The sequence below is a fragment of the Saimiri boliviensis genome, chromosome 16 (genome assembly GCF_048565385.1).
Source record: "Saimiri boliviensis isolate mSaiBol1 chromosome 16, mSaiBol1.pri, whole genome shotgun sequence".
NCBI classification, from domain to species: domain Eukaryota; kingdom Metazoa; phylum Chordata; class Mammalia; order Primates; family Cebidae; genus Saimiri; species Saimiri boliviensis.
Window position 1 is genome coordinate 17,869,492 of NC_133464.1, and position 240,327 is coordinate 18,109,818.

Here is a 240,327-nt window from a genome sequence, read left to right on the forward strand (position 1 = left end):
ACTAAAAATACAAAAAAAAAAAAAAAAAAAAAAAAAAATTAGCTGGGCGTGGTGGCGCGTGCCTGTAATCCCAGCTACTTAGGAGGCTGAGGCAGGAGAATTGCCTGAGCCCAGAAGGCGGAGGTTGCGGTGAGCCGAGATCGCGCCATTGCACTCCAGCCCGGGTAACAAGAGCGAAACTCCGTCTCAAAAAAAAAAAAAAAAATGAGAACGGATCCTGCATCTTGGGCTTACCAGGGGAAATTCAAGAGAGATACGGACTTGAGCAAGACGAAGTTACTCAATGCGGCATTACGCCTGTTCTTGGCCACTTCCTCCGGCGTCACCAACACACACACTGTACACTAGCAGTGTTTTTACACGGGGTAAAACAATGCTTTGTGTGTGTCAAGTACCGTCAAGTGCATGCTTATTACTTCACCTGTATTTGCTGCCTTGATACTATTAGAGAAACTCATGAATTATAAATAGTACAGTGAATTTGTGATTCCCTGAAGATATACTAAGAGGGGCTTTTAAAAGGGAACTAATATGGAAGAAATGTTTTCGAGAAAGAAAAAAAAAACGGAGTCCTTTATTAGTTGTGGGGAAGGAAACATGATATAACGTGAAGAGTAAAGGATTCGGATCCAGGAAACCCCACCACTATTATGCACGTTATCTTCATCTGTAAAGTGGGTAGGATCCTGGTAGTCTCAAAGGTTTGTTCTGAGGTTTCATGAAGCGAATAAATATTCTTGTAAATTGTAGAATGTTATACCAGTGTTACTCATTATTCAAACAGTAGCAGAATGGTGAAGAGAGACCAGAAATTCCTTGGGTTTTGTTTTGTTTTGTTTTGTTTTTTTCCGGCTTGTGTTTTTCGATATCACGGGGTAGTGTCTCAGAAAAACTGCGGATGGCTTCAATGTCCACAAATATGAAGGTGAAGACATTCAGTTGAGGTACTGTAGCCAAGGTAGCCAACAAAATGCAGACCATAGAAAATAACTTTGTAAACAAAATGCAGTACTCGTAGACTGAGTTTCACCAGTGTGCTGCCTATGACCCTAGTCTTAAGGAAAAAGTAGCAGAGCTGAAGAAATTCTAAGGATGGAAATTGAAAATTATTAAGGAGATGATAGACTTCGTGTTATAGAAAATAAAAATAGCAAGGGTATTCAATGCTGAGTGATTTTGAACATTGATCAATTACATAACTATGAATTCTGTAATATTAGAACTAAGCTTTACAAAGTATTTTTTGAAAAAGATAATTTTACTGCAAAGACGATAACATTACTTTAGACAGAAATAAGTGTAAAAAACTACAATTATATGTATAATGCTTGGGAATGTTTGTTCCAATGTTCGTCTAGCCATAGTTTTCATAAATTCAAAAACCAAAGTTATTCAGTGACTGTAAGAAAAGTAATTGTAAATATCTTTGCATTTGTCAGAATCTATGCAGTCTTTTTGAAATTAAACATTAAATCTCTACTGTAATTCATACTATCTGTTAGACTTTAAAAACAATGGTAGCATATTTATGATATATCCAAAATTAAGAGTATTATGTAATTTTTAATACGTTGATTTATGTTTATTGACTAGGAAAAACTTGATAGGAGTGAACAGATCTAGAACATATTTTGGAGGTAAAGGGGATAAGATTTGCTTATTAATTAACTATGAGGAGAAATAAATGTTCAGAAACAAGTAGAGCACTTATAAACACCATTTGTGCCAAGTTAAAAACAAAAAAGGCAGCATTAAATTAATGCCACAATATACATCCTTCCACATTTATTTTTACAGACATGCTTTTGTTTGCAAGAAACATTTCTAGGCTGGGTGCAGAGGCTCACACCTGTAATCTCCGTGCTTTGAGAGGCCAAGATGGGAAGATTATTTGAGGCCAGGAGTTTGACACTCACCTGAGCAACATAGCAAGATCCTGTCTCTACAAAAAAAAAATAAAACTATCCAGGTATGGTGGCTCGTGACTGTAGTCCTAACTACTCAGGAGACTGAGGCAGAGGATAATTTCAACTTAGGAGTTTGAGATTGCAGTGAGCTAAGACCATGTCACTGCACTCTAGAGTGAGCAACAGAGTGAGACCTTAACCAAAAAAAAAAAAAGAAAGAAAAAAGAAAGAAAACTGGATTTTTAAAATTGAAATTGCTTAGTCAAAGAATGCATTTAACTTTTAAGATGCATTGTTGGATGGTTTTTCCCTAAAAGAGTAATTTTCGGCCAGGCACGGTGGCTCAAGCCTGTAATCCCAGCACTTTGGGAAGCCAAGGCAGGTGGATCACAAGGTCAAGAGATCAAGACCATCCTGGTCAACATAGTGAAACCCCATCTCTACTAAAAATACAAAAATTAGCTGGGTATGGTGGCGTGCGCCTGTAGTCCCAGCTACTTGGGAGGCTGAGGCAGGAGAATTGCTTGAACCCAGGAGGCGGAGGTTGCAGTGAGCTGAGATTGTGCCACTGCACTCCAGCCTGGCGCCTGGCAACAGAGTGACACTCTGCCTCAAAAAAAAAAAAAAAGAGTAATCTGTTCCTATCAGCTGTTTATGTTCCTATCTACTCACCATCACAATAAATGATTTGCAGGTTTTGCCAATCTGATGAATGAGAAATGACCCTTCTATGTCAAATTTACTATTTCTTTTCAAGGATTTGGGGATTCTGATAAAATTTCAGTACCTTCATATAAAATTTGGCTTTTAAACCACATCTTGTCTTCTCTGCTTTTCTACCCTCTTTTCTGCTGTTTCTTGGCTTCTGGCCACATATGATTGCAATTTCTACTTTTGTATTCACATCATCTTCTGTCGTTTTTTACCTTCTTGCCTCCCCCTTATAAGGATTCTTGTTATATTGGGCCCACTGAGATAATCCAGGATATTCTCCCTAGTCAAGTTCCTCAATTTAATTACATCTGCGAAACTGCCTTTTGCTATAGAACAATGGCAGGATGTTGGAACGTAGAATATTTGAGAGACCATTATTCAACTTAATCAACAATAAATCCCCCTGTACCAGGTAGAACTTATTTTTCCTCCTTCCTTGAATGTGGGCTGGACTTAGTGACTAACTTCCAAAGAATAGACTGTGGAAAAGGAGGAGAAGAGTAGCTTCATAGTAGAGAAACCTGCAAACACTATCTTGGCCAGGTAGTCAAGGTTAAAATCATTAATAAAATAGAAAATGTTGATAGCATTTACTCCCAATATGATGTGATGAGAAGAGCAATTCACCTCTGGTATTCTCAAAATCTATAACCCAATCTAGCCTAAACATGAAAAAAAAATCACATAAACTAAAACCGAAGGACATTCTATAACACACCTGATCAGTATTCCTCAAAACTATCAACATCATGGAAAACAAGGAAAGATTGAAATACTGTTAACAGACCAGAAGAAACTGAAGAGACTTAGTTGCTGACTGAGTGCAATGTGCTGTCTTAAACTGGATCCTGGAACAAAAAATAGACATCAGTGGAAAAACTACCGAAATATGAATATTCTCAAGTTTAATAGTAATGTACCATTATTACTTTCTTAATTTCGACAAATGTACCATGGTTATGCAAGATGCTAACATAGGGAAAAATAAGGAAGGGATATTTGGGACCTCTCCCTACTATTTTTATACTCTTAGTTGAAAATTGTTTCAGCAATAGTTTACTTAAAATATTGTAAAGAGTCTGAGTATTTTTAAATTAATTGTGGTGACTCACTTTTGTGTATTTGTGTCCAAATGAGTTTTTCTGCATCAAATTTTATCTCCTCTCCTTGCAGAAGAAAGAGAATTAGCCCTTTACAGAGATAATAGTTGCCTAAGCCAGCAACCTTTCTCCTCATTTTGATGTTCTTCTCTTTTTCTTTCACTTTGGAAATTGTAGGTTATTTGATTTTTAAAATATCTGTTGTTACATACACATTCTAGTTGTATTCTAGTTCAAATAATCTATCAAAATATCTAAAAGAAAGAAAAATGGTGTTCACTGTATTTTTTATTTTAAAAATGTGAGTCCATTTAAATAGTAGATTGTGCTGTTATGAGATAAATGTTTTGAAGTATGATTTAAAGATTCTGTAACATCACAGTGCTGGACTATAAAGTGTAAAAAATGTATTTTAAAAGGTTCATGCACTGTTTCTAATAAATAGATGAATATTTGACCATTGGAATGTGTTAATACTGACTTAAAGGCAGCTGTGTGTCTTCGAACTTTATATGAAATTAAGTACAATATTATATTTTATATACAGTGGGTAAACTTCAAAATTTAAACCTCTTAATTTCTAAATTAAGTGATGTAAACAATTATGTCTTTAAATAGTTTTGATCTTACAAAATTTTTGTAATAACACAAATATAAGGACTTATTATTTTCCAGATTCTCACATCTAAATCCAAACATATAAACACAATTGTATTAAATATACATGTTATAAACACAATAATTAAATGACAATGATAGTCAAAATGGATTTTGAAAATAACATGAGGGAGGCGGAGCAAGATGGCCAAGTGGAAGCCTCCACCGATCACCATCCCCCACAGGAACACCAAATTTGACAACTATTTACACACAAAAAATAGCACCTTCATAAGAACCAAAAATCAGGTGAGCAATCACGGTACCTGGTTTTAACTGCATATTGCTGACAGAGGCGTTGAAGAACATAGGAAAGGCAGTCTTGAATTGCCAACACCACCCCTCCCCTATTCCCTAGCAGTGACTGTGTGACACTGAGAGAGAATTTGCACATTTGTGGAAAGGAAAAGGACAGTAATTATGGGACTTTGCATTGGAACTTAGTGCTGCCAACACCCATGGAGGGAGCATTTAGACCAGCTTTAGCCAGAGGAAAATTGTCCATTCCAGCAGTCAGAACTTGAGTATGGCAAGCCTCATCACTGTGGATAAAGAGATCTAAGGTTTGAAATAAATTTGAAGGGTAACCTAGGCCACAAGGACTGCAATTCCTAAGCAAGTCCTAGCACAGTGCTGGCCTTGGAGCCAATGGACTTGGGGGCCAGGTGACCTAGTGAGACACTAGCTGCGGTGGCAAGGCAGTATAGTTGTATCACTCCTCCCTCAACCTCAGGCAGTACAGCTTGCAGCTTCAAAAGAGACACCACCCCCACCACCTTCCACCTGAGGAAAGGAGAGGGAAGAGTGAAGAGGACTTGTTTTGCAGCTTGGATACCAGCTCAGCCACAGTAGGATAAGGCACCTGCCAGGGTTGTGAGGTCCCCATTCCAGGCCCTAGCTCTCAGACAACATTTCTAAACATAACCTGGGCCAGAGAGGAGCCCACTATATTGAAGGGAAGTACCCAGTCCTGGCAGAATTCATCACCTGCTGATTAAAGGGCCCTTGGGCCCTGAATAATCAGCACCAGTAACCAGGTAATATATGCTATGGGCCTTGGGTGAGACTCAGAGGCATACTGGCTTCAGATGTGACCTAGCATATTCACAGCTATGGGTGGCTATGAGGAGAGACTTCTGTTTGAGAAAAGGAGGGGGAATGAATAAAGGAGACTTTGTCTTATAGCTGAGGTATCAGCTCAGCTACAGTGGGGAAGTGAACCAAGTGGGCTCTTGGGGTTCCTGATTCCAGATTTGGCTCTTGGATGACATTTCTGGCCCTGGGCCAGAAGGGAGCTCACTGCCTTCAAAGGTGAATTGCAGGCATGTCAGCATTGACCACAAGCTGACTATCAAGCCCCTAGGTCTTAAGTGAACATCAGCAGACTCATGGCACTACTCCCCATGGCTTGCAGTGGTGATGGACACAGGGAGAGACTCCTCTGCCTGGTGAAAGGAGAGGGAAGAGTAGAAAGGACTTCATCTTATGGTTTCAGTGCTATCTTATCCTCAGTAGAAGAGAGCACCTGGTAGATTTCTAAGGTTTCTGACTCCAGGCCCTTTCTCCCAAACAGCATCTCTGAACCCACCTGGGGGAGCTCGCCATCCTGAAGAGAAAGACATAAAGTTGGCTGGCTTCACTGCCTGCTAATTGTAGAGCCCTAGGGCCTTCAGCAAACCCTAGGTAGTAGCAGGTATTGGTTACAGTGGGCCCTTGGCATAACCCATAGCTGTGGTGACTTTAGGTCTGACCATCCAAAGTCCTAGTGATGTCATCCCTTTCCCAGCTAAAAGTAGTGAGAGAGAGAGAGAGAGAGAGAGAGAGAGAGAGAGAGAGAGAGACTGAGACTGACTTTGGGAGAAAATAAAAGAACAAAAGCCTCTGCCTGGTAATCCAGAGAATTCTTCCAGGTATTATCCAAGACCACCAAAGCAGTACCTCTATGTGTGTGCAAGAGCTACAATCTTACTGGATTTAGGGACCCACTAATGTAGATATGGCTGCAGTGACCAAAAACTTAGATCACAACATCCAAGCCCATTTGACTACTTGGAATGCCTTCCCAAAAAGGATGGATACAAACAAGCCCTACTGTGAAGACTGCAAAAAACACCTAGCTCTTCAGTGCCCAGACCCCAATGAACATCCACAAACACCAAGATCATCCAGGAAAACGTGACCTCAGCAAACTAAACAAGATACAAGAGGTGAATCCCAGAGAGAGACAGAGATATGATACCTTTCAGACAGATAATTAAAAATAGCTGTTTGAAGGAAGCTCAAAGAAATTCAAGATAATGAAGAGAAGGAACTCAGAATTCCATCACATAAACTTAACAACAAAATTGAACTAAATGAAAAGAAGCAGAAATTCTGGAGTTGAAAAATACAATAGCCATACTGAAGAATGCATCAGAGTCTCTTAATAGAATTGACAAAGCAGAAGAAAAAATTAGTGAGCTTGAAGATAGGCTATTTGAAAATACACACTCAGAAGAGACAAAAAAAAAAAAAGAATAAAAAAGAATGAAGCACACCTACAGGATGTAGAAGAAAGTTTCAAGGGGGGAAATCTAAATTATTGGCCTTAAAGAGGTAGTAGAGAGAGACAGAGCGGGGTAGAAAGTTTGTTCAAAGGGATAAAAATGGAGAACTTCTCAGAACCTCCTAAACCTAGAGAAAAATATCAATACTCAAGTACAAGATTATGGAACACCAAGCAGATTTAACCAAAGAAGACTATCTTGAGACATTTAACAGTCAAACTCCCAATGGTCAAGGATAAGCAAAAGATCTTAAAAGCATCAAGAGAAAAGAAACAAATAATATACAATGGAGCTTTAATATGTCTGGCAGCAGACTTCTCAGTGGAAATCTTACAAGCCAGGAGACAGTGGCATGACATATTTAAAGTGCTAAAGGAAAACAAAATTACCTTAGAATAATATATCCAGTGAAAATATCCTTCAACCATGAAGGAGAATAAAGACTTTCCTGGACAAACAAAATCTGAGGGATTTCATCAACACCATACCAGACCTACAAGAAATGCCAAAGTGAGTACTTTAATCAGAAAGAAAAGGATGTTGATGAGCAAAAGAAATCATCTGAAGGTACAAAACTCACTGGTAATAGTAAGTACATAGAAAAAGACTATTATAATACTGTAACTGGCATGTGTAAAGTACTCTTAAGTAGAAAGACTAAATGATGAACCAATAAAAAATAATGACTACAACAACTTTTCAAGACATAGTATGATAAGATACAAATAGAAACAACAAACAGTTAAAAATCTAGGGGATTAAATTAAGGTGTATAGTTTTTATTGGTTTTTGCTTGAATGTTTATTTGTTTATGCAAACAGTGTTCAGTTGTAATCAGCTTAAAATAATGAGTTATAAGATAGGAGTTGCAAGCCTCATAGTAATCTCAAATCAAAAAACATATAACAGATATACAAAAAATAAAAAGCAAGAAATTAAATCCTACCACCAGAGGAAATTACCTTCACTGAAAGAAAAACTGGAAGACAAAAAAGGAGGAAGAGAAGACCACAAAACAATGAGAAAATAAATAACAAAGTGGCAGGAGTAAGTTTGTACATATCAATAATAACATTAAATGTGAGTGGACTAAACTCTTCAATCAAAAGATTTTGAGCACCTGAAAGGATTTAAAAAAAAAAAAAAAAAAAGACCCAATGATCTGTTGCCTACAAGAAAAACACTTCACCTGTAAATGCACACATAGACTAAAAATAAAGGGATGGAAAAAGATATTTCATGTGAATGAAAATCAGAAAAGAGCAGGAAATGACCAAAGTCCCATACACATAAGACCTACAAAGATTGAACCATCAAGAAAGCTAAAACCTGAACAGACCAATAATAAGTTATAAGATCAAAGCCACAATGAAAAGTTTCCCAGCAAAGAAAAGCCTGGGCCTGATGACTTCACTGCTGAATTCTATCAAACATGAAAAGTTTGATACCAATCCTACTCAAACTGTTCCAAAAAATAGAAGAGGAGGGAATAGTTTCAAACTCAGTCTGCAAGGCTAGTATTACCCTCATACCAAAGTCAGACAAAAACACATTAAAAAAAGAAAACTACAGGCCAATATTGCTGATTAATTTTGATGCAAAAGTCCTCCACAAAATACTGGCAAACTGAATTCAACAATGCATTATAAAGATCATTCATCATGACCAAGTGGGATTTATCCCAGGGATGCAAGGATGGTTCAACATCTGCAAACCAATCAGTATTATACACCATATCAACAGAATAATACACCATATCAATGTAGAATAAAAGGTAAAAACCATATGATCATTTCAATTGATGGTGGAAAAGCATTTTATAAAGTTTGACATCCCTTCATGATAAAAAAAACCCTCAAAATACTAGGTATAGAAGGAACATAGCTCCACATAATAAAAGCCATATATGACAGACCCAGACTAGTATCATACTGAGTGCACAAAAACTGAAAGCCTTTCTTCTAATATCTGGAACACAGCAAGGATGCCACTGTTATTCAACATACTACCGAAAGTTCTAACTAGAAGAATCAGAAAAGAGAGAGAAATAAAGCGCATCCAAATTGAAAAGGAAGAAGTGAAATTATCCTTGTTTTCAGATGAAAAAACAAGGGCTGGTTTTCATTTGAAAAAATCTAAGGACTCCAACAAAAAACTGTTAGAACTGATATACAAATTCAGTAAAGCAGCAGACTATAAAATCGACATGCAAAAATAAGTAGCATTTATAAATGCCAATAGTGAACACTCTGAAAAAGAAATTTAAAAATCTTATTTACAATAGCCACAAATAAAATTAAATCCCTAGGAAATAGAAGAAGTCAAAGATCTCTACAAAAACAACTACAAAACACTGATGAAATAAATTGAAGAGGACACACAAAAAATGAAAAGATATTCCATAATCATGGATTGGAAAATTCAATATTTTTTAAATGTCCATACTACCCAAAGCAATCTACAGATTAAATGCAATCCCTATCAAAATATCAGTGACATCATTCATAGAAATAGAAAAAAACTCTAAAATATATATAGAATCACGGAAGACCAGAATAGCCAAAGCTATCCTAAACAAAAACAATGACTCTGGAGGAATCATATTACCTGACTTCAAATTCTCCTACAGAGCTATAGGAACCAAAACAGCATGGTACTGGCATAAAAACAGACACCTAGACAAATGGAACAGAGTAGAGGCCAGAAACCAATCCACACATGTACAGTGAACTCATTTTTGACAAAAGTGCCAAGAACGCACACTGGAGAAAAGACAGTCTCTTCAATAAATGATGCTGAGAAAACTGGTATTCTTATGAAGAAGAATGAAACTTGACTCCTATCTCTTGCCTTATACAAAAATGTAAGTTGAGACTTAAATATAAGACCTCAAACTATGAAACTACTACAAGAAAACACAGAGGAAACTCTTCAGGACATTTATCTGGGAAAAAATGTTTTGAGTAATACTCCACAAGCACAGGCAAGCAAAGCAACAGTGGACGAATGGGATCATATCAAGTTAAAAAACTTTTGTACAGCAGAGGAAACAATCAACAAACTGAAGATACAACCACAGAATGGGAGAAAATATCTACACACTATTCATCTGGCAAGGTATTGAAAACCAGAATATATAAGGCACTCAAACTACTCAATAGGGAAAAAACTGGTAATCCAATTTATAAAAGGGCAAAAGATTTGAATAGACATTTTTCAAAAGAAGACGTGAATGGCAAGCAGGCATATGAAAATGTGCTTGACAGCACTGAATATCAGAGAAATGTAAACCGAAACTACAATAATATATTGTCTCATCCCAGTTAAAATGGCTTTTACCCCAAAGTCAGGATGATATAAATGCTGACAAGGATATGAAGAAAAGGGAACGCTCATACACTGTTGGTGGGGATGTAAATTAGTACAACCACTATGGAGAACTGTGCATGTGAGGGATCTAGGTTGTACTCCTTATGGTAATCTAATTAATGCCTGATGATCTGAGGTGGAACAGTTTCATCCCCAAACCATGCCCTTCCCTTGGAAAAATTGCCTTCCACGAAACTGGTTCCTGGTGCCAAAAAGTTTGGGGACCTACATAACAAATGCAGTCTTTGAAATAGAAACAAGCTTAAGTGTGTTTTAGGAATAGTGTATTACAATGTTATCTGGGGGAAAGTTGTGTAACATGATGTCAGGGAGTAAGCAGCAACCAGATCATGTGGTGCCTTTCAAGCTGTTAAAAGGGGATTTTAATCTCATTCTAATGAAAACAGGAAGCCACCAGAGAGTTTTAAGCAAAGAGCTGACAGATTTCAGTTATTTTTTTCTTTTTTTCCCTAACAAAACTACAGACCCAGTTTATTGCAACAGAAAATTCTAACATTTCCATTTAGGAAGAATGAATATACATCCTACATAAACTTTTAAGGAAGAATGGATACAAATCCGACACAAACTTTTCCAGAAGTAGAAGATAAATTGTTTGCCAACTTATTTTATGAGTTCAACATTACCTCACCACTAAAACCAGTCGAGGACATTACAATAAAACTACAGATCACTATAACTTGTGAACATATTTTCAAAAATCCTTAACAAATGTTGTCAAATCAAGCCCAGCAATACATTAAAATGATAACACATTATGAGCAAGTGGCTGGGTTTTTTAATTTTAAATTTTTTTGGGTATATTAGATTTAGTTTTAAAGATATCATCCTGGCTGCTGTATAAAAAAAATGGATTGTAGAAAGATAAGCAGTATGCCCAGTTAGGAGTTAGGGGGCTATTGCAGTAGTCCAGGTGAAAGATGATGATGTCTCAAATTGTGTGGTGGTAACAGCAGAGATGGAAGTGGAGAGAGGCAAATATATTTGGCATCTATTATGGTGGTAATAAATGGGATAGATGGGCATGGGAACAAGAGGAAGATGGGGATGGGAGCAGGAAGAAATGTGGGGGAGTGATACACACTTTTAAACAACCAGATCTTGTGAGAACTCTATCGTGAGTACAGCATTAGGAGGATGGTGCTAAACCATCACCTATGGGAGAAACTCACTCCCACGATCCAATCATCTCCCACCGGGACCCACCTCCAACATCGGGGATTACAGTTCGGCATGAGACTTGGGTGGTGACACAGATCCAAACCATATCACTGAGTAAGGTGAGAATTAAGCAATAACTTTTCGGTCAGCGACTTCGACAGAGCAGTTTTAGGGGAGGACTGAGAAGAAAGGTCAAATAAGAGTTGACAGAAGACTAAATAAGAGGTGATAAAGTGCACACAGCAAATACAGACAACTCAAGAAGTATTTTTAACAACTGTACACTCAAAATTGGCTAAGATAGTAAATTTTATGTATTTTTTTTACCGTAAAATGTTTAAAATTGTGGCAGAAAATAGCAAAATAGAACTGTGCATTGGAAAATTTTCATAATAAAGTAATAAAGTTGTATTGTTGTTCTTTGTTGTTATTGCCTGAAAAGCAGTAAGGCAATGGGGTTCTACTCAAGGAAGGGCGAAGGAAAGGTTGTTTTTTGTTTTGTTTTGTTTTTCAATTTTTTAATGGTAAGAGATTAGACAGTGTACTTGACAATGGCAATGATCTAACAGGGAACCTTAGTGTTGCAGGATGAAGACAATAAGGGCCAGTCCTTGAGAAGCTGAGATGCAATATAATCCAGAGAATATTGGAGCTCACTTTTAAGGGTTATCCATCTAGTACCAGCCAGAGCAATGACTCCTGACCTCTTGTTCAAGCTATTTCTACAGCCACAGCACAAAAGAAAAAACAAAAAGTGAACATGAAAAATGTAAAATGCATACCTATAACCACCAGAGGTCACTGAAGGCCAATTCTCCTTTTGGATTAGTAGAAACCTAAACGGATGGTTTTAAAACTGGGAATGTCTTCAACAAAATTCTACATTCCTTTATGGTAAAAATTATCAATAAACTAGGTATCAATGGAATATATCTCAAAATAATAAAAGCTATTTAAAACAAACCCACAGCCAATATCCTACTGAATGGGCAAAAACTGGAGGCATTCCCTTTAAAACCAGCACTAGACAGGTGAGGGGACGGAAGGCAGCAAAGCACACTGCCACGTGTGTACCTATGCAACAATCTTGCATGTTCATCACATGTACCCCAAAACCTAAAATGCAATAAAAAAAAAAAACCAGCACTAGACAAGGATGCCCTCTCTCACCTCTCCTGTTCAACATAGTACTGGAAGTTCTGGCCAGGGCAATCAGAAAAGAAAAAGAAATAAAGAGTATTCAATTAGGAAAAGAGGAAGTCAAATTGTCTCTGTTTGCAGATGACGTGATTGTATATTTAGAAGACCCCCATAATCTTAGCCCAAAATCTCCTTAAGCAGATATGCAACTTCAGCAAAGTCTCAGGATACAAAATTAATATGCAGAAATCACAAGCCTTTCTATACACCAATAACAAAAATCATGAGTGAACTCCCATTCACCGTTGCTACAAAGAGAATAAAATACCTAGGAATAAAACTAACAGGGGATGTGAAGGACCTCTTCAAGGAGAACTGCAAACCACTGCTCAAAGAAATAAGAGAGGACATAGACAGTTGGAGAAACATTCCATGCTCATAGTTAGGAAGAATCAATAGTGTGAAAATGGCCATACTGTCCAAAGTAATTTATAGATTCAATGCTATCCCCATCAAGCTACCGTTGACTTTCTTCACGGAATTGGAAAGAAATCTATAAATTACCTTGGGCACTATGGCCATTTTCATGATATTGATTCTTCCAAACCATGAAAATATAATTAAATAGTATATAGTTGTAGTATCTGTTTTCAGTCTGGCTTTTTATATTTAAAATATGAAGAAATGGAGTCACCAATTTAAGAGAAAAATATAATTAAAATTTTATATTGTTACAGAAAAAAGAAATCAAGGATCCTGATAAATCAGATTTCTCCAGGGATTATGCTACTTTTCCTAATGGAATAAACAATGCTTTATTTTATCAGTTTATCTTCATTCAGTTTATTATAAAAGTATAACCTAAAATATTTCTGATAGCTATTGCGCTTCTGAAAGGATCAAAGAGGATACAAAAGTTTCACTTGTTGGACCTCTATTACAAATTCATGGCCATATGTAAACTGAAATGAGAAAACAAACAAAAGGACCTAGATAGAGTCTAAGGCAAGATAAATATTTCCATAGACTAGAAACAGAAACAAACAAACAAACAACAAAGAAACCACTGATGTGCAAGCAAATGCCACGGGAAAGCTCGCCTATGACTTAGCTCTAGAAAGGGATCAAAAGCAATCATGTTCTCCTTTCTGCTTGACAGGATCACCAGCGCAGCCCTATTATGGCTGCTTGTTTACATGAAATTGTAGAAACCTAGGAAGAGGGAACCTGCTCTTGACTGGCTCTGCAATATCAGCTTGGAAGCACCATTATAAGATAGGAGAGAGTAAGCATAGAGAGAAAGAAAAATGGGGAAACAAAAATGCAAATAAACAAATAAAAACATATCTTTTGACTCAAAATGATACTGCAAAATAACATTTCAAAACATATCAAGAACTCTAATGCTAAGAAAGACAGGCAGAAAACCAGTTAAACCTGAACTCATTAAGATGAAATTAATTTTATAGACTAAGGATGCTGACAGACGTAGATAAAGAAATAACATCTGCAAATACAAGAAAGAAGTATGGAACAAAGCCTGTATAAACACACTAAGACCACGTAGGTGTAAAAAAATAATTTAACATCCTAGGGCTGCCACAGTAAATTACTACAAACAGAGTTTAAGTAAATTGAGTATCTCATAGTTCCAGAAACTAGAAGTCCAAAATCAAGATACTGATAGGATCCGGAAAAAAAAAATTCTTGTCTCTTCCTAGTTTCAGGTGGTTTCTGACAGTCCTTGGCATTCTTTAGCTTGTAGATGAATTGCTCTAATCTCCGCTTCCATCTTTGCGTGATGTTTTTACTAATGGGTCTGTCTGTGTGCTCTCTCCTTTTCTGATTTCTGGTTTTTTGTATTTTAGTAGAGACAGGGTTTCACCAGGTTGGCCAGAATGGTCTCAATCTCCTGACCTCGTGATCCACCCGCCTTAGCCTCCCAAAGTGCTGGGATTACAGGCGTGAGCCACCACACCCGGCCTAACTTGCCTACGTTTATCTTTTAACAATGCAAACTTCTTGCAAAAGAAGTTTTAAGAAAAATGCACTCATTCAAAGATAAGTAATCATAAAGAAATGGGTTGAATGGGCAACAAGCAGATGAAAATGTGTTCAACATGACTTGTCATCAGGGAATGCAAATTAACTCATAATGAGATACCATTACATACCCACGAGGATGGCCTATAATGAAAACAAAATTGACAATATCAGGTGTCGTAAGTGTGTGAAGCAAAAGGAACTCTCATACATTGCTGGTGAGAGTATAAAATGGTGCCCCACTTTGAAAAACCGTTAATGTATTAAAAAGGTAAACATATATCTACTGTATGACCTAGTTACTCCACTCTTAGGTATTAATCTTAGAGAAATAAAATCATATGTCCACAAAAGCCTTGTACGGTAATGTTCATAGCAGCGTTAATAGCCATAAACTGAAAACATTTCATGTATCCATCAATAGAGTGAATTAAAAAAAAATCATTTATATGATTACTAAAAGGCAAACACAAAAGACTAGATATTGTATAATTCTGTTTAAATGAAGTTCAAGAATAAGCAAGACAAATCTGTAGTGAATAGCAGTTACCTCTGTGTGAGGGGATAAGGGATCATAAGGGAAGTTTCATATTTGAAATGTTATATTTATGACATTTATATATTATATATATAACATTTATATATATTATATAAATAAAACAACATATATATATATATATATATATATATATATATATATATATATATAAATTTTTTTTTAAGACAGAGTCTCACTCTGTTACCCAGCCTGGAGTGCAATGGTGAAATCTTGGCTTCACTGCAAGCTCTTCCTCCTGGGCTCAAGAAATTCTCATGCCTCAGCCTCCCGAGTAGCTGGGATCACAGGCAGGTCACCACTCCCAGCTAAGTTTTTTTTTGTTTGTTTTTTTTTTTTGTTTTTTTTTTTTGTTTTTTTTTTTTTTCGTAGAGGCAGAGTTTCACCAGGTTAGCTAGGCTGGTCTCAAACTCCTAACCTCATGTGATCGTCCCACTTCAGCTTCCCAAAGTGCTGGGATTACAGGCATAAGCCACTGCTCCTAGCCTTTCTAAGTCTTTATGATGAAAAAGTTGGAGAACTGATCAGAAGACAGTGGATCCTGACAGAAGTGGAAATGGCAACAACCAAGAGAATCAGGAAGACTTCAGGCAGTGATTCTTAACGTGTGACTCCTCAGAACAATGGCATAGTATCACCTTAGAATCTGTTAGAAATGTAGATTTTCTGACCTCATCCCAAATCTACTAAATCAGAGATTTTAAGGGTGAGAACAGCTCTCTGTGTCTTTTTTTTTTTTTTTTTTTGAGACAGAGTTTCACTCTTGTTACCCAGTCTGGAGTGCAATGGCTTGATCTCGGCTCACCGCAACCTCTGCCTCCTGGGTTCAGGCAATTCTCCTGCCTCAGCCTCCTGAGTAGCTGGGATTACAGGCACACGCCACCATGCCCAGCTAATTTTTTGTATTTTTAGTAGAGACGGGGTTTCATCATGTTGACCAGGATGGTCTCGATCTCTTGACCTCATGATCCACCTGCCTCGGCCTCCCAAAGTGCTGGGATTACAGGCTTGAGCCACCGCGCCCGGCCTAGCTCTCTGTGTCTTAACAAGTCTTAAGTTTTATAACAACTGACTTAGAGGAGCTGAAGTCCTCAAACTATCCTGAAGTTTATTTATCCTCCACCTTCTTGGTTCAGGAAGCTTTGCCACCTTTGCACATGAGAACTAATATTTTGTCTTCGAAAAGCCAAGGCACACTGTCATTACGACAACCAGAATGCAAAATTAGCATGGCCTCGTGGGGTTTGGCAGGGCGATGTTAAATATTGCTGCAGAAGATTTAGAAATCTACAAGTGTCGGGAACTTGCCAATTTATATTTTCAAACCTTGAGAAAATATTTCTGGGAATAAATTTTAAGTCTATTAGGTCAAGAAACATGGTCCATATTTTGGATCAGGTCAAATGTACAGATATGGGCACTTCCCAGAGATTAGATATTCAGGGTGCTAATAAGTTGGGGAAAGACTATTCAATGCAAATATACACTGAACTTTGTCCCACAAAGTCAGAAATCTCCCAAATCGGAAATCCCTTAACAAGTATAATAGAAGGAATGTCAAAATTTTAGGAAAAGGGAATGAAAGATTATACTCGGCCGGGCGCGGTGGCTCAAGCCTGTAATCCCAGCACTTTGGGAGGCCGAGGCGGGTGGATCACGAGGTCGAGAGATCGAGACCAACCTGGTCAACATGGTGAAACCCCGTCTCTACTAAAAATACAAAAAATTAGCTGGGCATGATGGTGCGTGCCTATAATCCCAGCTACTCAGGAGGCTGAGGCAGGAGAATTGCCTGAACCCAGGAGGCAGAGGTTGCAGTGAGCCGAGATCGCACCATTGCACTCCAGCCTGGGTAACAAGAGCGAAACTCCGTCTCAAAAAAAAAAAAAAAAAAAAAAAAAGAAAGATTATACTCATCCAGTCTAGACACTTCCTCACCACATCTGTGATAGAAACTTTCATCTTAGTTATAAAAATATAGGTTGGTAAGGGGTATCAGTATGTTTTGTTTGTTTGTTTGTTTGTTGAGACAAGGTCTCGCTCTGTTGCCCAGGCTGGAGTGCAATGGTGCAGTCTCGGCTCACTGCAACCTTCGGCTCCCGGGTTCAAGCAATTCTCCTGCTTCAGCCTCCTGAGTAGCTGAGATTACAGGCATGTGCCACCACACCCGGCTAATTTTTTATTTTTAGTAGAGATGGGGTTTCACCATGTTGGCCAGGCTATTCTCGAACTCCTGACCTCAGGTGATCTGCCCACCTCAGCCTCCCAAAGTGCTGGGATTACAGGCATGAGCCACCGCACCCGGCATCAGTATGGTTTTAGTGTGGGAAATTGAAACCCCTCTAGGTATTGTAAGCAGCAAGGAACCTGCGTAGAATTAGACTTCTGCAGAGTCATCAGAAGGGCTAGAGAAGCTGGAACTGGGGTGGGGGGCAGCACTGGAACCTTTTCATTCAGGAGTTCTACCTTCCAATAAAAAATGTCAGTGCAGCCACCTCTGTCTCAGCAGCCACTTGACACCCTTGAAAGTTGTGATCAGACACGCCAAGATCAGCTGCTGCCTTCGCCTATGATACTCATCCTTGTAACCCAGCATAACAGCCAAACCAGCAGGAAAATAGCCTCTGTCTCACTTCTGCCTTTCAAATCATTCAAGAGTAGATTTAATTGGCAGAAACCAATGTGCTTCCAGAATAGGAGCCGGAAAGAAGTCTAGAAGCGTGGGTTTTTTGTTTTTTGTTTTTTGTTTTTTTTCAGACGGAGTTTCACTCTTGTTACCCAGGCTGGAGTGCAATGGCGCGATCTCGGCTCACTGCAACCTCCGCCTCCTGGGTTCACGCAATTCTCCTGCCTCAGCCTCCTGAGTAGCTGGGATTACAGGCACACGCCACCATGCCCAGCTTATTTTTTGTATTTTTAGTAGAGATGGGGTTTCACCATGTTGACCAGGATGGTCTCGATCTCTTGACCTCGTGATCCACCTGCCTCGGCCTCCCAAAGTGCTGGGATTACAGGCTTGAGCCACTGCGCCTGGCCCCTGGAAGCGTGGTTTTTAAGCTTTCTAACCTCTGCACAGCAGGAAGGCACATCAGAGGAAAGCGGCATGGAAGTATAGTGAACTAATTCTGTATCTACCCCAGAAGAAGCAGACAACTCTTGACAAAAAGCCCCCTCTGGACTTGAAATGCTGCATGTAGGAACTGCCACTGAAATGGGCTCCCAGACCTCAAAGGGATGGGAGGAGTTCAGAGTGCCTGTGCCCATTTGGAAGCTATTAACCATCAAAGATAAACTGATCCTGGTTATCCTAACAGATAGGAACATGGCCATGGTAATCAGATTCCAAAAAATAATCTGACTTTCATGAAATCTGGCTGGGATAAATTAATCACAGGACTCCAAAATGTGACATTTCATCAAACTGTGGGTTCTTATCTAATATTTGACCCTCCCATCCCACCCCACCACAAATGCCAGGACTGAGCCAAAGTCCTTGAAAGGTAAGTTTGGTTACTGTTGTTTTTTAAAGTCTATTTCCCAGTCCTGAGTCAGTTCAAGGGAATACATTAATGATTCAATTGAACTGGAAGTTGAGATTGCCACCTGGCCATTTTTGCCACTTAGGCCCCCAGGGAACAATCAATGAAAGAGAGGTTATGGTTTTGGTTGGTCTAGTGGTTTTAAAACATGGCCACAAAATCTTAGATGCTTGCTCCCTTCAAAAGGCAAACTTAACTCCCCTCTCCTCAGGTGTGGGTCAAACTTAGTAACTGGCTTCTAATGAGCACATTTCCCTCTAAGCCCTGCTAATGTTGCATTGCACAAATTTTGACAAGTTGTATTCTCATTTAAAATATTTGTAAATTCTTGAGATTTCTTCTTTGATATATGTATTATATAGACGTATATTGCTTAATCTCCAAATACTTAGGGATTTACCAGTTATCTTTCAGGTATTGATTTTTAGTTTAATTCCATTGTAGTCTGACAACATACTTTTTATAATTCCTATTCTTTTATCTTTGTTAAGGTGTGTTCGATGGCCCATAATGTCTGTCATGGTGAACATCCCAAGTGAATTGGCAAAGAATATGTGGTCTGCTATTATTAGATGGAATATTCTTTAAACATCAATTAGATCGAGTTGGTCAATAGTACCTTTCAGGTCAATTATGACATAACTGATGTTTTTCCTGCTTGATTTATCAGTTGTTAAAAGAAGGATGTTGAAGTCTCCAAGTGTAATAGTGATTTTGTCTATTTCTCTTGCAATTCTATCCATCTTCAGGTACTTGACATTCTGTTCTTAACGTACACAGATGTTCAGATTGTTATGTCTTTTGCAAACTTTATCATTATGTGGTACCACTCTTTATCACTGATAACTTTTCTTGTTCTGAAGTCTGCTTTCTCTGAAATTAATTTATCTGCTCCAGATTTCTTTTGATTAGTGTTAGCATAGTATATCATCTGTTTCCATCCCTTAGCTTTTAATCTGAGTCTTCATATATAAAGTAGGTTTCTTATACATAACATTTTGTTGGGTCTTGTTCTTTAATCCACTCCTAAAATCTGTCTTTTAATTGGTTTATTTATGTGCTGGATCATTCATATTTAAAATGATTATTGATATAGCTGTGTTAATATTTTCCATGTTTGTAACTTTCTTATTCCTCAAATTGGATTAAACAATAAAGCAGTTTACTATCTCATTTAACTGGTAGTCTAAATGTAGGACAGACTTCAGTAACAATATGATCTTCTGCTTAATAATATCATTAAATACCTAGGTTATTTCTGTTTCTCAGCTCTGTAATTGTCGTTGTTAGTTTCATAATTTAACACATGTCAATGATGAATGCCATCCCCTTAGATGTGGTGATTTTATGCTATGCATTATCTGAATGTATTGCATTCAGATCAAAGACCTGAATCTTTGCAAAGTCAAAGATCAATTGATTACTCCAGAGGAAGTTTGAAATGCATTATCTGAATGCATTGCATAAAATCACCAATTTCCATGCAGAACCCCATCTGAATTACTATGGCCATCTGAATTATTGCAACTACCTTGATTTCTTAATGCGCCATGAAATGTAAAAAATGGTGGGTTTTTTTCATCTTTTCCTTTTTCCTTTTCTGTTGCTTGTAGGGTGTGTTAATGTGGCTAAATTTACCACTGAGGCTGTAGATTGAAGAAACAGGACATAATTAAGAAGAAACTAGAGGTAAAAACAGATATAATCCAGAAATTGCCATTTCACGAGTCTTCCTGACATTGTCATGACAGTGGGAGGTACTATTGGGTAACCTCTCAGTGTCGCATAGGGCAAGTCTGCATAAAGTATTTACTTTTTATTAACAAGATTTTTTTGAATTGTTTGTTGCTATGGTTTGAATATGTCATCTCCAAATTCAGGTATTACTGATGTAATAGTGTTAAGAGATGGGGTATAAGAGGTGATTTGACCATAGGGTCCTCCTTTCATGAATGTGATTAAGGCCCTTATAAAGAGGCCTCACAAAGCATTTGGTTGTCTTGACCTTCCAGCTTTTCTACTACAGAAGGATGCAGTGTTTTCCCTTCCAAGGATTCAGCATCAAAGCTCCACCCCGATTGGAAGCAGAGATTGGGCCTTCACCAGAAAATGGAACACGCCAGCACCTTGATCTTCAACTTCCCAGCCTCCAGAACTGAGAGAAAATAAATTTTATGTCATAGCAGCACAAACCAACTAAGACAGGCTCCTATGGCAGCTTCACAGAAGCTTGGATGCCTCCTGGCCCAGGAGCCAGTGGGGATACCTGGCCATTCATGGAAGGTGGGAAAAGGGTGCGTGGAGAAAGAGGAGGCAGCCACCTGGCTCAGAGAACACTAAGCAAAAAAATATTCAAAGAGTTGTAGTGCTTCCCTTAACTGCTTATATTAAAGAACTATAGAAGAGAAATGATTTAAAGATAAAATTTATAATTAAAAGAGAAGCAGAATGTGAAAATTTGGAAAATTCACAGCCTGGGTATATAAAGATTAAAAAAATGTGTAGGGGAAAAAACCAAGAGAGTGGCCAAGTGACTGCTGATAGGGAGATTAGTATAGATACAAGGAACCTGGAGCTATTTATTCATCAAGACAATGAGAGAGTGACCCCAAAGGCATTTCAGAGATCTTTGAGGCTGCCATGCCCATCTCAAGCCCAGCATGCCAGGGTCTTGAGGAAAGAATGGTTTTGCAGGGCTCACGGGTCCATGGAAGCTTGGGGCTCACTGCCCAGGGCTGCCTTAGGTCTCTGCGCTCTGCATTCTGGTGCAGCACTCCTCAACTTTTCCAGGTATGGCTTAAGTAGGCCCAAGTGTGGCTCAGGCCACCCATCTCAGAAGGCATAGCCATACACCTTGGCTGCATCCAGGTGGTGCTACTTCTGCAGGCTTGCAGAATGCAGGAGCTGTGGAGGCATTAGTGGCCTCCACCTAGAATTCAAAGGATATCTCAGACAGCCTTGGGGACCAGGCAAAGACTTGCTCCAGAGGCAGGGCCACTGCAGAGAATCCCCACTAGAGTCTCTTAAATCAGATATGGGTGAGAATCAGGGTATGATTCATCCTGAGACAAATTCCCTCCAGCTATGAAACTACGAAGCCACGGGGGCAGGGTCTCTGCCCCAGAGACCCCAGACCTATAGAAATGCCAGCATGCAATACCAGCCTGTGAGAGCCACAGGTACTCAACACAGCTTCTCCATGTACTGTGCCCAGCAAAGCTGTAGGGCTGGGATACCTTGGGACCTTGGGGCCAAGTGACAGCTTCTCCATGTGCTGTGCCCAGCAAAGCTGTAGGGCTGGGATACCTTGGGGCCTTGGGGACCTTAACCTCTGCCCCATTGTGTTCAGAAGGCAGGACACGAAGTCAGGGAAAGTTGCTCTTAGGCCTCAAGATTTGGTGGTGTTTGCCTTGTTGAGTTTTGGAGTTGCTTGGAAGGGACTATGTTAACTTCTCTGCCCGGGTCCACAGGGGGCGTGGTTTCAAAGGTAAGAACTTCCCAGCACCTTGCCTCCATCCACCTCCCCATCTGGGACCCTAGAGTTCTTTGTCTAACTTTCCCATGAGCGGGCTAGGTAAAATTCCAGGTGAGCTTCCTTTATTTAGAAAGCCCGCCAAAAGCCCTGGAAGGAGGGGCTCTGCTGTGGGCCCAAGCAACCAATTTGGGATCAAAGTCAAAAGATCAATCACTCCAGAGGAAGTTTGAAAGAATTCCTCTTCATCGGACAAAAACATTAATGGGGCAGGAATAACTTCAAAGTTGAAACCCCAGTGCCCCTTACCTGTGCGGACCCCTTCTCTGATCCCCTCCCACAGCAACGTGGGAGCTGTCTCTCCCTCTCTACATTTGTGGATTTCCCTCTCTGAGATCCCCTTCCACAATAGTGTGGGAGCTTTCTCTACACCTGCCTTTAGCCAAACCACTTGGTTGGGCATGTTACTAAGTCAACTAGAATCCTTCTTCCAGGAATGTATTTGTTTATTTTTTTATTTACTTATTTTTGAGATGGAGTCTCACTCTGTCACCCAGGCTGGAATGTAGTGGTGCAATCTTGGCTCACTGCAATCTCTGTTTCCTTGGTTCAAGTGATTCTCCTGCTTCAGCCTCCCATGTAGCCGGGACTACAGGTTTGTGACACTATGCCTGGATAATTTTTGTGTTATTTGGAAGAGACGGGGTTTCACTATGTTGACCAGGCTGGTCTCGAACTCCTGAACTCAACTGATCCACCTGCCTTGGCCTCCCAAAGTGCTAGAATTATAGGCATGAGCCACTGTGCCTGGGTCTCTCAAAAATTTAATTGCTGGGGTGGCAATGAATACAATTGAAATTGAATTATTACAAGAACCATGACCTGTAATCTGCAGAACAATCATGTGATGTGGGAGGTTCTAATGACAATTAAAATTTGATTTTCTGAATAAAAGAGAACATCCAGATAAATTTCATGAAAAGGTTTCTCACCTGGAAGAGATGTCTAGATGCAATCAGTTCAAGACTGATATGACCCCTTACAACATCATTCTGCCTTCCCACCCTTTGTATGGGAGTCTGACTTTCAGGTTCCAAGTGTGAAGGAAAATCAAATCTTGGGACCCCCAAACTCACTATGCCCAAAAAAGAGTTGAGCTTGGCAACTGAGTCAGGCAAAACTGCCTACATTTTTTTCCCAAACAGATGGCTATAATTTCACAATCCCATGCCAGAGTCTTATACATAAGTCAGGTTCCCACAATGGTAGAAAGCCATACACCTTCCCAGATAGCCCACCACACAAATTACAAAGAAATTCCTTGCAAGCCCCTAAATCTTTCAGGATACATATCTCCCTATAAACCAGCCCTAAAACCAAGTTCTGTTAAATCTCACAGTGACTAGTGTGAGATGGTATCTCATTGTTGTTTTGATTTGCATTTCTTTGATGATTTGTGATGCTGAGCATTTTTTTCATATGTTTGTTGGCCTCTTGTGTGTGTTCCTTTGAGAAGTATCTGTTCCTGTCCTTCTCCATCAGTCAGAATGGCAGTTATTAAAAAGTCAAAAACAACAGATGTTGGTGAGGCTTCGGAGAAAAGGTAATGCTTATACACTGTTGGCGAAAATGCAAACTAGTTCAGCCACTGTGGAAAGCAGTTTAGAGATTTCTCAAAGAACTTAAAATAGAACTACCATTCAATACAGCAATACCACTACGTGGTGTATATCCAAATGAAAAGAATTCATTCCATCAAATAGACACATATACCCATATGTTCATCACAGCACTATTCGCTATAGCAAGGGCATGGAATCAACCAAAGTGCCCATTAACAGTGAATTGAATTTAAAAAATATGGTAAAGGCTGTTCTGTCTATGGAGTAGCCTTTCTTTGATTCCTTCACTCCTTCACTTTCTTTTCTTTTCTTTTTTTTTTTTTTTTTTTTTTGAGACAGAGTCTCACTCTGTTACCCAGGCTGGAGTGCAATGGCATGATGTTAACTTACTGCAACCTCCGCCTCCTGGGTTCAAGCAGTTCTCCTGCCTCAGCCTCCCAAGAAGCTGGGATTACAGGAATGCACCACCACACCCAGCTAATTTTGTATTTTTAGTAGAGACAGGGTTTCTCCATGTTGATCAGGCTAGTCTTGAACTCCTGACCTGGTGATCTGCCCACCTCAGCCTCCCTTCACATTCTTAATAAACTTCTTCCTTTATTATTATTATTTTTGAAAACAGTCATCCTGTCACCCAGATTGGAGTGCAGTGGCATGATCTCAGCTCACTGCAACCTCTGCCTCCTGGGCTCAAGTGATTCTCCTGCCTCAGGCTCCCAAGTAGCTGGAATTACAGGTGTGCACCACCACACTTGGCTAATTTTTGTATTTTCAGTAGAGATAGAGTTTCACCATGTTGTCCAGGCTGGTCTCAAACTCCTGACCTCAAGTTATCCACCTGCTTTGGCATCCCAAAGTGCTGGGATTACAGGTGTGAGCCACCACACCTGGCCAATAAACTTGCTTTCATTTTATGGACTCGCCCTGAATTCTTTCTTGTGAGAGACCCAAGAGCCCTCTCTTGGGGTCTGGATCAGGACCTCTTTCTGGTAACATTTTCCTGGCAAACCACAAAACTATACTGAAGAGACCCCTGACCCAAAGGAAGTAGACTGCAGCACCAATCAACCGACTTTGAGTAAGTAGTAGCGTACATTTTATCCTAGGCAAAGGATGGAATTGCGTTAGAGACTAAGTTAGGAGAGCTAAAGTCCCTCTTGAGAAATAGGGGCTAAAAGGCCCCTCTTACTAAATGGCAAAGACGCTTGTCCAAAACTGGATTAGAGGCTCAACTTAGGAAGGTTAGGGTCCTTCCCAAGATTTAGGGTGTTAGAGGTTACCCTTGGTTAAGTCTCTGTTGGTTAGGAATGGATTTGGCACTATGGGATGTTAACCACTGTTCTCTTTGGAGATTAACCTGCCTTGAACTCATTGCTGACAGCTGTAGGTGAGAGGATTAGGCAAGTACAGGATACTGGGACGTGGGGAGGTATTTTTCTCCCCAGGGGGGAAAATTTGAAGGCTGATGGGACTGCTGGAAAAAAATCCCTTTGCAGGCAAGGCATGGTGGCTCATATCTGTAAGGGAGCCACTTTGGAAGGCTGAAGTAGGCAGATCGCCTGAGGTCAGGAGTTTGAGACCAGCCTGGGCAACATGATGAAACCTTGTCTCTACTAAAAATACAAAAATTAGCCAGGTGTGGTGGCACACACCTGTAATCCCAGCTACTTGGGAGGCTGAGGCAGGAGAATTAACTGAAGCCAGGAGGCAAAGTTTGCAGTGAGCTGAGACTGCAGCACTGCACTCCAGCCTGGGTGACAAGTAAGACTCTGTCTCAAAAAAAAAAAAAAAAAAAAAAAAATTCTCTTTGCAAGTGACAGGTGGTCGCCTGAACTTTTGATTCAGTATTGCCACCATGGGTGGGTCTTTCTCTGGCCTCTCTCAGCTCCTGACCTTCCCCACCTCACCACAGGCAATCCTTTTCTCTTTCTCTCTCTCCTCTCCCTTTATCTTTTCTGTCACTCAGGGTGACTGTCTGCTTTTCCATCTTGCCCGGAGCCCACATGTTGAAACTCGTGGTTGGAGGTCACTCCACCCTACTTTGAATGGATCAAAGATGACAAGGGCCAACAGGGGCAAGTTTGAGCCTTGCTAGTTTACTCTTGGGTTCTCAGCTGGGCGGCTAGTGTCTATGTTTTGTCAGGTGGATTTTGCTCTGGCAGGAATAGAAAATGTTAATTCGGTTTCCCTTATGCAACCCCTTCGGCAGCGTCTTGCAAAATTGAGAGGGTTCTGCCTGTGGTTCCAAGAAACTGAAAAAGATGATTTTCATTTTCAATGCAGCTTGGCGTCCAGTACCATGGTTTGGCAAGGGATAGCACAGACTATGGGGAAGCCTGGTGCTTTAGCTCCCTGGACTTTTCCAAAGGGCCTGGCTGGGGCAGAACTCTCTTGCCTGTTTCAAGATGGTACTGACCCAGATACTTATAGAACTCAGCCTTCCACAGCTGGGCTTGTGTTTGCTCCTTGCTTTCAAAAGCAAGTATTAATAGTAGAATGTTTAAAGATAGATACATAGGGCGTGAACTATAAGGAAAAGCAAGGGAAGGATTCACGCAACAGTTACGTGAGTAGTTATCTTTGAGAGGATGGAGAGGGATGTGATTGTAGAGGTGGAGAGAAGAGCAGCTTCTAAAATGTTGGGAACATTTTTTTCTTAACCTGGGGGTGGGTAAAATGAACAAGTGGTCATTTTATTATTATTCTTTTTTATTTTATTTTATTATTATTTTATGGAGTCTTGCTCTGTCACACAGGCTGGAGTGCAGTGGCGAGATCTCGGCTCACTGCAACCTCCACTTCCTAGGTTCAAACAATTCTTGAGCCTCAGCTTCCTAAGTAGCTGGAATTACGGGTATGCACCACCATACCCAGCTAATTTTTGTATTTTTGGTAGAGACAGGGTTTCACCATGTTGCCCAGGTTGGTCTCAAACTCTTGACCTGAGGTGATCCACCCACCTTGGCTTCCCAAAGTGCTGAGATCACAGGTTTAAACCACAGCACCTGGCCTATTATTCTTTAAACCACATGTATAAAACCAAGGTTAGATCTCTGAAATGGGAATATGAGGCAAAATAATAGGTCTTGACTCAGACAACACATATAATTTCTGCCCTTATTTATTTATCCCCTTCATACTAAAGAACATTAGCCAGGTAATATCAATAGCTATTTTCAAATGAGAGAAGTAGAAACAAATACTTGAAATAAATTCAGCTGCAATGCTTTTGTTTACTTACTGCACAAAATGATTAATATTCACCAATATTATTATATTGCTCTTTAGGATCATTTCTGTCTTCAAAAAGTGAATATTTATTTGAGGACTTACTAAATGCTCAAAATGCTCAAATACTTGAGGTTCTTATAATCTGATGCGTGAGACAGATACTTTAATCATTAAAAAACATGTTTGATGTGACAATTGGTATAGCGTTTCTGCACAGATCAAGAATGCTTCATGGCTGCTTAGTTACACCAAAGTCAATTGGTTCTTCTTACTCCAATTCCACATCTGTAGGGTAATATACTCATAGTGGGGATGGGAAATATGTATAACTCAAATGGCAGATCAACAAATAATATTAATTAAGCAATCACACACACACACACACACACACACACACACACACACACACACGGCTACAGTTTGCAAAAACCAGATTTTGCAGAGCAATGCCCTTACTACCTCATATTGTCTGAAATTTCTATCCAGAAATCTTTCCCCACAGTACTTACAGGATTTTTATCGAGATCTTGAATTTTCTTTAAAAGCATTTTAAAATTAGATCAATTTAAAATACTATCATGGTCATCCCAGGCCTTATGGCTTCAAATAAAACTGAAGGAAAGAATTCAACATAAATATATATTTAGCTGTTGCTATGTTTGAAGCCTGTGCTTCTGTCAGGGAGAAGCACCAGGAAAGTCACTTTTACAATGGCATGTTGGTCCAATAAAAGTTCTGCAGCTACTCCTTTCTAATTTAAAACTATATATATAGATAGAGAGTGAGAGAGATAGATACAGATATATATGATAGATAGATAGATAGATAGATAGATAGATAGATAGATAGAGATTTATCTACAGTAGAAAGGTTTTGCAAAAGAGGCAGTCAAATTTCTCATGATGGTATATACAAACGTTCTGGGTTACTTGTGATTTAAAAATGCTGAATTTTGTCCTACGTGTTCCAATTTTAGGTTAAAGAAATAAGCACACTACTCCGGACTCACATCTCCTGTAATTCGCAATGCCTAACTTCCTACCAACAGGGATCCGTGCTTTTCATCCTAAAGTGGGCATAAAGAAAACAGATGCAGAAACCTACGTGGTTTTAAATCCTAGAGTGCTTTGGCGAAAAGTCCCTAATCTCGGTTTTCCATGTCATTCAATGCAGGGCTACATTAGATAGCCTTTTCAAGGTCATTTACATCTGCAGACTTCTGCGATTAAAACGCATATCTTCTTGGAAGATAATTCACATAAAGCTCCTGAGGGAAATTAGTTTGCTGAGGGCCAGGCCAACCACAGGGTAGGAGCGAATCTGGTTTCTCTTTGAAAAGCCTTCCTAGGGTGAGCATCCAGCGCCAGCAACAGAGCGCGCCCGGGCACCACGTGTCTGCGCCTGCTGCCGGATTGGCGGAGCGCATTTTAGCGCTGCGGTCTAGAAGCGCGCGGTCCCGCCCAGCTGCCAGATGAGCCGGGACACCAAGGGAAGAAGCCAGAGGGAGATCGCGGAGGGGAGGGGGCGGGAGGGGGGTGGGGGATCCCGAGTCGCCCGCGATCTGGAGTCTGGAAGGACCTGGAGCTGCGCCAGGCGACCCGCCTCGCCACAACTTGCCCAGACGAGACACGTTTCATTCTGCACCCTGCAAGAAGGAGCCGGTCAGCCTCTCTCCGCGCTGCTGCTCCTCGGCCTCCGCGGGCCCTGCCCGGATTAGCAGCGACCCTGGGGTCTGGGTCCCCTGTGTCGCCCCCGCCTGCCTGCAGCGCCCGGAACCTGCCCAGGAGCGCGCAGCTGGGGTGAGCCGACATCTGGGATGCGCTAGGCGCCCACAGGAGCCGGTGGCGGACGGGCATCTCTATACCCGCGAAGCGGGCCTTCTTGCCTCTCCCGGCTGCGAGCCGAGCCGCTGCAGATGCAGCTGGCGTAGCCGCCGCAGCCCCCACTACCCGTTTGCCTTCCAAGGAGGGGCGCCGCGGGGGCCGAGGTCTCCTCGGAGCCCGCGTCTCTCGGCCTTTGTCTGCGGGTTCTGCTGCCAGGCGGTGCCATGCGCCTGCGACCTGAGGCGCCGCGCGAGGCTGGGGGCCCTACCCGGGATGGGGAATGGAGGGAACGGGAAAGCATGCCCCCTTCTTTCCTGTTCCGGCCATCTTGTGACCGAGATCCACGCAAGGGGGCAGGGGTGGTCAACCGCACGGCGCCCCACGATGGAGTGTGTCGGCCAACGGAGATGGGCGCCTCAGGCCCACGGGCATCTGCGCCCAGACCTCAGAGGGGGCACGCGGGCCACCCCCACTTTCAGCCCCGAAGCCCTTGGTCCAGAGCATGGGTTAATCCTTCTAACAGGCCAGAGACAGCAAAATAGGAGGGATAAGGGGGCGGGAGCTGACGTTTCCTTAACCAAGCGCCTAAGTCATTCGATCGTTCTTCATTCATGTGTCCATTCAGCAAATTCTGAACGCCTTCTCCGTGTCTGTCCTCTGCTAGGTGGTAGGGATATATCCGTGAGCAAGAGAGACCACAGCCCCTGTTCCCGCTGATCCTGCAGCCCAGTGGATGGAGCCCAGAGTCTACAGATCTGTCAGGTCGGTGTCTTGATGCCCTTAAATAGATGGGGGAAGCCGAGTCTTAGGGCTGACAATTTGTTCTAGATTAGGTAGCAAGTAAATGACAGAATCAAACTTTGAACCTATTTATGTCTTTAGCACTTTTATGCCTGGTTGTAGGAAATTGTTGTTTTTCTAAAGGCCAATTAAAAAACACTTGGACATATGGTTTATTTGAAACCATATGAAGTGCGTGTTTTATTTCCTGGATGTTTTTGCATGGGTTTATTTCTAGTTAACAATATTTGGAAAGTGCAAAATATATTCGATATTACCACTTTGCTTCCAGTTACTCTGAATTGTATTTTCCTTTCTTCTGTTCACATATCTGGATGTTAGGAAAGAAAAAAAAATTCCTGATGTCTCGTCCAAGCAGGAATTCCCCGGTGGATTGGGGAATGTCTGGCTTTTCCTCAGCTTATTGATCTCTGTGGTAACCACTGGAGGCCCCCAGAAGACCCACAAAAATGAGAGGCCTGAGGTCTACAAGTTGCTGCTAGAAATATTTTAGCCTCTCCAAAACCCAGAATGCAGCCCCGACCCACGTTTGCAAGGTAAATACCATGGCCCTATAAAACTTGTTGGTAAAATTCCCCTTCGTCTGTTTCTACCTTCAGCATTTTAAGCATATGTCCTTTTGGAAAGACAGGTGCAGTATTACATATTTTGGGGAGTTATTTGGTTTGTACTTTTATCAAAATGTTACATTTAGGCTGCTAACTAACCTATAGAGGAAGAAAGCCTCCATTTAAAAAGCAACTTGGGTATAAGAAATCTAGAAAGCCTGCCATCAAATATGATTTACTGCAAATTTCATTTTGAAAACAACTTGATTGAGATATAATAAAAACGCACCCTTAATTTTAAAGATACAATTTGATGAATTTCGTCAAGTGTATATTGCTGGGTAATCAACACCGCAATCAAAATGAAGAACATTACTGTTATGCCGAAAGCTTCCTCATGCCTTTTTGCAGCCTCTACCCCATTTAATTACATGTATTTTTATTGCTTAATGTTTTCTAAATCGTGTGTAAAAGATGAGGATGAATGGATTTCTTTTCATTTCTTATCAGTGATGAAATGAATAGATACTTCTCATTTCAAAGCCTAAGGCCAGGGCTGCAGTGAATAAATAACCAGGGATGGCAGTTAGGACCGAGGGTTCCCAGGGATGTGGCTCCCCACGCCTGCCTTAGGGACATGGAGTGTCCAGCCCCAAAGGCCAGGGAAGGTGATTAACTCCCTGGGGAGCCGAGTCCAGGAGGTATCCTCTTCGGGTGGACGGCTGTGTCCGCTCGGGCTCGTCCAAGAGGTTTTCTCTGGTCCCGCAGGGTCCTGGGCGCATGCTGACCGCGCGCGGGCGAACGCGCCCTTTGCTCCAGGTCCGGACCTGGACGCTGCCATAGCAACGTCCTGGACGCCCAGACCTTAGGCCGCCGCCGCCGCCGCCGCGGAAGCAGGGGACCCGGCCTTCTCCCGTTCCTGAGGGCTGTGGCGGCGGCGGCCCGGGAGGCGGCCCGGGCTGGGTAGAGGAGACCGCCCCGTTCCCCGTAAGCAAGCAGCGGCGGCAGATTGGCTTGCAAGCATGGTAAGAGGTGGGAGGCCGGGCTGGGAAAGACCGGGGCTCCCCTGGACCCCCAGCTCCCCAGCCTGCCCACCCCCCATCTCCGCCTCCCGCCGCGCTCTCTTTGTGCCCCCCCGCAGCCCTTCCAGAGGCAAGTCTACTACCGGCTCTCCAGCGGCCCAGGGGGGCCTGACGCCGCCGCCGCCGGCGCGGCCTCCGAGGCTTGTGCGCCCCCCAGTTCGGCTTTGGGGCCCCTGCCCTTCTTCCAGTTCAGGCCGCGGCTGGAGAGTGTGGACTGGCGGCGGCTGAGTGCCATCGACGTGGACAAGGTGGCGGGGGCCGTGGACGTGCTGACGCTGCAGGAGAACATCACGAACATCACCTTCTGCAAGCTGGAGGATGAGAAGTGCCCGCACTGCCAGTCGGGGGTGGATCCGGTGCTGCTGAAGCTCATTCGTCTGGCGCAGTTCACCATCGAGTACCTGCTGCACTCGCAGGAGTTCCTCACCTCGCAGGTGCACACCCTGGAGGAGCGGCTGCGCCTGAGCCACTGCGACTGCGAGCAGAGCAAGAACCTGCTCTCCAAGCAGGCGGGGGAGATCAAGATGCTCAAGGAAGAGTGCAAACGCAGGAAGAAGATGATCGCCTCCCAGCAGCTGATGATCGAGGCCAGAGCCAACTATTACCAGGTGGGCAGCTGTGTCCCATTTGAGAGGTCTGTCCTGGTTCACCACTCTTTCTTCTTAAAGATGTATATAGTATATCAGAAGACATAGTATTTTAAGCAGAAACAGTAATTTTAACCAACAAATGTCATGGCTCATTACCTTCCGCAGACGACCAGGGGCTTAATAATTAAACAACAAATGTCATCTGCGGTGCTTTATGGAAGTTATTCTACATGCTGGTTGTTGAAACTCTTTCCTCCTCCTAATCAACCTAATCATGAAAAAAACCAAAGACAAATTGCCGTTGAAGTCAGCCCACAAACGATCCAGAATGTTTAAATTTGTAGGGTCTTTTTCTCATTTTTATAAATTTTCAAGTATTTTCAAACAGACAGAAAAGTTAACAGGAGAGTGTAAAGAATTTTTATATGACCTTTATCCAGATTCCCCAATTATTAGCATTTGCCACAGTTCCGATGTTTCAATGAACATATTGTTATTACTTTTGAACCATTTCACAGTGAGTTGCAGATCCTAAATATTTCTAAGAACAAGAACATTCACTTACATAACAACAGTATTTAAAGAATAAAATGTTTTTATCTTCTGGTCTTAATCTTCCACTGTTTTGGGTTAGACATTGAGTCCACGTATTTTTTAGTGTAACATAAAACAATGTATTTTTTTTTATTGACTAGTTGGAGGATGTGCAGAAGTCATAAACAATGACTGAGAAAGATATCGAAGTACACAACAGATTAACAACATTGATGCCATGCCCTTACTTTCTAGTCCTTTTGGCCAACTATGGCTTAAAGTGCCTCAGTGGACTTAGGAATAGTGGAGTCAATGCATGAATGCTGGAGAGAACTGGGTGCAGGGCAGAGAAAATGATGGAGTTAATATTGCTCAGGACTGACCCAGCAGGAATGTTCTTCAGATAGAGGAATAGTTAGGAAAGAATACTATTAGAGGCTGGGCAGGGTGGCTCATGCCTGTAATCTCAGCACTTTGGGAGGCTGAGGTAGGTGAATCACAAGGTCAAGAGATCAATATCATCCTGGCCAACATAGTGAAACCCCATCTCTACTAAAACTACAAAAATTAGCTGGGTGTGGTGGCACGCGCCTGTAATCCCAGGTACTCGGGAGGCTGAGGCAGAAGAATTGCTTGAACCCAGGAGATGGAGATAGTAGTGAGCCAAGATTGAGCCACTGCACTCCCTCCAGCCTGGTGACAGAGTGAGATTCCATCTCAAAAAAAAAAAAAAAAAAAAACTATTAAAAGGACTTAGTGTTTGGTCTTGGGTAGATAACCCTGAGTTATAATCTTCAAATGACACTGGGCATTGCTAATTGCCTATTTGTTTAATAAATGCTGCTTAACAATTAAATATTTACAGATAGTGCTAAGACGGTTTTCTTCTTGTGCAACAAATAGAATGGATTCTATTTTAATTTTTTTTTTTTTTTTTTGAGGCGGAGTTTCGCTCTTGTTACCCAGGCTGGAGTACAATGGCGCGATCTCGGCTCACCGCAACCTCCGCCTCCTGGGTTCAGGCAATTCTCCTGCCTCAGCCTCCTGAGTAGCTGGGATTACAGACACGAGCCACCATGCCCAGCTTATTTTTTGTATTTTTAGTAGAGACGGGGTTTCACCATGTTGACCAGGACGGTCTCGATCTCTCGACCTCGTGATCCACCCGCCTCGGCCTCCCAAAGTGCTGGGATTACAGGCTTGAGCCACCACACCCAGCCTAATATGTTTAACAGTTTATTATACTCCAGCTTTAGCAGTCATCTAGTGAAATGTTAAAACCTCTAACATAGAGACATTGTATGTTTATAAACTTTTTTTCCTTTTTTGGGGTTACCATAGAAACAACTGTTATAAGAGAAAATTTTCTCTTTCTTTTTTTTTTTTTCCTTAAGACAGAATCTTACTCTGTTGTCCAGGTAGGAGTGCTGGAGAGCAGTGGCGCAATCTCAGCTCACTGCAGACTCTGTCTCCTGGGTTCAAGTGATTCTTCTACCCCAGCCTCCCGAGTAGCTGGGACTACATGCATGTGCCACCAGGCCCAGCTAATTTTTGTATTTTTAGTAGAGATGGGGTTTCACCATTTTGACCAGGCTAGTGTTGAACTCCTGACCTCAAGTGATCCACCTGCCTCAGCCTCCCAAAGTGCTGGGATTACAAATGTGAGCCACCTTGTCCGGCCTAAGAGAAGGTTTTCAAATGTGAATGATAAGTAAGGATTAAAAGGTAATGACTTAATTTATCAAATGAGTGACACCTCCTACTTTTTCAGCTACCTAGACCTTGGCAAGTTGCTCAACCTCCCTGTGCCTCAGTATCTACTCTGTGAAATGGGTATATTAATTGTACCTACCATATAGCAGTTGTTAATGGGGATTGAATGACTTAGTGTACGGACTGTGCTTAGAGCACTGCTTAACATATAGTTAGTTGTCACTGTGTTAGCTAATACCTGGGAATGAGTGGAAAATGTTCTGTGGCATGACAAATGCCAAAGCTGACATATTACAAAATGTGAACACTCATATGTCCGCCATCATGTCAGTTTTTCTTTCTTCTCCAATACAGAAAATACAAAGCCTGGACTCCTTGTTCTGACACAATGATTGGGTCCACAGCATTATCAGGGTGACCTTAGAGGAATTGTGGTCTTATTCTCATTCTCATACCACTTCTGTCTCCATTTTCTTTGCTTTAAGAAATCCTAAGAACTGAGTAGCTGAGATAAAAAAAAAATTAAAGATGTCCATTCTTGAAGGCTTGAACACACAGACACACACACATCTCCTAATGGGCTTTTTTCCCCACTGGGGTGCATGTGTATGTGTGTGTGTGTGTGTATGTTGTGTATAAGGGGGGTAGTGATGGCAATGTGTAAGGTCTTTTTCCTCAATATTTTACTTTAAAAAATTTAAAACACAGAAAAATTAAAATGACAATATAGTGAATACCCATATAGAGAGAATTTTAAAAGAAAAACCTCATTGATTTTTAAATAAAAACTAGTATTAGAATATTATAAATATACAAAAAAGTGCATAGACTAATTAAAGACACACCATATACCCACCTCTTAGATTTAACTCAGGGTGGGCCAGGCTTAGTGGCTCACGCCTGTAATTACAGCACTTTGGGAGGCCAAGGTGGGCAGATCATTTGAGGTTGAGAGTTTGTGACCAGGCTGGCCAAATGGTGAAACCTCATGTTTACTAAAAATACAAAAATTAGTGGTGGCAGTCACCTGTAATCCCAGCTACTCAGGAGGCTGAGGCAGGAGACTCACTTGAACCTGGGAGGTTAAGGCTGCAGTGAGCCATGACTGTGCCGCTGGACTCCAGTCTGGGTGGCGGAGGGAGACACATCCGAAAGAAAAAAAGAAAAGAAATATACAGAATGTTAGTTTTAGAAACAAAAGCCTGAAGTGTGGATAAAGTTACACTAAGGCAGTATGGTGAACAGAAGAACATGCTCAGTGACACACAATGGGCATGAAAACAGCAAAATCCAGATGGAGAGAAACTCTGTAGGACAAGCTTCGGCCTCTTCAGCAAAAGGATAGGAAGAAATAAAAGAGGTGGAGGGAAACCTATGACTAAAAGAGCGTTAAGACACATAGCCATCAGTTACAGGATGTGAGCCTTATTTGGATCCAGTTATTAATATTTATTCCAAAACAAACCGAATTTTTTTTTCTAATATGTGACATAATGGGGAAAATTATCAAATTAACAAAAATTAAAAATTATCCAAAGGGTTGGATATCTGTTTTAAAAAGGATTTAATTTTTATATTTTATAAGGTGGAATAATGATATTGATTTTTCTTCAACTCCTATCTTTCTTTTAGAGACACATTCTGAAATATTTACAAATGAAATATATAACATCCAGGATTTACTTCAGAGTAATCCAGGGGTAAGGATATAGATGAAACAAATGGGATTTTTGCTTAAAATTTGAATCAATGTTAAAGTGGAAAAACAGAAGTATAGGTGGAACTGATTTCTTTTTTCTCAGAAAATTTATTTTGATAGGTTATACTTCCAAGCTTTTGTTCATTCATGTATTAAGGTTGTGCTCTGGCAACAAAGCTATAGATAAGCTGGAGTCTCTGCCCTCAGAGGCTGCGTTCTAGAACCCAGAGGGACTGGGCAGGAGACAATAAACAAGTGAAGCACATAAACGTGAAAATATTAGCCAGTGAGATGTATGAAGATGAAAATAAGACAACGTGATGTGACAGAGACTGGCAGGAGGATCTTGAGGGAGGACCTTTTTGAGGACATGCCATCATCACCAGTGTGGAAGATGCTGGATGAATGACATCTTGGATGTCAGGAAGGTGCCAGCCATGGGAGCAAGGTCTGGAGAAGATCAGGCAGGGGCAACAGTGATGCAAAGACTCTGGGACTGGTGGGCCTGCGGGACAGGAAAAAGGCTGGTGTGGCTGGAGTGGCACTGGCAGGTTGTTGTTGAGAGAATGGGAGCTGCCAGTCTAACAAGAGCAGTGACAGGGGCTCCAGAAAGCACCAGAAGGGCTCCTTTAACTGTCAATAGATGGTTTTCACTGCCTTGTGTTCAGTTTGGGAGGAATGTCCTGGTTTTATTTTTATTTATTTACTTATATCGTCGCTTTTTGTAGAGATGAGCTCTGGCCATGTTGCCCAGGCTGGTCTTGAACTCCTGGCTGAAGTGACCCCCTCCCCACCCCACCGCTTTTGGCCTCCTAAGTGCTGGGATTATAGGCATGAGCCACCGTGCCTGGCCTGGTCTCATGTCTCTCTTTTTAGTCATGCTTTCAGTATCTTTTGCCAGTCTTTCAGGGAGGCCTGATTTTTTTTTTTTTTTTTTTTTGAGGTGGAGTCTTGCTCTGTTCCCCAGGCTGGAGTACAGTGGCACAATCTCAGCTCACTACAGCCTCCACCTCCCAGGTTCAAGTGATTCTCCTGCCTCGGTCTCCTTAGTAGCTGGGACAACTGGTGTACACCACTATACCAGGCGAATTTTTGTATTTTTCTGTAGAGGTGGAGTTTCACCGTGTTGGCCAGGCTGATCGTGAACACCTGACCTCAGGTGATCTGCCTGCCTCAGCCTCCCAGAAGTGCTGGGATTATAGGTGTGAGCCACCATGTCCGACCAGGTACCTGAATTATAATTGCAATTAACTGGGATGACACTTGTTACAGACACTTGGATTTGCTGCTCTCTTTTTTTCAGTGCCATTTTTGTGACAAGGCCTTTATGAACCAAGCTTTCCTACAAAGTCACATTCAACGCCGCCACACTGAAGAAAATTCTCGTTTTGGTAAGTAACGAGCTCTGTTTCAAAGGTCTTTTCTTTCTGCCCCCTTTTTCTTTTGGCAATGAGACATGGTCCAGTATATTTCCCAATCCTTTTAAGAGAAGCATCACGGTCCCTGTCAATTCAGTAAGTAAACATGGAGCCCTCGGGAGTTGCATACAGTGCACTACGTGCTGGGGATACAGCCACAAGCAGAACGGAGAAGCCCCGCTCTCTCTCTCGAGTCTTGCATTCTAAGGGGGCTTCAGGAGACACATTTAAACAGATAAATGAGTAATTCTTTTCAAATGGTGGCAAATATGATGAAGATCATAGCCCAGGACAATGGGGTAGAGAGTGACACCAGGTGGGGTGAAAGTCTGGGAAAAGTGTGTTGCAGTCCAAGGGAACACTGACTGTAAAGGGCATGAGGTGTGCCGGGATGTTGTGTTTGTGAAAAAGCAGGCCTGGTGGAATGGAATAGAATGGTCGAGGTGATGGTGTGCGGGGAGGCTGGAGCACTGGGGGCCTGATCAAGGGAGGTTGTGAAGGCATGGACTGGAATGTGTACATTTTTATATGCATAACAGGGAGACACTGGAGGAATTTAGTTAGGAGAGGGGCCTGATCTAACTTGCACCTTAGCATGGCCCTTCTAGCTGCGGATGGAGACTAGACTGTTGGGGTGACAGTGGAAGCAGTGGATGAGTGAGGGAGAAGGCTGCAATCGCAGCCCAGGTGAGACAGACAGGGGCCTAGACCAGCTTTGTCCCCAGGCAGGTGGGCAGGTGAAGATGCAACGGATATGTTGTGGACCCAGGACCTACAGACGACCCTGAGTTTCTGTCCTCCATGTTTGGGTGAATGATGTGATGTTTTCTGTGATGGAGGGCCTGGGTCGCAGGGTAGTTTGCAGGAGGAAGAGGTATGAGAGTTTGTGCTTGCCATAGGTGCATTTACATCACACGTGCAATGGACCTGCAGGCAGTGGGGTTACTGGAGGGCTGTAGTTTGAGGTAGAGACCCAGGCTGGAGATTTAAATCTGGGAATCACTGGAGTAGAGTTGGTCTGGCTGAGGTCACCTAGATAGAGAAGAGAATGGGGTGAGGCCAGCCCCAAGGTCTTCCCAATGCAAGGAGCTTAGAAAGGGCATCAGCAGAGAGTGAGGAATAGGCTTTCTCAAGGCTGGAGGGAAACTTGGGGAGTATGTTGTCATGGAAAGCAAGGGAAAAGTATTTCACAGAGGAGGCAGTGGTCAGTCAAATAGAATACTCCTGAGGTACAGAGTAAGATGAAGACTGAGAATGGACTGCTGTTGTCAAGACAGTTGTAGGTGACAGCTTCAGTAGACAGGTGGGGACAAAAGTCTGATTTAGCTGAGCTGAGAATCGTGAGGGAGTGGTCCTACTGTATCCAGATATTGGTTTCAATAATGCTTACTGGGAAGGAGAGCAGAGACATGAGGCTTCATCTGGACAGAAATGTGAGACCGAGGGGCAATTTTTGTTTCATTTGATGTGGGAGATACTAAGATACGTTTGGGTGTGTACCACCAACAATATAGATGGTATGCAAAATGAAGACGCAAGAGAGGGGAGGGGACTCTGAGTGTTACCAAGGAGCCAGGTTTCCTACCATTGAAGTGTTCTCAAAAGCAAAGAATGTAAAGCCTCTTTCTCCATGGGCAGATCAAAGCTTCCCGCAGATTGCCACACTAACCCACAGAAATTCTCATTCTGATCTTTCACTTCTTTTGAGATGGGTGGGAGTGCAGTGGTATCATCTTAGTTCACTGCAACCTCCACCTCCTGGGTTCAAGTGATTCTCTTGCCTCAGCCTCTCAAGTAGTTGGGCCTACAGGTGCCCACCACCATGCCTGGCTAATTTTTGTGTTTTTTTTTTTTTTTTTTTTTTTTTTTTTTTTAGTAGAGACGGGGTTTTGCTATGTTACCCAGGCTGGTCTCGAACTCCTGACCTCAACTAATCCATCTGCTTTGGCCTCTCAAAGAGCTGGGATTACAGGTGTGAGCCACTGTGCCTGACCTCATTCTGATCTTAAATGTTCTCAGTATCTAGACGTGTGTGCTTGGCTTATTTACTCAATTACCTGCATTTCCCTCCATTTTGGGCCAGGCTGTTTCCATTTCTGCCCATTTTAGTTAACTAGATTATTTAGGAAATAGCTAAGCTTTGTAGAAACAAACTTAACAGCATAATAATCTCATTAATAAGTCTTGGACCATTGATACAACTTAGCAGTATATTGGAAAGATGAACTATTTTAATTAATCTACCATTCTTTAGCGTGAAACTGACCTTCTTTCTCTTCTGTTTCAGTATCTTTTTCTAACTTATACTCGTTTCAGAGAGGGTTTCAGACTCTGAAACGAGTATTATTTCTTCAGGTCATCTTTGAGATTCTGACTTTCTACTTTGGTTTCCATACCTTTCATGTCTACACTCACAGACACATGTACATCCATTCAGTCATGTGTACATCTACCTGCATGTAAGTACATGTACATAAGTATTCTTCCCTTCACTTGTTGCTTCCTTTTACAACTTTTCAGTACCTCACTTCTACCCCAGTTGATAGGCTATGGCCCAAGTTTGCATTTTGAATGCACCCCCAGCCCTCTGCTTGTATTAGCACTGACGGAGTCCTCAGGAGAGTTCGGTGGGAGCCTGAAGAATGGCAACCAGAGACTTCAGTATGGTGTTTCCTGCAGAGGAAGCCATTGCTTGCCTTCTCTGATTGAGACAGGCACCTCTAAGTCCAGAGTGCTACTGGGTCAAAGCACCCTGTATTATCCCTTGTTACCATTACTGCTCCCTGAAAGAATCTGCTAAAAATAATTCAATGCCCCAAAATACAGAGGGCTCCAAATAAATTCCACAGAGCAAAAATTTGTTCATGTGGCATGAAACAAGTAATCGTATCCCAAGTAAGAGAGCAGTTTCCTTTGTCTTATCAATAGGACTGTACCCCATAAGTTTCCAGGTATGTTTCATAAGAGATGGTGTTTTAACACAATTTTCTGTTCCAACAGAGTCTCAGAAAAACGCACAGATTGAGAAGCTCCGGAGTGAGATTGTCGTATTGAAGGAAGAGCTGCAACTCACCAGGTCTGAGCTAGAGGCTGCACACCATGCCAGCGCAGCTAGATTCTCCAAGGTACAAGGCAGAATTCTGTGGTGTTTTAATTACAATTAACTGTATGTAATTCAATTATGCCATGGACTCTAATAAACAGAGGACACTTAAGAGTCTGTAGAACTTGGCCGGGCGCGGTGGCTCAAGCCTGTAATCCCAGCACTTTGGGAGGCCGAGGCGGGTGGATCACGAGGTCGAGAGATCGAGACCATCCTGGTCAACATGGTGAAACCCCGTCTCTACTAAAAGTGCAAAAAATTAGCTGGGCATGGTGGCACGTGCCTGTAATCCCAGCTACTCAGGAGGCTGAGGCAGGAGAATTGCCTGAGCCCAGGAGGCGGAGGTTGCGGTGAGCCGAGATCGCGCCATTGCACTCCAGCCTGGGTAACAAGGGCGAAACTCCGTCACAAAAAAAAAAAAAAAAAAGAGTCTGTAGAACTTGACAAGATGATTGTATTTCTTATTGCCAATCTACTCTTTAGTATCTTACTACAAAGCACATCACTGGAAATACAGTTCTCTCTCTCTCTCTCTCTCTCTCTCTCTCTCTCTTTTTGAAATGGAGTATCGCTCTGTAGCCCAGGCTGGAGTGCAGTGGCATGACTTCAGCTCACCGCATCCTCCACCTCCTGGGTCTTGGTTCAAGCAATTCTTCTGCTTCAGCCTCCCAAGTAGCTGGGATTATAGCAAAGTGCCACCGTGACCAGCTAATTTTTGTATTTTTAGTAGAGACAAGGTTTCACCATGTTGGTCAGGCTGGTTTCAAACTCCTGACCTCATGATCTACCCGCCTCGATCTCCCAAAGTGCTGGGATTACAGGCATGAGCCACCATGCCCAGCCTCGTTCTCTATTTTTTGAAAGCCTTTTAGAAAATTGAGGTGGAATTCATGTAAGACACAATTAACTTTCTAAAATTTGGTTAAAATAAATCTGACACTTCTCACATCTCACTGGGCTACAGTCAAATTGTCAGGAGGACCATGTGCCTTGGTAGAGGCCATAGAACAGAGTATTTCCTGCTTACTTGGTTGTTGGCAGAGTTCAGTTCCTGGCAGGAGTAGGCCAGAGTTCTACACTTTCTTCCAAGCTGTTCATTGAGGGAGGGCTGCTCATTATTTCCTGTGAGGCTGCCCATACTCTTGGGCTCCTGGCCCTCTTCATCCATATTCAAAGCCACCAATAGTGGGTTGAGTCCCCTTCATACTTCTAATCTGTTTCCTTTTTTCTTTTTTCTCATCTGTGTGACCCATGTGTCAGCCCGTTGGGTGCTTGTAATGACTCATTCACAGATAACTGGGGTGATGGAGGGCCCAAGGGGAAACAGGGCCATGATGCATTGGGCTCTGACTTCCGTGGGTCCCTGTGGGTACACCGTGGGTACCACATATGCCACAGTTGATCCAACAGAGGGTTGACCTTGATATACTTAATGGAGGAGTAAGGCCACCAAAGAGCATTTCTTTCCTTGTCACTGTTGGAGTGACAGTGTGCTCAGCTCTTCCTTGTTTCTCCCATGGGGACACGATGGTGACTTTCTAGGAGAAACAGCAATCATTTCACAGAATAATTGATAGAGCCCTCTGTCTTCCACATGGGCTCGCTCTCACTCACTCTTTTTAAATTGTGGTAGTGTACATATAACATAGTATCCTTTTAACCATTTTAAGTTTACATTTCAGTAGTGATGAGTATATTCACATTGTTATGCAGCCAATCTCCAGAACATTTTTATACTGAAAAACTGAAACTCTACCCATTAAATAACAGTGCTCTACTCCCACCTCCTTCCAGCCACTTTTCATCCCTATGATTTTGCCTGCTCTAGATACCTCATGTAAATGAAATCATAAGAGTATTTACCTTTTTGTCATCATTGGCTTATGTTACTCAGCATAACATCCTCAAGTTTATCTGTGTTGTAGCGTGTGTCAGAATTTCCTTCCTTTTTCAGGCTGAATAATAGTTCATGGTATATGTATATATACCACATTTTGCTTATTCATTCGTCTGTTGTTGCACACTTGGGTTGCGTCCACTTCTTAACTGTTATGACTGGTGCTGCTGTGAATGAACAATGGTGTACCAATATCTCCTTTAGATAACTGACCATTTTACAGTGTGCAGTTCAGTAGCATTTAGTGTATTCACAGTGAGGTGCAGCCACCATCTCTCTAGTTTCAAAATTTTCAAAACCCCAGAAAAATAACCTGTACCCATTAAATAATCACTCCTGCTACAGTTATCCCGTGGTAACCACGAATGTTTTTATGTCTACACATTTTCCTATTCTGTATATTTCATTAAAAAAATATGCAAACCAGGTGTGGTGGCTCACAACTGTTATCCCAGTATTTTGGGAGGGCAAGATGGGAGGATTGCTCGAGCCCAGGAGTTCTAGATCAGTCTGCGAAACATGGTGAGATGCTGTCTCTACAAAAAATTTAAAAATTAGCTAAGGGTGGTGGCATGTACTTGTGGTCCAGCTACTCAGGAGGTTGAGGAAGGAGTAAGATGGCTTGAGTCCAGGAGGTCAAGGCTGCAGTGAGCTGTGTTCACAACTGCACTCCAGTTGGCTACAGAATGAGACCCTATCTCCAAAAAAACCCAAATACCAAAAAAGGATTGTGTGACCTTTGTGTCTGGATTTTTTCACTAAGCATAATGTTCTTGAGGTTCATCTAAGTTGTAACATGTATCAGTACTTCATTTTGTCTTGCTGAATAATAGTCCATTGTTTGTATGTATGTATATGCAATTTGTTTATCCAGTCATCCATTGATGGACATTTGGTTCATTTTCACCTTTTGGCTATAATGAATAATGCTACTATAAGCATTCATGTGGCAGTTTCTATGTGGACATATGTTTTCATTTTTCTTGATTATATACTTAGGAGTGGAATTGCTGGGTTACATGGTAATTTTATGTCTAACTTTCTCAGGAACCACCAAACTGTCTTTCACAGTAGCTGTACCATGTTACATTTTCACCAGTAATGTTCATATTTCTCCACATCCTCACCAACACTTATTATACTTTTCTGTTTTCTTAATTAAAGCCATCCTATTGGGTGGGTGGGAAGTGGTATCTCATCAGGTTTTGATTCGTATTTCCCTAACAACCAATGATATTGAACATCTCTTCATGCTTATTTTCCATTCATATATATCTTATTTGGAGAAATGTCTATTCAAGTCCTTTGCCCATTTTTTAATTGGGTTGTTTGCCTTTTTCTTGTTGAGCTGTATGGGTTCTTTATATATGCTAACGGTTTCATTACTTTAGCTCTTATATTTAGGGCATTGATCCATTTTGAGTTAATTTTTACATATAGATTGAGAGGAGGTCCAACTTTATACTTTTGCATGTGGTTTATCCAGTTGTCCCAGCACCAATTATTGAAGAGACTATTCTTTTTCTATTGAATGTTCTTAGCACCATTGTTACAAATCAGTTGATCATAGATGTTTGGGTTTATCTCTGGATTCTCAATTCCATTCCATTATTCTGTATGTCTAATTTAAATTGATAAGTGTTCATTGTCCAACTTTGTTTTTCTTTTTTAATATTGTTTTGGTTATTTGTGGCCTCTTATAGTTCCATATAAATTTGAGGACTGGCTTTTCCATTTCTGCAAAGAAGGTTATTGGAATGGGATTATATTGAAGCTCTTGATTGCTTAGGAGAGTGTTGCCACTTTTATTATATTAAATCTACCAGTCCATGTTCATGGGATATCTTTCCATTTATTTAGGTGTTCTTTAATTTTTATAACAAAGTTGGACAATTTTCAGTGTACAGGTCTTTCACCTTTTAGGGTTATATTTATTTCTAGGTATTTTATTCTTTGGGATGCTATTATAAATGGAATTGTTTTCTTAATTTCTTTTTTGGATTGTTCGTTGCTGGTATATAGAAATACAACTGTTTTTTGTTTTATACTCTGAAACTTTGCTGAATTTATTACTTTAACAGTTTCTTGTGGATTCTATGTTATTTTCTTTAAATAGTTGGTAGAATTCACTAGTAAAGCCATCTCATCTTTTCTTGGACTTTTCCTTTTTAGGAGGTTTTGATTACTAACTCTCTCTCTTTATTTATTGAAAGTCTATTGAAATTTCCTTTGTCTTGGGTCAGTCTGGTAATTTGTGTGTTTCTAGGAATTTGTCCATTCAGCTAGCTTATCTAATTTATTGGTGTACGATTGTTCATTACATCTCCTTTTAATCTTTTTAATTTCTCTAAGATTGGTAGTCACGTCCTCACTTTCACTTCTTAGTCAGGGTAGCTAAAAGTTTGTCAGTTTTGTTGATCTTTGCAAAGAACCAAATTTTGGGCTTCATTTATTCTCTCTGTTGCTTTCCTATTCTTTGCTTTAGCTTTGCTCTAATTTTCATTATTTTTTTTCTTTCTGCTGCCTTTGAGTTTGGTTTGCTCATTTTTTTCTAGCTAGGTTATTTACTTAACTTTTTCTTCTTCTTTTTTATTTGTTTTTTGGAAATAGAATCTCTCTTTGTTGTCCAGGCTGGAGTGCAGTGGCACACTTACAGCTCACTGCAGCTTTGACCTCCCAGGTCCAGGTGGTCCTCCCACCTTAGCCTCCTCAGCAGCTGGGATTACAGACACATACCACCATGCCTGGCTAATTTTGTTTTTTAATTTGTGTTAGAGATGAGGTCTCATAGTGTTTCCCGGGATGGTCTCAAACTCCTGAGGTCAAGCGATTCCCTTACTGTGGCCTTCCAAAGTGTTGGAATAATAGGCATGAGGCACCATACCTGGCCCTTTCTTCTTTTTAAATGTAGGCTCTTACAGCTATAAATTTCTTTCCAAGCACTGATTTGGCTGCATCTCATGCATTTTGGCATGCTGTGTTTTCATTTTCATTAACCTCACAGTATCTTCCAATTTCTCTAGGGAGTTTTTCTTTAACCCACTGGTTGTTTAAGAGTATGTTGTTTAATTTCCACGTATTTGCTAATTTTCCAGTTCCCTTCTGTTACTGATTTCTGGCTTCACTCTATTGTGATCATGATTTTAGTCATTTTAAATCTGAGAAACACTTTATGGACTAAAAACAGGTCCTCCTCATGAATATTCCATGTGAATTTAAGAAGAATGCATATTCTGCCATTGTTGGGTACAGAATTCTGTATATGTTTGTTAGGGCTAGTTGGCTTATAGCGTTGTTCAAGCTCTCAATTTAGATTTTAAAAACCCTGAAGATCATTGAGAAATCAAGTGCTGACCTTGACTCTAGCTCCTATAAATCTGAATTTGTATTTTTGGGGGGTGGGATGGAGCTACGCTACCCACATTGTTATGGTGCCAAGAAATTTTCTTTTATTGTTCAATATATGTTTTCTTTAAAGTATATTTACATTTTCTCTATTATGGCATGACTTTTATACAAGTTCACAGAACACAAAAAGCCGAAGGCCTTGGGCCTCTGCATTGGTATTTTAAGGGATATAAGGACAAGAGGATTCTGTGTGCTGCCTTTAGAAAAACCATTGTATACAGACTTGCCATGATAGGAAATATTTATTTATTTATTTATTTATTTATTTATTTATTTATTTATTTTTTGAGACGGAGTTTCGCCCTTGTTACCCAGGCTGGAGTGCAATGGCGCGATCTCGGCTCACCGCAACCTCCGCCTCCTGGGCTCAGGCAATTCTCCTGCCTCAGCCTCCTGAGTAGCTGGGATTACAGGCGCGCGCCACCGTGCCCAACTAATTTTTTGCACTTTTAGTAGAGACGGGGTTTCACCATGTTGACCAGGATGGTCTCGATCTCTCGACCTCGTGATCCACCCGCCTCAGCCTCCCAAAGTGCTGGGATTACAGGCTTGAGCCACCGCGCCCGGCGATAGGAAATATTTATTACAAGCCTGATTGAAATTAGCAATACTAGCTAACATTTTTGAAGTGATGCTATGAACTTTTATTTTAAATATTGCTTATTTTCTTCAGATCAGAACTTTTAAACCTGTGTATTAAAATAATTTCAGGAATATGAAATGCAGAAAACAAAAGAGGAAGACTTTTTGAAGTTATTTGATAGGTGGAAAGAAGAAGAAAAAGAGAAACTAGTTGATGAAATGGAAAAAGTCAAGGAGATGTTTATGAAGCAATTTAAAGAATTAACTTCGAAGAATTCAGCATTAGAATACGTAAGTATTAAACCTAGACGTTCTTATGGTATTGATTGCCTTGAGAGGTGGTGTTAGGATGGCATTAAGGCCAGGGGATCCAGGAGTTACTTTACGGTACCCTGTGCAGACATTCTTCTTCCTGAGAGTCTTCAGGGAGGCATAGAGGAGACAGAGCAAGTCAGAGATGTTTTGCTGAGAATGGGAGCTTTGGCCTTAAACTCCAGTGCAGAACACTCACGGTGAGATATAGAAGACCCTCTTCTATGAATCAGGTCCCTCTTTTCTATCTGGTTAGGTTAGCCTTGAACTGAAAACCCCTCCCTGAGTTTTGGAACTTTCCACTGTCCTGTGTGTGTGTGTTGTGGGGGTGGGGGGTGGGGGGAAGGAAGCACTCAGAAAGACTGAGTAAGAACCTTTGCCAGGCCCCCTCCTCAACCCAGGCCTGGTTGTGGTCTCCAAAGCAAGCAATTTATAGCTAAATGAGCCCCTGTCTCCGCTATAGGAACAGCCCTGGTCCTTATTACCCTGGCTTCATGCATAGATGATACCTGAGCTGCCTCTTTAGAAAGCAGCCAATCAATCGGTGTCCTCCTGCTGAGAATTCTTTTTTTTTTTTTTTTTTTTTTTTTTGAGACGGAGTTTCGCTCTTGTTACCCAGGCTGGAGTGCAATGGCACGATCTCGGCTCACCGCAACCTCCGCCTCCTGGGTTCAGGCAATTCTCCTGCCTCCCTGCTGAGAATTCTAAGCTTCCTGGTTAGATTTGATCTGAGTCTTCTTTGGGAAAAGGAAGAAAGAAAGGGAGCGGAGTGAAGGTCCTTGAGCTCCCTCTAGGGGCCAATAAGTTTTAAAATAGAGAAATAGAGAAATACTTTTGGAATTCACAGGAAAATAGAGAAATACTTTTGGAATTCACGGGAAGTCTTTCCTAAAACTCTTTAAACTCCAATGTGGGGGTTGGCGAACTACAGCCATGAACCAAGTCCAGCATACCACCTGTTTTTGATTGGCCTGTGACCTAAGACTAGTTTTACTTTTTTTTTTTTTTTTTTTTGAGACAGAATCCAGCTGTCTCCTCCCAGTCTGGAGTGCAGTGGCATGATCTTGGCTAACTGCAACCTCTGCCTCCTGGGTTCAAGTGATTCTCATGCCTCAGCCAGAGTAGCTGGGGTTATAGGCACGTGCCACCACACCTGGCTAATTTTTGTATTTTTAGTAGAGCCACTTTCACCATATTGGCAAGGATGGTCTCGAACTCCTGGCCTCAAGTGTTCCTCCCACTTGCGCCTCCCAAAGTGTTGGAATTACAGGTGTGAGCCACTATGCTCAGCCAGTTTTCACATTTTTAAAATGTTGGGAAAAAAGTCACTAATTTGTGACAGAAAAATGTCATTAAAGTTCACATTTCGGTGTCATGAGTCAAGTTTTATAGAAACACAGCCATGTTTGGTAATTTACTCTATGTCTATGGCATTTCTGTGCAGGAGGTGTAGAGCTGAATGTTTTGTCTGAGACCTTGCGCGTGATTTATAACTGTTGCTATTGACCTTGGCTACCTGGCTGAGATGGTGTTTGTCAGGTTTCTCCACTGAAGATTTTCTCTTTCTTCCTCCTTTCCCTGCTCTCCTTTCTGAAATGAAGTCACTATAAGCAACCTACACTGAGGCATGGAGAAGTGCACTCTCCCATCCTTTTGTTTTTGAAATTAAAATGTTACCTTCTGTGGTTTTCTGAGAGTTTTTGCCATGAGTAACATTGGGAGTAACATCAAAAGAAAAGGGTAAAATTAAAACGTTGTGTCCCTAATGGATTTACTGATGTGGTCCCTGGATAGTGTTAGCCTCTCACTAAACTAGCTTAAGAACTGGGTGCATTTATTTCTTCTGTTTCTGGCACCTATTAAGTGCCCATCAAAAACTGCAACACCCTGCTGGACCTGGTGGCTCACGACTGTAATCCCAGCACTTTGGGAGGCCGACGTAGGCAGGTTGCTACATGAGCCCAGGAGTTTGAGACCAGCTTGGGCAACATGGCAAAACCCTGTCTCTACAAAAAATTAGCCGGGTGTGGTGGTGCATGCCTGTAGTCCCAGCTACCGGGGAGGCTGAGGTGGAAGGATGGCTCGAACCCAAAGGGTTGAGGCTGCAGTGAGCCATGATCACGTCACTGCACTCTGGCCTGGGCGACAGAATGAAAACTCTGTCTCAAAAATATTTTAAAAAGACTCGTTTAAGATTAGAAAGTCAGATTTTCCCTCCCCTTTTTTCACCCTGTATGCATTCTGATGGGAAGATCAGCAAGCAGTAGAAACAAACCAGTAAAACCACAGAGAAGCAGAAGTGGGAGAAGCACCAGGAGCATTCAAGAGGGCAGTCAGACTTTAAACACCTCCGTGCTCCCTGATTGTATTTTCTGTTTCAGTCTTAAAAAGTCCAACTGTAGTACTCTGTAGTACTAAGCTTGAATTTTATCTTACAGCAACTGTCGGAAATCCAGAAGTCCAATATGCAAATCAAGTCCAACATAGGCACATTAAAAGATGCACACGAGTTTAAAGAAGACCGTTCTCCATATCCCCAGGATTTCCAGAATGTCATGCAGCTCCTTGATAGTCAGGTATGTGCAAGCGGGTGGCAGCTGCCATGGATGTCTTCCTTTTTCTTAGTGAAGTAATGTACAGTAAGTGTCATGTGCAGAAAAAGTGTTTGTCTTGTTCAGTAACCATGAAGGTGACTATGTCTTTTCTTTGTCTCCTACATGCCTAAGCCCTAAGAGGTGTTTGTTACATGCTTGCTGTTGGCGAATAGCATACACAACAGTTTCTTCCCTCCATAAAATCAATTTGAATTGGTTAGTATAACCTCACTATTGATTTTTCATCTTTTAGATGTAGCTCTCAATTTCAAAACCCGTAGAAGGGCATATTGAAGCACCAGATTTTATTTTAGAGCTTAAATATACTGCTAACTGTATTTTTAGCAGAAACAAAGTTTCACCATGTTGGCCTGGCTGGTCTAGAACTCCTGACCTCAAGTGATCCACCCACCTTGGCCCAGTTAGCTGGGAGTGGTGGCGTGCACCTCTAATCCCAGCTACTCGGAAGGCTGAGGCAGGAGAATTGCTTGAACCCGGGAGGCGGAGGTTGCAGTGAGCCAAGATCGTGCCATTACACTCCAGCCTGGGCAACAAAAGCAAAACTCTGTCTCCAAAAAATTTTTTTTTAATTAAAAAAGAAAAAAAAAATACACACACACACACACACACACACACACACACACACACACACTGCTAACTGGCCAACTGATGATCTCTTACACTTATCAAACATAATCACTTCCATTTGGAAGTGAACCTCTGTAATCAGCACAATCTTCACCATGGCTATTTTGGTCACAGGGGTTTAGGGGAACAGTTTTTTAAAACCAGGAAGCAAATAGAGCTCAGAGCTTACAAATTCAGGATTTTTTGGTAAACGCCTGGGCCATTCTTAAAAAGGTAAGTGGACTTTGGAAATAGGGACCACTGCTTCTTGTTTCAATGCTCACGTCTTGCCTCCTCAACCCAAATCTACCTGCTCCACTGCCATCAGGCTGACTGTGTCCCCGTCCTGTCTTAAGTCCTTCAGTGTCCCTTATTCTGAACTTCCCACCAGCACACAGAGTGCTTCAGATTCTGGACTCTGGACCATCTCCCTCTGTTCTTTGCTTTCCTGACACTCCAGTGGCCCAGTAGCCCATGCCTCCGAGAACGTGGCCTTCTGTCTTCTTCCTCAGTTCTGGCTGCTTTCCTGCCTGTCCTGCAGCCCCTAGTTTCCAGGACCTGTCTTTTACTCATTCTTTAATATTCAGCTAGCGGGGCAAGCACCTCTTTCAGAAAGTTCTCCTGAGCCTCTAGGCTACAGCATTTCTGTAGTCCCTAAGTGGGACCTGATCACGCACATTATATTGGGTTGCATCCCCTTGCCTCCAGTGCAGAGCAGAACCTGTCTCTTCATCCTCTTAACCTGCCAGTGGCTGCGCAGTGAGGTGCCTGGTATAAGGTAGGAGACCAGGAGCTGTGTCCTGAACTGAACTGTTGACAGTTGCTTCCAGCAGGCTGGAGACCACAGCTTGTCGCTTATGAGCTGAAGGACGTGGTTATAAAATCCTAAGTTCCCATCTAAATTTCTTCTGTTTCTGTCCTGTGAGTTGTGTTGTCATTTCAGAACCCATGGCTTCAGAAACCCTGGTGTTTCCTTTTGTCCTCTTAGGTTGGCAAACTAGTACCTACTTTTGTAAATAAAGTGTTACTGGCTATGTCTCAGTAACATTTTATGCGTGCTAGTTCACTTACATCTTATCCATGGGTTGTCCCAGTGCAGTTGTGGGATGACACAGCTGTATTGTGTTGTGTTGTAACCAAGTTATCTGGCCCCCCCAGAGCCTATGATATTTACTACTAGCTTCTTACCAGAAAATGTTTGCTGACCCCTCCTCCTCCTCCTCCTCCTCCTCCTGCCTTATAGTATAAGATTAAAACCAGACGCAAATGTATTTAAGCATTTTTGACTGTATATATGTCCTTAAAAAATACCAGCTGTATTAGTCTGTTCTCACACTGCTATAAAGAACTACCTAAGACTGGGTAATTCATAAAGAAAAGAGGCTTAATTGACTCACAGTTCCACAGGCTGTACAGGAGGCATGGCTGGAGAGGCCTCAGGAAACTTACAATCATGGTGGAAGGGAGAAGGGGAAGCAAGCACGTCTTACAATGGTGGAGCAGGAGAGAAAGAGAGAGCGAAGGGGGAAAGGCTAAATACCTTTAAACAACCAGATTTTGTGAGAACTCACTCACTATCATGATTCAATCATCTCCTACTAGGCCCCTCCTCCAACACATGAGATTTGAATGGGGATAGAGAGCCAAACTATCACCAGCTAAAATTGTACTAGATAGATAGTTGGGTTTCACAGGTACTCACTAGAAAGAAAGCTTCCATATTGCATAGATCTCATTGTTACAGTTGCACATAAATTACTGTTTAACTCTTTTGTAGGAAAGCAAGTGGACAGCACGAGTTCAAGCTATTCATCAAGAACACAAGAAAGAGAAGGGTCGGGTAAGTCTAAAGTGGCCCATTTTTTGTTTTTTTTGAGACAGAGTCTCACTCTGTCGCCAGGTGCCAGGCTGGAGTGCAGTGACACAATCTCGGCTCACTGCAACCTCCGCCTCCCGGCTTCAAGCAATTTTCCTGCCTCAGCCTCCCGAGTAGCTGGGACTACAGGCGCACACCACCACGCCCAGCTAATTTTTGTATTTTTAGTAGAGATGGGGTTTCACCGTGTTGGCCAGGATGGTCTCCATCTCTTGACCTCGTGATCCGCCCGCCTCAGCCTTCCAAAGTGCTGGGATTACAGGCTTGAGCCACCGCACCCGGCCAAAGTGGACCATTTTTTAAAGGAATATTTGCTTTTATTTTTTATAAATGTGATATTTGTCCACTTAATGACATTTGGGGAGAAATGTGTAGCAAAATTAAAATTACCTATAATTCTAACACCAAAGATAACCACTGCTACTACTTTCTTCTAATTTATTTCAATTTTCTTTCTATGCATTTCTATAAGTGGAGAACCCCATATGTATATAGTTTTATAACATTTGAATTATGTTTTATAGGTTTGTGTGCTTTTCACTTAATATACCATAGACCTTTCCTAAGTTTTAAAGTATTTTTCAAAATCATGACTTTTAATGGCTTCATGATGAAGCCGCTGCCGCCGCCACCTCCTCCTCCTCCTCCTCCTCCTCCTCTTCCTCCTCCTCCTCTTCCTCCTTTCTTCTTCTTTTGGTGAGACAGAGTCTCACTCTGTTGCCCAGGCTGGAGTGCAGTGATGCCATCTCAGCTCACTGCAACCTCTGCTTCCTGGGTTCAAATAATTCTCCTGCCTCAGCCTCCTGAGTAGCTGGAATTACAGGCATCTGCTACCATGCCTGGCTAATTTTTGTATTTTTAGTAGAGTTTCACCATGTTGTCCTGGCTGATCTCAAACTCCTGACCTCAGGTGATCCGCCTCCCTTGACCTCCCAAAATACTGTGATTGCCAGCATGAGCTACTGTACCCGGCCTGGAATTTCTTTTAAGGGGTTCACCTGAATAAGGCAGACTCACACAGGATAATCTTCCTTTTCATAAGCTCAAAGTCTGAAGATTTGAGACTGCAATTGCGTCTCCAAAGTCCCTTCCCCTTTGTCATATTCTGTGGTTCAGAAGCACAGCATAGGTTCTCTTCAGACGAGGGGACAGCATCACACAGGGCATGTACACCAGGCGTACAACCTTGAGGGCCCCCTGAGAACCCTGCTTACCCCACCGCCTCTGGCCTCTGGGCCCTGGTCACCTGATGTCACTCCATCCAAGTAGTAGTCCGTTTTCTTTATTATTCCCATCACATCTCAACCAGAGCTTGAGCACTATTTTAAATAGTTTACTTGCTTATTTGTTTACTTGTTTATTGTCTGTCTCTCCAATCACACCATCAGTCCTCTCAGTGAAGGGCTCCATCTATTTAGCTCTCCATTGTCTTCCCAGCATCCACTCATGTGCCTGAAATGTGGTTGGCACTCACCACACACTTGCAGAATGAATGTGGAAGGTAGCTGGATGTCTCGCGAGGGCATCATTCAGCCTTGTTTTCATAGATGGAGAAAGGCTGATTGTAGGTTTCAGAAGAGCAGGGTTGCCAGAATTGTCTGGAGGTCTAAGCACCGTCTGCTGTAGGGAGGACACTAGTTAGGACGATGGCGTTCACCTCCCAGCGTATTTTATCTATGGCAGCTAAGATGTAGGATCCCAGGAGCAGTGGACAGTAGTTTCTCTGCACCACAGGTGGCTCCACTGTGCAAGGAGTGTGCTCCTTTGTCCGTCTGTGTTACACGGAAGCGAAAGTTCTGCCTGTTCTTACGGTTCATGTCCTGGTGTCCTGGAGCTGACTCATACTGGCTCTCAGCTGTGCACATTTCTCCTCATCAGGGTGTGTTTTTTTTTTTTTTTTTTTTTTTTTTGAAAGCTGATTAATCAGCACACCACTGGTTTCATGGGAACATTTAGAAATAAGTGGATTTTTGTAGTTGCCATATACTTAATCCTTCTAAGAGTTCTATGAGGTAGGTGCTGTCACCCATTTTACAGGTGAGGAAACAGAGGCTTAGACAGATGCTGTCCTGCCCAAGGTCACTGATATTTGAACGCAGGCCCTGTGTACTCCAGGCCATGCCACACTGGCTCGCATGTCTAGCTCCAGGCACTCACCTGTCAAGCTCCCAGCCGGGAAGAGAAACAAGCAGTGACAGCTTCGAGTGCTTGCTTTTCTGTAAGGATGCAGGATCTTTTCTTCGGATGTTCTGACGAAGTGAAGGGATACACTTCAGAATTACCTGAAACTCTTTTCCAAAGTACATGTGGCCAGCTCCACTCCCTGAGATCATGATTTAGTAGGCAAGTTTGGGACTGTGGATTTTGGGAAAAACAAAACTAAACTAAAAGCCACCCAGGCTATTCTGTTTGGGATCTATGATTTGAACCACTGCTCTTAGATCATTAAAATCCCTACTCTTATTCTTGAAGTCATCTTTCTAGTGTTGGTATTTAGGGACAGAATTCAGGTTTCTTTATTAATAGTGGGGGGATTTTAAAATCCTAGCTGCTTTAAAGTGTGTTTCAGGCAGGTGTGGGAATTTCAGTGACCGTTTGGCTGGAATAGAACGCAAGTTGCAGTTTTTACAATTTGTCAAGTTGTGATAGAGAGAGACTGACTGTTGTCACGGAGGAAGAAGGTGAGGCCTTTCCTGGTTCTGAGTGAGGTGCACGCCTCACGTACTGTGTCTGTGGGGGGATTTGTGCCTCCACTAGGCTGCAGTCCTTCCTCATCTGTTGGTTTGGCTTGTTTAGAAGCTGCTTACCTCTCCCTTCTTTTCTCTTAAACCCTAACAGAGGGGTGAATTCAATCAGGTTTAGTAATCTCTGCCTGAGACCTAACTATTAATTATTCCACATGATTGGTGCCTGCTGTTCCCACAATGCACATATTGTATTTCTCTGTTTAGGGGAAGTTGCATTTGCCAACTTTCTATTGCTTTACCTAGATTCTTGGCACATTTTTTTGTTTTAAATAACATTGGTAAGAGTTCAGAGGCAGTCACAGATAAGCAATGGCTTGCCCTTTTTACCCAACAGAAGACTCTGGAGAGCTTGGGAGATTGTCAAATGGTCACATAACGAAGGAAGGGAGGATGGGGTGATGTGGACCGGTAGGGAAAAATGCATAGAGCTTCAAATGGGATCACAGGAAATGGGCTCATGAGCCGCAAACTTCAAAATAATTTCTGGCTACGTCTTGCCTAGACTGTCTCCATTCCTCTTTCAGTGAACGTTTTCCTGTATCTTTCTGACGCATTCTTAACCCCTATATTAAAAATGATGTCATCTCTCAGACTTTCCCACACTTCCTTTCTTCCTGGGGCCTGGAAGAGCTCCCCATGTAGCTGATCAGGGCCAAGATCCTAAACTTCCGTCCGGCAGCCTGGACAATTTTACTGGCTTTTCCTTCTGTTTTTTAGCTCAATGTTTCCCAGACTGCTTTGGAGGCCACTTTTCCAGGAACCTGTAAAGATGTATGGAAAGCTCTTGACAATGCCCTCCTTGGGGGAGGTTCTTAGTATCCACTAGGATAGGAAAAATTCTTTGTAGGTTTCACTCGGAAAATCCTTCTAGATTGGTTCAACCCAGTGTTTATTCAGTCTCAGGAGCACGGAGCATTTCAGAGGCAAGACTGTGCAGGATGCTAAGACACTGCCCCCTTTCTTTTTTTTTTTTAAGATAAGGTTTTACTCTGTTGCCCAGGTCAGAGTGCAGTGGCATGAGCATAGCTCACTGCAGCCCCAACCTCCTGGACTCAAGCAACCCTCCCACCTCAGCCTCCTGAGGAATTGGGACTACAGGCTCACCCCATCACACCTAGCAAATTTTTTAAACTTTTTTGTAGAGACAGTGTCTTACTATGTAGCCCAGGCTGACCTCCAAATCCTGGGCTCCAGCAATTCTCCCTCCTTGGCTCTCAAAAGAGAACCAACTTTGAAACTTGCATGTGAAAGTTTAAGTCTGGGCTCTGCCCCCTTTTGGCTGTCTCAGTTAGGGCTGGTGACTTTACCTTTCTAGACTTGAGTTTTCCTATCTGTACAATGGGGCCAAAACACGTATCCATAACAATGTGGTGTGGATTCAACAAAATGAACTGCATCTAGTACATAGTGAGTGTTAATTTGCTAAAAGCGAGCAAATGAGGAAATGCGGGCCTAGGTGTCCTGATATGCTCATCTCAGGCACAGATACTTCCTACTCATATCTGCATACCTGGTCACCACTTCCAGGCCTTAGACTTGGAGTGTCCTTCACCCCAGTTATGAAGCCTTTTTTTTTTTTTTTTTTTTTTTGAGACCGAGTCTCACTCTGTCACCCAAGCTGGAGTGCAATGACATGATCTTGGTTCACTGCAGCCTCTACCTCCTGGGTTCAAAAATTCTCCTGCCTCAGCCTCCCAAGTAGCTGGGATTAAGGCAACCATCACCACACCTGGTTAATTTTTGTGTTTTTAGTAGAGATGGAGTTTTGCCATGTTGGCCAGCATGGCCTTGAACTCCTAACCTCAAGGGATCTGCCTGCCTTGGCATCGTAAAGTGCTGGGATTACAGGCATGTAATCCCTGGCCTGGCCTCAAGACCTCCCCCTCCTTTTTTTTAACCCTCTCTGTTTAAATAACTACTAAAATTGCTTTAAGCACCTTTCCTTCAATTATTGAAAACGAATTCTTCCTGAATTCTTTTTGTCCAGTCTATGCTCTTCCCTGACATTATCTCTGAGGATGAATATAATCTGTGTGTCTCTGTACCTCTGCCCTCTGCATCTCTCCCTTTCTTTCCCTCCCTGCTTCTTTTCCTCTTCTCCTTCCTCCCTCTTCCCCTCTAATCCCCACCATGCCCCTTCTTTTTCTCAGTAAACATTTATTGAGAACTTGCTGAGGGCCAGGGATTGTGCTAGTTTCTGGGAATATAAAATAATTAAGATTTGGCCAGGCACAGTGGCTCACGCCTGTAATCCCAACACTTTGGGAGTTTGATGAGTACAGATCATCTGATGTCAGGAGTTCGAGACCAGCCTGGCCAACACGGTGAAACCCCGTCTCTACTAAAAATACAAAAATTAGCCAGATGAGGTGGTGGGTGCCTGTAAGCCCAGCTACTCAGGAGGCTGAGACAGGAGAATTGCTTGATCCTAGGAGGCAGAGGCGGCAGTGAGCCGAGGTCATTCCACTGCACTCCAGCCTGGGTGACAGAGTGAGACTCTGTCTCAAAAAAAAAAAAAAAAAAAAAAAACAAGTAAATTAAGATGTGCTCTTTGGGCGGGGCGTGGTGGCTCAAGCCTGTAATCCCAGCACTTTGGGAGGCCGAGGCGGGTGGATCACAAGGTCAAGAGATCGAGACCATCCTGGTCAACATGGTGAAACCCCGTCTCTATTAAAAAATACAAAAAATCAGCTGGGCATGGTGGGGCATGCCTGTAATCCCAGCTACTCGGGAGGCTGAGGCAGGAGAATTGCCTGAACTCAGGAGGCGGAGGTTGCGGTGAGCCGAGATCGCGCCATTGCACTCCAGCCTGGATAACAAGAGCGAAACTCCGTCTCAAAAAAAAAAAACATGTGCTCTCTGGCCTAGGATGGCCCATGTGGGTATGTGAAGGACAGGACTGCAGCAGAAATTTAGTATGGAGGATCAGAGCCACTCTGCAGGAGAAGCCTGACTCCTTTATCATTGCTCATCATGTGTTATTTCATGTTATGTGCTCTAGTTGGATCAGCTGCTCCCATAATCAGTCAGTGTTGTCTGTTTGCGGTCATGAGCTGCCTCGGGAATACAGATGAAGCACCTAGAGCAACCAGGGCTAGGACATGCTATGATCAAATATTTATTCAATTACTTGATGTGTATGGATAGCATCAGGCCAGCAAAACAGGCAGGGCACATACTTGAAATCTGCAGAATGAAGGTATTGCACATGCAGCTTACAGATGAATGCCTTTCTTAACTTTTTTTCAGCTCATGTCACATATAGAGAAACTTCGAACCTCAAAGATAGATGATCTAAATGCAAGCAATGTTTTCTACAAGAAAAGGATAGAAGAGCTAGGGCAGAGAATCCAGGAGCAGAACGAACTGATTCTAACTCAGAGACAGCAGGTACGTCTGGCGGCAGTGTGGCACTGGGCTTCTAAGCAACACAGTGTAAAGAAGGACATGTGTTTTTGCTATAGAGCATTTGTAAGTAGTATAAGGTGAGGAAGATGGAGTATTTTCCCCCTTGTGATTGCTTGTAAAACTTAGTGCAATAAAATACATTTTTAAAGGTATTAAGAAGCAATATGTTGAAGATTTATAAAGTTCAAAATTAATTTGGTTTGAAGGTAGATCAGAATTTCTTTCAGTAATTACTTTAAGAAGCAGCCAAATCCAAATGCAACTTAAAAACCTTTTTTTGTTATTGTTGTTAGATCCAAGGTGTATATGGACAAGTGTTTTGTGTGAACATATTGTGTGATGATGAGGTTGGGGTAATAACTTTTGCCACTGTGCTTTTAAAGTCCATATGCCTTATGTCGCTGGAGGATTTAGTGAAAAGATTAATTTACTAACAACATTATCTGTCCATGACCCCGTGTGCACCCATCTAATTTCAAATGTATCACTAGAAGACTGTATTTCTTTGCAGATTAAAGAGTGTACCTGTAGTCCGTTAAACAGTGTCAGTGAACTCAAAGGTAAGTGGACGGGATCCCTGTGCTGGCAGCAAGGGGGATCTCCCCAATTGCACTGGGCTTCAGAAGAATGGGGGCCCCACTTGTTTATGTGTGCTAAGATGGCATTCTTCTTGCTATATTAATTTGGTAGATCTGTCCTCTATTATTTTAATTTGAGAGATTTGTTACCACAACCCAGAAAGGTGAAGAATTTTAAAAATCTAAACTATCATGTGGTTGTTTCATTTTTTTAATCAGAGTAGTATTAGGCACATAATACCTGCTTGAGAACCATTTACCTCTTAATTTATACACTGTAGAACAGAGTTGTGGCATATAAAGGCACAGGGTTCTGTTGACAGACTGGGTTCCACTCCCATCTCTGGCACTTCGTAGCTTTGTGAATCTCTGACTCAGTTTCTTCAGCTTTATAGTAGGAATATGAACAGTGTCTCCGTCTGTTTTCTCTGCTATAATATCATAACACAGACTGGTATTTATAAAAAGACAATGTTTCTGGAGGCTGGGAAATCCAAGAGCATGGTGCTGACATCTGGTGAGGGTCAACCCACAGTGCAGGGCATCGCCTGGCCAGCTAATGCCTGAGACAGAGAGAAGAGATTGGTCCAAACTCCTCTTTAAATCAGGAGCCCTCTCTCCATAACCAACCCACTCCTGCTACTGTTGCCATGTAACATTGTTACAATGGCAGTTAAATTTCAACTTGCATTTTTGAGGGGACATTCAAGTCATAGCAAATAGTAGCTACTTCATAGTCTTGTTATGAGGATTCAATGGGACAATATACATGTGAAGCCCTCATTAAGTTAGCCATTGTTATTGATATTAAGCTCTTAGTAGGCCAGGCACAGTGGCTCACATTTGTAATCCTCGCACTTTGGGAGGCCAAGGCAGGAAGATCACTTTAGGTCAGGAGCTTGAGACTAGCCTGGGCAACACAGTGAGTACGCCATCTCTAAAAATAAAGAATAAAAAATGAGCTGTGCATGGTGGCAGGCACCTTTAGTCACAGCTACTTAGGAGGCTGGGGTGAAAGAATCACTTGAGCCCAGAAATTCAAGTCTGCAGTGAGCTACGATTGCACCACTGCACTCTAGCCTGAATGACAGACTGAGACCCACATCTATAAAAAACAAAAACCAAAAAACACTTCATTATTCTAAAGTGCTATAAAGGCTTGTTGCGTTATTCTCAACTGTGGCTATTTGGGGGTTACAGGTTTGTTCTAAGCTTAGTGGGAATATGCATAACATACTGACTGCAGCAATGATAGCCCACCTGTTTCCATATCATTCAAGAACTCTCTCTCTCTCTCTCTCTCTCTCTCTCTCTCTCTCTGACACACACACACACACACACACACACTCTCTCTCTCTCTCTCTCTCTCTCTCTCTCTCTCTCTCTCTCTCTAAACCAGTCAAGACCCTGGCAAGCATCGACATTGCAAAAGAAAACAAAACAAAAGATAAGGAGCTAGACCAGACCAGAAGGGAGACTGGGAGTCTCGGGTTCAGGGTCCCACTTCTGCCTGGCTTCCTTCCCAGTGATTCCATCCAGTCCTGGTTCCCGCACATCTCAGGTTGTGGAGGAATCTTTGTCTATTTGAGGAATGCCAACTGGGGGTGGTACTGGGGTTTATGAGCTGGGTTTCCTCCTTCTTGTTTTGAGATAAAGACTTGGGGAAAGAAAGCGCTGTGGTTCTCCTCAACTTCTCTTCAAATAACAAGAGCCCAGGTAGGGAGGAATACTTGCATGATTAACTAGATATCATACATATTCGACTGGAAAGCAATTCTGGGAAAGATTTAGCTTCAAAAGGATTTATGTTGCACCTATTTATTCTCTTGGTGAAATGCTATATATCGGTACCCTTCATTTATTGTTTTTCATGGGGGCACAAATAAGGATAAAGGCTACCAAAATTTAATCCATAGCTTGTGATTTTTTTTTGTTCATTTATTTTTCTGTCATTTCAGGAACTTCTTTAGCCTGGCAGGCTTTTGAATCTCAGCCACCTGCTCCAGCTGTGCCCAGTAAGTTCCTATAATAGATGCAGGGCTCTAAAGGTATCTTTAAATTACTAAACCAAAGCATAACTTATACTTATTATTTTTAGGGACTTTTCTTTGAAAACCAATGTATTTAGAGATCGTATAATGATTTATTTTGATTCTTGGTTTTCACCTAGTTCTAAAACCCAAGACTATACCTATCCACATGATTTCGTGGTGATGTTGATTGGCCGTAGCTATTATCTCACAATTTGTCTAAAAAGGAGTGACAAAAATTCCTTGGCATCACTTCAGTTTATACTTGTAGACTTCTCAAGTGACACACTGTGTGACTGTGTGTGGTGTCACCACACGGGCACACTGCTGACACTCTTGCTGCTGCAGGCTTTGACAGGTGTCCTGTCTGTCCCCACTTGTGGTTAGTCTGGCCATCTGCTCTGTCTTCCAGAGCTGTCAAGATTCTGCAGTAAACCAAAAGGCCATAATCTTTACAGTTTAGAAACTGACAGATGATTGTTTAAAAGCACTAGCTAAATAGTTGAAATAGTTTTGCTTCCACTCAGGAAGGAGTAAGGGCAGACAGACGTGCCACGTGCACGTGGATCTGACCACGAGAGGAGCATGGGCTGAGGTTGAACACAGGGGGACGGGACCACGTACATGGGCCCAGGGATTGCGAGAGCACTGTGTGGTGACTAAAGGACATTCTTTTTTTTTTTTTTTTTTTTTTGAGACGGAGTTTCACTCTTGTTACCCAGGCTGGAGTGCAATGGCGCGATCTCGGCTCACTGCAACCTCCACCTCCTGGGTTCAGGCAATTCTCCTGCCTCAGCCTCCTGAGTAGCTGGGATTACAGGCATGCGCCACCACGCCCAGCTAATTTTTTGTATTTTTAGTAGAGACGGGGTTTCACCATGCTGACCAGGATGGTCTCGATCTCTTGACCTCGTGATCCACCCGCCTCGGCCTCCCAAAGTGCTGGGATTACAGGCTTGAGCCACCGCGCCTGGCCCTAAAGGACATTCTTGAGCGTGTTTTGGAATTTGGCACTATTGGCTGGAAAATGCTGATGCTTTTAAGTGCTCGGTCTTCCTCAGAGGCTTCTTGAAGCCTCTCGATGCTTCCTGAGCCTGAGGAAGTTGAGAGGTAGTAAGGAGAGGAGAGGAGTTTAAGTGTCAAGAGTCGGGTTGAGGGAGGAAGAGATGCTGAACCTATATCTTATGAGATGAAGGAAAAAACCACATTTCAGAGACGGACAGAAAGGTAAAATACGAAATAAGTCAAATAAACAAAGAATATTCAGCAGCTGACCAAACTCAAATATACAAGCAAGAAAAAAATTTTAAAATCCAATTTAGAGTGGTTTTATCCAAACAGAGTATGCAAAATTATCTATTGGAATATGAGAAAAAATTATTAGAGGTTATTTTTATATATTAGTAATCTCATCCTTAGAATTTTTTCATTTTTTATTTTAAAATGTACATATTTCTATTGTAGTACATATAAAATTCATTTAAATAAATATGTATATATCTAGGGGAACTTTTACTGACTGGGGAATGTGGTCAAAAAATGTGATGCCACTGTCTCTAGAAAATTCCAAAAATAATAAATAAAAATAGGCCCATACCCCCATAGACAGGAGTCCCTTCTGAGTGAGGCACTGGCTCATCCCATTTCTCTTCCCAGCATACAAAAAGGATCTAAAAGCCAAGGATGGCAGGGAATTTCTCATCACTTAAAAGAAAACATATACTTTAAAGTTTCAGATCAGAAAATCTAAATCACAAAGTGAAAGTCAGCTTAGGAGATATGCAGTAAATAAACCAGACCCATACCCAGTAAACTGAAGAATTGTGATGTCTAATATAAGGCAGATATGGTCAAACCTGTTGATTCCACCCATTTATACCCTTGGTGATTTAGACACTAGTCAGTCATTTACTGATTTACTGCTCTTTCATAATAAGGGGAATGAATTCTGTAGTTTAGGGAAAAGACCAAATTGTGATCAATTTTAGCAGCATCAGATCTTTTGTTTCCGTAAGCTGGAATAATATCTAAATCAGGAATACTTAGTATGCTGTATTTTTTTTTTCCTGTAAAAGGCCAGATAGTGATTTACATTAGGCTTCACAGGCTAGATGATCTGTTTTGCAACTATTCAACTCTGCTATTGTAGTGCAAGATCAGCCATAGACAATATTTAAGTGAAGGAGCCTGGCTGTGTTCCAATAAAAACAGGCAGTGGACTGGGTATGTCTCATGGACTACACTTTACCAAAACTTGATCTAGATTACATAAATTGCAAATGGGTATGAAGGCAATATTTCCAGAGTTTGTTAGTAATTTGCAAATAGGAATTGAACACTTTCACTAGAAGCCATTGTGAAGACAAAAAATGTATACCTATAGAAGTAGCTGATGGCCAGACATGGTGGCTCATGCCTGTAATCCCAGCACTTTGGGAGACCGAGGCAGGTGGATCACTGAGGTCAGCACTTTGAGACCAGCCTGGCTAACACGGTAAAACCCCATCTCTATTAAAAATATAAAAATTAGCTGGGTATGGTGCCTCATGCCTGTAGTCCCAGTTACCCAGGAGGCTGAGGCAGGAGGGTCGCTTGAGCCTGGGAGGCAAAGGTTTTAGTGAGCCGAGATCATGCCACTGCACTCCAGCCTGGGCGACAGGGGTGAAACCCTGTCTCAGAAAACAAAATGAAACAACAAAGTATCTGAGGTTTGTGGCCAGTATTTTTAAGGGTAAGATTCAAATTAAAAGTCTGTCTTGATATAACAAAGAAGCGGTAAACTAATAGACAAATACTGTTTAGTGAAAACACACTGGACCAATAAATAGTCCAGAGAGGACTCTTGGATAAGAATTGTCAAATATTGGAAGAAGGCTGTGGAATCTAATTTTCTGGAGAAATTTAAATTAAAGAGCATTGAGTCTTACTTAAGTTGGCTAAAGCCCTCTCTACAGGCTGTGACTGAATTAATACCTTCACATAATGTCTTCCAGCCCAGTGATTACTTTTCAAAACTGGTTTATTGTGTATGAATGTTCATTGCAGCATTATTCATAATAGCTAAACAGTGGAAACAACTTAAATGTCCATCAACTAATGAATAGGTAAATAAAATGTGGTCAGTTTATAAAACAGAATGCTTTTTGCCCATAAAAATACATGCTGATATTTATACACATACTACATCATAGATGAACCTTGATAATATTGTCCTAAGTGGGCAAAGCCAAGATGCAAGGGACCACGTATTGTATGACTTCATTTACTATATGAAATGTCAAGAATAGACAAATTCAAAGAGATGGATAGTAGATTGTTTCTTGGGGATGGGGAAGGGACAGAAATGAGGTCTGATGGCTATTGGCCATGGGCATTTTGAGGGAGGTGATGATGAAAATTGTTCTAGAATCAGAGAGTGGTTGTGGTTGCACAGCCCTGTGAATATGCTAAGAAAAAACCCACTGAATTGTGTATTTTTAAAAGGTGAATGTATCTCCATAAAGCTGTTATGAATATAAGTTTAGGTTAGTTGTATAATATCTTCGTCACTTGAAATATTTGCCCCTTATGGTGTCTATGTATCTTGACCAATTTGAGGCATATTTGGCTGTCATCACGTTCAGATGCTTATGCTTTAACTATGAAACTTCTGAGTCCTTCCTTTTTATGCTGTTTCAGTGAATGCCCCAGCCCTGCACACTTTGGAAACTAAATCAAGTCTGCCAGTGGTGCATGGTAAGTTTCAGTAATAGTCTCAGTGTTTTATGTGCAGTTGCCACCCTGAGTTAGATAACTTATTAACCAAAACTGCTTCTATGGAGGTAATTATGTAAAACAGGAAACATTTTAGTGATTGCAAAACAGTTATTAAAACTGCAGTCTTCGTAATGCTATTGTAAACTGGACATACCTACCGAAGTCTTAAAGTATAAAAGGTACATATAGGAATAAAAGGTGGCCAGACTCCCAAGTAGAGATTTTAACTTTGAATGGTGTCTTGATGATTTATGATTTTGTGGAAAGTAGTAGGTGTTGGGTAAGAATGAGGGTGACCTGCTACCAGACCAGCCAACCAGCACATGCCACAGGGCACATGTGGTTGTTTTTATAACTTTCAATGTGGCAGCAAGTCACCTTTTCTAAACAAACAGTTTGAATGACTGGTTGGGAAAATCTAGAAAAGACATGTGATGGAAACCAAAGGAAATAGGTAGGAACCACTGGGTGAAATCATTGCCAGGGCTCAGTTCTTGGACCAGATCAAAAGAGATAATTGTTATTAGCATGATCCAATAGATGGGCTGAATATTTGTAGCCATAGTTCACTTTTTATACAGTGAAAGTGCTAACAGTTTTTATAGTGCATTCTTTAATATGATGTTTTCCTGTGGTCTGTTGGATATTACAGACAAATTAAGATGAGAGAAGGACCATCTTTTTTCTGTCTCACATACAGTTGCTCTGGAATCCAATGATTATTTCACTCTTCTTTCATTTTTGGTCTTTTAAAAAGATTACAGTTAAACCCATGATCTAACTGGTCTGTTTAGTGGCACTTCTTGTCTTCAGAAATACTGCAGTCTGTATATTATGAACTTTAGTAATAATCTTAATCCTTTTTACTAATGACTGACTCATGAAGCGTTTATCGCACCTTATTTTTTTTCCAAAGATCATTTCAGGAAGATCAGTTGTCTTGAGTATGTGATCACAATATGTCATGTCTAAATTCTCCATATATTGATCTTATTTGCAAGTGTTTAGAGTATGCAGTTTTTTTCCTTTAGGCTAGTAATAGATCAAAGTAGATTGGACATAAATAAATTTGCTCTAATAGTGAGCATATAAGAAAAGTGTCTCTAGCAGTCATTCTGTATTCATATTATTTTATGTCAGGTCTAAACTCTCTCTGTTGTCTCCTTTTATTGATTTTTGTAAAGCATTGCTGGCCACTTCTCTTTTGTACTTCAACAGTGTATTTTAGTTTCTTTGACTTCCCCACCCCTCCACTTTGCTATTTTTAGCTTTCTGTATGACATTACACATGGTCCCCAGTCTCTTTGTCATATATTTTTGTTGCTAACTAAAGGACACCCCAGTAGGTACATTAAGCTGTCAGGGGTTAATTCAAGGGTCCTGAAAAATCGATCATTTCTAAAGCACGTGTTTGTGGGGATCCTACCCTCACTGGCCCAGAGCTGCACGATTCAGTCATGCCCCCTTCTTGGCATCTGCTGGGATTGAAATGCTAGTTTTAAATGCCAGCCAGACTTGGCACAGGGCCCACAGCCCTTGGATGGGGATCAAAGCTGATCTGTGAGCATCTCAGTGGGCAGGAGCTAGGAAGAGACTTGGCCAGGGCTCACTGATGTCCTCCACCCCGTCAGGCCAGCAAGGGCAGGGCAGGGTAGGTTAGTCATGGATTGCATAACGTTTATTTGCCCATTCACTCTCTGTCCTTTGTTCCATCTCAAAGCTTGATGAGTTTCTTTACCATGAAAAATCTCGAGATTCCTTACCACTGTAGGCCAGGTCCCCTGGGAAACAGACTCATGTGGAAGTTTATGGGTGGGAAGTGGGGGTGCCCTCAGACAGCACCTGTGAGAAAAGCAGAGTTGGGCAAAGGGGACCTTGAACCCAGACCCAGTTGCAGTGGAGGGCTCAGCTAGTCCTGCTTCAAAGCTGCGGAGCTGGGATGAGTACTCCGGCTTGTCCTCCCCTGAGGCAGGGGAGGGCCACTGCCCCTTGCATTGATTTGTCATCTGATGAAGGCTGCCCCGAGGAAAGGGTGAGCTAAAGCAGCCTGGAAGGGACTCTACTGTGAGCTGCTAGGATCCAACATTGCCAGCACATCTGGCCTGAGAGGATCTAGGTAAAATGAGAACCCTAATGACTCCCTTGCTTTCACTTCTGCTGCACAAGCTGAACAGCACAGGCAGTAGGTTCTGATTCTAAGACAGTTGATAGGATGAAACACAGGCTCTGGGGAAGATAAATGATCGTGCTTGACTCCCATCCCCCAGTATGTGTCTTTTCTGGACAAATCTCAAATTTTTAATAGTATTTCCCCCTCTGGAGACCACTTTTCTCTTTGCTCATGGAGTTGTGACTAAATGGTGGTATTAGGATGCCCAGAAAATAAAGTATTATTTGTTGTTGATGTTAAACGGACCCATACACCAATTGCTTAGGTTGCCTGGCCTGATTATGTGGCTCACTTTTAGAGCAACCAGTGAAGTGAAGATGCAAAATAATCACTTTTCCCAAAGTCTATGAGCACCTGCTAGATTCTACCTACATGTAAAGTCCTCCTTTAATTTGGTCTATAAAATGTGAGAGGCTTACATATACATGACTTTAATTGTATATAGCTACAATGAGGACCACAAAAACTGGAAACTTTTTTTTTTTTTGAGACCAGGCATCTCTCTGTTTCCCAGGCTGGAGTGTGGTGGTGTGATCATAGCTCACTGCAGCCTCAACCTTCTGGGCTCAAGTGATCCTCCCACATAGTTGAGACTGCAGGGGTGTGCCACCATACCTGGCTAATTTTTAAATTTATTGTATAGATAGCATCTCATTTTGTTGCCCTGACTGGTTTTAAACACCTGGGCTCAAATGATCTTCCCGCCTTGGCCTTCCAAAGTGCTAGGACCACAGGTGTGAGTCCCTGCACCCAGCTTAGAAACATTTTGATTAGACTTTATAATTATTTTTATGTTTTGCTCTCAAAGCAAGTATTCTACATCTTGAAATACTGAAACTTAACACAATCAATAGTTTATTGTCCAATACATGACAGGTGGTATGTTCCAGAGTTCTGTGTCTCTCAATGGGAAGAAAGATGGCCTCTCTGTCTGGACACCACTGGCCCAAACAGTGTTACAGAAGTGGGATGGGGAACCTTGAAATGAAGTCTTAGTTCAATGGGATTCAGCCCTCTAAAGGAGAATAGGGCTGATCCCTGTCAGGTGACCATGTTTACGTGCAGTCACAAGGGGAAATGTCTAGATGTGCCAACAAGATCTCCTAGACATGTATCCTGGGAAAGCTCAGGAAAGTCTTAAGTGAATATGTTTTTGACAGGAGTTAACATGCCATGTAGTTTCTCCAGTGGTGTCTGGCCACTCCTGCCTCCCTTCCTTCACCAACCACTAGGTAATGACAATTGTGGGCTACTCGTGAGTGTAAGGCCAAGGCTGGCATGACGGAGATACAGAAATGAATCAGAAACGAAATCTGTCCCCAAGGAACTTAGAGCTTATAAAGGAGACTACATTCTTTTAACTATGGTGCAAGGTGAGAGCCATTGAGAAACGAAATGGGTATCCAAACAGGGGAGAGATTTTCTCCATTTGGGACTCTGAGAAGACTTCCTGGCATAGCTGATATTTGGCCATTTGAGCCGAGTAGGAGGTGAGTATGTCGGGATGGCATCCTAGGCAAAGCAAATAGTAACAAGGAAAAGGTGGCAGGAAAGCACTAGATGTGACTTAGCTATGCATAGAGAAGAAGAGGAGATGGGAGGGAAGTGAGGTTGGTTGAAGCTGTTCATGGCACCTGCTGGGTGCCAGGCTGCAGCTGTCCAAGGGCATTTGGAGGGCATTGTATAGCCACTGAGTGTTCTTGAGGCTGGGCGTGCAGAATTGGAGAGCTGGGCTATGAAGGGCTTGGCCTAACCAGAGCGGGTCCAGAGAATCCGAGCGGGGGAGACTAGTTGTGGGTGTGGGTCATCCTGCATTTGAGTTTCCGCCCCAGGAGTCTTGGTTGTGGTGATGAGACCGGAGAATGAGTGGACAGATCAGTGGTTTGGTGGAGTGAGCAAGTGATCGGGGCCAGGGCCAGGGCCAAGGAAAGTCGGAGCACAGTGAACTCTGATAATGAGTGGACAGCGGTGGCATTTGGAGAAGTCAGAAAGACAAGCCTAGTGAGCACCAGTGGGCAGGAATAATAGCTTCATGGCCAAGTCCCTAGATTTTGGAAGCAGGCAGTCCAGATTCACAGCCCACCCCTAAGCCATGGGCTTGGGTGGCCTTGTCTGCCAAGTGCAGAGAACAGCCACGGCCATTGTGATGGTCCAGCAAGACACAAGCCACTGGGTAAGCTCTAGCCAGTGTTAGCCTCTAAGGTGGGCATGATGAGGTTAAGACAAAGTCAGCCAGGGGCAAAAGGGCAGGGCTAGGTAAAGGTCCAAGATCCTTTCTTCTGGAGACAGTGGTAGGAAACTGACAAGGTTGGTTTGTTTTTGAAAGCCTCCAACAAGTTCATGGGAAAGTCAGATCTCTGAGTGTTCTGACTCTCACCCTGGATCTCAGCTCAGGACAGGATCTGGGACTTGATCTCAGCTCAGGACAGGATTTGAAGACTAGACTCGTGGCTTACAAAGCACAAGCAGGCCAGGTCCTTCCCTCCTGATATGGAACATCAGCCTGCTTGTTTGAGGAGCTGGGGTTTGGCCAGCCTCACCTACCCAGCGCTTACTATGGGAACCACGTTCAGGAATCTCCCCTTCTACCAGAACTCTTCCTCTATACATAGAGGGAAACACATCAGAACCTGGCAGTTTATCCTGAACCCTAGATAAATAAGTCATAGGAATATCCCTGTAATAAAATAATAAATATGTGTGAGATGATTTCATGAAATTTTTCTTAAAAGTTTCCACGTGACCTTATTTTGATCACAAAGTACAATAAAATGCAAATGGTGTGACTTCCTAAAATCTGAAAATAGTTATCCTCCTTAAATCTCTATTTTTAGCAGTTCAAACTAGTAATACAGCCAATTTGTATGATTTTTTAAAATCTTGATGCTATATAACAAGTTTGAAAAGCATATTTTTGGTGGTCAGCAGCTGCGGTACCTGGCGGGCTTAAATGTTTCTTCCATGGCTATGTCTTCACTTCAGCATTAAGGTAGTCTTACTCAGTCATAGGCTGTATTCCAGAAGTTCACCTCAAAGTAGTTTAAGATGCATTTCTCCCATACAGCCAATGTTACATATGTTGACTAGGTTGCTGGCTAAGCTATAAGAACCTATTTATATGTACCTAAATCAATATGTCAAGCAATCAATCAATCAATCTATCTATCATCTCTCTTTTATCTATCTATCTGAAATAGTGTACTAGAAACAGCCTTTAACAAATTAAAAAAAACAGACCCTTTAAAGTAGGAAGCATTAAAACTGAGATACGCCTCTGTATCCCTGCCCTGCCACCTGATGAGCACGTGGTAACTGTTGGCCGTTTTTACCCTGGCCTGTCACCCGCTCCCAGGTCTGGTGGTAGAATGCAGTGACCTCCCCCTTGGAGGTGAAAGTGGAGAGCTTGTGGGGGGAAATGCACTGTATCAGTCTCCAGGCTGAAGGTGAGTGAACCATGCACCAACTTTGCTGGTTGCCTTGTATCCTGTGTCTAATGCCTGACCACCATCATTAAACTGTCACCCAAAACCCGACCCTCCTGATGAAGGACATTTCCTTCAGTTGATAGGATAGGGTTTGGTTTTAATGTCTGCTGCTGACAGGTTTCCTTGTGCATGCACATAACATTTCTCTGAGGAAAGTCACCCAAAGACCTCATCTACCCTGAGTGTGGTTGCTGTTCTGGGGTGAGACTGGGAAAAGCCCTCACTCATTTGCCCAGCAGTGGGACCAAGGCATTCTCCAGCCCTGGAACTTAAAATGCATCCATGCAGGTGTCTGAGAATGGCTCTCAGTCTAGCTGCTGACCTCTCTCCTGTCATTCTCCTTTTATTTTCCTGGTCTTAGCACTTGAAAACCATGGCGTTAGCACTAGGAACAAATGGGAATCCCAGGGCCTTGGGAATTTTATAGTTTTTTGTAGTTGAGATGTTTTCACTAATTTTGTTTAGCCACTTGATCAAAATACTTTATAACTAATGAAGATCTTTTGCAGTTGTGCCTTTGTGTTTTAAAAGGGTATTGTGCACTAGGTTGATGAATAAGAAACTTTAATTTTTTAAAAATGTAATTTCTGTAGAGTGTAGTTAATGAAAAGTACACAGAAATAGAAGATTCCATGAAAAGGCGACCACCTTTAACTGCCTCAACATTTTTTCCTCAGTAAATTCTTGCTGTTTAGGCATGACTAAAATACCATGGAAGTATATCTTACAAAATTATTTGAAAGGAAACTAATGTTACTTTGCTGTTGTCCTGTTTGTACTATTCTTATTTTTCCTTGTTAATAGAACAGGCATTCTCGTCGCACATACTGGAACCAATAGAAGAACTTTCAGAGGAAGAAAAAGGTAACAAAGGGCTTGCTCAGGTTTACCTGCACGGGTTATGTTTATATGCTAGAACCCAGGCCTGGAAAATATGAGCCAGTGGTTTTTATCCCAGTACTTCAAAATTAGGAAAGACATTTAGATTTGGATTTTACTTTCAGCCCTCATTGAGTATTCTGTTATTCTATTCTCTTAATATTCTGTTCTGTTTGCCCCTGCTGCATGGTATTCTTATGCAAGCAGATGAAATAAGAAATTACCTTTCAGGAAACTTGAAAAAAAATTTAAGTCTTTATTTCAATGCAGATTGTTCTGATGAGATGACATATTGACACACATGTGTGTTGTGCACCAGAGGATCTGAAAATATTTGTATCATTAGCGGTGATTGATCATACCCTTAATCTGAAATGAACTGGTGAAGTGCTTATTTCCAAATTATTTTTAACAGCAAGAAAAAGCATGTCTAAGTCCTTGATGTGGAATATTTATGTGCAAAACAATATCTTCATGGTGGAATTTGGGAGCTGTTGCAGGTGTTGGGAGATAATTATTACTGCTTACTCGTTTTATTTGATAGTTCTAATTATTTTCTATCAATTAGTTTTTTGAGTTTATGAAGAAAGGGTTTAATTATGAGGAACATTTTCTAATGCTAGATTTGTAGACTTTGAAAACAATTATGTTTGAATCAGTTTATCATAATCTTTTCTTATTTATTATAAGAATTCACCATATATCACTTCTTTAAGAGACAGCAAATTGTCAATACTTACATTGGTTCTGGTTTTGTCATATTTGTCAAGAAGATAAGTCAAACGATCTATATTCTAATATGTAAATTCAATATTTATTATGCCTCTTCCCTTGTTCTCTCAAAAAAACTGCCAATTTTTTTATTTTTATAAGGCTACAAATTGAGAATGGACTAAATCAGGCATATTCATAATACCTATATGATGTACACTTTCAATCTGATCTTGCTATGCTAATGGTCAGTAACTTTTTAATATTTGTATGGAGTTTATTTTGCTTCTATGTATCTTTGTAATTTGTCTTGACTTTCTATATTTTAGCAGATTATTTATTTCAGGATTGCATATCTTCTTGTTCAAATGTTTGGCACTGATTTTGTTCATGTTTGGCACTGATTTTGAAGAGTTTGGTTTTAGCTGCTTCATTTCTGTCTTATTTCTTTGTAATTGCTGTTCCAATGTTTAGAAACCTGCTTCTTTCAGAAACAAGAGTGACTGTAGGTACATTAAATTCATAAAGCTATAATAACTTATTGAGGAAAATTTTAGGGGTATTCTGATGAGCATAATCTTAAAATATATTGTCACCCTCTTATGAGGTCCTCAGCCTTGTTCCATTGTTAAACAAATAAATTGCTGGGTGGCTTATTCCCAGATATTTCCAGCAACTTAAAGATGGCCACAGCCCAGGCACCAAACAAGATCCTGCAGTCTAAATCGATTCCATAGATGCTGACTTGTTCCAGCTGCACTGTGGGCACCTATTTTACAATTGGTTGCCAATATTTAATTGTAGTGCAATCTACACAATTTAATTATCTATCATTAGGTGATAAAGTCCCTTCCAACTCAGAAATTCTGATTGTTTTTTGTTTTTTGTTTTTTTATTTTTTGAGACAGAGCCTTACTCTGATGCCCAGGCTAAAGTGCAGTGGCATGATCTTGGCTCACTGTAACTTCCGCCTTGTAGGTTCAGGCAAGTCTCCTGCCTCAGACTCCTGAATAGCTGGGACTACAGGTGCGTGCCACCATGCCCAGCTCATTTTTGTATTTTTAGTAGAGACAGGGTTTCACCATGTTGGCCAGCATGGTCTAGATCTTTTGACCTTGTGATCCACCCGTCTTGGCCTCCCAAAGTGCTGGGATCACAGGCGTGCACCACTGCACCCAGCCTGGTTGTTGTTTTTTAAAATTATTTGCTCTGTGCCACAATACAATACCCTGAAAATTCTGGGTGCATGGTCTGCTTAGCAACATTTAGCAGGGCTGAGCTGCCGTCACCAGCTATGGAAGCAACCTCCAGTTTGCCATAATCCCCCTCAACTCTTTTTGCCCCACATTGCCTTCTTTCCTTTGTGTAGGCATATGAGCTTCTGAGCCCCATAGGTTGACAAGAGATAGTGCTTTAAAAATATTGTCGTGAAGTGATTTTCAACCATCCCTTTTGGTTTTCCAGGAACAGGATGAACAAGTCTTACCCTATTTGAGCTCTGAAAAATGACACATTATTTCGCTTGCAAGTAACATGCTTCCTCTCTCCTACATACATATCATTTACTAATGTTCAAGACATAAAATCCCATATTCTTTGTAGAATCTGTGAAACGTGTCCAGAGGTTCATAGAAAAGATCACATAATTTCAAAACTGGAACTTCAGGTCATGTAGTTCATATGCATTTTAAAAATGACTCAGTGAGAGTTTCCTATAGGCATCGTGATTGTCCACCATCACCCGGAGTGGTCTTCTAACTTCCACTTCCAGATTTCACTCACTGCATCCCTCTGCCTGTGTTTTTAGAGTTCTTCCATTCAATGTAGGATGGTGGTTTGGAATCACTGACAGCAAACACCACCATTGGCTGCTGTCATATTTAGGAGGGTGGACTGGAAAAGAAAATCATCCTTGCCACGCTGCATGTGTTCAGCTCTGGTGGTAGATGGGAGAGTGCCAAGGACCATGGAAAACACCCCAGGGTCCACGTGCACCACTGCAGAAACCAGTGACTGCCTCCTTGGAGGTACATACTGGCAGCAGATTAATTGCCATCAATAAATTCCTCAGCTTGTGCTAACATTTTGCAGATAAGTGCCTGTGAAGGTAAATTTTGGCAGCAGTTTGCAAAAACACTGGCTTTTACTAAGAAGTAACTCACGCATGCATATTTCTGTGTACCTGCTGTTTGCCAGTTGTGCAGAGGCACATTGATTTTGCTGTTTTATAGATACTAGAAGGTGAGGGCCAGAAGGGATCTTAGAGACCATTTTATTTTCCAGAAACAAAACATAGTAGGGATTAAAAGCCTGCTTCGGGTTGTTGAGTTTAATTAGTGACAATATCCAGGTTTTCTACTGTCCATAGTTTAGTGCAAAGAGAAAATGGAGAAACGGAAACTGAGGTGGCCTCTATAGGACCAGCTAGATGACCTTTGGGGAAGTTACTCTGTGGCTGTTTCTAGTATCCTCATGTGAAAAATGAGGTGGTTCATTACCAGGTGATAGATAAAGTCCCCTCCAACTCAGAAATTCAGGGATTTTTAGAAATAATTTGCCTTGTGCTACAATTATTTGCTTACTATAAATGGAATGTTGTGTGTCTGATAAAACTGCTCGCATGAATAGGCTATTGTGCATTAGCCTGGCCATCAGCTTGCTTGCATTTTAAAATTTGTATTTGAAGGAAATGCCACTCTAGAAAGTTTTGTCTTGGTCTTGGTGAGCTATATGTGCTTTAACACATAAAATATTCAGCTGTGGTTGATTTCAAAGGGATTAATTCCACTTCCACATAAAAATTTACTTTATTTTTTCCTGCCGAGTCTACATCCTTTCTCTTGCTTTCATTGGCCAGTCCCAGCCTTGTAAGAATCTTTACCAAGGGTGCTCTAAATTCATAAATGGTTTCATTCATAAATGGTTTCCAAAAGCAAGTACTAGTATATAAGGTGAATTTGAGGACAGAGGGAAATGTGTGATCTGCAGTAATTTGGGGGAACTCAGTCACTAAAATGAACCTGTCATCCGAGTTGAGGGTGATCACAGACACATCAGCAAATGAATTTAACAATTAACGGCAAAGGCCTTACAGCTCTTCTAACTGTAGCCAGGTCATTCCAGGCATCGCTTGCCCCTGTATGTGGCCCCAAGTCCCAGAGGAAACAGGGCCCAGAGGCTCTCTTTAGGTGATGCTTCCGTGTACATCTTTCATTATCTGAGATACTGGCCAAGAGATTCTTTGCATGATTGGGGTGGGAGGCATGTCTATTTCAATGGTAACACCAAGACTTCCAGGTTCTCTCTTCGAATCTCTTTTTATTTTTGGCCCTAGACAGTTGCACACTTGATGGCCACCTAGAAACCAAAGTAAGTGACATAGTGGCAACAGCTATGATGTCTGTTTGTAGAGGTGCTTTTTTTGGTGGTTTCAGAACACTCACCAGTGTTAATAGCAGTATGAATGCTGAGAATAGCAGTATGAATGCTGAGAATATAAAATTTAAGATTAGTTGTGACTTTTAATATATAATTATGTGCAGTTTTATCACTTCAGGTTAGCAAGCTGCAATAGGGAAATGTAGAAAAGTGTTTTGTGCAGGATTTTTTCTTCTATTTAATGCACAAAAAAAGTTATTTGACTAATTTTGCTTCCAATAAAACTGTCTATTAATGTAATAGAAATATTTTCTAATGTGGGATTTGAACTATTGTTTAAAAAACATATTAAACAAAAAGGGATTTTGTTCAAGATCTCCTGCAAATCCAGGTACTATGGGTATTAAGAATGCCCTCTGCTGAGATGGGTGAGGCAGTGACAGAGATTCTGTGAGGCGGCCTGGAGCCCCACACCTAGAAAATGGCATTTGATGCCACCCTTGGTGGGCAAAACGCCCCTGTTAGGAGGTTAGACTCCAAAATGATTGTACAGTTGTCACTTTTCTCCCAGATCAGGCTTTGGACAGTCAGTAAGGGTCTGACCTGCCAAACATTGCATCTCTTTAATCAAGTCTTTAGTTCCTTTGAACATAAGGACTCAGATTTTCAAAGGTCATGCCATCATTCTTCTCCAAACTCTTTAAAACTTGACAATTTTTTTTAGTGGGGAATAAAAGAGGGATAGGGACGAAGTGCGAAGAGTATAGCCTGTTGTTTTTGGTTTCTTTGTTTTTAATCATAGGTTATTTAATACACTTTTGCTAAGACTTTTGTTATCCTTTTTCATTTTGGTAAATATTTTAAGGGGGATAATGAATTTTACATCTTGAAATTTTATATGTACTTAGCTTCTAGTAAGCTAAGAAAGTTTGAAAATTGTTTTATATTTAAAATAAATTGAAATGGGGTCTCACAGCTAATGCCCTTTTCAGTCTTAGCCCACCTGCACCCAGGTGAATTTAAAAAAACATGAAATAGGGTCTGACTATGTTGCCCAGGCTCATCTCAAACTCCTGGGTTCAAGTGATGCACTCACCTTAGCCTCTCAAAGTGCTGGGATTACAGGCGTGAGCCACTGAGCCCAGCCAAAAACTTTTAATTATTTAAAGTAAACTGGGCATTTTTTTTTTCATAAAATGACACATAAATTCTAACTGAGTGAGCTTATGGATGAATTTTTCAGGAAATAGTGATATAATTCTAGTGATAAAACGTTAAACTTCTAAACAAATTTTTTCCATCATGCTTCTATAGATACATATATATATATATCTGTAGTTGTAATCTGATTAAGCGATCCAGAGTCTTTAAAAATACTGAAGTTTTGAAGCAGACATAAAGTAGTTTTTAAAAGCTACATAGCTTAAGCATTCTGTATTGCTCTGAGTCACTAAGATATCCAAAAACTTTAAAATATCACAAATACTTGCTGCTTAAAAGCTGTGCTTTGCCGTTTTCTGCTTAGAGATTTGATGTATTTGCTTAATTTTTTTTTTTAACACATTTTAAAAACCTTATTTCAGGAAGGGAAAGTGAACAGAAATTAAATAACAAAATGCATTTAAGGAAAGCTTTGAAGAGTAACTCCTCCCTCACTAAGGAACTAAGAACAATGGTGGAGCAGAACTTGACGGAGAAGCTGGAAACCTTGGGGATCGACGCAGTACGTTCCTTCAGTTTTGGAATATTTGTTAGTTTTGCTATATTTTGTTTTCTAAGTTAGAAATGATCAGAGAAGAGAAGAGAGCACATCAATTCTGTCCATGTTTGGAGACCAGAGGCTCCTGTGACCTACTTTATTGATCAAACACTTGGATAGCATTCACTGAGTGCCTGGCACACTTCTAAGACCTTAACAAATATTAACTCATTTAAACCTAGAAACAAATCTCTGAAATAAATGACATTATTATCTTGACAGTTTACAGAAAAGGTAAGTAACTTGATTAACGTCACACAGCTAGTAATGAAGGAGCCAGGGTTTGTATCTAGGCAGTCACAGTGCTACTTACTTTCTCATGTTAACCTCAAATCATTGCCTATTACAAAATCAGTACTTCATTAATACATGTTGAATGAATGGACAAATGGATTGTATTTCATATTGTTGTCAGATTGAATAATTTTGTTATATCATATAGACTTTTTGCTTTTATATTTTTTCTTGACATACATAAAGATATAAATCTTAATTGAATAACTTCATTAGTTTATATGTATATAAAAGTCCATCTACATATGCATATATACACATGTATGTATATGTGCAAAGCTTGTGAGCACATATGCATGCATGGACACATATACGTGGATATGTAGCATATGTGTGCATGTAGATATGTATATATATATATATATATATATATATATATATATATATACGTATGTATCCATGTGTGTATGCAGATATCTGTGTATGTGTGTACACATTTGTGTCTATGTATATATATATAGATGTTTATGTGGTTTTCAGAGGTATGTGTGTATATGGTTATATTTGTGGGTATACATGTTTGTATACTTTTATGTATATATGTGGATTTGTATGTACATGCGTGTGTGTTTATGATCTATAACCAGCACCCAGATGATGAGACTAAAAATTTCTAACACTCTGGAAGACCCTGTTTTACATTCTCCTGGTCATTATCACCCGCTACTTCTCAATTGGAGGTAAAGGGTATTCGGATCTAGTTTTGCTTGTTCTTGAACCTCATAAAAGTGGAGTCATACACTGTGTAATATTTTATATCTTACTTTTGCTTATATTTTATCTATAAGATTCATGGCTGTTGTTTCATGTCACAGTAGTTTGTTCTTTGTTTATTGCCTTATAGCATTCTACTGTGTAATTACACTGCAGTTTATCTCTTCCCTGCTGATGGACATTTGTGTTTCTATTTGGGGGCTCTTCTTGGCTATTAATTCTTGTACATGTCTTTTGGTGAACATGGGCAATCGTTTTTCTTGAATACATATCTAGGGATGAAATTACTGGGTTAAAGGGTAGGCATATGTTTAGTACAGTAGGTGCTGTCAAATAGTTTTCCAAGTCTTTGTACCAACTCACACTGTCCCTAACAGTGTTGGAGAGTTCAGTTGCTCCACATCTTTTATCAACTCAGTCAGTCTTTTAAATTTCCACATAGACCCTTCTTAGGTGGATTTGACCACCCTTTGGCAGTAGAAATCAAAGACATTCATGGAATGTGTGGTTCCTGTGCAAATTGTTTCTTGAAATTGTAGTTTTCCATGTTGGTGGTTTGCTAGTGGTTTTTGGGTTTTAATTTTAATTGGGACATTTTCTTTTATCCTAAGATTATTAAAACATTCTCTTGGTTTTTTTTTCCTAATGCTTGGAGAGGTTTTCCTGGTTTTTTGTTTGTTTTGTTTTGTCTAATTTTGTTTTTGTCTATGTGAGCTTTAAGAATGAGGTTTTAAAACAGTGATTTGGAGAGCTGACTTAATTTCCAGTTGAATCAGGTGTCCCAGTATCATTTGTTGCATAATCCATTTATTTAAAAGGATACTTTTGTCATAGAGGAAATCCCCATATATATATTTGGATTGGTTTTTGTACTTTCAAATGTTTTACCTTGTTTTTTTTGTGTGTGTTCCTTTACCCACATCATACTAATTTAATTAGTGTAGCTTTGTCCTGTATTTTGATATCTTGTATAGGCCATGCCTTCTTCATTGGTCTTATTTCAAAAATTTATTGGTAATTCTTCCGTATTTTGTTTTCCAATGAACTTTAGGAATAACTTTTTAACTCCCAGAATAACCCTTATTGGGATTCTGATTGAAATTGCTTTAAATTTTGTATATTAAGTAGGAAGGATTGACATTTGTACCGTATTAGATCTTACCCTCCAGCTACATGGTATAGGAAGACAGGCATGAGACAAATGATTGCAAAGACAAATGGGAGATCTCTAATGATAGACTGTATGAAATGAAATAAAGGAAAAGTAGAGGAGGGGCTTGACTGAATAACTGAGGTCAGAAAAAACTTCTTCTTGGGGGTGGTACTTTGTCTGATGATGGAGATTTCTGTCCTGGGTAACTGGGTGGGTGGTGGGGCTACTCTCTTGGACTGGGAAGGAAGGCTGAGGGAAGCAAGGGGGATGAGGACAAAGACGATAGGTAGGTGTGTGTGTGAGTTGAAATTTCGTGAGTTGAAATATCCCTTCAACTAGTTTTCTTCTGTCTAGATTCTTGTCAAATCTAAGTGACATTTCTCAAATTGTCTCTTTAATTATGCTATTTTCATAGTTGAAAATCACTTCTGATGACTTCCTCTTCCTTGTAAAATAACCTTTCAGCCTTCTGGCTTGGCATGCAGTCTCTTCTGCTGGTTTCATCACCCAGGTCTTTGTAAGCATTAGCCTGTGGGACATGCCTTGCCCGTTTCTTCCTTGACACCTTCCTTTCTAACAGGTGTCCCTACCCTAAGCCTGCCCATCTGGAAATTTCTCCTTGTTTTTACTAGTTTGACTCTACCTGTCCTTCAAGCCACAGCTCAGCCTCCCCTTTCAGCCTTCTTTGGCCACTTGATGACCTCTCTCTCTGGAGTTCTTCTAGCCTTTGTAGACTCATTTGGTCCTTATGACACACATCCTTGTTGGTCAGCCAGTCACAAACATGCACATGCCTCATGTGCCTCACTGAACTCATGGCCCCTCTGGGGCCAGGACAGTCTACTTGTTGGGGAACTCTTACCCTCTACACATAGCTGGAGCCTTGTAAGGATGGATTGAAATGGCACAGTTAATGCTGATATATGCCCATGAAATGAAACTTCCCAGGCTAACTGGCCAACTTAACATCTTATTCCTTCAGGATATACATGGTATTTCAAGTGAACAATTGCATAGAGTACTAAAAAGTGTGGAATCACAAAGACGTAAGCAAGAAAGAGAAATACCTAACTTTCATCAAGTTCGAGAATTCCTTGAACACCAAGTCAGCTGTAAAATTGAGGAGAAAGCACTGCTATCTTCAGGTAAGCTTGTTACTCACTGCAAATGGGAGCTTAACTGAACAACTTTTTCTTTTATTCTTCTTTTTTCACCACAAGATATCATTAAACAAATTACTATAATTTTAAATGGTTAACAAACTTTGCTACTTCATTGACAACTCTCTTATTGTTTGTACTATTCAATGCTGGGTCTTGGATTTTGTTTGTACAGTAAAAACAAAGCAACAACCCTAGAGTCTGGCTTTAAACCCTAGAGATGGGATTGTTAATTTCCATGGCAGCATTGGGGGTATTATACCGTTTACCTTTGCTTTTCACTTGCTGATCATAAAGGCAATGGAGACTCATGAATGACACTATATTCCAGATAAGTATATTATTTCTCAAATGGATACCCTTTCAACTGGAGAAGTACCCAAAATGATACAACTTCCTCCCAAAAACAGACAACTGATTAGACAAAGAGCTGTTTCTACTGATAGGACATCTATTTCAAAGTGAGTATTTCAGCCCTGAGATTTATTTTACCAATGTTTGTCTTAGCTCAGGCTGCTTTAACAAAATACCACAGACTGGGTGGCTTAACAGAAATTTACTTTCTCCTCATTTTGGAGGCTGAAAGTCCAAGATTAGTATGCCAGTATAGTCAGGCTCTGGTGAAGGCTGTCTTTCTGCCTTGCAGATGACTGCCTTCTTGCCATGCTTTCAGATGGTGGAGATACAGCGAACTCTGATCTCACTTCCTCTTCTTATAAGGCATCAATCCCAGCATAGGAACCCCATCCTCATGACCTCATCTAAGCTTAATCACCTCCCAAAGGTCCCCCAGATACTATCATACTGTGGGTCAGATCTTCAGCATATGAATTTGGAGAAGGGGTGGGGACAAATACATTAAGTCCATAACAGTGTTTGGTCCAACAGAGAATCATACTTGTCATTCCTACCAGTCTCTTGTTGACACTGGGAGAGTTTTCTTGCTGCTCTCCCTCATTAATATGTGTTAAAAGCAAAAATCACCAGTTCCATAGAAATGTATGTTAAATTATATTATTAACTTATGTAATTTAGAAATATTTTTCTGTTGTTTTTTAGAATTAAGAAAAATATCATGGAAGATCATTTTCCCAGAAAGTCTTCAACTATTACGTGAGTACTGACAGGGATAAGAGAGTCATTTAAAAAATACTTTTCACTGAACATTCCTTTCATTTTAAAGTAGTATGCTCATTGTTGTTGACTGAAGCCATAATTATTTAATATCATAATTTGTTATTCCTTTGTGATATGTTATTTGTGACATGTCTTTGTTTCTTTATCAGTTATTATGTAAGTCAATGGTCCTTAACCACATTGTGGACTCACTAAGAAAATGGACACCTGAGTCATTCTTATAGCCACTCCCCCCACCCACAATGTTGAGTAACTCAATAAGCACATTTAAATTAAATGTTGAGTGTTGAGTTTTTATGGCTAGATCCGTGACAGTGTAAGTTTGTTTTAAATGTAATAATTTAGTGTCCTAGCTTTTTGTAGAATAGTGACCCTAGTAGACGGTCATTATTAGGTTCTCTTAGGATACTAGAAACCCTAGCCCAGTTGCTCTGATTTAGTTGACTGCTGTTTTAAGCCTGTTTTCTTATCTGTAATATGGGATGTTTTAAGCCTCAATTTCCTTATCTGTAATGTGGAATAATGCCACCTTTTCCACAAGATAGTTCTTCAAATTAAATGAGAATTTATGAAGAGGGCTTGGCTCAGTGCTTGGCACTTGTGGGCACTCAATAAATTGTAGGTATGTTGCTACTAATTAAGAGTAAGACTGCGGGTGTTGAACAATGAGAACACATGGACACAGGGAGGGGAGCACTACACACTGGGGTCTGTTGGGGGGAAATGGGGGAGGGACGGGGGTGGGGAGGTAGGGAGAGATAGCATGGGGAGAAATGTCGGATATAGGTGAAGGGGAGGAAGGCACCAAATCACACTGCCATGTGTGTACCTATGCAACAATCTTGCATGTTCTTCACATGTACCCCAAAACATAAAATGCAAAAAAAAAAAAAATAACAATAATAGAGATAATCATTGCCTTATTCTGGAGATATTCATGACATAAATATCTCTTCATTGAGACACTCTGTAGTAGAGACAATAAGCAATGATTCACCTTTCAAAAGCACTTTTCTTATACATCTCATGGGAAGAGCATTATTTCTTGGGATGCAGTGTGAGTGAATCAACATGTGCAAGTCTGACATCTGGAATTTGGGTGCCCAATAAATATTATTTAAATGAATGAACACTGCTGTGAACTTCTATTTCACTTTAAAATGGGGGTGATAATTCATGTGATGATACAAATGAAACTGCATGTAAAAGCTTTTTACAATAAGGTGCAGTATAAAAAAGCTGTAAGTAATGACATCATTTTAAAAGATGTCGTGGTTTTATTGAGGAACGTTTTTCTTTGAGAAATGCTTTTCTTAGGTGTGTGAAAACCAAAATTATGAAGAATATACACGTTTGGGTTTAGAGGAGACAGGCCCCAGCTTCAGCCCATTTTGATAAACATGCCCCGTGGCTGGCAGAGATCCGGGCGTGGGAGGACACCTCGGCCATGGGTGTAACGTCTGGCCTGGCAGCCATCTTGGCCATGGCCACAGAGGCACTTGTGTTCACCGGGTATTACCTGAGAAAGTTGTCACCACTTTAAGAGGCATCTCTCTTAATATCATAAATCCTAACACGTTAAGGAAACAGCGCCTTTGTCTCGGTGTTTGTTGATTTGTGTAGCACCCCTCCCTTTAGTTCAGAGGAGGAGCAGGAGGACGACGACCTCATCCGGGCATACGCATCCCCAGGGCCACTTCCTGTGCCGCCATACGCATCCCCAGGCCCACTTCCTGTGCCGCCATACGCATCCCCAGGCCCACTTCCTGTGCCGCCATATGCATCCCCAGGCCCACTTCCTGTGCCGCCATCGCAAAGCAAGGGCAGCTGCAGGAAGAACGCAGTCAAAAGTGACGCGGACGGGACCGAGGGAAGCGAAATCGAGGACACTGATGATTCTCTCAAGCCCGCAGGTGAGCTGTTACCTTGGAAAACTCTCTGGAAACTTTATCTAGGACAGTGGTCCTCACCCGGTGCACTGAGCATTGGGAGTCTGAGCTGGAAGGCTGTGCGAGGAATGGATGCAGTGGATCCCAAAGGCACCCACAGAAAATGGGCAGGGTCTCGCAGCCGACCGGCATTCCAGTTGAAGGAGAGGAAGGAGTTGGGGATGAGACCTGGTATATTAGTTTGCTAGGGCTGCTGTAATAGTACCATAAACTGGGTGGCATAAGGAACAGAACCTTATTGCCTCACAGTTCTGGAGGCTGGAAGTACAAGATCAAGGTGTTGGCAGGGTTGGGTCCTGTGAAGGCTACAAGGGAGGGTCTGTTCCACGTCTCTCTCCTTGGCTTGCCTTCTCCCTGTGCATCCTCACATCTTCTTGCCTCTGAGTGCATCTGTGTCCATATGTCCCGTTTGTGTAAGGACATTGGATTAGGGCCCACCCTGATGACCTCACTTTACCTTGATCTCCTTTGCAAAGACCCTGCCTCCAAATAAGGTCACATTCTTAGGTATGGGGGTTAGGACTTCAACATATGAATTTAGAGGGGCACAATTCAACCAGGACACTGGATGATGACTATTAGAATGGCTGGTCTAATACACTGTGCTGCCTCTTGGAGCTGGAATACTAAAGGAAGATAGGATCTTAGTTTGTCACTGCAGATATTTACTGAAGAGAAGTAGAACTGATGGGTAATTATTTTTTTTTAATTCTGCTTAATGCAATTTTTAAATTATGCATTTTAAACATAATAAATGTAATTTATTATGTTTAATATATTGTTAGATATAATTTATTGTGTATAATGTATATATATCATGTATTTAGATAGATAAAATATAACTAATTCATTTAAAAAGAATTCATATTGTTTTTGAAAATACCCATATGAATATTCCACTCATGCACGTTATCTCACTGGAATTAATTTCTGACCACCCTTGAAAGAGATGATCTTTCTTTGATTGAAAACGATAACTTTAGGCCAGGCACAGTCACTCTAACCTGTAATCCCAGCATTTTGAGAGGCCGAGGCAGGAGGATTGCTTGAGCCCACTAAGACCAGCCTAGGCAACATAGCAAGACTGTGTCTCTATTTTTTTTAATTAAATAAAATGAAAACTTTATAGCTCATAGTCTCAAGGATTATGATTTTTTAAAGGATTGTCTTTAATTTTTTAACCCCAAAGTACATCAACTGATTTTATTTTAATAATACATAATTATTTGCAAAGCTTAGACTCTTTCAAAGTTTTCTATAAGGTTATTTTGGAACTGAAGATAGATGAAATTTTTAAATATTTCACTTGACTAATTTCTATTGATCTTATAGGAGCCTCCATTAAAACACCAACTGAAAAAGTTGAAAAGATGTTTTCACATCGCAAAAATGTGAATAAACCAGTTGGTGGAATTAATATTCCTGAGATGTTTATCAAAAAAGAAGAATTACAAGAACTAAAGGTGAAATCACTTTTACTTGCTAGATATACATAAATTTGTCTTTTTTACAAATAACACCTTAATGATCACCCTTTTTGCAGTGAAATATAAAACAGATATTTAGCTGATACAGCAGAGGTTGAGATTTTCATCTTTCTTGTTCTCAGTATTGCATTTCTTTCCATTCCATAGAGAGTCAAAGATATTGGAGCCAAAGATAATGGTAATAATATATAATAAGCATCACACTTTCCAGGTTTTCAAGATCTTGTCACACATATTATTTGATACTTTGCAGATATCAAATGGTTTCTACAAAGAAACTTGTGACTGGCCAGAATCTTGGGGGCCTTCAGATCTTCTCCACTACCCTAGCATGAGGTCTTAGAAACTTTTTAGGGTTTAGTCCCATTTGGGAGCTGAAGTGAGAGCTGAGGCCACGCTCCTCTGTCTGCATTAGAGAAGTCCAAACATTTTCCCAGCCGTTCTAACAGCCAGGAGGCCAGAAGTGTTTCTGTGGATGGAGCTCTCCCATTGTATTTCTGGGCACAGTTCACGTGTGTTGACTGGTCTTCCAGTCCAAGGCATTTTGTCAAATTACTTTTATTAGTTAATACTGGGTGCGTTACCCAAGCCAAAAACGACAGAAAGTCCTGTGTCATTCAAGAGAGCCAATGCATCTTTCTTTAGGAAGGGTATGGTAGAACTATGTGCTCCTTTCGATTGGAGGCTATTTCTGCAGGCCTTGGTGTGATGCGCCCACAGTTAGATGTCATTATTATCACAGGTAAAAACTGAGAGCAGGCCTCACTCCTACTTCAGAGCACCCTGACTTTTAGAGTTTCATACCCCTACAGTGTATTTCTGGAATTTTCTACGTTCATGATTAGTAAAGTAGGAAACACATATTTCCATGGCAGAAATGAAAAAGAGATGATTCAGATTTCAAAATACCAACTTCCAAATCCATTTCATTGCCCTGCAGAAATGATTAGATTTGGAAATACTAACCATTCCCCAATTCTTATGGTTCAGTGTTAGCTGCTCAGTCTAACCAACAAAATGATTGAGGGGCACCATTTTTTAGAGAAACATTAATTATTCTCCATGCCTTTCTTTTAGTGTGCAGATGTGGAGGATGAAGACTGGGACATATCATCCCTAGAGGAAGAGATATCTTTGGGGAAAAAATCTGGGAAAGAACAGAAGGAACTTCCACCTGTGAAAAATGAACCACATTTTCCTCATGTGCTAAACGCCTGGGGCGCATTTAATCCTAAGGGGCCAAAGGGAGAAGGTTCGCTGCTTTCCCCTCTAACACAAGCTCAGCCCATTTTCTTATTAGTTGTGCTTCATCTTTATAAATACCTAATTAACTTATGCTAGTATACCAGACAAAAAGGAAAGCTGTCAATGCGTTCTTTGTTATTTAAGTAAGGACTGGATATGTATAACTTACTGATTCGTATATATTTACTTATTTAATTGTAGGCCTAATCTTTAGTCTTTAAATTTAAAAAAAATTATTTTTATTTTATTTTGAAACAGGGTCTTACTGTCACCCAGGCTGGAGTACAGTGGTGCAGTCATGGCTCACTGCAGCCTTAACCTTCTAGGCTCAAGCAGCCCTCCCACCTCAGCCTCCGGAATAGCTGGAACTACATGCACATGCTATCATGCTCAGCCAATTTTTTAATTTTGATTTTTGTAGAGACAGGGTCTCACTAGGATGCCCTGGCTTAAACTCCTGGACTTAAGCAGTCCTCCCATTTCGGCCTTCCAGAGTACTGGGATTACAGGCATGGGCTACCACTCTTATCCCCCAGATTGTTTGTATTCTTTTTTTTTTTTTATGATATGGGGGTCTTACTATGTTACCCAGGCTAGATTCAAACCCCTGGGCCCAAGCAATCCTTGTGCCTCAGCCTCTTGAGTAGCTGAGGCTACAGAAGTACACCACCATGCCTGGCTTTTATATTATTTTTGAAAATGTCCATACACATATCCTCTTCATGAAGATGCCTTTTAGGAGTTAAACTTTCTGGTCATATACTTGAATGAGACCATTCTTCTGGCAATGTTTCTGTATTAATCTGTTTCCCTATTAAATATTTTTCTTTATTTTCTTCCAAGGGAGGTTTTTCTTAATAGCATTGTAGTCAGTGGGATGAAATACTATGACATGAGATGACTTGAAATGATTTTCATATCCCCCAATTTAGAGCCTAGATAAGCCCAGTAACTCAAGACTTTTTAAAATTAGAAATGTGTAGTATTTTTGTCAAAGTAATTCTTGCACACACTGAAAGCTGAGTTGTTCAGAAGGCTTCTCTATGCCATCTCACTACCTTCAGTGGTGGTACCTCTGGGCCTCTCTGTAATAGCCTTTAACCACTCTTTCTTGATTCATTGACTTTAGATATTACCTGTTGATGGCCTGCAGAGACAGATGGGGACTTGGCTCATTTTTTACCACCCACTACACCTCTCATGCCTTCTTCACTGTTTTTGTATTCCTACTTATAATTTTATTAACTTTTTTTTTAAAAGATGGGGTCTCACTAGCTTGCCCAGGCTGATCTCAAACTCCTGGGCTCAAATTATCCTCCCACCCCAGCCTCCCAAACTGTTGGGATTACAGGTGTGAGCAACTGCACCCAGCCTGTAATTCTAAATTAATACCTGCACATCTCCACCCTTGCTGTTTCCATTTTCAGCAGCCTCACCCCTTTGTAAGATAAGCTGTTGCTGCCTCTGTCCTTCTCACTACCTTTGCTCTCACATTGTCCAGTGATAACATAGCTGTTGCATAATTTGCATTGGTTATCTGTGCTAAGAGTCAACTCGAATTATTGAAAAGCAGGAGACCCTGTTTGCATTACAGTGACTTTTTATATGGCCAAGAGGCTACCCTAAGGACATCTCCTGTCTCTTTCCTCCAACATTATAAACCTGTGCCCCTGGAGGGACATATTTCTAGAGTCAAATTTGGGTAGAATTCTCTACACTGTATTTCAGTGGCTCAGAATCATGGCATTAAAATTGACTTCATTGTTAAATGAAGTCAGATTCATTAGAAAATCTGTTTTTAACCCCTAATCTCTACTTGGCTTGTTAATTTCATCCTTCTTTCTTTACCATCTATTCACTCAGAGTCACTACTACAACACAAATGTACTGAGCACCTTCGACACCCAGGCCCTGAGCTGAATGCCGGGGAAGGAGTGGGAAGCAGGACGTGGCCCCTGCTGCACTGTAGGCTGCAGGGTGGAAGCTTGCATCCAAGGGCCCTGTGAATGTACCCTAGAGATGCGACTAATTCAGGCTTGGATTTTAGAGTGGCCTCATACAAGCTCATGGGGGGTGGGAGATGAGGATTCATGAACAGATTTAGACACTGAGTGACTGACAATATGAAATTACACATTTGTACGGACTTCACAATGTGCTTGTTTAACGGTTGAGGCCTTCTCTTTCTTCTCCTGCCTGTCCCCACCACTTACAGGACTTCAAGATAATGAATCCAGCACATTAAAAAGCAGCTTAGTAACCGTGACTGATTGGAGCGACACTTCAGATGTCTAATTCCGCATGTCAGAAGCCAGCAGTATTTCAGTATGACAGTGTTTCAGTAACTTGCCTCCATGACTCCAGTGCTTCCGCCCTGCCATGTCCCCCACGGCAACACAGGGTCTGATGCAAAGAACAACCGTCTCTTTAATGTCACCTGATACAGTATTGAAAATCGGATCCTTAACAGTGTTCTGAAGCGCATACAGGTGTTTAAGACTTCTGCTGCTTAAAAATAACATGTCATTGAAGTCATAAAAAGTTTTTTCTTTAGAATGGTACTCTAGTGTTAAGTGTATTTTTTTCCAACTGTTTTTTAAGTGATTTTTTTTTTTTAAGCTTACAGCAGGTTTTGGTTTGAATTACTGAAACTTTAAAAAAATATTTTTATTATGTATGCTGTCACATTGCAGGTGTTTATATTATAAAATTCTGGTAGTAGTCTTAAAATTGAATTAGTGGAACCACTAATCACTAAAAGTTCATCTAGTTATTTTTCATATAGAAGTAAGCTTAATCCAGGCATGATGGCATTCACCTTTAATCCCAGCGACTGGGGAGGCTGAGGTGAGAGGATCGCTTGAGCCCAGGAGTTCAAGACCAGCGTGGGCAATATAGCAAAACTCCACCCTCCCACCCCCCAAAAAAGTAAGTTTAGAATTAGAATATAGCTAGGCCCGTATTAAATACATTTTCCTGAAGTACATTTATCACATTTAGCTTTGAGCTACTGTAAGCATGTTACTATTAAATGGTTGTTTTATATAGCATATTCTTTATCTTGGATATTTTTTGAATAAAGTGTAGTTATTTTAAGTGCCAATTTATCAGACTAAATAGAAAATATTTGAGTCATTACTGAACTCATTTTTTTTTACTTTTTAAAATACCCAACATGTATTATAAAATATCTCAAAAGTAATCTAGTTATATTCTTAGACAATGACATTGCCAAAAATCAGAGATCATATAAACTGTTTTTTGCATTTCTATAACTTGGTGGTACTATATTCTCTTTCCAAGAAAAAGTAACCTTTTAACAAAAAGATCTGTTGGGTTTTAGATCGCTTTTCATTTGTCAACCTTTTCAGTAAAGCCTTCCGTTACATCATCGTGACTGTGGCTGTGTTATTAGAGATGAAATCTGAGTTAAATTTATACTTAGTAGGGGTCTTACAGAGGGAGAGTATGGCCTTGATAGCTATGCCATATGACATGCTGTCCTAATGGTTAGAACAAATCTTTTTTTGTTTCCACCCACCCTGGGGCCCTATCTACTTGTAGCCCATTCCTGCCCTCTAAAAAAATCCTTCTGACTTCCTACAGAGGCCATTTCATGCAGATATACTCAATTTATATTTATGTTTCTAGAAGCGTTAGTGAAGGCTGAGTCAAAGTTTCATGTAGTAGGACAGAGAACGGCAATCTACAAAAACACATCATACCCAAGATGGCCCGTGTGTCACTTTGTTCACTCAGTTATTTATTCAACAGATATTTATTGAACCACTTGGTCTGGTTTGGTTTTGAACATTCACTAATTCATTTAATTACAACTTTGCAATATAGTTATTGTTATAATCATCATCCTAAAGACATGAGAAACTGAGAGTTATTAAATAACTTCCCAGAAGCCATACAAGTACAAAGTGACAAGGGCAGGCATTAAGCCAGGTCTCAATTCCATGTTTTAGGTCTGCCATGTCTTCATTCCTGAGCAGAAGGGCTTGGGGAAATGAACTTTTGCTGAGTAAATCCAGTATTTAAATTAAGTTACTACATCTGTGTCTTAAAAGCCCCTCCTTTAACTTCCTGGTTAGTTGTATCTTTTTTTTTTTTTTTTTTTTTTTTTGAGACAAGAGTCTCACTCTGTTGCCCAGGCTGGAGTGCGGTGGTGCAATCTTGGCTCACTGCAACCTCTGCCTCCCAGGTTCAAGTGATTCTCCTTCCTCAGCCTCCCAAGTAGCTGGGATTATAGGCATGCACCACCATGCCTGGCTAATTTTTTATATTTTTAGTAGAGATGGGCTTTCACTATGTTGGCCAGGCTGGTCACGAACCTCCCATCTCAAATGATCCACCTGCCTTGGCCTCCCAAAGTGCTGGAATTACAGGTGTGAGCCACCGTGCCTGGCTGTATCTTGATATTTGTATAAAATTTGGTTTGTTCACTTTTCAGGAGAACTATTCCTTTACGTTGCCCCTTACTGATGCCCAGCTAATGTGTTTCTGGTTATTATCAGACCTTCATCCCCCATCATCCCTAAATTCTTTAGTATAATCTAAGCATTATCTTCGCCAGCTCAATTTTGAATAAGAAATTTGTTTGAAATGCACACCCACACAACCCTATCCCATACTAGCCTGTAGAACCTTTTTAATTTGTATTTCTCCAAAAGACATTTTAAAGGATTATCAAGGTTTAGAATTTAACATTTTTTTAACACACTTGTTCATTTCCTTTTCTTTCCACTGAGCATCTCTAAACAATGTGATTTTCCTTGTAAGTCTTTCACACTTCAGAAAAATACGTTTACTCATGTTCTGATTCATATCAGACAGTTCCTTACTCAAAGAAACACAGATATCAGTCCTTATTCATACTTCGAAACTGTATTTTACCCTAGTCTGCCTCAGTTCAAAGGCCTATTTCTGACATTACTGTGGCAAGTTACTTAAGCGCTCTGCTTTCACTCCCTTCTCTGTAAATGCGGGATGAAGATGCATGTATCTCCTAGGATGCCTGTGAAGAGTGAGTGAGAACAAGACATGAAAGGCGTGTATTAACGGTGATAACTGCTGCCCTTGTGGGCATGTTATATAGGGCTGGCTCTAGGAAGAAACCTGTGTCTTTGCTCAGAAATCCCTGGAGCAACTTAAATGTCTTTAGAAGTGACAAGTCTCTCAATTATACCCAGTTAGTTCTGTAAGGTTCTGGACGACACACTAGAACTCAGTTCTGAGGCACATGCCTTGTGGGCTTGGGGTGTCCTTAACCCATTTATGCCTGAGGTTGCAATGTTTTAAAAAAAAATTTTTTTTGAGGTTGCAATGTTTATATATATATATATTTTTTTTTAGACAAAGTCTCGCTCTGTTGCCAGACTGGAGTACAGTGGCACAATATTGGCTCACTGCAACCTCCACCTCCCAGGTTCAAGCGATGTTCTTGCCTTAGCCTCCTGAGCAGCTGGGATTACAGGTGCATGCCAACATGCTCGGCTAATTTTTGTATTTTTAATAGAGACGGGGTTTCACCATGTTGGCCAGGATGGTCTCGATCTCTTGACCTCATGATCCACCCGCCTCAGTGTCTCAAAGTGCTGCGATTACAAGCATAAGCCAAAGCACCTGGCCAATTTTTAAAATTTTTCCAATCATACCTTGGCAATGACCTTTAGCAGTAGGATATAAATAACTCCCACATGCTTAGTGTTCCAATAATGGAACACTAGGCATAAATGGGTTTTAATTGGCTCCACAATTAACCACGACCAATATCTCTATCTCAGCTCCTGTTGATGCCCTAGCTTAGGGCTCTGCAGGCTGTGCCATGGACGCCTCAGCCCCTTAAGGTGGATGTGCCATATGATGGGCAATAATGGTTCCATTAGCCCTTCTTAGAGCAGTCATAATGAATTACAATCATGACAGACACATGTAAGAAACTAGAATTTGCCTGTATGCAGCAAGTAACATGACCATTTAACCTGGACACCTTTTGAGGAATATTTTCGGATTGTCCCCTGCTTGCAAGACATTGTTCCTTATATACTTGTTTAATCTGTGAATGAAAAGAAACATAAGGAGTGGATACAAAGACTTCTATCTATGAATGATTAAAAAGGCTAGAGTACGAATACTTCTTGAACCTTTGGTACTAAATGCTTTTCATGTTCTATATAAACGTAGAAAACATTTTACAAATCTTGTAAATAACCTTTTTATTTTTTATAGAAAGCCACAACAGAAAATGATTAGTATATAACCGTGTAAGAACATTTACATCCATACAATCAACAAATGCTTCAAATGCATGTTTTAAAAATAGTTTGAGTGTTAATTATGGGAGGGCTTTGATGGGATCATTTTGTGAACAGTTTGCTTTTATAACAAACTCAAGATGCAGCTTGCCAGCGAGCTCTTTTAGACATACGCATTTTTATCAAACTGTTTTGAAGGGTTTGTGGTTTTAAAATCTTCTCCACCATGATACTTTGTCCGAGAAGACATGACAGATGTGGCCCCATTGTATGCATATCTGAAAGGTAAAACATAGTTTGGTAGATTCGATTCTACACATAGGGCAAACAAAAATGGGAAGAAACTGTTTCACCCCGTCTCTGGCAATATCTAAATATAAGTCTTCCTCTTCCATATCTAAATGTAAGTCTTCCTTTTTCTCAGATAGCTTTCTTCTCTCTTCTTGCCCCAAGAAGTATTTTCAGTATCATTTCTGAATAACCGGTAGGATGGAGAATCTCTGCAGAAGAAACTCACGACTTGGCCATTTGTTCAGTTACTGTCTTTCAAAACCATGTGTTAAAACTCATCTTCCTGGAACCTAGGAGGCTTAGCAGAGGCCATCAACATTCCTTCCTACCTAGAGGAAAACTATGTTGATAAGGCCGAAGGGAAGAACATGTCCTCATATTCAGACCCTTATTTCTACTGACAGAATTTGCTTTGGAATATAATAATGGTAAAACTTTAAAAAATGAACTGTCCTGCCAATCTTCCAATCCTGGGTTTTGGAAGTTTCTAAGAATCACATGAACTATCTGTAATTTGTCCCACATGTAATGATTTAGAATAGCATTCTACTTTTTAACAGGTCATTTTTGTCTCTTTTTCATACCTGGGTGTTTTGTTGTTGTCAGATATTGAAAAGCAAAATATGATACCACCAATTATGCACAGTGAGGCTCCTGCCCATCCAATGAACAGAGCGGCTCCTAATTCATACCTGTGAGAAAGCATTACACAAGTATTACAGCTCACTTATTTGGGGAGTAAACAGTATTTAACACTGCTAGTCAACATTTACTAAATGCTCATTATGTTTTTTTGCTATTGGAAATTGTGAAGGAAATAATAACACCTTGTGTCTGTAAAATGCTGTAAACTCTCCCCAAAGTGTTTTTATAGCCAGGAAACCATTCCAACATCCTGAAAGGAAATGAGGGCATCCATGGGGGTAAGGTCAAAGGAAAAGTGGTCACAACTAGGGTCTCCTGACTCAGCCAGCACCTCTCCTCTGCACTCTGCTTTAACCTTGCCAAGCTTTCTTGATTCCACTCTGCAGGACAAATCATTTAGGCAGACCATAGTTAGAAAACGAAAGATGGCTTTTGCTTTCATGTTAGTTCAATTTAGTAAAAGTTTGTTGAGCACCTGCTATGTGCAAATCGTCACTAATCACTGCAGTCTAGTGGGGGAGATGAATCAATAGCTATCATTTAGTGATAAATTGCTATTAAGCATCTGCCAGATGGCAGGTCACAGTGCTCTGCTAATGACCGCAGCAGGAGCAGATGCAAAGATAAACAAGAGAGTCCTTCCCCTGGGAAAGCCATGAAACAAAGGCATGAACAGTGCTACTGAGAACAAAAAACAAGATCACCTGCAGTAGTGGACTAGAGGAAATCCCTTTAGGGGAGGTGTAGTCGCCCAGAGAACAAGGAATGAGAAAAGTACACCAAGGCCAGGCGTGGTGGCTCACGCCTGTAATCCCAACACTTTGGGAGGCTGAGGTGGGAGGATCACCTGAGGTCAGGAGTTAAAGACCAGCCTGGCTAACATAGCGAAACCCCATCTCTACAAAAATACAAAAATCAGCTGGGCCCGGTGGCAGGTGCCTGTAGTCCCAACTACTTGGGGGGCAGAGGTGGGAGAATTGCTTGAACCCAAGAGGTGGAGGTTGCAGTGAGCCAAGATCACACCATTGCATTCCAGTCTGGGCGACACAGCAAGACTCCCATCTCGAAAAAAGAAAAGAAAAGAAAAGAAAACACTCAAATGTCAGGGACTGTGTGTGTTCTCGTTTATCTGAAGAATAGGTTGGTTTCGGGTTTTTGTTTGTTTTTATAAAGAGTAACTCTCATTTGGGTCCCATAAACTTCCATTGCAAGGCCAAATAAATCTAGGTGCTTTATAAAGCCAGGGTCAGAGGGTCTGTTTTGATCACACAGAATCCAGAGAGGAGATGAGGCAAGGAGAGTAAGAGGTCAGGGAAGGCAAGACAGGGCCCAAGGTTGGGTTCCTTCCGCAGGGTGCAGGGGAGCCAAGTTCAAGGGCCAAGGCCAGGCTTTGGTAATCAGATCGAGGCCACCAAGTGCTGCCTGGGGTCCTCCTGAGCCTTGCTGCACACCTCCTGCTTGCAGTGTCCCTATCTGTGAACTCTGGCTCTGCACATGGGCAGGCTTTCTGGTGTGGTCTGAGTCGCTGGCAGAGTGATATAACAGAGTGGGCCCGTCGCTAGTCAGGGAAGCAGGAAGCAGAGTGTGCGTTTAATCAACCACGCATGGTACCTGGCACTGGCATCCTATTTTAGTGATCCTCAAGATTTTAAGACACATATCACATCTGTCAGGGACATGCGATTCAGCTGTGCATTTTTAATTGGGATTGAGTTACGTGCGTGCACAGTAAATGCTGCTCTATGACCCTTTCTTTACTCACTCTTGTGTTGCCTTTCCTGGGACATCAGCGTGATTGCTGGGGCAAGGAACAGCTGTGACAGAACAACTAGGGGGAAGCCCCTCCTCCTGCTCTGGAGCACCAACTGCTCTGGCATCCCAGAAACTTCAGCAGGTTCCCTTAAGGGGAGATGGCAGAGACAGAGGGTTGGTGTAGTGGGGAAAAGCACCTTCAGTCTCCACGCGCGTGCGCGTGCACACACACAGAGATGCACACGCGTGCGCGCGCGCGTGTACACACACACACACACACACACACACGGACTGAGTAGGGAAGTGCACAGGTGAAAAAGAAGAGTTGGCCAGATCAGAGGAGTGTTGACCTGGGAGTTTCAGAAAAGATACTTTCATTAAATACTGTGTTACACATCTAGAAAGATGCCCTGGATTTCTGCAGTCAGTCCTGCTTTTATGTTGTTTTAATGAGATTATGCACAGGCGACAAACCGCGTGCCTGCCAAACTGGAGGTGCACGTCATTTGGCCCCTGAAACACCTCGAAATCCTAGAAGACGGCATCAGATCTGTGTGTTGGCAGCCTTTTTTACTGCTGACAACTAAATGAATGTGCACTACTGAAAAACTCTGCATGAAGTACACTATTATAGGATGATTATAATTGTATAACACTTTCTATTTTTCTCTATCTATCTTCTCTCCTGAAACTATAGCTTAATATTACTCTTGGTGTAAATATGCCATGGAAACATGGTCTGAGATTTTTCTGAAAATATTGAGCTTCACTAAAATAGAATGCCAGTCCCAGATACCATCATTAATTATAAATAAATCTCTAATTATTAATAGTAGTGGCCAGTTGGCATGAAGATGATAGAAATCATAAGCATAGCTTGGCACAATGAGTTCACTGAAAGAAACATTATAAACACAGACACAGTGTTACTACAAATCACAGGACAAATTACCCAGGCGGATGACAAATTGGGTCTATGTTAATTTAAATCATATTGAAACTTTCTGGAGGAATTCAAGAATCATGAGTTTGGCTTATATTAATAACTTTTTAATTCCTTTTTAAAATATATCCTTCTTACTTTTTTTTTTTTTGAGATGGAGTCTCACAATGCCACCCAGACTGGAGTTCCATGGTGCAATCTTAGTTCACTGCAACCTCCGCCTCTGGGTTCAAACGATCCTCCTGTCTCAGCCTCCTGAGTAGCTGGGATTACAGGTGTGCGCTACCATGCACAGCTAATTTTTGTATTTTTAGTAAAGACGGGGCTTCACCGTGTTGGTCAGGCTGGTCTCGAACTCCTGACCTCAGCTGATCCACTCACCTCAGCCTCCCAAAGTGCTGAGATTGTAGGCGTGAGCCTTTTTAAAAAAATACCTTAAGTCACTACGTATTGACTCTATTCTAAGGAAAAAATCATTTTCATTTGAATTTCAGGGTGAATTATGTCAGAGAACAACATTTAATAGTATCAATTTAGAGATGATTTCAGAAACCACATGTCTACCCAAGTATTTTTTTTTTTTAACAATTTGGATGTGAAGGCTCTTGTGACATACTCTGTCTCCTTTAGAGTCTCTTCCTTCCATCTGTTGAAAGACACATCTCACAAATTTAACAGTGACTTCAATTCACACCTCTCAGTGTATATCTGGCAAAAACTGACGTGTGTTATTTAAAGACAGGATTGAGAAAGAGATTAATGTAATATCCACTGCAGCTTGTTCCCAAGGCACATACTCTTTCACATTGATTAGGAGACTTACTTAGTCTCTGTCTGGAAATCTTTCTTCCTTTTTGGTAACACTAAGAAGCTGATTTCAACACCTTGGTAAGGTTATCCAAATTTCAGATTCTCTGTTGCAGGTCTTTCATGAGCAATATCCTCCTGGCCCTCAGCCAGCCTTCCTACTCAGAGTGTGCCCTCTTTACGACCAACACCAAAGTTTCTTCATCATTCTGAAAGGTTGCAAATCTACATGACATTGGACCGATCCATATCCCGGACTTGCAGGTTGAGGATGGAACTTCCATTTATGGAGGAAAACGTTGTTTTTAGAGGATCTTGGTTGATGGACTAATCAAAAGCTGTTCGTATTATACTTTAATATAAAGTCACTGAGTGACTTTAGAACCAAGAAATGGGGAACAAATTTACTTCTAACAGAAATTAAAACACAGATAACCACGTATAATTTTCCCCAAAAGGGAACCACAAGGATCTAAGGTGAAGTACCCAGCTGTATGTGGTACTGTAAGTTGTTGCCCATGGTTCTCACTTCCTGTTGAATGGCTACACCACAGCTGCACACCTCCATTCTGATGCGTTTCATACTTGAGTTCGTATTTTAGCCATGCCTTTAGAGTAATCCCAAGGAAATGGAATGCTGAACAACTCTTGTTTTCACTTCCTACTTTTGTCTTCCTGGCACCCTAATCCCTATTCTAATTTAGGTTTGCCATCCATGGGGAGCTGGTAGAGCCTCCTCTAGTTACCTCTACAGAAATGACATGCCAGGTATTGTGCTAATCAGGTGTTCAGGGCAGATAAGAGGGACATGGCCCTGGCTCACAGATCCAGATTGGATAGTCTAGTGGGGATAGTCAGACATTAAACCAATAATTACAGTAAAGTGTGATGAAATAATAGAATTACAAGAGCATGTTTTTGCAAGGTAAACATTACCACAGTTCTCCCAAATACACTCGTAAGTGGTTCAAGTCAGTGTCTATGCTAACAACGGCTACTGTTACTGTCAGGTCATTGTACTAGGACCTTTCTGTACTAAGATTTTTTTTTTTTTAATAAACACTACCATATTCAATCTTCATCAAAAATCTGGGAAACAGGTATTACTATCCTCATTTTACAAATGAGGAAACTAAAGCTTTGGGAGATTAAATGACTTGTTCTTTCATGTCTCAGCTAAGTAAATAGTAGACCCAGGATTTAAAACCCATAACTGTGATTCCAAACTGAAGTTCTTAATTGGTGCCATCATCCTTTTTTGTACACTTTAGCTAAGTAAAAGATTTTATAAATATAAAAAACCCAATCAACGCAGCATATTTTTAGTTGTCATTTCAGAAAGATGGGAGTTTTATCTCTCCTTGGCTCATTAAATTCTCAGTGGCTCAAGAGCTTCGGGGCATGGAATTTTTTCTGAATGCCCTTGGGCTGCCTTTTCGTCTGGTACGAAAAGAGGTGAGGATGCCAATTAAAATCAGGGCATGTTGGAGCTGAAAAAGGAAAGTGCAGCCCCTCCCTAAGCAAAGCAAGATCGGTTTTAACAAACAAAAGCACCTCAACCTTTTTAGATCCCCAGAGAAGGGAAGTGACCTTGCAGAAGGTCACAGAGCTAGGAACCAGGTCTTTTGCCATCCTTCAATACTGTTGTTTTTTGCAAACATACTGTCCTGCTCCTCATTTTCATCAAGAGTAGAAACAGCCAAAAGACATTTTTCAATTACCTTAAAACACCTACATAAGTTTTTTAAAAAAGAGTTTAAACTCCAGAAAGTACACTCATACATTATCAAAGTTAACATTTCAAAATTGAATTCTATTGGTCTAACATAAAACTTTTTCTTCAATGCATCATCTTACATTATATACAATCCAAAATCTATATAACTGCATGAATTGATTTTATTTTTATACAAATAAGTATTCCAAAGCAATTATCTGCATTTCCCCAAAATACACCTCATTCTTTTGGGGCCCCAGTTATGCGGGGTGCCCACTCACCCTGTGTATCTCTCTGAGGCTGCCATGGTCCAGTCTCCTTTATGAGACTCTCAGCCACCCCTCTGCTGGGTTCTCTCCTACAGTCTGGCAGATGCCAGAGGACTTCCTACCCAAGGATCCAACAAGACTTGAAAAATAGTGGCAGGTGCCTCCCAAATGGTGGCTAAAGTTGGATGGAATAATTTAAATTATAAGTGTCTACTTATATATGGAAACCTCATAGAGGAGTCTTATATTTAGGAAACTCAAAATAAAGATATCTGGGAGGGGGTACCTATACAAAAACTGCTTTTCAGTGGCAGATTATAACAGACACATACCCATTATCCTTCCATGTACTATGATATTCATTAGGGTAGTTCAGAATTCTATAAATTGTATATGTTAATAACAGGTAGCGTTTATTGATTACCTACTATGTGTCACTGTGGTGGATGCTTTATAGATGTTTTCTTTTTATTTTTTAAAATGAACATGTCTCAAGGATTTTATTTAGCTCAGTAACTAATTAGGGAAGCAAAAATATTAGGTCTGTGAAAAAAGTAATTCAGGTTTTTGCTATTAAAAGTAATGACAAGCCGGGCGCGGTGGCTCAAGCCTGTAATCCCAGCATTTTGGGAGGCCGAGGCGGGTGGATCACAAGGTCGAGAGATCGAGACCAACCTGGTCAACATGGTGAAACCCCGTCTCTACTAAAAATACAAAAAATTAGCTGGGCATGGTGGCGCGTGCCTGTAATCCCAGCTACTCAGGAGGCTGAGGCAGGAGAATTGCCTGAACCCAGGAGGCGGAGGTTGCGGTGAGCCGAGATCGCGCCATTGCACTCCAGCCTGGGTAACAAGAGCGAAACTCCGTCTCAAAAAAAAAAAAAAAAAAAAAAAGTAATGACAAAAACTGCAATTACTTTTGCACCCACCTAATACATTACAAATTGTCCAAAGGTAAATTCAGGAAATATATTTAGGCAATCAGGAATGCTGAAATAAATTTATAAATAGATATAAAACTGGTCTACACATATATATGTATATTTAATTATGTACATATTTTATTCCTCCTAACTGAAATTTCCTAACTTTAGACCAATATTTTCCCAATATGTTATTTTCTTTAATTCTCTAACATCCAGAACAGGAAATACTATCTCTGTTATCCAGTCAAGGCCACTGCATCCTACCTAAGATCACAGTAGAGCAAGGGCCAGGGCCAGGGCCAGGGCCAGAGCCAAGGCCAGAGCCAGGATTGCAGCAGAGTCAAACTCTAAAACCTGACCCTTCACCTCTCTGCCAACTGCCTAACAGTGTGTAAAGTGATCAGTGCGTGTCTACATAGGAGTTCTAATTCCTGCAAACTATTCACAGAAATTTAAAAACCATCCACAGTAGGACTAAATCTAATGTTAGCCAAAGTAAACCGTAAAAAAAACATCTCATGTTCCCAGAGTCACATAGTTCAAGCCAAAACCAAATCTGTTGCTCAGCACCATCCATGCCATTAATCTCTATTGGTGTATGGATAACTGGGGAGTTTGCTTGGCCTTGATCTTACGTGAGAAATGAGGCGCCAAGTTATAATACTCACAGTAGTCACAATAACAGGTTTACATGCAAACTTTGAAGTCTGAATAAACTGGCATCACAGAGAGGACTGTGCTTCAAGGTGGGAATTTCCTAAAATAACAAATACTGCCCTGAGATGCCTTAGGGCATTGCCAGTACTGCTAAACATGTGTCAAGAATCTGTGTGTGGATGTGGGTATACATGGCTTTGTGCGGAAGTAAAAATATACAGATGGGCTTGCAACAAAAGAAGCCTGGGTGAAGCAAAAGCATACCTGACATTTCCTTCAGTCTGAACACATTTTAAAATTGAACGAAGTATCGATCCAGTTGACAACTTTAAATGATTACTCATCTCTAACTCAATGCTATAACAGAGATAACTAGTAATTTTTAAATTACACATGCTTTGATTGACTGATTGATTGATGGAGGCAGAGTCTCACTCACTCTGTCACCCAGGCTGGAGTGCAGTGGTGTGAATTGGCTCACTGCAACCTCCACCCCCTGGGTTCAAGTGATTCTTCTGTCTCAGCCTCTTGAGTAGTGGGACTACAAGCACCCACCACCACACCCAGCTCTTTTTTGCATTTTTAATAGAGTTAGGGTTTCACCATCTTGGCCGCTCTGGTCTTGAACTCCTGACCTCAAATGATCCACCTGCCTTGGACTTCCAAAGTGCTAGGATTACAGGCATGAGCTACCACACCCAGCCAAGCCTTATGCTTTCATGCTATGTGCCTTCTACTTCAGAGCCAAGTGTCTTAAAACAATTATCTCTTCTACCAGGTTTCCAACATTTCAACAGACATTTCTCTGTGACTAACCTTAACAGACTACATAAGGTAATGTACTATACATTAATATACTCTGCGTTAGGGTCAGCATCCCTAAAAATAGTAGCTAGCATTTAGTAAGTAAGTGTTTACTATGTACTAGTATGATGTTAAACAGTTGAAGTGTACTATCTCATTTCATCCTTACAACAACCTCCTAGTATGTATTATACCCATTCTACCAATAAATAAGCAGGTGCAAACCACCCAGTAGGGTTAGGATGGAAGGAAGCATGAGGTGGAAAGGGAGCATCCAAAACAGGGACACCCCACCCAGAATGCAGGTCCTGAAGGCTGATCAGAGGTTAGCCAGGATGTGAAAAAGAGAGGAGCAATGGGGGTAAGAGCTGAATTACCAGAAAACAGGGCACACTGGCAGAAATCATGCTGCAAACCGGTCAGTAAAAATAAAAGTGAGCAACAAATATTTAGTTCCCAAGCAGATGTTTAAGTCATTCTAGCACAACAAAAGCATCAAAGTAATTCTGGTGATCTGAGGTGGCCTACGCTACTTCTGAACAAACTGAAACCACTGAGTAACATTTTCTTAATATTTAACAGTTGAGCCGGGCGCGGTGGCTCAAGCCTGTAATCCCAGCACTTTGGGAGGCCGAGGCGGGTGGATCACGAGGTCAAGGGATCGAGACCATCCTGGTCAACCTGGTGAAACCCCGTCTCTACTAAAAATACAAAAAATTAGCTGGGCATGGTGGCACGTGCCTGTAATCCCAGCTACTCAGGAGGCTGAGGCAGGAGAATTGCCTGAACCCAGGAGGCGGAGGTTGCGGTGAGCAGAGATCGTGCCATTGCACTCCAGCCTGGGCAACAAGAGCGAAACTCCGTCTCAAAAAAAAAAAAAAAAATTTAACAGTTGAACTCTGTTTTATTCTTACCACTTGGTACTTATCTAGAATCTCCTATCTAAGAATCTGTGAGATCAACATTATTTCATCCTCCAAATAACCTTATGAATGGAACAAACTTAAATAAACAAACATTCATAATGTATTAAATTATAATAAGTACAGAAGAGAGAAATTAAGTATCTTGACAAGGTCACCCGGTGAGGTCAATATTCTTTTCAACCTCACTCAGGAAAATCCGTATAATCTAGAAATTTACTTCTTACATACTGTCCATTCAACTTGACAACAAGAATGAGAGAATTTGTCTGAAAGTAGGTAGTTGTTTATTTCTAACTACTAAATAGCCACAATGGTGGAAAGATTTTGCCTACTTAAGCTTAAATCCTAAAGTAGAAAACAAACAAATGCCTGGAATGAGAAGTGCAATGTGATTTTGAAAAGTCTGGAAATAAAAAAGCCTAGAGGATAAGACCCCAACACAAGAAAAGAGAATATCTGGTCCAAAATATTAATGGTAAATCTCATGTAAGAAAAAATAAGTCTAAGTCTAAGACAATTCTGTTCTACTTCCTCAACCAGAGCAACTGGTTAAATTGTGTCACTTTGCATGATTTGAAAAGAAGTTTCTTAATGTTGATCAATTCTTACTTGGAATAGTTTTTCTAAGGCAACAAAGCAGGACATTCAGAAAGTTAGTGGTCTGAACAACAGAACAATGGTGGGAATAATGTAATGACGTTTCAACATCCTGGTATGGTGAATCATGCTAAGGAGTACCTATTACTACAAGCTTGTAGGAGATTTTTTTTTTAATTTGTTAGGTTTCATTTTAATAAAAAGGAGGAGGTCAGCTTGACACAGCCTAAAGGGAAAAGTTGAAGAACAGTTTTCAAGGCTTCACAAGAGCTCATGCGGGAGTCAGCAAACACAATCATAAAATGAAATGAAATCGAATGAAAGCAAGCAAACAGAAAGGAAAAATGGGGAAATAGCAGAACACAGTGAAGCTCTTTACAGATTGCAATTCTGTCAAATGATTGCAGCTTGGAAGAAAAATCTTCCCAGATACGCGGTGGGAAAGGGAGCGCATTTAGAGGAACTAGCCACTGAACACAGAGTGCCATGCTGCCTGCCACGTGCCTACTGCAATCTTTACTCCAGCGCCATGCTAGAAGGCACTCATTTTTTCTCATCAACAAAGCTCCCGTTGAGTTCCCTGCACAAAGCAGGAATGTAGCAGGAACTTGGTTCATGAGCTTTAGTTGTGTTTTCCTAACCTGGGCAACCAAGATGTGCCTTATATAGAGTTGTCCTGGAAATCTACAAAGATCCAATTAACACAACATACAAATCTGAAGAAAAACAGCAGCAGCAGCAAAGCAAGAACAGCAAAATCATGCTCTGAGGTCTAAACTGTTTTCCAAAGCTTTAGGGTTTAGGTATTGGAGAGCAAGTATTTGCTCACGAGAAATTTAAACTGGAACATATGGCAAGTAGCTGTCTCTCACTCTGCTTCCTAAGGGCCCAAATCCACACACTCCTGCAGGGAGAGACGGTATTTAGTGGCAGCTAGTTTTTGTAAGATTAAAGTATGATACTAAAGGGAAGAAGAGAGACTTCTTGCTCCATCCTCTGGGAGGCTCCCTCTATCCACTGAGACAACGGGAAGCTTCTCCGCTAATTCTGAAAGGACTAGGTCTACAGATTAAGAATTTCACTTCTAGGTACTGTGCTAGGCAAAGAAGACAGAGTTGTACAGATGTTTTCTGACCTCAAGGAACTTAATTCTCATGCCAGTTGATTAAGACACCAAAGAATAGTCAGAACATTCCTATAGTGGCATCCTCCACATCCCAGCCACCCACCTAGGGCTGGCCCTGCCACAAGCTTTGATTCTACAACGTCTTCCTAAGTTCATGTACAAACAAAACCAGAAGCATCAATTATCAAATTCCAGCAAATGCTAGCTGAAGTGCTATTCCTAGAACAAGCCAAAATAAAATCTTGCTTTAGAGATGATGCCATTTCAGACCTAGGAAATCAGTTCATTTTGTGCTGATAGCCGATTTATAGCTTATTCATCTTCCTAGTTTTTATCCCCACTACTAGAAGGTGTTGATAAAGGGAAATCTAATGAAGTCATGTTAGTTAATTTATTAGTTCTTATACAAGCATGTTTTGTTTAAATGAGGTCTGAGTTCTTGTGGGTGTCAGGTCATTTTTGTGCCTCTTTCTATCATCGGGGTAATCAGAATCTGATGGTATCTACAATTCTCAGGCCTTAATAATTCCTTGATCCAGCTAGATTTTGTTGAAATCATGGAGGACCTTTCTTTGTGAAAGGCACTGCAGGAAAAGCAGAGATGAAGGAGAGAAAGTCCCAATCTCAAGGTGTCAACTCATTCTCAGTATCAGGTTTCTTATAGTCTATATTTTCTATAGACCTTGATGTGAAGGGGCTGTTATTTGTTTGTTTGTTTATTTATTTATTTATTTATTTATTAGAGGTGGGATTTCACGGTGTTAGCCAGGATGGTCTTGATCTCCTGACCTTGTGATCCGCCCACCTCAGCCTCCCAAAGTGCTGAGATTACAGGCATGAGCCACTGCACCCAGCCCAGGGGCTGTTATTTGTAAATATTACCAATGCATAAGCAGCGCTATTTTTCATGACCCCTGGTTCTTGTGCTTTTAATTACATAAGGTAAACTGGTGAATTGTACGTGTTATATTTTTAAGCCATCTCAGAAAATAGATATTAAAGGCATCTATAAAGATAAGCCACATCTTACATACTATACAGAATTAAAAAGCAATCTTAATAAGAGTTAATGTAGTACAGTAAGAGCTAACATAAGGTGCTTGCTCTGTGTCAATCACATCTATCTGTTTATATATATAGATATATATCTCCTCTCAACTTTCACAGCAGTTCTATCAGAGGAGTACTATTATTTGTTTTACACAGAGAATACAGACCGAGAGAGAGAGAGTGGGTAGAGATAGAAAGAGAAATGCCAATCTACAATGAGAATGGACTAGCTCAATGTAGCACTGAGAATTTGAAAAAGAAGAAAACCTCTCACAGCACCTAATGACTGAACTGAGTTTAACCAAAATCTGAAAAGAGAATACAAAATTCCAATGGCACTAAACTGAATTAGGTGACTGAGCTACAGCAAGCATAGAAAACAGTCACATGAAGATAGCGTTTGTATATGAATTAACCTTGATCATTTGAGGAAAGATTCCAAGGATTTTTAAGATATAGACAAAGATATCCTTAATAATTGTCAGGAAAATAAAAACAGTAACATAGAAAAGATAATACACAAAAGTCAGCGATGTGTTGAATAAAATAAACCATGAGAAATACAGGTTTGGTGCATATTTATGATATCAAATCTTGAAACAAAACTGTATCATTTAAATACAATATTTTATTTAAATATCATTAAAATATTTATAAGTTTCAGAAATACAGGCTTAGTTTTCATTTCAATGTTTGTTGCCATGTGCCTCTGCGCAAATCTCATTTGAAAAATTAGGAGAAAATTAATAAATCAAAACATGCTTTTGTATCATAGGGGATAAAAAAGTCATATTGGGGTCTAAAACATTTGTTTTTGTTTCCCATTTAATAAAATTTCTGAATAAAACCTATTTTTAAATGTCTAGAAAAGCCTGGGCATGGTGGCTCGCACCTGTAATCCCAGCACTTTGGGAGGTTGAGGTAGGAGGATTACCTGAGGTCAGGAGTTTGAGACCAGCCTGGCCAACATGGTGAAGCCCTATCTCTACTAAAAATACAAAAGAATTAGCTGGGTGTGGTGGAGTGTGCCTGTAATCCCAGCTACTCAGGAGGCTGAAGCAAGAGAATCACTTGACCCTGGGAAATGGAGGCTGCAGTGAGCTGAGATCACACCACTGGACTCCAGCTTAGGCAACAAGAGCGAAAACTCTGTCTCAAAAAAAAAAAAAAAAAATTATCCGGGTGTGGTGGCACATACATGTAGTCCCAGTTATTCTGGAGGCTGAGGCGGGAGGATCACTTGAGCTCAGGAGCTCAAGGCAGCAGTGAACTATGATCATAACACCACACTGCAGCCTGACTGACAGAAAGAGGCCCTATCTCTTTAAAAAAAAAAAAAAAAGTACAAAAGAAATCCCCTTAAGTAGTATATGCAGCATATTTCACAAAAATTACAAAAATAATGGAATATTACAAATCATGCATTTTAAGAGTCAGTGTTCTGAGGTTCAACTACCTGATTTAAGTGACAGTTCAGCCAGCCTACTCGTTTGGTCCAACTTCCCTTGAACACATTACTTGGCCTCTTTCCTCCATTTAAAAAAAGAGTACCAAGAGGACCTACTTCATAAGGTTATTGTACGAATAAAATAAAATAACATAGTAAAATAATATTTGCAATGCTCTGGTTGGCACCTGGTAGGGACTCAACATGGGCTATTATTTTCATTGTATTTCATGATGTAAGCATTTACTATTTATGCATAAGCTACACTTAAGACAGAACTAGAAAATCAATTTCCTGAAGATTCCCAAAACCACCAGAAAGAAAGTAAAGCCCAGCTGACCAGTTATTTCAGTAATACACTTCTTAAAAATTCTACAATATTTTACCTGAAGTCTAAAATAAAATTCCAGCCTCCCTGATAGCAATGCACACACATATATGTGCGGCTTCTTAAAGAGAGATGTAGATACAGTCTCTGGTAAGACAAAATATTTAATATATTAATTCTGATTTGGTATCCCTGGGGTTTTCCCAATCCAAAGAAATAAGCCTAGGAAAACTATGAAAAGCAACAGCCAATAGTTTAAAAACAACACCAACAAGCAAACCAATCTGTTAAATCCAAAGCATTTCTCTGCAACACAGACCAGCCACATCTGGGTAAAGCTGTTGTCCTACAGCGTTTTTTTAAAACCTTGCATCGTGTACAGTTTCCTTATGAAGGTTTATTAGGTGAAGCTTGTTAAGACAGTAGTTAACAGAGCAAATTTAAAACACCCAGAAACTAGTATCTGGCAAGTATCATTTTGAGTAGACAACAATCAAGGCGAGCTTTTAATTTTCTATTCTCACACTACATCATTCTTCTCTCCCTGTCTGACCCTTTCACTTTACTTGACCTCAATTTTATGACATAAAGCAGAGATGATGAAGTTTATAGTTCTAAATTTGATGCCTTGAACTATTTAGAGACAAGACACCATAACACTAGCAAAGTAATTAAATGCATCTTTTGCCTATGTGGCACATTACACATTTAATCTTGAATGATGTCATCGGTTCGGTTACCATTTATCAGTATGTCTCACTTTCAAAAGCCATATAGGAAATTCATGTCTCTTAGTTGAGAATATTGATTTACAGACATTTCCTGTGAGCTAGAAACAAACTGAGAAGAGTACTTACTTTTGCTCCACAAAGAGAGGATCAAAGAATTCCGTTGTGATTTTGTTTGCGTACAGGGAACAGCCAGTCATAGAGCACAGCCCTAACAAGTATCAGAGGGAAAGCACTACGGTTAGTGCGATTTCATTCACATCATCAGGTACGTCGTTTGGAAGAAAGTTACTATTTACCTGACAGTATGAACACAATCCCGGCCAAACAAGCAATCTTAGCTTTGGCTTTATCGGAGCCTCCAACCTTGGTACACTTCATTCCAAAGAGGGCAAATATGGAACCAAAGAAGCCCAGGCTGACAGCAGCAATCATAAGTCCTCTACATGCCTGGATATAACCTGCAATTAGAGTAGGTCATTTATGTTACATAAAGCATGTGACTGTCCAGGAAGAAATCCTCATGTACATTGTCATTCTGGATGTTTGTTTTCCGAATAGATAACTGTAATGGTGAAAACACATGGCAAGACAAGCAAGAAAGGAAAGCAAGTTGCTCTACCGGGAGTGCCTATTCTAGGTCACACGCTGTGAAGTGCGGTTTATGCGCAATCCTCAGGATAGATCTCTGAGTTTTATCATTCCCATATTCACTGGTGAGGAAACTGAGGCACACCAAGGTAATGTGACTTACCAGAGATGAGTTCGAAAGTGGCAGACAGGGATTCCATCCCAAATCAGACTACAAATTCTATGTAACATTGCCTTTCACTATGAAAAGCATCATCTGCCACCATTAGAACTCTCTAGCTCCTCTGCTCATTAGACCTTAAAAGGGTGTTTTAATGGTTTTGATATCATCCAATTATAAGATTTATAATTGGGCAGCAGAAAGAGCTCCAAAGAGTCAAATCTCCCAATACTAGTGAAAGCTTATTAATAGACTAACTGAAGTATCATCATGAACCATGGTGGGTCTAAGCCAGGAAATACCTTAGTCAAGTACTATTGTTTTCAGGGCATATATAATAAAACTGTGTTTTAAAAAGCACTGTTTTGTAGAAGAGTAATTTATAGTGATTAAATCAACTGTTCTCCTATAAATGAATGAATGCCTTTAAAGTACCCTAAGAAGTGGCCAGGTGCAGGGGCTTACACCTGTAATCCCAGCACTTTGGGAGGCCGAGGCAGGCAGATCACGAGGTCAAGAGATCGAGACCATCCTGGCCAACATGGTGAAACCCCGTTTCTACTAAAAATACAAAATTTAGCTGAGGCAGGAGGATCACAAGGTCAAGAGATCAAGACCATCCTGGCCAACATGGTCAAACCCCGTCTCTACTAAAAACACAAAAATTAGCTGGGCATGGTGGCACACGCCTGTAGTCCCAGCTACTCGGGAAGCTGAGGCAGGAGAATTGCTTGAGCCTGGGGTGGCAGAGGTTGCACTGAACTGAGATTGTACCACTGCACTCCAGCCTGGGCGACGAAGCAAGACTCCATCCCACCAAAAAAAAGTACCCTAAAAAGAATGTTCTGTCAGTTCATTTGTTCATCCTTCCTGTGCTATTCGTTTTCTTAGTCACGTATTTTTATTTGCATAGTCAGGGTACAGGGTAAACTTCAGTGTGGCTTTTTTCCAGGTTTTTACATTAACAGGGTTTAAACTAATAAACTTTTACCACATAAGCCATTGTCATTTCAGCCTGAAACAATGCCATATTTCAATCTAAAATAGTGATAGTAGCACATACTGGGTGTAAGTAAATATTTGCTAAGCAAATGAACATATATACCTACATCAGGTTTACAGTTGGAATTAAACTTTTTAACTGGAAAAAAACCTCTTATGTGCCAAAATATAACAAGTTATTTATTATTGGTGTTCAAGCAAAGCCATAATAAATAATAATTCCAACACCACGATAATCATGAATTTAGGGAATAAATACTAATGGCCTCCAGTCCATGTTTCTTTTTTTCTTTTCTTTTTTTAAGACAGGATCTCAGGCCGGGTGCGGCAGCTCACGCCTGTAATCCCAGCACTTTGGGAGGCCGAGGCGGGTGAATCACGAGGTCAAGAGATCGAGACCATCCCGGTCAACATGGTGACACCCTGTCTCTACTAAAAATACAAAAAATTAGCTGGCTATGGTGGCACATGCCTGTAATCCCAACTACTCAGGAGGCTGAGGCAGGGGAATTGCCTGAACCCAGGAGGTTGAGGTTGCGGTGAGCCGAGATTGCGCCATTGCACTCCAGCCTGGGTAACAAGAGCAAAACTCCGTCTCAAAAAAAAAAAAAAGACAGGATCTCACTTTTGTCACCCAGGCTGGTGTGCAGTGATACAATTATAGCTCACTGCAGCCTCAAATTCCTGGGTCCAAGAGATCCTCCTGCTTCAGCCTTCTAAATAGCTGAAACCATAAGCACTTGCCACCACCTACAGCTAATTTTTAAATTCTTTCAATAGCCAGGGTCTTGCTATATTGCCCAGATTAGTCTAGAATTCCTGGCCTCAAGTAATCCTCTCATCTTGATCTCTAAAATGGTGGGATTACAGGCAAGAGCCGCCGAACCTGGCCCCAGCCTGTGTTTCTTTGGAAAAGAATGAAATTGAAGTTTTACTCCTACTCCTTGGACCCATTTTTGAAGAGCAAACTGGAGCTGCTCTACTTAATTGTAAACACTTTAGCCTCTCACAAATGCAGACTGCAAGGACAATGACCTTCTCTTGTGTAGTGTGAACTATTTCCACACAAAAAACCATTTCACCAACACCGTGGCTATCAAAAACAGCAAGCAAATTTATTTTAGCCAAACAGGATAATGGAGGCTTCTTTCATAGCAATCACTGTGCTGCAGGGCTATTTGGGTCTCTGCTGCCAAGTGCTGAAGCAGCTCTATTTTAAACTTCAATCCTCAAGCTCCCCAGCCAGAGCCCAGACAGCAGGTAGAGGCAAGACAGAGAGGAAGCCTGTCAGTCCCTTGCAAGATTCAACAGAGCCTGCGAGGATAACCCAAACTGGTTCATCACTTCCCACCAGGGCAACCGGAACAGTGTGGCTTCATTCTTTTTGTGAAATTCATTTTAATCTATGGTTTGGCGGTTTTATAGCTGACTCTGACTGCAGTCATTAAATAAACACAAAATGGAGACTCAGCTATTTATATATACTCCTAGAAAACATTAGCATGCACCATAATTTGCATTTCCTTTTAGTTATCTTCCATGTTTTGTTAACAGAAAACACAAGTTGTTGGGAATTTACCAAAGGTTAAATTCTATAGTCTGGTCATTTAGAACGCGGAATGCATTTCCCAGATGATAAACAGTGGGTAGAATCCCAGGCATACCCATTCGACTCTTAATACGACAGGGAAAATAACAGGAGTCTTTAAACTTGATGTAATCACCACTCATGACATTTTTCCCTGAGTTTCTCAATCTGAGGTGTCCCATCCCAGGCTCGGTATTGGCAGCAGGACCCGCTTTGGTCTCTTGACACAAGCACGGGAGGAGAAGTGGGCAGGGCAGATTCTGATCTGGTCAGGTCCCTCTTTTGTGCCAACCAGAACCCGGATTTGGAAGGTGAGATACCTTTCTCCAGCATGGACAGTAGCACTAACTTGCTAATTTTGGGCATGCACAAAGAAAGCAATTTACACCGGGCCCGGTGGCTCACACCTGTAATCCCAGCTCTTTGGGAGGCCAAGGCGGTAGATCACGAGGTCAGGAGATCAAGACCATCCTGGCCAACACGGTGAAACCCCCGTCTCTTAAAAAAAAAAAAAAAAAGAAAAGAAAAAAAAGGCAATTTACAAGGACAATCATTGGCCCCACATCTTCTGAAATGGAGAGCAAAGAACAGGGGATAAACTCCCCTGCCCGCCATAAATGTAACGGAGTTAGTTGCTGGTAAGCCTGAGATTTGTAAATTCTCAAGTGTTCTAAGGCTACCAGTCCTTACAACACCCACAGATCAGGCCCAAGAGGATTCCAACAAACCCTTTCAGAGTTTATCTTTTGCAAAGCAGACCTGGACAGCCTTGCTTTCTAACAGTTCCTGAGGGCAAAAGTTTTAAGTAACACCATCAGGAGAAGTGGTAGTAAAAACCTAGTCAAGGAGGCCATTATTTTTGACAGGTCTAATTTACTGACACCGTTAATAGCTAATTAACACATTAAGGTGCTGAGGCATGAACATATTTACTTAGAAGTTCTCTGAAGTATAATTTATAGTTAGTTCTCCTGGGAAAAATGGCAAGCATTCCCGCTAGCAAAAATAGATGGGCATACACTAAAAACAAGCTGGCTGAAAATCATTCTCAGCTGAAGTTCAGGTGGTGCTTTGAAAGGCGTATGGGTTAACAATAAACAGAAACCACAAGCTCATTCAGCTGTGAAATTTCCAAATAGTAAAATAAAGCAACTTTAAATTAATGAACTCTGTTGGAGGGAAACCTTCAAGGTGTTCCTTTAAAGTTAAGTGTTTTCCAAATGATGTATACTTTATTTTGCAAATCAGCAAAAAAAAAAAAGAAAAGAAAAGAAAAGAAAAGAAAGAAACGTCCACTTGGTGGAGACAATTTGCTAATAGCACCTGTGCTAATTGATGGATTGGGGGTGGGGAGAGGAGGGAAGAATGTGCTTTTCTTCTCAGGGTAGCTTTGTGTACTTCTGCAAATCCTTTGAGAGAACAGTGGTAGTGGGGGCAGGAACTCTGAGTTTCAACTCTGGTGCTTCTGTTTACTGGAGGTATGCCCATGGTTTTAGGACCTAATCTCTCTGAGGCTCAGTTTTCTCATCTGTAAAATAGGGATAGCAGCACTTCCTTCCCAGGATGAATAATATGGGTGTCTGCTAGTAGTAAGAAAGTCATCAAAGCATCCCTTACTATTATAATACTACAGTGGATTCTAAGCAGGGTAGTAGAGGTCTAGAAGGTTAAGAACCCATGGTCTAGAGCTGGGTTCTTAACGTGGCATAACATTAAATCTAGACATTTAGCTTTGGTAAGCCTCATTTTCCTTACAAGGAAAACAAGTGGCAATGATACCCCTAAGGAAGGGGAATTAGAGATTTCTTCTTATAAGAAATTTAGGGCTGGGCATGTTGCTCATGTCTGTAATCCAGCACTTTGAGAGGCAGAGGCAGGCAGATCACTTGAGGTCAGGAGTACGAGACCAGCCTGGCTAACATAGTGAAACCCTGTCTCTACTAAATGTACAAAAATCAGCCAGGTGTGGTGGTGGGCACCTTTAATCCCAGCTCCTTGGGAGACTGAGGTTGCAGTGAGCAGAGATTGCACCATGGCACTCCATCCTTGGTGACAGGGTGAAACTTTGTCTCAAAAAAAAAAAAAAAAAAAGTGAAATGAAATTCAGAATAATGACTTCATCATTTGATTCCAATCCAAGAGTTCTTCCACCTAACACAAGACAGGCAAGAGTCACAAGCCTTCTTGCTCCCTTCCTGGATTCTCTTCCCAATCTAGAGCTCATGTCTGGGCTTAAGGAGAGAACTGGTCTACTCAGGCCACCATGGCTACTTCTCCAAAGGCAATGTCAGGACCAGCATCCACCAGATGCGGCTGCTGTGGGAATGCAAGGTAGAGAGGACAAACAGAGGGGCCCTACCTCAGAAAGTTCCATTTCCAGGTGGGGAAATCAACTCCCCTCCACAGGAAAACACAGTTGTGTGATTTAGCCCTCGAAAATGTTATTCTGAGAGATACAGAAGAGCAAGTTTGTTTTTTGGTAGGAAATGCCCTCTTAAGCCACAGAAGGCAAAGTCATCAAAAAACAGACTGATAAATATGATTCTATTACAAATTTCAAATTCCTATATGAGAAAAGACATCATAAATTTCAAAGAGAAACCACCATGGTGTGGGATTGCAACCTGCATAGCAAATCAAGGACTGATAAATCATCTAAACCACGAAGAAACAGAACCATGGACCTAGGATACGGACTTCAACTCACAAAAGATAAAAAAACAAATGGTCAGTAAATATATAATAAGATGGGTTTTGACCATTTTTATAACCAGTGATTTTAATCATGGCAATCAGGGAAATGCCAATTAAAGTAACAAGATGGCCTGGGCATGGTGGCCGACACCTGTAATCCCAGCACTTTGGCAGGCCAAGGTGGGTGGATCACCTGAGGTCAGGAGTTCGCAACCAGCCTGACTAACTTGGTGAAATCCCATCTCTACTAAATACAAAAAAATTAGCCGGGCGTGGTGGCGCATGCCTATAATCCGAGCTACTTGGGAGGCTGAGACAGGAGAATCTTATACCTGGGAGGCGGAGGTTGCAGTGAGCCAAGATCACGCCATTGCACTCCAGCCTGGGCAACAAGAGTGAAACTCCTTCTCAAAACAAAAACAAAAGATAGCAAGATAATATGTCAGCTATAATACTGAATAAACGCCGAGTGGTGAGAATGTGGAGAAGCAGATATTCCCATACACTGTCAGTGGAAAGTAATTTGGCAGTATGAACTGAATATTAAAATGCACGTGTATTCCACTGCTCTAAAAACACCATTTTTCAATGGAATGGAATCTAATATGAGGTGAATATAAAGATCTTCAGTAAAGCACCATTAACAAAGAAAAGTTGGAAAAGGTCCAGTGTCCTCAATGGATCCATGGTTAAATAAGCCATTTTATGCAGTCTAATGAATATACCAAGTAGCACTTACAGTCACTTCTGTAAGTACTGGCTTGGAAAAATACACTCATTTTAAAGTGTTGCAGAACAATCAGTAATGTCATACCATTTACGTTTTTAAAAGTCATTTTTTAGTCACATGAGCACACAGGAAGGCCATTTTGCAGGTTGGATGGCATATAAATGTCACTCTCTCTGCTCTCCTCTCAGCTAACCAGGACTTGATAACCGAACTATTCCTACTTCCTCTTCACTCCCCGATCTGCCCCCAAACAGGTACGGAACCACCTCCACTCTCACTGCAGACACCTAAGGAAAAGCCTTATTCTGCACTTAATATATCTTCACAGAGCATTTATTTCCTTCTCTCCCTTGTCCCCCAACTGTCCTACAGAAGGAAGTGTACCTACCTGGCACACTATCTCAGGGAACAACAGAGTCACAACCACAGAGTTACAACTGTTCAGAGGACACTAACATATTGCTGAATATAAACCACAGAAACAAGAGAATGCCTGTTCATCTACCTGGATGCGTGCTCTACAGACCACAGGAAATGCTGGGGAATAAACAGTGTTCCGGCTGCTGATTTAACCAACAGGACATGGACTTGGGTGCCACCCTTCTAAAACTAGTTGTGTATTCCTTATACGGAGGTTCCATGAAATACCACGTTGAGCAACAGTTTGCTTTTCGTGGCAAACCCCGTCTTAGAGGAATCAACTATTTTCTTCCATTTACTCAGCTATGCAAACAAAAACTGCCAAGTGAGGTAATAAAAGAAAAAAAAAAAAAAAAACACCTCAAATCTAGAAATACGTAGTGTAAACAACTCCTCTTAAGTTTCTGCCAGGATCCGTTTGCTGTAAAATCCTGAAAGCAAAGAGCCTAGAACTTGAGCAATCACTGGGACTGGGATGACACCGGCTGTTGTCTTGAAACTCAACAGAGGCAGAGTTCTATGTGAATATCCACCAGCTGCTACCACCTAAGGCCTGGCTAAGCGGAGCAACGCAGGTGAACATCTACCAAGCAACAACCCGGGCGTACAGCAGCAGGCACCGAAGACTCGGATGCAGAACTGGTCAGCTCCCGGCGCCACGCTCGCATGACCCAAGATTTCCTCCCCTCTGCGGACTCATCGCAGCACCGCGAGGGCTATTTATTTTCCTAAAACTCGGAGGAAGTGTTTGTAGTGTTGCCTAGGCAGACAAGTTTGTAGAAGTTCTTTAAAGGGAAACAACAACAAACCCTGCAATATGTTTTCCCCCTTCCACCCTCTCACCCCCCACCCCCGCCTACTTTTAAAAGAACCAAAGAAATGGCTCAAGGGAGATCAGGGCAAGCGGATTTGGCTTGCAATGACACCATTTTTATCTGAACCCAGCCTTGCGGGGGTGGGGCGTGGGGGAGATGGAGGAGACAAGCCCCTGCAGCAGGAACTCTGGGTCTCAGCAGTCCCCAAGATATGGCGGGGTGGGAGGGGGGTGCAGCCGCGTCCTCTACTCTCGGGACGGCAAAGCTCCCCCATCCCCAGACGCCTGGGAGTCTCCAACCCGGGCCTGTCTGCGTGTCCCCACTCCCGGAGTCCCGGGCTCGAACAGGCGCCCCGCGGGACAGCCGTCAAGAGAGGGCGGACACCAGGGACCCTCCCTGGCTCCCTGAGGCCCAGTGGGGAGAAGGGTCGGGCCTCGGAGGAGTCCAGTCCGGGGGTCCCGCCGGGGGTCTAGGGCGCGAGAGGGCGCCCCACGGGGCTGGCCATCGAGGAGGGAGGGCAGAGGGCAGGGGCCGCGAGGATGCAGACCGTCCAGCGCCAGCATGGAGGGGAAGTCCTTGCAGTTGGAGACGCCCGTGGAGTCGGTAACGCAAGTCTTCCACAGGTTGGCCCAATAGGTGGCGGTGGTGATGACCGTGCCGTCGATGGTGGACACCTTCCAGTAGTCGGTGGGCAGCGTGGAGGACACCAGCACCCAGCCCGAGATGGAGACCATGAAGGCGATGATCTCCGAGGCCGTGCTAGCCATGCCGCCAGCTGCAGCCGCGCTCGCGCTCCCGCTCCCACTCCGCGCGGCGACCCCCGAACTCCCAACCCCGCGGCTCCGCCTCCGCCTCCGCCCCTGTCCCCGCCCACCGCCCCGCCCCGTGAACCGGACGCCAGGGGGAGCGCGCGACCCCGCACACCCACGCCCCGGCCCGCGCGGGGCTCCGAGGGCTCGCGGTCGCCCCCGGGCTCCCCACCTGCAGCTGGCCCGCGCGCGCGTGCGGGAGGAAGGCCGGCGTGCGCTCCCCTGCGCCTAAGGCCCGGGGAGAAGGGCTCGCTTGTTGGAGCGGCTCAGGTTCAGACTGGCAGCCGGGTGTGGACAGCCTGCTGCGCCCCGACCTCACCACTCCGACACAGCCCTACCCAAGGCAAATAGCCTGGCTTCCTGGCTGCCTAGTAGAAGCAGAGCAGGAAAAGCCTTTTGCGTGTCCTTAAAGGACACGGTTTGGTAACTCAGCCCTCGGTTTGCTGAACTCTAAAGGTTTGCGTGCCACGCTTGTTTGGGTGATTCTGTTTGACTTGTCAAGGATGGATCACTGCGCAGATTCTGGGCTGGAAACTGGCCTTGCCCTAAAAATTCTGCAGTGCTTTTCGGCCTGGTGGTATGCGGAAAATCATGCTGAAGCGGTGTGTGGCACAGGCCTAAAGTCGAGACAGCAGCACATGGGGCATCCTGACAATCCTGATCTTGCTGGTGTGCTCATACTAAATGCGCGACACAGAGGGCATTTGTTTAGCACATTTCCCTGTCGGTCCCTTCCAGCTCCCAGGTCTAGAGTCTATTCCGTGAAAGGATGCCACTATCACAGTGGAAACTACTATCTTGACTTTAAAAATAACTACCTCCACCTCTCATGCCTAACTGAAATATAAACTCATTCATTCCTTCATTGCTGTCTCAAGGTAAACATAAAGATGAGGGAAACATAAAGACTTCTGACTCCTGAAGCTACAAATCTGGGCACAAATGAGAGAACATGGACACTGGGGTTATTATTTGTCCCCTTAAAAGGTTCCTGCAGTTGGCCAGGAGCAGTGGCTCACACCTGCAATCCCAGCATTTCAGAAGGCCGAGGCAGGCAGATCATGAGGTCAGGAGATGGAGGCCAACATGGTGAAACCCCAACTCTACTAAAATACAAAAATTAACTGGGCGTGGTGGCGCCTGCCTGTAGTCCCAGCTACTCAAGGGGCTGAGGCAGGAGACTCGCTTGAACCCGGGAGGCAGAGGTTGCAGTGAGCCGAGATCACGCCCCTGTACTCCAGGCTGGTGACAGAGCGAGACTCCGTCTCAAACAAACAAAAATGATTGCAGTTCTTGGTATGAGTTTTCAGGGTTCACTTGTTGCCAAAAGTTAGGAAAGGTCTAAAACCTATCGATCAGTCTGCTGTGATAAATCTCGAGCTAACCCTCTGTGTCACCATCTTTAGGTAGAGACACTCTGGTTCAATGTGAAGAATTTCTTAATTTCCCTTTGTCACTTTTTTTTAAAAAAAAAAACCAAATGGGTGCCCAATGAAATTAGAGGTGACAAGGTGACCGGAGAAGAGAGGAAGCTGGAATCATCAGAACTTAGGTTTGGAAGAACCACTGGAGACCAGCAGGACACATTCCACATGCAAAACAGTGACCCTGTCTATTTCTAATGTTCAGCCCATGCTCTACCCTTCAGGACCAAACTTTCAGTGCACAGCAACATATCTATTCTGTTTTTACATGTTGTTTTGCAGGCTTTTAAAGAAAGTTTTCCTTCCTATTGAGCCCAAATCTGTTTCTCTTCAGTGTCTACCCAAATGCTGTCATCTGTGCTCTGAGAACACAGAGTTAAGTCCTACTCCTGCAGCGGTTCAGCCTCTGTGGGCTTGACGGTCCCGCGGCTTTCATGAATAGGTACAAAGGTGATAATGCAGACACGGTTATCCTACTGTTCTGCTCCGAGACCCAACTTGTCCTGATGTATCATGTTAGGTTCACCGGTAAGCTAAACTTAAAAACCGAGTTTGAGAAGTTATCTTCTTAACCTCTCCTCATCCTCCTTGCTATGCAAATCGGTCACCTTTGAGCAATGGCTGCAAAGCATTCTCTATTCTTTTGTATGGCCTGCCTTTTAAAATTGCTTTTATCATCTGGTGTTTTGTTTTGTTTTGTTTTGCCCTCCAGCATACGCCAATATTATTTCTATGCCATATTTCTTTTTGAATAATCTGCCTATTACTGACCCAATTACTATTTGAAAAACACAAAAACCCATTCATCATAATATTTCTTACTGAGTTTTCAAAAATACAAATTACACAAATTTCATACTTTATTTCCTGGCTTTATTTGATCGTCCCTTTGTTTACTGTGGCTTGCCTGTGGTAAGTACTCACTAAATTGGTTATTTCTTTGTTTTTACTAGACAAAACCCTGACTTACTTTTGACACACAAAAAAGTGTAGTGCTGTGACCTTTAAGACTCAAGCACTTCCTAATTCATCAACTAGTTGGCTATAAATTCCACTGTTTGGATTCAAAGGCACATTGTTTGTTTTATGAAGAATGGTTTGGTGTTTTAATCGTCTGCAAAGTTTATTGTCTATTGTGCTTTAAAAATCCATAAACCCAGATCACCATTGCAACATAGCATCCAGAGGAAATAAATTCTGAATTAGAACTTGAAACACTCCTCTCTCTGCTACACCACCACACCAGTGAAGCCAGAATCTCGGGGGGTGGCTATAGTAGCAGTATTTCCAAAACTTCTAATATGTACTCAGGCTGAGGACCACAGCTCTGAGCGGTTGTGTGCATGTGAATAAACAGTTAATTTAGCATAACAGATGGTGGTATGCATCACAGGAAGAAAGAATATTAATCTCATTGTTGAAAACTTGGAAAAAAGAAATATTCTATTACTGTAGAGATTGCGACACACAATTTCCACTTAAAAGGGGTTAGAAACACCACAAACAATCCATAAATTAAATGGCAACACTATTAGTTCCTTTGCCAGCTAAAACAGACTAGGGTCGTCATGCCTGTGGACTTGGTCAGTTTTCCTTTCTCCTTTCTATGAGGTTGGACAACCCTAAACTCTTTTCTTTTTCTTCCTTAGAGTGTACTACATAGTTACTGTGGAAAGCTGTATGTGAGCCCACGAGTGCCTGACCAAAGAATCCAAAGAATGAAAAATTTTAACTTTCTTTAATACCTGGATAATATTATGTAGTGAATCAAACATTTATTTTAGGATGTCTTGTATCTTACACTTCTCAAGCTAATTTAGTCAGAAGAATCCTAAAGATATTATCGAGCAGCACATAATCTAAAAAAAAAGAATGTCCATAAAATAAAAATGGACCAAATAGGGATTTTTGAAAAGAGGCAATGGATAAATGGCTTGTTTTGCTTTAAGATTACACAGTCCCAAAGAACCTTTGCAGTTAATCTGCAAGCCGATTTACAGAGTACTTTTGACTGAAAAATGCTTCCTTATTTTTCTTAGGATTCAGTTCACTGAAATTCCCATTTAACTGTTCGTAACAGACTATTCTTAATTTAAATATAAAAGTTGCTTCCTCTAAATTATTCAATGTAACATCTTAGTTAACAATAGTTTAGTCTTTACAAAAAGCTGTAGATCTTTTCCAATAGGAAAACTACTAACAGATTTATAAATTAATAAATTTGACCTGAAGACATCTAATACCCTAAAATGTATTCTGAGTCTTTCTACTTTTGAGGTCTAAGTCACTGGAATTAGCATTGAAAATTATTTATTTGGCATTATTATGGTTATTATGGAGAAATAGAGGATCCCCCCAACCCTGGGGTTGTTCAATAGGAGTGAAAACCAGTTTAACCAACTAAACAGGAGATTTGCAGAAATTCCTTACTTGAGATTCAGTTCACCTACCTAGCAACGCAGGTGTGCCTTTCAATAGCTCAAGGATTTGCTAACCATCAAATTTGGTTTCAGTATACATTAGCTCCTTCCTAGATTCCAGTGAGGTGGCGTGCTGCTAATCAGGTGGGAAGAAACTGAATTCCTGATGATAAGGTATTAACAACAACAACAAAAAACAACTAACTAGGAGCCAAGTATTGTTACACCACATTAAAAAAGACATTAATGCTGGTACTAAGATATTAAAAGAGCATGTCTGTGATTTTTTTTCCTTCCATTTTCCCTAACATTTCATTTCTCTTAATGCTTTATGCAAATCCAATGATATTTGTAATCTACTTAGCATGAAAGCTACAAAGTGATAGGAACAGTTACAGAATGAACATTTATCCTTATCATACATACATATGGATTTTTGCTAATTATAACAAATATATACATATGGATTTTTGCTAATTATAACTATACAAACTGTTCCCTATTTTGGCATTTTGCAACCTATGAAGTTGTACTTCATTAGAATGTTTCTAAGGGCCTATTACAAGTCAGTGCCATATACCTTGTGGATTTGTTTTTCGTGCATTCATTTGAAACGCAGTCATTCCCAATTCTAAATTATTTTAGGATCATCTAGAGTCCTCTTGAGCCCCTGAAGGGGTAAGGTTTGGGCCCCAACAGGAATACCCTTCAAGCCTGGAATGACTCTCACACTGGGATCCTGGAACCTTCCAGGGCTTGTAGACAGGTTACATACATTTTGTTTGTCCATAAGCACTTGATGAGTATCAATTTAACCTCCCACCGAGATCTGGGCAGTATGTTAATCTATATGTTTTGGGCAAGTCATTGAGTTGTCTCTGAGTTACAACTCCCTCATTTGTAAAACAGAAGAGCTATTTTGGATAGCTTCTGAGACCACTTTCACCTTCAAAAGCCCCTGAGTCTAGAATTCCTAATGAACTTAACCATTCACAGGCAACATCAAGGAGAGGAGAGAGGCAGTTTTCCTTTGGTGTCTTCACTGTTTTCTTCCCATCCACTTTCTGTCTCTCTCCTTTGCCAAATTTAAAAGGGACATCTGTATAGATGTGTATGTGGGAGGCGGTGCATGGAGAAAAGCTAAAATCTCTACACGTAGCCTTATTGTCACTTTTTCCTTCTGTTTAGCAGAAATATGTGATAAAGCATGGTTAATTCATTTAAGAATCAGGGAGATATAGCAGAGGGCAGATGGTGTAACCAGAAAGATATGAGATAAAATTCTACCTCTGAATGCTCTTGTGCGGGTCACCTAATCTCACTCAGCATCGCTTCTTCAAATATAAATGACAGCTTCTTTCAAAGCATTGTGAGGATTAGAGACAATGCATATGAAGGACAGGAACGTAGTCGATGCTTAATAAATAATGAATATTACTCAGTTCACTCAGGCCTCTCATTTCCTTGTGTCCCTTTAAAGAGATAAAATTACATTTTTCATAAAAGTGGTATTAATCGGTTAGACTGACAGCAGTAAGTGAATCAGGATGAAGTGTATTGCAAATCTCAAAGTAGGAAAGCAGAAAATGTGGAGTCAAATGCCAACACAGAAGGGGCTGGTTCCCAGAGTGAGAGCATAGGGCGGGAAACCAGGAAGTCAGAGCAGAGGTTAGCCCAGGAGGGAATCAAGGTGGTGGGGGGTGAGGGGATGCAAAGGGAAGTGAGAGGGCAGTTAAATGTTAAAGGATAAACAGCTGGGTGCCTGTAATCTATCTCAGCCCCTCCTGAGGCTGAGGCAAGGGGATCACTTGAACCCAGGAGTTCTAGATCAGCCTGAATAATGCAGGGAGAGCCTCCATCTCTTGAAAGAAAGAAAGAAAGAGAAAGAAAGAAAGAAAGAAAGAAAGAAAGAAAGAAAGAAAGAAAGAGAGAGAGAAAAAAAGAAAGAAAGAGAAAGAAAGAAAGAAAAGAAAAGAAAAGGAAAAGAAAAGAAAAGAAAAGAAAAGGAAAGGAAAGAAGGAAGGAAGAGGAGAGAGAGAGGAAGAAAGAAAGAAAGAAAGAAAGAAAGAAAGAAAGAAAGAAAGAAAGAGAAAGCCCACTGCCTGTAGTCCCAGCTCTTGAGAACCATGAGCCAGGAGTTCGAGACCAGCCTGCCTATCTCTAAAAAAGTAAAAATAAATGAAAGAAGTGACTAACTACAAGACAGAGTAAGAGGAACAGAAATTGCAAAGAGAAAAGGAAGGGGCAGGAAATAAAGATAAAGGAGAGAAAAAGCAGGGAATCAAGGGGAGACAGAATAGAGGCGGGGAGTGAGACAGCCCTGGGACATGAAGCCGAGCAGAGGACACGAAGCCGAGCAGAGGACACTCAGGACAGTGAGAATGACTTCCACAGCCCTCGGTTTTCTCAGTGACTAGGTGTAAGGAGTGGGAAGTAATAAAGTCTAGTGTCTGTTACCAAATGGAGATACTTGCTCCTTTCCCTGGTCCTCAGAATAGAGCGGGTGCAAAGTTTATTCCAAACTACTCAGAAGTCCCAAGTTACCATGTGGCTCACATTGTGGGGAAAATCAAGGGAAGTTTAAAATGAATGATTTCGGGGTTAAAAATGCATATTCTTACAAAAACATACCTATAAGCTAGTGCTTAATTTTGAGTTTTTGTTTCTTCAAAATGTAGGTGTTCTCTTCTTTCTATCTAATAAACACTAATCTTGGTACCTTTAGGTACCTCTTAACAACTCCCTGCAATAGGTACTATTTAATGACAACTTATGCAGTAGGTACTATTTTCATTCCCATTATACAGAAGAGGAAACTGAACTACAGAGCGCTTGTCACTTGCTCTGGACGGTGGTAGAGGTGAGGTTTCAATGTAGCCTGCTAGTTCTAGAGTCTCCACTGCTTATGAGAAGTTGCCTCCCACCAGGACAACTCTTTGTAGTTTGTGTACAGGGTACAGTCAATATCTACAGTGTGTGAACAAACATGCACAAAATGTATTAAGACAATTCTAGATAACTTGATTTATCTTTATTTTCAGAAAAATTGCTTACTTTTTTTTTTTTTTTTTTTTTTGTTTGAGACGGAGTTTCGCTCTTGTTACCCAGGCTGGAGTGCAATGGCGCCCTCTCGGCTCACCGCAACCTCCGCCTCCTGGGTTCAAGCAATTCTCCTGCCTCAGCCTCCTGAGTAGCTGGGATTACAGGCACGTGCCACCATGCCCAGCTAATTTTTTTTTTTTTTTTTGTATCTTTAGTAGAGACGGGGTTTCACCATGTTGACCAGGATGGTCTCGATCTCTTGACCTCGTGATCCACCCGCCTCAGCCTCCCAAAGTGCTGGGATTACAGGCTTGAGCCACCGCGCCCGGCTCCTTTTTTTTTTTTTAATTTAAATTTGAGACAAGAGTCTCATTCGGTTGCTCTGTGGTTCAGATTCCTCTTTTTGGCTCACTACAACTTCCACCTCCTGGGTTCAAGCGATTCTCCTGCTTCAGCCTCCCGAGTAGATGGGATTACAGGTGCATGCCACCATGTCCGACTAATTTTTGTAGTTTTAGTAGAGATGGTTTTTCAACATGTTGGCCAGGCTGGTCTGGAACTCCTGACCTCATGATCCACCGGCCTTGGTCTCCCAAAGTGCTGGGATTACAGGTGTGAGCCACTGCGCCTGGCCAAAAATTGCTTTTATAATCAGAAGTATTTGAACAGGGTACCTAGTTTCCTTACTTCATTTCAGTATACGTCTAGATCTTGCAGTAGATGAAATGAAGTTCAATAATATGCTGTTTAATGATGTCCTGAGCAATGCTCATTCATGATATTAGTTTGGGTCAGAAACATTTTTCTTTAAGTCCTCACATACAGTAAGAAGAGTTCATTAGCGAATTCTTAAATCTGTCTTCTACGTGCTTTGAGCCCTGGACTGTGCTCTCAGCCAAACAGAGCTGGCCCAGTGAGTTGAATGGCAACGGTCAGCCAGTGAGCGCCCACCCTTCTTCCCTGCCATCCTGAGTCAGGGACGTTCTGCAGTGTGCATCATTTACTGTGCTCTGGACACGGCTTCTCATGTTTATTTCGTTTTCTGGTGAAACCATTTAAAACCAATGGTTTTTAAATAGACATTTAAAAAAAAAAACAGTATTGTTATTTTAAAGGACATCAAACTGAAATATATATTTTCATTTGTAGAATGCTGGAGTTAGAAAGGACCTTAAAAAAGTTACTTAATTCAAATTGACTTCTTTTTTCCTTTTTCTTTTTCTTTCTTTCTTTCTTTTTTTTTTTTTTTTTTTTTTTTTTTGAGGCGTAATTTTGCTCTTGTTGCCCAGGCTGAAGTGCAATGGCATGATCTCAGCTCACTGCAACCTCCGCCTCCTGAGTTCAAGCAATTCTCCTGCTTCAGCCTTCCAAGTTAGCTGGGATTACAGGCATGCACCACCCTGTCCGGCTAATTTTGTATTTTAGTAGAGATGGGATTTCTCTATGTTGGTCAGGCTGGTCTTGAACTCCCGACCTCAGGTGATCGGCCTGCCTCAACCTCCCAAAGTGCTGGGATCACAGGCATGAACCACTGTGCCTGGCTGACCAAAAGTGACTTCTCAATGCATATTAAGTCACAAAGTATATGTTGAAGTAGTACTTCAACTGGAATAACATTTTGCATTTGTTATTAATTTTTTTTTCAAAAATGTATAAACCTGAAAACTTATCTGAGTTTGGTGCTGAAGAGAACTAGAAGCAAGGTTTGAAAAATATTTAAAAGTTGAGCTGGGTGTGTTGGCCCACACCCGTAATTCCAGGACTTTGGGAGGCCAAGGTGGGTTGATCACCTGAGGTCAGGAGTTCGAGACCAGCTTGACCAACACAGTGAAACCTCATCTGTAGTAAAAATACAAAAAATTAGCTGGACATGGTGGTGCATGCCTGTAATCCCAGCTCCTTGGAAGGCTAAGGCAGGAGAATTGCTTGAACCCGAGAGATGAAGCTTGCAGTGACTCAGGCTGCAGCTGAGATTGTGCCTGGGTGGCAGAGCAAAACTTAATTAAAAAAAAAAAAAGTTAAAAACTACCCTATTTTATCTAGGTTCTCCTCAAAGATGTATTTATGCCAATAAAATATTTACAGGTGTATTTCTAGAAGGCTTCGTGGTTCAGGTTCATGCACGGTCACCTCTACACATGACTTCTGAATAGTAACATAAAAAGAAAGGAAATCACAAAGGAATTGCATGCTGATAATACAGCAGACTGATAATAGACACACCTCTCTTTGTGGTTCAAAGCAATAGCTGTTTCTATGTTTGATTTAGGGTTTGTGAAGAATGAATAAAAAGATCTAAAGAACAAAGTTGATGTCATGTTTTGCCTGTATTATCATAACTGCCACACCTCTAGGATTGCTGGCATAAATCTTTCTGATGAACATGCCCCATGTCAGCTGCCTTCCACCATACAATTCATCCATATATATATAATCCCATAGAGTCCTGCAATGTTTTTTTTTTCCAATCAAAACACCATGTGAAAGATTATATTGTAATTTTTTGACGTGGTAAATAAAGCAGCCAGTGAAATTTGGTTAAGCAACCTGAATGATACTGTTTATTCTTGAGTTTCTAGAGTTCATATATGGTAGAGGAGAAAAGCAAATGATAAAATTCTATTATTTCATGTTAATTTCCAGATATGATTGAGAGGATCCAATAAATTAAAGCATAGGTATTATAGAACTGGGTAAACTATAAGCATTTGCTAAATAGTTGTTGAATTTAATTAGTCAAAAAAGGATATATGATTTAGGTAGAATGTTAAGCATAAACTCTCAAAAACAGACTCTAAATGTCTAATTTTTATTTGCTCTTTTGAGTATAATCTTCTTACGTGAAGGAATGACATCTCCTTTCAATTAACCTTATGAATATGAGAATTTGTCAGTTTATACTTTAAACAATTAAATTAATTCTCAAATAATTGCTTTTTTTTTTTACAATCTTTTACAATTGATTGTATATACCTATATAAATGTGTATCACTAAATAATTGTCCTACAGATAGTTTGGAATCACACACTATGAATATGAATAGAAAAACATACATACTAATAGAAAAACATAGTGCATTTTTCTAAATATGAATTTTAGGAATGAAATTTATGAATTTTCCGAATTCATAAACTAAATAGAAAAGACAAACTAATAGAAAAACATACTGCCTTTTCCAAAATTTATAAAATTTCCTAAATTTATAAAGTTTATGAATTTAGAAAAATGCAGTATGTTTTCCTATTAGTTTGTTTTGCTACCAGGAAGAGGTATGTGGTTACTTTACTCACAGATTACGCTCACCAGTTTCTTATACTCTTTTTCCTAGTGGCCAATAACTTTGACTTTCAAGACCCTTGCATTTCATTGGCTTAGGGAAAATCAAGCTAAGCTCTAAGTGATATGTAATTCCACACTTCCACCTATTTTAAATGGCACCATTCTTTGTTACTCAGCACCTGAAAAGCTCTGGCTGACTGTCAGTCTCAGGGCGGAAGACTTCTCAAAAGGTGGATTTTATTATTTTTTCTATTTTTTGAGACAATCTCGCTCTGTCACCCAGGCTGAAGTGCAATGGCACAATCTTGACTCACTGCAACCTTTGCCTCACAGGTTCAAGCAATTCCCGTGCCTTGACCTCCCGAGGAGCTGGGATTACAGACATGTGACACCACGCCTGGCTTGTTTTTGTATTTTTAGTAGAGATGGGGTTTCACCATGTTGACCAGGCTAGTCTTGAACTCCTGACCTCAAGTGATCCACCTGCCTCAGCCTCCCAAAGTGCTGGGATTACAAATGTGAGCCACTTCGCCCGGCCTAAGAGAGGAAGGAGAGAGGAAGGCTCAGGCGCAGAGTGTGATGGGTCACTGTACACATATACAGCCGGCAAAAGAGACAACTGTGGAGAAATCTCTTTTTCACCAGTCCAGAGATTTTCCCTTTAGTTCTCAATGTTTGCTCAAGTTTTGCCCATACTTGCCCCAACTGTCCCAGTTTCTCCTCATTATGCTCACTTGCATATCATTGCCTCTTTTAATTAGAAGCAAAGAACAGGAACCTACAGCCTGGTCATCCTGAATTCCTCCTGCCTCCAACAAGTGTTAGAAATGAAAGGCAGAATGAGGTTTGTTTATTTTCCGCACAAGGCCTGATTTCCTTTAGATTTCCTTTACAACTCTTCTCGGGCATTGGTGCCTATGTTTACTTTCATGGTTGGAATTAAGCATTTGTAGAAGGTCCCTCGTCAGGTTAATGACAGAGCCAGATTTAGCATGCACAGCTGCTGAATTCTCAGTGTGGGCCCTGGGCCATTGGGCCACGTGGCCATTCCGCCCGGTGTTCCAAATCACATACTTGTCAACTGTGAGCCACTTGCTAAGCCAGTAGTTGTGAACAAGTTTTATTAAACATGACACGTCCACAGGAGCCAAACATCCAAACCTCAAAACTTGAGAAATACTACTTATCTCTTCCAGTACTAAATAAAAAGTGTCACAAAGAAGTAAACTGGTATCATCAGTGTCAGTGGAAAAAAGCAATGTCGCCCCCCAACCCCCAAAACAACTTTACTCCCTTTGTCAATTACTGAAGCTATTAAGTTAGGCCAACAGGCTTGATCACATTTTACAGGTGACAATGGCAGCCAACGTTACGAATTAACATCACTTCTCATTTCCTGTCAGAGCCTCTAGCTAGCATGTAATTTCTGTTTAGTTTTTTGCCTGATATTTTCAAAGAATACGTATATGCCAAGTATTTTTTATCTAATGCTTACTAACAACTGAAAAGTGGTCTTTTGTAATTAATGTAAGCAGTTCTTAAAACTTTTTTTTTTTTTTTTTTTTTTTTTTTTTTAAGACAGAGTCTGTCTCTGCTCTGCTGCCTAGGCTGGAAAGCGGTGATGCTATCTTGGCTTACTGAAACCTCCACCTCCCAGGCTCAAGTGATTCTCCTGCCTCAGTCCCCACCAAGTAGCTGAGATTACAGGTACATGCCACCAAACCAGGCTAGTTTTTGTATTTTTGGCAGAGAATGGGGCTTTACCATGTTGCCCAGGTTGGTCTCGAACTCCTGACTTCAAGTGAACACCCCACTCCCGACCTCCCAAAGTGCTGAGATTACAGGCATCAGCAACCATGCCCAGGCGAAAGTAAACATTTGTTAAAGGGTCAAGATTATCTTTTGAAAGCTGAATAAAATACTGTACTCTATGGGATGTTACAAATTTCTATAGAAACAAGATAATTATAACTATGAAAATTCTGAAAATAATGAGTGGCTTCTTCATTCCTCAGTTTTTCTGAAAAAAAAGGAATATGTAAGTGTTCTCAGGACAATATTCTGGAAAGATAGAAAATACAGTTTCAATAAGAAATAAAGCCATCTTATAATTACCTTTTTATTACTAACTTACCTTTATATATTATTCAAGCCCTTAAATAATGCAACAACTTTCTTCTAGCTGCACTTTTCTGACTCCTTTAAAATTTGTATTATAAAGTCAGATTCATCTTTTAAGCAAATTAATTCAGAACGTGAATTTTACTTCAATGAATACAGCAAACCTCTTAGTCATGTTATAAAAAACTAAATGATAACTAAAAAATGATCATTTCAGAGAAGGTAATATTGAAACAATACTGTATTCCCAAATGTCTCAGTATAAATATTGAGGGTTCAAATCCATTCTGAAACAAGTTCAAAATCCAATGTGATGCCAGCATCCTCACTTTTTCTACTGTATTGTTTTAAAAGTCCAGTGACTTTGCTTCCTTTGTACCCTCTACTTTTACATTGCTGTGCTCAAACATTTCATCTGGTTTCTATTCTTGGAAAGCAATAAAATGGTTTAGGAATGTAACAAAGTGGGCTGGGCACGGTGGTTCACAACTCTAATCCCAGCACTTTGGGAAGCCAAGGCAGGTAGATCATGAGGTCAGGAGTTTGAGACCAGCCCGACCAACATGGTGAAACCCCATCTTTACTACAAATACAAAAATTAGCCCGGTGTGGTGGTGCATACCTGTGATCCCAGCTACTCAGGCGGCTGAGGCAGGAGAATCACTTGAACCCGGGAGGCAGAGGTTGCATTGAGCCAAGATTGCTCCATTGCACTCCAGCCTGGGTAACAGAGCGAGACTCCATCTTAAAAAAGAAAGAAATGTAACAAAGTTCAGCATTATCAAACAATTTGAGTACTTAAAAATCGCCCTCTCTGTGGAGTCTACAGGAATGGAATCTAAGGCGTTAGGATTGTCGCCATAAGCAGTTACAGCAGAACAACGGTGTTGGCTGTAGCAGCGGGCAGAGGAACAGTGGGAGTCATGGCCTCAGAAACCCAGAAAAGAAAATGTGATCCAGGCTCTACCCTAGAGAAGAGATTAGATCTTATGATCAGGAAAGGAGGAAGCTGGACAAGATGCAGTGTGAGGATTTCAGAGTGAACACAAACATTGACCTTGCAGCTGCATGGGGTGCATGATGAAGGCAGGTTTGGTCACTGACAAGAGGAAATCAATCTGATGAATCAATTGATTTACCCTATGATCCTCTATATGGAGAGGAGGTACGAATGTTTGTTGGTAATTCATAGAAACAGTTTGTCAATGGTCACAGATTTGTAATCAACGGAAAGCTGGAAATAATGCTTGGCTCTTGTCATGTTGGCTCACTATGAAAAATAGCCACAGATCTTCTTGGCAACATTGTTTTGGACTGGTGCATGAAAAGGGACTATAAATTACGCTCTGCATTTGCCCTCATTTAGTACTGTCTGTATGTTGCCACTGGAGGATGTAGCTTTGGGTTCTAGTTGATAGCCACCAGTGATTACCAATTAGCAGGTAAAGTTTCAGGGATTCTCTACTTAGAGTTTCACTTTTAGGCGCTGGAAGCCAATCCAAATTACCCGGGTGAGTGTTCATGATGACTGCACCTCAGCAAATTACCAGGCAGGTAGGTATGATGGAAAAGCTGGAATTTGGAATCCAAGCCAGTTACAGAAGCGAGAATAAGCACAGGACTTCAAATTTGGAAGTGTCATTCTGTGAAGTTGTGCCCTGATTAATATATTTCAAGTGTGGAATTTGGTTAAATGAATTTCTATTCAATAAGGGAGACTTGTGGTTCATCACTATCATTGCACTTCCTTCCATTTGCACAGCTCACATTTATGACACCCAACACTACTTCAGCACCTCTCTGTCATATCATCCCTGTCCAAAAATGTACACAAATTATGGTGGGACTCAAGCTTAAGGAACAGCTGAGACCGGAATTCACTTTATCCCCTCTGTTTGCCATTCATACTGCCTCCTGTATGTAAGAATTGCCGCGCATACTGGGTATTCAATGAATTATGAACGTTTCCAGTTCTGGCAACAAAACAAAAAACCAACAACCCCCCCAAAAATGATTAGCTATTAACCAACCCCACACAAATCTGAACTATAACTTCATTAGGCATTCTCTAATCTGTGGTAGAATGGAAATATATCCTAAAATTAGAAGATTGTAAACAGAGGTTCCCCCCTCCAACGTAATGTTTAATTTTAAAATTTTCTATCATAATTTGATTTGACTACCCAGAATAGAAACATGTTAGCTTCAACTTATTTCTTTACTTCAGCAAGCCTGAGCTCTAATCTGAAACTCCTCTGAAGAAGCAAAAGGCTCTGAATTAGCACACAGCCAACAGGACAGAATTCACACGCACATGCAGGAATAGTGTTTCTGCATTAAATCACTGCAGCTGTGAAATTTAAATACCATTAGCAGCAAAGACATTTTGTAAAATACCATACTATATTTCATGAGAAATTCGCGCCCTCTTTTGGGTAAAGATTGTTAAGACATTTCAATGTGAACTCTTTAAAAAGGCATTCAGTTGTTTAAAAATAAACAGTTTTATTTTAAGGTCTGTGGGAAAGGACGAGAAAGAACAGGTGTGAGAGACATTACAAAGCCAGCATTAACAGAACTAGAAGGTGAAGATTTTGCAATTGCGACGCAAAAATGGCACTATGAAGGGCCTTGAATTAGAAATCTATCATTTTCTTTTAATCAAGATGTGTTGGGAAATTGTACACAATGTTACATTACAAAGTAATAATTTTTAGGGCCAATATTCTCTAGAAAACAGTGGTCAAAGCTCATCTTCCTCTTGAGGCTGTACATTTTGTGTGGGTAAGGATGAATTGTCCCTTGGATAATTTTTCTTTTTTCTTTTTTTGAGACAGAGTCCTGCTCTGTTGCCCAGGCTGGAGTATAGTGGTGTGATCTCGGCTCAATATAACCTCCACCTCCTGGTTTCAAGTGATTCTCCTGCCTCAGCCTCCCAAGTAGCTGGAATTTCAGGTGTGTGCCACCACGCCCGGCTAATTTTTGTATTTTTAGTAGAGACAGGGTTTTGCCATGTTGATTAGGTTGGTCTTGAACTCCTGACCTCAGGTGATCTTTCTGCTTGGATAAAGCAGATCTTAAGGACTGGTTTCTTTCAAATTTAGGAAAATAACAAATGTATTTAAAGATATCTTGTGGGACATTTTGAACATTTTTTTCATTTCTCTTTTTTAACTGGCCATCTCGATAGCATGTATTACAGTATCACGAACTGTCTGTCCACCATCCACTTCTGCATCCACTGCCATCTTTCCCACCTTTCCCTTTCCACTGAAGCATGACAGGCAAGTCACAAGTGGTTTTGTGCTACCTGATTTAGTGAACAGTCCCCATCCTTTATCTTGTGTGTTTTCTCGGCACTGTTTACATAGTTGCTCAGTTCCTTCCTTGTGAAGTACTTTCTTCTTTTGACTTCCACAGCTCCATTCTTGCCTAGATTTCTCTGCCTGTTCCACAATTCATCTCCATTTCTTCTCATGGGCTGGTATCCCCAGCATTCTGTACTTGGCACTTACCCTTTTTTATATCACACTCTTCCCCTGGACCAACTGGTGGCTCCATAATGGGATTCCCTGACCTAGAATCAGTTCTGATTTCCAGAACCTGCCCGTGGGACATCTTCTCCTTTCTCCTGGTGGCTCACAGGTATGGAGACCTCAATTATTTCTACAACTAAACCTCTCACCCCCACCTCACCCACTGCTCCCTTCTGTGTTTTCTCCACTGAACCATGATCATATTTGTTTGTCTACCCACTCAGTCTGCCAAGCAAGTTATGAGTCTTTCTGAGTAGTCATCTTGGATGGCTCTCTTCCTTCCTCACTCATTCTTTCTCGTTGACACTCTTTCTGAATGTCTCGAGTCATTCTCACCTCTCCAGCCCCACACTACTCTTCCCAATTCATCCCTCATCACCTCTTCCATCCACTAGCCTGACTTGTCTTCCTGCCCCATGGCTCACACCTTCTAACCCATCTACCTTATGACTCCCCAGCTGATTTTCCTAAAACATAAGCCTGATTGTTTCTCTACCCCTTTGAAACCCTTCACAGGCTCCTCATTACCTGCAGCATGAAATCTGTGTATTTTATCGTGACATAAATGTATCCCAGGATCTTCAGCCCATGTCCTGCCGTGCCCTACCTTGGAATACTCTGCTGGATAACAGCAAGTATGCATGCCAGTGTTCTTCCAACCAAGATGTCCTTTTTGCTTAATCAGCCTGGAGAATTCCTTTTCATTAACTTTTTAAACAAAACTCCTTCCTCCCTCAGTAGACCAGGCCTGAGAGTCACTCTCTCATTCTTCTTGGTGGCTTGCTTCCATTATTGCATTTACTGCGCAGAATTGAGTTTGTATCCATGTCCCTGCTGAGCTGTAAGTGCTTTGAGAAAAAATACAGATTCTTATTCATCCTCACTGATGTTATATTATAACCATGATTGGCTACCCTTTATGGAATGCCAGGAGAAAAAAACCCTGAAGTTTGGAGATATTAGGCAAATTGCTCAAAGATAAATTGCCATTTAGAGGTAGAGTTATAATTTAATCCCCCCCCCTTTTTTTAATGATTCAAAACCCATGTTCTTATCAAAATAATGCACTACAACTTAGAGGTTTCCTGGTAATACTCCTACTAATAGTAGTTATGGTAACTTTCACTGTGAATCATGCATTATACTAAATGCTTCATATAATAATTAGTTTCTGGAGATGGAGAATTGATTTGGTTTCCAATTTTTAACAGTTTGACATAAAAAGTTTAAATATAAAATAACTAAAGATATTCATAAACTTGGCAGGAGTATAGTCAAGCTTAGGTGGACCAGAACCCACAATATCCCTCCCCACCTAAGATTTTATAATTCTACAACATTTTTTCTCTTTTGATTTTAACAAATCTTTTCTTAAATTTATTTTGTTAACACAGTGTCTTGGCAGTAGCTTCCTATGATTATAACAATCTTTTCTTCTTCTTCTTTTCTATTTAAAGGGAAAAAAAGCCCCAATACTTTGTGTGTTTTCAGATGTAACCTTCTACATAGCAGATGCAACCTTCTACATAGCAGATGGTGAGAATTAAAAAGGAAATACAGTTCTTTTTCTCATGGAGCTGAATATCTAGTAGGGGAGACACACATTACCAAAATGATCCCTCAGTGACCATGTAATTATAAACTGAATCAAATGCTCTCTAATAAAGGACTACTGTACTCTGAAGCTGTATAACAAAGAACGTGATCTCTGCTCTGGGTCAGGAAGTATGGCTCTGAGGAAATGGGTGGGGGCTGAGACTTGGTGAATGAGGCGGAATGCTCAAGCCTGGTGCCTGGCCTGAGAGCCAGCTGTCTGGGTAGAGGGACCTGTGGTGGGAGCAAGAGAGATCAGAGTGGAGGGGAGAAGTAGGGTTGGGGCCTTGAAGGTACTGTTGAGCACGTGAGTCTTTATCCTCACCCTGCCTTGCCTGCAGGCCTGACCTTTGCTTCATTCTTCATGGCTGCCCAGTAAGATCTAAATCTTGGTTGTCTCTGTATCCCACAGGGTAGGCAGGGAGTAAAAGCTCAATGAATACTTCCTAATTTATTTGACCTACAGGTTTTCCCCTCCACCTTCTTATACCTGTACAATTACTAGAAAAGATTCAAGATATCAGCCTGATTTATTTTTTAATGGATTGAACAAATTAGTCATTTATTGTCAAATGGTCCCATTGGAAAACAATTCTGTGAAATGTATTATGGGAGGGTTATATCTAAAGATTATTGAAAACTGGTTCTTTCTTCTAAAACTTTACTTTCATTTTCCCCAACATTTTCTCATAAAATCTTATAAATATATAGCAATGTTGAATTTTACAGTAAACACCCATATATCATAACCAACACCTAGATACTACCATAAACATTATTTTATTTGCTTTGCTCTCTCTCCTCTCTTTCTCTTCTTCCCCCTCTTCCTCTTCTATCCATTGTTTTGGGGTTTTATTGGAGTATTTTAAAATAAATTGTAGGCCTCAGTACAATTTCTCCTAAATCCTTCAGGAAGCATATCACTAGCTAGATATTGATATTAGTATTAGTTCTTCTTTTGATGTAAAAATTATATACAATGAAATGTTAAATCTTAAGTGTACATTCACTGGTTTTAAACAAATGTATACATCTGTGTAAATGGAACAAACCCTTACTTCTCTAGAAAGTTCTCTCATACTCCTTCCCAGTCGATCCCACGCCCCTCCTCCATTTTTCTTGTTTTCCACTCTAGACTAGTTTTATCTATTCTAGAACCTTATCTAGATAGAATCAAATAGCATGTACTCTTGTACAGACTTCTTTCATTCAATATATTTTAAGACTCCTCTATGTTGTTGCATATAAAGCTGCTATGAACATTTTTGCACAACTTTTTTTGGTGAACATGTTATCATGGATAAATATCTAGGATCAGAATTACTGGGTGGTAGGGTAGGTATATGTTCAGTTTGTTAACAAATTACCTGACCATTTTTCAAAGGGTGGTACTATTTTATATTCCCACTAACCATGTGTGAAACTTCCAGGTAGTCTACATTCTTGCCAACATTTGATGTTATCAGTCTCCTACTTTAGCCATTCTTAGGTATACATTGATTTCTCATTGTGATTTTAATTTTCATTTCCCTGACAACTTCATGATGTTGAGCACTTTTTCATGTGCTTATTGCCCATTCAAATACCTTATTTTGTGAAGTGCCTGTTCAAACTTTTTGCTCCTTTTCTATTGAGTTGTTTCTTTGTTATTGTAGAAACTTTCTATTCTATACCGGGCCTTTATCAGATAGATTCTTTTTTTTTTTTTTTCTTTTTGACGGAGTCTTGCTCTGTTGCCAGGCTGGAGTGCAGTGGCACAATCCTGGCTCACTGCAACCTCCACCTCTCGGGTTCAAGCGATTCTTCCACCTCAGCCTCCCGAGTAGCTGGGACCACAGGCATGTGCCACCACACCTAACTAATTTTTGTATTTTTAGTAGAGATGGGGTTTCACCATATTGGCCAGGATGGTCTTAATCTCTTGACCTCGTGATCCACCCACCTTGGCCTCCCAAAGGGTTGGGATTATAGGCGTGAGCCACCATGCCCAGCTCAGATAGATTCGTAGTGAATGTGTTCTCTTAGTAGGTGGCTTGCCTATTTTCTCCAAAGCATCTTTTGATGAGCAGAAGTTTTAAATGTTGATGAAATCTAATGTGTATACATATGTATTTTTTTCTCTTATGGTTATTGCTTTTTTAAAACCTATCTTATGAAACCTTTGCCTACCCCCAAGTCATGATGTTATTCTCCTATTTTTTCATTTAAAACACTTTGATTTTGGCTGTTTTTTATGTAGGCCTGTGAGCCAACTCTAATTATTGTTTGTCTATTTGGTATGAATCAGGGGTTAGATTCATTTTTCCATATGGCTCTCTGGCTGCTTAGCACCATTTGTTAAAATTCCTGTTGGACTGTTTTGGTGCCTTTGTGGAAAATCAAACGCATGTGTAAGCACAGATCTATTCTTCTATCTTATAAAAAATGTAAATACTGGCTGGGTATGGTGACTCACTCATAATCCCAGCACTTTGGGAGGCCAAGAGGGGTGGATCATGAGATCAACAGTTTAAGACCATCCTGGCCAACATAGTAAAACCCCATCTCTACTAAAAAAAAAAAAAAAAAAAAAAAAAAAAAAAACCTGGCATGGTGGTAGGCACCTGTAGTCCCAGCTACTTGGGAGGCTGAGGCAGGAAAACTGCTTGAACCCGGGAGATGGAGGTTGCAGTGAACTGAGATCACACCATTGCCCTCCAGCCTGGGTGACAGAGTGAGATTCCGTAAAAGTTAATACTGAGCAATCAACGTTCAAAAGTTTCCTTTTTAAACACTCTATTTGTTTTTACATCCTATAATCTGGATAATAATTTAATAATGAGGCTATAATGACTTTGATCACCTACTAGAAAAATTGATGCCCTATGACTTATTTAAAGTATGAATCAATTTCTTTTTCTTTCAGGGATATAATTTTCATATTGCTAATCAAACGCATTGGCATCCTTCCTTAAAAATTAACTCGGGTCGGGCTGGGTGGCTTATGCCTGTAATCCCAGCACTTTGGGAGGCTGAGGTGGGTGGCTCACGAGGTCAGGAGTTCAAGATCAGTCTGGTCAATATGGTGACACCCTGTCTACTATAAATACAAAAATTAGCTGGGCATGGTGACACATGCCTGTAATCCCAGCTACTCGGGAGGCTGAGGCAGGAGAATTGCTTGAACCCAGGAGGTGGAGGTTGCAGTGAGCCAAGAGCATGCCACTGCACTCCAGCATGCGTGACAGAGCAAGACTCCATCTCAAAAAAAAAAAAAAAGAAAAAGAAAAAAGAAAATTAAGTCAGCCTTAAAAATAAAGAATTATATTACTGCCATTATGTCCTAATTTAAAGTCTACTATATTTTGTTATTTAAGAAAGATGATCAGTTTCCTTTTATTGGAGCCTAATATGGTTGAAGGGGTGTTTCTAGGAAGAAACTTAGTATGTGAACTTAGGTGAGTAACTTTCATCTTTTATTTTTTATTTTTAAAGAAAGAAAATAATTCTTAGTCTGTTCCTATTATAATAAGGTATTTTAAAGATCAGTGAATTTCAGGGCCATACTTCAGGAAAATATACAGATGAAACAATAAAAAAATATGTGCAAGATAGCTGATAAACATAAGTTATTTTCCTTGAATGTCTATGTAGCAGGTATTCTTCTTTGTGTAAAAGCTTGTAACCATTGCATTAACATTCTCCTTTATGAAATTTGGGATTTGATCTCTTTGCCCTAATGAAGACAGATACACAGGGTCCTTTCAGTGAGTATACTCAGACAGAGTGGTTGTAAGTTCTTCTTGGCAGCCTCCCCTGGGCTTGCCAACCCAGACGGATTTGCCTGCTCTTGAGTCCAGTAATTCGATAGCCTGTTTCCTTCCGGTAGGGATTGCCCGACCACTTACAACCTGTCATGAGTCTTTGTCTCATGCCACTCATAACTGTTGTGGTTTAAACAAAGAATTTTAACATCTCTCACTCCCCAAAGTAAATAGCAGTTCTGGAAATGTCACAGGCTTTTCAGTGCACAGGAAATGGATTCTGTGAGATGGATTTAAATAACTCATGGTGTACTGTAAAAACTTTTTGAAGCTTCTCCCTCTCCCCATTTTCCCCCTGTCAAAGTGATTAGGTGAATCAAGAGGAAACAAATACGGGTGCTTGAAAATGTGAACCTAATTACATGCTTTCTAGTTGGTGTTCGGGGGCACTAAAAAGCATTATAAGCATGTGGCTTGAGGTTTTAATATATGAAATTTATTCACTTTAATATCTTTTTTTGATTTAAATATAATCAACTCAATGTTCTAAATAGTGAAAGTGATCTTCTATAATAATTATATTGCACTTGACTCTAGGAGAATTTACGTTTTCTTCACCAGAATTATTAAAAAGCAGTACTAACTGTTCAAATCTAATAAGCTAGTTTCAGGGGAGAGATATCTTCTGCTAACCCAAGAAACAACAGTGTTAAACCCCAAATTATTTAGGATAAAAGCAAAATTGGAATTTTTTTTTTTTTTTTTTTTTTTTGACACAGAGTTTCGCTCTTGTTACCTAGCCTGGAGTGCAATGGCGTGATCTCCGCTCACCGCAACCTCCGCCTCCTGGGTTCAGGCAATTCTCCTGCCTCAGCGTCCTGAGTAGCTGGGATTACAGGCATGCGCCACCATGCCCAGCTAATTTTTTGTATTTTTTTTTTAGTAGAGATGGGGTTTCACCATATTCACCAGGATGGTCTTGATCTCTTGACCTCGTGATCCACCCGCCTCAGCCTCCAAAAATGCTGGGATTACAGGCGTGAGCAAAATCGGAATCTTAACTGTAACCTGTTTATTTGTATAAAAACCCTGGGTATGACCAGAGATTTTTGCACACATGTAGTGGAGCAGGGAAAGAAAAGAGATTATCAGTGTCCTACAAAAGACTTTTGGGGAATGGAAAAGGACCACTTGTGCATGAATACTACCTCATAAAGCCAAAAATAATAAGAGTTACAGGAAAGTCAGGTGACTAAATTATTCTAGCCTGGAGGCAGGCTCACCTAGAAGCTAAGAATTCTACTGCAAAGGACTGAAGTTCCCAATGCCCTTGACAGCACCAAAAAAATAACATATTAATAAGGCTAATGGTTCTTAACAATTCCTTTCAAGCCCTGTTTTCTATATAACAGTACATTCTTTTAAAAGAAACGTGTTTATTCATTTTAATTAGTTAGAAATCTTACTTCCTACAGTAAAAGATTTCTAGAAGATCTGATGAAACACTGCCAATCAAAGGAAAAGAAAGCACCATGAACTTCCTGATTAAAGAAGTAAATGGATCGACAGAGCCAGAAGAGATCTCACTAGTGTCTGCTGAATTTTCTTCTGATTATTTTGAGAATTCCTTTTAAATTTAGAAATTTATAGATAACAGCATGCCTCCCTATGAAGGTATTAACACACAAAAATTAGAAAAAACACTAGATGTGGGCAGCAGTATCTTACTGACTCAACCAGTTTTACATGAAAAAAAAAAAAATTGTTGTTCCCAGCTTTGTTTCAGAAAGAAACAAAACACCCTTGATTGGCCATTACTCAGTTATGTGTCTTGGCACTTTTTCTAATTTTCTGTAGACGACCAATTCATGTTATGTTCAAGCTCTAAGAATCAATGACTGTGGTGTCTTAATGACCTACTTAACTTCTCTCTTTAACTTGGTGTTACCAACTTATTGAACTTTTATTTTCTTGCCAACCATGCATTTAATAAAATGGCCCATTAATGCAGTCCGATCTCCTGCAGTGGCTTTCCTGTGGTATCTGTATTTGTTTCTGCAGCTATGTGCTCCACACGTGACATTCTCCCTTTCCTTAGCTTTACTCAATATGGCTGTCAGTCTTTCAGGAGAAGGAATCATCTTGTGTATTTCTGTTTGATCTTACTTGTTACTGAGACCTTATTTGAATTCATCTTTTGGCAGATGGTTGGATCATCCATCCAGTTCTTTGCTTCCTCTAGCTGATATCCTTCTTTGTTGCACTATATGGGGAAACCAAGAAATGTTTGACACCAAAATGTATGATTCACTTGTGTATTAATCCATTTTTACACTGCTGATAAAGATATACCCAAGACTGGGTAATTTATAAAGAAAAAGAGGTTTAATGGATTCACAGTTCCATATGGCTGGGGAGACCTCATAATCATGGTGGAAGGCAAAAGATACATCTTACATGGAGGCAGGCAAGAGAGAATCAAAACCAAGCAAAAGGGGAAACCCTTTGTAAGTCTATCAAATCTCATGAGACTTACTCACTACCACAGGAACAGAATGGGGGAAACCACCCCTGTGATTCAATTATCTCTCACCTCCTCCCTCCCACAAATGTGGGCATTATGGGAGCTACAATTCAAGATGAGAATTGGGTGAGGACACAGCCAAACCATATCAGCTTGGATATGGTGGCATTACAGAGACAAATACAGTCACAAAGGGAAAGGAAAAAGGTTTGAACAAAGCATGGAAACAACTATTTGATGTAGCCAGAAAACATGCTGTCAGACCACAGCACAGATCCTAGAAACAGGAAGCCCCCAGGTTGCCACCAATCTTAGAGGTCAGTGGTTCAGCATACATCCAATTCAATGATAGCAGTCGAATACCAAAAAGCCTTCCCCTGCAAATGTCACACTCCTGTTAGAGTGAATGGCTGTAGCTGACACACTCTGCCTTTGGAGGCATAGAATAATATTTCACCATAAGATGATATACATTGGCCAAAGTCTATTTTTCATTTGTTTTTTTTTTTGTTTTTTTTTTTTTGCATGCTTTTTCGTTTTGAGATGGAGTCTCGTTCTTGTTGCCTAGGCTGGAGTTCAGTGGTGTGGTTTTGGCTCACTGCAACCTCTGCATCCTGGGTTCAAGCAATTCTCCTGCCTCAGCCTCCCATGTAGCTGGGATTACAGGCATCTGCCACCAAGCCCAGCTAATTTTTGTATTTTTAATAGAGACAAGGTTTCACCATGTTGGCCAGACTGGTCTCAAACTCCTGATCTCAGGTGATCCACCGCATTGGCCTCCCAAAGTGCTGGGATTACAGGAGTGAGCCACTCATGCCAAGCTTTTTTTTTTTTTTTTTTTTTGAGACAGAGTTTCACTCTGTTGCCCAGGCTGGAGTGCAATGATGTCATCTCGGCTCACTGCTACCTCTGCCTCCTGGGTTCAAGTAATTCTTCTGCCTCAGCCTCCCAAGTAGATGGGATTACAGGCACGCACCATCATGGCCCCTAATTTTTGTATTTTTTTTGTAGAGACGAGGTTTTTACCATGTTGCCCAGGCAGGTCTTGAACTCCTAACCTCAGGTGATCCACCTGCCTCGACCTCCCAAAGTGCTGGGATTCCAGATGTGAGCCACCAAACCTGGTCTGTTTTTGTTTTCTCTATATCAGAACTTTAAAGACAGAAAAGGGTGGACTTCTCATTAAGGATGGCAAATACACACATTTGTATTTGTTTCCTCATGAAATTTTATTTAAAAAAACAACAGTAAATGGATTTCTTTTTAATTTTTTTTTGAGACGAAGTCTCTCATTGTCACCCAGGCTGGAGTGCAGTGGCATGATCTCAGCTCACTACAACCTCCGCCTCCTGGGTTCAAGCAATTCTCATGCCTCAGCCTCCAGAGTAGTTAGAATTACAGGCGCACACCACCATGCCTGGCTAAATTTTTTGTACTTTTAGTAGAGACAGGGTTTCACTGTGTTAGTCAGGCCAGTCTCAAACTCCTGACCTCGTGGTCTGCCTGCCTTGGCCTCTCAAAGTGCTGAGATTATAGGCGTGAGCCACTGTACCCAGCCAGTAAATGGATTTCTTAATAATTATTGCTGAAAACCATGAACAATAAAGAGGAAGTAAAAGAGAACATACATTTCCTTTATGAAAGCTGGAAATAACATTCATGAATGGTAAGCTGCCTAATAGAATTAAGAGGTTTGAGGCCAGGCGCGGTGGCTCAAGCTTGTAATCCCAGCACTTTGGGAGGCCGAGGCGGGTGGATCACAAGGTCAAGAGATCGAGACCATCCTGGTCAACATGGTGAAACCCCGTCTCTACTAAAACTACAAAAAATTAGCTAGGCATGGTGGGGCGTGCCTGTAATCCCAGCTACTCGGGAGGCTGAGGCAGGAGAATTGCCTGAACCCAGGAGGCAGAGGTTGCAGTAAGCCGAGATCGCGCCATTGCACACCAGCCTGGGTAACAAGAGTGAAACTCCATCTCAAAAAAAAAAAAAGAAAGAAAATGGACAGAAAAAAAAACAGGGGTTGCAATCCTAGTCTCTGATAAAACAGACTTTAAACCAACAAAGATCAAAAGAGACAAAGAAGGGCATTACATAATGGTAAATGGATTAATGTAACAAGAAGAGCTAACTGTTCTAAATACATATGCATCCAATACAGGAGCACCCAGATACATAAAGCAAGTTCTTTTTTTTTTTTTTTTTTTTTTGAGACAGAGTGTCGCTCTTGTTACCCAGGCTGGAGTGCAATGGCGCGATCTCGGCTCACCGCAACCTCCGCCTCCTGGGTTCAGGCAATTCTCCTGCCTCAGCCTCCTGAGTAGCTGGGACTACAGGCACGCGCCACCATGCCCAGCTAATTTTTTGTATTTTTAGTAGAGACGGGGTTTCACCACATTGACCAGGATGGTCTCGATCTCTGGACCTCGTGATCCACCCGCCTCGGCCTCCCAAAGTGCTGGGATTACAGGCTTGAGCCACCGCGCCCGGCCTAGCAAGTTCTTAAAGACTTACAAAGAGACTTAGATTCCCACACACTAATGGTAGGATACTTAACACCCTACTGTCGATATTAGATATCTCAATGAGACAGAAAATTAACAAGGATATCCAGGACTTGAACTCAGATCTGGATCAAGTGCACCTAATAGACATCTACAGAACTCTCTACCCCAAATCCACAGAATATACATTCTTCTCAGCATCACATCACACTTATTCTAAAACTGATCACATAATTGGAAGTAAAACACTCCCAGCAAATGCAAAAAAAAAAAAAAAAAAAAAAAAAGGAAATCATAATAATAAACAGTCTATCAGACCACACTGCAATCAAATTAGAACACAGGATTAAGAAACTCACTCAAAACCACACAACTACATGGAAACTGAACACCCTGTTCCAGAATGACTACTGGATAAATAATGAAATGAAGGCAGAAATAAAGATGTTCTATGGAATCAATGAAAATGAAGACACAACATACCAGAGTCTCTTTGACACATTTAAAGCAGTGTCTAGAGGGGAATTTATAGCACTAAATGCTTACAAGAGAAACGAGGAAAGATCTAAAATAGACACCCTAACATTATGATTAAAAGAACTAGAGGAACAAGAACAAACAACTTCAAAAGCTAGCAGAAGACAAGAAATAACTAAGATCAAAGAAGAACTGAAGGAGATAGAGACACAAAACCCTTTAAAAAATCAATGAATCCAGGAGCTAGTTTTTTGAAAAGATCAACAAAACAGACAGACTGCTAGCCAGACTGATAAAGAAGAAAAAAGGGAAGAATCGAATAGATGCAATAAAAACTGATAAAGGGGATATCACCACCAATTCCACAGAAATACAAACTACCATCAGAGAATACTATAAACACCTCTATGCAAATAAACCAGAAAACCTAGAAGAAATGGATAATTCCTGGACACTTACACCTTCCTAAGACTAACCAAGGAAGAAGTTGAATCCCTGAATAGACAGGGTCTGAAATTTAGGCAGCAATTAATAGCCTACCAACCCAAAAAAGTCCAGGACCAGAAGGGTTCACAGCCAAATTCTACCAGGTACAAAGAGAAGCTGGTACCATTCCTTCTGAAACTATTCCAGGCAATAGAAAAAGAGGGAATTCTCCCTAACTCATTTTATGAGACCAACATCATCCTGATACCAAAATCTGGCAGAGACACAACTAAAAAAAAACAAATTTCAGGCCAATATCCATGATGAACATCGATGCAAAAATCCTCAATAAAATACTGGCAAACCGAATTCAGCAGCACATCCAAAAGCTTATCTATCATGATCAAGTTGGCTTCATTCCTGGGATGCAAGGCTGGTTAAACATATGCAAATCTATAAACATAATCCATCACATAAACAGAACCAAAGACAAAAACCACCTGATAATCTGAATATATGCAGAGAAAGCCTTCAACAAAATTAAACAGCATTTTATATTAAAAACTCAATAAATTAGGTTTTGATGAAACATATCTCAAAATAATAAGAGCTATTTATAACAAACTCACAGCCAATGTCATACTGAATGGGCAAAAACAGAAGCATTCCCTTTGAAAACCAGCAAAAGATAAGGATGCCCTTTCTCACCATGCCTACTCAACATAGTATTGGAAGTTCTGGCCAGGGCAATCAGGTAAGAAAAAGAAATAAAGGGTATTCAATTAGGAAAAGTGGAAGTCAAATTGTCTCTATTTGCAGATGACATGTTAGAGGACCCCATTGTCTCAACCCAAAATCTCCTTAAACTGATAAGGAACTTCAGCAAAGTCTGAGGATACAAGATCAATGTGCAAAAATCACAAGAATTTCTATACACCAATAATAGACAGAGAGGCAAATCATGAGTAAACTCCCATTCACAATTGCAACAAAGAATAAAATACCTAAGAATACAACTAACAAGGGATGTGAAGGGATGTGTAGTTCTTCAAGGAGAACTACAAACCACTGCTCAAGGAAATAAGAGAGGACACAAACAGATGGAAAACATTCCATGCTCATGGTTAGAAAGAATCAATATCGTAAAAATGGCCATATTGTCCAAAGTAATTTATAGATTCAATGCTATCTCCATCAAGCTGCCATTGACTTTCTTCACAGAATTAGAAAATACCACCTTAAATTTCATATGGAACCAAAAAGAGCCTGCATAGCTAAGACAATCCTAAGTTAAAAACAACAACGACAATGCTGGAGGCATACTACCTGACTTCAAACTATACTACAAGGCTACAGTAATCAAAACAGCATGATACTGGTACCAAAACAGATATATAGACCAACGGAACAGAAGAGAGGCCTCAGAAGTAATGCCACACATCTACAACTATCTGATCTTTGACAAACCTGACAAAAACAAGCAATGGGGAAAGGATTCCCTATTTAATAAATTGTGTTGGAAAACTGGCTAGCCATATGCAGAAAGCTGAAACTGGATCCCTTCCTTACATGTTATAAAAAAATTAACTCAAGATGGATTAAAGATTTAAAACTAAGACCTAACACCATAAAAACCCTAGAAGAAAACCTAGGCAATACCATTCAGGACAGAGGCATGGGCAAGGACTTCATGACTAAAGCACCAAAAGCAATCGAAACAAAAGTCAAAATAGACAAATGGGATCTGATTAAATTAAAGAGCTTCTGCACAGCAAAAGAAACTATCATCAGAGTGAACCAGCAACCAACAGAATGAGAAGAAATTTTTGCAATCTACCCATCTGACAAAGGGCTAATATCCGGAATCTACAAAGAACTTACACAAATTTACAAGAAAAAAACAACCCCATCAAAAAGTGGGCAAAGGACATGAGCAGATGCTTCTCAAAAGAAGACATTTATGCAGCCAACAAACATGAAAAAAAGCTCATCATCACTGATCATTAGAGAAATGCAAATCAAAACCACACTGAGATACCATCTCATGCCAGTTCTAATGCTGATCATTAAAAAATCAGGAGATAACAGATGCTGGAGAGTATGTAGAGAAATAGGAACACTTTTACACTGTTGGTGGGAGTGTAAATTAGTTCAGCTATTGTGGCAGACAGCATGGCAATTTGTCAAGGATCTAGAACTAGAAATACCATTTGACCCAGCAATCCCATTACTGGGTATATACCCAGAAGATTATAAATCATTCTATTATTAAGACACATGCACATGTATGTTTACTGTGGTACTGTTCACAATAGCAAAGACTTGGAACCAATGCAATGCCCATCAATGATAGGCTGGATCAAGAAAATGTGGCACATATATGCTATGGAATACTATGCAGCCATAAAAAAGGATGAGTTCACCTCCTTTGCAGGACATGAATGAAGCTGGAAACCATCATTCTCAGCAAACTGACACAAGAACAGAAAATCAAACACCTCATGTTCTCACTCATAAGTGGGTGTTAAACAGGCCCCTGTGTATGATGTTTCCCTCCCTGTGCATGTGGACAGGGGAGTGGGAGGGGGGTGGGAGTTAGGGGAGGGATAGCAGGGGGAGGGATAGCATTATGAGAAATACCTAAAGTAGATGACGGGGGGATGGAAGCAGCAAACCACCATGGCACATGTATAACAAACCTGCACGTTCTGTACAGGTACCCCAGAACTTAAAGTATAATGATAAAAAAAGATTAATCTGGTATTAGTTCTGATTAGGTTTAGGGTTAGGGTTAACATGGTGGAGTCTATTATCAGGTGTGTGAATACACTCACTAAAGCGCACTCATATGCATGTTCATCTGAATGAACACACACGTGTGCACACATGCACACACACGCGCGCGCACACGCACACACACACACACACAAACACTATATTCCCCAAACAACATTGTGAAGAAAAACATAAAGTTGTGACTGTATGAACAACCCTTTCTTTGCACTTTAGATTTTCATATGCTTTTCATATCTGATTTTCATAGATGATTTCCATGGATGATTTTCATGTCTGAATCTCGTTAACTTCTAATGTTAATTGTTAAGCTTTCCTCTTTACCTAGACCCTGGGATGCTCCTAGTATTTTAGAGCACATTATTTAAATTTAGACTTAATGATATTGACTTCCATTAACCCTTTCATTTGTTGTCTTAAAATTCGTCCCTGAGACTACAACAAAGACTTGCCCCTGTAGCAGCTTGGTGCATTGCTGAGAGTTAGGAACTTAGAGCCTGAACAAGGCCTGAGTTAGAAATTTGTGTCTGCCATTTATTGACTACTTGTATGGCATTGTGAAAATTTCTTCACCTCTCTGGCCTCAGTTTCCACATCTGTAAAATAGAAATAATACCTCCCATTCCTACCTCTAGGGCTATTATGAAGATCTAGGTTGATAAACTGCTATATAACTTATAGCTAACTGTAGCAAATACTTCCATATCAATTCTCTTCAATTTTCTTTTCAAACGAACAGACCTCAGATTTGTATGTTCCTGCCTAAAGTGGGAAGCATGGATGCAATGATGGCAGTAGCTCTTTTGTGACCAGACATGAGAGAAAGGCCCAGAAAGTCGAAGAGACTTTGCATCCATCTGCTTGTTTAGGTCTCTGGACAGCTCAGGGTCACCAACCTTCACACTTCTTGTTTGGTGACAGAAAAAGCCCAGATCTTTAAGCCACTGTTACCTGTGTTTTCTGTATCTGCAAGTAAATTCCATTCTTAACAACACGCTAAGTTCTAATGAACTTGTATGATGTGCCTGACACTACACTAAGCCCCTGACATGTGTGGTGCTCTTTGATCCCCCAGGACAGCGCTCCTACAGGACACTGAGGTGCAGAGAGATTAAGCAGTTTACTTAAGGTCACGTTGCTCTACTGATGCCTGTCACATACTAACAGAAGCCTCAATAATTGATTCAATTATTTAATTATTGTCAGAAGGATGACACAGGATCACACTCTAAACCAAATATTTTTGTGACCAACATCGGCCAATATTCTATGGCTCAGATCACATCATTGAGTTACCTAGGGTCTGTGTTGCAGCCACTCCATCTTAGAGCAGTCATCAGGAAGTTGAAATTTCTAAAAGTAGACTCTTTTTTTTTTTTTTTTTTTTTTTTTGAGACGGAGTTTCCCTCTTGTTACCCAGGCTGGAGTGCAATGGCACGATCTCTGCTCACCGCAACCTCCGCCTCCTGGGTTCAGGCAATGCTCCTGCCTCAGCCTCCTGAGTAGGAGTAGCTCGGATTACAGGCATGTGCCACCATGCCCAGCTACTTTTTTGTATTTTTAGTAGAGACAGGGTTTCACCATATTGACCAGGATGGTCTCGATCCCTTGACCTCGTGATCCACCCGCCTCGGCCTCCCAAACAAAGTGCTGGGATTACAGGCTTGAGCCACTGCACCCGGCCTTTTTTTTTTTTTTTTTTTTTGAGACAAAGTCTCACTCTGTCATTCAGGCTGGAGTGCAGCGGTGCAATCTCAGCTCATTGCTACCATCTCCTGGTTCAAACAATTTTTCTGTCTCAGCCTCCTGAATAGTTGGAATTACAGGTGTGTGCCACCACCATGCCCAGCTGATTTTTGTATTTTTAGTAGAGATCGGGTTTCAGCATGTTGGCCAGGTTGGTCTCGAACTCCTGCCCTCAAGCTATCCACCTTTCTTGGCCTCCGAAAGTGCTGGAATTATAGGCTTGAGCCACCATGCCCAGGCTAAAATTATACTTTTTTACGTATAGATTTTTTTCCCTTAATGATTACAATTGGTAAATCCAGGTTTTGCAAATGTACTCATGTAAATAATTGTGGATATGATCTTTAATAGAACTTTGAGACTTAGATCATCAATTTTTCTAGGTTTCTTGAAATGGACCCAGAACCGTTTGAGTAACATCTTGGTCCTGCCTATAAAGATTCTCTGTGAGGACATGATAATAAAAAAGAATGGTGACTAAACACTGATTGAATGCTATCTATGTGCTAGGCATGCTTCTAATCACTTTACATGCATTCACTCGTTCCATCCTCACAACGCTGTGGCAGTTAATGTAATTGTCACCATTTTTCAAGTGAGAAAACCAAAGCAAAGAAATGATGTTTCTTGTTCCAGACTTCTTTTCTTATTTTTTATTTTTTATTTTTTATTTTTGGAGATAGTGTTTTACTCTTGTCGCCCAGGCTGGAGGGCAATGGCATGATCTCAGCTCAACACAACCTCTGCCTCCTGGGTTCAAGCATTCCATTGCCTCAGCCCCCTGAGTAGCTGGGATTACAGACATGTGCCACCACATTTGGCTAATTTTGTATTTTTAGTAGAGATGGGGTTTCTCCATGCTAGTCAGGCTGGTCTCGAACTCCCGACCTCAGGTAATCCACCCACCTCGGCCTCCCAAAGTGCTGGTATTACAGGCATGAGCCACCGCACCCAGCCTCAATCTCTTAATTGGTAACAGAACATTCAGAGTCTTGTCAGAAAATTCTCCCTGCATGTTATAAAGTGTGATGTCAAGATATAACCATCATTGAGAATTTTCTGAAGAATATGAAGTGTATCCACATCCTTGACTCAAACCAGCTTCATTATTTGGGACTACAGTGTTTTAGTTCCCTTTGGAATTGACTTCACCCTGCTTTGGAATTTTGCAATGGCAATTGACCTGCTTTGGCACAAGAGAATTCTACGAAGTTGCTTTTGTGTTTACTGTAATAATCTCACTGAGAGTATTTTTTTTCTCCGTCACACAATGTCATTATATGAGTGAAGAACAACAACAAAAATCAGCACCAACTGGTGAAAGCAAAATTGGAAGCGGTCAGCTCATGGAACTGAAAAGTCTGGGTACGTTTCAAGGACTACTTGATCCATGCTCAAATGAGAGCAGTGAGATTTAGATGTCCTCACTCCATCTCTCTTTGTCTTCACCCCATTCTCAGGTAAGCCTTGCTCTTGACATCTCTAAATAGCAGCAGCAGCTCTAGGATTCAGGTTTTCCCCTCTGCAAGTCAGAATCTCTTTTACAGAGGTCCAAGGGTTCTGATTAGCTCTGGTTCACTCATGTGCTCACCTCTGAACCAAACTCTGTGGACAGGGCAATGCAATTCCTTGAACGGTCCCATCTGGGTCACATACTCAACCCTTGGTGTGGGAGTGCAGCTAAATCCACCCGATATGCAGAGATTGTGGTGGGGAGAGGAAGACCTCAGAGCAAAAGTGTTTCGCAATCAGCATAGAGTAGATGGACGCTGAGCAGCAAGAGCAGCAGACTCCGCCACAGTCCATTTTGGAATATCTGTGGGCGAAATTGTGGCCAGATTTTATCTTATGGACATCATGACTCTTGTCCCACATGGTGTTAAGGAGGCTTAAGCCATATCTGCTGGCCACCTCCCTTAACTGTGCATGACCTGTCACATGCAGTCAGCAAGCTTTATTTCATTTTAATATGATTTTCTATTTACATTTTTGACCTCATCTATTCATGTTTCCTTTTATAGTACTCACATTTTTTTTATAAGTTGCCTTAAAACCTCTTTGGAAAGAGAATGTAAATAAAGCCTTAAAAACGCTATTTTTAATATTTGATATGTTCATATTATCTAAATGCTGAAACTAAAGATTCTAATGGCCATTCTCTTCCTGGAAGAGATTAACACGGGCATTAACAACATTCCTATTTATAATTCAACTGGAAAAAAATAGGATGTATTTTGGTCTCTGCCTAGACCAATCATTCTCTTCTCATCTCAGTGACAATTTTCTGTTTCACTTTTTTTTTTTTTTTTTTTTTTTTGAGATGGAGTCTCACTCTGTCTCCCAGGCTGGAGTGCAGTGGTGTGATCTCAGCTCACTGCAACCTCTGCCTCCTGGGTTCAAGCGATTCTCCTGCTTCAGTCTCCAGGAGTAGCTGGGACTACAGGCGGCCACCACCACACATGGCTAATTTTTGTAATTTTAGTAAAGACAGGATTTCACCATGTTGACTGGGCTGGTCTCAAACTCCAGGGCTCAGGTGATTCACCTGTCTTGGCCTCCCAAAGTGCTGGAATTACAGGCATAAGCCACCGCGCCCAGCCTGTTTAGCTTTTAATATTCAATTCAAACATAATCTTTCCTTCCTGGATTGCACCCTTCTCCCACCACCAGATTCCTAGGTTCGGTGCATGTCTACCCCAACACACTCACACCGTTTGTCTGTGGGAAGAGCTCCCCAAGGGCAGTGGGTGCCCAGACTCATTTGTCTGTATCGCCAGCTCCCAAGCGCAGCACAGGAGTAAGGGCCCAGTAAATGGCCATGGAAATCAGGAATAAAGAAGAAAGGAGAGAGGGAAGAAAGCTGGGAAAGAGAAAAATTTAAGAATGAAAAAAATAGAGAGAGATAGAAGGAAGGAAAGAAAGAAAGAAAGAAAGGAAGAAAGGGAGGGAGGAAGGAAGGGAGGGAGAAAGGAGGGTAAGGAAGGGAGGGAGGGAGAAAAGAAGGAAGGAGGGAAGGAAGGAAGGAGGGAGGGAGGGAGGGACAGGGAATAGGAAGGGAGGGAGGGAAGGGGATAGGGAGGGAAGGAAGAAAGGAAGAAGGAAGGAAGGAGGGAGGGAGGGATGGGGAATAGGGAGGGAGGGAGGGAGGGAGGGAGGGAGGGATGGGGAATAGGGAGGGAGGGAGGGAGGGAGGGAGAAAGGAAGGAAGGAGGGAAGGAAGGAGGGAGGGAGGGAGGGAGGCTTTATTTACTTTCTCTTTCCAAAAAGGTTTTAAGGCAACTTATAAAAAAAAGTAAGTACTATAAAAGGAAACATGAATAGATGAGGTCAAAAATGTAAAAAAAAATCATATTAAGAAAATGAAATAAAGCTTACTGACTGCATGTCTCAGGTCATGCACAGTTAAGGGAGGTGGCCAGCAGATATGGCTTCAGCCTCCTTCACACCATGTGAGCAAGAGTCATCGTGTCCATAAAATAAAATCTGGCCACAATTTCACCCACAGATATTCCAAAATGGACTGTAGCAGAGTCTGCTGTTTTTGCTGCTCAGTGTCCATCCACTCTATGCTGATTGCCAAACACTTCTGCTCTGAGGAAGGAGGGAGGGAGGGAAGGAAGGAAGGAGGGAGGGAGGGAGGGAGGGAGGGGGATAGGGAGGGAAGGAAGGAAGGAAAAAGGAAGGAAGGAAGAAAGGAGGGAGGGAGGGAGAAAGGGACAGGGGATAGGGAGGGGGGATAGGGAGGGAAGGAAAAAAGGAAGAAAGGAAGAAAGGAAGGGAGGGAGGGAGGGAGGGAGGAAGGAAGGAAGGAAGGAAGGAAGGAAGGAAGGAAGGAAGGAAGGAAGGAAGGAATCAATTAACTTAGAGAATGGCTTTCTGTATGGGTAAATATTGCCCATGGTTATCAGCTCATCTCATGCGTCTGGCTGTAAGAGTCACTCTCCCCTCCCACACATTCTGATCAAATTTTTGGGTTATAAAGCAAAGAATTCAGAAACTTATATAAAGGAAGAAGCTCTTAAGAAGATGAGATTCCCCTCCTTGCCCTTCCGCACACACACAGAGATCCAAAGCCCTTTTCACAGCTGCCAGACAGGTTTCCTTGCCCTGAAGAAGTCCTTGAGACTTGCAGTATAATCTTTGTTTGCCTAGTAATAGGGCTTTAAGGGTTTTTAAGATATGGTTTTCTCTGGGGATCATTTAAGTTTCCCATTTCCTTGTAAATATTTTTGGTAAAAACATTATCCCCTTGGATTTCAGAGGAAGTTAAAATAGAAAAGGCTTGAAAGCATTCACAAAGCAATGTGCTTTCAAAACAGCCATTCATTTGAAGTTATGTCTTTTAGTCTGAATCCAAATCCTCCAGTCAATACAAACCTTGATCTGCTGCTCATTGTCTGTGGATCCATTCTGCCTCAAGCTATGAGCCTCGAAATCCTCAAAGAGTCAGACTTGAATGCTGTTTCTTATATTTTATAATACTGTTTAATCTGCCTGAAGGTATAGGATGTAATGTCATGATACTGTACAAACATCTGGGCTACTGGCCAACCGATACAGATGAGAAATATTCTATTACTGTGAAGCTGGAGTTCTTTCCTACTATTTCATTGGTATGCATTTGTATTCATAGCAATTATTTATTTAAAAATTTTAACACATATAATTTTGAAATTATAAAGCAGATCTTCCTTGTTTTTTTTTTTTTTGTTTATGTTGTTTTGTTGAAACATAGTCTTGCTCTGTCACCCAGGCTGGAGTGCAGTGACATAATCTCAGCTCACTACAACCTCCGCCTCTTCGGTTCAAGCAGTTCTCCTGCTTCAGCCTCCCAAATAGCTCGGATTACAGACATGCACCACCATGCCCAGTTAACTTTTGTATTTTCAGTAAAGATGGGGTTTCACCATGCTGGCCTGATTGATCTCAAACTGCTGACCTCAAGTGATCCAACTGCCTGTCAGTTTGGAGCCAAATAGGTAGAAGGTCAGCAGAGGACTAGAAGGAAACTCTCTGTTCCCAAGCTAGCCAAGGTACTTCCTCTGGGCTTGCGTTCTACAAGCCATCATCAAACAAACCAAGGTGGAATTATGTCAGTCACCCCCCCCCCGCCCCATGCATCTAATCAAGAGGTAGCTAGCTGTGGGATGGGACAAAGAGAAGGTGAGCGCTGAAATCCAAGACTTTTCAATTACCACAGTTCCTCTTGGGTAGGGCCCAGCCTGACTCAGAGCCTCACTTCATGCAGTGGGGAAGGACCTGTTGGAGACTCACATTCATGCCACAAAAGGCAGTCCATTCTGTTCTTGTGTGTAACATCTTTCCGTCTTAAAAATAATAGATTTAGATAATAGAATATAAATAATATTTGATTATCTAACCTATTAGATTTAGATAACTGAATATTATTTATATTTATATTCTAGTATCTAAATCTAATAGAAGATTTCTGAAGCATAACAATCAGTTCTTGAGAGCTGATACAAACTGGTTCCAGCTCTTCACTGCATGATTCTCTATCACATAACACTGCTTATTTCCTTTCAGGTACCCATGAAAAGCTGTAAGATTATGTATTTCTTTCTACCCTTGTTTTTGTGTTTATCTCTACAGCTTATAGACAGAGATTACAATGTAAATTCCATGAGAAAAGGCCTATGCCAACCCTAGTCCAGTGCTCGTTATATATCCAATATGTATTTATCAATGAATCATAAGAGCTCATTCTGGATACACGAGTCTTCCTTTTTACAGTCTTTTCATTTTCTTAGTTTTCTTAAGTTAAAAAAAAAACACTTTATATTTCAGAGAAAAAACTTGATTTTACTGCTTTTAACATCCAGAAGCCAAGAAGAAGAGGATGTTGAGCAAGCAGGGTGTGAAAGAAGAAAGGGCTGGAAGTGTTTGAGTGTCAGAGGGCCATCGCACAATCCGATGTGGAAGGAGTTTATTGTTTGAACCCCTCTAGTGAAATGACTTTTTGTCATTATGTTAATGGAAAAATAAGTGTATCTTTAGCATAGACTACATCCTGTCCCTTGTTACATAAAATGTAAAATTTTTCCTTCATCACAGTGCCTCCGCCCAGCACAGTGCCTGCCAGACAGGAGTATAGAAATAGTAAGTAATAAATAATGCTCTTGAAAATGGACTCTAAGGGCCACTCTACAATGGTAGGAAAGTTCCAAATTCAAGTTAATAAAACACTTATTAGACTGGACATGGTGGCTCATGCCTGTAATCCTAGCACTTTGGGAGGCAGAGGTGAGAGGATTACTTAAGCCCAGGAGTTCAAGACCAGCCTGGGCAGCAATCTAGTGAGACTCTGTGCTCCACAAAAAAACTTAAAAATTAGCTGGGCATGGTGGCATGCTCCTGTGGTCCCAGCTACTCCAGGGGCTAACTTGCCCCCAGGAGGTTGAGGCTGCAGTGAGTCAAGGTTGTGCCACTGGACTCCAGCCTGGGCAACAGAGTGAGACCCTGTCTGAAAATAAATAAATAAATACAAGTAAAAGTAAACTCTTATTGTGTACCAGATACTGGTGAAAACAAAAAGCAAAACACCTGACACCTTCTGTGGGTGAAAATCTGGTGTTTCTGCCATCAGGTTCAGACCATTTGCTTAAGGAAGCCTATAGGGCCCTAAGCCCAGACACAGAAGTGCAGTGCTCTAGCCTGCTTGGAAACATGGCCAGTGTGGTGGAGGTGGCAGAGAGGAGACAGTGCCAGGTGATGGGGACGTGGCACAGGGACGTGCAGCTGATACTGCCCTAGGCCCCTGGGAAATTCCCAGGACAGCATCCTGTGTGGCACAAACTAAGATATTGTCCTTGGGTGAAATCACCTACCTCAGAAGAAGTGAAAATACTGGCTATCCCCCTATTCTTTCATCTCTCCCATCCTAGACTTGTTTGCCAAACACACTGCTCACATTTACATAGAAAACAGATACACAAACTGAAAACAAACCAAAAACAAAAACAAAAAAAAGGAGAAAGAATCTTTATCTAAGATGACTTTTCCTACTTATATCACTGGCCTGGGTCTGAAACACCAAGGAGAAGCTTCCTCCCCTTTTCTTCTTTCTCTCACCTCAGCCTGCTGCAGAAAACTCTTTCACAAAGAAACACTTTTGTGTGAAACCAGCTTCCTTCACATCACTCAAGTTTCTCAACACTTGTTCTGTTAATAAACAAACATAGGTTTGAAAGTCCTAAAACAAAGAGGACTTTCAAACCTATGTTTGTTTATTAACAGAACAAGGATTTAGCATGCTTTTTTCTCTTTCCTTCTTTGTTCTCTGCCACTCTATCACAGGCTTTGCTTTTTCAGCTAAAGAAAATCCCACAATGGCTTCAGTAAATGATACCCATCTGTATTTATAGTATCTCATTTTACTCATTTTGAGTTCTTACAGCTGACTGACTTTTCAGTAAATGATACTAATCTGTATTTATAGTATCTCACTTTACTCATTTTGACTTCTCACAGCTGACTGATTTATAGTATCTCACTTTACTTATTTTGAGTTCTTACAGCTGACTTTCAGATGTATGAAAAAAACTGGGCAAAGTTCTTGAAAAACTGGTTGTCAAATCCTAATTCTGTAAATGTTCCAAGAATTCTTGAGCTTTAAAAAATGATTCCTGTAATGAAAAATGTTTTATTTTCTAGAAAATTCTTATGCCTGACAAATATATCCTATGCATAGAGTGATTTTATACTAGACTTCCAGTGGCTTACTTTTCTTGGCTGACAGAGTGTTTCCAACACTCTGAAAGCTTTCTTAGTACCTTTTTTAACACTTAGAGGACTGAGGCCTGAATAACTGTCTCACACAGCAAGGCAGTCAGTAATGGAGTAAGTCTCCAACAAACCACTGGGACACTGACTCCAACGAATTTTCACTTTAATTTCCTAGCAATAGAATTTATGAATTATCAATGTGAAAAGATTTCTTTATTGTGCAAAGCCATTTTACATGCTTATGAGAATAGTTTTCATAGTGTATAAAGGAGGGTATGCATATTTTATATAATTTTTTATATATATATATATATATATATATATGTAAACTATAAAAACAATTCCAACATGCAGGGTATAGAAAAGATTATGGTAAGGCAAATGAGCAAAAGCTTAATACATAAGCAGGTAATCAAATGTTCAAAAATCATTTGTATATAAAGATAAGATCTTTTCCTTAAAGACGTTTACCATTAACCTGGGAAAACAGAAAACAAACAGTCGTAATCGATGCTAGCACAAAGAACTAGAGTCCTTGTGCAAAATACTAAGGTCTTCTGGAAATGGCAAAGGAAGGAATGACTTCGTCAACATTAAAGTGTGCTCAGAGGGGTCGGCACAAACACAGGCTTCTCAAAGGAGGTGAGTGCTCTTTAGGTGGGAAGATGGTGACCGCGTGGATTCATGGAGAAGTGCAAGATTGGCCTAAGCAAAACTCAAAGGCAGAAATGTCCAGATTTTCTCCCTTGTCAAATGTTCTTCATTGGAAGCCAGATTCTCCATATCTTTCCAGGGTTTCCCTCTGGGGAAGGGGAAGGAACACCACTACCACATTAAATATGACTCATCTCCATCTCAGAAGTGGTGGTGTGCTGCAACCTGCTTGCAAAAGCTCAAGAGAGCTTTCCCGTTGCCAATTTTGGGATGTGAATGACAACACGTTGGTAGTTTAAAATCAACCAAGGTGGGAGTATTTACACCACAGAAAATGGCAAATGCTACAAATCAGCTTCCCATGATCACCCCACCCACCAGCTGTTAAACCTTCACCAGCACATGTGAAAGCTGTGCATTTTACAGTCAGGGAGCTACTGTGGGAGCTGTGTGAGAGGAAGAGAAAAGAGATTTCTGAGAGTGGGGCAGAAGAAACAAGTAAAAAGTAAACAAGTAAAAAGAGGTGGAGACTAAGATGATGGTGGCAGGAAACCCCCAATGACCATCAAGAAGAGAGAGTGAGTCACCTAGAAATTCATGGGAAAGAGATGAGTCCATAGGGGACGGGAATCACTGTAGGGAAAAGCAGAGTTACTTAGTATGACTTACTATGTGAGTGCTGACTTCAGATGTTAAAATGTTTATATTCAGTCCGACACCTAACATCTTTATGAAGCTAAAATTATTGCTGCTTTGCTATGTCACCCAGTCACTTATTTCTCTGTTCATTCAAGCAGATCCAAAACAATTCTTTAGTGAATTTTGGCACTGCCTGCAGGTACTGCTGCCACTCACCTCTGAATTAAGGAATCTCAGCTGGGTACAGTGGCTCAGCCTGTAATCCCAACACTGGGAGGCTGAGGTGGGTGGATCACGAGGTCAGGAGTTTGAGACCAGCCTCGAACTCCTTTCAACATGGTGAAAACCAGCCTCTGCTAAAAATACAAAACTTAGCTGGGCATGATGGTGCATGCCTGTAGTGTCAGCTACTCAGGAGGCTGAGGCAGGAGAATTGCTTGAACCCAGGAGGCAGAGGTTGGAGTGAGCCAAGATTGCACCACTGTACTCCAGACTGGGCAACAGAGCAAGACTCTGTCTCAAAAAAAAAAAAAAAAAGTAATCTCAGGGATGATCTCACTATGCTCAGTTTTCCTTGATGTCAGACCTGACTCCCAGCCAATTTCCTGTTAAAGTGCATAGGTCTATCTTGAAGTCCACAGGGAGCAGCTGGTCTTCACACACTTGCCATTGTAAACAGATCTAGCAGTCCAGTATCATATTCACAATCTCATATCCCCAAACTTGCCTTTTCTTCTACATTACAAATCTTAGTTACTGTCTCAGTAGTAATCCAAAACAGAAACTTGGGAGTCATCTCTGGTTTCTCTATCTCCTTCATCTCCCATGTCTGACCAGTCAGCTTATTATCTGTAGTATCTGTTCCCAACTGCCACGGCTACTGCCTTACATCAAGTTCTCAGCCCTTCTTCCTGGAGTTCCACAAAAACTGCCTAATTATCTAGGCAGTGGATGTCTTCAGCCTCACCATCTTCCAAGTTGTGCCCCATATCAGAGCCACATGGATAAAGCACATATCTGATCATGTCAAACCAACAGGGGTTTCCTTGAAGTTTTCTAGAATTTTCAGATAAAGTTCAAACTCTTCCTGTCAACCCACACGGCCCTATGAAATGATGCTTATCTAGTTCCTCGGTCCCATTCCTCATGACTCCTCCAAGCCACCCAGCTCTTTGTGCATCAGTCTAGAACACATCAGACTCCCCAGCTTCTCCACCTACTTCATTACTTAGTTAATTCCTACTCATCCTTCAGGATTCAGCTCACACTTACCTCTAAAAGGAAGTCTCCCGTGATGCCCAGTATGACCCGGATATCGCTTCCTCTTTCCCATGCTCTCTGCTTCTATGGCAACTGTGTCCATTTCAATCCCGGTTCTGGTCATACATTTGGGCAGTTGCCTGCCTTCCTTACTTCATGGCAAGAACCATGTCCTCTTTGACCTTGTGCCCCTTCTTGCTAGCACTTAATGGATGCTTGATGTATGTTTGGAAAATGGTTTGTCCTGGACTTGATTTTCCTTGCAGCTGGGGTACTTAGCTTGAGAATACAGGGGTTACATGTGATACAGGAAATAATGCAAAGCAGGGAGTAATATGTACTTGGCCTTATTCTGTGACTCCAAAATGTAAGAGCATGAAAGACAAAGATGAAACATTCTCAGACAGGTGGCTTTATCAACAACACTAATGCAGAGAAGAGATGAAGAGTCAGAAAGAGGCTGCTGGACCTGGCCACGAGAACATTAATGGTTACCTTATATTAGGTAACTTTAGGGAATCCTGTGACTGGCATGGAAGGATAGGATGTGGGAGAGGAAGCTAATGAATACGTGTTAGTTTGGGGTGTGCCAGATGCTTTACATACACAATTTTATGTCATCTTTATTTTTTATTTTATATATATATTGCACTTTAGGTTCTGGGGTGTATTTATTTATTTTTTTTAAACAGGATCATGCTCTGTCACCCAGGCTGGAGTGAGTACCGTGCTGCAATCACGGCTTACTGCAGCCTCCACTTCCTGAGCTCAAGTGATCCTGCCACCCAAGCCTCCCTAGTAACTGGGACCACAGGTGCACACCACCACACCGGGCTATTTAAAAACAATTTTTTTTTGCAGGTCTCATTATGTTGCCCAAGGGGGTCTTGAACTCCCGGGCTTCAGTGATCCCCCTGACTTGGCCTCCCAAGGTGCTGGGTGTGAGACACTACACCTGGCCTCACATCATCTTTATAATCACTCTAGGAAATAGGTTTATCTCTTTCAAAATAGAAACAAAAAATAATTACCAACAAAGAAATGGAAACTTAGAGGTTCTAATAACGCACATGAAGTCATGTCTTCTTAGTGGGTGATGTGGGATTCAAACCCTGGTTTATTACTTCACAAGCCCACATGCTTCTCATTATACCATACTCTTTACAGAAGCAGAAGGAGATTATCAGAATAAAATTGGTGGAATTTATCTTGAGCCTTAACCCTGCTCTTCCTCCAACTCAAAAACGTTTATCTCTTGAAGGTGGCAGGAAATTAGAACAATAGCCAAAATTCACAAAAGGATAAAAGGAATATTTTTCTCTCAAAGAAGAAAGTTGGGTGTTTTCAAAGGCAAATATATCTTTCTATATTTATTCCTAATTTCCATGAAAAGCTGTGTTGATGGGGATAATTTTAACACTACATTGAGACTTTCCAAGTCCATGTGACAGGATGGTATCATCCAAGGACCACAGTGAGAAAACAAGGATCTAAACATCCATGGTTCTATGTTCAGCCCTGTTTCCATTCCTCGTGGCTTGCCGAGAAACTCTATTTTAGGAGCTTTCCTGTCCCCCAAACCCCTCCCACATGCATCAGTGTGGGAGCTGGATTGGGCAAAAGGTAGTTTTTGAGGTGGCAACCCTTCTTTTCCCTCCCCTTCCTTTTGAGGAGAAAGGAGATTTTAGTCTTCTCACAAGGCTGTTGGACCCTAGACTACAACTCTCACCAAGCTGGATAACAGTAAAGAAATCAGATGGTGTTGACGGAGAGACCAAACCATACTTGGTTCACCAGTTTTTGTCCTGACTGACAGGACCAGGTCCACCGTGAGCAGAGGAGGGCCACTATCAGGAGGGGCTAAGAATCCAATCTCTGGGCCATGCAGACACCAGGTGGGTCTGAGGTGGCAGAACTTCTCCCAGAGGGAGGCAGAGGGGAGTCTCTTGAGAAGAGAGGCAGCAGAGGGCATGAAAATGATCGGAAGGGAGAGAGAAACATCCATGGAGATACCCTTCCTTTTGGAGGCCTGCGTCTTCAAGGGCAGAATTACACATTTGTTCTACCTGCACTGACTGGGCTTTTCTTTTGAGATCTGCCTGATCTTCCTGAAGAAAACTCCAACATAGTCCAGTGTGTGTTTGGAAAGAAAAGGTTGCTGTGGCAGAAGGGACTCAGGGGAAAGATTGGAAATTAGACTTCAGCTATTTTGCAGGTCTCTCATAGAGACAGGGCTGATGAGAACATCTCCCCACTAGTCCATCACATGTCACACACACACACACACACACACACACACACACACGAGCAGCTACAGACATTCCAAAGGTCAGGCATTAAGCAGTGAGGTTGAATTCCCTAATCCTACCCTACCAAGGATTAATTAGTCTCATTCTGTTGCCCAGGCTGGAGTGCAGAGCCTTGCTCTGTTGCCCAGGCTGCAGTGCAGTGGCGTCATCTCAGCCCACCGCAACCTCCCTGGTTCAAGTGATTCTCCTGCCTCAGCCTCCCGAGTAGCTAGGACTACAGGTGTGTGCCACCAGGCCTGGCTAATTTTTTTGTATTTTTAGTAGAGATGGGGTTTCACTGTGTTAGCCAAGATAGTCTCTATCTCCTGACCTCATGATCTGCTCGCCTCAGCCTCCCAAAGTGCTAGGATTACAGGCGTGAGCCACCACACCTGACTAGTCCTTCTTTTAAGACAGAAAGAATAGGGTCTTGGCACAAGCCAAATTACAAATGTGTCTATTTTATGTTTATTCAAGCATTATTCCTCACTTGCAAACATCTGCTTTGTCCACTGCCCACTCTGCACATTTTACCTCTTATGGCAGTGACCTGACAGAGATGAGAGCTTTGAGTTGTGTTTGCTTCACTGTCTGCCACAACCACCTTGGAGCCAAAAATACCCTTCAGATAAGCCACAGAGAGATTTAGCCTGGGCTGAAACCAAAATCAACTTCCAAAGACCATAATACTTATAGAATGAGAGCTCATAACTGTGAACTGAAGAAAGTGAGTTGTAAGACAACCCTGGAATGTGGTTCTCTGCATTTGAACAATAGTTAAACCATGGGGCTACAACAATACCTGCCTTTAAAAACGAGCGGGTTCAGCTAAATTTCCAGAGAGAGAACCAGAAGATCTGATTTTACATTTTTAGTTAGAAAATTCTTTGTTTTTTCCCTGTGGACCCTCGGAACCTGATACCATCTTATCACATGGACTTGCAATGTCTCAACATAGTTTTAGAATTATCCCAAAGAACACACCTTTTCATGGAATTCAGAATGAATACAGAAAGATGTATTGACCTTTTAAAGAGACCCAAGTTTCTCTACTGGCAAAAAATATTCCTTTGATCGATTTGTGAATTTTGGCTACCATCCCAATTTCCTGCCACCTTCAACAGATAAATGTTTTTGAGTTGGGGGGAAGAGAAGGGTTAAAGCTTAAGGTAAATTCGACCACCTTTAATCTGACATCTCCTTTTACTTCTTGAAATTAGTGAGAGTTTCTACTTCTTGAAATTGGTGAGAATTTCCAATTAACAATCAACAGTGATTTATGCAGATAATCAAATAGATACTTTTAAAGAATATGCAAAGCTGGCAGGTACGATGGCTCATGCCTGTAATCCCAGCACTCTGGGAGGCTGAGGTGGGAGGATCACTTGAGCTCAGGAGTTCGAGACCAGCCTGGGCAACATAGTGAAATCTTATCTCTACAAAAGGAAAAATAAATTTTAAAAAAATATTAAAAAATTGAAGACTATGCAAATGTCATATCATATTTTAGTAAATGTGATTAATGTTTCTTGCAGAGAACTTGTGGGTAAAGTAAAAAGGTAGGCAGAAAGAAGAGAATATTCCTGTTTTCCTGTCCACAAATGTGCCCAGATACGGTCTTTCATAACTTACACTATTCACCTCACTGTAGCCCTCTTTCTGATTTCATTGTCATACTCCTTCGGTAATTATATTTGCTTGCTTTGCTGGCTTTGTTGACAATCTCTATTTCAAACTCTTTTCAATGTCCAAATCTAGGAAATACTTTAAGGTGTGCATTTTCCTGTAATTCCATGTAGTACCCATGACCACTCTTTTTTATTTTGATGTTTAAAATTCTTATAAAATAAACATGTAACATAAAATTTATTATTTTAACCATGTTGAAGTGTACAGTTCAGTAGTGTTTATTACATTCACGTTGTTGTGCAGTCTCCAGGAGTCTTTTAAACTTTTGCCAAACTAAACTCGGTACCTATTAACAACAACCCACCGTTTCTGCCTCCTCTTGTCCCTAGCAACCACCATTTTCCTGTGTGTTGCTATAATTTTGACTGAGTATCTTACATAAGTAGAATTATACAGATTTGCCTTATTGTGACTGACCTATTTCATATAGCATAATGTCCTTAAGATTCATCTATGTTGTAGCTTGGGTAAGAACTTTCGCTCTTTTTAGGGCTGAATAATATTCCATTGTATGTATATGCCACATTTTGTTTATCCATTCGTCTATCCCTGGACACTTGGGTTTCTTCCATGTTTTAGGTTTTGTAAACAGTGCTGCTGTAAACATGGGTATACAAATACGTCTTTGAGACCTTGCTTTCCATTCTTTTGAGTATATACCCAGAAGTGGAATTTTGAGATCATATGGTAGTTTTATTTTTTTTTATTTTATTTTTTATTTTATTTATTTTTTTTTGAGACAGAGTTTCGCTCTTGTTACCCAGGCTGGAGTGCAATGGCGTGATCTCGGCTCACCGCAACCTCCACCTCCTGGGTTCAGGCAATTCTCCTGCCTCAGCCTCCCGAGTAGCTGGGATTACAGGCACGTGCCACCATGCCCAGCTAATTTTTTGTATTTTTAGTAGAGACGAGGTTTCACTATGTTGACCGGGATGGTCTCGATCTCTCGACCTCGTGATCCACCCGCCTCGGCCTCCCAAAGTGCTGGGATTACAGGCTTGAGCCACCGCGCCCGGCCGGTAGTTTTATTTTTAATTTTTTGAGGAACCTACGGACAGCCCTTGATACACCATTCTTTCCTTTTGTCTTATATAAAAATGCATTCTTTCGAATATTGTACCTGTATTTTTATCAATGCCTCTTAACCCTCAATATTAGCCACTTTCCATGGTTTAGTGTTTGGCCCTCTATTTTTTTTCTTTACATTTTCTCCTTTGGTGAACACATTCACTCTTGTGGCTTTTATTAATATTATCACCTCTATGAAAATCTACATATTCACCTCTGGCTTCTGTCTTAGGATCAAAATATGTAGCTATATATTAAATATTTCCAATGGGCAAATATCCAAAATATAGTCCCAAGACAGACTCCGTCTATGAATCCATTTCTCCTCACTTATACAGGGAGCATTTGAGCAAATTTAACCCTACCACAAGACAAAGCCAACAATTAGAAGCCAGTATGCTTGGGTGGGCACTGGAAACTCATTGAGACTTTGAGAGTTTTACTCCCATCCCTTTGATTCATCCATATGAACATGTCCATCAGAAGAGATAGATGCTCCAGAAATGGGACATGTTTGCTGAAGACTTCTTTTACTGAGTGAGTGTAATGCGCCAGGAGAGTGCACATCCCCTCACTTAAAACATGCTCCCGGTTGGGCGTAGTGGCTCACACCGGTAATCCCAGCATTTTGGGAGGTTGAGATGGGTGGATTGCCTGAGGTCAGAAGTTTGAGACCAGTCTGGCCAACGTGGTGAAACCCCATATCTACCAAAAATACAAAAATTACCTAGGCATGGTGGTGGGCACCTGTAATCCCAGCTACTTGGGAGGCTGAGGCAGAAGAATTGCTTGAACTTAGGAGGTAGAGGTTGTAGTGGCTGACATCATGCCACTGCACTCCAGCCTGGGTGACAGAGTGAGACTCTGTCAAATTAAAAAAAAAAAAAAAAAAGCAAAACTAAAAATTAAAAATAGAATCTTTAAAAAAAAAAAAAAAAAAAAAAAAGATGGGGTTTCACCATATTAGTCAGGCTGGTCTCGAACTCCTGACCTCAGGTGATCCGCCCACCTCAGCCTCCCAAAGTGCTGGGATTACAGGTGTGAACCACTGCGCCTGGCATAAAATCTTTTTTTGAAGACCAAAAAATCTGCCCTTGATGGTATCCCTTAACATGCTATATCCTCCCTGCTCAGTTTTTTGCTAAGTTCAATTTTCTTCGTTTCCCAGGAGAATGGTGTCTCCCTTCCATTCAAATCCATCCCAGCAACAAGTTTATTTTTAAAATGAAAATGAGGTCATACTCTAATTAAAAACCATTAGTGGTTCCTGGTGGTTAGCTGGATAAAGTTTAAATCCCTTCCTTAGCTTCTTATTGGTGTCTCAGGGGCTTGCCCCAACCCACCTCTCCAGCTTTGTCCTTCACTGATCATCACTCAAGCTAGACCCCACTCACAGCAATTGCTTCTTGTTCTTCAACAAGCTGTGCTTCTTTCTGTGCGTCCTTCCTCCATTTGCCAGAGATATCCTCCCTTACCTTCCTCCACACGTTCCTGAAACATTCTTCTGTACTCAGCTACAAGCTGTTCATAAACTGGCCTCTCCCATCCTCCCACTCCACCCTTACTCTACTCCAACACCCGCCTCAAATGTAGCAAGTTGGCTCCCATTTGAGGCTCGATCTTTGCCACTCTACTCCAACACCCGCCCCAAATGTAGCAAGTTGGCTCCCATTTGAGGCTCCATCTTTGCATTTGCTGTTCCCTCTGCCAGAAACACTCTCTTTCCTGCAACACTGCAGGGCAACTAACCCCTTTGAGCCATTGAGGCCTTGTGCCAAATAGGTACTTTCCAGAGACACCTTCCCTAACTTCCCATTCTTATGCAGACCTTGCCTCACTCACTTGCAAAATGCTGTTTTATTGACCTCACTCCTCTCAACCTTATTTATTTATCTATTTAGTGTGTGCCTCTCCCCTTCAATAGAATGTAGACTCTAGGAGAATGGGGACCTTTTGGGTTTTATTCAAGGATATATTTTCAAATTTCAGAACAGTGCCTGGCGCACAGCAGGCAGTCAATAAGTATTTGTAGACTACATGAATGGTACGTGGGTGGGAATATTTAGCATAAAGCAAGCTTGTCCAACCCATGGCCTATGGGCTGCCTGTGGGCCAGGACGGCCTCGAAAGAGGCCCAACACAAATTCGTAAATTTTTTTAAAACATTATGAAATTTACAACATACCCACAACCATCTGATCTTCGACAAACCTGACAAAAACAAGCAATGGGGAAAGGATTCCCTGTTTAATAAATGGTGTTGGGAAAACTGGCTAGCCATGTGCAGAAAGCAGAAACTGGACCCCTTCCTGACACCTTACACCAAAATTAACTCCAGATGGATTAAAGACTTAAACATCAGACCTAACACCATAAAAACCCTAGAAGAAAATCTAGGCAAAACCATTCAGGACATAGGCATAGGCAAGGACTTCATGACCAAAACACCAAAAGCAATGGCAACAAAAGCCAAAATAGACAAATGGGACCTAATCAAACTCCACAGCTTCTGCACGGCAAAAGAAACAGTCAGTAGAGTGAATCGGCAACCAACAGAATGGGAAAAAATTTTTGCAGTCTACCCGTCTGACAAGGGGCTGATATCCAGAATTTACAAATAACTAAAACAGATCTACAAGAAAAAAACAAACAAGCCCATTCAAAAATGGGCGAAGGATATGTACAGATACTTTACAAAAGAAGACATACAGGAGGCCAACAAACATATGAAAAAATGCTCATCATCACTGGTCATTAGAGAAATGCAAATCAAAACCACATTGAGATACCATCTCACACCAGTTAGAATGGCGATCATTAAAAAATCCGGAAACAACAGATGCTGGAGAGGATGTGGAGAAATAGGAACACTTTTACACTGTTGGTGGGAATGTAAATTAATTCAACCATTGTGGAAGACAGTGTGGCGATTCCTCAAGGACCTAAAAATAGAAATCCCATTTGACCCAGCAATCCCATTACTGGGTATATATCCAAAGGATTATAAATCATTCTACTATAAGGACACATGCACACAACTGTTCATTGCAGCACTGTTTACAATAGCAAAGACCTGGAACCAACCCAAATGCCCAATGATGATAGACTGGATAGGGAAAATGTGGTACATATACACCATGGAATATTACGCAGCCATCAAAAACGATGAGTTCACGTCCTTTGTAGGGACATGGATGAACCTGGAAACCATCATTCTCAGCAAACTGACACAAGAGCAGAAAATCAAACACCACATGTTCTCACTCATAGGCGGGTGTTGAACAATGAGAACACATGGACACAGGGAGGGGAGCACTACACACTGGGGTCCGTTGAGGGAAATGGGGGAGGGACGGGGGGGTGGGGAGGTGGGAAGAGATAGCATGGGGAGAAATGACAGATACAGGCGAGGGGACGGAAGGCAGAAAACCACACTGCCATGTGTGTACCTATGCAACAATCTTGCATGTTCTTCACATGTACCCCAAAACCTAAAATGCAATAATAAAAAAAAATTATGAAATTTTATTGCGATTTTCTTTTTGCTCATCAGCCATCACAAGTGTTAGTGTATTTCATGTGTGGCCCAAGACAATTCTTCTTCCAATGTGGCCCAGAGAAGCCAGAAGATGGGACACCCTTCATATAAAGAAACTGTTCTAGTGCTAAATTCCTTTCCCCAGGTGTCAGGCTTGTTTCGTCAGTGCCTGGGTCAGCGTTGGGGCTCCCACTGCCGATTCCATTGACAACCCCCTTAGGCAGTTTCCCTCCCAGACTCTCAGGCCTTCTGGGAACCCTCCACCTTCACCGGCAGCAGGGCTGGTCAGGTCTGGATGGCTCAGTCTACACCAGCACCTGTCTATCTGCCTATCAGCGAGCAGACCCAAATCACTCAGTCCTGTTGTTTTTTTCTCCCTCACCCTTTTTCTTCCTCTTTCTCCTCCTTTTCCTCCTCCTCTTCCTCTTCCTCCTCCTGTTCCGCTTCCTCCTCGTCCTTCCTCCTTCCTTCTTCCACCTTCTTCTTCCTTCTTCCTCCTTTCTCCTTCTTCTTTCTTCCTCCTTCTTCTTGTTTGAGATAAAGTTTTACTCTTGTCATCCAGCCTGGAGTGCAGTGGCATGATCTCGGCTCACTGCAACCTCCTTCTCCTGGATTCAAGTGATTCTCCTGCTTTGGCCTTCCAAGTAACTGTGATTACAGACATTTGCTACCACGCCCAACTAATTTTCGTACTTTCAGTAGAGACAGGGTTTCACCATGTGAGCCAGGCTGGTCTAGAACTCTTGACCTCAGGTGATCTGCCTGCCTCAGCCTCCCAAAGTGCTGGGATTACAGACATGAGCCCCTGATCTCAGGTGATCTGCCTGCCTCGGCCTCCCAAAGTGCTGGGATTACAGACATGAGCCACTGTGCCTGGCCAATCCTGTCTATTTTCAATGCTGGCTAATCAGAAAATGGGTGCTTAATAATTGCTGCCAATCATGACTTATAAAACCCTTTTAAACACAACTCCATGCATTTTCACAGACTTCTTAAAATGTGTTCCTGGCATGGACAGATTAATGGATAAACACGATGGGGGTCTATCTATTCGATGGAATGTTATTCAGCCTTAAAAAACAAGGAAGTTCTGACTCATGCTACAACATGGATGAAACCTGAAGACATTATACCAGGTGAAACGCCAATCACAAAAGGACAAATTCAGTGTGATTCCATTTACATGAGGTACCAAGAGTCATCAAATTCATAGAGACAGAAAATAGAATGGTGGTTGCCTGGGAGTGGCAGAGGTAGAAATAAGTTCTTTAATGGGTGCAGAGTTTCAGTTTTGCAAGATAAAAAAGTTCTGGAAATTGGTTGTGCAATAGTGTGAATGTATTTAACACTACTGAGCTGTACACTCCAAAATGGTCAATGTGGTAAAGTTTATGCTGTGCATATTTTAATTTTATCACAATTTAAAAACCATAAAGGAGAGAAATAGGCTGGGCATGATGGCTCATGCCTGTAATCCCAGTATTTTCAAAGGCTTAGATGGGTTGATCATTGAGGCCAGGAGTTTGAGACCAGCCTGCCCAACATGGCGAAACCCCATCTCTACTAAAAATACAAAAATTAGCCAGGTGTGGTGGCACGTGCCTGCAGTGCCAGCTACTCAGGAGTCCGAGGTGGGAGAATCACTTGTTCCCAGGAGATGGAGGTTGCACTGAGCTATGATGGCACCAATGCACTCCAGCCTGGGTGACAGAGCAAGTCCCTGTCTCAAAAAAAGAAAAATGAATATATCATCCATAGAATGTATTGCACATAAACATATTGTGTATGTACTTGTACCGGAAACTGAAATTCTCTTTGCAATGTTTCCTACTGTGAAGCTGCTGGAGAAGGATATAAAGGAATGGGGATCTGGAGTCTGGTATGTGGATCCCAGCAGGATTCAATGAAACAGTAGTGAGAAGGCAAAACAGTTGTGCAGGGAAATGAGGCTGCCTGCGAGCTCCAAAGAGGTGCCTCCTTAGTGCACCACAGTGACCTCGCACCTCTCAGGGAGAGCCTGATCCATAACTCTTCCAGTGCTCCTAGGATCTGTTAACCAACAATCTGTGTTTTTGTTTTATTATGTATCAGAATTAATAGACTGTAAATTTTTTCACTTGGTTTGCTTTTAAAATCATCTTGTATTGTTTCTCTTTTTTTGTGTATGTGTGTGTGTGTGTGTGTGTGTGTGTGTGTTTAAAGAAAAATGTTCATTTATGTTTACCATCTCAATGTCTTAAACCTTTAAGGTAAACGTCATTTTACTTTTCCCAAGATGTCCCTTCTCTTCTTTTTTTTTTTTTTTTTTTTTTTTTTGTTTTTTCAGAATTCCCCTTTCTAGTATTCAGTAGCCTGTTTTCTTTTGAGAGAAAAATGTTTGGCAACTTACTCTTTGGCTGCAAAAGTGTTGAACAGGTTTTAAACACTTGGATTTCCCAGCTGGCCCTAATCCTTTGCCTGTTACGTAAAGGGACCCCTTAAACCTTTGAAATTGCAGGGGACATTTGTGTTGAAGTTCACTATTCTAGGATTATTTGGTGAGGTAGATATGGATGTGAAATTGCAATGCGCATTCAAAGATGACATTACCATGAGTCCAAATCTATCTGCACAGAGGCGGGGGATGGGCAGACCTGCCATCCTCCTTGTGTGGCTGGCCTGTCCTTTGCAAAGTCATAGCTCTGCTTCCTGCCAGGGCTGTGGTGGTTGGCACAGAGACCTGGCACTGAGCTCAGTGGCCCCTTCTCCCTTAAAGCCAGCCACTCTGCTTCTGATTCCATGGCTCACGCTTGCCATTGCTTTTCTTGTTGATTTTCTTTCAAGGCTACATTGCTCTCTAGGAGCCTAAAATAAAGGCTTGACCATGATCCTTTCATAGAATTCAATATTTAGCCTCAGCAGTAGTTAAAAATTGCCAGATAATAAGTATTATTCACTATTAATATGTTTATTAATAACTGATACAATAGATTATTTAATGATACAGTTAGTTATTGATACTAAGATTTCACAATTACAACTGACATTTTTGTTTTAGTGCCTCCTCTGTACGGCCCTGTATTGCTCTGTATAGAAGCATTTCATCTTCACAACAGCTCTATGAGGTAGGTACTATTATCCTCTATGAGGTAGGTACTATTATCCTATTTCCAGCTGGAAAACAGGCCTGAGGAGATTGAGAAACTTACCCAAGTCCCACAGCTAGGGAGTGATGGAGCTGGGATTGAGTCCAGGTCATCTGTTTTCAGACCTAGACCTGCACTGGAGTTTGTGTGTCCCTAGGTGCATTCCACAGAAACCAATAGCAGATGGTGCAATGAGGAAAACAAAAGAAGTGTCATGTACTGGAGGCTAGGGTCCCCCTCAAATCCATATGTTGAAACTCTAACCCCCAATGTGATGCCATCTGGAGGTGGAGTCTTTAGGAAATAATTAGATTTATATGAGGTCATGAGGGTGGGGCCCCCCTGGTGGAATTAGTGCCCTTATAAGAAGAAGAAAAGAGAGCTGGGTCAGTCTCCAGCATATGAGCACACAGTGAGTGGCAGGCCAGGAGAAGGGCCCTCTCCAGGAACTCAATCTATCAGCCCTTGACCATGAACTTCCCAGCCTCCAGAACCATGAGAAGTCAATGTCTGCTGTTTAAGCCATCCAGTCTATGCTATTTTGTAATAGCAGCCTGAGCACAGTAAGACAAGGGGTAGTGCTTTTTAATCAAATCAGTTTTGAAAATGCCCTATACAGTACTATCTTCTTATCTTAAAGGACCAACGATGCCTATAGAAATCAGAGACTCTGGAAAGTCCTGCAATAAAGGAGCTATTTAAATTTGTTTAAACAATTGCTTCTCAAACTTTTTGACTATGGAACATCTCCCCACTTATAAACATCTCAAAGAACACACTGAGAAGGTACTACTGGAAGTGAGGCATATGCCTCAGACATGATTGTGTGCTTATTTTCCAGGTGGGATGAGCTGCCCAGTGAAGTTACAGAGTCATATAGGTGGGGTTTGGTAGTTGAGAAGAGGAGAGAAGAATGCAGACAGAGCCTAAAAAAAGGCAGAGGGCTGTATCCAGCAGGCAGGAAGTACCATTGGAGGGAAAAGAGCCCAGACATTCTGGAACATCTGGGGAAGATAAAAGGAAGTTGTTGTTCTTGGGATAAATCTGGTGAGAACTTACTGTCAAAAGCAGAGTTTAGGGCCTGTCCTGGTTGAAGGAGTTGGTTTTAAGAACAGAAAGGACTTTCCAGTATTAAGTGTTAATTCGAACACAGGAGGATAGGATAAAAAATGACTCAGAGAATTACTGTATCATCTGGGCTGGAAAGTGTCATATTTACCGCCCATTGGAAATTCCTTATAGGCTGATTTCCTAAAGTTATCTTCATTTTTATCTATTACCAGACATGAACTCAAATAAAAGGCTCCGTTGACCAAGGGAACAAGAAGAGCTTGTCTAGCCCTAGTAACACCCAATAAATGTTTGCTAAATACATTCAGAGGGGCCATGTATGGTGGCTCATGCCTGTAATCCCAGCACTTTGGGAGGCCAAGACTAATGGATCACTTGAGGTCAGGAGTTTGAGACCAGCCTGGCCAATGTGATAAAACCCTGTCACTACAAAAAATACAAAACTTAGCCAGAGGTGGTGGCATGCACCTATAGTCTCAGCTACTCAGGAGTTCGAGGCAGGAGAATCGCTTAAACCCTGGAGGTGGAGGTTGTGGTGAGCTGAGATTATGCCACTGCACTCCAGCATGGGCAACAGAGAGAGACTCTATCTCAAAAAAAAAAAAAAAAAAAAAAAAAAAATTAAATTATAAATAAATATATTGAGAAGACAAGAAAGGGAGGATTAATTACACAATTTGGGTTTTGCATCGCTAAAATGAAATATTAATTTTACCAAGCAGTTAGTTTTTTTCTGGTAGGGGTGGAGGAGAGAAGGGAAGATTGCTAGCAGAAAGACAGAAAATTACACGAAAAGCCATCAAATTGTGTGATCTTATGATGAGGTTTCATGTGTGTTCATCTGTCAGATGATGAGGCCAGATTAAATGGTCTTAAAGACCCTATCCGTGATTTTTAGCGTTTTGCCAGAAGCCTCGGTGTCACGAGGAGGCCCTGCTGATTTCTGTGCGGGCTCTTGTCAGGATAGTGAAGCTGTTCATCGGAAACCTTCCCCAGGAGGCCACAGAGCAGGAGATCCGCTCTCTTTTTGAGCGGTATGGAAGGTACTGGATTGTGACATCGTTAAGAATTACGGCTTTGTGCACAGACAAAACTGCAGCAGAAGATGCCGTATGCAGCCTGCACCATTGCAATCTTCATGGGGTGAACATCAACGTGGAAGCCAGCAAGAGTAAGAGCAAAACCTCAACAAAGTTGCACGTGGGCAACCTCAGTCCCACCTGCATCAATGAGGAGCTTTCAGCCAAGTTTGAGGAACATGGGCCGGTCATCCAATGTGATATCATGAAAGATTATGCCTTCGTCCACATGGAGCGGGCAGAGGAGGCAGTGGAGGCCATCAGGGGCCTTGATGACACAGGGTTTCTAGGCAAATGAATGCACGTGCAGTTTGTCCACCAGCCGGCTTAGGACCGCGCCCGGGATGGGAGACCAGAGTGGCTGCTATCGGTGCAGGAAAGACGGACACCGTTCCAAAGAGTGTCGGATAGATTGTCCAGGCCCCGTGTCAGACTTGCCCGAGCAATATAAGGAGCAATCCAGAGCAGAGTGTACGCCTTACACCATGAGCTATGGGGATTCACTGCATCACAACCACACGTGCAGAGCGCTCGATGCCCGCTACAAGCGCTGCCCATGAGGCTGCAGCTGCCTCCGTGGATAATGACGCCGAGCAAACCCTGTCCCAGCTGCCACAAGTCTAGAACACAGACATGGCCAGTCACTGCACCTCCGCCTCCCTCCATCCCCGGGATAGACACCTGGTGCCGCCCTCAGGATCTGCGGCCACAGCGGCTGCTGGGACTGCAGCTTCCCCTTCCTATCAGGGGCGGGACCGGAGCCCCCTGCAGACCCAGTCCCCACTGCTGGAGAGGGCTACCGTTAGGGGCATGAAAGTGAGTTGTCCCAAGCTTGGCAGCCAAGAGAAATTCTCTGTACCAGGTGGCCCAGTAGGAGCGGAGCAGTGTGCCTATCGGGCGGGGTACTCAGCCTTTTAAAGCTTGAGGTGAGATGTGTGTGGGCTGAAACTCCGTGCTGCAGTTGTGCATGAGAATCACCCTTCGTGGTACCCCATCTTTGGGACCTTCTCGGCTTTGTGCAGTTCCCTCAGGCACCATGGGCCTTAATTTACTTTGCTAAGTTCAGACCTTCTTCTCCTCCCCTCCCCTCCCCTCCCCTCTTCTCTCCTCTCTTGCCCATTTTTTCTGTCCTCTCCTTCAATACTTCTCTAGCTTCCCATTCCTGTTCTGTTCTCCCAGCAGGTCTCATTGTATGCGGAAATGGTGGTGGGGGCTGTGCTGTCTCCTCCCTGCCTCCTGCCTCCTGCCTCGGAATGACCTTGATGAGAGTCTCAATGCCCCTGGGTCTCTTTTTGGTCCAAAGCCTAGACCTATAGAGTTGGATCACTTTTTTTTTTTTTTTTTCTGGTGAAATAAATGGTTTTTCAACTGAAAAACAAAAACAAAAACAAAAACAAAACAAAACAAAAAAAACACAAAAAAACCCTATCCATATCCACCATCCTAAGATTCTCTGTTCTTCAGAACAGGAAGTTTGGGAAAGCAACTGTTTTATTCAGAGATAAGTACACTTGATACAATTCAGACCATACATTTGTAATGGGCATTTAACACGTAAATCAATTGTCCAAGTAGATTCTATTTACTTTTTCTTTTGTTAAGCAGAAGAATAAATAAACATAAGCGGCCTCAATTATTTAACACCAAAAATGTTGACATTATGGAGATAAACCTCAATATCAAGAAATAAGCTTTCCATGTTCTCCTTGAAATAAATAGAAAGTTTGTCTGATATCAATAATTATTCCTTAGAAGTAGGATGTATTGAGGTCTTATTTGAGCAAACAGGCTATTTTCAATTTCTGTGTTTGTATATTTACCTATAATTGCCTATAATTGCCAACTTTCTACAAATGATGTTTCCCCTTGTGTAAATGCCAATTGGATTTAGCAAATGTCATGATTATTCGTGCCATCTATTGGTGAAATGTAGTATGACAGCATTTTTTGTGTGCAAGACAGCTACCATGGAGAGAGGAGGGTTGTCAGGACAAATTAAACAGGGATTCTGTACTCAAGAATAGCAGAGAATCTTTTATGAGGCAATTTGAAATTTGAACACTGGAAGGGTATTTGATGTAGTAAGGAATTACTGTTTATTTTTAGCTGTGACATTGATATTGTGGTTATGTTAAAATGTCTTTATTTTTTAGAGATACATAGTAAAGTATTTCTGAATAAGTGTAAATGATACGTGTAACTTGCTTTAAAATAATGCTAGCAATTTTCATACATGCACAATGTGGATTAACCTTGAAAACATGCTAAGTGAAATAAGCCAGATGCAAAAGGACAAATATGGCCAGGCTCACACCTGCAATCCCAGCACTTTGGGAAGCCGAGGTGGGCTGATCACTTGAGGCCAGGAGTTTGAGACCAGCCTGGCCAACATGGCAAAACCCCGACTCTACTAAAAATATAAAAATTAGCTGGGTGTGGTGGCACGTGCCTGTAATTCCAACTACTCAGGAGGCTGAGACAGGAGAATCACTTGAACCTGGGAGGTGGAGATTGCATTGGAGCCAAGATCATGCCACTGCACTCCAGCCTGGACAAACAGAGTGAGGCTCTGTCTCAAAAAAAAAAAAAAAAAAAAAAAAAAAGTGGGGGTGGGCAAATATACAAGGTATCTAGAGTAATAAAATTTACAGAGACAAAAAGTAGAATGATGATTACGAGAGACGGGGGAAGGGAAATGGGGAGTTATCATTTAATGGGTCCAGAGTTTTAGTTTTGTAAGAACTCTTTTCTGGAGATGGATGGTGGTGATGATTGCACAACAAGGTGGATGTCTTTAATACCACTGAACTGTGCACTTAAACATGATTAAAATGTAAATTTATAGCATATATCTTTTACCACAATAAAAAATTAGGGCCTGGTGGGTGCACAATAAAAAAAAAGTAGGGCCTGGAGGTAGGAAGGGGCATTCATCTGGGTAGGTAGGCTGGAGAGGGTACCTGAGGTCACCAGCTTGGCGGTAGAGGCAGGGGCGGTGGAGGCAAAAACGCAGAGCTTCGTGGTCCACTGACCCTTACCTTCAGCCAGAGAAGTAACCCTCCAGATCAACTGCAAGAATAAACCTGCAATCCTGAGAAAACCCACAGACCCTCTGAAGGAAGCAGACTGCTCCTGCAGGACCAAGGAGACACCCCAAATACTGTGAGTGGCCCAACTGTGGAAGCAGAAAAGGGAGACCCTCCTCTTCCTAGCGGAAGACGTTTCTGACTTTACCTGGAGCTCGATCAAGTTAGTGAGTGGAGCTGAGCAAAATACAATGGTAGAGGAAGCAACAGAGAGGCCCTGTGAGCTCGCTGGGTCCCCAAGCAGCCCATTCCTGCCTGGCACCACAGAGATCCATCAGGAGGGTGGCCAGAGGAGCAGAGGGTAAAACTCCACAGGGAGAAGGAATTCTCTAGCTGTACTTTGCAACAATTTGAAAAGGGCAAGAAGCCTCCTGGCCAGAACCTGGGGGAGGGCACGAACCTGGCACGCAGATTTCACATGCAGGGGGAAGAACTGATGCTCTTTTCTTTTGAAACTGGGAGGTGAAAAGCCTTGCACAAGTTTTCAAGCCCATCTCACCCTCCACCTGGAGACAGACTTGAGGCTTTTGGGGGAGGCATGGTGGTAGTGAGACTAGCCCTTTGGTTTGTGTGGGAGCTGGGTGAAGCCTGTGACGGCAGGCTTTCCCCAACTTCCCTGACAACCTACATGACTCAGCATAGGCAGCCATAATCCTCCTAGGTACACAACTCCAGTGACCTGGGAATCCTAACCCTGTCCCCAACAGCAGCTGAAACAAGACCCGCCCAAGGAGAGTCTGAGCTCAGACACACCTCACCCCACCCCCCCCACCCCCGATGGTCCTTCCCTACCCACCGTGGTAGTGGAAGACAAAGAGCATTTAATCTTGGGAGTTCTAGGGCCCCACCTACCACACGTCCTTCTCCACATTACTACAGCTGATGCTTTCTAGAAAGTGCCACCTCCTGGCAGGAGGCAAACCAGCACAAAAATAGAGAATTAAACAACCAAAGTTAAGGACCCTCATGGAGTCCATTGCACCTTCTGCCACTTCCAATGGAACAGGCGCTGGTATCCGTGGTTGAGATACCCATAGACAGTTCACATCACGAGACTGTGCAGAAAAGCTCGGAACTGTAGACTCACTGGGTAGCTAGACCCAGAAGAGAGACAGCAATCATTGCGGTTTGGCTCACAGGAAGCCACATCCATAGGAAAAGGGGGAGAGTACTACATCAAGGGAACACACCATGGAACAAAAGAATCTGAACAACAGCCTTCAGCACTAGACCTTCCCTCTAACAAAGCCTACCCAAATGAGAAGGAACCAGAAAAACAACCCTGGTAATATGACAAAACAAGGCTGTTCAACACTCTTCAAAAAATCACACTAGTTCACCAGCAATGGATCCAAACCAAGAAGAAATCCCTGATTTACCTGAAAAAGAATTCAGGATGTTATTAAGTTAATGAAGGAGGGACCAGAGAAAGGCAAAGCCCAATGCAAAAATATCCAAAAAATGATACAAGAAGTGAAGGGAGAAATATTCAAGGAAATAGATAGCTTAAAGAAAAAAAAAAAAAAACAATAAAAAATCAGGAAATTTTGGACACACTTTTAGAAATGTGAAATGTTCTGGAAAGTCTCAGCAATAGAATTGAAAAAGCAGAAGAAAGAAATTCAGAGCTTGAAGACAAGGTCTTCTAATTAACTCAATCCAACAAAGACAAAGAAAAAAGATTGAGAAAATATGAACAAAGCCTCCAAAAAGTCTGAGATGATGTTAAATGACCAAACCTAAGAATAATTGGTGTTCCTGAGGAAGAAGGCAATTCTAAAAGCTTGGAAAATATATTTGGGGGAATAATTGAGGAAACCTTCCCCAGCCTTACTAGAGACCTAGACATGCAAATGCAAGAAGCACAAAGAACACCTGGGAAATTCATTGCAAAAAGATCTTCACCTAGGCACATTGTCATCAGGTTATCCAAAGTTAAGATGAAGGAAAGAATCTTAAGAGCTGTGAGACAGAAGCACCAGGTAACCTATAAAAGAAAACCTACCAGATTAGCAGCAGATTTCTCAGCAGAAACTCTATAAGCTAGAAGGGATTGGGGCCCTATCTTCAACCTCCTCAAACAAAGTAATTATCAGTCAAGAATTTTGTATCCAGTGAAACTAAGCATCATATATGGAGGAAAGATATAGTCATTTTCAGAAAAATAAATGCTGAGAGAATTCACCATTACCAAGCCACCACTACAAGAACTGCTAAAAGGAGCTCTAAATCTTGAAACAAATCCTGGAAATGCATCAATACATAACCTCTTTAAAGCATAAATCACACAGGACCTGTAAAACAAAAATACAAGTTAAAAAGAAAAAAAAAACCCAAAAAACAAAAAACAAAGTACACAGGCAACAAAGAGCATGATGAATGCAACAGTACCTAACATTTCAATACTAACATTGAATATAGATGCCCTAAAACTCCACTTAAAAGATATAGAACTGCAGAGTGGATAAGAACTCACCAACTATCTGCTGCCTTCAGGAGACTCACCTAACACATAAGAACTCATATAAACTTAAAGTAAAGGCATTTCATGAAATGGACACAAAAAGTAAGCAGGGGTAGCTATTTTTATATCAGACAAAACAAACTTTAAAGCAACAGCAGTTAAGAGAGACAAAGAGGGACAGTATAAAATGGTAAAAGGCCTTGTCTGACAGGAAATGATCACAATCCTAAACATATATGCACCTAACACTGGAGCTCCCAAATTTATAAAATAATTACTAACAGACCTAAAAAATGAGGTAGACGGCAATACACTAATCATGGGGGACTTCAGTATTCCACTAACAGCACTACATAGGTCATCAAGATAGAAAATCAACAAAGAAACAATAAATTTAAACTATACCTTGGAACGAATTGACTTAACAGATATACACAGAACATTTCATCCAACAACCACAGAATACACACTCGATTCAACAGCACATGGAACTTTCTCCATGATAGACCATGTGATAGGCCACAAAATGAGATTCAACAAATTTGAGAAAACTGAAATTATATCAAGCACTCTCAGGCCACAGTGCAATAAAACTAGAGACCAACTCCAAAAGGAACCTTTGAAATCATGCAAATTAAATAATCTGCTCCTGGGTCAAAAATGAAATCAAGATAGAAATTAAACTTTTCTTTGAACTGAATGACAATAATGACACAACCTATCAAAACCTCTGGAATATAGCTAAGGTAGCATTAAGAGAAAAGTCTATAGCCCTAAACATCTACATCAAAAAGTCTGAAAAAGCACAAACAATCTATGGTCACACCTCAAGGAGCTAGAGAAACAAGAACAAACCAAACCCAAACCCAGCAGAAGAAAGGAAATAACCAAGATCAGAGCAGACTAAATGAAATTGAAACAAACAAACAAAATACAAAAGATAAATGAAACAAAAAGGTGGTTCTTTGAAAAGAAAAATGAAATTGATAGACCATTAGCAAGATTAACCAAGAAAAGAAGACAGAAAATTCAAATAACCTTACTAGGAAACAAAACAGGAGATATTACAACCGACACTACTGAAATACAAAAGACCATTCAAGGTTACTACAAATACATTTACTCACATAAACTAGAAAATCTAGAAGAGATGGATAAATTCATAGAAAATACAACCCTCCTAGCTTAAATCAGGAAGAATTAGATACCCTGAACAAACCGATAACAAGCAGTGAGATTGAAATGATAATTTAAAAATTACCAACAGGTGATCAAAGATGATTAGGTGATTAGGAGCAGCTCAGGATTGCAGCTCCCAGCAAAAGCGTGGAGGGTGAGTGGATGCCGCATTTACAGACAGATTTTTATTGCCCACAGACCAGGAGATTCCCAGGCAGAGGAGCCGTATGGGTTGCCAGCCTGGCTGTTTTGGCTGTCATGGTGGTTCTCCTTACAAAATACATGGGTTTGGGTGCTGTCTTAGCAGGCAATTGGAGCTCCTGGAAGACAGAGGTGCCCATTCAACTGATAAAAAAGGGGACTGAAACAGGGAGCCAGGCCAGGAGATTCCCAGACAAAAAAGCATCACAAATCTCAGCGAGGCTGTTTCAGCAGCACAGTGGGTAACCACATGTGAAATCAAACAGATCCCAGTGCCTTTTCAACAGGAGACTGGAACACCTGGGAGACAGAGTTGCTGGTTGAACCAAAAAAAAAGGGGAGGGGAGTCTGAGGCAGGGAACCAGGTGATCAGGCTCAGCTGGTCCCAACCCCACAGAAAAACAGCAATCTGAAATGCTCTAGATTGAGAGTTTCACAGCAAGGAAAGTTGAACCCGGGATGGTTCAGCTCTGTGGGGGAGGGGCATCTGCCAATACCAAGGCAGTCCATCAGTACGAAGGCAGTCTACCATTGCTGGGGCAGCCTGCCATTGCCGAGGCACCCACCATTACAGAGAGAGTCCGCCTTTAAAGAGGTGGGCCGCATTGCCAAGGCAGTTCTAACTATACTTGCATAAACAAGACTGCAGGGAAGATCATATGGCAGCTGGGCAGAGCCCACAGCTGTTCAGCAAAGCCTCTGCAGGCAGACAGTGACTAAGCTCCTCCTGGCTGGGCAGAGCAGCCCTGAAAAAAGGCAGCAACGTGATAGAAACTTATAAACAAAGCCCTAACTCCCCAGGACAGAGCACCTGGGAAAAAAAAGGGAGGGGTTATGAGTTCTGCTGCAGCAGACTTAAACTTTCAACCCAGAATTTCATATCCAGCCAAACTAAGCTTCATAAGTGAAGGAGAAACAAAATCCTTTACAAACAAGAAAGTATTCAGAGATTTCATCACCACCAGCCTGCTTTACAAGAGCTCCTGAAAGAAGCACTAAACATAGAAAGGAACAGCCAGTACCAGCCACTCCAAAAACATACCAAATGGTAAAGAGCATAGACACGAAGAAGAAACAGCATCAACTAATGGGCAAAACAACCAGCTAGCATCAAAATGGCAGGATACAATTTACACATAACAATATTAACCCTAAATGTAAATGGGCTAAATGCCCCAATCAAAAGACACAGACTGGCAAATTGGATAAAAAGCCAAAATCTGTCAGTGTGCTGTATCCAGAAAACCCATCTAACATACAAGGATACATAAAGGCTCAAAATAAAGGGATGGTGGAAGATTTACCAAGCAAATAGAGAGCAAAAGAAAGCAGGAGTTGCAATGTCTCTGATAAAATAGACTTTAAACCAACAAAGATCAAGAGACAAAGAAGGACATTACATAATAGTAAAAGGATCAATGCAACAAGAAGAGCTAACAATCCTAAATATATACGCACCCAATACAGGAGCACCCAGATACATAAGGCAAGTTCTTAATGACTTACAAAGAGACTTAGATTCCCAAACAATAATAGTGGGAGACTTTAACACCCCATTGTCAATATTAGACAGATCAACCAGACAGAAAATTAACAAGGATATCCAGGACTTGAACTCAAGCCTGGACCAAGCAAACCTGATAGACATTTACAGAACTCTCCACCCCAAATCCACAGAATATACATTCTTCTCAGCACCACATCACACCTACTCTAAAACTGACCATATAATTGGAAGTAGATCACTCCTCAGCAAATGCAAAGAATGGAAATGATAACAAACAGTCTCTCAGACCACAGTGCAATCAAGTTAGAACTCGGAATTCAGAAACTAACTCAGAACCACACAGCTTCATGGAAACTGAACAACTGGCTCTTGAATGTTGACTAGATAAACAATGAAATTAAGGCAGAAATAAAGGTGTTCTTTGAAACCAACGAGAATGAAGACACAATGTACCAGAATCTCTGGGACACATTTAAAGTAGTGTCTAGAGGAAAATACATAGCAATGAACACCCACATGAGAAGCAAGGGAAGATCTAAAATTGACACCCTATCGTCAAAATTGGAAGAGCTAGAGGAGCAGATCACAAAAACTCAAAACCTAGCAGAAGATAAGAAATAACTAAGATGAGAGCAGAACTGAAGGAGATAGAGACAAAAAAAATTCTTCAAAAAATCAATAAATCCAGGAGCTGGTTTTTTGAAAAGATCAACAAAATAGACAGACCACTAGCCAGATTAATAAAAAAGAAAACAAATAATCAAATAGATGCAGTAAAAAACAAAGAGGATATCACCACAGATTCCACAGAAATGCAAACCATCATCAGAGATTATTACAAACAACTCTATGCACATAAACTAGTAAACCTGGAAGAAATAGATAAATTCCTAGACACTTGCATCCTCCCAAGCCTAAACCAGGAAGAAGCCAAAACCCTGAATAGACCAATAACAAGGTCTGAAGTTGAGGCAGCAATTAAGAGCCTACCACCCAAAAAAAGCCCAGGTCCAGAAGGGTTCACAGCCGAATTCTACCAGACATACAAAGAGGAGCTAGTACCATTCCTTCTGAAACTATTCCAAACAATCCAAAAAGAGGGAATCCTTCCCAAATCATTTTATGGGACCAACATCATCCTGATACCAAAACCTGGCAGAGACTCAGCAAGAAAAGAAAACTTCAGGCCAATATCCATGATGAACACAGCTGCAAAAATCTTCAATAAAATACTGGGAAACCGATTGCAACAGCACATCAAAAAGATTATCCACCATGATCAAGTAGGCTTCACCCCAGGGATGCAAGACTGGTTCAACATATGCAAGTCTATAAACGTAATTCGCTTTACAAAAGAAGGCATACATGAGGCCAAGAAACATATGAAAAAATGTTCATCATCACTGGTCTTTAGAGAAATGCAAATCAAAACCACATTGAGATACCATCTCACCCCAGTTAAAGTAGTGATCATTAAAAAATCTGGAGACAACAGATGCTGGAGAGGATCTGGAAATAGGAACACTTTTACACTGTTGGTGGGAGTGTAAATTAGTGCAACCATTGTCGAAGACAGTGTGGCGATTCCTCAAGGACCTAGAAATAGAAATTCCATTTGGCCCAGCAATCCCATTACTGGGTATATATATCCAAAGGATTATAAATCATTCTACTATAAGAACACATGCGGCCGGGCGCGGTGGCTCAAGCCTGTAATCCCAGCACTTTGGGAGGCCGAGGCGGGTGGATCACAAGGTCAAGAGATCGAGACCATCCTGGTCAACATGGTGAAACCCCATCTCTACTAAAAATACAAAAAAAAAAATTAGCTGGGCATGGCGGCGCGTGTCTGTAATCCCAGCTACTCAGGAGGCTGAGGCAGGAGAATTGCCTGAACCCAGGAGGCGGAGGTTGCGGTGAGCCGAGATCGCGCCATTGCACTCCAGCCTGGGTAACAAAAGCGAAACTCCGTCTCAAAAAAAAAAAAAAAAAAAAAAAAAAAAAAAAAAAAGAACACATGCACACAAATGTTCATTGCAGCACTGTTTACAATAGCAAAGACCTGGAACCAACCCAAGTGCCTATCGATGATAGACTGGACAGGGAAAATGTGGCACATATACACCATGGAATGCTATGAAGCCATCAAAAACGATGAGTTTGTGCCCTTTTAGAGACATGGATGAACCTGGAAACCATCATTCTCAGCAAACTGACACAGAACAGAAAATCAAACACTACATGTTCTCACTAATAGGTGGGTGTTGAACAATGAGAACACATGGACACAGGGAGAGGAGTATCACACACTGGGGTCTGTCAGGGGGAAATAGGGGAGAGACAGCGGGGGCTGGGGAGTTGTGGAGAGATAGCATGGGGAGAAATGCCAGATATAGTTGATGGGGAGTAAAGCAGCAAATCACACTGCCATAGGTGTTGCATAGGTGTGTACCTATACAACAATCTTGCATGTTCTTCACATGTACCCCAAAACCTAAAATGCAATAAAAAAATTATATGTCAACTATTGGGGGAAAATTTCTCTGCAGGGTACAGATTTAAAACCTGTATTTTCATATATTACTCATCAGTACTCCTAGAATTCTGTTGCCTGACAGATTTTCATTCATCAGTTGAATAGACAACTGAGTTATTCATTTTCTAGACCTGCTTGCAGGCTAATAGCTTATTTTGACAGCATTGCCATCTTATGCAGAAATGTTTCAATATAAGTGTGTAAACAACTTGCTGCATTTTGTTCTATTTTATAAAATCCAACAGGAAACAGAATTAAAGTGCTAAACTAGTGATTTTAGAGATAATAAAAATAATAAAAATAAAAATTACCAACAACAAAAAAAGTCCAGGGCCAGGTGGATTCACAATAGACATTCAATGAAGAATTAGTACCAAGCCTTTTGACACTATCCTCTACATAGAGAAAGAAGGAACCCTTCCTAATTCATTCTATGAGTCAGCATCTCCCTAATACCAAAACCAAGAAAGGAAAGGACACAACCAAAAAATTAAAAAAAAAAAAAGACAAAAAAACTGCAGACTGATATTCTTGATGAATATAGATTCTAAAAATCCTTAACAAAATACAGCTAACCGAATCCAATAACATATCAAAAAGATAATCCACCATGTCAAGTGGGTTTTATACCAGAGATGCAAGGATGGTTTAACATACACAAGTCGATAAATGTAATACATCACATAAACAGAATTAAAAACAAAAATCACATGATCATCTCAATAGATGCAGAAAAAGCATTTGACAAAATCCAGCATCCCTTTATGATTAAAACTCTCAGCAAAATCGGCATACAAGAGACATACCTTAATGTAATAAAAGCCATCTATGACAGACCCACAGCCAACATAATACTCAATGGGGAAAAGTTGAAAGTATTACCTTTGAGAATGGTAACAAGACAAGGATGCCCACTCTCACCACTCCTCTTCAGCATAGTATCAGAAGTCCCAGCCAGAGCAATCAGACAAAAGAAAGAAATAAAGGTTATCCAAACTGGTAAAGAGGAAGTCAAAGTGTCACTGTTTGCTAAATATATAATCATTTACCTTGAAACCCTAAGGACACCTCCAGAAAGCTCCTAGCACTGATAAAATAATTCAGCAAAGTTTCTAGATACAAGGTTAAAGTACATAAATCAGTAGCTCTTCTATACACCAACAGTAATGAAGTGGAGAATTAAATCAAGAACTCAACCCCTTTTACAATAGCTGCAAAAAACTGAAATACTTAGGAATATACCTAACAAAGGTATCGAAAGACCTCTACAAGGAAAACTACAAAACACTGCTGAAAGAAATCATAGATGACACAAACAAATGGAAATACATCTCATGCTCATGGATGGGTAGAATTAATATTGTGAAAATGACCATAATGCCAAAAGCAATCTACAAATTCCACACAACCCCCATCAACATAGCACCATAATTCTTTACAGAGTTAGAAAAACAATTCTAAAATTCACGTGGAACCGAAAAAGAGTCCATATAGCCAAAGCAGGACTAAGCAAAAAGAAGAAATCCAGAGGCACCACACTACCTGATTTCAAACTATACTATAAGGCCATAGTCACCAAAATAGCATGGTACTGGCATAAAAATAGGCACATAGACCAATGGAACAGCACAGAGAACCCAGAAATAAACCCAAATACTTACAGGCAACTGACCTTCAACAAAGCAAATAAAATCATAAAGTGGGGAAAGGACACCCTTTTCAACAAACGTTGCTGGGATAACTGATGAGCCACATGTAGGAGAATGAAACTGAATCCGCATCTCTCACCTTATACAAAAATCAACTCAAGATGGACTAAGGACTTAAACATAATACCCAAAATTTACGATTAAGGACTTAAATGTAATACTCGAAACTGTAGAAAATAACATTGGAAAAACCTTCTAGACATTGGCTTAGCAAAGATTTCATGACCAAGAACCCATAAGAAAGTGCAGTAAAAACAAAGATAAATAGCTGGGACCTAATTAAACTAAAGAGCTTTTGCATGGTGAAAGGAACAGTCAGCACAGTAAGCAGAAAACCCACAGAATGGGAGAAAATATTCACAATCTATACATCTGACAAAGGACTAACATCCAGAATCTACAAAGAACTCAAACAAATCAGTAAGAAAAAAAACCAAATCCCATCAAAAAGTGGCCTAAGGACATGAACAGACAATTCTCAAGAGAAGATAATATAAATGGCCAAAAACATTTGAAAAAATGCTCAACATCACTAATGATCAGGGAAATGCAAATCAAAACCGCAATGCAATACTACCTCACTCCTTCAAGAATGGCCATAATAAAAAAATAAAAAAAACAATAGATGTCGGCATGTATGCAGGGAACCGGGAACACTTCTACATTGTGGTGGAAATGTAAACTAGTACAGCCACTATGGAAAACAGTGTGGCGATTTCTTCAAGAATTAAAAGTAGGGCCGGGCATGATGGCTTATGCCTATAATCTCAGCACTTTGGGAGGCTGAGGCAGGTGGATCACCTGAAGTCAGGGGTTTGAGACCAGCCTGGCTTGAGACCAGCCTGGCCAACATGTGAAACCTGTTTCTACTTAAAAACAAAACTAGCTGGGCATGGTGGCAGGTGCCTGAATCCTGGCTTTTCAGAGGCTGAGGCAGGAGAATTGCTTGAACCCAGAAGGCGGAGGTTGCAGTAAGCTGATATCATGTCATTGCACTCCAGCCTGGGTGACAAGAGCAAACCTCTGTCTCAAAAAAAAAAAAAAAAAAAAAAAAAAAGAACTAAAAGTAGAACGTCCATTTAATCTAGCAGTCCCACTACTGAGTATCTACCCGGAGGAAAATAAGTTATTATACCAAAAAAGATACTTGCACGTGCATGTTTATAGCAACACAATTTACAATTGCAATATCATGGAATCAACCTAAATGCCCATCAATCAATGAGTGGATAAATAAATGGATATGTGTGTGTGTGTGTGTGTGTGTGTGTGTGTGTGTGTATGGAATACTATGCAGCCATAAAAATGAATGAATTAACAGCATTTGCAGTGACCTAGATGGGAGTGGAGACTATTATTCTAAGTGAAGTAACTCAAGAATGGAAAACGAAACATCGTATGTTCTCACTGATATGTGAGAGCTAAGCTATGAGGACGCAAGGGTATAAAAATGATACAATGGACTTTCGGGACTTAGGGGGAAGAGTGAGAGGAGGTCAAGGAACAAAAGACTACAAATATGGGGCAGTGTATACTGTTCAGGGGATGCGTGCACCAAAATCTCACAAATTACCACTAAAGAACTTACTCCTATAATCAAATACCACCTGTACCCCAATAATTTATGAAAAAATTGTAAAAACAAACAAACAAACAAACAAACAAACAAAAAAAAAAAACAAAAACTTGAGCCAGGTGCCACGGCTCATGCCTATAATCCCAGCACTTTGGGAGGCTGAGGCAGGGGGATCACTTGAGCCCAGGGATTTGAGATCAGCTTAGGCAACACGGTGAGATCCTGTCTCTACAAACAAAACAAAACAAAACAAAACAAACTTAGCAATTAGCCAGGCATGGTGGTGTGCACCTGTAGTCCTAGCTAATCAGGAGGCTGAGGTGGGAGGATCACTTGCACCTGGGAGGTCAAGGCTGCAGTGAACCATGATCATGCCACTGCATTGCAGCCTGGGCAACAGAGTGAGATATCATCTCACAAATTAAAAAATGAGAAAAAAAATAGAAACATAGGGAATGGGAGTACAGATGTAACAAGATCGTTTATGAGTTCATGGAGTACATGAGCGTTTATATTCTTCTCTGTTATTTTTGTACGTGTCTCACATCCTTTATAAGGAAAAATTTCTTTTGTTCCCTAACAAAATTCCTTGTCTAGGAGGGAAGAGAAAATGTGAACATGAATAACTTCTAAATGACAGAAAGAGATAAACTAAGAGAAACGCAGAGGAAATTTCAAGAATTACTACGCTTCCACAGATAAACCCAAATGCAAAGCTTCGCACAGTAATAACATGCTCGTTAGCTTGTCTTCAGCATTATTTGTACTGAATATTCAAAAATGATTTTGTGATGACTTTATATCTGTGTGATGTTCTCTTCACAGGTAACCCTCTAAGGGAAAAATAGAAAAGTAAATCCTGCAAACAGGAGATAGTCTTCTTGGGAAACTTCAGTTTTGGGCAAGAGAATGCTGAGATAGCAGACACTGGGCAAGAGTGTTCTCCTAGAAAGGACATCATAGGTTGCCAGAACAAATTGCCAGTGAGAATAGAATGTGCTTAATCGGGAGATAGATGCAGAGACCACCCATAGGTGTAGGTTAGAATCATGCTATAGATCAACAGGCTGGGCCAGGTGGGGTGGCTTACGCCTGTAATCCCAGCACTTTGGGAGGCTGAGGTAGTTGTATCACCTGAGGTTGGGAGTTCAAGGCCAGCCTGATCAACATGGAGAAACCCTGTCTCTACTAAAAATACAAAATTAGCTGGGCATGGTCATGCATGCCTGTAATCCCAGCTACTTGGGAGGCTGAGGCAGGAGAATCGCTTGAACCTGGGAGGTGGAGGTTGCGGTGAGCTGAGATAGCGTCACTGCATTCCAGCCTGGACAAGAAGAGCGAAACTCCATCTCAAAAATACAAAACAAAAACAAAAACAAAAAAAGAGCAACAGGCTGGACACAGACAGTTCAAATCCACAGCACAAGGACAACAGCAGCAGCGGCAACAGCAAATCTCCACCTCATTTTGGCCACTACTTTCAACCTTTCTCCACCACGTACCTTATTTCTTGAAGTTTTCCATGTGCAACTCATTCATTGAGCACCCAAGCAGCAGGCTCCCTGTTGAGCCCTGAGGCTGTGAAGGGAGCCTGTCGTTCCACCTCCCCAAAGAGCTCACAACACAGTGAGTTGGAGGCACACGCATGACTAAGAGGCTAAAGTGTGGCTACTGATTCATATGGCCAGGGCGGAAACAGAAAAAGCTTCAGGAATAAAAAGCAAGGCACCTTTCATTCTGTTTGAAATGCCTGTGAGGCAGGTTCACTGGACTCTGGTTACCAATTCCAGGGGAGATCCCACTACATGAAGATAGCAGAGATCATCACTATGCAACCACCAGGAAGAGGAATCCAGATACTTCCAGCCATAGCATTTTTTTTTTTTTTTTTTTTTTTGAGATGGAGTCTTACTCTGTCACCCAGGCTGGAGTGCAGTGGCATGATCTCGGCTCCCTGCAACCTCTGCCTCCTGGGTTCAAGCCATTCTCTTGATTCAGCCTCTGGAGTAGCTGGGATTACAGGCACATGCCATCATGCCCGACTAATTTTTATATTTTTAGTAGAGACTGGGTTTCACCACGTTGGCCAGGCTGGTCTCAAACTCCTGACTTCAAGTGATCCACCCACGTCGGCCTCCCAAAGTGCACCTATTGCATCTTGGGCTACAGTTTCTACCACTTGCAGAAGTTGAGTGAGACAGAACACTCACAGAACAAGTTAAACAAAGCAACTTTATTCATCACAAATAGGCAGCAAGTCACAACAGAAACCTATTGGGAGCTGGTTCCACAAAGCTCGGGAAGCTGCTGGGAATGGATGGAGTCTTGTCTGCATGTGCCCCACATCGCACCCGGCCGAGGCACCCTGAAGGCGCTCCACTCCGGGTTTTATACCCTGGGGGAAACTGGGATCACTGGACACAGCATTACAGGATATCCTGTTCTAAGAGGAAAAGAAACAGAATCTGGCATGTTCTGGATGGCTTTTCCTTATCTCAGAATGTTGTTTCCAGCACATTCTACAATGATTCTGAGAACTACAAGTGAAAAATGGGGGAAGAGCTGAGTTATTAAGGCCATCCAGGCACTAATGCTGCAATGCTTGGGAAGGTCATCCCAGAGGAGGTTACATTTGAGTTGGCCTAAGAGGATGACTAGAATTTCTACTCCTGGCCTGACACGCTGGCTCACGCCTGTAATCCCAGCAGTTTGGGAGGTCAAGGTGGGCAGATCAAAAGGTCAGGAGTTCGAGACCAGCCTGGCCAACATCGTGAAACCCCCGTCTTTACTAAAAATACAAAAATTAGCTATGCATGGTGACAGGTTCCTGTAATCCCAGCTACTTGGGAGGCTGAGGCAGGAGAATGGCTTGAACCCAGGAGGTAGAGGTTGCAGTGAACCTGTCTCAAAATAAATAAATACTTAAAAAAAAAAGAATTTCTAGTTTTTATCTGGAGGAAATAGAATGAGCAAAGACATACAACCACGTATGCCAAAAGCAATTTGTCCAGTGAACGTGAGTAAATTCAAGCTGAAATGTAGCAGGCATGATGGGAAAGGAGCTATGGATTGAGACTGATTATGAAAGCTCTGATGTGCCACTCTAGGGAATCTGAGTGGGCCAGGGCTTGGAAACCAGCAGTGATGAAATGGTAGAATTCTCTTTGGCCAGATCAGATTTGAAAATAATTTTGAATGCCTTTGGATAGGAAATTCAGTCCCAATTACTCACAGACCTGTGGCGTAAGTCCTGAAATTAAGATTCAAAACTAAGTGTTACCTTGACCTTGAAGGCTGGTAAAACCAGGGTACAGACGCTCAAATGGATTAACTGCAAGTTTTCCTCCTACTCTGCTCCTGGTGGGTAAGGTCCTCTAGCCCAGCAGCCCTCCTTGGCAAAAGGACCAGCCAAATGCTGAGCTTCAGTTCCCCTCCAGCCTGCAGAATCATCCAAGCAAACCAAACACATCCTCCCGCAGGAACAAGGGGCACCACACTCTCTTGTTACTACCAAGCCTGCCTTCCACAGCTCCTGCTGGTGCACTCTGTTTCTGACTGCAATCCCCACGCGGCTCCGTTGGGGGTTGTGTCGTCCTCTCCTGGGCTGTGAGCATAAGTGACTAATTACCGGCTGCCCATCTCATCTGTCTAGTGTTGGGTGTCATACATTCAACCATCCTGTCAACCCTAGGGCGGAAATCCCTCCCTCACCAGTGGGGTGAAGTGGAAGCAAACTAAATAAGACTGCATCATTCCATGTTGTATTGCACTTGCTTTTTCTTCTTCTTCTTCTTTTTTTTTTTTTTTGAGACAGGATCTCACTCTGTTACCCAGGTTGGAATGCAGTGGCACAATCTTGGCTCACTGCAATCTCCGCCTCCCAAGTCTAAGCGATCCTTGTGCCTCAACCTCCCGAGTAGCTGGGACGGCAGGTGCTCACCACCATGGCTGGCTAATTTTTTTTTTTTTTGTATTTTTAGTAGAGATGGGGTTTCACCATGTTGGCCAGGCTGGTCTTGAACTCCTGACCTCAAGTAATCCGCCCATCTTGGTTTCCCAGGGTGTTGGGATTACGGGCGTGAGCCACTGTACCTGGCCACACCCTGCTTCTTTCCACACTTACATTTCCTGCCTAACTGAAAAAGCTTGACCTTGTGACACCTCTTTTCAGGAGAATGACATACAAAATTATTCATAATGACATATTGTGAAATATTTTCCTTTAAGGAAGATTAGGGAGGTAGCGTTTAGGATAGATTCTACATGGAACACATTAAAAGTAGAACGACGAGTCAAGAAGTATCTGAACAGAAGGATAGCTATAGTTGAGTGGTGTGCAGTGGATACTGTGATACGCTGCCCAGAAAGGACAGTGAAGGACATCAGGCCCCAGCTGCTGGCAGTACTACCGCACCCAGGCTGCAGCTTTTAGCCCTCTTAGAAAGTGCCTGAGCTGCAGAGAGCTGCCTCACCCAAGAGCATGCCCTGTCTTAGTCCTTTGGGGCTGCTATAATACCAGAGACTAAGCAGTTCATAAACAACAGAAATGGATTTCTCACAATTCTGGAGGCTAGGAAGTCCAAAGTCAAGGTACCAGCAAATATGACGTCTGGTGAAGGTTGGCTTCCTAACTGATAGTGTCTTCTCACTGTAACCTCACATAGTGGAAGGCGCAAGGGACTTCTCTGGGATCTCTTCTATAAAGGCACTAATCCCATCACGAGGGCTCCATCCTTGTGACCTAATCACCTCCCAAAGGCCCCACATCCCAATACCGTCACCTTGGGGGGTAGGATTTTAACATGAGTTTTGGAGGGACACAAATGTTCAGACCATAGCACACCCTTCCTGGGGAAGATCATACTGGGTGACCAATGGCCACCCAAAGTACTATGATTACAGGCATGATTAAATTTGTGGATGTTTAATGGGCTTGCTTATTTATTTTTGAGATGGAGTTTTGCTCTTGTTACCCAGGCTGGCATGCAGTGGTGTGATTTATGGCATGATCTCGGCTCACTGCAACCTCCGCCTCCTGGGTTCAAGCAATTCTCCTGCCTCAGCCTCTCAAGTAGCTGGGATTATAGGCGTGCGCCACCATGCCCAGCTAATTTTTTTATTTTTAGTAGAGACAGGATTTCACCATGTTGGTCAGGCTGGTCTTGATCTCCTGACTTTAGGTGATCCACCCAGCTTGGCCTCCCAAAGTACTATGATTATAGGCATGAGCCACCACACCCAGCCGCCTGATCGAGTTTTTACATTTTTAAATAATTGAAAGAACCCAAAAGAAGAATATTTTGCAATATAGGAAGATTATCTGAAACTCCAAGTTTAGTGTTCGCAAATGAAGTTTTCCTGGAACACAGCCATGCTCATTCACTTAAGTGTCACCTGTGACTGCTTTCATGCCCAATAGCAGGGTTGAATAATTGCCACAAAACCACATGGCCCTCAGAACCTACAAGTTTCCTATCTGATGCTGACTCCTACTTTACAGCTTTGCTGCTTCACTCTGTGGTCTGAAGACCAGCCTCACCGGCTTTACCTGGGAGGCTGTTAGAAATGCAGAATCTTGGTCTCTGCCCTAGACATACTGATTCAGATCCCAGGAAATTTCTATTCCCATGAACCTTGGAGAAGTCCCAGCCTAGCCGGCTCTGCCCTGGTCGTCCTTTGCTGCCCCTCAGTGCAGGCAGTCTGCAAGGTCAAGGGCATGCATACCCCTGGAACCACTTCCCCGTCTAGGCCATGCTCTGAGTGCCTGGGAATTTTCTGCTTCCAGAGTCAATGCCAGTCTCCTCTCTGGGGTCCATCCTAGCCCAACAGGTGGTCGAGATGCAGCTGTTACAGGGTGGAAGGAGAGTCCCTGTGCTTGAATTTACAGATGGTGCATCCTCTCGTTCAAGCAGCAAGTTCCTCAAGGCACAAAGTGGGAAGAGGAGGGCTAAGCAGGGAGGCTGGGGTTAGCTCTTGCTGTCCCATTACCTTCTGGCTTGGGCTCTAGAGCCCAGGAATTCTTGCCTGCCATATAGTTATGTATATATATTCAACAGTTTAGTCACTTGATAGATAACTTTTTTTCCCCCGAGTTGGAGTCTCACACTGTCGCCCAGGGTGGAGTGCAATGGCCCAATCTCAGCCCATGGCAACCTTCACCTCCTGGGTTCAAGCAATTCTCCTACCTCAGTTTGCCAAGTAGTTGGGATTACAGGTGCTGGCCATCACACCAGGCTAATTTTTTGTATTTTTAGTAGAGACAGGGTTTCACTATGTTGGCCAGGCTGGTCTTGAACTCCTGACCTCATGATCCGCCCGCCTCAGCCTCCCATAGTGCTGGGATTACAGGTATGAGCCATGATAGAGAACATTTAAACATTTTAACAGAGTTTATGGACCTTTACTGATACTCTTGATCCCGGGCCCATGAATGAGAAAAGCATGTCTATTGAATGTTTCTCAACGTGTGTTCCAAGGACCGCCTGCAGTAGAATTCACATGGGTGGTTTGCTTAAAAGGCAGATTCCTGGGTCCTGCTTTTGATTATCCTGAATCAGAATTTTTGAGGGTGGAGCCAAGGGATCTGGATTCTAACAAGCTCCCCAGTGGTTCCGGTTCACACCAGAGTTTCAGGAGCAGTTGTAACTGGGGTAGGGTGGACAGGAGCTGGCTCCCAGAGGGCAGAAGCTTCTGGGGAGAAGAAAAGGGACCAGCCAGGTCAGGGCACCAGTGCTTCAAATGCTTCCCATTTCTCTCATTAGCTCTCTTCCTCATCTGCCCTCAACCCAGGCCTGGGCATGAGCTGCAGAGAAGTTTTCTGCCAGGATTGTGCAAGGGCATTCACCCCCAAATATGGGGCCTTCAGAGACTGCTCTACAGAAAGTGTCTCAGTCAATGTGAAATTAGAAAGAAGAGCGATATGGTTCGGCTGTGTCCCTACTCAAACCTCATCTTGAATTATAGCCCCCACAATTCCCATGTGTCATGGGAGGGACTCAGTGGGAGGTAATTGAATCATGGAGGCAGGTAGTTCCCATGCTGTTTCCGTGATTCTAAGTCTCACAAGATCTGATGGTTCTATAAGAAGGAGTTCCCCTGTCATACACTGTGGCCTGTCATGGGGTGGGGGGCTAGGGGAGGGATAGCAGGGGGTTGAGGGCTAGGGGAGGGATAGCATTAGGATAAATACCTAATGTAGATGATGGGGTGATGGATGCAGCAAACCACCATGGCACGTATATACCTATGTAACAAACCTGCAGGTTCTGTACATGTACCCCAGAACTTAAAGTGTAAGAAAAAAAAAGGAGTTTCCCTGCACAAGTTGTCTCTTCCCTGCCACCATGTAGGATATGATGTCCCTCCTTGCCTTCCACCATGATTGCGTGGCCTCCCCAGCCATGTAGAACTGTGAATCTAAAGAAAATCTCTTTTCCTTACAAATTACCCAGTCTCAGGTATATCTTTATCAGCCGTGTGAAAATGTACTAATACGAAGAGGAACTAGAGGAGCTTGGAGGACCCACGGAGACTCAATAAGGGATTCAGGTGAAGTCTTTGTTGCAAACCCTTGGGCAGGCGAGAACTCCTGGACTCCTGCAGGGGACATGGAGGAGCTGTACATACAGATAGTGCTGTCCAACCAATGTGGGTTCAAGCCCTGCATCTGTCACCTGCTGCGTGACCTTGATCGAGTGTCTTAAGGTCTCCAGGTTTGTTTTCTTATCTGTAAGATGAGAATCCTCTTCTGCAAACCATGTCTGTTTAAAATACATGCTTATTTTGAAAGTGACATAGCAACATTTTCTCTAGTCAATGTTCTTTCTCACTCAAATTTTAAAACATTTATTCATGACTAACTAGGATATTAAATCTGTGACTTTATTTTTGCTAAATGCCCTTCTCAAAGAAGAATGTTACTTTACATAGCTAAGTGTCTTTTAAAAAATAAGCCTTAGTAATGCGTATTGTCAATAAAAACATTTGACAATAAAAAATATGGGAACCCTAATAATACCTTCTAGGCTTGTCATTGGAATGAGATGTGACAATTAAATAAAACCCATTCTTGCCACAAAGATCTAAGTGGTGGCCGCTGTGTATTAGGAAGCTTATCTTCCACCGCTGCACCTTCTGATGATCGCTCTCACAGCCACTTAACCATTGGCTAATAAAATGAACCTCTATCTGCAACCTCTGCCTTCTGGGTTCAAGCGGTTCTCCTGCCTCATGCACAGGAGGCCATGAGGCTCCAGTTGCAGCCCTGTACCAGGCCAGTGCTTGGCCAGTGACCTCTAACTCTGAGACTCCTTGTGAGGGAGTAACTCCTGAAGTCACATGGCCAAGATGCTCACAGCACATGATTCTTAGGATGAGCCCACCTGTCGAGACCACAGCCTTCACAGGTGAGTGATGAACGCGGAACTCTAATGAAACCGTCAGCGACAGCTGTGCCATACTGCAAGTCACCACGAGGGGGAAGCAGAATACAAGCATCCAGGTAAGAACTAAGGAAGCCTTGAGGAAGGTGACCCAGGAAGACAAACGGGCAACGAAGGGGAAAAGGATCCCAGGCGCACCCTCCCTGTTCACCCCACCCGCCATACAGACAGTCACACTCCTGGTCTTGCTCTCAAACCAGCGGATTCCTCTTCTACTCTATTCTCTGGTCCTGGTACAGCACATTGTATCTCACATTGTATGGCAAAGGCCAGTGGTTCTCTAACTTGGCTGCATGCTTAAATCACCTGAGGAGTTCTGTAAACTCTTTATGTCTTGGCCTTATCATAATTAAATCTGAATCTCCAGTGCTTGGAAGCAGGAATCAGTGCTTTGTTTACTTATTTATTTTTGAGGCAGAGTCTCACTGCTGCCCATGCTGCAGTGCAGCGGCACGATCTCAGCTCACCGCAATCTCAGCTACCTGGGTTCAAGTGATTCTCGTGCCTCAGCCTCCCAAGCAGCTGGGACTACAGGCATGCACCACCACCAACACCATGCCCAGCTTTTTTTCTTTTTCTGTTTTAGCAGAGATGGAGTTTTGCCATGTTGGCCAAGCTGGTCTTGAACTTCTGACTCAAGTGATCTGCTCACCTCAGCCTCCCAAAGTGCTGGGATTACAGGCAAGAGCCATAGCACCTGGCCTCCAGAGCTTTTTAAAACACAACAGGTGATTCCAATTTGCAGCCGATTTTGAGAACCACTGTTTCGGGCAAAAGATCTCATTTCTTTTCAAATGGAAGCTAGCTTCTATTGTTAAAGGGCTCCTCCAAGAAGCCTCCCCAACGAACCACACATCTCCATCTGTCCATGGGTCTGTCTGCAGCTGAAGCCAGTACTTTTCATGTCTTAAGAGGCAGACAGGTTGCCTGGGGGTGTTGTTAATATGCAGATTCAGATTCATTCGGTCTGGGGTGGGTTGGAGACTCGGCATCTCTAAGTCCCAGGTGCTGCCATGCTGCTGGACTGCAGGCCATCCACAGCAGGCTTGACAGGGCATCTCCTGAGCTTCCGCACGTGCACCTTTGCAGCTGTTCTCCAGCTGTTTTGCATTCCTTTTCTGCTTCTGTATTAACCGTGCTTCTCCCCTCTGTAAACATGATGCTTTAACATCTGCCCCGCGTGCATCTGCTCCGGGCAACCCAATATGTCTCCCTCACTGTCCCTCTCCCCCTGGAAGGAGTCCTCCTGGGTGTGTGGTTTTCAAATGAAAACCAACCCAGAGTTCACATCCCAACCAATTCCCTTTTCTGGCTCTCACGCTCCAGGTTACTATCCCTCTGCCCTAATCGCCCAAGGCCAGGTGTGTGACAAATAGGGACAGCCCGCATGCCCCAGAGCCTTCTGAAATGATTTAAACTAGCCAGTCCCGAACTAGCTTACCCTGCCTTGCCCACTCCTTCCTATGGCAACCACAGTAAGGGCTCTTGCCACGTTCTCTCCTCCCTCTGCCTCTTGACCAGCCCTCGTGCTTCCCCTGGTGGCCCTGTGTGGCATGGCGTGGCGTGCCCACTTCTCTTAGATCTGTGAGTCACAAACTCTCTCTCCAATGGCAATCGCCACCTGATCTACTGACCTCATCAAACCTGAATAAAAATGTTCACCAGACCTGTTAGAACAACTCCCCTGCTAGGAGGAGAAGCGTGGCTGGTTCCCAGCTTCTCTGCATCCCGCCTCCCCTCCCTGTCTTACTCTGGTCCCTGCGATGCTGCTCACGGTATGAACACAAGACCCTGCACGCACACAGAAAAGAGCTCAGTCGGCGACTGCGGAATGAACAGGTGGACAAACGTAGGGAGAAAAATTCTGAACTTGGAGTGTGAGACCTGGCTCTGCCACCAGCCGCTGTGAGAAACTGACCATGCAAAGGCACCCCCGAGACCCAGTCACTTCATTTGTCTCATCTGTGCTGTTATTTCATAGTGAGGCCATATGAACAGTATGTGTTAAAGCTCTTTTCAGCGACATGGTAGCATCCTCCTTTCTCTCTCCCTCTCCTACTTGTCACTGCTGTTTGGGATTCCAGCCTTGCCCCTCACACACTGCCTGGGAGGTCCTAGGAGTCTTTGCATCTTTACCCACAGCTGCTATGGCCTGAATATCTGTGTCCCTCCAAAATTCACATGTTGAAATCCTAACACCCAAAGTCATGGTACAGGGAGGTGGGGCCTTCGGGAGGTGATTAGATCTTGAGGGTAGAGCTCCCATTAATGGGATTAGTGCCCTTATAAAGAAGGCTCCAGAGAGCTGCCTCACGTCTGCCACCACGTGAGGACACAGAGAGAAGACTCACCTGTGAATCAGAAAGCAGCTCTCGACACCAAATCCATCAGCACCTTGGCCTTGGACTTACATCCCACCCTCCAGAACTGTGAGAAATGCATTTCTGTTGTCTGTGAGTTACCCAGTCCATGGCATTTTGCTATAGCAGCCTGAACAGACTAAGACACCAGCTCAGACTCCCCTCTTGAGCTCCATACCTGTCTAACCAAACACTGACAATCCATCGCTATCCTGTCGACCCACCTGTAAGTCATATTTAACTCATTCAAAGTCAAGTTCATCCTGCCTTTTCAGCTCCCAAACCAAACTCATATGTCCTATCACCACATGTACCCAGAAGGGGGGTGGCACGTGGAAGGAAGCGATCAGGGTGATGGAGGTGGAATTAGATGGCAGAGATTTGTGACAAGCACAGAAGACCACCCAGCACGCTTGCTCAGGGGGCAGCATCAACCATAAGTTACATCACAGTAGAGCCACAGTGCTTGAGTCCCAACAAGCAGAGAGAGAGACAGAGAGAGATGCAGGGAACTCCGACCCATGCAGGTGGGCTTGGGATCACGGGGCACACCAGGATAGAGCCCAGGCTGGCTTCACTGAGACGCCACTCAGAGAAAGGCAGCTGGAGGACACGAGGTGGGAATGGAGCCCTTGCCACCTTCCTGGAGCTCCAAGACAGACACCCTCACTAGGTGCCCACAGGCCATCAGGGCAAAGAGCACTGAAACTTCCAAACCCGGCTGGCCACTTTCCTCCCCAGGGGAGGAGCAGAGAAGCCCACAGGTGGCCGGCGTTCAGTTGGCACAGCTGAAGTGGGCTGCAAAACTCCTGGCGCTCTCTGTCTCCAAGAATTGGCCGGGACATCTGATAGGGGCCGCAGAGCCTCATCACCCCTCTCTTGAGCTTAGCCGAGATCAGGCTCAGCAGATCTGCCTAGGTCCCCAGGAGGGCGGGCTGGTCACGGTCGCTGGACACCAGGTGCTCCCCTTTTGAACCAAGGTCATTCCTCCCACCAGGGAGCTTCCACAATCACAGGGATGTCCCCTGACCCCTGTCCCTACAAATACGTAGAGTGCGAGGGAGCACAGGGCAGGGGTGGGCTCCTCATCCCCGGCAGGGAGCTGCTGCATCTGATCCGAGTTGCGGGACAGCACCGAGTGTGTGCTCCTACTTCCTGGCCTACCGGTTTCCTCTTCTGTGTGTCCTCCACCCCTTAGCAGAGAAGAGCCGATTCACCCCGTCTGTGACGCCAAAACACAAGGGACCTGCAAGTTTTGAACCCGCCTCTCCACCAAGACGTGAGATGTTACTGACAGATCCTTGAGATCCTATAAGCTCAGCCCCTCCACCCACCAGCCTCTGCTGGGCTCAAGCCTCAATCTGGCACCTGCAGCACAGAATAGCCTCCTCCAGCCTGGCTCCACCCCCGCCCCGCCCCCATGTTCCTTTCTCCCCCTGCCCCCACCCCCAGTGAGCTTTCCAAAAGGCAGATCTTACTAGGTCTCACTCCTCCTCCGAAGGCTTGTCAATCTCTCCTTGCCTTTTCCATTCTCTTCTCCCCGGTTCCTTTCTATATGTGGGTTTCTTCTCCAGTTCCACTCAGACAGAGCCATTGCCCTTGCAGGCCTCCCTGCTGTCTCCGAATACACAGCTCCTTCTTGGACTTGTTCTCTTACCTTCTTCCCTGCTAGAAGCTGCAGCTAACCTGTTCTTCCCTTCCCTTCCTCGGCTCTGTGCTCATAGCAGCCTCCTCCAACCTCCATTTGAGCCTTCGTTTTATTGCAGGGGTCCCCAACCCCTGGGCCATGGGCTGGTACCAGTCTGTGGCCTGTTCGGAACTGGGCTGCACAGGAGAAGTGGGTGGCAGGTGGAGTGGCGAGGTTTCATCTGCATCTGCAGCTGCTCCCAATGGCTCGCGTCAACGCCTGAGCTCCGCCTCCTATCAGATCAGCCCAACACTGGGTTCTCACAGGAACACAAACCCTACTGCAAACTGCGCATGTGAGGGATCTGGGTGGCCCGCTTTTTATGAGAATCTAATGCCTCATGATCTGTCACTGTCTCCCATCAGCCCCAGACAGGACCATCTAGTTTCAGAAAAACAAGCTCAGGGCTCCCACTGATTCTACATTACGGTGCCTGGTATAACTGTTTCATTACATATTCCAATGTGATCATAATACAAATAACATGCACAATAAATATAATGCATTCGAATCATCCTGAAACTACCCCTGCGACCCCCATCATGAAAAATGGTCTTCCAGAGAGATCCAAGATGGCTGACCACTAGCAGCTCGGGATTGTAGCTCCCAGTGAAAGCACAAAGAACGAGAGGACCCCACACCTTCACATGAATTCTTGTTGCTCACGCACCAGGAGATTCCCAGCGGAGGAGCCCCACGGGTCGCCAGCGCGACTCTTGTGACCAGCGAGGTGGTTTTGCCGGCGCCTTGGAGCGTCAGTTCTTGGTGCAGAGTCAGAAAAGCACCATCAATCTTAATGCCACTGATTTAGTCGGTGCAGTGGGTTGCTCAGATTTCGGCGCTGAGAATCAATAAGTCGGACGTCCACTCAGAAAACCAATTGCAAGGACGGTAATTATAAAGACCACAGATGGATAAATCTACAACGAAGGGAAGAAAACAGCCAAAAAAGGCTGAGAATACCCAAGATCAGAACGCCTCTCCCTCAGCGGGGGATCACAGTTCCTCATCAGCAACAGAACAAGGTTTGATGGAGAACGAGTGTGTTCCAATTACAGAAGCAGGCTTCAAAACGTGGATAATGAGAAACTTCTGTGAATTAAAAGAACTTGTTTTAACCCAATCCAAAGAAACTAAGAACTTTGAAAAAAGATTTGACGAAATGTTAACAAGAATACACAATTTAGAGAGGAATATAAGTGAATTGATGGAGCTGAAAAACACAATACGAGAACTTCATGAAGTATGCACAAGTTTTAACAGCCGAATTGATCAAGCAGAAGAAAGGATATCAGAGGTCGAAGACCAACTCAGTGAAATAAAACAAGAAGACAAGATTAGAGAAAAAAGGATAAAAAGGAACGAGCAAAGTCTCCAAGAAATATGGGACTATGTGAAAAGACCTAATCTACGCTTGATAGGTGAACCTAAATGTGACGAAGAGAATGAATCCAGGCTGGAAAATACGCTTCAGGACATTATTCAGGAAAAATTTCCCAACCTAGTAAGGCAGGATAATATTCAATTCCAGGTAATACAGAGAACACCACAGAGATATTCCTCAAAAAGAGCAACTCCAAGGCACATAATCGTCAGATTCACCAGAGTTGAAGTGAAGGAGAAAATACTAAGGGCAGCCAGAGAGAAAGGTCAGATTACCCACAAAGGGAAGCCTATCAGACTTACAGCAGATCTCTCAGCAGAAACCCTACAAGCCAGAAGAGAGTGGGGACCAATATTCAACATCCTTAAAGAAAAGAACTTTCAACCCAGAATTTCACATCCAGCCAAACTAAGTTTCACAAGTGAAGGAAAAATAAAGTTTTTTGTGAATAAGCAAGCACTCAGAGATTTCATCACCACCAGGCCTGCTTTACAAGAGCTTCTGAAAGAACCACTACACATAGAAAGGAACAAACAGTATCAGCCTTTCTAAAAAAATACCAAAAAGAGCATTAATATAATGAAGAATTTACATCAACTAATGGGCAAAATAGCCAGCTGATATTAAATGGCAGTATTAGACTCACATATATTATTATTGATTCTAAATTTAAATTGACTAAATCCCCCAATCCAAAGACAGACAGGCAATTTGAATAAAAAACTAAAACCCATCAGTATGCTGCATCCAGACCTATCTCACATTCAAGGATACACAAAGACTCAAAACAAGGGATGGAGAAGGATTTACCAACCAGAGAGCTAAAATAAAGAAATAAAAAGCAGAAGTTACAATTAAGCAACAAAGATCAAAAGAAGCAAAGAAGGACATTATATAATGATAAAAGGATCAATGCAACAACAAGAAGAGCTAAAGATCCTAAATATATATGCACCCAATACAGGAATACGTAGATCAGTACCACATCATATCAACTTAGAAGTTTATATGAAATGTTGGTTGGCTCCTTGTTTGTTATTCTCTTCCCTCATTTTCTTTTATATCTCCATTATTAAGGACAATTATAGGCATACCCATATTTAGATTGCATTCTAGCCCGAGCAATAAAGCAATACACCCATCCTCTCTCCCTCTTTCTCTTTCTTCCTCTTCTTGATTCTTTTTCTTATAAAAAAAAAAAAAAAAGAAAAAAAAAGAAAAGATTTGCAAACTACCCATAATAAAGAGTTGCTAATTCTTTATAATTTGCTTAATCCTAACTGGTTTTCCTGACTGCCAGGAAACTCAGAGCCTAATTTGTGGTTCACCTTTAAAAATTGAGTATGCCTTGTGGTTGTGGTTATTATATATATTAACCTTATACATCTCTGCTCCCAACAAACCCAGCTTAAAAAAAAAAAAAAGAAACTGTAGGATTGTTATCTTTTATCGCTGTTCTATGTTAGTTTCAGTTTTTCTATGAAAAGTTGCCAAAATTATGTGTGTGTGTATTGCTAGTGTTATCAATATGAATCTAATAAGAAAACTTATGTTGAGTCCTACAACATCAATACATCTATTAATCCATTATTTCATTCAAACAAGTTTGTTGAGTGCTTAGTACACTCACAGCATTGTATTCAACTTACAAATATCCTCCATCCCTGTCTTATGGAATTTCCATCTCATAGCTAGCGGCTTCTTTCGAAGAAGGTAAGAGGTTAAACACTTGGCCTAACAGGTTAGGATGGGATTAGCATCTACTTCTCATAGGTTAAGAGACAGAAACCCAAGTTTCTCTGTCTCCCTGGCTCCAGGCTTAAATATGGCAAATGACTTAGACTAATCGTTTTAATTTGGTGCTCATGGATCCCCCATAGATTTTAGGAGAGGATCTATGCAGCTATTTTCCAAAAAAAAAGAAAAAAGAAAAAAGAAAAATGGTCTTCCACGAAACCAGTCCCTGGCGCCAAAAAGGCTGGGCACCGCTGTTCTAATGCATCACATTCTAATACTTTAGTTTTTATTTCTGTTTCCTCCACTGTGGGCGAGCCCCTTGAGGGCAGGGGTGTTTCCTCCAAAGCTGAACAGCCTGGCTACAGAGCTGGCATCTGAAGGTTTTCTATGAAATGGGTTCATAGCGATTCTCCCGGTGTGGTCCCTGAACCAGCAGCATAGCAGGGCCAGGGAACCTGTGAGAAATGCAATTCCCAGTCCCACCATGACCTGCCAAGTCAGAGCTCTGCGGATGGTGCCTGGCACTCTGTTCCCTCAAGCCTTCTGGGTGATTCTCACGCACACTCTCGTTAGAGGTCAGCTGAACGAGGCAGGTGAGAACCTAGTGAAATATGATGTGAATGGAATCTGCTATTATCACTCAGCCTAGACTGAAGGATCCAGGGTGCTAAGTGGCTGAGGGCAGAGCTGTTCCTTGGCTCCCATCCTCGGCACTTGCCATGCGGGCTGCCTGGGGCACCCGACGCCCATCTCTTCCCCAGACCTTGTTAGACTGATCACAGTTTGTTTGCTTTTTTTAATTTTAATTTTTAGTTCTAGGGTACATATGCAGGGTGTGTGGGTTTGTTGCATAGGTAAACGTGTGCTATGGTTTGTTGCATCTATACCCATCACCTAGGTATTAAGCCCAGCATGCATTAGCTATTTTTCCCAATGCTCTTGATTGTGTTGTTATTAATACACACGGAAGTTCTCCGAGTACCTTACAGAAGAACCCAATGCCCAAAAGAGAAACACTTTATTCCTTTTTTCCTTGTTTTTTTTTTTTTTGGAGATAGGTTTTCACCCTGTTATCCAGGTTGGAGTTCAGTGGTACTATCAGAGCTCACTGCAGCCTCAAACTCCTGGGCTCAAGCAATCCTCCTACCTCGGCTTCTTGAGTAGCTGGGATCACAGGTGGAAGCCACCACGTCCAGCTGATTTTTAATTATTTGTAGTGACAGGTCTCCCTGTGTTGCCCAGGCTGCTCTTGAACTCCTGAGCTCAAACGATCATCTGGCCTCAGCCTCCCAAAGTGCTGGGATTACAGGTGTGAGACACTGCACCAGGCCAGAGAGTACTTAATTCTAGGAACCATGAGTGAGACATCCAGATGGAACTCTGTGGTCATGGAACCGGGTTTCTTATCACACACTCTCAAATTAGAAACACTTTGCTAAGGGAATCATCTCCCTGTTGCTTAGAGTGTCTATTTTACTTGTAGTGACAAGTATCCCACTCTATTTTTTTTTTTTTTTTTTTTGAGACAGAGCCTCACTCTGTCACCCAGGCTAGAGTGCACTGGCATGATCTTGGCTCACTGCAACCCTGCCTCCTGGGTTCAAGTGATTTTCCTGCCTCAGCCTCTCAAGTAGCTAGAATTACAGGCACATGCCACCACCATATCTGAGTAATTTTGTATTTTAAGTAGAGCCATGTTAGACAGGCTGGTCTTGAACTCCTGACCTCAAGTGATCTGCCAACCTCGGCCTCCCAAAGTGCTGGGATTACAGGCATGAGTCACTGTGTCTGGTCTATCCCACTCTATTTTAAAAGTTAAGTCTAAAGGAGTTGATGATGAGTTTCTTTTAGCCTTTTAATTTTTGTCTCTTGGTTTTTGAATGTATTTGTTATTAGTACCTGGAGTTTGAAAAAGAGAGAACCTCATTTTCTGAGCTCTGTAATGGGAGAGCTGTTTGTTACCACTGGATTTTCTCCCATGGCTGAGTACCACCAAATCTGCCTCTTGAGGGTGCTCAGCAAACAGTGGTTTTTGATTACTCAAAGCACAACTAAGAAGAGGCTGGGAAATAATGTCTTCAGGACTGAAGAATATATCTATAGGCAAGTCACAGTGGCTGACACCTGCCAACACTTTAAGAGGCTGAGACTGGAGGGTTGCTTGACTTCAGGAGTTCAAGACCAGCCTGGGCAATAAAGCAAGACTCCATCTCTGCAAAAAGGAAAAAAAAAAAAAAAAAAGCTGAGTGTGGTGGCATGTGCCTTGTAGCCCAGCTACTTGAGAAGCTGAGGCAGGAGGATCGAGGCTGCAGTGAGCCATGATGATTAAGCTCCAGAGGGTGAGGCTGCAGTGAGCTGTGACGGTGCCACTGCACTCCAGCCTGGTGACAGAGTGAGACTCTGTCTGTATTAAAAAAAAAAAGAAAAAGAAAAAGGATGGGCAGGCACAGTGGCTCATGCCTGTAATCCCAGCACTTTCGGAGGCTGATGAGGGTGGATCACCTGATGTCAGGAGTTTGAGGCCAGCCTGTCCAACATGATGAAACCCTGTCTTTACGAACAATACAAAATTGGCCAGGTGTGGTGGTGGGCACTTGTAATCCCAGCCACTCAGGAGGCTGAGGCAGGAGAATTGCTTCAACCCTGGAAGTGGAGGTTGCAGTGAGCTAAGATCATGCCACTGCACTCCAGGGTGACAGAACAAGACTCTGTTTATATATATACATATATAGATAGGTCAAAGCTGAAGTTCTGGTGAGCACTTCTTGAGAGTTCTGTGACAAGCCCCTCCACTGTCTAACTCCTGCCTTCCTCGCTGGACTCATCTCGAGACAGTAGCTCCAACACGCCTTACTCTTTCAGTTCCTCGAATTCCCGGAACTCCTGTTGTTCTGGACCTTTGGATCTGTCTTTCCCCTGCCTGGAAGTTCTCCTCCCCGCCTCCTTCAGGTCACAAGTGAAATCACTTGGCTCACAGCTGCTTCTAATCCTCTGTGAGGCTAGGACTTTACCCTTTTCCATGCTCATGCTCACTGACGTTCCTATAGCCTCTCCCTTCTCATCTCCTTTCCCCCTCTAGCCTGGAAGAGCAGGAACTGTGTCTCCCTCACTTTCCCCAGCACCTTTCTCAGAGCCGGGCCCGCAGCAGGGGCTCATGCATTTGCTGGCTGCCGTTAAGGCAAACCAGCATGGGTGAATAATTTTCCAGGTCCCAAGATTGTCCACTTGCTTCTCTTTCATCCTTGGGCTGAGAATGTAGCTACTAACAAACCTGGAGTGGGAGGGGGGATCAGTAACAGAAACAAGCGTATGCTTGAAACGTAAGACAGCTGGAGAGAAGAACCAAAATGCGCAGGACGTGCACAGCCAGCAGGGAGTTGCTGTGATTATCAGAAAGCTTGTCTTTTTGTTTGTGAAGAAAGGTCCCTAAGATGACAGTGCCATGGAGACACTCCCTAAGGGCCCACTATGCTTTATTCTCTGATCCGTTGAGTCTTTGGGGTTGGGCTCTAAATAGAGACTGAACTTGGACTTAGAAGAAAAAGGGGCGAGAAGAATTTGTCTCTTTGTATAAATGGTGACTACGCTCTCCCCAAACAACCTACTTTAATAGGGGCATAACCCAAATTATAGAATACAGATCTCTCATCCAGCCAACCATGACGGTGTGCACCTATGCTTCCAGCTACTTGGGAGGCTGAGGTGGGAGGTCTTTTGAGCCCAGGAGTTCAAGGTTCAAGTCCAGCCTAATTAACATAGCAAGACAGTCTCTAAAAAACAAAACAAAACAAAAACAATCTTAGGATTAGAAAGGACAAGGACACCAGATGTCCTCAAGTCCCATCCTTTGAATTCTGTAGAAACTCCCTCTGCAGATTACTGATAAGAATTCACTAATCCACTAGCTGTCGGTTCTCCACTTCACTAACTTATGAGGTAGCCTAGTTCCATATATACAGGGTTCTAGTTGTTGAAGAAGCCCTAGTAGCCCAGTACCTTGTAGGTGGTGGTGGTTTATTGAATGAAATACATGAACATGGACAGATTTTACAATCAGGACTTTAGAAATTATTTTCGAGTACTGTTATATTGTTTTAAAAATAAAATATGGTGAGAAGATCGTCTTAAATGTTTGAAATGGTGTCTCCAGCTTTCACACTGTACCAGATACATATTCAATTTATTACCTGGACAAGTAAAAAATTAAAAAGACAATAAAGGCTGCCTTGCTATACGTTTAGAGCTAATGACTAAACATTTACCAAACAGCGCACTTAAATGTCTCATAAGCATTTTTTGAATGTGTTCAGTCTTGAGATTGAACTTTCAGAATGGGCCTCCCTTGCTCATCTGCTCCTCCTGATCTCCTTCAGCATTTATGCAGGAGAGCGAGGGAACAGCACAGATCAATGGAAGGGAGACAGCAGATCGTTTCCAGTTCTATCCATGCTACTAACTAGTAGTGAGGTCTTAGGCAAGTTACTAGATACTGCTGGATCTTAGGTTCCTCCTCTGTAAACTGGGGTGATTAAACCAGGTGGCCCCGAAAGTTCACTGTACCACTGTAACCCTCTGTGGCTCTAAAACTTGGCCCTTTCCTCCTAAAGACCAAAGCTTCGTAAGTGAATTTAACTCTCACCTTGTTGAATAACATCAGTAGCAACGATGTGCTCCTACTAAATATAGATGGTTATGTTAAACATGGAATAGAGCTGTCCACATCCTCTGAATTCATAGAAACTTGGCTACAGCACTCAGATCATAACCTCTCCACGGTGCCTCATTTATGCCTTCATAGTTGGCTAAAATACCTGGATGTGAACTGAATCTACACTTTTTTTTTTTTGAGACGGAGTTTCGCTCTTGTGACCCAGGCTGGAGTGCAATGGCGCGATCTCGGCTCACCGCAACCTCCGCCTCCTGGGTTCAGGCAATTCTCCTGCCTCAGCCTCCTGAGTAGCTGGGATTACAGGCACGCGCCACCATGCCCAGCTAATTTTTTTTTATTTTCAGTAGAGACGGGGTTTCACCATGTTGACCAGGATGGTCTCGATCTCTTGACCTCGTGATCTACCCGCCTCGGCCTCCCAAAGTGCCGGGATTACAGGCGTGAGCCACCGCGCCTGGCCGAATCTACACTTTTTAAATGATTCTATTTTAAAACTACAGTCATGAGATGACATAATCCTAGTGGGGTAAATGTCAAAGCAGAAAAAAAAAAAAAAGCAACAGAAAATAAAACTAAAAAAACTGTAAAGAAATCTCAAGTGGTTTTCAGTAATTCTCTTTTTAGGATAATTTTTTCTTTGATATATGTTCTGATAGATGATTATTATAAAATCATAATATATTGAGTAGAAAAATAAATTACATTATTTCATTAGGAACTAAGATTTTCGGTGCAAGAAAAATAAATCTAAATATCAAATGAAAGAAGTTAAATAAAAAAAAACCCTTCTATCCTAAGTTTTAATTGGAAATATTAATGAGAACACATGATGTATATTATGTTAAAATATATTATTTCTAGCTCTGTCTGTTGAAAAGGACTATATACCTTGACTAACAGTAGCAAAGAGTGTCCTTAGCACCCAGGCCATTTTTCTTTCTTCCTTTTTTTTGAGAGAGGGTCTTGCTTTGTTGCCCAGGCTGGAGTTTAGTGGCATGATCTTGGCTCACTGCAACCTCCATCTCTGGGGTTCAAGCCATCCTCCCACTTCAACCTCCCAAGTAGCTAGGATTACAAGTGTGCACTACCACGCCTGGCTAGTTGTTGTATTTTTAGTAGAGATGAGGTTTCACCATGTTGGTCAGGCTGGCTTCACACTCCTGAACTCTAGTGATCTGCCTGCCTTGGCCTCCCAAAGTACTGGAATTATAGGCATGAGCTACCATGTACAGCCTTGCCTCATGCACTCTAAATACCATTTCTGGCTAAAGGGAACATGATTCTTTGGAGAAATGGCCGATTCAACATCAGGGATGAGCTTGGAACATCTTGTCATATTAGCCAGCAAGGAAATTATCGAAGACTACAAGATCATGCCAAAAAGACTTAGGAACCAGGTTGAAAAGCCTATTGGCCAGAGGTAAGACAATTACAAAAAAACCCCAGGAAGCTGGAGTCTAACCAGGATATAACTACTAACTACAAGTTTATAGAAAATACACTCCGTGATAGTGAATTTTATGTGTCAACTTGACTGGCCATGGTGTGCCCAGATAGTTGGTCAGACATTATTCTAGGTGTTTCTGTGAGTTTTTAGATGACATTAATATTAAAATTGGTAGACTAAGTAAAGCAGATTCCTCTCTGTTTGGATCACTGTAGACCTCATCCTACTGTTGAAGGCCTGTATAGAACAAAAAGGTTGACCCACGCTGACTAAGAGAGAATTCTTCCTATCTGACAGCCTTCAAACTGAACAGCAACATTTTTCCTATCTTTGAACTGGAACTGAAACATCAGCTCTTCCTGAGTCTTGAGCCCACTGGCCTGTGGACTGAACCATACCACCAGCTCTGATGTTTATCGGTTTTTCAGGTTACACTCTCTTGGGGCTCCAGGTGGTTGACTGCAGATCTTGGGACCTGTTAGCCTCCATAATTACGTGATCCAATTCTTTATAATAAATCCCTCTTCTCTCTCTCTCTCTTTTTTCTGTTGGTTCTGTTTCTCTGGCTAATCCACCCCTCCACAGAGATGAAATAAACAAAAAGCAGAGTATAGGACATTTTATAGGCCAACAAAAATGATTACTTATTATCAAATAAATTGCCCAAAAAACAATAGAGGGAGGGGTAACTTATAGATTAAAAGAGATTTAAAATGCATATTAACCAAATGCAATGAAGGAGCCTTAGTTTGGATTCCTATTTAAATAAACCAAGTTTTTAAAAAAATTATGAGACAATCAGGAATAGCTGGAACATTGCCCAGATACTTGATGATGATATGGAAATGTTGATTTTTTTTTTTTTTCAATTGAGAGCAGGTACTGTTTATTAACTGACCAGCTTAGAAAAATAATCATGGGAGACACCTTAGTTCATTCTTCTAATAAGCCTGCTGATCTGATCCTCCCTGTTGCCTGCATCTCCACCTTCTACAAAATGGGTGGTCTTTTTCTTCATTCCGCCCCGTGGAGAAGATAATTTAAAGGGCCACAGGAAGTTATTTGCTTCTTTGAAGAGTTTTCCAACAGTATAGATCTCATGAATCAAATCCTCCATGCAGATGATGCCATATTTTCCAAGAGATCGAGCAATCAGAGCATTATCTGTCAAAGCAATTCGCTTCTTTTTGATTTTGCCATAACCACGTTTGTAGATTAGTTCATTTACTGACTTCAGATTTGGGTACCCCCATGCAATATATGGCTCTACAATCCTCAGCATGTTAATTGAAGCCTTGTTGAGCTTCACAAAGGTTCCATTGAAGATTTGACGAAGGCGAAGAAGCTGCAACACCTTTCGGACCTTTGGGCTCACACCATTGATACCTCTGATCCTGATGACAAACGCCAGTTTGGGTTCTGCAGGTACATAGAAGTTGCCAGCTTTCCTTGCCATCCTCGCCATTCGAATTTCAGTTCTGTACATCTGCCTATATTCCTTGTGATAATGCTTCGCTTTTTCATAGATAGGCTTCCTCCTTGCCTTTCGAAGCCTCTTTTGGGCAAACTTCTTTCTCAGGCGCTTGATCTTCAGCTCTGCGAAATTCCTCCGCTTTTTCTTAAGGGTTTCCGGCACAGCAGGAACCTTCTTCTTCTTCTTCTCTTCTACACCCTCCATGGTTCCAGCCGGAAAAAGAGCTGATTTTTTTTTTTTTAAATGCAATGACATTTACAGGACTATGCTTTAAAAAGTTCCTAAAATTTTGAGATACATACTGAAATATTTATGAATAAAATAATTTCAGAATCTGGAATTTGCTTCAAAACAATTCATCAAGAGTAGGAGTATGGGTTAAAAGTAGAGGGAGTATAGAGGAAACAACCTGGTCATGTGTTTATAATTGTTGAAGAATACAACATCAGAATATGGGGGATTATTACACTATTTTCTCTACTTTCATATAGTATTTTTATACTAAAATTTTTATAAGTAAATGCTTTATTTTTCCAAATGCCTATCTCTATATCAAATATGTATTTTTAAGGCACCAATGACAACTTATTCCTTCCTCGTCTATTACAAATATATTTCCACTTGCCTCCTAAACTATACGATTTTTTTTTCATTTGCTTCCCAAACTATATGATTTTAGCTCTCCTTTATCTCATGAGGAGGGTTCCCATTTACTTTGTCATATATATGTACATGTAGTCATTTTTAAAGTTATTATTTCAAAATTATTACTGAAATGCACATTCTCTGGTCCAAGCTCCAATGGTTTCTCACTGCCTTGTTATAAAGCCAGGTAGCCTCACTTTAACCATCAAAGCCCACCGTAATCAAGCTCTGCCCAACACATCAGACAAGCTCTTCAAAAAAGAAAAGAGAGGAAACACTACTCAATCCATTTTTTGAGGCCAATGTTGCCCCAATACCAAAACCAGACAACAACATCAGAAAAGAAAAAGAAAACTACAGACTAATATCCACATTTTACTGAATAGTAAAATCCTCAATAAAGTACTAGCAAACCAAATCCAGACACATATAAAAAGAAGTATACACTTGAAAGTGATTCAAATGGCAAATTTTATGTTATACACATTTTACCACTATTTTTAATAGTAAAATAAATAGTGGTAAAATATATATAACATAAAAATTATTTTTAAAAATAGTAAAATAAATAAACATATACCATTACTAAATGGAATTTATCTCAGGGATCCCAGGTTGGTTTAATATTAGAAAATCAATTAATGGAATATATTATATTGATAGAATGAAAAGAAGACCACACAATCATCTCAGTAGACACAGAAAATGCATTTGACAAAATCTAAGTTCATTAACACCCAGATAAAGCGCACCTGTTCTAGAAGATCTCTAAACATAAAGAGATGACAGACAATAGTGAAGAACGACTCTGAGTATGGAAAGTGAATGGATCTCGGAGATTGCCACAGGAAAAAAGTATCTTTTTGAATCTAGTAGAGAAAGTCTTTTTAAATTTGCTTTGATCATAAACAATGCCAGCATGAATGACTTATCCAAGATCTAAGAGGAGCGTAGAATGAAAACTCTTAAATGATAGGAAGTGTTTGTATTCCCCCTTTGCCGCTGGCATAGCTATTCACCTGCCAGGTGGCCAGTGAGTATTTTTGTGGTCCCATAAAAAAGAGCCTTTGAATGGCTTGGAGGTTTAGGGAAAGCACTGTAAACTTATAGCCTTCCTGGCTGTGTGATTGTAAGCAAATGAGTTAACCTTTAAGTCTCAGTGTTTTGCTTGTTTCCTCTCTAAAGTTAGGGCAATAATTCTACTACCGTAGGGTGAGGATTTTAAAACACAGAATCAGATGGGCATGGCACACCTGTGATGTGGTTTGGCTCTGTGCCCCCACTCACATCTCATGTTGAATTATACTCCCATAATTCCCATGTGTTGTGGGAGGGACCTGGTGGGAGATAATTGAATGATGGGAGTGGTTTTTCCCATGCAGTTTTCATGGTCGTGAATTGGTCTCACAAGATCTGATGGTTTTATAAGAGGTTTCTGCTTTCGCTTCTGTCTCATTCTCTCTGCCACCAAAAGGCAAAAGTGCCTTTTGCCTTTTGCCATGACTGTGAGGCCTCCCCAGTCACGTGGAACTGTGAGTCCATTAAGAAAATAGTTTCTTTCCAGTTTCAGGTATGTCTTTATCAGCAGCATGAAGACGGACAATACAACCTGTTACCCTAGCACTTTGGGATGCCAAGACAGATGGTTCACTTGAGCTCAGGAGTTTGAGACCAACCTGGGCAACGTGGTGAAACACCACTGCTATAAAAAATCCAAAAATCAGCTGTGTGTTGTGCCACACACCTGAAGTCCCAGCTACTAAGGAGGCTGAGGCAGGAGGATCACTAGAGCCTGGGAGGTGGTGGTTGCACTGAGCCAAGATCATGCCAGTACACTCCAACCTTGGTGACAGAGTGAGACCCTGTCTCAAAAAAAAAAAAAAGCAAAAACACAGTATCTTTGAAACATGCAGCACAGTGTCTGGGACACGGATGGCATTGCCATCCTGAACATCATCCAAGACCGTGTAAATCATGGGTCTCTCTTGGGACTATTATGTTCGTCACTTGTATAGATAAATGTTAGACTAGACAACTTCACAATACCAAGTTAAAAACGATTAATGTCCTTGTGCAATAAATTAACCTTGCTTCAATAACCTTGAAAATGAAAGAAAAGTTTGATCACAGAGTAAAATTTAATTCAGGCAACTTCATATGGGTGTATTTCAGATAAACCCATAAATGGCACAAAGAAATGATAGCCCTAGCTGAGTTTTCCAAAAAAGAGGGTTTTGCAAGTCCTTAGCCTCTGTATTGGGTCACTGCCAATGGATGATGTTGTTCATGCGGAGGCAGAGCATGAACTTCCTTCAGTTCTGGCTGACAGCTGTAACTAGTGTCACATGGTTAAGCCTGTGTAAATAGTTTCAGAACTTGCTTTCAAATATAGTAAGGCCAGGCTCAGTGGCTCATGCCTGTAATCACAGCACTTTGGGAGCCTGAAGCAGGAAGATCACTTGATTTTAGGAGTTTGAGACCAGCCTGGGCAGCATGGAGAAACTCTGTCTCTACAAAAAATACAAAAATTATCCAGGAGTGGTGGCACATACCTGTAGTCCTGAGGAAGGAGATCCAGGCATCTGGGATCACCTCCCCCTTGATTTCCACACTGCATTTCAATAGAAGAAAAGGCTGGCCAACTGGCGCCTCCTGAATCACCTTAATGTAAATAGCACGCTTGGTATTGGGCAATCTCTCCGGAAGATACTGTTTTTACTTAAACAAGATCAACCCCCCACCCCACTCCTCCAACTGGAGACCAGAAACCCTACACATGTAGTTCCTAAAGCTGTAAACCCAAAACCCTTTCATATGTGATTTCTGAAACTGTAAACCCAAGACTAGAGCTGTAAACCCAAAACTCTTTCACCTGTAATTTCTAAGGCTGTAAACCTAAGATTCTTTCACGTGTAATATCTAGAGTGTAAGCCTATATAAAGGCAGAGCCTCTCTTTGTTAGATGAGCTGGGTTATTCAAACAAATCATCACCCAGCTCCCGGCCATAATAATAATAAGAAGAAGAAACTCCTTCCTTCCCCATTTGGTGTTTGAGAGCTCTGTTTCTCATGGCCACTCCTGCTACAGCCCCAGCCACTCAGAAGGCTTAGGTGGAAGGAGCACTTGAACCCGGGAGACCAGGGCTACAGTGAGCTGTGATCATGCTGCTTAACTCCAGCCTGGGCAAAGGAGTGAGACTTAAGTCTCAAAAAAAAAAAAAAAAAAAAAAAAAAAAGACACACACACACACACATAAATATATATAGTTAAGAGTTCGGACTTTTGATTCAACTACATGTATATACACACACACACAAATACATATATATGTATGTATGTAGATAGATAGATAGGTAGATAGTTAGATATTAATACTTAAGAGTCAAACTCAAATGCTCTTGTGGGCAAAACAACGGAGAAAAACCTTAAGGACTTTATTGTGGAGAGATGTGGGCCCCTGGTTAGAGGGCTTGCCCTGTCAACAAGGATTTACACGAGAAACATTTCAGAAGCACCAACATAGCCAAACACAAAGGCTCTGAAGGCCTCAGTCCTTGGCAAGCAGCTTGCAGCCACTGCTTAGGGACGCACGGCATAAATCAGGCATTATTCTTTCCTGTCCCTGGGCACATAGATTGTTTTTCTTCTTCCAATCAGGTAAGACCCTTGCAGAAACTGGACTGTCAGAAGCGGAATTATAGCATCACAGTGTCTTTCGAATTGTTTATATTTTCCCCATTTCTGGCTGCTTTAGTCCCCTGATACATTCTTCCTTTTTCTACCTAAAGCTCAGCTGTTATTTAGAATGAGGTGGAACTTGGCTGCCATTTCTGTTTTTTGTCTTCTTTTCCAAATGCTTAATGCCTCAAACAGATTCATGTGTTCTGGCCTAAAAATGGACTCCTCTGCCAAGTGGTACTCAGGCCCTGATACCTTTTTCCTCACTTCCAACTTCTGAGAGACTCCCAACCACCTTTGTAAAGGGACTTGCGTGATAGGGCTGTGCCCACCGTAGGTCCTGCTTACATGTTTATTCTGGGCCTCTTGGCTTCCTTTGACACCAAAGTCTTTGTCTTTATGAAAGTTATGTATTTCTGAAAAATATTTAGAGAATGATCACATAAAATCAATATCGGTGTTTTTATTTATTTATTTATTTATTTTTTGAGACAGAGTTTCGCTCTTGTTACCCAGGCTGGAGTGCAATGGCGCGATCTCGGCTCATCGCAACCTCCGCCTCCTGGGTTCAGGCAATTCTCCTGCCTCAGCCTCCTGAGTAGCTGGGATTACAGGCACGCGCCACCACGCCCAGCTAATTTTTTGTATTTTTAGTAGAGAAGGGGTTTCACCATGTTGACCAGGATGGTCTCGATCTCTTGACCTCGTGATCCACCCGCCTCGGCCTCCCAAAGTGCTGGGATTACAGGCTTGAGCCACCGCGCCCGGCCTATCAATATTGTTTTTAATAAATTTAAATACCTTTCATCACAGGTAGAATGAACAAAATAAGTAAAAGCGGCTATTAAGATTATAATCTGAATGTGATTTAGCAATGTAGTATTGAAACGCAATTTTTAAAAAGGTAAAATCATAACTCATACAAATACAAATGACTGTCATTAACTTATGAGTTATTTGTTATTATTACTAACTAATGCAGGACTCAGTGAGGTACTAAAACTGGATTTTACAGTCTTTACCCAACTTCAATAAAGCTTAAGTGATATCACATGTAAAGCATTTATTTTTATTTTTGAGACAGGGTCTCACTCTGTCACCCAGGCTAGAGTGCAATGGCATTGTCATAGCTCACTGCAGCTTTCACCTCCTGGGCTCAAGTGATCTTCCCACCTCAGCCTCCTGAGGAGCTAGAACTACAGGTGGCACCACTGTGCCTGGCTAATTTTTTTTTTTTTTTTTTTTTTTTTTTTACTTTATTTGTAGAGATGGGGTCTTGCTATGTTGCCCAGGTTGGCCTTGAACTCCTGGCCTCAAGTGATCTTCCCACATCGGCCTCCCTAAGTATTGGGATTATAGGCATAAGCCACTGTGCCTGGTCCAGTGTTTTATTAAGAACAAGTTCTGCTGTTCTGTGACTCACAGAAGCAAACAGTTAAAGCATTTGCACTTGTGGGATCAAGTGATAGCTTTGATTTATAAAGCAGAACTGTGATCAGGAATTTGTTTGAGGAAATTGAAGTGTTTTATCTCAAAGCTTTTTTCCTAGAATAATTCAGATCTCCAAGGGAACTCTGGGCTTCACAAATCACGAGTAGGTCAGGAAAACAGTCATGCTAATGATAATGGGGTATGGTCTGTGACAGGGGAAGAACACTAACTTCTTTTTCTAAAGTAAGACGCTGGAGATACCACCATAGAACAACAACAACAAAAAAGCCAAATAACTTGAGGACAAGAGTGAATAGAAATCAAAGGCAAAGGGAAAACATAAAGTGACTTTTAGCATAAAAAGAAGGACTTGAGAAGTATCTGTTCTTCCCTCTCCTGAATGACTCCATTTTGAGGGATAGAAATCAAAGAGCAATAGAATGGGGTGGAGTAGAAGTACTAGAGTGTTTTAGCTGAACTTCACTCAAGGTCACACTATTATTTAAAAACACAGAATGCAAGACTGGGCATGGTGGGTCACACCAGTAATCCCAGCACTTTGGGAGGCTGAGGCAGGAGGATTGCTTGAGCACAGGAATTTGAGACCAGCCTGGGCAACTAGGGAGACCCTGTCTCTAAAAATAAAATTTTAGCTGAGTGTGGTGGTATGTGCCTGTAATCCTAGCTACTCCAGAGGAGAGAGGCTGAGGTGGGAGGATTGCTTGAGCCCAGTAGGTTGAGGCTGCAATGAGCTATTGATATGGTTTGGCTGTTTCCCCACCCAAAATCTCAGGCTGAATTGTAATTCCCATAATCCCCATAAAATCTTCACATGTCAAGGCAGAGACAGGTGGAGGTAACTGAATCACAGAGGTAGTTTCCCCCATGCTGTTCTTATGGTAGTGAGAGTTTTTATTAGATCTGATGGTTTTATAAGGGGCTCTTCCCTTTTCACTTGGCACTTCTCCTTTCTGCTGCCATATGAAGACAATGCCTTTCTCCCCCTTTGCCTTCTACCATGATCGTAAGTTTTCTGAGGCCTTCCCAGTCATGAGAAACCATGAGTCAATTAAGCCTCTTTCCTTTAGAAATTACCCAGTCTCAGGTATTTCCTTGGGACTAATACAGTCAATTGGTACCACAGAGAGTAGGGTGCTGCTATAAAGATACCTGAAAATGTGGAATCGACTTTGGAACTGGGTAACAGGCAGAGGTTGGAAGAGTTTGGAGGGCTCAGAAGAAGACAGGAAGATATGGGAAAGTTTGAAACTTCCTAGAGACTTGTGCAATGACTTTGATCAAAATGCTGATAATGATATTGACAATGAAGTCCAGGCTGAGGTGGTCTCAGATGGAGATGAGGATACTGTTGGGAACTGGAATAAGGGTGACTCTTGCTATGCTTTAGCAAAGAGACTTGAAGCATTTTTCCCCTGCCCTAGAGATCTGTGGAACTTTAACTTGAGAGAGATGATTTAGGGTATCTGGCAGAGGAAATTTGTAAGCACCAAAGTGTTCAAGATATGGCTTGGGTGCAGTTAAAAACATTCAGTTGTATGCATTTACAAAGAGATGATTTGAATTGGAACTTATATTTGAAAGGGAAGTAGAGCATAAAGTTTAGAAAATTTGCAGTCCGACAGTGCAATATAAAAGAAAACCCCATTTTCTGGGGAGAAATTCAAGCAGGCTGCAAAAATTTGTATAAGTAATAGGGAGCCAAATGTTAATCACCAAGACAATGGAGATGTCTCCAGGGTATGCCAGAGGTCTTCATGGCTGCCCCTTCCATCACAGGCCTGGAGGCCTAGGAGGAAAAAATGGTTTCATGGGCCAGCTCCAGGGCCTTGCTACTTTGTGTAGTCTCAGGATTTGGTGCCCTGTGTCCCAGCCATGGCTAAAATGGGCCAATGTAAAGCTCAGACCATTGCTTCAGAGGGAGAACTTCTGCTAGGGCAATGTGGAAGGGAAATATGGGGTCAGAGCCTCCACACAGAGTCCCCAATGGAGCATACTCCAGTGGAGTTGTGAGAAGAGGGCCACTGTCCTCCAGACCCCATAATGGTAGTTCTACTGATGGCTCACACTGTGCACCTGGAAAAGCTGCAGACACTCAATGCCAGCCTGTGAAAGCAGCCAAGAGTGGGGTTGTACCCTGCAAAACCACAGGGGCAGAGCTGCCCAAGGCCATGGGAGCATCAGCATGACCTGGATGTGAGACATGGAGTCAAAGATCATTTTGGAGCTTTAAGATTTAATGACAGCCCCACTGAATTTCAGACTTGCATGGGGCCTATAGCCCCTTTGTTTTGGCCAATTTCTTTCGTTTGGAACAAATGTATTTACCCAATGCTGTACCCCCATTACATCTCTGAAGTAACTAACTTGCTTTTGACTTTACAGGCTCATAGGTGGAAGGAACTTGTCTTGTCTCACATGAAACTTTGGACTTGGACTTTTGGGTTAATACTGGAATGAGTTAAGACTTTGGGGGACCACTGGAAAGGCATGATTATGTTTTGAAATGTGAGGACATGAGATCTGGGAGGAGCCAGGGGCAGAATGATGTGGTTTGGCTGTGTGCCCATCCAAAACCTCAACTTGAGTTACGTTCCCCACAATCCCCATAATACCCAAGTGTCAAGGGAGAGACAAGGGGGAAGTAACTAAATCATGGGGTAGTTTTCCCCATGCTGTTCTTGTAATAGCAATTTTTCACGAGATCTGATAGTTTTATAAGAGGCTCTTCCCCCTTCACTCAGCACTTCTCCTTCCTGCTGCCCTGTGAAGAAGGTGCCTTGCTTCCCTTCACCTTCCACCATGATTGTAAGTTTCCTGAGGCCTTTCCATCTATGTGGAACCATGAGTTGATTAAACCTCTTTCCTTTATAAATTACCTGGTCTCAAGTATTTCCTTATAGTAATGTGAGAATGAACTAATACAGCCATGATCACCACTGCACTCCAGCCTGGGTCACAAAGCAAAACCTTGTCTCAAAAAACAAAACAACAAGAACAACAAAAACAAGGAGGTTATTTCTCTACCTTGTGACTCTGTGTTTGGCCATATGACTGCTTTGACCAATGGGATGTCACAGACATGATACAATCAGAGGTTTACACAACCACTCAAGTGACTGAGCTGGTTCTGCTGTGCTTTTGCCTTGAAAAGAATATGCTCAGGCTAGCCTACTGGTCCTAGGGCATAGACAGGCAGAGCAGAACCAAGTCACCTCAGCCAACTTCATCTAACGTCAGCCAATCCCTATTAGCCTCCAGGTGCATGAGTTGACTCCAGTTGAGATCAGCAAAGTCCAGCCTAGATTAGCTGAACCTCACAGGTGCGAGAAATGAATGTTCATTATCGTTGTTGACCATGAAGATCTGTGGTTGTTAGTTACATAGCAATTTTCTGACAATAGATAACTCACATGTTAACTTATTTTCAACATAACCTTATGAGATGACAGAGATTGCTGCAGATACTCCCCATTCAGTTTTGGCTTCCTAGAGGGTCTTCAGGAGAGTACACCCCAGAAAAGGGGCAGAAATCATAACTATATACCCAGGCTGCTTCTTCTGTTTGGAAGGAATCCTTATTTGGAAACTATTCACATGCTGGGCTGATGGCATCCCCAGGGATACTGAGGGTCAGAAAATAATATCTGATAACTGGGAAGAACCAAGGTCATTTCTGGCTGCAAAGTATCTGAAACTCAAGTAGGAAATTAGAGAATGGAATCGACAGTGGTAGCAACAGGGAATCCCCCTATATCAGTATGTGATTCATGAAACACAAGGTCAAACAGATAACCACAACTCCTCAGTCAGGAACCCAGAGCCCCAGAAACCTTGTTTTGGTCCTCCCTGAGTTTCTACATACCTGGCTTCTCAAAGAAAGAGGATCCATTTGCCTACAAAATAAACTCTACAATGTAGAAGATGGCTGTTACATCTGAAGCAGATTTTGAAAGCTTGTGAAACTGGAAGAACGTAATTTAACTCAATAAATTTTTTTAGTACCCATTAATACTGAAATCTGGAATAATCTCCAGAGATGTGGATGAACTAGGAATTGGATCTGCCTCCATATCATATGCCAGGGTTAAGACATACCTGCTAAAGAAACAAGCAAATGCACACACAACAACAGAGGTGACCAGAAGATGGGTACAATAAAATGCTACTGGATTACAGGAACACTGTGGGACCAGGACAAAACAGGAAAGCTGAAGGAGGAAGTGCTTTTGCAGAGGAACATGATGAGTTTGGTTTGGGACCCAAGTTATTTACGGCCTGGCAGTAACTTCACCTGTCTTATATATTTGTACATATCAGCTCCATCTTTTTCCCGTTTCCCATTCTGCTTCAATCCTGCCTGCAAATTTAAATATCCCTTGGAGAATAGATACAATAACTTGCTTTTCTGTGATTTGCCCTTACAAAACAAGCAAAATGCCTTATGCATGGAAGATGCCTAGTGAATTTTATTATTATTATTGTTTGTTTCATTTCATTTTGTTTCGTTTTGTGCAGCGTCTCCCTCCATAGCACAAGCTGGAGTGTAGTGGCATGATCATAGTTCACTGCAGCCTTGAATTCCTAGGCTCAAACAATCCTCCAATCTCAACCTCTTAAGTAACCGGGACTAAAGCTGTGCTCCATCATGCCCAGCTAATTAAAAAAAATTTTTTTTGTGGAGACAAGGGTCTCATTATGTCGCCCAAGCTGGTCTCAAACTCCTGGCCTTAAGCAATCCTCCTTACTCAGCCTCTCAAAGTACTGAGATTACAAGTGTGAACCACCATGCTCAGCTGCTTTTTGTTGTATGTAGGAGTAAGTGCATATTTGAATATTCTTGGACAGGGGTTTTTACCTTTACTTCCTGGAGTTCCTTAGAGAAAAGTGGGGTGGGATAGGACAGTAGAGACGGGAAATCGGTTGGGAGATTTGTGGAGACAAGGAACAGACGAGGAATAGGTAAGACAGAAGTGTTGGGAAAACCTAGAATTAAGATATTTGGGAAAGCAAAGACGGAGTAAAGATGGGAGACGATCTACTCGGATGTGCAGACGGTCAGTGTAGTTTAATAACTGCAGGACATGAAATTAAAAGCTTCACCCCAAATGACACACAATTTTATTGCCTCTGGCATCACAAAAAATTAATGCCTCTTTTAGCTTTTTTGTACCTGCCTCTGGCCTGATGCGGTCGTTTTTATTGCACTGGATGGCATCTGTATTTATTATCAAACCGGGGAATTTCTGCTAAGTCATTCTGAAGTCAAACTTAGCTTGCACAACATGCTGTTTCATAATTAAATTAAAATTGCAGGATGTTTTGGATTAGAAGAATCTTCCTTCAGCCAGGCCTGAGGTTAGTAAGGGAGTGTGACCTGTATGAAATAGAATTCCCTCATCCAAAACATCCGGAACATTTCACTGGGTTAATTTGTAACTCACTGGGAGATTTTTGGTTCAGTTTGCTAAAGATTTTCTGTCTGTTTCCATTTCTCTTTTCAATTCAGGTCAATATGCAGTTATTCAACTCTCTTATTGAAAATGATATGAAAAGTGTTACTGAGTCCAAAGAATAAAGAAAACGAAAGGTAAAATGCAAGCAAAGGAAGAAATGTAATGAGTGAATAAATAAGTTCATTCATGAATAACAAATTTATTCATGAATAAATAAATCCATTCATCCAACAAATGAACTTAGAGAACCCTTATTTTTACCACACACGAAGCTAGGTAAGTACCGTGCAGTGGGGGCAGAACTATAAGCCACAGTTTCTGTTCTCTAGGAATTTAGAATTTTGTTTGTTTATTACAGAAAATTTGCTATTAGACATTTTAAGTCCAATTTATACTGGTGTTTTAATTCAATCAAAAACTTCACAAAGAAATAAACCATGAACAATTCCCTTATACCTTTAAGATGATGTTAAATACTCTCTGTGGGAAAAGCTTAACAAAATCACTTTTTTGTACTTTGCACCACGGGACAGGATATGTGTGTATTGGCTAGACAGAATCCTGTGGCCACTGGCCAATAGGCAGCAGGAAGAGAATTTTAAAATAGCTTCCCCTTCCCCCACCTTTAGAGGCTTTAGAAAATAATACTTGACCGGGCACGGTGACTCACCTGTGATCCCAGTGGTGCAATCACTGTTCACTGCAGACTCTAGCCCCTGGGTTCAAGCAGTCCCCCTACCTCAGTCTCCCGAGTAGCTGGGATTACAAGTGTACACCACCCCATCCAGCAGGTTTTAAAATTTCTTTTATAGAGACAAAGTCTCACTATGTTGCCCAGGCTGATCTCCACCTTGTGGCCTCAAGCAATCATCCTCCCTTGGCCTCCCAAAATGCTGGGATTACAGGCATGAGCCACCACACCCAGCCAAAGATATTTTTTTGACTAAACTTGCAGGCTTGTGACTCAAACTTGTGAAGGGGTGGAAGTAGGCACCACACCTCCCCCAAAATATTCATTTGCATTTAAAAACCAGAAGCTGGGCTGGGCACGGTGGCTCACGCCTGTAATCCCAGCACTTTGGGAGGTCGAGGCAGGTGGATCACAAGGTCAAGAGATCGAGACCATCCTGGTCAACATGGTGAAACCCCGTCTCTACTAAAAATACAAAAAATTAGCTGGGCATGGTGGCGTGTGCCTGTAATCCCAGCTACTCAGGAGGCTGAGGCAGGAGAATTGCCTGAACCCAGGAGGCGGAGGTTGCGGTGAGCCGAGATCGTGCCATTGCACTCCAGCCTGGGTAACAAGAGTGAAACTCCGTCTCAAAAAAAAAAAAAAAAAAAAAAAAAAAAAAAAAAACAGAAGCTCATTGGACAGCATCTTTGCCCTCAGTGTATCCTCAGATTCATGAATTTTCACAGGAGTCAAGAAGTTTCTGAAAGGGCCCAGGATCCCACACCCTTCCTTCATCCTTCCACACTCATGTATCACTCCCTCTACTGCCTTTCCACTAATCTTCTGTGACAAGGCTAGAGTGTAGAAAAAGGACATTTTTCCCCCGCCCTTCAATCCACAACCCCACAGCAGGGTAGGGAGAGAGGGGAGGGGACCTTGCACCAGCAGTTCTGTCTCAGCATCAGTCCTTCCTTCCTTCCTCCCTCTCTCCCTCCCTCCCTCCCTTCTTTCCTCTCTCTCTCCTCTTTCTCTCTCTTTCTTTCTTGTTTTGTTTTTGAGACAGAGTCTTGCTCTGTCACTCAGGCTGGAGTGTAGTGGTGAGATCTCATGGAGATCTCCGCCTCCCGGGTTCAAGTGATTCTCCTGCCTCAGCCTCCCAAGTAGCTGGGATTACAGGCACACACCACCACACCTGCTACTTTTTGTATTTTTAGTAGAGATGGGATTTCACCATATTGGGTAGGCTAGTCTTGAACTCCTGACCTCAAGTGATCCACCCACATTGGCCTCCCAAAGTACTGGGATTACAGGCTTGAGCCACCTTGCCTGGCCTGGCCTTCTTTCAATCGCTGGGGAGAGGTGCAGGCCTGGCCCAGTGGACACCTGCACTCAAACTATCCTGACTTGGTCATCCTGGTTGCAGGTAGATCTTGTGGCAAACACTCGTTCATAGATAAATTGAAATTGTTACCATGCTTGGGACCCTTGGAGGGTGAAAAAGAGAGAAGGTAGACTTAGGGCTGTCAGAAGCATCGGGGAATGAGACTGAGGGGCAATGGTGGCACTAAAATCTCAAGTGGGAAGAGCTCATACGCAGAAATGTTACTGGGAGAGCCATGCCTATCGACCTTTTCTAGAAGCGCTGTTTGCATAAAACATGTAGTTTTTGATCTCTGTGCTTGTCTTTGTTTTTGTTTTTTTTTTGAGACGGATCTCACTCTGCCACCCAGGCTGGAGTGCAGTGGTGTGATCTTGGCTCACTGCAACTCCACCTCCTAGGTTTAAGCAATTCTCCTGCCTGAGCTTCCTGAGAAGCTTGGATTACAGGTGTGTGCCACCACGCCCCGCTAAGTTTTTCTATTTTTAGTAGAAATGGGGTTTTACCATGTTGGCCAGGCTGATCTTGAACGCCTGACCTCAGGTGATCTGCCTGCCTCAGCCTCCCAAAGTGCTGGGATTACAGGCATGAGCCACCATGCTTGCTTGGCCTCTGTGCTTGTTTAAAGGTAAGGCTAGTGGAGTCTGAGGCAGTGGGGTGAGGATGCTGGTGGAAGGAGAGCCCAGGCCAGTGCAGCGCTGCTGAGAAGAGAGTGGGTTCTCCCCACAGACAAGAGCAGGTAGGAAGAGAGGAGATAATTTTAAAAATTGCTAGGGAAGAGATGCTTAGGGAGGCGACTCCTGGAAAAGTCGGGAGTTTCTGCCTAGATTTCAGGTGAATTGGGACATAAATGTAAAGACACTAGCATTTGTTCCCATAGGTTGGTATAGTATAGAGAATAACTTTTACAAAATAAAATTAAAAGTATGAGATATGAAAGAGGTTAAAAAGTAAAAAACAAAAACAAAAACAAAAACCATTGCATGCTAATTAAGGGAAGAATCAAGGTTTATAAATAGGAAGCAAAGACCTGTAAATTGAAGTTAATAATAAAAGGTAATTACAAATATTTTAAGAAACACGATATTTGCAATATTAGAGTTGGGGAGTGTGTGTGTGGTTGGATACAGAAAGTCCTAACAGGAAAAAAATTCAGATAGGAAATAATTTATTATTACAAAATTATTTCCACTTCTCGTCTTAACCATTTGACTCAAAGGAAAATAAAGTAAGATACATGAAAAAACAACTATTTCCAAACCAATAATTCTCAGACACGTTTAATAAAAGAGATAAGCCAATTGGGACCAGGCTATCTGGAGAAGGTTATAGCTTGTAATTGAGTCTGCTCTCAGTGAATGGTACTTTATGTTTACCTCGCACTTTTACTGAGTTGCTCATAAGATTCAGAAACTGGAGCCCTTATAGGAATGCCCATGCAGCCCGGTCACTTTTCTGCATCCAGCAGCTGAGGAACTGGAAAGTTCCTTTTTTGCTGACTGTGGTCACGCATGACTGGATAATTTATGGACAAGACCAACAAGCACATCCATATCTCAAACTCATTAATTACCAAGAGAGGGACTCAGCCCAGAATCACTCTGAGGATGAAAGCCCTCAGGGAGAGAATCTATTCAAATCATCAGAGTCTTTTTAAAAATAAAAATAATAAAAAATTCTGATTTTTCTCAGCAGTACCTTTCAAATACAGGGAGGGCTATATCTTACTGCCCAAAGGAAACATTACGAAGGGTCCCTGAGATTTTTTCATGTTATTATCTATATGAAAAGGCCAGATGTGATTGTAGAATTAAAAAAAAAAAAAAAACATGACCAGGGAAAAAAATTAGGGGTTAAGAAAATGTCCCAAATTTCAAAAGGGTACATTTCAGAAATTGCCATTGATAACAATTGATAGCTTTGGTAATAGCATTGAGGGCTTGGTAGCAAACAATAGAAAACTCTAGAAGAGATCATTAAAGAGATGGTGTTTGAGCCTTAGAGATAAAAAGGGGCTCCTGCTGAGAACCAGGGTCAGCCTCTAAGAACAAGAGATGTGTATTAAATACTTTCTCTTTGGATAAGTTTGCTAGGATGCTTTGCAACATCTATCACACTGTGTTTTGGATAAGAAGGTCGAAGTTGGGCTGATAAGCATTTCAACAGACGTGGTAATGGCACCAAGGAAGGTGAACCTGAAAAGTCTCCATGCCCTGTGGTCCGCTCCTTGCTCTTACTAATTCAGCTCAACAAAGGGTTCTGCAGTAACTCAACACACAATGATGGAGCCTGGATTTTATGCAAGATGCTCTTCCAGGCACGGGATAGAAAGAAGTTGTTGGATCCCTGTCCTCATAGGGTTTAAAATCTAGTGGTGGCAAAGGACGAGTGTACAACTAACCACAACTTTAATAGTTTTAGAGTCTAATGTGCAGAACAGGCACAGGTCAGAACTGAGCCACCAGGCACGCCGGAGTTAGGGGATAGGACCATCGTAAGACAGATCTACCACCTGGAACCAGACATCAGCTGCCAGGAAAAAAGCGAGAGGTCTGCGGTTCAGGTTTAACCAGGACAGTGGGCATCAGCTGACCTCCAGGAGCTGGAAGGCTGAGCAAAGTGGCACAAACACGGAGCCAAGGCACAGGGTCAAGGAAGGATCCCTGCCACCGCAGCAGAGTCAGTTTAGTGGGCACGTTTGCAGGAGTCCTCCGGAGCAGGCTGCAATCCCCTGATACGACCGGCTCAAGGCTTGCTGGTGGAAATAAAGAAGGCAGGGACGGGGAGGTGGGGAGGTGGGAAGAGGTAGCATGGGGAGAAATGACAGATACAGGTGAGGGGAAGGAAGGCAGCAAACCACACTGCCATGCAACAATCTTGCATGTTCTTCACAGGTACTCCCAAACCTAAAATGCAGCAATAATAAATAAATAAATAAATAAATAAAAAGAAAAAAAAAAAAAGAAGAATATCTGGCGGTAGTAAGATAAGAAGAAAACTGTCTTCCATTTTCCCCTGCCTACCTCACCAAATGTCCACATTCTGTGTTCTGGAGAAAATTAGTCTCCCAGTAAGACGGCAGGTCTGTTTTTATGCATGGACTGTATTTGGTGCATATAAACTAAAAATATCAACCCAAGGAAATGCAATTAAAGGCAGGGCTTGTCCTCTCGAATCCCTGCATCCCCCTGCCCCCCACCGCTATCACTTGGCTCTGTGCCTGGGTTTAGAAGGAGTCATCCCTTCTCCCAGAAGAGGTTAGATGGCACACACTCTGGGCTTCTGAGAACCCTACCAGATATCAGTTAAAGATAGAGAGCTATGTATTTCTTATATTAATTCTTTTTTTTTTTTTTTTTTTTTTTTACAGAGTCTTGCTCTGTCACCCAGGCTGGAGTGCAGTGGTGCAATCTCAGCTCACTGCAACCTCTGCCTCCTAGGTTCATGCGATTCTCCTGCCTCAGCCTCCCAAGTAGCTGGGATCACAGGCATGCATCACCACGCCCAGTTAATTTTTGTATTTTTAGCAGAGACAGGGTTTTGCCATGTTGGCCAGGCTGCATCAGCCTCCCAAAGTGTTAGGATTACAGGTGTGAGCCACTGTGTCTGTCCTTATATTAATTCTAACATTGATTAACATATAGGCTTAAATAGAATGGCATTAACATAACTGATATAACAATTACTGCTTCAGTTCACAGTCCCTTCTAGGGTGTGAACATCTAAGGGCAGAGATGAGGTATTTTTATTGCTGTGTTACAAGTTATCTAGCACAGAGCCTGGCAGTTGTTCAAAACTGTTGAAGTCAATATGCAAATCAAAGATGTAGATTTCTAAATATTTGTGTTTATTTGCACATATGCACAGGATCTCAGACCTCTCACACTGGAAACTGTGTGAGAGATTACCTTGTCTGTCTTCTCACCAGTGCAGGAGGTAGTTTTACAGCCTTCTTAGCAGACCACCATCCACCTCCTCTGTGAGACAGCCTGTTCCACTGCGGGGCAACTCTGAGAGAAATGACTTCTTCAAAGTCATCCTAAACCAGACTCTCTAGTAACATCTACCCAATATCTTCCCTCGCTCTGTCCCCTACATATTTTTTTCTGTTTCTTCCAGGTGAAACAAAAGGCCATGTGAAGTAATTCCAAGACCACTCATCCCTCCTCTAGAATCAATGAATGTGGTTTATGTTCGTGTCCCCTAAAACACATGGAATACAAGACTAGAACTATGCAATTTGACTACAGAGTAGTTGGGGGCTATTACCCCTCTAATTTTGTTATTCCTGTGCTGTTAATGTCACCCACAATTGCATTAATGTTTATAACTGTCACATTTTCCTTTTGATTTGTATTAGACATCTAAAGAGCAGAGTTAAAAAAAAATTAAACTCAGTCAAACTAGTCTGTCTCACTGTCTACAATTGGTTTTTCAAAGCCAAACCCCATTAAGTTAAGAAACTGACTGCTTGAGATCTTGGTACATATTGGGAAACGCCATACTGGGAGAAGGAACAAGAACTTACACTGGGACCTGTTCTGGAATCAGCTTTCTCTACCCCCTGCCCATCAGGTTTCCTGGCAGGAATACTTGGAGGCATCCTTGACCCCTCTCCTTCCTCACAAGTCACCAAGACTCAACAATTCTGCCTTAAAATATCTTCCTTTGTATTCCTGCTGCTATGCCCTTTGCTCAGATTCTAATATAAAATACTGCAGCATCTTTGTTAAGTGCAAGCCCCATGGGTATTCTCTGCTTAAAATGTTTCAATAGCTTTAGTGTCTTCCAGACAAAGCCTGGATCCCTTTGCAGGGTTTGAATGTCCCTTTGGGAGCTTTTGTTATTGACATCTGCAGCCAGATATTCTCCCTCCCTCTGTGCACATCTTAAGTATCAGCCATTCCAATCATGTGCTTCCTGTTTACACATGCCTTGCCTTCCTCCTGCTTTTAGGTCTTTGATTGTATCTAGACGCTGTACGCAAATTCATGCATTCAGTCCTCACCATCCTCTAAGTTAGATAATATTCCCATTTAACAGATGGAGGTGCTCAGGCCGGGGGTGGTGGCTCCCGCCTGTAATCCTAGCACTTTGGGAGGCCAAGGCAGGCGGATTGCTTGAGGCCAGGAGTTCCAGACCAGCCTGGCCAACATGGTGAAACCCTGTCTCCACTAAAAATACAAAAATTAGCTGGGCATAGTAGTGCACATCTGTGCTTAGGCATGAGAATTGCTTGAACCTGAAAGGAGGAGGTGGCAGTGAGCCGAGATTGCACCACTGCACTCCAGCCTGTGTGCTGTGTGACAGAGCGACACTCTGTCTAAAAACAAAAAGGAAAACAAAACTAAATAAAAACAAAAAATAGATGAGGGAGCTCAAATGTTAAGCATTCTTTCCAGAGACGTGCAGTTAATAAGTTGTAGAGCTGGATGAGTCCCTTCGCCTAAAATGCCCTCCGATCCTTGGCAAACTTCTTGTCAAACTTCTGCTCATCTTTCAAGACAGTTCAAGCCTCAGCTCTTTGGGAATTCTGCCTATCCCCTGAACTTGACCATTCAATAACACTTAGCATTCTGGGCTAATTGCTAAATGGTGGCTTCTCTCTAAGCAGCTTATATCTGAGGACCTGCCAAATTAGCAACCTTTGGTAATCAATTTTTCCTGCAATGCACACAAAAATCTGGCAAAAGCTTAATTGTAGACTAGCTGGCTTCTGAAAAGTGAGCCAATTATCCCAAGTTCATTGAAAAGCAGTGGTGCTTTCCATAACGTACATTACCTAAACGTGCACAAGGGCAGGAAAGTTTTCAATGCCTAAGTCCAGCATACCATTTGCTCAGAAGATGTCCCTCAAGTACATCTCCTTTAGGACGCAATTTAGTCTATGAGGTGCGAGGAAGGCGGTGCAGTGGAGGTGGGAGAGTTGTCCCTGGCACATTTGGCCAGATGGGCAATGAGCTGGGGGAGGAGCTATGAACCTTGTGAAAGAGCAACCTGAACTTTTTCTACACTAAATGTTCACCCAGAGAAAATCAGATAAGTGTGAAGTCTTAAAGGAATGAGGGACGGCAAAATCCATGCCTTGCTGTCCTACCTGTGCAAACAAGGGCTCTGGCATCTATGCTGTACTCACTCTATTTTCTTTTCTTTTCTTTTCTTTTCTTTTTTTTTTTGAGACTGAGTTTTGCTCTTTTCACCCAGGCTGGAGCGCAGTGATGCAATCTTGGCTCACTGCAACCTCCATCTCCCAGGTTCAAGTGATTCTCCTGCCTTAGCCTCCTGTGTAGCTGGGGTTACAGGTGCACACCACTACACCTGCCTAATATTTTGTATTTTTAGAAGAGACAGGGTTTCGCCATGTAGGACAGGCTCGTCCCAAACTCCTGACCTCAGGTGATTCCCCCTGCCTCGGCCTCCCAAAGTGCTGGGATTACAGCCTGAGCCACTGCTCCTGGCCCCTATTCTCTTGTTTTCTGTATTCTCCATGTTCTGGTACCCGGGGCCTCGCTGACTTGAGGGAAACTGCTCCTCCAACCCCAGGGCCAGCCAGTTATTACAGACAGCAAATGACCCCCTACAAGCACATCTTTCATAGGCAAACCAACCAGCCCAAAGCCCACACCCACCTTCTCAAGTGCTAACCATCAAGCAGATATTCCCCTGTCCTAACCACCCCAGGGTGTCAATCAGGTAACTTGGGACTCCTACAACTTGGAACTCCTACACTCCAGAGCCTGCTGACAGTATGAGAATGAGCCAATCCTAAACCTGCTTAGCCTGTTTTCCCAGTCTGGCTTCTTTCTTCCCACAAAAACAACAACAAAGACTCATGAACATGGTTTCCCACCCAGCTCCTGAGTGACCCTGGCTCTTCCCTGCGTGACCCTGCGTGACACGCCATGCCTCCTGCTTCCCGGGATCGGCGAGTATAAAACTTCTTTCCTGACAGTCACTTCTACGTCTGTGCATCTTACCATACCCGATTAAAACAAACCCCCTGTTCATTTTAAATGCACGTTAGCCTACAGAAGAAGATTCTTTTCCTCCACCTTCCCCACAAGCTTCTGAAGCACGTAACTAGACATCATCATCATCGACAACGTCATCCTCATCATTATCCTATAGCTAAGAAAGCGAAACAAGGGCAAATGCCAGGGATTCACCTAAGATCCCCAAAAGGTGGCCAAGCTGGGGCTTAAACACAATTTGGGGCTGGTACCAAATGCTGATCATTTCCCCCCCAAAATTTACAGAAGCCCATAGGAAGTTAGAAACATGGTCCCCAGTGAACCTCAGCTGCTTTGTATATAAAATGGAGACTACAGAGTCTTGGTCTTTTGGAGAACTATGACAGTGTATGTGCAGGCACTTTGTAAAACATACTGTATACATGCATTTAAAAACTGGTGACCTTATGTTACATGATTCAAGTCATCAATTAATAACATGATGGCTACCTTACAATTATGACAGCTGCTTATGATGTCAAGTGTTTTACATTATCATTTCATTTAACCCTGACAACAACCCTATGAGTTGATGAGTATTATTATTCCCATTTGCAAACGAGAAGAATGAGTCTATGGGAAGTTAAGAAATGCACTCGAGTTTGGATTGTTAGCTCTATGCGGAGCTATGATTCGAACTCATATATTAAACTGTCTGTCCCAAAGTTTTTCCCTGCCCTCAGAACTAAGAATACTCGAGTAAACATTTGTTCTTTTTGGCTGCCTGGCATACCAAACACAACCTAAGCTTGGAGGAGACCTGCCTTCCCATGTGGGGCCTGAAGGGGGCCTGTTCTCCCCCACTCCAAGCAATTACAACATGTGATTGACGCAAGGAATAGATCCACATCTTCAGTGAGAAACTGACATGGAAATGCAGAGTGGTCTTGTCTTATACAAAATAGCAAATCGTAAGCAGACTATAGTCCAATATCCTTCACATCATGAAAAATATGACATAGGACATGCAGCAAAGGAGCAAAGGCATGCTTCTATCAGAAAGCAGAAAGCAGCTACTGCAGTCCTGGTCGGAAACAAATGGATGGAGCAGAGTAATAGCCACTCTCCTACAGCTGAGATGTGAACTTTCAAGGCATTGAAAGAGGCGGACATAATTGCCACTGTTTATGGAGGACGTCATTTGTGTCTGGTACTATATAAGACACTCTGCCTGTGTTATTTGTTGTTGTTTGGTTTTTGCTTTTTTGAGACAGGATCTCACTCTGTCACCCAAGCTGGAGTGAAGTGGCTCAATCATGACTCACTGCAGCCTTGATCTCCCTGGCTCAGGTGATCTTCCCACTCAGCCTCCTGAGTATCCGGGACTACAGGTGCCCACCACCATGCCCGCCTAAGTTTTGTATTTTTTATAGAGATGGGGTTTTACCATGTTGCCCAGGCTTGTCTAAAACTTCTGGGGTCAAGCAATCTGCCTGCCTTGGTCTCCCAAAGTGTTAGGATAATAGGCATGAGCCACCATGCCTAGCCATATGTGTCTTATTTAATCACCATTTAACAGGAAAGAACACTGAAGTTCAGAGGGATTAAGACCCTTTAGTAAATGTTGGATCCATCAGATTCCTAAGACCAGGCTCCAAGCAAAGATTCCTCAAATATTTAATGTGCAAAGAAGACACCTAGAGATCTTATAAAGTTGTAGATTCTGATTCAATAGGTCTGTAGTGGAGCCTAAGATTCTGCATTTCAAGTAAGCACTTGAAATATATAGATTCTGCTGGCTGGTGGACCACATTTTAAGAAACAATACTCTAAATGTTTGTGCTTCTTAGATACCATCATAAAAAATACTCATGGCAGGCCAGGTGTGGTGGCTCATGCTTGCAATTCCAGCACTTTGGGAGGCTGAGACAGGAGGATTGTTTGAGGCCAGGAGTTTGAGACCAACCTGGGCAACACAGTGAGATTCCTGTCTCTACAAAAAATGTGAAAATTAGCTTGGCAGGTGGCATGCACCTGTAGTTCCAGGTACTTAAGAAGCTGAGGTGGAGGGATCGCTTAAATCTAGGAGGTCGAGCCGTGATCATGCCACTGCACTCCAGCCTAAAAGATAGAGCAAGACCCTGTCTCAAAAAGAAAAGACCACAAAAACAAATCCATGGCTCTTCTACTTGTTCTAAGCACTTCCCTAGGACTCTCCCTTTTCTAGAGCTTGGTGGCATGAGAAGAGACTCCTTCTGCAATACAAATGTCAGAATTTAACCCAATGAACAATTTCTCCTTCCATTTGTTCAATCCCCACACCTTCGTTGAGTGCCTTCTAAGCCAGACACAGCAGTAGGTATGAAGGAGACCAGGATAAATGAGATAAGGTCCAGGGCTATGAGAGCGGAGCATGGATGGAGACAGTATGTTGTAAAAAGTCTCTGATGCGGCCATGCGCAGTGGCTCACAACTTTAATCCCAGCACTTTGGGAGGCGGAGGCAGGTGGATCACCTAAGGTCAGGAGTTCGAGACTAGCCTGGTCAACATGGTGAAACCCCATCTCTACTAAAAATATAAAAACTTGGCCGGGCGCCGTGGCTCAAGCCTGTAATCCCAGCACTTTGGGAGGCCAAGGCGGGTGGATCACGAGGTCAAGAGATCGAGACCAACCTGGTCAACATGGTGAAACCCCGTCTCTACTAAAAATACAAAAAATTAGCTGGGCATGGTGGTGCGTGCCTGTAATCCCAGCTACTCAGGAGGCTGAGGCAGGAGAATTGCCTGAGCCCAGGAGGCGGAGGTTGCGGTGAGCCAAGATTGCGCCATTGCACTCCAGCCTGGGTAACAAGAGCGAAACTCCGTCTCAAAAAAAAAATAAATAAATAAAAAATAAAATAAAAACTTAGCTGGGCATGGTGGTGGGAGCCCGTAATCCTAGCTACTCAGGAGGCTGAGGCAGGAGAATCACTTGAACCCAAGAGATGGAGGTTGTAGTGAGCCAAGATTGCGCCATTGCACTCCAGCCTCGGCAACAGGAGTGAAACTCTGCCTAACAGAAAAAAAAAGAAGAAGAAGAAGAAGAATGTCACTGATGCTTTCATGAAAGGACAGACTGCAGCACGCTGCCTTAGGATCCCCAGCCCAATCGCCTGCTGCTATGGCAGTTGAGGCCATTCTGACAGCTCCAGCACCATCTTCACCACTGTAAGGCTAGGGCACTTTTCACCATTGTGCTTTCCAATCATATTGATACACAGACAATTTTACAGTGGCACAACCTGTCCAGATTCTACTGTGAAAGTCCAATTCACCTACCTTGGGTTGTGACTGTGTCAGTACATATAAAATATCATGCCACTGTTTGTTGGAACAGAAACATGTTGAATGTTTCTTGGACTTCACCCAGGCTGGAATGCAATATCAGCTCACTGCAGCCTCAACCTCCCCAGTTTAAGCAATCCTCCCACCTCAGCCTCCCAAGTAGCTGTAACTACGGGGATGTGCCGTCATGCTTGGCTAGTTCTAAGTATTTTTGTAGGGACAAGATATAAGTGTGGTGGCTCACACTTGTAATCCCAGCACTTTGGGATGCTGAGGCAGGCAGATCACTTGAGGATAGGAGTTTGAGACCAACCTGGCCAAAATGGCAAAACTCTGTCTCTACTAAAAATACAAAATTAGCTGGGTGTGGTGGTGGGCGCCTGGGTGTGGTGGTGGGCGTCCCAGCTACTTGGGAGGCAGAGGCAGGAGAATTGCTCAAAATGGGAGGCAGAGGTTGAGATTGCACTACTGTGCTCCAACCTGGGCAACAGAGCAAGACTCAGTCTCAAAAAAATAATAATAATAACAAAATTAAAAAGGCCCCAGAGAGCTGCCTTGCCCCTCCCACCATGTGAGGATACAGTGAGAAGGTGCTATCTACGAATGAGGAAATGGCCCCTCAGCATGCACTGAATCTCCCAGTGTCGCGATTTAGGAGTTTGCAGCCTCCAGAACTATGAGAAATAAGTTTCTGAGGTTGATGAATTGCCCAGTTTATGGTATTCTGTTATTGCAGCCTGAGTGGACTAACACAGGCTTATATTCCAACTAGCAAGAGGTCTAAAGTGATGACATCAGTTGGCTCCCAGCTGTTCCCTATATGTGAACTCTAGCAAGTGTTGTTTCTTTATTCCCACCTGCCTTTTCTTTTTCTTTCTTTTTTTTTTTTTTGGCAATGGAGTCTTGCTCTGTCGCCCAGGCTGGAGTGCAGTGGCTTCATCTCGGCTCAGTGCAACCTGCGCCTTCTAGGTTCAAGTGTTTCTCCTGCCTCAGCCTCCCAAATAGCTGGAACTACAGGTGCCCACCACCACGCCCTGCTAATTTTTGTACTTTTAGTAGAGATGGGATTTTGCCATATTGATCAGGCTGGTCTTGAACTCCTGACCTAAGGGGATCCACCTGCCTTGGCCTCCCAAAGTTATGGGATTACAGGCGTGAGCCACTGCGGCCGGCCTCTTTACCTCCATTTTTATGGCATGGCCAATAAGGGAGTGGTGAGAGAGAGGTGAAGCAGCTGGACTGTGAGGGGAGAAGGCTCACACTCCTGCGGACAGCCAGCATCATTTGACCACGGCTTCCAGATGACGATTTGGTTTCATTCCACTGAACTCCTGGCACTTTTACTTGAGTCTTGTGGTTCTTTAAGGTCATTTAAACCTATCTGAACCCAGATGCAGAGAAGACTGTCAACAGTCAGGAACACAGGAAGCTGGTCAAGATAATAGACAAGGGGAGGTTAAAAAAAAAAAAAAAAAAGGCCTTGGCAGGGCACTGTGGCTCATGCCTATGATCCCAGCACTCTGGGAGGCCTAGGCTGGAGGATCACTGGAGCCCAGGAGTTTGAGACCACTCTGGGCAATGTAGAAAGACCCTATCTTTACCAAGTCCAGCTAATTTTGTTTATAAATAAAATTATAATTACTTAAAAGCAAAATTAGCTGGGCATGGTAGCACATGCCTGTAGTCCCAGGTACTCGGGAGGCTGAGATGGGAACACACTTGGGCCTAGGAGGTCAAGGGTGAAAGTGAGCCATGATCGTGCTACTGCACTTTAGCCTGGGTGACAGAGAGAGACCCTGTCTCAAAAAACAGATAAAAATTTGAAACAGAAGGAAAGACCTTAATCCCATGAGCGGTTGTAACAATTACACTAGAGGATACTTTTATGGCTATAATTCTTTGGGAAACTTCTACTTCCAGGTAGCAAAGCATTGTGGAGTTCTTGAATTGAACTTTAGGTTGAAAGATACCTTAAGGAACTCTTGGAGACTGGTTCTCTGAATTTATAGATGAGGCACAGGAGGTGTCATTGCTGAACTCAAGGTCTCACAGCAAGTCATAAAGGAGCCAGAATGTGAGGCTTAGTCTGCTGAGTCATAATCCAGCGACCTTCCTTTGGGTTGCCTGGGACTCGCTTCCTCCAGGGATACAATTTTCCCCTCGTCATGAACCATCTGTAGTCTCATTCATTATTTGGTTAATTCAGTCATTTTGCAGCGATATATGCAGAACCCAGCATGTGCCAGAGGCACCACGAACATGACAGATCAAGTCCCTGTCCCAAAGTGATCATGATTTGCTTCAATTCCTCACTGTGGCCGCGCTTCTTGGATTCTGTCTTCCCCCTGAAATAGCTGCTTCTCTCCCCACTATGAGAGATGCTTTACTTTCATAGTGAAAGCATTCCTATTAATGTTGATACGAGAGAAAAACAGAACACAACAGAACAGGAGACCTAGATTATGGTAGACATAGGGTCTAAAGATAGTGAATTGGCTCTGGATTTTAATCAAGCTTTCAGGCTCCAATAAGAATTTAACTGCAGGTGTCCTTACGGTTTATTTCACAGAATGACAACTGAAGGTGACCTCTATTTTTCTTTACAATAGCTACAAATGCTGCTCACCCAAAGAGCTGTTTGCTTGCATCAAGTTTTTAAGGGATATAGTCAGTATTAATCCAAATGAAGCCCTAAAAAGCTGTGGCTACCCTGGAACATTCAAGAGGGTTAGCTATGAGAAGGCATGACTCCAGCAACGAAGTTATATAATCAGCAAGAAGAAAAAAATACAACCCCAACAGCTTAGAAATCTGCTTTCTGCTTTTCCTTCTTAGAGGAGGTTTAATCTGGCCTAAGTCTAAGATGATTTGTCTTAAATTGACAATGCAGGCTTAAATAGTTTATTATTATAAAAGGTGATACAACAATTTTTATTCTTCATTGACCTCAGAATTCTTTCCTCGATTTGTAATTACTGTGATGTTTGAGAGATTATTGGCATTGATAGCTTTTCTGATTCCCTCACTGTTATGTCTTCAAGTAGGAATCAAAGAAAGGCAACCTGCAATGACTCCATGGGAAAGGAAATCCAACTGTGTGAATCCCTGTCTCCTTTGGAAAGATGAATCAGTGCTTCCAACATTGAAAATAGATTTCTGCAGCAAAGTGCATAGTTTATAAAGATTTTGACTCAGGATGAAGAAGGGAGAGATTATGCCAATTTAATTGTACTTGTTCTAAGGGAAGCACGGTCAGTGGATGAGATTTTTCAAATTACCTCCTATATGCAGGGTATATAGCATATATAGAATAAATTATTTTTACAATCAATAAGCAAAATTAACTTTAAAAATAAAGTTTTGGCCAGGCATGGTGGCTCATGCTTATAATCTGAGCACGTTAGGAGGCCAAGGCACTAGGGCTGCTTGAGTCCAGGAGTTCAAGACCAGCCTAGGTAACATAGTGAGATCTCATCTCTACAAAAACCTTTAAAAATTAGCCAAGTGTGGTGGCATGCACCTGTTCTCCCAGCTACTTGGGAGGCTGAGGTGAGAGGATCACTTGAGCCTGGGAGGTGGAGGTTGCAGTTAGCTGAGATTGCACCACTACACTCCAGCCTGGACAATGAAGTAAGGCTCTGTCTCAAAAACAATAAATAAAAAATAAAAAAGTTTTAAGGGTGGGAGGTATCTGAACCACCATAAGTGCTAGTAACAAAATTCCTAACTCTCTGATAATGTATTTGGGGATGTAGTGAGTTAAAGTCATGTAGAAATGTACCATGGTTCTTTAGCCCACTTGGAAGCTAAAGTTGAACACATATTTTCCCCAATAACTGGGTTTCATTAAGAAATATAGAATGAAACATATTAAGGCAATTTTTTTTTAAGATGAGGCTGGTCATGATGGCTCAGGTCTATAATCTCAGCATTTTGGGAGACAGAAGCAGGTGAATCTCTTGAGCTCAGGAGTTCGAGACCAACCTCAGCAACATAGAGAGACCCCCGTCTCAAAAATAATATGTATAATAATTGAACAAATAAAAGATGAAACCAGTTAAAAACAAACTTACCACATGCCATCTCTTCTACCTGCTTCCTAAGGTGAAAAAGGGCCAAGAGGGGCCCCTGGAGAAAGAATGACGATAAGAGGTACACACGGTGACAACAGGGTCTCCACACACACTCTTCCTTAAAAAAATTCCCCCATTTCTAGGGCAATGTTCTCTAGCAGAAGGAGCAGTGTTGAAAGGCCCCAAAAGAAGTTTAGAAGTTGAGCCTGAAGAGAGACACGGCATGGATTCCTCAAATAGGTACTTAGGAAAGTCCACGTTATTTGGGGATAACTGAGGCATCCACGCTTGAATATTTCTTTTGTCATTTGAAATCTCCTGGATTTAGTTAAGTATTCTCTCTTTATCCCCTGGCACTCACTGTAGACTAATTACGTGCACACTTGACACAAAATCTCCTAACACATTATGCTTTAGTAACTTCCTAGTTAAAATTTTATTTCATTTTCTTTACTGGGGCCAAGGTACAGTTTTACTATTTGACTGTGAAAAGTCTACATTTTACCAAAAAACAAGGAGCAATTTTTACGGTAATAAACCCATAACTTGTGGCGGATTTGTAAATGTATCAAATTTACAGAAAGCAGAGGCAGATAATAATTCTCATAATGACATAAAAGCAAATAACAATTGTTTCCCTGACGATATCCTGGAGTATGAAAATGTCCTTAAAAAGATACGTTCCCTCTTTAAGATACATACACTTGTAATAGAGTTTCTAATATGCACAAAGATGAAAGCTTGCCCCATGTATTTTTAAAAGAAATAAATAAAGCGAGGTACCCAAAGGGGAAAGTTCACTGCAGTTTCTTTCATCTAACTGCTTTCAAATTTTTCTTGCTGTTATTTCATCATTCAGTTTGGTTTTCTGTTTTGTTTTGTTTTATATCTAGGCTGTGAACATTAAAAAAAGAAAACATGAAAACCTCTCTGAAAATAGAACCCCTTCCTTTGTTATCAGGGATCCAGGGTAAAGCAGATGTAAGGAGACATGTGAATAACCTCACGGGCCTTTGAGAATACTCAACGTGACTCTAAAGAAAAGGGTGACAGTGACTGGCTTCAAAACCACATTGAGACACCCTCTCACGCCAGTTAGAACGGTGATCATTAAAAAACCTGGAGACAATAGATGCTGCAGAGGATGCGGAGAAATAGGAACACTTTTACACTGTTGGTGGGAGTGTAAATTAGTTCAATCATTGTGGAAGACAGCGTGGCAATTCCTCAAAGACCTAGAAACGGAAATTCCATTTGACCCATCAATCCCATTACTTATATCCAAAGGATTATAAATCATTCTATTATAAAGACATATGCACTCGTATGTTCATTGTGGCACTGTTTACAACAGCAAAGACCTGGAACCAACCCAAATGCCCATCCATGATAGACTGGATAAGGAAAATGTGACACATATACACTATGGAATAGTATGCAGCCATAAAAAATGATGAGTTCATGTCCTTTGTAGGGACATGGATGAATCTGGAAACTGTCACTCTCAGCAAACTGACACAAGAACAGAAAACCTAACACCACATGTTCACACTCATAGGTGGGTGTTGAACAATGAGAACACATGGACACAGCAGAAGAGCATCACACACTGGGGTCTGTTGGGGGAGAATAGGGGAGGGACAGCAGGGGCGGGGAGGTTGGGAAGGAATAACATGGGGAGAAATGCCAGCTATAGGTGACGGGGGAATGGAGGCAGCAAATCACATTGCCACGTATGTACCTCTGCAACAATCCTGCCTGTTCTGCACATGTACCCCAGCACCTAAAGTGTAATAAAATATACATATATACAAAAAAAGCCAGTTACAATTTGCCATCATTTGCCAGTTCTAGTCTAGAAATAGCATATTACATATATATGAGTGTTATTTATGTGTGCGTGTGTATATATGTATATATATTCATATAGATACCTGTGTGTATTATACGTCTATGTATATATACACACATATAAATACGTGTGTGTGTGTGTATGCGTGTGTAGAGAGAGAGAAAGAGACGTATTTAAATCAATGAGAGCTTGTCCTACATAGAGGTGATGACCCATCAAGATTCCTCCATGACTCAAGGCAAATTGAAACTGACTTTTAAAACAATACAGTCACTTCCACTCTTCCCTTTGGAGTCACACTGGGTATTCTCAAAACCCCATAAGGTGATTCTTACATCTTACATTTGTCAAATAAAATAAATAATGTCATTCTTTAAGCCAATACTCACACACCCCATCCTTCCTAGGCAAATCTTGGCACTTTGATAGGCATTCAGTCTTCAGAGAATTAACAGCCAGCTATGTACAGCTAATTCAGCACAGTCAGGGGGAAAAGTACATTTTACCTCTACCCCAAACAAAGGCATTATATTTACCTTCAACTTTGAAGATAGTAAAATGCGGTCGGCAATGGAAAGAACCCAAGGCGTTACCTGCGCAGTTCATCCACAGACCCTGGTAGACCCAAGTGGCAGTTATCACCGAGGAGGCCCGCGTAGTCACCTTCCACTCATTGGACGCAGTGGCCGCAACAAGAGCTCCAAACCCTCCGACACCAGACACCAGACCCCAGATCTGCGCCCTGGACATGTCGTGCCGCCTTCTCCAGTGACACTGTCCTGACAGAACGCCTTGGTGGTCTAGGCATACAGCCGATAAAGAACACTTTGACAAGCGTCACAGCCAGCGGATGTGGGTAGGTGACAGCGTTTCATGCTCGGGTGGCCTGAGGAAGTACAGGAATTTAGGATCAAGTATGGTTTACCAATGGCATTTTAAAGATGGCCTGAAAGAGTCGTTCTGATTTTCTACACGGGTATTTGTTAAAATTTCGTAGACGAATTTTAAGGGTTTTGATTTCGCAGATTTTTTTTAACTTGGCACCATAGTTAATAGTTAATTTTCTGTTAGCCTGAAGCTTAACGAACCATGCAACTGCCAGATATTACAAAGTACAAATTATACAGTAACAGTTAAAGCTTATTTGACCAATTGCTTTAGTCTTGCCGCTTTTGAATCTTTACATAATTGGATCATATGGTAGGAATTCTTCTATAACCTATTTTTTTTTAATGTAACACTATATTTGAGGGATTTATCCATGCTCAGGAATATAGCTGTCATTCATTAAATATTACAGCTGAATACAGTATTTCATTAAATGCAATTTAATGAACACGTTTTATTCCTTTTCCTGGAGCTGAACGTTCGTGTTGCTCCCTTTTCTCCCTGAAAACCATTGGAACAGCTATAAACATTCTTGGGAATTTCTTCTTATTCATGTGAGTGAGAGTTTCTCTAGGGCATATCCTAGAATCAGAATTTCTAGGACGTAGGAAACACTCCTCTTTAACTTTATAGATAATGCTAAATTGTTTTACTGAGTAGTCAATAATTCAGAGTCCCACGAGCAGTGGGTAAGCCCTCCTTGTTCCACTTCATAACACTTGGTATTGTGGGGTTGTTGAGATTGCCGTTTTTTTCTTTTGGCCCGTCTGATGGGCCATTTTGATTACTAATTTATATTTTCTGATACTAGGTATGTTTAGTATCTTTTTGTGTGTTTGTTGGTTAATTACGTTATTGTCTACAGTGAAACACGCAACTTTTGCTAGCTTATCTTTTGAGTTGTTCA

General features: G+C 41.8%; 2 protein-coding genes and 2 pseudogenes across 7 annotated transcripts; 2 read left to right on the forward strand and 2 right to left on the reverse strand.

Annotated features, from left to right (window-relative positions):
- Nucleotides 1-28,562: 28,562 nt before the first annotated feature.
- On the forward strand, nucleotides 28,563-89,116 carry DZIP1 (DAZ interacting zinc finger protein 1). Of its 3 annotated transcripts, XM_074387535.1 has the most exons (24): nucleotides 28,565-28,877; nucleotides 29,566-29,663; nucleotides 30,024-30,238; nucleotides 31,019-31,275; nucleotides 31,392-31,940; nucleotides 37,172-37,259; nucleotides 39,163-39,258; nucleotides 40,287-40,411; nucleotides 46,406-46,567; nucleotides 49,027-49,164; nucleotides 51,587-51,649; nucleotides 57,682-57,822; nucleotides 58,352-58,400; nucleotides 60,377-60,433; nucleotides 64,127-64,183; nucleotides 70,664-70,723; nucleotides 76,411-76,550; nucleotides 79,730-79,892; nucleotides 80,239-80,368; nucleotides 80,967-81,020; nucleotides 82,668-82,957; nucleotides 84,326-84,456; nucleotides 85,558-85,732; nucleotides 87,941-89,116. In XM_074387535.1, the coding sequence occupies exons 4-24, from the start codon at nucleotides 31,273-31,275 to the stop codon at nucleotides 88,018-88,020; spliced, it is 2,751 nt and encodes a 916-aa protein (XP_074243636.1). In that variant the 5' UTR covers nucleotides 28,565-28,877; nucleotides 29,566-29,663; nucleotides 30,024-30,238; nucleotides 31,019-31,272; the 3' UTR covers nucleotides 88,021-89,116. The 3 variants fall into 3 exon arrangements, with proteins under 3 accessions (XP_074243637.1, XP_074243636.1, XP_010337098.1); XM_010338796.3 differs by lacking the exon at nucleotides 39,163-39,258 and having other exon boundaries at nucleotides 28,566-28,877; XM_074387536.1 differs by lacking the exons at nucleotides 84,326-84,456; nucleotides 85,558-85,732 and having other exon boundaries at nucleotides 28,563-28,877.
- Nucleotides 89,117-91,934: 2,818 nt separating this feature from the next.
- On the reverse strand, nucleotides 91,935-239,531 carry CLDN10 (claudin 10). Of its 3 annotated transcripts, none has more exons than XM_010338794.2 (5): nucleotides 239,069-239,531; nucleotides 107,300-107,461; nucleotides 107,130-107,211; nucleotides 92,864-92,971; nucleotides 91,935-92,266 (listed from the first exon to the last, which is right to left on the reverse strand). In XM_010338794.2, exons 1-5 carry the CDS (start codon nucleotides 239,280-239,282, stop codon nucleotides 92,152-92,154), a joined length of 681 nt encoding a protein of 226 aa, XP_010337096.1. In that variant the 5' UTR covers nucleotides 239,283-239,531; the 3' UTR covers nucleotides 91,935-92,151. The 3 variants fall into 3 exon arrangements, with proteins under 3 accessions (XP_010337096.1, XP_074243638.1, XP_003928251.1); XM_074387537.1 differs by having other exon boundaries at nucleotides 239,126-239,530; XM_003928202.3 differs by lacking the exon at nucleotides 239,069-239,531 and adding an exon at nucleotides 115,548-115,851.
- LOC101028509 (RNA-binding protein 4 pseudogene) lies at nucleotides 164,872-172,520 on the forward strand (annotated as a pseudogene).
- LOC101028180 (large ribosomal subunit protein uL30 pseudogene) lies at nucleotides 208,448-209,293 on the reverse strand (annotated as a pseudogene). Its single transcript, XR_012514309.1, has one exon. The product of XR_012514309.1 is annotated as a large ribosomal subunit protein uL30 pseudogene (transcript).
- Nucleotides 239,532-240,327: the final 796 nt, after the last annotated feature.

What these genes read in the sequence shown, in the direction of transcription:
- DZIP1 (XM_074387535.1), top strand. An exon ending in TTCTAACTCAGAGACAGCAG is followed by an intron (nt 57,823 to 58,351) that starts GTACGTCTGGCG and finishes ATTTCTTTGCAG; the next exon opens with ATTAAAGAGTGTACCTGTAG. An exon ending in TAAGGGGCCAAAGGGAGAAG is followed by an intron (nt 85,733 to 87,940) that starts GTTCGCTGCTTT and finishes CACCACTTACAG; the next exon opens with GACTTCAAGATAATGAATCC.
- CLDN10 (XM_003928202.3), bottom strand. Translation starts at nt 115,767, where the DNA reads ATGGCTAGCACGGCCTCGGAGATCATCGCCTTCATGGTCTCCATCTCG. An exon ending in GATTGTGTTCATACTGTCAG is followed by an intron (nt 107,212 to 107,299) that starts GTAAATAGTAAC and finishes GATACTTGTTAG; the next exon opens with GGCTGTGCTCTATGACTGGC. An exon ending in GACAACAACAAAACACCCAG is followed by an intron (nt 92,267 to 92,863) that starts GTATGAAAAAGA and finishes TTTACCTTTCAG; the next exon opens with ATATGCATACAATGGGGCCA.